Here is a 272,129-nt window from a genome sequence, read left to right as displayed (position 1 = left end):
CTTCATATTTGTAGAGTTTGAAACATCCAAAAACTACATCTTATTCAGTAAGGTTTGTGTAGAATTTTAACATAGTGTAACTGAACATGCCTAAGGATTCCTTTAAAAATCAGAATCCTGCTTTAAAGTTCTTTTCTTTTTATAACTAGTTGTGTGTTTGACCTCTGGGTTTATTTGAAGGAATTCGTTCGCTCTGATAAAACGTGCTATCTGTGTGCTTTTATTTTGACGGGACTTCCTGTAGTACCGGTGTGGCTCTCTGCGTGGAGCTTTACACAGCTGTGACCGCTCCCGTCTGTGTAGCGCCCTGTGACCTGTTGATCACATTTGAACCTGATAGCACAACATAACGGCCTATTGAGCAAGCTAAGGCTAAATGTGTCAGCGCTACAGCTAATAAAGGAAGTACGATTTATTTAGAAACGAGGCGAGCTGGACCGTAGCTGCTTTAATCATTTTTGAAGTTGACATATATGCCTTTGAATCTCAACACATGCTGTGTTTTTGTTTAAAATGTTAGATCCTAAAGAGGATGATCAGAGTAACCCACCCTTCATGTGTGAAATCACAGCTGATGTGTTGTCTTCAGGAGCAGCTCGGAAAAGTGAGCACTTTCACCCAAATAGATGTTAGTTCAAGCCAGCGATCTCCCCCTTTGTGGACTAATGTTTACATTGACGATTTCAGGTCTAAATTATTCTAAATGAGAAATAAAGGATAACTTTAAAAGGAAAGACTTTTTCTTTCAAACAAAACATAATCTGCTATTACTAATGCAATAAGAGGTTTAGCTTATCTGATATTATTAGGGCTGGTATAACAAGTAGATTACTGTTAATGTTATGTTGCCTGCTATTTTTGCTGACTTGGTGCTTCTTTTGTTCTACTACAGCTCTTTCATTCTCACATTTAGTTCTACAGGCAGTTATTCAGTAAATGGTAGAAGAAGAAAACTTAATTTATTCCTCCCCTTGGGGAAATTATTTTTCCACTCACAGCCTATTTTCACACACACACACACACACACACACACACACACACACACACACACACACACACACACACACACACACACACACACACACACACACACACACACACACACACAGGGGGGGGGCTCTAAGCATGCAGATAAATTGTGAGAGGTTGGTCGACAGCTATTTTGTGTTGCGCCTAATGAGCAACTTGTTGAGGGATGATGCCTTGCTCAAGGGCACCTCGGCATGGTGAACTTGCACCTCTCCACTGCCAGTTCACACTCCAAACTTTTTTGGTCCACCTGGTTCTTGTGCTAGCCAAATCTTTCATTTGAAAGATATTGCAATGGGCAAAGTACCTGGAGAGTATAGATGTTAGGAAAATGATGTGGAGTATAAATTGAAGAAACATTAAACAGTGATATAAAATGGAAATAAGCACCTGGATTTAGTACTGATGCACACAGTTGTTTTCCTTTTGTCTGGCTGATCAGACATCCAGTAGTCAGGTTGAAGCTGGGTTGGTGATAACTTGAAGTCAACAAACTCTACGCACGTTCAATAGACCGTAAACAAGGTAAACAAGGTCAGTGTTTTTCCATCCTTATGGATCCACCGAATGAAAGGTTCAGGGACATGTCAGTCATTTGAAATGTGTGTACACCCACATTATCCTGGTAAGAAGTGTATTTAGGCAACATACTTCAAGTCAACACAACTACATGGATGAACTGTGGCTGTGTGGAGTCATTCCCCAATAGCTTCAGTACTTGGAATGACTGTTTGGTATTAATACAGAGCAGATGTATTGAAGAACTGGAAGAATTAAACCCTGACCTCAATTGTGTAATTACAGAATCCAGAGTTTGTTGGTCGGCCATCTAATATTCTCTCAATAAATTAGTATGAATCTTCTTCTTAATATTGACAGCACTCTTGATAACAGGGTCTCTGTCCTCTTTGTGGAGAACTTTACAACTACAGTAATATTTCTTACTCACGACTACTGCATTAAAAAATAAACAAATGGGCAAAAACAAGGAAAAACGTTTCCAGACAAGTTTATTTCATTGTCAGGGCAATGATTTCAATTCACATTTCATACAGAAACTGATTTTGCCACTGGCACAAGAAGGCAAAAGTTTAAAAATGATATTCATTTGCAAACAACACTATTAATAAAGTAAACACTTAAATTGTTAATTGTATTGAATTAAAATTACTTGACGACTTACATGACAATATTAACGTAAAGGACACTAAGGACTGGAGATAATAATTAAAACAGTTGAGAACACAAGCATAATAACAAAACACATGCAAAAATACTGTACTGTATATTAATATGTTTTTATGAAGGTGACAGAACAATATATAATAAACTGGCTAGTACCAAATCTTTGATATGATCATATATAGCAGCATAGGATTGGTGAACTTAAATTCATGAACATGCATGATGTAGCTTTAGTAAAGTAGAAATTCTTAAATGATTTATAAAACTATTCTCTGTACGTAATGCTTTCAAATGTCACAAATATTAATTTGAGATTTGTGCAGGTCCTCAGTTTACTAAAAATTGTGCATTTTACTAAAGGTATCAGTGCATTACAGATTACAGAAAAACTAATGTCTTATCTAATGATTCATTGCGAATCAGCATCCCTGATGATGCACATTGAAAATCTTGCATGTCCTTCATGTCACCAACAGGTGGCGGTGTTGTTTTCTTTATTAATAATCCAATGACCTCACCTTCTGGAGCAGACACAAAGGAAAAGACAGGTGCTACTCTGGTACACACCAGACACTGAAAGGAACTGTAAACCTGCTGTGTGTTGTTTTTAAATATAAATTACACAAACCACACAGCAGTGACATAGACAGGAAGATTGATATGAAATCCGCGGAGCACTGGCGTTGTGCCTGGAGTGTCCCCCGCCTCACGCCCTATGCCGCCGAGATAGGCTCCAGCTCCCCATGACCCGCTGCGGCGGATAAAACGGTGGTAATCTGAAGACGACTGACTGACTGACTGATATGATATGAACACAGGCTTCACAATGTCTTACTTTGCTAGAGTTGGTTCTTTGTCTCATCTTCCATCATCTTGACATTCTCCTTTCTCCCCCTTCATGACATCATCCCCTGAACACTGGCAGACCCAGGAAATGAGGTTTAAACTTTGGAATGTTGGAGGGAAGAAAACAACCATACCCCCCCCCCCCAATCTCCATCAGTACCCCCACCGGACCAGCACCCTCTGAGCCTCCCCTGGCTGTCTCTTGGGCAGAACAACGAGGGCCTTCTTCCATCTCACGCCCCCGGCCCCCTCCTCTTGCTCTCTGTCTGACAACTCTATTAGATCCATGAAAACCTGGTTGTCAAGTGAAGTCACAGCAACACATGACTCAACACCAGTGGATGTGGGTGGGCTGGGGGGGGGGGGCATCAGACACACACAGACACACAGGCTTTTCCACATTACACTATTACACAAGAGCTTGTTTCAAATATATATTTAACACAGTGACGACTTTTAGCTGACAAATATTTAAATTTATTCACAGTACTGACACTTACCTGCACCAATATTTGGTCCACACAATAAATAGAAGAGATGAAAATTGAGTGCAATACGTCATAGCTCAATCTCTCACTTGAGAGGGTGTCCAACATTTGGACTCAGTGTCTGGGTGAAATGTATAAAAGAGACTTACTATTCAGTGGAGCAACACAACAGCAGCTTTTCTAAAGAATAAGAAAGGGAAACATGCTCTAATGTGATGTTAGGGTGGGATATGCGTGTCCACTGGGTCACAGGATTCTCAGACACAGTGGCTCTATAGTGCAAAAAAAAACAACTTATGCTGTAATTGATTTACAGCCAAGTTTACAGGGTCATATGATCCCACTTGTGATCCCATTATTATTTTTATCAAGTGTTCCCTTTATAATTAAAAAAATTCTCATTCCAGCTTCAGATGTATTTAAGTTTTGGAATTTTTTTTATAATAATAGTTTTTAAATGAACATGCTTGTCTACTTTGACATGTCTAGTTTGACATTTTGGTACAAACTTGATTTCCTCTTCAGATTAGAATTAGATGCAGCTCTAACGTCCTAAACTAGAATTAGAAACTGGTTAGTTTTTAGTTTAGCATACTGGAAACGGAACAAAGGAACTAGCCTGGTTCTGTCTAAAGGTGAAGGAGTTCAGCTATGAGCAGCCCCGCAGCTCTCTAATCTAAGTTTTAAGTGTCATAAATAAAAGTTTTATGGAGTACGTATGGGGTTTTATGTTTTGTAAGTATAGAAAAAATTATGCAATGTTAATTGGCCCCATTTCCAGTCTGCAAGGCTGTCTTTTCATACTGGACAGACACGAGAGTGGCACCATTCTTTTCCACTCACTCTCGTTCTCATTTTTTATTTTCTAAAATTATCAACTACTCCTTAATTGATTTACTTCCTCCTTGATCAGCTTGTGCTTAGTGCTGGGTCTCCACCTCCACCACGGTCCAGTCCCCGGGTGGGCAGCTGCCCTGGCTGTCTGGGGAGTAGCTGCTGACGGAGGTGACGGTCGCTGCGGGGGGGCTGAACTGGGGCAGCAGATTGGGCCACATGCTGCTCTCCAGGGGGCTCAGGGTGCCTCCTGTCCCAACAGGGAGGAGCAGGAGAGGAGGGCAGCCCCCGTCTCCGGACAGCATCAGTGTCTGGTTGATGAGCTGCTGGACCATGTCCACCTTCCTGTTCCATTCCAGTTCCTGTGGCGGAACTGGACGAAGCTGCCTTTGGAAATCCTGGTTGACGCTGTGGGCTGATGGCCCCCTCTTCCCCATCACCCTCGTGTTCCTGTTGTGTTCTCTCGCCTCGTCCTCCTCGTCGCTGGTTTCCATGGCTTCATAGATGGTGCAGAGACCGGAAGAAGGGGAGACCATGACCCCGGTTGGGCTCCGTCTGAGCTGCTGCTGCTGCTGGAGGTGTTTCTGCTGTGTGCGGTACTGCTGCTCCAGTTCCAGCTGCCACTGCATCACCTGTCTGCGCTGGCGATGCTCCTGCTGCTGCTGCTGCAGCTGCAGCTGGAGAAGCTCCCTCCTCTGCTTCTCCAGCTGCTTCTGCTGCTCCAGCCTCAGCCGCTCCTCCTCGAGCCACTGCTTCTTCTGCCTCTCCTGGTCTTGACGGTGCTGCATCTCTCTCAACTTCTCTTGGTGCTGTGCAAGCCTCCTGAGCTGTTCTCCACCAGTGCATCGATCAACGCCGGGCTCAATCAGAGGAGAATGGGAGGTGATTTGGGTGAAATGTGCCACAAGAGCGGGATCAATGGGCCTTCTGTTTCCCGGGACCAAAGCCAAGTAGTGGCCATTGGCCACTGGAATAGTGGCGGTGTGGTTCAGGTTCCAGTAGTTATCCTGGAAGTTTGTTTTCACCTTGTAATCTTCAGCCATTTCATCTGTCTTCTCGTATCCTGTGAGGTAGTCAAGATCACTTGGTTCATCCAGTAGAGATGCAATTATTGAACAAAACAGGTGGTACAATAACAGAGACCAGGAAGAAGAGGGGTCAGGTGCAATTAGACACACGAGTAACAAAAAAAGACACAGGAACACTGTAATACTTCTGTGAAATAGGAAACAGGAAAAATCATGACGACGTTTTATGTATGGTTTCTCTCTAACGTTGGACTTTTATACATTTTTCCCTTGCTGGCTTAAATGTTCATAACTACCATACTCGCATCTGTCACACTATTCTCTCTTTGAATGCTTTAATTATCATGCAAGACACCAACAATACAATACAGACAAGTGATCGAAGAGACAGATGAAAACAAACGGGATAAAATCAACAACAAATAAAGGCTGTGTAAAATAGGTAAACTACGATAAATGAGTTGACCGATGCCATTACTAAGTTATGAAAATTAGTCTTGGGAAAAGGAAACAGATTCACCGTGTTTCATGAGTTTCTATGTAAATAAACATTCATTAAAATTAAGCGGGGTACCAAGATAAAAACACAATCTTATGTCATCTGTATAATTGGGGTATGTCAGACAGGTGCGGGGACTTTTATTCCAGGCTAAACGTTTACTAAGAAGGAGCAGGCAGGTCAGAGGAAACAGGCATGAAAAGGGAGAGAAGTGTTTGTTCATTTTCAGCATCCAGGTGCAATTCTTCAACAAAGAAAGTACAAGAGGTCAAATTGAAGAGCTTTCTGTGTTTGAAAGAAGGAGGAAGTATGTGTTGTTTTTGAATTTGTATTACAGGTTTTACCCTATTTGAAAGGAAAAAATCTCCAAACTATTTTCTGCTTACTTCAAGTTGGACACCCTGTGAAGCGTTTGGCCTCTCGTGGCGGTACAGAGATTTTTATACTCAGATTTGTGAGGATGCGATCATCAGTTGATGGTTACCACCAAATGTCACGATACACAAAGGCAAAGAAGAAGATGATAAGCTAAAGAATATATTATTTGAGGTTTGGAAAATGTTTTATGGACTGAGAAGTCCAGTTTTTTAAAACTCAAGGATACACACAGCATTTTGATCAAAACACCAAGTGTCAATTTCTGCATGGCACCTCGAAGCGACGGGCGTCTGCCATGAGGTCTGATTGTGACTGACCGCAGGGCAGCTACTGTTGAAGCTGAAAATGTCATTTCGGCACATGCATGCTGGAGAAAAGGGCACTGAGACAGCATTTACATTAAAACTCTGATTTGGGCAAAATTCCATTTCAGATACAACACCATTGTACAGTGTTGCATCACTTCCTGTTTACCGGTTCTTCCCATGGTGACAAGTAGGTGAAGCCATGGGAAGTAGTAAGTAGATGCAGTGACTGGCGACTCAAACACAAGGACAATCGTTTCAGGCATGCTGGATCCACAGGGAAAATAAGAAACAGGAACAAAATGCCTTGCAATGATGTTTTAATGGAATTTTGAAAGATAACCTAATGTTAACCATTCAATCCTTTATGAACATTAGTAGCGTAGAACTTTTTCAAATTCAAGGTAGTACACAGTTTTTTTTAGTTAAACATGCAATATACTGTTGAGAGAGAAAACCAAACGTTCATTATGAAAACGTTTCATTAAGTGTGAAGCTCATCTGTGGTAGATGTACGAGAACGCGGCGTGTGATCACAAAAATTAGGCTAGTTGTTTGTCTCTTCTGGAACAGCTAACTAAGGCTTGAAGCTTTGCCACTTAAAACCAAATACCTGAAACACATACTGTACGTAACTGCACTTCATATACTTCAACAACCAATGCAAAGAATGTAGAAACTCTCCAAGCACACATTATTAACTTCACCAGCTGCTACCTAATACTCCCATTCCTATCTCAACAAATCTGTAAGGGCAAACGGCCGTGTTAATACAGTATCTAGCCTTTATTTTGATAGCAAAAAAGTCTTGCAACAAGAACACAAATTTTAATAGAAGAGCATTTGACTATTGATTTGGTGCTGTTGAACATGAAGCATGTGTACGCAGGGTAGGGAGGACCAGGTTTCAACAGAAAACAAGAAACAAGAAATACATAACCAAAAAAAAAAAAAAAAAGACATTTGTTCGGTAAAAACAGTAGGATAAATACACAATGAGTCCATATCATTTCATCTGTTTTTTTTTTCTTCTTTTTTTCAGTTTAGTCACATCGGACCAATCAGTCATTACCCCAACGGGGGCTACAGAATATTCAGTGTTACTTAAAAAGAACATTCTACTAGAAAATGGTAGTAGCTATTGGATATAAAGGAGTTTAAGCCATATACTCAAAACCATGACCAAAGCAGGAAGAAGGAGGGAGGCTTCATTTAAAAATTGCTACAGTTATTTTTTTTTCCCATCTCCTTCATCCGTTTTTTAAAATCATTTTCTACAAGCTTGCTCTCCTTCTTTTTTCTTCAAAGCCGACTAACTCAACTTGACAGAAAACAAACAACAGGTAGAGGGGAAGGCCGTGGGGAAAAGGTGCATTCCAGGGGTAATAGGAGGGACTTATACGTTACCTGCCAGAAAACTATCAGTCTTATCACATATGGTGGAGTAGTAGGGGGGCTGGCTGTCGTTGGCGTCCCCAGATTCCTGGAACTCGAGGTGGGGACTGGGCTCCATTGGGTCGGCCTCCTCCAGGTTGTATTCAGCACCCTTTCCCCCCAGCATGTAGTGGTGCTGCTCTAGACTGGACTGGTTCTCTCCTGGGTGGCCTAAAGGCATCAGGTCTACGTGTCTACCCAGCAGGTCCTCTGACTGGGCGGCGGCAGCAGCTGAAGGTAAGGTCAGCTCCTTGATGAGGGAGGGGTCTTTGGCCTCCTCCGGCAGCTGTTCCTCGTTCTCCAGGGAGAAGATCCCTGGGCTTTTCCCACAGCTCTCAGCCATGGAATGAGCGTTGGAGTTGGATGTGGTACAGTCAAAGCCATAAGATGCCACAGAGTTGGCAGACTGAGGGGTGGTGCCGCCTCCGTCCTCCTCGCCCTCCCCGGGTCCCGCAGCCTCCTCGTCCTCCTCCAGAGCAGGCAGGCTACAGGTGGCGGTAGGACTCTCAAACCCGGCGCTCTCACCGACCATCACCGCAGCACCTGGCTCATTTATCTGCATCTCGCCCTCGGTGTCACTGGCCTCATCTCCAGATGTGGAGGGGGACGACTGGGCGGATACTGGAGCGGTTGGGGGCCCTGTTCCTAGGATCTCATCGGCTGGGAGTGTCTCAGCCTCCTCCTCTTCTTCATCACCTTTCTCCAAGTGAATACCAAGGTCCTGATCCATGTCGGGCTGGACTGAAGCAGGTACTGGAGTCTGCTGTTTGTCGGAACGGGACTCCACTCCGGAGCTGCTGTCGTAGTCACGGAGGTCCTCTGGTGTGCTCGTCTCGCTGCTGCTGTGGGCGGCCATGTCTACCGCCGCTGCATCAAGTAGGACATGAGCCTCTTCATGGGAGGATTTCTTTAGCTCCCCATGGGCTGACTGGTGCTGCTCCGGCTCGGCCTCTGACTGAGGAGCAAAGGAAGGGGCGCCGCTGTCCAGGTGTGCCTGGGCAGGAGACAAAGTGGGAGTCTCAGATTCGACGGCACCGTGGTCAGAAATGGGGCTCGGTGACGACATGGAGGCCGGCTGAGCCCAAGGACTAGAGAAGGGGTTCGTCTGGCCCCAGGCGGAGGTAGGGGGTTCACAAACCAGAGGAGCAGAAAGGTTGAGGTTGTCTAAACGTTCCTCCTCATTAAAGTCATCTTCATCAGCATTTTCACAGCTCTCTGTCACTCCTTCACTATGCATCTCTACATCCTCATCATCCTCTTCCTGCTCTTGTTCCTGCTGCTGGAACGTTTTGTGATGCTCTTCTATTCTTTCCGAACTAAGGTCCATATCATCCACCCGCTCATCCTCTTCATCCTCATCTTCCTCTTCCTCATTGGCCAGGGTTTCAACATTGGGAGAACCCATCAGATTACCATCACCTTCAGAGCCACGGAGACTTGAGTCGATCAGGGCGTCTGAGCTCTGGGTGCCCTCCAGGATTGCAGTGTGCTGGGTGCTGCTCAGGTCAGAGACTCCGTGCTGCCGGCTGCTGGTGCAGCTACTCACATCCTCAGAGTCCATCCCAGACAGGAGGTCGTCGCCGTGCCAACCTGCAGAACCACCGAAGGTGGAGGACCTGACTTGGAGCTCCTCAGAGGGCAGAGACACGCTCATATCAGTGACAACAGATGAAGGCTGATGACCTAGTCTTCTCTGTTCCTCATATTCATCCTCCTCCTCCTCAAAATCATCATCCTCATTTATCTCCTCATCAGCCTTTTCCACTTCCTCCTCCTTTTCATGAGGGGAAACCAGGTACCTGGGGGTGAAGTCATCTTTTGGCGCAGAACCCAACAAGTGAGGTTGTGCTGTCAGATTGAAGGTGTCTTCAGCTAGAGCTGAGGATGGAGGCATGAACAGGTTCTCCTTTTCTTCCTCCTCCTCCTCATACTCTCCCTCCGCCATTGCATGTGGTTCCCAACTCTGCTGTTTATTTTCCTCCTCTGTCTGAAGGTCCATCATACTGATTGGGTCATGGGAAGCAAAATGTGATGGAGCCTGGGTCTGGTTCATATCCCATGGATCAGATTGGACATTCATCTCCAGCAGAGAGGAGGCATTCTGAGGCTCTCTGGCAGGAGAAACCGGGCCTGGTGGGGAACAAGGAGGGGACATGACTGTCGTCCCCAAAGAAGGAACTGAGTGGTCTGCAGATTCCTCACATTTAAAAAGGTCTATCGGGGCTGACAGCTGAACGTTGGAGACTGGCTCGATGAACGGTTCAGCTCCTACAACTGGTACTGCTGATGGTTGAGACAGTAGTTCTAAGTGAGGTGCGGTAAATGGTTCATGTACTGGTTCAGGTGTTGGTTCTCTAACTGGTTCAGGTGTTGGTTGTCTAACGGGTTCAGGTGTTGGTTGTCTAACTGGTTCAGGTGTTGGTTCTCTAAGAGACTCGCGTACAGGCTCTGGTGTCAATTCTCTTACAGGTTCAGGTGTTGGTTCTCTTGCAGGTTCTCGCACAGGCTCTGGTGTTGGTTGCCGAATTGGCTCTGGTGTTGGTTCTCTTACAGGTTCTGGTGTCAGTTGTCGTATAGGTTCAGTGGTTGGTTCTCTTACAGGTTCTGGTACAGGCTCTGGTGTTGATTCTCGAACATCTTCTAACACTGGTGCAGAGACTGGTTCTGCAGCGGGTTCTACATTTTTGTCTTGTGTAACTTCTTTTAGACTGGGCATCAGTTCTGGTGCAGCAGATGGCACCACACCTTTTTCTGCAGGGGGTTCTGGCTTCTCTGGCCCAGCAATGACAGCTGCTGCAGTAGCGGCGGCTGCAGCACCAGCTACAGCTACACCAGCGATTCCCTTTGCAGGTTCTACAAGATTCGCAGCTTTGGGGCCGCGTTTCACAGGAGTTGGAGTGCTGCTGCCCACAGGTTTCTTGGGAGTGGAGGTTTTACTTGTCTTGGAGGTCTTGGAAACATCCTTGGATGCTGTCTTGCTATCCTGTGTTTTGGAGCGGATCGGAGTCTTCGTGTCTGCAGCCTTACTAGCAGCAGGCTTTTTGGCAGTGACTTCTGATTTTGAGGCTGATTTGGGAGTCTCAGGTTTTGCTGACTTTGCTGTAGAGGACGGGCGAGTTAGAGGGGACTCTGTCTGCTTTTTGGATGCTGAAGTGGCTGGTTTGGTAATATCTGGACAGAAGACAAAGTACAGGGAATAATGAAACAATTACATGATCAAATTAAAATACTGCACATTACAGAATACACAAAAAAACCAAACACAAGTAGTAGCTGTTTCTGTTTGTATGGTACCATATTGAAATTAAGGATCTCTAAGTAAGTATTGTCACCTTTTTTCACAGGGGTGGTGGTTCTGGATGTTTGTGCTGCAGCAGGTTTGCCACCAGAGGGGGTGGTGGAGGTTGGTTTGGAGGCGGCAGACTTGGTCGTGGTGGTGGAGGTTTTAGGGGTGGCAGGTTTGGCTGTAGCTGCAGAACTCTTGGTTGTGCTGGTATTGGGTGTCCGGCTCGTGCCTGTGGTTGGATGAGATGATGCTGCTGTGCCAGATGTAGGCCTGAAGAAGAAAATAAAAAATGCAGGTTAAAAAGTACAGAGTTTAGTTGAGCAAATCCAGTGGGCAGAACCACACCGGCTAAAGAAATTATGACATGAACACATAAATATATAAATAAATATTGATTAATAGAGGTGTTATCGGGAGCTCAATACAAAAGTCATTTCCAAAATTCAATACAAAAAAGTAATGAAGTTTAAAAGATGATACAAGTCTTTGAATTCTCAAGCCATTCATAACTAAATCGAACACCATGTAATCCAAACTTTTGAGTCCTCAAGAATTTTCATGAGCAGGACTGTAGCATCTCACTCATTAGTCACATATACTGCCAGAGGCTACGCGACAAAACGCAAACATGAGCAAGACTGCTTGCATGTATTTCTAAACAACAGAACAGTGGTATGTCAGCATAAGGACAGGATAGACGGTTCTTAATGGGTGGACAAGCAGCCAAGGCACTGACCTAAATAGCCTTTGAAATGTGGCATCAGCCCAAATCCAAGGAGAACTTGTAAACAGGAAGGAATGCATAACACCTACTTTGAAAGTCTTTACATCAGTGTGTACTGATTTAATTTTTTAGATTTGCTTTAAAGCACTTTATACATTCTATTCTTGCACCTGCAGTTTCTTGGACGTGCTGACTGTTATGACTGAAGCAGGATTGCCCCAGGACAGGACACAAACTTTCATGTCTTGTGCTTTCTGTTGGAACTCTCTGCCAACTAATGTTGGACTGCCTTTTGGTCCGAAAAAGTTACGGACTTTATTTATTTGATTTAATAATACATTATTCTGCTTTTCAAATAAAAAGATTCTTCCTTCCCACTTGCTACATTAATATTAATGTGTGCTGTCTCAAATTGATTATTGTGCATTTTTACTGTTTTCGAATTATCAATCTTTTCAATCACCGAATGGAATTACCTGTATGAAATGTCTCACAAAAATGTAGTCTGATTGGTTGATTATATCTCACTTTGAGCAGACAGTGTCAGGAAGAATTTACATTTGCTCTATTATAACTTCCTGTTAATCTCTCTTTGACGTGTCTAGGCCACATTCCCTTTTTAATAACCGACACCCCCCCCCAGGGGATAGGGAAGAGGGAGGTGAGTCATGACAGGACCCCAGAGAATCATCCCAACCTCAACCCTGCACTCATCTGTGGTCCATTCCCACCCCTTTAGAGGAGCGATGCTGGGGGCAGTGTGCATCAGCCTGACTGCTCTGTTGGCCTGCCTGGCCCTGAATCTGGCTTCTGTGTCACATCTGAGTAAAATAACCTACATCTACTAGTCCTGACAACGCTGTAGCGCGCAGTCTCCCGAGTCCACGCTACACTAACTATTCAGTTTATAAATAAAGATCTGTGCTAGTACTGTCAGAAAAGAACAGCGAGGTACTGTGAGAGTGAAGATGGTTGGGACTTTGTTAATCTTGAATAATGAAAGGAGAACAAAAATAGCTTCTCCAAATCCTTCAGCTGGAACCACAGACTGTGTTAAAAGCATAACCATTGTGTGACGGCACTGACTTGGTGCATGTTATCCACAACCTGGCAAATATAATTGATATGGTTCATGAATATGAAATAAGATTGAAGTTAGTAGCCATACAATGGGTGTGCGTTCACATCTGAGGTTCAAACCAGCTCTTACTGTTGCTCTGTCCGCTTTGGGCAAGTGAAAGGTGTGTTGTATCGTGTCAGAGCAGTTTATAAAACAAGCTATGTAAAATATGAAAGAGTTCAAACAGAAAAAGAATGAAAACAGATTAGTCAAAGCAAAATATATAACGTGGAACATACCTTTGTTGCATATAAGCAGAAATTGACAAAAAAGTGGGTGGGGCATAAACATTTTAACCAAAAAATTGTATGAATACAAGATGCTATAGGAAGAATGAGAATAAGTTCATGAATACACACACACACGCACACACACAAACAAGCAGATAAATTGTGAGAGGTAGAGTGGCGAGCAGCTACTTCGTGTTGTGCCCAATGAACACATAAATATATGTATGTATATATATATATATACACATACATATATATTTGTATGTACTGTATATATATACACATATATACATACACACACACACACACACACACACACACACACACACACATATATATATATATATATATATATATATATATGGTGCCTGAATTAGATGGTAAAAAGTAAATTAATTAAATGGACAGGGAATTCAAAGATACAGAGTCTGACATTACAGATCAAGTATACAGTAAGTGTCGGTCAGATAATGGAAAGGCCTGTAACTGTTATCCTTAAAGGATGCTATTGTGAAACTTGGTGGGCAGCCGTTAGGAAAATAGCTGTCTTCATGGCTCATATTTCACCACCAGCCATGTTGAGAGAAACAACACCATAAATTGAGGTTAAAGCAAAAGCAGTGGAGCTGAGGCAAACTGAGACGCGGAAAAAGATTCTCAAAGTTCAGCTCTGTCGCCTGAGGATCATTAGTCACATTTCACTTTTATTGTAACCACACATTCCCTCAGTCAAGAGGGCTGAGAAAGAAGCGTGCTTAAAAACATGGTTGCCTGCTGGTGCTTCTTTGTTACGATGCAAGAGTCAGTCGTCTAGGATTTGAATAATGAGGTCTGCCATGTGAGTCTAATGAGTAAGCAGGAGATGAGCAGGCATGGAGGCAATCTTCCCTGCAGCAACGGCGTCAAACTACGGAGGGAGGAGCGCCTTCTGCTAATGACAAGCAGTAAATTAAAGACGATTTAGGCGAGCGCCAGGAATGCAGAGGCAAGATCCTCTTCCTGGTTACAGTTGTGTCAGTCAGCTCTGGAGGGATGACCACAGCTCATCCTCCCCACATGTGGCCATGACTGTTGTTCCACCTTTACTAATGGTGCTTAATGATGACAGGAGACAGCCGCCCCCACTGGAACCTGAATTATATGAACCAATAATGGGCTGTCTAGCTCACTAAGGCTCATTGTTTCTGCTTGATAATATAAAACAGATACAAGGAAAATGTCACAGAATCACCAGAGGCGTCTCTATAGGTCGAGAGTGTCATGGCTTTAGATTTATCCCTGTTTATTTTGTGGATTTATTGTTTTAGGGTTCTGTAAAGTTCTGTGTTTAATATTTCCTGTCATCACTGTCCTCGCCCTTTCGATGTTCTGTTTCATGTCTGTTTCTCTGTCTGTCTGTCATGTTTCTTTCATTTCTGGGGATTCCCTTCTTCACATGTCTTGTTTTATCTTCCTCTCCTCTCCCTTTATATTCCCTTTGCCTTTCTATTCCACTTTGATTCATCTGATTTTCTACAACTGTTGCTGTATCCAGTTATCATCGTGTCACACGCTCAACTGCTTTTCCCTGTTTTCCTCGAGTCCTTTGTCTGCTCGATTGAGTACCTTTTCCCTTTTTATGGGAAAACGTACTCAATTCTGCTCATCTTTAGATGTTGCCTGTGTTCACTGATATCAGATTCCTTGTTGGATAATATTGTGCACCAAACCTACTCTGCCAGTTTAAGTCATTATATCCACATGGTTGCTTGTTGTTTTTGTATTTATTTACATTAAATCACTAAACTGCATCTGACTTGTAAAACACGTTTTTGTGTGTATTTTGCAATGAACTCTTGGTGTTTAAGTCTACATCAAGCTAATAAGTAGACACGTACAGACGATTTCATATTTCTATTTCCCTATTTCATAAGGATAAATAAAAATCATCCACTCAATACTAGAAGAAAATGTTGTACTATATATGATATAAATCTATAATATTCATTATATATTTATGAAATTATGTTACGATAATATTTATCTTCATCACATGTTTCTAATAGAATAGACCAACCCACTATGTGGGTTTAGTATGGAGAAAAAGGACATTGCAATATCCATTTTATCTGAACACACCCACAAACACTCCTTCCACACTTCAGCCATTGTCTCACAGTCAGACTCTTCTGTCTCTCTTTCCTCCCCTCCCTCCTCCTCATTCCCATTGAATCCATTTGGTAATTGGCTCTACGGCTGAACCTCAATAAAATCATGTCAGTGGGTGCGGTTTCTGAGTCACAGGCCACACCCCAAAAAAAGATTTACAGCCTGTGCATCGTGTCGCCTGCATCGCTGCAGAACACCGTCTGGAGCGAGGATGCTAATGTCCACAACAGTGCTGGTCCATTACATCAGCAGTAATTTGTTAGATCACGAGGAGGGATGCAATCAATCCGCTGCAATAAAAATCTATTATCCCTGAGGGCCCGTCAATGAGAGAAGAGCATGACTAATGTGGGAACATAGTGTGGCTGAGTGGAGGGCAGGAAAGGGATGGCAGACATGGAAAACCACCTGATCAGCCAGGAGCAAAGCAGTCACACTTCCGCTTATGAATATGAGAGAAAAAAATACAGAACAACCTTGTTCTGTCCTCTAATCTACTGTAGGGCGATGTCCCACATCTTCTGGCATTCTGCTGCTGCTTTCCTCGTCTGCAACCCTTCTCTTTCATGTACATTCACCTTACACACTACCTGCACACTTGCATGCATGCTCATTCCACATCATAGGCAGCAGTGATGGGAGCTCGGCAGGGACACATGACTTATTCAGTCATGCAGCTTCTATACCTCACTGTCACCGTTTTTGTACCACTTCTCGCTGTAGGATCCACCGACAGCGGGGCAGTCAGGAGGAAGCAGGTCTGCGGCACGTGTACACGGTCCACGTGTTCGGTGAGGCCCCTCCCCACTCACCTCTATATCATACAGGGTAACATACAGCCAGATGAAAACATGCTCTGAATCATAATTGCATGCTGCTCCCTCTATGCAGGCATCCATGAACAGTACATATGTATACACACTGATGTACCTATATAGTATATACTGTCCTGCACATCATAACTGTATTAACCATTAGCATACCTCCTCAAACACATCAAACAATCCGATGAGGGATGAACATTTCATGCCAGGGGGTGCACGCTTTGGGCAATCAGCGTAACACAGCAGGTGACCAACACTTACTTACCAACACAGCCTTACTTTCTGCACATTTACATGTGAACATTTTCATATCTGTTACATACACTTCACCGCATCATCATGTCAGAACCTGTGGTGCATAAAGCACATCACTCACCGACACCCTGGAAAGCATCAAGAGGTAGCTTCTAGTTTCTCTTTTGGTATATGAGCTTTTAAACCAATAAGTTTGCTTAAAAAAAACCGTAATGAAAATGAACTTTAATTTTAAGTCACTGGAAGCAAAGGCTAGAAAAACTAATTTAATTTGGCTAAAACCATGACCTCAACAGATCGCACAAAACACTTGTGAGTGGCTTTACATTAGATTTATGTCACTTAGTCAACCAGTATTTGCTCTGCAATTCATTTGTTTGATTCTCTGGAACCTGCAGTAGATGGAATTAAATCAATTGAAGAAGTAAACGGTGAGGCCCGCGGTCCACGTGCACGTGTTTGACAGCAACAGGGGAAGAAAGGCATGTCTGACAGGGCCGCTAATGAATCCTTCAAGCGCTCTACCACTCTGCTAATAGCAGGCCTGGAATGAGGATTGAGGGAGGCAGTGAAAGGGTAAAATCTAATTAAACCAGAAATTTATGGCTCTGTCAAAGAACATCACATATACAAATGCCACACACACACACACACACACACACACACACACACACACACACACACACACACACACACACACACACACACACACACACAAACACACACATACACACACAATAGACCAAATAAAACAATACATGTAATGTGGTATCTTTAGTGTGATGTAACAGACATGCATCATGCATTAGACAGACATACATTAGTTGTATCTGTATCCATACTTTGAAGAAAAATCATAACTTAGGTTTTGGATTTTTTTTAACAGCAATCCCATTTTTGCAACAACATTTAAGCCACATGTGGAGGAGGATTACAAAATAAATGTGTGCCAAATGATGTCACATCAAAAAGGTCCACTGACATGAGTGAAACAAACTGACCTACACTGAACAGGAAGTTGGACCAAGAAGAGCACATCTAGGAATAATACATGCACATGAAGCCTGCGTTGGAGAAGCTATACTGATAAGATGTAAAACAAGAAGTAAACCTAATTTACCTACTTGTACAGTAGGTGTGTCTTAAAAGAGACTGTCATTTAAAAAAAAAAAGTTTGTCATCCAACGTGCAAAGAGTATATGAGGAGACTGAACCACTCCTGGTATCAGTCTTTTGATCTGTTTATAAGGAGAGTTAAACTATCTAAAACATCCTCCTGGGGTGGATTGCGTTTAAGGTTCCTCTATGTGTTCCAACAAGTTTGTCACAATCATTCTTGTTTTGTCTGATGCAAGGTTGTATGCCTGCACAATGCACAAAGACCAGCATAATTACATACAGATCATACCAAACGGTGGAATGACAGCAAGGAACAGAATAACAAACACAGAAGGCAAAACAGAGCGGCTCCATCTGATTGTGATGAGTGCTATGTTACACAAAGGCCTCCTTCAGACTCCTGCGGCTCTGTCTCTAAATCACCTCAGGATCAAATGCCATGCCAACAGTGTGACTCAGGTGAGGAACACATTGACCCGATTGCACACAAATAACACACGCTGGTGTGCAGAAATTAACAGCGCTCACTTCTACCGAAACAAACCCTAAAGAGGATTTTCTTTCATTCTACCAGCAGCCCCTCCTCCCCTGTCTAAACCACTCGTTCCCAAACCTTGCTTCATTAATAATGCTGCAGTATAATGCTTCCTATGGTGAAAATGCTGCAAGGCATTCCTTCAAGGCCTGTTCTGACATTGGCTGATGGCTGGCCTACTTGCACCCAGCCTAACCAAACCTCTATGTAGGCTTCATTGTCCTTTATTCCTAAAGGGTGTTCTTTCTGAAACAAGTTCTGCATCCAAGTGATGCCTGTTGAATTAAACTGCTTCTCACTTGGTTTTGAGCTCTTTTCCCATATCAATACACTATTTTCCCATCACATTAGTTGCCTTCCCACAGAAAATTTTCTGATTTTCTCCATTAAAAAAGATTTCAATAAGTGGAACCAACTTGGAAAATTCTTGCCTGAAGGAGGTCTGGGAAGGGGACCAATTTCAGACAGCTGTCTGAGCTTGACATAACTGCACAGTAAGGCGATGACGGATTTTTTGAAAACGCAACTTTTCTGTTGCGTTTACGCCTTCCGTCCATACGACAACGCAGATATCCGGAACGAAAACGCAACTTTTTTAAAAACGCTGGCCGAGGTGTATTTTTAAAAAAATGCTGGGTCTGCGTTGTCGTGTGGACAGCCTATCCGCAACTTTTTAAAAACCCTGATGTCTTGCCTGCGACGAAAACCGCTGTGACGTCATATTTATGGGCCCGTGTGTTGTGACAACAAAACACGGAGGATTCCTATTGGATAAAATTTGACTCAATACTGCCACCACAGGGGCGGCAGGGGCTCAGTGGTAAAGCGGGCGGTAGAGCGGGTCGTCCTATAATTTAAGATCGGCGGTTCGATTCCCGCCCCCCCAAAAAAATACCCGGACGTGAGCTGACAGTGGGAGGTGTCAGCTCACCTCCGGAGCACTGCCGAGGCACCCTTGAGCAAGGTGCCGTCCCCTTTACAAATTGCTCATTTGAAGCGCACCAAGAAGCAGCTGCCTGCCACTCTACCTCCCCTGCATGCCTACAGGCCCCCTTGTGTGTGTGTGTGTGATACAGGGGCCTGTACTCACAAATATATATGTATGCATGCGTTTGAATCAGTAGCTAGAGTGTGCGTTCTTAATTTCCCTTCGGGGATCAAACTAGTATATAAAATTAAAAATTAAATTAAAAACCACATGGTTTGGCATGCTTATAGCCGTCTTCAAAAACGCACTGGTGCGTTTACGTGTGGACGGAGATTTTTTTAAAAACGCTGTCGTGTGGACGCAAATCGTTTTCGATGCGTTTTTAAAAAGTTCCATTTTTTAAAAAATCCATCATCAAGGGCCTAAATCTTTCTTGGGCACTTTGGCTTTCAAGCATGGATGTACACATACTCCTACAGGGATCAATTTTAAACAAATGTCACACCTACCTGGTTGTCTTGGAAACAGGGGGCTTGGGTGAAGCAGCAGAACTAGGCTTGGTGGCAGGTGCAGAGGTAGGCTTAGGAGCTGGAGGACAGGAGACAGTTAAGAAATATGTGAAGAAAATTAGCAGCATTATATATTATAGCACAATAATACAAGGAAACACTCAGATGCACAGCTTATAAATAGTGTATATGTACAGATATAGGTCATGAGGATATAGCTTTCGCACAAGATCAGGGGCAAATACATTTTCAGGTGAGCAGCATCCGTTCTGCCGTGTCTAATATGTGTGTGCTGAATCCTGGGAGCATCTGTGTGTATGTAATCACATTACAATGAACTCTCTTTATTAGAGCTGGAACTGTGCAGTCATGAATTCATACAGGATCTTGATGTGTCCCTTCAACAGCCCACATTCTGAACTATCTTTATGTTTTTTCACTGGTCTGAGCTTTGTGTTTTATTGATGACCTTTTCACTAACCTGAGGGCTTTTTAACAGCAGTTCCTGCGGTGCTGGTTTTGACACCATTTGCGGCTGACGTTGGTGTCTTTTTGGCAGCTGTTGTTGATCCGCTCATCGGCTTTGCACTATTGGTGGCAGCCCCCGTGGCTTTCTTCTCACCCACTTTGCTCTTGGACGCAGCGACAGTGGTGAGGCCTGCTGGGAGTTTAGGTGCAGCTGTGGCCGTGGGGGCACTCTTTTTGACTGTAGCAGGAGGGGTCTTCTTCGCTACCCCATTGGTCTGCGGCTTAGACGTGCCGTTTAAGAGGCGGGTCTGGGATGTGTTGGGCCGTGTGGTTTTAGTTGGGCTGGTGGCCCCAGGTTTTGTCTTGGACGTGGCCTTGTTGGTAACCTTGGTTTTGGAATCTGACGGTGTCTTGTTGCTGGTCTTAGCGGGTGGGGCTTCCTTGGACTGTTCTGACTGGGGTTCCACCTGGACTGTCTCTCCTGCAGGTTGCTGTGGCATCTCCTCCTCCAACGGGCTGGCTGCCTGGTCGGACACCTGTCCCACGGCAGGAGCTGCTTCATTTACAGGATTGGATTCCAATGTTTCCACTGGCTCCAGTGATACCGTGACAACCCCATCTGGCTTCATCTCCCCTTGAGTGGTAGTGGTCCCTCTCTGCCTGGCAGGGCTGATGGACTGCAATCTCACGGGATGGATGCAAGTTTACAGGGTTTATGGACACACAAAAATGTATCTAGAAAGAAACAGAATAACAGACATTAGCATGACGTCAATCGACATCAATATGAGAAAATATCTGTTACAAAACAATGAGTCTGTGACCCGAAAATAATTACTCCAAATCAATAAAAAAAACAAAAACATGACAAATAAAGCATCAGACATCCTTATAGTTTCTTTGATTTGACATAGCAGCCCAAACAGACATATGGACAGACGTGATGTCATGGCATATGGCATTGGTGCTAATTAAAGTATTTTCTGTTGTCACTGTCCTACAATGGTGTCACCGTTTTCATTGCTGCTGTGTAATACCGCACACCGCAAATGACTTCACTACCAAGTTCCACTAACGTGTCCATTTTAAAGTTTAAATATTAGATCAGATGGTGTCTTGTCTCCTTGTGACTTCATGCAAATGTAGTATGATACTAACAAATTGTGCTCAGTGGACATTGACTGAAGAACACCTTTTTCCAAAGAAGGTTATAAATTATTACAGACCTCTAGGTGTTACATTGTTTACCATCTAAACTTACTGTCTCACCTTTCAGCAAATATTTTATGATGAGCTGAATGTGTGTGCCGTCTGGAATGGGGCACATGTTTACGACACACACCACATTGTACAGTGCTTTTATTATTTAAGTAATAATTGCGTGGCAAAGGTTGCCCCCCGTGACACTAAAAAGCTCAGTGACATATTTGGCCAGCATTTTTTTTTTTCATTGGCACTAAATGGCATCAGAGTCACTAGTGTGGAAGACTAGTTTTCTAGGATGGCACTTACGGGAGCGCAAAAAGCTTTAACAAACAAATCTCTCACAAGAGTTTTATGTATGGAATGTGACACTTATGTTTATGAAATCTGCACATCAGGGAGCAAAAACAAAAAAAGCCTACTTCACGATGTCAGACTAAAAATGACCACATGAAGAAAAGTTGTGTCGATATATGTATAGTTTAAGTGGGTCAAGGAGTTCATTATCAACCCAAAGACAGGCAGGAAGTTTGACTCATGTGTCACATAAAGATCATGCAGAGACATGAGCAACTGAGTGAAAAGAAGTAGGATGTGAAGCATATGAAACCTGATGGGGCAACCAACTGTAATACAAGCTGTCATGAACCGTCTGCATCAATATCAGACAACTGTTCCTGATTTAAATTCTCCATCTTTTTCCAGTGTCAGGGATGAGAGGTAAGGTTTGTATTACAAGTAGGGTTGGTAAACCAGTAATAAATTACTCAAGTTCTAAATGTTGCATCACCAGAGTATTGATAATTTCATGGACAAATGGTGCTGCTGTCAGTATTTATATAGGAGTGATTCATTCTAAAATAGCTGGCATTTTCTAATGTTGGTGCTTAATTGAATCAGTGGGGGACAGGAAGTGTGGTCCACTCTGTGTGCTCTCCATTCCAGTGATCAGGACAAGGAACTGAATTCAAATGAAACACATACAAAAAAGCAAAGTACGGTAACTGTTGTACCACGCATTACGTGATGTGTCTCTTATTTTGGATGAGATTCATCTGCATCTTCAAGAGCGAGGGAAGCAGACAGAGGGAAGGGGGGAGCAGCAGGAAACTTGTCAAGTTTACAAACAGAGTGAGGAGCCAGCTGTGCAGGAGGTGAAGTGTTGAGACAAACTCTGAGGCGAGCCCACAGGAAGAGGCTCGGCCTGAGGAGCATGGGAACAGAAAGGGACTGTCGGACGGAGGGAGGAAATAGTCCGGGAGCCCAAATGAGCTCACTACTGGCTAATGTTCTCTGGTCACACTCTAAAATCCAGACACTGCTGCTCATCCAGGTTTCCACTGACCTAAACTTTACGCTGACTATTTCTAGAATGGGACAGACATCATCTTTATGCAGCTAACATTTTGGAAACAACTCTCCACCTCATCTATCTTTCCCTCTTCCGTCACCCTTTACTCATCCCATAAACTTAATCTCACATGTCAAAAGGCCCTCTGTCATTTTCCACTGACACTCCCTTTCTTCTTACCATTTTGCCCTCCTTGATTTCTCTCCCCCCCCCCACCACTATCGCTCTGTACATCCCTCTGTTCTCTGTTTTCCTTTGCACAGATGGCCAGAGCAGCTGAGCATGACCAGAGGGCAAGACAGTACAGAACTAAAGATAAAAAAGAAAAAGAAAATCCCAGATTCATGCAGATGCAGACACAAACAGCTTGTGCAACACGGGTGGCTGTGAGATGTTTTTGCCACTCCCTTCAGTCGTAAGACATTTTTAATATCTGCAAAAAGCAGACATTAGGTAAACAGACACATTTAAGTGAACGGATGTCACATGGAATGCATTTCACAATTATTACTATTATTATTATTATTATTTAAAATGACACATAAAGGAATGACAACATAATTTTGGCAGTTGAACAAATGTTTTCAAAAAATGCAAAAGATTCTTATTCAAACAATCGATGAATTAAATAAGAAATAGTAAATCTCCATGTTTAAGGGTATCATGTTCTTGACCAAGAAACTCATGATTCAATTCATTAGTTTGTTCAGATGTGGGATCTTATTTAATTGTCTTTGCAAATAATTGTGTGACGGTTGGTTGAACTGGATCAGGATGTGGCTTTTCATAGCTAGCTATGAGTGTTATGATCACATCAAACAGAATAACAACCATGACAAAACTATCTTGTCACTCTAACTTTGAAGTGTCCAAAGAAGGAAGACATAACAAAGTCCTGCTCCTCTAGGGCCCATAGTTACTGTTGCTACATCTGCGAAGCTTTCCATTCTCTCATAGCACATAGAGCAGGATTACCATTTAAATTATTTATTACTTCTTCACACAGTGGGTTCCTCATTTCAGACAAAGGTCGAGACAACTAACACTTATACCTTGTTAAGAAGTGTGATTGGACGATGGTCTTTTGGGGTCCCTTTACATGACCAGCCATGACTATTTATGATGAAAATAATGGGAAATAAAAAAAACTTCTGTGAGACATTGAAGTCAGAAAGTTTGACCTGGACCCAGGTCAAAGTTGTTCATTAACTTTAAAAACCGAAAATATGGCGCGGTATCAGGACAGAATTCTTAAATATGGATACAGGTTTATGAAGTTTCAAAAGATCAAACTCAACCTACAATACAACCTTTCAACACTGTGATCTAATTCGACCAAGCAATGAACCAGGAAATAAGATTTTATCCAACCAACTTTCCCTCATCTGACTTTCAGACTCTGCTTTTTCTCCCAGATTAAAGCATCTGGCTGTTCATTCTATTACCCCTCTCCAAAGAACACTATAATGTTGCGTACGTGTGTGTGTGTGTGTGTGTGTGTGTGTGTTTGTGTGTGTGTGTGAGCGCATTTGGCAGAGAGAGCGAGAGAGAGAGAAAGAGAGAAATAAAAGTGATAAATCCTGATTGCATGCCAAAGCCAGAGGACCATTTCTCTTCCTCCTGCTCGTCTGCAGACGCCTGTGAGATTGTGCTTCTCTCTCTGTTCTGTTGTTCCGTTGGCCAGCTGTATGTCATTTGGATCATCAGTCAGTGGTAACCATAAACAGTTTTGAGACCAGGGAAAGAACACACTTCAGAAACACGCTTCTTATCTCCACTTCACAGAAACGTACATTGAAGATTTAAAGGACATCCAGTCTATTTCATTTCAACCAACTTAAGTGAAATGAAGGTTAAGAATTCATGACTGATTTTCCAGGAGAAACTAATCCCCCTCTGGCACTCATGAACACCCCAGACAGCGATTTCAGACATGTATCATATCTTTGCCTTTGGACTTGTGATTGGATATATATCAGCAATAGATGTTTTTCTCACATGAAGGAATTCATACTGTATAATACTGTATTATACTACAAAATGTATTTTCGACTTGCTGCAACAGCATTAAATCTATCTCCAGGTTTTCATCAAACTTATTAGACTGAGAGTTACTCTCTAAAGGCTAGTGAGAGTTGTACATTGTTTTCTAACATGCCAGTTAAATTCTTTATTGGTATTTTTTCTACTTATCAAAGCCAAATCCTCTTTTCATTTGCCTGCTTTTATTCAGTCATACCCAGTGGGACTGCAGGGCTGTGTGGCATAAATCTCCATTATCACCTAAGCAGCTTCACTAAAGCAACTGGAGATTAAAATTTGTGCTGGTTCATTTGGCACCTCAACCACAGCTACTGATAGTGGATTTACGTTACTCAAGAGGGATTACAATACCATGTGTTACACTTCATGAAACTACATTAAGTTTATGTTCCTTAAACCCTGTCTCATATCATTTAAGATGGAGCAAGGAGGGAGCTTTTCACCTGTAGTCTGTTAGTACCACCATATCAAACTGTCTTTTCCCCCAAGACTCTTAAGAAAACCTGCACTGTAAGAGGGATTTGCTTTCTGTCACCATCTTTGCTCCTGCAGACACTAAAACCAAGGCTATAAAACCGAAACTGGAATTTTCAGCCCCTGAGGGACAGACTGTAGTCAATGACCTGATGCATTATGGCTTTTGAGTTACACAATTCCAGTAGCAGACTTGAGACAGATAGTCCTGTCAACGACATTAGGTCAATGTCAAAACATTTAGGAATATTATCCTGTGCAAAATATTAAGAGCTCAAATATGACCAAATCCAAAAAGAATTTCTGGTCAAGGTAACCCTAGTCTAGCAGTTTGGCAGCTTTATGACCTCTTGTACATAAACGTTCTGCAGGACAATCAAAAGGCTGCAGGTGTTATCCTAAATACTCAACTATAAACACCGCTGGAATAGATAAGGAGATGGGGGAGTCTCATTCTGGCTTGGTTAATTGTTTTTTTTTCTTTCCCTATTTAAGTCGTAACATGGTGGACTTTGTAAAAATGTGTTTTCTTGGTCTTCATAAAGAGTCCAAGTCATGTGGTAGCAGTTTCCATTCCACATCCCACTCAAAATTCTCTGCAAGCCGCAAAGATGAGGTCCACAGCCACTGATTCAAAGCAAACCCACACAAAGAGCAAAGACACAGGATTAGGAGAAACAAGAGAAGTACTCACACTCACTTTCAGGCTAGCTGCACAGGCTGTTGTTGTTGTTGTTATTATTATACTTAACTGACCTCCAGCACTAAGCTAATAATGGGCCAGGTGAGATCATCCTCAAGGCCATCATCCCCTCCTAATTCCCACACTGGGACATATACAAAATCTGTGTGTGTGTGTGTGTGTGTGTGTGTGTGTGTGTGTGTGTGTGTGTGTGTGTGTGTGTGTGTGTGTGTGTGTGTGTGTGTGTGTGTGTGTGTGTGTTTGTGTGTTTGTGTGTGTGCTTACACTTGTATGGACCCCTGACACTGGAGAGCAGTGTTTGGCCCAATACTGCCAATAACTGGAAGGCATCCAACTCCATTGAGGGATCTAAGCTTTTCTGACTGTCTAGACACAAACATGCCTTTCTTGAATAATGAGGCTGACAGCATATGAACAGAAAACTGGTACTTCAACACCCGTTTTTTAATTGTATGTTATCTTATCTACATGTACCACATACTGCACTACAATCCAGCAGGGTGATAAATTTTGAAGAACTGCTCGCATGAAAATAGTTTCTGAATATTAAAAGAGCAAATGTAGCTGTAAAATATTATGTAGTTTAAAATTAACAAGCTCAAATGTGGGTAATGGAACTGAATGTTAAGTTAATGTCAGGTCTGTTCTACTCACAACTCCCGTTGGGTAGAAACCAGAGACTCCTCTGCATAAAGTCGGAATCAGCGCGCCCATGCTCTCTCTCTTGCTTCATCTGAACAACAATTCAAGGCCATCTACGAACCACTGCGGCAGAAACTCAGCTCTTCTTTCACAGTACACAACTGTGTACACACAAACAGGCACATACATTCTGCAAGCCTTGGTCTATCCCCGGGGCCTACTCTAAATAGTAGTCAAAGAGAGGGATTGTGGGGGAAGGAGGCAACGGTGGTGGGGGTTGGGTCGTAGTCATGGTAGAAAAGATGCAAAAAGATAGTGAGCTTTTTGTGACTGATGTCGCCCTTTGCTAATACTGACATGAACTCCTGCAGGCTTGCCAGAGATACAAAAGACGTAACTATCGCCTCAGCGAGCTTTGAGTCGAACTCAGCAGAGAGGGAGAGGATGTTAGTGGTTCTGGTCCAGTTTTGAAGGCAGCTTTAACAAGCACTGGGCGGCCTCTGACCCTATAATTGACACGCTTTTATCTCTTTGAGCAGCAAACAAAAAATACTGAGCTGCTGTGTTTGTGTGTCAACACAGCCAATAAAACGTCCTATTGCCTCTGACTCAGCCAAAGTTTGGTTGACAAAGCACATCTCGTGATGTAAAAATCCCGAATGTCAAAACAGGTAAATATCAGGTGTGGTTTTATTGTAATCGATGGATCGATGCCTGTATTTGGTCTACAATTCCCTTAACTTTATATGAGCTATAACTTATAATACATTTTAAGAACAACACGTAACATTTCAAATCCATCAAAGTCAATAATATCCTACATTTGTTATACAACACAGGGGCCCCTCTTGTGTTCTTCCTTCCGTGTTGTGATGTAAACTGGCACGCTGGCTCTGCACTTGTCCCTTCAAGCAGCTCAGTTCTAGAACTTTAAGTCACACTACCTCAATAATGTATTGCTGTCCTTGCTTAAGGCGTCACTGCACAAGTCAGCTAATGCAACTATAATTTGGTGAAGCTTTCCTTGTGACGCTGCAAAAAATTAATAACCATAAAAACGAGGACTGACTGTGTGTGTGTGTGTGTGTGTGTGTGTGTGTGTGTGTGTGTGTGTGTGTGTGTGTGTGTGTGTGTGTGTGTGTGTGTGCATCACTCCTCCTCTTCTTGATGAGTGGGAAATGTCAGATTCAAGACACCACATGCTGGCGTGTAGCCTGACATTGTCTATTCAACCTCCTCTAAATTACAGTGATCTCAGTAAACTCTCCACCCTATTTAAAGCTGCATAAACTCGAGTTACACTGAAGACACAACCCACAGAGAATGCATTTCCACCTTGTAAATTAAAAAATGAAGTCATGACATTGTTCCAGTAATGAGGTCATACTGTGAGTTAATTCATCAATAAGCTGATGCTGACCTAACCCGCATACAAACCAAACCTGTAACAGGTAATGGGGTTATCATTAGAGGCAGTTTTATTAAACTGTTATGTGAATACAGTATATTGATTTAGACTATAAGGTAAGTAAAACCAAGCTCAGTCTTCACTTCTTACTAGAACTGAATCAAAAGTAGAGATGTACAGAAAAAACGCCCCCACCGATGAATGCTTTATTAACTAACTCTATGACACATCTTGGCAGAACATCAGCGACAGTCATCACTTTAGCTGCTTGAACAGGGTCAATGTGAACATTTTTATTTGAAATTTTTTCGTCAAATAAAGCCGTCTTTAAATGAAGCTTCCACATTGGCATTTTTCAGCAGACCAGATCACAGCAAACTGTTTCAGAGCTATCAAAGATTGAAGCCTGTTAACAAACACTTCCCTGATGAAGATACGCAAAGGTCTGGGGTAAAGAAATGATAGGTTTCATGTGGGAGGTGAAGGAGGGGTGCTGTAGCTGCAGGACAGCCTGTTAAATCCAGCTGCTGCTGCTTTCATTAACTCGATGCTCACACATCCTGTAAATCCCCATCCTGAGGTCAGGAAACACCTCTGATCCACACACAAATGATTTCTCAAAAAAAAAAAAAAAAGAAGCTCTCCATGGCATCCTCCAAAGGCAGGACTGTCAAACCAAGAGAGGGAGGAAACAAAGAACAGAAGAAGAGACAGAACGGAGGCTTTCATGTTAATATCATGCTGTCAGCAAATATGAAAAAAATGGCAAATTATGCAGCCTGTATAAACTTGTTTACCATTCTTCAATGGGCAGAAAATTAAACACGGCATAAACTTTGATTACAGTATACTGTTCACACACTAAACCTGATTCAAATTCATGTTTTTAACAGACAGATTTTATTGATCCCAATTGGGAAATTAACAAAAAAATGGTGTATGATTCATGCTGTTTCATTCTCACTATAAAAAGCTTAGTGCATTGTCTACCTTAGCTTTGATTTGTGTTTTACACCCAAATTCACTTTGTTTGTTTTGTTTTTAGTGGTTTCAACCTCAGCTAAGTATTAAAATGGAGATGCTGGAAAGCCTTTACAGATATGTAAGTATAATTCGAAATAAAAACTCAGAACACGCATGAAATACATTGATGGAAACATGTAAAAAGAACCTCATGACACGGCTCCTGGTGCCACCATTTACTCAAATGTAGACTAACACAATAAATCACAACAAATACAACAATCATCCTCTATGGTGAGTCTAAATTGACCTCCTTAATGATGTGCAATGTTGTCATTCCTACCAGATGATTTCCAGTGCATCAATGAGCTGCCAGCAGGCTTAATGAAACAAACCCAGCTGGAACAAAGGCCCTGCTGAGATGAAGGAACAAGTGACTTTTGTTTCCTTGTTTACATGGCTGCTGGTATCTGTGAAAAAGACTACCAGATTGTGTGACAGACACCTGGATCACAGACTCATGTGATCAGAAAAAGTGATCCCATGAACTATTAGGAGCTTCACACTAAGATTTTACATTGTTCTCAAGTAATAACTCAGCTAAAACAGAGACATCACGAGTTTATTAACGAACTTTTTCAGTGTAATAATAAAATAAGTTGGAAAAAGGCGAGTCTACCACAAATGGCAGACAGTGCCAATGCCTGTCACAGTGTACGACTATGTGCATAGTGAATGCTCACACCGCCCCCCTCCCGCCTATAAACACCAAACAAGCTGACGCACTGATACATACATACGCTCAAAACCCATCCTTCCCATGGTGTGCCCAGGCTCGGAGAAATTCGGCCCCCTGGGGACAGGCAGATTAACACATGACAGAGCTTGTTAACCCTGGACAAAGAGAGATGCTAATCTTGTACAGTCGGCCTCAACAGTCCTCACACAGTACCCAGACACAGCTATAGGGACGGAGAGGGAGACAGAAAGAAGGCCAAGAAAGACAAGAAAGAACGAGGGAGGGATGTACAGCAGTAACAGAGGCGTCAGCATGTCCCAGAAACTAGACAATACTGCAGGGAGGCAGGGTTAGACCTAAACAATAAGGGCAGAGACAGAGCTTGACAACAAACGTGGGCCGTACTACAGGCTGGCTGAGCTCCACCACCAGCAGGGATGACCAGCCGGGCAGCGCAGAGCTCAACTGGGTGGATATTGATCACTCAGGAGTCGGAGTTACTCAACAGATGGGAGAAAGAGACAGACGGAGGAAACGCATTAGTAAGGCAGGTTCCTCTGATGCTGTTAACAATCTCTCCAGGGAGATGGGAGAGATAGCAGCAGCAATGTCTTGGTGGAGGACAATGAGGTGGGGTGGGGGCAAGCTCAAAACAGCAGGAAAGAGGACCTGAGAGAGTGGCACAGAGGAACTAAGGCTAATTTGTAACTTGAAGAGCTGCTAGAGATTCTCCATAATGGGTTGTCTGCCCACAAACAAGCTCCTCTCTGGGGGTAAATGAGATCAGGCCAGGCCAGGACCAGCTGGTGGCTTGGATCAATGATCCCAGATAGAGAAATCGAGGATGAGGTCAGAAGTGGGGCATCTGGACGAGATGGCAGCAACATACCAAGGAGGTTTCAGCGTTGAAGACACACACTAAGCACTACAGGAAGAAGTGTGTGCATAAGAGGATTATGTCCTCCTGTTTGAAGTGGAACAAGGCATGTTCCAGATGGAATCCGATCCTTACCAGGATGGCACACAGGTTGGACGGTTGACCAGACCGGCACCCACTAAATACAGCTTTCAAAGAACAAACCACACAACTGGCCTCAACACATGTGCCTGTCAACTCCCAGAAACTTGGCCTTCCACACCAGAGTTGATGAATCATCTTTATGCCAGCTACTAATACATTGAGATTGTCATCAAGAAATTGATATGACACAGAAATAAACTCCCCCCCAAACACAGATACACACACACAGCTGCTAATGGTAAAACGAGTTGATCATTCTGTCAGCTCCAGCGTGTGGCACAAACGCCGATCATTCCATACGTGGCTATGGTGAGGGCAGCCAAAGTTGTCTCTGACATAACCTGGAACGCGTCAGTCACTGGGTCAAACCAGCAAAAAGCTGCAGTGTTAATGTGAAAAAGCACAACTGTCTGTGAGCCACAGGTTGGACAGTAAGCCTTGAGTATTTCAGGTCCCACTTCTCACATCTCCAAGGCTGCATTACAACAAACAACCAGGTACAGTTAGCACATCGAGCAAGGAAAAATTTGGCCTTGAAGCCTAGCAACAGGGCTGTAAGAACCACGTCCATTATCCAGAGGAATTCACAGCACCCAAACACAGCAAATTACTGCAGCTGCTGGCAAATACAGCCTCCAAACCACACCGCCAGTTGCCAACTGCATGCTCTGACAACTGTGACAACCAAAGCTGCTATCATGACTGGAAGAACAGGCAAGAGCAGAGTTTATCTCTGCTTTATCTTCACTGCTTTGCCAGTGGCAGTTTCCTCTGGCATCTATCAGGCAGAAAACAGAAGAAAATTAAACTACACATAAAGTTTCTGTTGGCGTTTTGATAATCTCTCAACAAGAAACTATTGTGTTGTCGTTGTTATGGATTTAACAGGCCTAGAGACAATAGTGTTAATTTTTAAGGACTCTAAGAAGTGGAAGCTGTCACGCTGTTCAAGCTGAAAAAAATCCTAATGACCACAGAGACACAAGATTGCCCTTGTCACAATTGAGAAGTTCAGAGCTAGGGGATTTCATTCTGACTCACAACACCAGTCCTTAGGCTACGGGAAAGCTGACACATTGGTCTATTAAAGGGACAATCATTTTCCCTCTCTGGACAGCAGCATGGGTCAAGAGGGCAGCCTGAGGCCCAGTAGGCTATTAGAATTTATCTTGCCCTAAAGTTAAAAAGCATAAAAGTTGTCTTGTGTGAACATGTTCTGAGAAAACCTTCAAGAATGATTTTCACAGAATTTTCACATTTTCACAATCATAAATTTCATCATTTGTTTGTAAACTGCAAAATGTTAGATTGGCATCTTCAAATTTCAGTGAATTGTAATCAGTGAATGTGAAACAAATGAACCGATTATCAAAGCAGTTCCTGATTCAGATTAGAAAAATAATCTACAAATTATTTCAGGTGTAGTTGTAGAAAAAAAACAGTGACAATAAAAACCTGGAAGAATGATGTTGAATTATTTCAGATAATACTGATAATTATCTGCTTCTCATGCCTGTCAAATAATAGATAATTCCAAATGTTTTTTGAAAAACAAGTCTTAATCTGAGGTAGAAAGGTAAATATGTACTGATCAAACCTCAAATCTCCAGTGAAAATTTCTCTTGAAACTTGTAGCCTTTTTCCTTGAGGCTTTGCACTTTGTGCTCTATTTGTCTTATGTACAAGTCAATAACTGCTTAGTCAGAAAACACAATGAGCATACATATTAACATTAAAATTATTAGGCAATGTAAACCTCCATGGCAAGTGATGTCTTAACACAACCAAGGTGTTACCTCCAAGACAAATAAATCAAAGATAAACAAGTCTGACAATAAAAAACAAATAAACTAGTTGTTCAGCACCGCATTGTGGTGGCTGTGTTGCCTCACATCAAAAATATTTGAATCCCATACATTTTAGCCATGTGGTGAGTTGGAAACTTGTAAAGTGAACCCCACCTCTCTGCCACTGTCAGCAGGGATGGATGGATGGATGGATGGACGGACGGACGGACGGACGGACGGACGGACGGAGGGATGGATGGATTCTTATTGCGACTTAAAGCTAACCCTGTAGACACCCAAACCCTTGATTCTAGTTTGGCCAACTGAGGCCCACTACTGACAGGCGACAAAATGATGCATCATCTCATAAAACATTTTTAAAAATAAATTATCCAGTCTTTATATAAAGACTTTTCTGTTTTATTCAGCTTTTTTCTATTGAAGTTGTTTCTAACAAATCCTTTCCACACACACAATGCCTAAGGCAGTAATCCATCTCCTCCAACTAATAAGCTTTTAAAACCATCTTAAATAACTTCTGTGGTTTTTAATGACAGCTAAATTTAATTTCGTATGATTGCATTAGGCCGCCTGACTGTCCGCCATTTCCCCATCTCATCCACCAACACTGTGAGTCAGCCATTCTCTCATCCACGGCGTCGCTGATGGCTCAGCCCACCTCTGACTTGAGAGTCCTGGAGCGTCTCCAGGCTCTGCGTGGCCGAGCGTTAAAAGTGTTCATATTAGTCGCCCTGGGATGCCATTTACTCAGGGTGACATCAATACCTCACGGTCGATCGCCGTACACTACTGACCCACCCATGCCCACTGTAGCCACAAAAATTGAGCCAATATATGTCGCTGTCTGGAGCACCTCAGGGGAGGAGAGGAGTGTTGTGGGTTCAGAATAGATTTCCAATGCGTGCATGTTTGCAGATTATTAAATGCTCTTGGTCAGGCTTTGGGAACTGGCAATGTTTTCTCCTCCCCATTGTTCTACAGGGGGGGGGAGTGTAATCTGTCTTGTTGCTCTCAGAAAAGAGTCGGTGAATGAGCAGCCAAGCGGCCTCCAGTCTTAACTCTCACACCACAATAGATGATCACTTTCGGGGTGACATTAATCACCTCTGATTACATGCCATCTTGAGTCTGTGCACAAAATCTATCTCAGGGAGAGTTCAGCTTTGCCTTCTCCCTGCAAGGAATGAGGATGTAAATGCGTAAGTAAGCTATAAATGCCCCATAAGCCTATCTATGGCGTTGAAATGCAAAAGAAATGGGCATTTGCACAATTATTAGCGCTAAATTTGCCGGCTTTCCCCCTGCGGCGCCGGGAGTGTTTGTCAGCGCTCTCACCACTTTGCCCTCCGCAGAACAATGGGCAACAGCGGCGGAGGATGGAGAGGGAGGGGAGAGAAGGGGAAAAGTTTAGGGAGGGAAAAGGACAGACAAAATGGTTACACAAAGAGACAACACGTTCTGTGAGCGAGAAAGAGTATACATTAAAACATTTCCACTGTTTTTTTTTTTTAGGTTAGCATATGTCTGTGGAGCCACCACGCAGGCTGCCACCGCCCCGTCAACCATTTCAACAGGAGTTCAAACTGAGTGACTTAGCTACTGAAAGATGTCGTGACACTAAAAAAAAAAACACCTTTTAAACATTTTTTCTGCATATTTAACGTAAATATTAAGTCACACAAATAGTAAAAAAAAAAAAAAAAAGTAACACATTGTTTCGTGTAAAGATTGAAGGTTTTCATGTAATAACACGTTAAGTAAATGAAGCTAGCAATGGACGACAGACGATGACCGTTAATTAGCTTGACATTAGTTAGAATGTGACGTTAGCATGCTAGCTCCAGCTAAATCAATCTCACGCTTACCAGTCAATGCTAGCAAGATCCTCTCAGCTACGCCCTGCCTTAGCAAGCAGTTCAAAAGCGACTGAATCCACGGTGCAGAAAAAAACAAAAGTGAGAAAAAGGATAGAAATGAAACCAGGAAGAGGTGAGGAATATCACAAGAGAACCGAGCCGGCAGACAAAAAAAAAACTTCTAGTTCTCAGGAGTGGTATCTCACAAGTGATGCACGTTCCCTGAATGGAAGAAAGGAGGAGAAGGACGCTTCACTGCACACTCTCTCTCACTCTCACCCAACTAGACCGGCGAGCGGATGGATGGACGAGCGGAGGAGAGGACGGGACTGCCGCCGCCTTCAGGTGCTGCTGGAAATGTCGGAACAAACACGACCGTATCTTATGAGCGACTCGTGACAATTTTTTAAATGTTTTAGCAGTAAAAACGCAACACCAGTGAGTAAATATTATGAAAACAGCACCCTTTTTATAATAGAAATGTATGTTTTTACTGAATAATAAATTTTCACACTAATTCCACCCCTTCATGACAAAAGACAATTTGTAAAGTTAATTCACATGCTATGAATTTTTCTGAAACAGAGCCCTGGTGGAGTTTGAGGTCTGTTTGACCCATTGTCCTTCTGAAATGTTTTTTCACATATGTCAATATCTTTTCTTCTAGGATTTCCCAATCATTGATGGAATCAATCCTACCTCATTGTACCCTCTACACTCTGCAACGTCCCAGTAACAGCAGAAGTAAAGAAGCCTCCGAGCATCACAGAACCACTTCCATGCTTCACCATAGGTAGGATGTTCTCTTCAGCATCAGGATTCTTCTTCCTCCTCCAGACATACTGCTGATTGATAGACCACAGATCTTGTAGTTTAGTTTTAACACTCCAAACAACAATATTTAAAAAATTCTATGTCTTCCCAAGATGGTTTGGATGGTGAGACATGGAGTCCCCATATAAGCTTTTACAGAAACAACTGCTGAAGTAAATCCATGAAGGATGGCATTGTTTGTTCTCTGGGAGGGGTTTGATTTTCAGGGTTGGACTCATCTTTTAGATGGCAGTAGTCTTGAGGTTTATGGATGTAGTGAAAGAGGACATGAAGGTAGTTGGTGTGAGAGAAAAGGATGCAGATGACAGGGTTAGATGGAGGCAACTGATTCGCTGTGGCGACCCCTGAAGGGAAAAGCCGAAAGGAAAGAAGAAGTAGTCTTTAAAAGTAGCATGTTGGTGTTAAATTGTAGAATATTTTAGCCTAATCACTCTAAAATATTTGTTTTAGTATGATTAGTCTATTGCAAATCACACTTATATACCAAGTTTACAAGAAGTAAATTAACTAAAATTGAGCAACTGCGACCTGGAACACTTACCTAGTTAACAAGAAGGCCATTAAAATTAAATGTAACCCCAAATATTCATCAAATACTTTTGTTTAATCCCCTTTGAAGACAAAAAACAAAAAACAAAACAAAACAGATGTCGATGCAGCATAACCACTCTGGTAGGGGTAATAGTCATTATAGTCTGTTTTGTGATGCTATTTTAAAATAGTTGGCCGAGCCTGCTGTTTAATAATAACCTTGTTTGACCTTGTAATGACTCAAATGTGTGAGAGGTGTGTGATCATCAATGGAATCATCTGGATCAATTTCACAAAGCTCCCATAGAACCACAGATGACCACAATAGACTTATTTCTAGGTCTAAACCTTCGAAGTAAACTGACTGTAATATGCAAAAACAGTGGCGTGCCTCTTAAATTCCGCTTGTTATGTACAGGTAGTCTTCAACCAGCAAACACAAATGTTCATAAATCAAATGTTTGTATCTTGAGGACCACCTGTAATATGTATTGGGTAAATACATCTAAATATCCTAGCTGTTATCTGATTAGTTGAAAACAAGTGCAATGAATAGATCTATTGTAAAATAATGGACATATTGGAGGAATAGGTCATTATAACCCTGAACTCATTCATTCATTGCAGCTTATTTAAACCACTTCAACAGACATCAGCAGACAGAAAAGCAGTGTAGCACTGATTAAATAATGCCAGCTGCCACACTTGTTTGACAAGTCTTAGTTTCCGTCACTCGATGCGTTTGTATGTAGACGGGATCCACCCTGTGAAATTAGTCATGCACGGATGTGGCAAGAAAAATAAATTCAACAGATGAAGGAAAGAACCAAAAAAATTATTTTAGGCAGGGTAGTTGTTTATCTTATCATGTGTAGTACGGACATTCTTGAGCCTGCTCCTAATTATTATAAAATAATTGCAAGAATAAGAGCTAATTTCATTTTAACTAATTTTTCAGATGTAGCCCAACTTGGTCATCAGAAATACAACAATCAGATAGTTTTTGCTTTTGTGTCACAGTTATTAAAAGCATTTTACAACTTCCAACCTCAGTAGGAAGATTACTTGAGTCCTTGAAGGCAGCATGCACGATGCCAGCGCGCCATGCTGGAATGAAAGGCGTCAATAGCAAATAGCAGCAGAACTCTGCTTTCTCTAAACACAGCCAATCACCTCCCAGGCTGGGGGATTATTCAAACTAAGGATGATGTCACCTCTTGCAAGTCACTCTACTCTCTGAAAGTTCCTCCCAGTTGTCTGTTGTCCTCCCTCTTCTCCCCCCTTTTCTTTCTGCTCTCCAAACCCCCTTTCTTCCTTTCTCTATGCTTGACTGAACACACACACACACACACACACACACACACACACACACACACACACACACACACACACACACACACACACACACACACACACACACACACACACACACACACCTCGGCTTCCACATATGCATCAAGTTGCCTATATTGTTGCCCATGCGTGCAACTGTTGCATAGAGAATGTGAATGCTTTTCACACATTTCAAACCTGTTGATTTTGAAAGGATAATTAATATAATATATAATTTTCTTAATCTATCTATCTATCTATCTATCTATCTATCTATCTATCTATCTATCTATCTATCTATCTATCTATCTATCTATCTATCTATCTATCTATCTATCTATCTATCTATCCATCTATCCATCCATCCATCCATCCATCCATCCATCCATCCATCCATCCATCCATCCATCCATCCATTCATCCATCTATCATTTAATATAATTATATATTTCTTTATGATGATTCAAACATATTAAATTTACAAATCAGAATGTGCAGAAGATTGTGGGTCTAGGGCACCTTTTGTTATTTGAACAATACTTTTCCCAGTACAGATCTTAAAGATAACAGAATTGTCAGCTCAACAGAAAACAAGACTGAAATTAGATGAAGCAAGCCAGACATTAAGACAACATGAAACAGCAGACATGTCTGTTCTGGTAAGGACGTTTCATGGGTTTCAAGCTTTTGTTTCTAAGTTCTGTACTCCTCACCAAACATGGCTTTTCTGGTTGCACATGCCGCTGTTGTCTGTCTGTCTGTCTGTCTGTCGTGATGTTGCTCAGCTCCAGCAGACGCCCGGCCAGTCTACATGAGCTCTGCCTTTGTGCTCTTCTCTGTTGTGGATGGGTTTCTTTTCATGTCGAGTCTGCGGTGCAGTGTTCTCCTTCCAATTGCTGGAGAAGGGAGATTTGGCCTTTTGTTCAAGCTCAAGGTGGAAATGTATGGCTGGGAACGGTAAAACATAAACAACTGTCAACCTATTTTACAAAAATGTTATCTTTCAGACTCTGTGTCAGATTGCTGAGGAACCTTTATTATGTAGTGGATCACCCATCGACTTGGAGGGCTGCACCTGCTGGCATTCAGCCTCTGATTATCCTCCCTGAACGAAGTGGGGAGGGGGATGAAGGAATGGTTTAAGTCCACTGGGTTTAATTTTATAGAGAATAGCACGAAAACTGTTTAGTATTTATTATGTATTTTATTATATTGTGACAAATTAGTTATAACATGAAGTGATACCTTTTGTTTTTTATTATTTCTTTTTCAGTGTTTTTTATTCAAAATATATCCTTATATACTTATACCCTAATTTGGATTTAAACTCATTCATATCAGACTGGATATACATGGTATTTACTCTCAATATTTTTCTCAGTGTTCTGCAAACAACAATCACAAACTGAATTTGGCAGTTTTTCTATTTTCCACGTTTACAAGCTAAACATACTGTTATTCTTTGAGTGGAGTTTGTCTCAGATGGGGGTTTACAGGGAAATATTACTATTCGCACAATTTTATGGGCACATCACCCAAATACTGCAGAGATCCATTGATTACACAAACCAAGTTTCACAATTTTAATTTTTCTACAATATGAAAAACAACCTGTAGGCCAGGATCTTAGTTTTAGGAGGAAACATGTCTGAGGATAGCATCACTGAATGTTACTAAACCTTATTTTCTGCCCTCAGTCATAGATTAATGTCTCTCTATATTGAAATGCACTATTTACAGGAATCCTGAGTACAGAATTCCATGCCAAGCATTATTCTTGCTTGGATCACGAAATCATACTATTGGAAATGTGCACCGATATTAAAATAGTCGCTAAACACATACAACCTTTGTTTTGTGTTAATACCATTGTGTGATTATACAGTATGCATGAAGGTGTGTGTGGAAGCCCCTAAAAGTCACGGAAGGAGAACAGGAAGAGGGAGGGTTTGATGCCTGCTGGCTTGACACTGATTGACTTATTGGCACGGTCAAACAGCCACAACAAAGAGAGGAACATGTTTTTTTTTGTTTTTTCACACAGGCTGTGGTGTGTGTGCAGCAGCAGAGACGGGAAGGGGCTGGGTTGTGTACCCTGCTGCACAGTTCCTGTCTTATTTATCTCATTGTTTTTTTTCTTCCGTCATGAAGTCCAGCTGGGCCAGCAACTGCATAAAAGGGCTGGTATTTGGTCAAACCTCACAACCTGGCCCCCCAACAAGGGGTCCTCAATCGTTATTTAAACAGACGTGTGTCTTTTGGTGGATTCTGGCATGCTCAGCTGTACAAAATTTGCAGAGATCTGAATCTCCTGCTTGAAAGCAGCTCCCACAGAGAGACACGCCCATCACGTCAGAGACAGCCAGCAGCATTTCATAAAGAGATTCACAAGTCAAAGGCCTCTTAATGCTACTGACCATTAAATGCATGCAGACTGTTACCATATGACACCTTAACACCATAAATAATGCTGACATCATTATCCTACAAATGTAGTGTCTGAGTGTGTGTGTGTGTGTGTGTGCGTGCGTGCGTGCGTGCGTGTGTGTGTGTGTGTGTGTGCTCTCCTTGGAGTGTCTGAGGAGGACAACATGCCAGGCCAGCATATCATTAACATTCAGGATGGCACCAAACTCATTGACACGCAACACGTGAAGAAGAGGGATGCACAGACAACGTAAGAGCCTGAGTGAACCTCATTAACCGAGCATTACAATGACGTATCATGCACGTGCTGCAGTGTGTGAGACATGAGCAGAGAGCATCATGCTAATGGAGATAAATAGCAATAGGTCTCACATTCCCTGGTTTTTATTCATGTCCTATCAGTGCAGGTACCTAGGATGGGAAACTGGCAGCAGGCCTCTGTCACACTGACTGTTTTCTCTGTGGGACCGTTTAATAAGCTTTAACTCGAAACCTGATAATGTTCAGAACAGACCGGCCAGTTCCTGTCAGTCTGATTGTAAGTGCTTTGGTAGCATCCTTGAGTAAATAATGCATGTAGGTATTAAGGATATTGGCCGGGTCACTCGTACCACTTTACCACAGCAAGAAGAGTGAGCGTGCACATTTCTGCTGCTTCATTTGTGTGTTTAAGATGCTCTCACTTGTCTATTTGCATCTTAAGTGTTTTGTTTTGCTTGCATAGCCTGAAACCTGAATCAACATCCATTCATCAGCTGTTGAGATTTCGTCTGTAGAAATAGTTGACCTGAAAATTTGGTACTTATTCTTTTTTAATCTTTACAAAAGCAACAATCTCCTTCTTAACATTTCACCCTTACTGTCCGAGAGTGTTTCAGTCTCCTCTTCTTTATTGCTCCTTTTATAGGCTAGTTGGTTGCTGTGGACAAAGCTGCTCCCTCCCTCTAGTGGTGTTAATCAGAGTACCATGACACACACACACACACACACACACACACACACACACACACACACACACACACACACACACACACACACACACACACACACACACGAACCCCCCCCCACACACACACACAAAATCTTAAATAATCTTTAACAATAAGCCTTGTCTATTATTCTCTAACAAAGGCATATTCTCATCTTTAAAACCATGCATCTTAGGTGAATTGATCACCCTACATTGTCCATAGGTGTGAGTATGAGCAGATGTTTGTATTTCATGAAGAGATGGCGTCTTGTCCTGGGGTATACCCCGCCTATTGCCCTTAGCCAGTGGGGAAAGGCTTCAGCAGACCAGTGACTTGCAAGGCAGATAAGCTGCTGTAGAAAATGGAAAGCTGGAGGGTAGGGTGGAGCCAGAGGATCTCAAGGTATAAGAAGGAGTTAGACCATTCAAGGCTTTAGAGACGAGCAGTAAAATCAATTGAAATAAAATCTAAATCAATATTAAAACTCAGAGGCAGCCAGTTAAGAGCAGCAAGAGCTGGTGTGATATGGCTGCTTCTCTTAATGCAAGTTAAAAGCCTGCAAGCAGCTTTCCGAATTGGCTTGAGTCTTAAGATGCTTTACCAGCTAATATCAGCATAAAGTGCATTGCAGTGATCAATTGTAGACTTGGAAGCACAGATGACTTGCTCTAAATCCTCATATGAGACGAATGACTTAATGTTACGTTGTTGTCTCAGTTGAGTAAAGGAGAACGGCACTACTTCAGTTACGAGAGCCTCAAGGATGATTTTGAGTCACAGGTAGCTTCTCAGCTAAAGACCTCATTCTAAAAATGATTTGATATGTTACAAGGGCAAGTGGAAATAATAATGCTACTAGTCAGAGCTAGACAGAGGTAGCATAAACAAACTGAATGAAAGAGGACCCAAAATAGACCCCTGGAGAACCCGGAGCATGGTGCTTTTATCAACAACACAGTAACACATAATTTCATTCATATTATAGAATTGCAAACTAGAGGAAAATTTTAGCAGTTGACCATATAATTTGTCTGATGTGGAACAGGAAGTCTCTAGTACCATAAAACGGTCCTGAATTACTAATAAAATAATGTTGACACAATTTCAGATTCTTTCAATTTTATTTGCAGACACACTTTCATTCTGAAAGTAACACCTTCACAGAAAATATTGACTAGAAATGATGGTTGAAACCTGTAAGTTCCTCCAATACAAGCAAAGAAAATCTCCCTTTTAGCAATTGTTAGCTTCTTAAAAAATAAAATAGTAAAATAAGCAAAACAGCACCCAAAACATAACGAAAGATATGTAGTGAGCAAAAATACTGTGAGCATTAAATCACAACAGCATTAGATAACCCTCTCACATACGTCAGGGGAACACTAACGGATGCATTACAATACAGCGCTTTGCTCCATTGTGCTGAATGGCTCCCATGTGATCCATATAAATCAAATTAACCTGTGCATATGGTAAATCTTCCTTATGTGCAACTGAGTGTAAATAAACATTTGTTAAAAGAAAAGCCTGACTGTGTGAGGCAACAATTAATAAATTAAAAAGTCAGTAAACAATAAAGTACGTTCCCTGCAGTCCTGATGTAAATTTCATAAAGTTTAATTAAGGTCTGTCTCACTTTAAACAGTGACCTCCATACGCCTCCACACCACAGGCTGGAGGCACTGTACCATATTTTTGGAATAAAAGTGGTATTCCCTTTCTTTACAGAGTAAATGAGCAGCTGCTTTTTACTGATGTTTCAGCTCATTCTCAGATAAAACAAATGGGTGTTAAAAATCTTGTGACCCATGACTTCATGGGTCAGTGTAGCAACACTGTCCAGGTCTGAAACATTATATAAAATACAGATAACTCTGCACAACATACCGTGCTATAGTACAAAGCCAAAACATAATGCCAAAATTGTCTTTAAAAAGCATTTGCTTGTCATAAAAACTCAATCTTAAAAATATGTGTTTCAAGTACAGAAAGGAGGAGGTAAAAACAAACAAGTAGTTGTTAATTTACAGCTAATTCAGCCACACCTTTCTTTTTCCTGGAATTGAAAAAGCTCCAATGTGTCTGGGGACACTAACCTGTTGTTAATCCTAACATATTTCACAGCCAGGACTTTTGTTGTTTGATCATCTGCCATCTTTTCACATTTAAGAATGAACCCAAAGAGTTTTTTCACCTACATAACACAGTTAGAGGTTCTCTTTGTCCATGATAATGAAGAAACACTATTTTTCCCCAACTATTCTGCCTAGGCTTAATTTTTATTCTATTTTGCCATCCAAAAATATTTACTATATTTTTCAGGCTTGCATGAAGGTCTGGAAACCAAACTGTTAAAAGGCTCTTCCCTCATGTACATTAGCCTAAACAGTCACCTGTCTCTGTGGAACAGGAACAGCTCATACATATTGATGACTAATTGGTTAGCTTCAGGGCTCATCTTTCCTCATGCAAACATCTCCTCCTTCAGAGGAGGACATACAAAAAGTGTTCCAAAGAAGCAAGAAGAAAAACAGGGGTAGAGGAACAGTTTTGAATGAACAGAGTATTCGATATTATTTTTTTCATCCTCACACTCTCCTGGGTCCATTCCACCTCTGCTATGAAGCTTCACAGAACATACATATATTTACATAATGAAGTTGCAGGAAACTGCTGCCACCTGGGTAGCTCTCGGGACAATAAATGACAATAAAAACTGCCTACATAGAGGGGCATTCACATGAAAATTTCAATAAACTCTCCTTAGTGCTTCTTCGTGCAATCTGCAGTCATGAATGTGTTTACTGGCACAATGCTTGAGTCATCAAACCTCAAACAATCAGACATCACGGAAAGAGACAATAAATTATTCATAGAGTACAAAAGCTAAAGCAGGTAATTGGCCTTGAGCGTTCAACCATTCCAGTACGGTTTTAAGTGGAAAATTCAAACGGGGACAGCAGAGGACAGTCTGATCCAAGGTCAGCCTGTTCTCTCTCAAGACATTTACAGTCCCTGCTGGGGATCTGAAAGATGGAGTGCAATTGCATCCAGTTGTCACTGGACTGGAAATATCGTGCTTTAAAGAGAAAGAGAAAAAAAAATATCAAGACACCCTTACAGTCCCTGAAACATATATACTGCAGACTGTTCACTCCCTCTGCACATCCTCTTCCTCCTCTTCCTCATCCATCACAGCAGCAGAGGAAGGAGCACGACGACCCCTCAGGCCCACGGAACTTGCCGGAGCTGGGCGTGTCTGTGCATTCTGCAATGAATGCGTGCAGATTGGTGATGCGTACCTGGTCCTGTGTTTGCGCCTGTGGGGGAGCGGGGGGGACAATATCACGCACCAATCATGTTTTAATATGAACAGAAAACTGGGCGAGGTCTCGTCGTGCTATACATAAAATCTATCAAATCTGACATGTTAGTTGAAGCTATTTGCAGCCCCAAGTACCGGAGGAAACAAACCAATGGTGAGAAAATCACGAGTATGTAAAACATTAAAATGCAACCATACCATAATGGTATCGTAGGCTCCAGTGATGAGGGCGATGAAGAGGGACAGCACCATGTAGATGAAGAGAGAGATGAAGGTGTAAAGGTAGACCTGGCTGAAGACCCAGACCAGCGTCCCGCTTTTCTCCATCTCAGCAAACGTAACGAACATGTCGTCTCCGTTGATCAGAGAGAACAGGCACTCTGACACCTTGGACAGGGAGCGGAACTGTACACACAAGACGTCACAACACAACACAGGCAATTTAAGGGACGCCACGTGGAGCACACAACAAAGGAAATGACACTGAGATTAGAGGCTTTTACAATTTGATTAAACTTTTTCAGGAAATGTACTCAGTAGCCAAAAATGAGATAAAGAAGAGACTCCTTCTACACGTATAAAAATACATTCATAATATACATCATTATGAATACGGTGGTGAGTTTGATGAATGAATCAAGTTCTGGGTAAAATGTATTTTCAGGGTCAGACCTGTACCTCTGGGATTCCTTTTTTTATATCTCTCTCTGTTTTTAGTTATTTAAACTGTGAACTGTAACCAACAGTCCCATAATGCTGGCAGACCTAACAGCTAATGTGTATAAATATTATGACCTGGCTGCTCATAAAATCTATACACTAGCAGAAGGTCTAAAAAAATGTAATTGATGATAAAAAAGCCTTTTTTAAGGTTATTAAACAAACACAGAAATTGTTATTTATAATTCAAGTAGATGACGTAAACTTGATTTTTACTTTTCTGTGTATTGTTTTTGAAAACCGACATACTGTATATTTTGAGAATGATGTAACGTGAAATGAAGTAAGCTAAGGTCTACCTGTAATGAATAATAATGATCTTATTTCTACCGGTAGACACTACAGAGTTAGCGTATGCTACCTTCGTATGATAAGGCCCCAGCACAATCCATCCACAGAAGCAATATCCCATATAAATAGCAGCTGCACAGCAGCAGAAGCGGATGACGTTTGGAAAAGCAGCTCTTAGAGTCACAATCAAGATCTGGGATAGAGAGACACACAGAAAATAAATTTATACAGAAATAATGTCCCATAAAATAATCTTTGTCTGTTTTTCACTTACATTGTATTTCTGAAAGAAGCTGAGGTAGCGGATGACTCCCACCCACACCAGCAGAGTGGATGTTCCCAACAGGATTCCACACATGTCATAGGTTGACAAAGTCTGCATCAAAGCAGTGATGTCATAAATGAGCAGCCATTGAGCATATTACTAGAAAGGTGGAAAAGCTGCTTAAGCTTCAGCTTTTACCTTAGACTCAATCCCAACTTTGATGAAGCTGCCCATGATGGTGAACATGTCGCTGATGATGAGCAGAATGTACCAGCCGTTGATGAACTCCATTCGGTCTTCCCAGTTCACACTGCGGCAAAGTTTGTGTTTGAAAAACCACACATACTCCTAGATAAGGACGGAGAGGATGCTGTGTTATGATCTGTTTTAATGTACATTATAATTTAACGGATAACTCGCTCTGTGTTGTGTTTTTGGCCATGTAAGAGTAGCAGTGTTTAGTAGCTGCAGATTCATGAGGGGTATTATGTTGTAAAATTTTCCTTTAATTTTAACACTTCCTTTTCTCTCACAGAAAGCAAACTGAATTCAGTCCCATCTTTTCTTCTTCACACGGAACCCTGGAATAAAATCTGTCTGTTGTGACTCCATCAGGAGGGAAATGCTAATTATTCATCAATAATTCTACTCATTAATACAGATTAAAAGAACCAAGATTAATTTTGAGTGAAGAACCTGAAACCTCTTGTTAAAATGCTTGAATTTATATCACCACATGAATAATGTTCAAGAATGGTGAACATTCACACCCCATTCGCTTTAGCGCATTTGCTTCTCAGCCACAGCTCAATCACTTCCTATAAGTTAAGTCTTCAAGTGGTTCTACAATGTATTGCCTTTACACTTTTATTTTTATCTGTGACTGTTTCCTGTTATTTTTTAACAAAGATCTTTTACCATCCTATTATTATCATTATTTTAAATGTGGGGAAAAGAAACTTTTTTCTCTCTGATGTTTACATAATGGGTTAGGGTTAAGAACATTGAATCTCATTCGGAGCAGATACAATCATAGCCTTCTTTCATGGGCAGTTGGAATTGAATCAGACAGGCTTAAAAGATAGATTCCACATTACTCCAATGATCCAATGTGGCAACATTGAAACCAGGGAATGTGCAAACAAAGAAAGGGACGTGTAAAAAAGTTCCATCATATAGAAATGGTTGTTAAAAATGTGGTTTCAGAAAATGAAAAAATATATAGCTTTGCAAATCTTGTATAAAAATGTGAATTCATTCAGACTTTCTTAACAAATAAAACCCCTGAAGCCCCTTAAACATCTGTGTATTTTAAATCGTGTCTTACCCGCTGCAGGAGGATGCCTCTGAGGATGGAGCGCCCACACAGCACCAGGGACAGCATACAAACAATGGCCACCAGCACATCAAACAACACTCGAGCATAGCTCTCAGCTGACACAGGAGCAGCCAAATGACGGGGATCAAAGCCAAATGAGAACATTATGGATGCAATTCTACATTAAAAAGCCAGAGTGAATCTCTACTTGAAGCTCATCCATCACCAGTTACTCACCATGTCCGGACACGTTAGTGTCTTTACACTCCTTTATGGTGGCATGGTTCTGCAGACTGATCTTAACTTTGCCGCTGTGTGCCCTGTTATCCATGGTTATCTGAAAGCAAAGAGCCATGATGAATATAAAGATGATGAATGTAAAGAAATCTTTACACAACTACGTCATTTTAGCTAAACCTTATCTCAATCACAATTTCACATACAATTAAGAAAAACTGCAACTTTGCATTTGTGATCTGCAGCCTGCTTTAGATTTATCTCCGTACTGCAATGTGATGCAGGGGTTCAATTTAATAAACATAATAGAAGAGATAACTCACTGTGATTGCAAAGGTGTAGCAGTCTGGAATCTCATTGTTTATTATCGTCTGAATGTTGATGGCCTTCAGCTGGAAGTCAACTGTAACATTGATCAGTCTGGAAACATGTATGATAGAGAGACCAAGAACATTCAATGTGAACAGTTGATTCTGTAAAGAGGGATTTGAGTTTCATTTAAAAAAAAAAACATCACAAGAACTGACTTGTAAAATTTGAGAGTGAAATTCTTGTAGTCAGTGTTTCCTGGAGCAGAGCCGTGAGTCGGAGGATTCAGTCCAACACAATCTGGGGATAATTGAAAAAATAAATCAGGGGAAGTAGGAAAATAGGTCACGAGGAAACTTGAAAAGCAGACCAAAGCATCTTTTTCTACTTTATGGGAAGTTTGGACTTCCTCAAAGTATCTAAATTTATATGTCTTCCTTAAGATGCACTGCCACAAAACATCTCTACCAAATCAGCACTACCAAAGTAAAAGTGCAGTTTCTGCAATTTTTGTGTTTAACTAAATGAAAGTTGCTACATAATATCTTCAATCTTTTCGTGTTTTTGTTCATTGCAGCATGTTCCAGTTGATTTGAAGCTTTTCATGTATTTATGATCCTCATAATTACTGAAAAAACACAAACCTTTTGTCTCAGTTTTATTTTTTTGCAAATACTCCACTTTAGCTTTGTATTGCAGAGCAGGTGTATGTAAATAACATGTTCCCCAAAGCGCAAATACGGTCTGTTTGATTTTAAGTATCTGGTAAAAAGGCTTTTCTGTTGTGTTTTTAGAGAAGGGAACTATTTCCGGCATTTGAAAGTAGGGCACGGTTGCAGGGCACCTCTTTGGTTTATGTGGAGCAGAAACACAATGACTCACCGACAGTCTTCACCTTAAGGGCCAAAAAATGCTGGCACTGAGTAAATAACAAGGTTACCCATTTTAATGTCATCTACCCGGAAGAAACGCACTGACTGTCATAAAGAAAAAAACATGCGATGTGTAAAAAGTCCTCCTACCGGTAACGACATGGGGATCGATGTCAAAAGTGTCATTGACGGGGTCGATGGTGCCCCGCCTGAAATACCTCTGGCAGAGGGAGAGCGCACTTCCGTTCACGCCAACACCCAAAACGTATGCATACCGTCCCAGAGATATGTCAGGGATGGCCATGTACTAAAATGGAAAGTGGAGAAGAGAAACAGAATTACAACTGAGCCTCAGGCAAATTTCCAGAAATTCATAACAGCAGCTCATAATGGGGCCCGTCTTCGGTGTCATATCTTTTTGTTTGATGAAACTGAAGCTGCCTGTGTGACTCTTTAAGGAACCAGAGCTTCCAGAGCACAAAAAGAAAATACAACTGCTCACTCAAGAGTAAAATATAGCCCTGTGAAACTTCCATCGTGCTATAGAGATGGATTTCTCCTGTGCTCTCCACGCAGAAAATTACTTTTTAAAATCTATTTAATTAACCAAGTCATACACATTTAAGATGAATCCTTGTTAAATATCTAGCTAGCTATAAATATTCCCCTTAGCCTCAGCTGTGCTTTGTATTTTGTACTAAAATACAAATGTTTCTATGCTGAAACACTAAAGTGGAAAGTGCTGCTGAACATTAACATTTCCGCATGTTAACATTTCAATTCAGCTCAAAGTCCTTCCACACCCAGATCCCATGAGGCCACACGGTTTATTTCATGGTTGCACTCCTGCTGGAAGGGAAAGTGTGTTTGGTATAATGAGGGTGAATCAGCACTGACTCAATCAGCACTGATGTGACTCATGCAGTCACTACGAGTCTTACCTGCTCTATGGCGAAGTGGATGTGGCTGTACATTTCCTCCTGCGTGTGGACAGCCTGAGGAACGTCGTCCTGATAACCTTCGAGGAAAAGGTGTTTGAAAGCAGCTGTGTTTTCCTCTCTGAACGTCACCACCATCTGGTTGCTCAGCCCAAACAGCACCAACTGAGGCAGACAGACACAAAGAGAATGAGCTTCAGTGGTCAGGCAGCTGCAGGGAAGTAATAATGACTCAAGAGGTCTGGAATAAAACACACTGGCTGTGCTTGGCCAGAACAGATCCTCCAACATGTTCCAATCTAATCTTTAGGATGCTTTATGATCATTGATCCAGACGCACCTGCACAGTCACAATGACAATTTTGAGCAGCTGTAGCCCCAGTTTGAAGGGCTTCCGCCCCTTTGCATGATACTTGTCACAAGGGCTCATGAAGAAGTACTTGAGTTTCCTCCTCAGGGCTGCCTCCTCCTCCTCGTGTTCATGCTTGTGACAGGAATCAGAGGACACCAGACAAGAGGGATGGGGGCTTCCACCTCCAACGTGATCTTGGGACCCATATTTGGCCACAGAGGAGAGGAGTCTGTCTTTTTCTGGTTAATGTAAACAAATCCACGGATTAATTTGGTAATGAAGTGTTAAATAGTCTCACGTTGTCAGGACAATCAGTTGGTGGCTAAAAAAAAGTGAACAAGATGGTTATGTATTGAGGAAAGCTCGACAACTTCATGTACCTACTGCTACTGGACGCATCTTCTTTTTCCAGCTGAAACAATAAATTTTAAGGATTTTTAACATGAAATAAAAATGAGTTTCGACTACTATCACAAATGATTGAATGTTAAATGTTTCTCTTCAAGCAGTATTGCTGCACAATTTTAATGTCTCATCATATATTATGGTAAATCTATCACCTTTGTGTTTGGATCACTATTGAACGCTTCTTCATTTTTAAAAAAAACTAAATAATTAATAAAAAATTAATCTGATTGCAAATGCAAACAATGTCAATGCTATTGACACTGAAGCCTGAATCAGTTGTATTGATCATCATTTATTACATCATATAACAGGCATCATGGTGATGTTACCATGGTGATGTCAGTTAGCTGTGAACTGCCTCATGTCAGATCAAGTAATACCGCCACATGAACTGACCCAACCCTGGAGGCCTTCTTCTAGCATTTGGAGTCCAGTCTTTATCATCAGTGGTTTATTAATCATCAGCAAAAGTAATATTTTCCATGATGATGGATCCGGATTTATTTTCAGATGTAACTTCTCATTTTTCACAGATCCAGATGATTGACTTAGAATCTGCATTACTTCAGTATTATGTTGGTGTGGTCAGCCACGCCATTACTGTTATACTGTATGTTACTATACATGATACTCATCCCGTCCAAATATATATCATTATGGTATGTCTAAGTTGTCAACACTGATGACATCATCGGGTTTAAATTGCTAGGAGTCTCGAGATCCAGATGACGTCATACCGCTGTATTTGTCACGACATAATAATAAACACACTAACCGACTCAATGCGTGAAATAATTGTTTTTAAAACTTTGACTTGTTGGTGGCTGTAGATCACTAAACACATAATCATATAAATGAGATTACTTTATTTTATTGCTTTAACCACATGCTCGTCATCTTAGAAGGGGAGCAGCTGATGAATCAATTGAACGTCTTTGTCAGACCAGCAATAAATTCCGGTTTAGCCATCATCGATTTGAAATTGATCGATAGATCCGTGTCATATCTGTCCAGGTTTAGACAAAGAACAGCAGAGCCTCGCTGGCGCCATGGATCCTCTGACAGACACTAACGGTGTGTTGACGAACCTGTGGAGCTGTCCTGGTTCTGGACGCAGGTGTAACCGGAGGACGCCATCGTGATGCGTTCACGATCTCAAGGGGATGACGGAGAAGAACATCATCGGTACGGACATCCAGCGGTCAGTGAACTCATCTTTCACTTGACCAACATATAAGATGCTCGGTGTCGCAGTGTGAGACATATAGGTAAACAGCTCGCCACTTCCCGGTAGGCACATGACTCTACCACGTGACTAATATCTGAGCTGCTATTGGTGGAGCTTGAGCTATCAAAGGCAAAAAGACGATCTACTCGATACATTAAAGATGGAGACGGAGATTTGAATCAACATTTTATAATAACACAAAAATATAATAACACATGATACACAGAGCCATAGCTGGGCTTGTAGACATGAATACCACGTTATTCTGACATTCAACTCTCACTTTAGACATTATTTACACACTTTCGATTTTTAGTAATAAAAAATTACTGTACTTTGAAGATGCATTATTTTCAACTGTTTCCTCATTAGCTATGCTAAATGGCTCCTCTAAATTCAAATACTTCACAGACAGGACAGTGGTACTTAATTGTGGTATACAAAATTTTCATTTAATTATGTAGTTAACTGACTACATTTATTCATACTGATGACATTTCAAAGCCTCTTTCACGCTGCAGGAACATCCTGGGAGTTTCACATTCTTTGGCATAACTGAATTTGTTTAAATGCAAAAAGTCATTTTGTTAGACAAGTTTTAATTGTCATGCTAAGTTAACTCCCCTCTATTGCTATAATAACATGCATGACTAAAGTAAAAAGTCAAACTGAAAAATTGTGTAAAAAAACCCAATCACATTCTCAAAAAGCCCGATATATTTTAACTAAGCTTAATTAAACAAAAGACATTTGCCTGCTGGTCTTAATAAAAGAATGTGGTGCAAGTGTTATCTTTTATGAGATATCCATGATGTTAAAAGGTGGCATGGAAGTGGCTTTGTGATGCATCATAGGGTATAAAAGGAGATGATCTAACAAAATTTTAAAGACAGAACCAAATAGCTGCCCCCCCACCTCCTAACAACAAACAAAAACAAAACATAGCTCAGTGTCATCCAATCATCCATTCATAAGTCATCCAGTGACCATGAGAAAATTCAGTCAGGAACAAACACTCGCCTGTACCTGGATGATATTTCTTAAACATGTATTAATTAACACAATCTTCACTTCCTCCAGTCCTCTTTATCTGCCATCCAGAGCCTTGTCCCTGGATATGACAGACTCATTGAACTTTATCATTAGCGTGGTGCCTTTGTGCCAATGGGCTGTGACCTTGGCAGGGAAGCCACTGTGTGTGAGGATCGCCTCCACGATGCCTGCAGTGAAGGCAGCGCAGTTCAAGCTGCTGTTTTCTTTGGGCACAGAGATGTACGCATTGATAAGTGGCTCCTTTTCTATGATGTAATAAGTCTTATCATCATCGTTGGCCTGCTCAAGCTTGTCAGCCTCCTTCCCAAACAAAGACTTCCACACATTAACCTAAAGGAAAGAAAACTCATTAAGTTTCTGAAAGCTACATCCACCAGCAATGCTTGAAATTTCACCTGCCTTGATGAAGAGCAGCATATTGAGCACTTTGGTCTCCCTTTTCCCATTCTTCTCTCTCAATACTAGCACATCCAGCATGCTGGCTCCCACGCTCTGGCCCATGTCTGCTAGACGTGTCTGCAGCTCAGACACCGAGTATACACGGCTCTGACAGTATTGGACCATCTCAGAGAACAGGAGAGCAAAAGCACTCACGTTGACTTCAGTCTTGGGTCGGGTTAGGGGTCGTTCCAAGATGTTGGATTTCCCTCGAGTGAACCGTGTATCCATTTTCTGTCGGAGGGAGATAGATAGATAGTCCACACCAGATGTAAGTATCTCTATCTGGATCTACAGATTAGTCAGATGTCTTCAAATCAGTAGTGGCAAGATTTACCCCAGTTTTTGAATATCTAACATCTGATTTATAATCACTTGAATTGACATACCTGTAAAAACACACATACAATTTTTACACCGTTGTATTAAGTGGCCTAATCCACAAAAAATATTGACGAAATAACTATAAGTGTACAGTATAAATGGTAAATACATAAAGAAAGTTAATCTTTGATGCTGTTAGTTATGTTTATATTATACACAGAAGTAACAAATGTTTATGTTGTTCCTTGTAATCTGGAATGTAACAGAAGTTTCCCACAGGGCATAATAAAATACCTGAACCCCATATCATCCAAAAAATGAAATGCCTTTTAAGGTACAGGTACACTGTATATCATGATGGCATTGGGCCTCCCATCATAAGTTCAAAGACCTGCCAATTATCTTTTTGGACACGGTAATCCCTGCGCTGTAATATCAGTGTATGATATTCAAATTAACCCACTGTACAGCAAGTAAAGAATATAAATAGCACCAGTTAGTTGTGATTGACGTATCTGAGGCTCAGGCGTCGCATTTAACCCCACAACCATGTGATGGTGTCGGCAAACTGTTGCATACAAAAATTATCCCTGCAGATTTTAGTTATTTAGCATTAATGATATCAGGCGGCCCACGTCTCGTATGCCATTACAAATAATATGGTCAGATCTTGTTGGCAAGCTGATCTTTTTCCCCACTTCAAATTAACGGGAATGTTGCTTAATAATAAAGTAATTAGATCTTATTTTGGCCTTTAAAATTTCACCAACGCTCTATATTTCTACTAAAGCCTTGAAACGCATCAGCTGTTAACCACTAGCTGCTAGCTTGCTGGCTACTGATGTGAGAAGCTACTTCCTGGGTAAATTAACTATTAACGAGCCTTCCCAGAAGCGTAAACACGCAACTTTTGAAAATAGATATACTCTACAAATATCATGTAATCGACTGTTTTTAGTTTAAAAGAGTAAGGTCTTCTTGAGTAAACAAACCTTCGTAGAGATTGATTAGATCCTGTCTAGCTTCTTTCTTCTTCCTTCTATGCGTTGTGATCGCTCGACGCGTGACCATTATAGCAGTACAGCGCCCCCTTCTGTACTGGAGGTGCCGGCAAAAGGCTGATGTACTGTATTTACCAATAATGACAATTATGCAGACTATTTTAAGCCTTTTTGAAATTAAAATGATGCAACAATTTTCATAAATAAAACTCAGCTTCAAATTGAAACTTGCCACTTTTCATATACAGTTTATATTTATGAGACCAATCTAACAAACAAGTTAATGAGTTAAATTTATGACAAGAACTAAGCAATGTCTACCTATTTTCAGTCTCTATGGCAATCTATTGGCATTCACAGCTATTAATCACACTAAGAAAGAAAATAATGTCAGTGTAATGCTGCAGTCTTCAGTTTACTTTTCAACTGCTGTTTTCACAAGTGGAGTATTATTAGACAGGACAGCACCAGGTGAATTGAAAGAAGGTTGCCTCACTGTGGAACCGTTTGGAAAAGTAAATAGGACGTCACAGTGATAACAAATCACCAAACACCTTTTGCTTAATATGTTTTCCAGCAGATGTTAGTTTCTTATGGAGATTCACGTGCACAAACAAGCTCATGATATGTTATGACCATCACAACAGGAATGACCAGCGTGGTTTCTTTGTGCAAGATTACACAAAACCTACTTGTCCAATTATAAGTAAAGACCAGTTACTGCTGACAGTACTAATTAATGACTTTTGGTCTCAACATGTAGTTCCCTTTTTTTTTTTTTTTGCTCAATGCGGCATTTCAATATGATTGTGCAAACTGATTTAACAATAATAAAATAAAATCAACGTGCACATATGTTAGTCTCATAGCTCCCGTTTGGTTCCTGGTGATTCTGGGACTTCCTCAGTTTTGTAGCTAGAACATTAACACAAACTTCCTTATTGCCTCAGAGAGGAATACCAACAGTTTCTACACTGATGGCGAGCCTGTTATTGACAGAATTGATTCCCAAGCTGAACTTAGACTGCTGATTTATTACAGGGCTCAAGAATTTCTCAAAAATGCCCAAGATGTAAGCACCAATTCATGTTTGTCATGTTTGCGCAGTGAGGACAAAATGCTCATATCAGGTGCCAGTTTCCCACATTACTCATTTGGCCACACAGAGAAACTGACCAAAGGCGTATCGACAGTGTGTCCGCAAATATTACATAACTTCCACTTGTTCTGCATGTAAAGTTCTTTAAAGGAGAGGCAGGCAGCAAGGTGGGAGACATTTGGACTAAGGAGCTGAAGGTGTTTAAGGCTCATGATGGATACAGGCTGCTGGAGATGGACCCTAGTCCTAGTGGTCGTCTTATTAAGCATTTATGCAGAAGGTAGTGACATTTATGTAACATATTTATGTAATGTGTTTATGTTTGGTCCCTTTTTTACTCCAACAAATATCTTTAAGTACTTGGCAAATTAAGTTTTTCAGTGCAAAATTTTAATTGAATTTTTATTTGTACAGACTATTGCTTTCTGAGCTTGATCTTTAGCTAAAATAGTTGCTCTTTTGTATTTTATAGACTCGCATATTATCTTCAGCTGAATTATGATCTAAGCCTTTTCTCTGATCTGCACAGCAACAAGCAGTCATGGGCCTCCTGATTCTTTTCAGACATTAATTTTCCTACTTGTATCAATAACTGAATTAAGGATAGCAAGCATGGGAAGAGGACATATGGTAAACAGTATTGGAGTTCTTACAAACTATTTACTTACAAACTAAACTAAGGAATTCTGCCCAGTCTGAAAAATCAGCATATTTCGGCAGCGATTATGTTTTTTACTAGAATGAGTTCCACTTAATTTTATTCTGAGCAAACACTAAATCTGTGAAAAATATCTGCATTAATTTACTGAAGCTCTTTCACACAAATATGAGCTATTAATACCTTTTTATATTTTACTTGATTATTGTCTTTTCATGCCACAATTCTATAAACTATACAGTATTTCAGAGGCAAATATTGTACCTTTAACTCCTCTACATTTTTTGGCTTCAGTACTGAAAGCCCTCTTTTCTGTACAAACTTTATTCAAGAATTTTGCACACAATCTTCAGGAAATGTGAAAGGATGAAACAAGATTTGAATCATCTATGGTTGCAGTTCCATAGAAACTTTTTTTTGCTCAGTCAGTGAACTGTATTCATAATATTGCATGAGTAACAATAATCAAACATTCTCTCTCGCTTCGTGTGTCTGTGTGTGTGTGTGTGTGTGTGTGTGTGTGTGCAGTGGAGTATTAGTGAGGGTGTGTAGAGCCTTTTCCAGTAGCTTCCACATCCTTTTTCACTTCCTTTTTTCACCAATCTCTTGTACAGCAGACAAACTAAAATTTGATTGTATGATTGCTTGCTTGATTGATAATTATTGTTATTTATTGATATTGATTGCTTGATTTCATTCCTGTTTCAGCTTCATTTTCCCGCCACATGGATGACTTCATAAAGGTGGTGACGCGGCTTGAAGACGAGGACCCCCGGTCGAATCCAGCTGCTATACTGAAGAAGCTGCGTCGGGCCGCTGGCCTCAATGACGCCTTCATTCAGCATTTCCTTGGTGATGCTGGCGCTGGGGGTCCTGAAATAGGCGCCAACCTCTCAGTTTACATTAGAAAGGCTGTACATCACCGGGTGACAGAAGACGGTGAGGAGCACGGGGTGGTCCTGACTCCTGATGGCACCACCGTGGCCCTCATGCCACTCCTCCTGGGGATCGAGGCCGGTTACCTCCCCAGGGCTAAGGGGGCTGTTCAGACCCTTTACCAGCTCACCCTGACTAAAGACCTGCGCTTTTCTTCAAAACACAAATCCCCCCACACTAAACTCCTGGGACCAGATGGCTGCTGGGACAGTGTGACCTCTCCTCGAGTCTTCACTCTCCTGGACAGCCCATCCATGCTCACCACTGCTCAGCTAAACGGAGGCATGGACGGCGTGATTCTGGGGATGGAGGCCAGATCCAGGCGTCCTCTCAGGCTCAGCAGACTGCTGATGGAGTACTACTGCACTCAGCTGGAGAGCAAAGGCCTGGATGCCGCCCCACGCCTCATCAGCCGATGCCGCAGGGACAACTTCAGAGGGCTGACCAGTCCTCCGATGCTAACCAGACAGGTGGTGAAATCGTTGGAGCTGCAGCGGAAACTGGCGGGAAAATCAAAGATGGTTGGGAAGGAGAAGAAGCAGCTGATGGCTCTGGTGAGAGCAGGAGTGAGAGAGTTTGTCCATGAATATATGGGTGAGGATGGCATTAAACCAAAGAGGAAATGAATTAATTTTATATAATTACCTACTTCAGCAGCTCTGATTCTTTAGTTATTGATCTGTTTCAGATTGTCCTCCCATAATCCCTCGCTGCATGTGGGGTGCACAGCCATACAGAGGAACCCCCACCAACCTTTCTCTTCCTCTCTCCTTCTTGTACATCCACCACACCTCCACACCAGGAAAGCCCTGCCTGACCTTCCAGCAGTGCTCTGCAGACATGCGCTCCATGCAGCGCTTCCACCAGGAAGACAGGGGCTGGAATGACATAGGATACAGGTGAGATCAGTCACATGTAACAATACGACTGTTTCATTTTGAACCAACCCACAATATTTAAGCCTGTCTGTCCTCACAAAGTTTCGTAGCCGGCTCTGACGGCTACATCTACGAGGGCCGGAGCTGGCTCTGGCAAGGGGCCCACACCCTCGGACACAACTCCATTGGCTACGGCGTTTCCTTCATCGGAGACTACATGATCCATTTACCCTCCCAGCATTCCATGGGGTTGGTGAGAGATCGGTTGACATCCTGTGCCGTTGGCGGTGGTCGACTGACAGCCAACTTCACCATTCAAGGGCACAGACAGGTGGTGACCACTTCCTGTCCTGGAGATGCTCTCTATAATGAGATCAAAGGCTGGGAGCACTTTGGAGTAGGTATCCATGAGAATTGAGCTGCATCAGCAGTTGTTATGTGGGTATAACATGTCAGCTAACAAGAAACTGAGGTTTAATATTTTAAACAGATTTAGTTTAGCCTGCTCTGGATTTCCCTTAATACCCTGACCGCACTGACACTACAGAATGATCATCATCTTCATTCTGTTGGGAAGTCGGGTGGAGATGCAATGTTCTCCTTCAACTAGGAATAAGATGAGGGATTGTTTTAAAATACAAATGATGCCCTGACAGCACAGATTAATCTCAGAAGATTTGTGTTTAAAAAAACACTAATTTCTAACATTTGAACACAAGATTATATCTCCTTCAGTTGTCGTCTTGTTTCTCTTTACGTCTGAAATATGGACACCATTTTGAACTGACTCCCATTAACAGGAATAATCTGGCTGTGTTTGCCTCCTTCCTCTATTTTGTGATTAATTCCAGTTTTATTATTTACTTATTTAACCCCTCCATGGATCGGTTCTGTCACCCCTTATTACATGTCTTTGAACTGTAAGGAGGAAGCCAGGGAAATTGTTAATGCAATGCTGTTGCACTGATTTTGATCTTTTTAAGATACCTACCTGTCTTTTTAGTGTTTAGTATTACTCCTATGCAAATTATGTAAATCCTTACTGCAGCTTAGCTGTTTATTGGATTAAAGTCACCTTTCCTTCATTTCAGGAGGTCGATCAGCACATCCAGAGGAAGAAGAGCCATGAACAAACCAAAATGTAGAACAATAAATAGAAGTCTTTCAGGAATCAAGTCATCGTTGTTTTTATTTTGAATATCTCTGTGATGTCTTTGAAAAGCACCACTCACTTACATGCTAGAAATAAGGTCCCATATTAAACCAAATATACTTTTTTGTGTTTTTCAAACAAAGGCCTGTCTGACATTAAATAATCACTGCATATAACTGTATGTATATATTATAGGTTCAGTATATTGAGGTGTATAGTCATTAAAATGATCTCCACCTCCACCAGCTGAACATTAATGTTTGCATTAATTCATCTATAATTATAATACAATAATCAATAGTTAATATTATTCTGAAATTGAATCTGGGGTATACTACTTTCAACTTTACTACCTTTATTTTGAAGCTCATATTTCTGTAAAATAATTTTTTCATCATCATGGTGAATGGATTGAGGTGTTTGAATGAATTCCACTAATCTGTGCGTTTTTGTGAACATTTTGTGGCAGTAGTACTATCACAGTCTAAAACACTGTAGTACTGCAGTACTACGACCACAGATGTTGAAGATGTTAATATCATCACCCCACTCGATTAAATATTTCGTCTTTTTCCTTCAGCTCCATAATTTTCTTTTAATTCTACTTACTACTTCGATCAGCACACCTCTTGATGGTGCAGTTCCATCTAGCGCCAGTAGAGGACGCTATATCATAACCAGAAAGTAAGGCGTTTATTGATCTCCAGCATTTAAGAAATTTTAATACCCAAATTAATTAACGAACAGAGTGCAGCAGTTACTATCTCTCAAACGAGAACCGGATTATGCGTCAGAAACATGTATTTGCTGCAAAGGGTGACGGTGTGAACCAAACAAATGCTGCAAAACGAAACTTAATGGACATAATTGTAATATATATATATATATATATTTACCTGGTTCGATTAAATTATCCATGACATTAATGAGAGTCATCAATGTGATGCTTTACACACAACTCGAGCTTGTATTTTAACAGGAGACAGTAACATCGTGATTAAAACGCGTTCCATACAAATACTTCTCTGGATCAGCGTAACCGCAAAGTCATGCGTAAAAACGCGAGACGCCCGTAAAAGTTTTTCAACTTGACTGGCATTTTACTGGAAACTCTCTCGTCACCCACCCCGTCGACGTGACGTACGCAGCCTTGGTGTTGCCTGCAAGCCAAATAACATGGAGTCCTCTGCCTGACATCTTCCAAGGGATCCAATGCAAAAACCCCGAGCGGCGATTAACAGCGCAAGTTTGTCCATGGGAGCAGCCAAAGCCGGCGGCGAGCATCGTCTCCGGCCGTAAAAGCTTCAGTTCCGCGCTGAAAGTATGACGAACGGCGCGTAAACAGACAGTCTCCTCTGCGATCCGCAAACCAGGCCGATTTCTGTGAGTATTTGCACTAAAAATGCAGCTTATGGGCGTTTTGGGTGCAAAAAGGCGTTTTGCATGTATGTATTGTAGTTCTAGTCACCTGACAGAGACAGGATCGATGGCAGCCACGTCCTCTGGGGCAACAGAGGTAAAAACCCGTGGGACACCTTGATGGACTCGGGCATTTTTCTGCTTTTTTACAGGGGCAACAGGAAAAGGACATGGGCCTGAATATAAAGGCCACTTATTTATGTAACCATTTGAGCGCCCTGTTCCATTCTTTAACACCAGACATATTGTGGAAAAAAATAGGTCAGCCAGTCCGAAAACTGCAGCTGGGAGGAGAAAAAAAAATCCTAAAAAAAAAAAAAAAAAAATGAAGACAGCCAAAACAGATTCTGCAGATTTGACTCTTTTATGTTGTCTCACAAGCTTTCTGGTTCTTCTACAATCAGCTGCCTGTTATGAAAAAAAAAACATTTTGTATGCAAATTACTGCAGTAAGTAGTAGCTGAGGAAACTTTTAAGCCACATGAAACTTGTTTATCTTTCTAGAAGGAGAGGAATCTGCACAATGTAGAAGGGCTGGTCGCCAGTGGGATGCCATACTGTTCTCTGGGGGAACATGGAGCCACAAGGGCGTCCCCTCACCCCAGGGACCAGCTATGGGCCCCCATCCTTAAACAACTCCGCACCAAACCCCGAAACAGCCACCTTCCTTATTAACCACACCTTAAAGGTAAGTCTCGTCTTTAGTGCCAACATTCTCATCAATCAAGATTTGTCCAACCCCGATTTCAAAAAGTTGAAATGAAACCAATAATAGGATAGAATGGGATCAAATCCAATTTTTTTTTTAAACATTTAATTCAACTTTAAACAATACAAAGACAAAATATGTGATGTTGTAACTCATTTGCTGATGCTTATTCTGAACTTAATTCCAGCAGCACATCTTTAGAAACTTGTGACAAGAGCAACACAAGACTGGGGAAATAGTGTAATGTCCAAAAACACCCGAATGCATCGTTCTGTGAGTCGAGTAGTTTGTGATTAGATAAAAATTATCATGACTGATTATGAAAGAGGGATCCTGGAAAGGTTCAGTCGTTCACAAGCCAAGGTAGGCAGCCAAGTTTGCCTCTGGTGAAAACCTGCAAACATAACATTTCTCAACACACGGCGAGGAATTTAAAGATTTCACCTTCTGCAGTGGAAGGTCTCTGAAAAGATTCATAGACAAGGAGCTCAGATGAAAACCAGCCTGAATGTGATCTTTGATCCCTCAGGGGTCACTGCCTTAAATACTGATCTGATTCCATGAAGGAACAGTTCATAACCACATCTGACTAACATGAGAAGAGCAAATTCTATACAGCAGGTAAAATAAGAACTGAAAAATGTCTTCATTTTTCTCAGTAAATATATTTTTGAAGGTGATCTTGATGTCAAACATTCTCCAGATGTCAGTAACAACCCATAAAATCAAACCATAGATGTCCATAAATTAAGTTGTGTGTTAAAAACCAGGCCTCTATCAACTCTCATTCCTATCATAGATTTTCTGTTAGATTCCAGTGATCTGATTGGCCGGGCTGTGCTAACAGCTGGAGTTTCTCTCTCTGAAACAAAGTAAGAGTTTCCTTGGCTGTGTTTGCTGAAATCTCCACAGTCGCTTCATCTTCATCATCCTGTTAGACGCAGCATTATAGTCAAGAATGTCTTGGTACATTTTTCCATCTGTCCTTGAATTAAATGAAGTTTTCCATTGCCGTATGCTGAAAAAATGCCCCACACCTTGATGTTCCCATCTCCAAACGTCAGTGTTGGGATGGTGTTTTTGGGCTGATGTGGGGAGACATTTGTCCTCCAAACATGGTGTGTGTTCTGGCTGCATTATTTGTTTTCTTGGAAATAGTTGACTGCAGGTCATCCTTGGCTGTTGGACAACTCTCCTGATAAGTCTTTGAAAGTTGTCTGTTAGAATTCTTGCGAGGAGCACCTGGTCGTAGCCGCTTTGTGGTGAAATGATGTCGTTTCCACTTCCTGATTGTGTCCCCAACACTTCTCACTGGAGCACTCAGAGGTGTAGAAATCCTTCTGTAACCAATGCCATCAGTATGTTTTGCAACAAAAAGGTTGCTACGATCTTGAGAGAGCTCTTTGCTTTTACCCACCATGGGATGTTTCTTGTGTGACCTTTTCATAGTCAAAAGTCAGCTTTATTGTCAAATGTACCATACATGCACGACATACAGCACAGATGAAATTTCAGTCCTCTCTGACCCACGGTAAACAGGCAGTACAACACAGACAGTACAATAGGCAGTACAACATAGACAGTACAACAGGTAGTACAACACAGGCAGGACAACACAAGCAGTACAACACAGACAGTACATCAGACAGTACAGCACAAAGTATTAGATGTCCTATTAGTATAGAACGTCGTTTGGAACCAAACCAGCTGATATTAATTCGTACCGACAAAGACAAGGACTGCTTTCTGATATCATAGATTTCAGCTGGTGTGTTGGCGTTCAGTAACTTTTTGCACCTCCATTTATTCATGTGTTCCAAACTTTTTTTCTGTGTTATTTCATTTTTTTCAACACATAAATTAATTTATGGACATCTAAGGTTAGATTTCTTTGCACGTGTGGGTTGCTTGGGTTGTTACCAAACTCTGATGAATATTCTGTGTAAGTAGCACCTTTAGGAATATATTTACTGAGGAAAATGGAGATGCATTCAATGCTTATTTTACCTGCTGTATAGATGACATCCAGAAACACCACCAGCACATCCTGAGTTCTGCACATCTGTGGAGGCTCCATTGATTTCTAAAAGTGCATACAAGTTTAGTAACATCATGTGGGACATTTGAGGCGATGTCCTATTGACTCCAGGGAGACAATGAAGACATTAGAAAATCTCATCTTGTTGTCTTTTCATTTGTATTTTGATTCAAAATTGAACAAATGACTTGGGTTTGATATTTTATGTGATATCTCATCTTTTTTTTGTTTATTAAATTGAAATTGTTAGTAATCTGTATCATCGCCTCCAGTCCTCATGTTCGCCAGATGTGAGCGACGGCCTGATGTCTGCCAAAGACTCCTGGGACCACGGTGGAGAGGAGGACTCCGAGCAGCAGGAGGGCGCTGTGCCCGGAGCAGACGCGGGGGGCACACAGAGGAAGTTCAGGTCCTCAGCCTTTCCCTCCTCCCTCAGCTGGGACTCTGACTCTGAGAAAGAAATACTAGACGGTAACACATAACTTAATATTGATTTGAAACAGCAAAGGTGGACGTAGTGAACATCAGCTGTTGTCACCTTACTGCTTTAAATGTGATTCAGTCTGCATGTAGTCAGAAGTCTCTCTCTATGTAACCTGAGTATGCACTGCAGCTTTTACTGTGCATTATGACTGTTACGCTGTCGAGTGATGTTCCGTTTGTGTGTTTTGTGTGCTGTTGTGTGTCAGAGGAGGAGCTACAGCACTTTTCTAACCCTCATGGTCTGGCTGCTCACAGCCCAGGATCTCCTTCTTCTGGACTCAGGTGAGCAGCCGGAAGATGGTTGGTTGCAGACGGAGAGAAAACGACCTTTGGGAATTTCAAAATATAATTAGGTCTTTGGTCATGAGTCTTTCATTTGGATTTTTATAATATTGTTTGTTTTGATAGCAGTTGCGTCACATTTCTTGCAAATTTAATTCAAAAGGAGAACCGATTTGTTGAAAATGTGAAATTACAAAACTGCACAGAGAGGACCAGTTTGACACTGAATTATATTAGAAAACTGAAAATTCTCATGAACAAAAGCTTACTTTTGCATAAAAGCAATTGAATAAATACCATCGACTATTCAAAATTTAGAGTCTACAAATACATGATGCATCATGGAAAATACCACGATGTGTTTTTAATTGTTCTCCTCAAACCCAAAAAGATCTCCAAAAAACTATCCAGGCCATGAACTCATTATCCTCGATGGTAATCAGTTGGATTTTGACTTGTTTCAGGAAAACATGCTGCTTTCAGTTGATAGAAGTGTCATGTAGGAATTTCCTTTATGTTGCTGCCCAGACTCAACAGCGAGGATGAACAAGAACCTGAAAATCTGCATCACTTGCATAGCAAGACAGACTTCCCCTCCCCTGTGCATGAGCACGATGAGAGCACAAAAACAGATGAGCCAAATACATCTCAGCTTGGCCCAAATGAACGTAAGTGAAAGAAACAAAATCTGCCTGCAGCCTCGATATGTTTCTCTTTATCTTTATGCTCAGTTCATTCACAATTCTGTTTTCTCTTCACACTGGCAGACAGAACAGTCTGGAATGTATCTGAGCAAGCCGAGCTGTTTCTGGCCAAAGTGAAACCAAAGGATGGTTGCCAAAAGGATGAGGAGGCCGAGAATAGGGAGGGAGAGAAACGCCTCAAGGGAAAAGAAATGATGGAGTCTGAGAGAGATGTGTACAGTTTCCCTGGAGACTCCGACCCTGAGAGTCCTCCCCCTGCTCCCTGGGCTCATTGCACATTCATTCAGCGGTGCAGAAAGAAGAGGGTGCTGCTAAGGCCCTTCTCTGGACTTGGCACATTGAAGCGCACATTACTGGAGCCTGGCACGCAAGAAAGAGTGAGTCCTCAAAAATCAAAACCTGCTGAGTCTGCACAGCTAAACCAAGGTGGAGGCGTTTACGATTTTGAGGAGCCGAACTTTGGAGAGGCAGCAGCGGATGAACCAATGAAGTTCTCTGATGGAGGGGCGGGAAAGAAAGGAGAAGAAGAAGAAACTGAGGCAGCGTCAGGGAAAGAAATCTTCACCTGTGTGGAATGTAGCATTTATTTCAAAAAGCAGGTCCATCTGCAGGAGCACATAGTTGAGCACTGTCAGAGCGGCGCAGGGGGAGGCAGGCGTTTGGGGAAGGGCGGACGTTTTCGGTGTGACGAGTGTGGATGGAACCTGCCGAATCGTCTCACGCTGTCAGAGCACCACCGACGACACCAGGAATCCCGTAGAAAGATCCTGGAGGAGATTGAGAAACTGAATGAAAACGGGAAAGGTAGAGAGATCCAGAAATTCGACAGCAAGATGGTGAAATGCGTGACCTCTGACCCAGCTTTTATGCAAGATGCAAGTAAAGCTGCATTTCCAGACAAAGAATCAGACCCAGAAAAAATCTCATTTCCACCTCCTTCTCCAGGACCGGACCTAGCGGTTCTGGATTCGGGCGCAGCCACTCCAAAGTTGGTTCAAGCTCAGGCCAGAGCTGTTTCTTCCTACCGCCGCCGCTTCATCTGCACCAAGTGTAACTTCAGCACAAGAACTTCCCAGGCACTGGCGAATCACACCAAGACCCACAACAGGAAAAAACCTGCTCACCATGGCGACACCCCGTCCTCTGGTTCACCATCATGTCTGTCATCCACTTCCCTAGCTTGTGGTCTTTGTGCCTTCTTGACTCCGAGTCAAACTGTAATGAGGGAGCACCAGAGACTCGTTCATCCCGGTGGAGTCTCCCTCAGCAGGACACAGGCTGACGAGACCGGCCAGCACTCGAGGGTGAATGTGGGTGCTCAGGTTTCTGACCATCTGTCCCCACCCCGACCCAACGCAACTCATTTCAAAAGCAAGCAAGGGATCACCGCCTCCGATGAGAGCACGGTATCAGACAGCGCTGCAGCTCAGCCCACCGGCCAGGTGGTCCTCAAGTGCGTTGGGAGCAGGAAGTTTAGAATAAAAGGGAAGGCTTGGACTGATTTGGTCAAATTCCATCCCAGACTGGATGATCACAAGCTGTCTGGGAGTGAAGACGAAGAGCGGGAGGAAGATCAAAGCACAGAGCTTGACACTGACTGTTCCATACAAGAAGCCAGCTCACCTGTTGGCGTTGGACCGCACACCCGAGCTCGATCAAACACAGGTGGGACATCTGCTGAGGTTTTTCCTGCACATTTAAAATAGTTTTGCTTTCACACTAAGACATTTTGCTAACAATCAGCGCACATGCAGAACTCTGTAGTTTTCATGCCAGGGCAGTAGATGGCAGTGTAACATATCAACGTCAACACCACGTAATAAAATCGCAGTAAAAGTGAAGTGGAGCTTTGACATGCAGCACAAACAGAACCCCACAATCCAACCTTGTTTTTTTATGCTGCTGTATGCGAATAAGACTGGAGCCATCCCTCGCCATCTGTTATGCTTTAAAAGAATGTGCAAGCGTAATCTATTTGCTAACCCTTTATCCACCGACAGCCTGTCAAGGTGACAGAAGGCCGGTGGAATGTAGTCACTGATTACATCACTAAAGTCTGACTTCTGCAGTGTTTTCATTTGAAACTTGCCTTCAAGAAAGTAGTGAAGACCATATAAGCATGCAAATGCGGCAGAAAAACAGCTTAAATACTTCTTATTTTGATCCTTTTGCGAACTATATTTGAAATATTTATAAAATAAGTGAATAAGAAGAAGATGAGATGATTCTTAAAGGATTTCTGTCCATTTTTTCATTGTTGACTTTATTTTTTTTTCTAGGTGACTGCTCTGAACAGCAGAGAGCAACATTATCGCTTCCTCCAAAGAAAAGTGTGAACAACAAAGAAAAACCTGAAGCGGAGAAAGAGGGAAAGGTTTTCTTTTTGCGGACGAGGAACAAGGCGACTGCTGCTCCTGCAGATATAGACAGCGATGACGACGACGACGATGATGATGACGACGAAGACATTGATGAGAAAAGCATGCGACGTTTCCTGTCGGAGGGCATCTTGGATGAAGACGACGACGAGATTGAGGATGGCACAGATCCACTGAAAAGTGTGGAGAGGAAGTGCCCCTACTGCCCCGATCGATTTCATAATGGCATTGGGCTGGCCAATCACGTGAGAGGCCACTTGAACCGGGTGGGTGTCAGCTACAATGTGCGTCACTTCATTTCCCCTGAAGAAGTCAATGCCATTGAGAAGAAGTTCTCCTATCAGAAGAAGAAGAAAAAAGGTCAGTGCAGCGTTCCTTTCCTCCTTCTTTACAATCTGTAGAAGAGTAGAACCTGTCCAAACAACGACGTTTCTGTTGTTACAGAATTTTCCGCACTATAAGGCGCACTGGACTATAAGGTGCGCCTTCAATGAACGGCCTATTCTAAAACTTTTTTTTTTCATATATTAGGTGCACTAGATTATAGGGCGTACTGGTGGTTTTTGAGAATATTAAAGGCTTTTAGGCGTGCCTTATAGTGCGGAAAATACTGTATTTTTATTATAATGACACCAAAATAAGTCCAAGTGTAAATTAAATAAAAGCTTACTTGGATCTTAAAATTTTTTTTGGTGTTAGTTTTACAAACTGTCAAGTGATTCCCAACCTGGACAGTCCACAAACTAACAATGTAAAGTTGATGAACTGATTTCAGCCCTGGCTGTATATTGAGTGACAAAATACACTGTTTATCAGTTGTTTACAATAAATTAATGCAAGAGGAGTCTAGATCAGTAAAGCAGATCATTCCAACACATTTTAACTTCTTTCCATAGTGAACACAAAATCCCACTTTTACTGACAACTGCAGCCGAAAGTTTTTCTCAGTCAAAGTCTGAATTTCCTTAAAGACTCCACCTCTGAACTCCAACATGTTCATCACTGCTGACCCAAAGGCAGAAGTAAAGGTGGCTCCAGTAGCTCAGAAGTATCTCGATGAGAGACAGAAGTTTTGGATGCAGTTCTGAGGACAGTTGACCCAGACTGTAACTTCTTAGGCCTTTGGTGTGTCTGGAGGAGGAAGAATGAACCTGAAAAGAACAGCGTGACCACAGTGAAGCAAACCTACAGCCTGTAGAGGCTGAGTGAAAATGTCTTCAGCTGTGAGGATGATGAAGTTTGGACATCGCTTGACATTCCTAAAGGACAATGATTCTAAGCAGACCTCATTAAGCCCAACAGGGCTTGCTTCCAGACGAAGCCCTGGATCATACTAGTTTCCTGATTGAATCCCGTTGAAAATTTATGGTGGAATTTAAAAAGGGTGGTTTGGAAGCCTTTGTCCATGAGGAATGAGCTGGGATTCATCAGGAATGTAGGCAGTAACCAGTGTTTGGGTATGCACCATGTTTGTTGCAGGTCATAGCAGATAAACGGTTTCTACAAAGTATGAGAGACTCTTGAGGCAACTGTAGTCAGTAAAAGTAGGACTTGGTGTTATATATGGGAAAACACAACAGTAATATCTGTTGTATTAAACTCATGTTGAACCATTTTCATTTTGTCCAACTTTGTATTATCAATGTTTTTCACCATCTTGGCATGTTAACCTGGTTATTGGTAACTGTTGTTGTTTCCTCTCCACAGTGGCCAACTTTGACCCGGACACGTTCAGTGTGATGCACTGTGAGTTCTGTAGCGCTGGTTTTGACACCCGGGCCGGCCTGTCAAGCCACGCCCGGGCCCACCTCCGGGACTTCGGCATCACGAACTGGGACGTCACCATCTCACCGATCCACATCCTGAGGGAGCTGTTCTCCAGCAGGCCCGACCTCGTAATCCCCACAGCTCCCCCGCGGAGCCCCAGCTCCTCACTGGAGGAGGGTGACGAGGGTGAGGAAGAAGAGATGAAGATAGAGGAGGAAGGGGAGGGAATCGTTGGGGTGAAGCTAAAAGGGGAGACGAGTGAAGGGACACTGAACGTCGCTGCTTCTGATGCACAGCCGTCCGAATCTCCTCAGTGCTTCAAGAAGGAGGACAAGGGAGAGGATTGTGAAGGTAGGTTATTATTATTCAAACATTATATATCTGACATAATGAAATATATACTATATGACTCCCCAGGGTTGTCTCCTTCAATACATTTTAAGAAGAAACCGTAAAAAAAAATTCATAAAATGAAATATGTGAAATGTAGATAACACATCAAATATTTGATAGTGTTCACCTTTCGTTTATTAAGAAATTAAGAAATACATTCATAAATATTCAGCATTTTTAATCCGAAATTCAAACATTGGGACAAAAATTCCCGTTTTCATCACTCGTCGAAGATTCACTATTCATACTTCCAGCTGGTAACTGAATTTGAATTTAAAGTGTTGATAAAACTTTGAACACATGTGATGTCATTCAGAATGTTTCACAATCTCAGGTTAAATGCCTTGAAATTTTCACGAATTTTTTAGAGACGGTGACGCCATTGTTAAAATGAAAAAGGACTTGAACATTTTTAGAACATTCATCTCTTAAATTGTAGTCAACTGTATTACCATAATCATTACATAGATATATATGAACACGTGTATGGGTGTCATATCATACCTCCTAACTGAAATATATGCTACAGTATTTCATGGTGGTTCTTGCTATTTTTGAAGGTGCACTTCGGAGGCAAATACAAATGCAAAACGCATAAGGACATACAGGTGCATCTCAAAAATTATAATGTCTTGAAAAATTCAATATTTTTACTTCAGAAAGTGAAAACTATCTATTCTAGACTCTTAACATGTAAGCTAACATGTTTTACACATTTTTATTTTTATCATATGGCCTACACCTATCTCAGAATATTAGAATATTCCATGTCAAGTTAATTGAGTCGATCCGATTAATGCAGGACAAAGACCATGAATCTCTCAGTTGGCTTCAATACACACTACTGCACTTACAGGAAAGACTGCTGACTTGACAGATGTCCAGAAGACACTCATTGACACCCCCCCCCCCACACACACACACACACACATGCACACACGTAGGGGAAGCCACAGAGCATCGTTGCTGAAAGGGCCGCTTGTTCACTGAATATGCATCAAAGCTTATTCATAGAAAGTTGACTGGATCAGTAATGTGTGGAAGGAAACACAGCAAGCCTCCAGAAGATTGAGCTTCATAAGAAGTGGACCGAGGCTGGAGTCAGAACATCAAGAGTCGCCACACGCACACGCACACACACACGCACACACACACACACACACACGTACACGTCCAGGAAGTAGATGACAAGTGTTCACTTTCTTAGTGTCAAGCCACTCCAGCCGTCTAGCAGGAGATCTAGGAGCACTGTCTGCTGACGAGCTTTAAGGAGATGCTGATTTCCTCCTCCAGCAGGACTTGGCTTTGGACCGTAGTGATAAAACTACTCACAACTGGTTTGCTGAATGTGGTGTTACTGTGCTTGATTGGCCGGCCAACTCTCCTGACCTGAACCCTGTGGAGACTGGAGCTCTGATCTCCTCCGTGCCACTGATGCAGCAGTTCCTGCAAAAAGGCCTGACCACATATTAAGTACATAAATAAACATATTTTTCACAACTTTAACTTATCTATATAATAAATCCTTTATTGAGTGATCACATGAAATATTCAAATATTTTGAGACTGGATATTTTGGTTTTCATGTGACGTAAACCAAATTATCAACATCAAAACAAAAAAAGGCTTGACTTTTTTTCTCCTTAATATATGTATCAAGAATCTAAAATATATGGAAAGTTCACCGTTTTAATCAATTCATGGGGTAAAATGATCGTTAACCATGATATTGTAATATTTTGAGATGCACGTCTGAGTTCAGATGCTACTTTGAGAACCGACTCACATTCAGTGTGAACAGATCAGGAGAAACTGATTTTAAAAAATGACTTTTGGAATTTCTCTTTTTTAAAAAAAAAAAAAAAAATCATTTGCACATCTGCATATTATTTCAAAAATAATTTTTCATCTTTATATATTATTCTTGAACAACTATCTTGTTCCTTTGGCTTTGTTGATTAATATTTTATTACACAAATGTGTGTGTTTAATTTACAGGATGATATCCATTCGGGGCGCAACCGAATCAAATTCCGCTTCGGGCCCCATAAATTCTTAGACCGGCTCTGCTGCTCCAGTTATGTGAAGTGTATGTGTGTGTTTGTGTGTGTGTGTGTGTGTGTGTGTGTGTGTGTGTTGGAGTTCTTTAGCGCTGTGTGTGTGAAGTGTGTGAGCCGGGCTATTAAAGCCTGAGCAAAGTGAGAGAGCGCGTCCCCGGTGTCCACGGTTCATGAGCCACTCGGTGCGTTTATCTCAACCTCCGCCTCCACTCGATTGGTCACGCCTTAGCTTAGCGGTGCATATGGGGGCAAAATGGCTGCTTCCACCTCCCCGTAGACCCAAACAATAGCGGAAAGACCGTCTGGCCTCAGCTGCCGGGAGTCCGATGCACTGCGGTTGCGGACCGGTGAGTACGGCGCGCCGCGGCTCCGGTGCTCCGGGCTGATCCTCGAATCGCACGGCGGCGTTTGCGCTGCGCGTTTGGCGCCGCATCTTCTGTCACGTTATAGAACAGACAACAGCCATTAAAAAAAAAAAAGAAAAAAGGAAAAAGTCTTCCTGTGAGAGCATGTCAAGAAAATCAGTGTCTCGCAGAGCCACGCAGGTAGACAGACGTGCGTGTGTCCCCCCCCTCCCAAAAAAAAAAAAACAAAATTAGAAAGAAAAAGCTCTCCAGGCGGGTGTTTGTTTCGGGTGTTTACGCGCGGATAAAAACGTGATGATTGTTGTGGTTTTGTTCCAGTTTGGGATTTCTGGATGTCTGCGAGGGTTTTCATTTTGACGAGCAGTTTTCATTTCACTGCTGCAGGAGCTCTGAAATGACACTTGCCCAATCCTCGCCATTTTTACTCCGCTTTGATTTTGTGATACAGCTCCCGCGGTGCCTCCAAATGCGCGTTTTTGTGCCACGTTCGGAACTTTACGGACTGGGAAACCACCGTATAGTCCTAATCTTATTCCAACTTATCCGGATCAAGGTATAGAAGTCACTTTCACTTTCCAGTGCCGTGTTGCCCAGTTTTACTCCAGGCCTACCTGAATGGATCCAAAGTCAAGTTAGCGGTATGCCACTTTTGTTCCGTCGCGTTCATAAGCATCTGCTCGTTACAATGGAGGGTTTTTATAACGCTGCGCTCCGTGGAGTCTCACCGCCGCTCCTTTACAGTCAGGAGATGAACTGACAAGCGCAGAGCCGCCCACCAGACAAAAAGCATTGTCTGTCTCCGGGTCTCTTCTGATTTACCCGTTTGTCGCAGAAAATGGCACTTTTGTCCCGTCAGCGTCTGACTGCGGGCAACCGAGACTGTGGTGTTAGTTCCAGGCAGTTGAGCCTTTATTGTTTTTGTTTTGTTGTTGTTGTTGTTGTTGTTTTCTTTGGAGTTTTTGTTTTTTTTTTGTTTTTTGGACAGGGATTAATTACTCTGATTTATTTTCATGCATGCACTGTTATCACCAGGATTGATGAAAAATCTGCAATGTGGTCACAAGATTTGAGTTGATTCCTTGCGCTTCTAATTATAGATAATTAATTGCCACAGTAAAAATCATTGATTCGTTTCAAAAATGCAGATTTAAAACCATATTGAATGCCGTGAGGTTGATGATTCAGACTCTATTATATATATTGGCAAGTGAGTCATGTGTACTTGCTGTTGGAAGCGGAATAATTCAACCCCCACTGTATATAAGCTTTATTACGAAAATATTCAGCCAATCAGCTCAGTTGAATCTCACTAGAACAGTCTGGATACAATGGAACAAATATTATCGCGTTCCTACCAAACATACTTCTATCTTCAGCGATCCGGCAGCCTCCAACTGATTCGACCCTGAATGAGAAGCATCTCAAGTACTTTGTAGAGCATTCTTTAGCTGCTATGACCTGCTGCAAACGTGAAGCACCTCCAGACACCAGCTTCTGGCAGCGTTCCTGACGAATCTTAGCCCATTCCTCACAGACAAAGACCTGTAGTTGTGGAAGATTCCTCCGTGAGTCGGACTGTGACTGTTCTTAATGGACTTTAAAGATCTGCTTGAGATCATTGTCCTTTTAGATTAGTTTCCGACGACGTCCGAGCCTCCTCTTCCTCACAGATGGAGATGTGTTCTTCTAGGATTTCCTGATTCTTGATGGAATCCGTCTTATTTTCTACACGCTGTCGGTTTGCAGTGATTGACGGAGCAATCCTGCTCCAGAGCATCACTAAACAGCCGCCATGCTTTGCTGTAAGTTTCAGACGTACCGCTGATCCAAAGGCCCCAGAAGTTACAGAGAGGTTTCATCTGCTGTCCGAACTTCATCCCATTGGTTATTGCAAACAGCTGATCAATAATGTAACCAATAAACCTAAAACACGCCTGGGGTTGAACGACTGTCCGTCTGTTATTAGTTTGATTAACGTGATATTTCTGGTACCTGTTGTCTGCTAGGCGAGGGGGAAGCAGCAGAGGAAGAAGATGAGGAGGAGCGACAGCCTTCATCTCTGGATGGTCTGAGCGTCAGCCCTGGGAAAGCGGGGGTGTGCAGCGTGGACACAGAGAGCCTCTCTCCTGGGGAGGATGCAGACTCCAAGGGTGAGAAATATGGGGATGTTGACACCTGAGTGTTTGGATTCTTTTGCTAAACCTTATCAGAGCTGTCAGTGCAGGAAAAAATTATTTGAAGGCAGCGTTTAGCTGAGGTGATAAAGCTTCAGATTCGTCCCGGGGGAGGGGGACAGAGAAATTGATTCACGTTTTCAGGAGCTAATTAGAGCAACTATAAAGACCCATTTATGCGCCCTCTATAGTTTCAATGAAAGTCTGTTCCTTACCTGTTCCACAGTCCACGACCTGAAGTGTGAGGTATGTGGAGCTCAGTGTGAGACCCGGCGGGGACTGTCCAGCCACACCCGCTCTCACCTGCGCCAGCTTGGCATCGGGCTTTCAGAAACCAACGGAGCCGCCGTCGACCTCCTCTACCAAATCGCCAAGGAGCACGACATAGACGGCCAAATCAACTCGCCTCGATTAGAGCCCCTTTCTTCTGAGAACTCCTCCCCGTCTGCTCCTCAAAAAGATGAGGATCTAGACGACATGAACTTAGACCAGAAACCCATCCCTCTCTCCGTCCTGGCCAAAGCAACCAAAGCAGTGCCACCCTCTTCCTCCTCCACACCTCCTGATTCTCCTGGAGCCTCTCCAGTTCCTCCTCATTCTGGTTCCCCTTCCTCTATTGTGAGGAAAGCCCCCATCTCCTCTCTACTGCCCGTGTCTTCACCATTGCGATCTTCAGAACACAAAGCAGGTGGAATCAAAGGCTTGACCTCCAACCTTTCTATCCCGGCCTCCATCACAACCAAACCCCTCTGGGCGCCACAGGAGAATGACGCTCCTCTCAACCTCAGTAAGTGTTTCCACCTGTTTCTCCTCGTAATTTTACGATAAGTTTGAGTCTCATTTTAGTTTTTCATTCTTCGCGTGTAGCACTGGACGTGGATCCGGACAAGGACATCGTTTGTCAGCTGTGTGGCGCCTGGTTCGAGACTCGCAAAGGCCTGTCCAGCCACGCCCGTGCCCACCTGCGGCACTTTGGTGTGGAATACTCCGAATCCAAGGGCTCCCCCATCGACCTCCTGAGCCAGCTCATCGGTACCAACGAGTTCAAGCACAAAGACGGCTCGCTGCAGCTCGACGCCCCGCCGGAACCGCTGGGCCTCAAGACCACACTGTCCACACCAAAGCAGTCCTCTTTGTTGAGTCTCTCCTCCTCGTCCTCCTCGTCCTCCTCCTCCTCTTCATCCCTCCTCTATAAAGTGACCACAGCCGGGGCTGGGTCCACATCCAAAGCTACCTCTGCCTCGTCGTTACTTGGCCCGCCTGCCAAGCGCGTCAAGTCTTCTTCCATGCGGGTCTTCCGTCTGAGTAATGGGGAGCTCATGGCCCTTCCACACAGTGAGTGTCTGTTTCACAGGATTGATGGTACCCTCCTGGCTTATTGTGTAAGATTATAAATCACTCACATAAAGTGGGATCAGTGTGTGATAACTAGATCTGTTACCATGAGATGCTTTGTCTGCTCAACACTCTAGGTGAACCTCCAAAGGAAATAGGCTGCGAGTTCTGCGGGGAATATTTTGAGAACCGTAAAGGGCTCTCCAGCCACGCCCGCTCCCACCTGCGTCAAATGGGCATTACCCAGTGGTCCGTTAACGGCTCGCCAATCGACACCTTGAGGGACATCATCACCAGACGAGGCCTGCCTTGCGCACTTCCTCTAAAACCTCTCAAAACTCCACCTCCGTCCTCTCCGGGACCCCCTCGGTCGCCTCTGTCGACCTCCTCCTCCTCGCCCTCGGCCAACCTCCTGAGTCGTCTCCCCTTCGCCTTCGCCCACCCCTCCAGCCCCCCTCAGCCGGCCGTTTCCAAGTCAAGCTCGGTTACGCCGACGTCTTCAAGCGGGCTTATGCTCAAGCTGAAGCCCGAGCCGGTGCAGCTGGAGGTGACCTCGCCTGGAGCCGTGGGGAGGGCCGACGCCTTCTCTGGAGAAAACTGGAGCAGCTCCGACAGCGTGTTCCCCCTCAACCTGGGTAAGATCTGTGATCTGGGAAAATAGACTTACGATATTTTCAGCACCATAAGGCGCACCTAAAAGCCTTTAATTTTCTCAAAAACCGACATTCCGCCTTATAATCCTGTGGGCCTTACATATGAAAAATGTTTAAAATAGGCCATTTAGTGAAGGTGCGCCTTATAGTGTGGAAATGCTTTCAATCCAATAATTAAATGAGAAGACTGATTTCTTTGTTGTGTCTATATGGAAAATAGCAGGCTGCCAGCAAATGAGTTTTTATCCAGGTACAGTTTTCAGGTAACCAGATGCTAAACAATGTGCTTATAAGTTAATTTTTAAGGTGCTTGATTTTGTTATTGTTGAGCAGAGTAAAGCTAATGGTTTTTGCCCTTTTGTATTGTGTACGCTAAGCTGAAGTAGATGTTGTCTGTCATCAAACCAGGACACAGGGTCGTCTTTTCTTCGCTTGGAGAAAAGACGGGAAACTTGGACGAGATAAAGAGTTTATTGTGCTGCTTTTCCATTTTGCAATTGCTTTGCTTCAGTAGATTTTGTTCGACAGACATCAGAGTGTGATCAAAGGGACGGGAAGAAAGATGGACCCATTATAATTTTGTCATCAAAAGGAATGCAGAAATTTCAATTAATCAAGGAACAGGGTCGTCTTTTCCTTCCATCAAAGAAGTGAAGGAAAACTAAAGAGAAGGAGAGGATCTCTTTTCTCCTTTTATCTTTTCTTTGTTTAATAAAAATGTTAATAATATATGTCGTATATTTGTGGGAAACCAGTAACATCTGTTGGAGCTCTGTCCTAACTTTCCTCCTCTGGTTTTTCCGTAGCGATGGCCCATGACGCGGAGCCGACCAGAGATATTCGTTGCGAGTTCTGCGGAGAATATTTTGAGAACCGTAAAGGCCTCTCCAGCCACGCCCGCTCCCACCTTCGCCAAATGGGCATTACCGAGTGGTCCGTTAACGGCTCGCCAATCGACACCTTAAGGGAGGTCATGCACAAGAGAGGGGCGGGTGCCTCCTCTCAATCAGTCCAAGCAGTGAAGAAGGAGTCGAGCCAAGGAGCCAACAGTCCTCCATGGGAGAACGCGGGGGGCACCGGAGGTTCAGACGCTTTGAGCGTTTCGGGCTACAAATCCTCCAAATTCCGTAAATCTTTCAGTTTGCTGCAGTCGGGTTTGAGGCTCCACAAGCAGGGCCTGGGGTCCGTGGGGACGTCTGCTGCTCCGCCCGGTGGGAAGTTCTTCAGGATCTCCCCTTTGGGTAAACGGCCTCTGTCTGGGGAGACCCAGTCGGTGGAGACGAGTCTCTCGCCGCCACATCAACATAAAACCTTCTCACCTCTGCCCCGCGATTTCTCCTTCAAAAGGAAACCCTCTCCAGACAAACACGGACACCAAGGTGAGTCAGCCTCTTTTCTGTTTTGCTGATTATTCCGTAAATAGGGACCCCCTAGCTCCCCTACACTTTCAACTTTGTCGTTTCCTCGTATTTTCCAGATCCCAGTTGCGAGCTGTGTGGGTTCTTCTTCGAGAACCGTAAGGCTCTGGCGAGCCACGCGCGAGCTCACCTGAGGCAGTTCGGAGTGACCGAGTGGAGCGTGAATGGATCCCCCATCGAGACGCTTAGTGCCTGGATCCGGAGCCGGCCGCAGAAGGTGCTGGAGATGCATCGCAGCTACATGCAGGGTAACCGCTCCACCCTCAAGAAGGTGAGGAGAGGCGGTCGATTCTTAACACCGGTAATTCATTGAAGTCGAAAACACAGATTAGAGCAGCGGTTACTGAGATCTTTTTTTTTTGTCTCCACGGAGAGAAAATCTAAAATATCACTTACGGAATCTTCACCTCGTAAAGCTAAGCTGCTCTACAACACGGGATAATAGGCCACTGTGCCACTGCTCTAATGGCGGCTTTGACTCATGCTTGGAGGGCTGACGTGCCTCAGCCTGTGACTCGACAGACATTTTGTGTCTTGGAAGGCTTCAGACTTGTTGTCTAACAGCTCTAAGCTTTACTGTAGATCCTGTGTCTTTACAAACAGCAAAAATCTCTGTGGGGACAAATGCCAGAACAACTCAGCTATTGACTTGATAGTTGCCATAGTAACCAGGGTGCCTGGCAGCTTATGTTTCATCCTCAGATAAATGATGGCGTGCCATTGATAGAAGAAAATATAGGCTTTTTTTTCTCTCTCCCTTTTCTTTCTCCCCCCTGAATTAGTTTCTGGTGCATTTGCGTCACTGTCGCACCTTTTTCCCTGAGCTGTGATGTGACACACATACAGAACGGATCCAGGATGTCCTTGTAGTCATATTGTAAATGTCTGTTCATACACAGCAGCCTGTATCTTAAGGACCACAACACAATCAAAGAATAGATCAAATATTGATCTAGAGAAAACCAATCAGCAACTATTTTAATTGCGAATTAATCATTTTCCAGTCAACTTGTTTTTGAGGTAATGCTACTGTTCCCGCTGGAAGGATGTGTTATTTTTATGTGAAATGTTGGCAGACGTCTTATCTTTATCTTCTGACTTTGCACACAAAACAATTAATTGTTTCAACTGCGATGGTGAAAAAAAAGGTTGGACGCTGTGTAAAAAAAAACAAAACACAGAAGGCAGGAAATTTGCAAACTGGTTGTGTTCCCCCAACAACAGGACAAAAGATTCATTTTCTTTGACGTGTCCTGATTGTGTTGATGGTGCTCATGTTGGGTGAGGTCTGGGTGTACAGTAATCCCTCGCGTGTTCACGCTTCAAGATGCCTGGCTTCACTACATTGCGGATTTTGTAGTAGGTAGTCACGTGATACTGTACGCGCATTCTATTGGCCGGCAGCATCTGGAATTATTATTATACTAAAGAAACACTTAAAAAGCGCTTTAAAACAGTCGATAAGAATATGGGAAAAGGTAATAGAGATAGAAGGTGGTTTAATATCAGTATGGGGAGGGTTCATAAACATTTAAATTACCGTAAATAATAAAATAGTTTGTCGCTATACTGTATTGTGTTATTTTGTTTTTCGCGAGTGGTTCCTGGAAAGTATTAACCACGAATAACGAGGGATCACTGTAAACGGGTGGATGTTGTGCATGTGATGATGTTTCTACACGGATCAGCCGTAACATTACGACCAGCTGCCTATTAAAAGCCCTGACCGTCCTCTGGGGTCCACCAGACCTCTGAAGGTGTGTGTGGTATCTGGCACCGAGACGTTAGCAGCAGATCCTTAAAGCCGTGGACGCTGATGGAGGCGGGGCCTCCATGGGTCCCACTTGTTTGTCTAGAACATCCCATGGATGCTGGATGGGACTGAGACGTGGGGAATGTGGAGGCGTGGTCAACACCTCAAACTCTGTGTGGTGTTCCCCGAAACATCCCTGAACTTCTTCAGCAGTTTGACCCACAGTAACCCGTTTGTTGGACGGTATCCATGACTGAGTCGCTGGTTCATCATTTTTTTGTTTGATTGATTTCTGACCACTTCAGACCAGGCATTTCCCACAAAAGCTGCAGCTTCGGAGATGTTCTGTCCCCTGATGATAATGTTAGCGCCGGCTGGTGTATTTAATACTGTATGTCTTTATTAAGGTCTGCATAATGTTGCGGGAAAAGCACCAGAACCTTATCGATATCATCCTGATCATGAAACTCCTCTCCTCTTGCAGAAGGGCAGCTCACCTCTCGCTGCATCAGTGGATTCCAATCATATCCTCTCCATATCATCACAGAAGGCCTCCTCCTCTTCTTCTTCTTCCTCCTCCTCCCTGTGGCCTTCATCTTTGGCGGTAAGCCAGATGCGATCTCTGAGCTGCGAGGTCAGCCAGGGCTCCTCCAAGAGCGCTGAGTGTGAATCTGGCACCAACCTGCTGACCGCTCCCATCAGGCCCAGCCGCAGCCCCAGCCTCTCCCGCCTTGCCGGCGGTCTCTCGCTCCAAGCGCCGGTGGCCCGCAGCGAGCTGAACGTCCGGCTGCCCAGAGGTACGCACGGACACGCGTCTGCACGGACACGCGTCTGCATCCATTATTCTTCTTTAAATGAATGATTTGACCTTTGAAGATACATTAACTTGGCTTGTAATGACATTATCAGGCAACCACCTGAAGATTTAAAGACATATTGAGTAACCTCAGCTTCAATTCTGGCGCTGATTAGCACACGGTAGCATGCTAAACTAAACTAAGAAAAAACAATGTGCTGCTGAGTCTATAAACTGATCTGATTTAGGGTGACAACGCTTTCATTCTGTGACCGTAGGTGAACATTTTGTTTATGTCTTTCTGTTAAGGTTTAGAGCGTCGGCCTTTGAAGCACCCGTCTTGCCCAGACGGGTCAGAGAGGGACACCGGCTCCCCTAAGCTGCCCCGCACAGGCACCGTCCCCGCCCTGGTGCCCAAACCGCCCTCCTACCCGCTGGTCAAACTGGTGGGGAAGTTCTACACCCTAAAGTGCCGGTGAGTGAAGTCTTTCTGTGTCGGAGCAAAAGTGTCCCAGGCCCTCCGTGTTGGATAATTTAATCATTATTAGAACTGTCTGGCTAAAATTTAAATAGTCCCATAATCCCCAAGCAGCAACCCCCCCCACACCAGCCCTGCTAAGCATCGCTTCGCTTTTGGCTGCTAATGCACTATTTTTGAGAAAAGTGAATCATTTGGGATCCTCCAGCAACAGGAATGAGTGTTTAATGTGTGGTAGAAGTGGATTAGGAGAGTTCCAACAGAGATGGCTGCTCTTTGAGGGAGAATCTGGATTTTTTTTTTGTTTTTTTTACACGTGTAAGAAGCTCTCTGTTAAAAGAACGGACGACAGGTCGTGTTATTTCAGCGTTTGTGTTTTTCTGCTCTCAGGTTCTGCGAGGTGGAGTTCCACGGTCCGCTGTCGGTGCAGGAGGACTGGATCCGACACCTCCAGCAGCACATCCTCAAGATGAACTACAACAAGCCCGCAGCTCCAAAAGCAACCTCTGCTGCCCCCCCTGCCCCAAGCGACGCCCCGGCCCCAGCCCAGGTCTCCACCTCTACCTCTAGCACCGCCTCTACCGCACCCGCCCTCACCTCCACCCCGACCACAGCCCCTAGCAGCTGCTCCCCTCCGCCTCCTGCTGAGGGCGCCCCACCCGTCACCGCCACAGACACGGTTAAGGTTCCCGAAGAGCAGCCCATCCCATCTCCACCTTCTGTCGCTCCCCCCTCCCAGACTGTTTGAGCTCAAACTCATCACTGCCTTTGGTTTTGGTTCCTTTCTTTACAGTTTCTTTTTTTTTTTCTCTGTGGATTTCTTTCCTTCGGCCTTCACAAAGTGTTGTTTATGAGGAGTGTTTCCCCTCTAAAGAGCCCTCTGAGCACCTTCGAAGCAGCTTTCCAGACTGTTATTAAGTCCCGGTACTATGGCAACAAAGCTCTCCTGGCTTATTTGTGCACTGGGATGGATGATAGTAAGAAGTGTCCAAGGTTGGGAGGAGAGATGAACCAATGTTGTGTGTTTGCCTTGTTCATATTGAATGTCTTGGTGATGGGCCGTTGCTGTACCCCTTTTTCCCCCCTCGCTGGGCAGTTCAAGGGTTGATGTTGCCCTTTAGCAAACTTCAACCCCCACCTATCTGCCCCAGCCCCCTCCCTCCTTATGGAAATTATGTCGGTAAGACATGTGAGACTTTGACCATTTCTGTTAGAATGCTGGCAGGTTTGGTCTCAGCCGCTCAGCTAAAGGTCCTGACTGAGTTTAAATAATATAATCATGATAGTCTTGTGTCCAAGACTCCAAATGTTAATTTAAAAAAAAAAAAAGGCACTTTTAATGTTTTAATATTGTCACTCAGCACTCACTAAAAACTAATTTAAATCGGTGAAAGCAAAGACTGATTCTGATTGATTAAAAGGAGCAAGAAGCGGAAGCACACCCAAAAAGGGAAATTTATATAATTAACTCTAATTTATTAATGACCCAAAAAACATGAGTTTGTTTGAATGTAGCTGAAAGCACCTATTCTACCCTAATATGCACACATTCGTACACAATCAAACACACAACCTGTGTTGCCATGGCGTTGATAGTTGCACCTTCACTGATGTCATCACTCCAAGGTTGGGCTGCTGTTGTGTTGAAGCCGCGGCTCCTCGTCACAGAAAACCTCCCATGTTCCACAAGTTCAACCGATGCACTCACCGTCGCCATTTTCTTTACACCTTTTCAGTCCGTTTTTTTTTTTAATTTATTCATTCTTATGCATCAGAATGTGGAACGCTAGGCTGTTTTATAGCTAAAGTAGAACTTTAGAATGTTTTGAAATAAAGGTCAGCGATGCACTTTTACACTGGTGCACAATCTGTATGTGCGTGTTAGCTTGTACGTTTGTGTACATACGACATGACAAATGTGCATCTGTTTCCCATTTTAAAAAGACAGACACAGGTCGACCTGCTTGATAAGGAGGCGCCTCCTCAGCTCTAAGCGAACTGAATGTGGGAGGCTGTCCATCAGAAGTCCGATCAGGACTGACATGCATCCATCTTTGTGTAAGGATGTGCCAAAGAGTCTGTGTACTTCCTTGTCTTGCCTCTATAAAAGCTGTTTACATTGGACGTGATGGAGGAAACTGCACAGCTATCGAGTCCCCCAAGGCTCCACACTGGACAATGGACTTAACCAGCGGTGTTCTACACCCCCTGCATGCACCGCCGAGCTCCCCACACGGAACGGCTCGGGCTGCTGTAGGGTAAGATTATTCCAATTGAACGTGAACACAAACCAAACTCGATTTCGCACAGGGAACACAGAAAACACGTCTGACCTCGGGTTCCAGAGACTGAATTGTTTCCTCCTTTGACTTTGCTTCAGCTGAAGCAGCAACTAAAAAGGGGCCATGCATTCTGACGGACTGACGGTTTGTTCCAGAGTCGCCCAAATATGACTGTTCAATCCAAACAACACCCAAACCCTTTTCTGGCTTATAGACACATACTATATAACTACATGTACTTAAAAAAACTGTTGACGCTAATAGGGCTATCGGCAGTTCTATTAGCAAGGTAGTTGAAAAAATAAGTGATCTTAATTCCTCTATTGTGATTTGATTTAAACCTTTAATGCTATGTATTTTTTATTGCTCTGTGCATTTCTGTATTTGCAGTCCTGCAAGGTGAATCTTAGATTATTTTTTATTTTTATCTGTTAGTCTCTCCAAGCTGAAACATTTGGTGCTGTTGAGAATGTTGCAGGTCGGGAGATGGTGAGCGACTGAACGTGATGATAACTTTTTAGTACGATTGCCACGTCCTGGTATCAATGGACTCTAAAAAGCAGGCCTTAAATGGGACCACGTTGCACAGTGAGATATGATCTCTGCTTTCGTGAACTGGTAGATGCTGCAGAATGCTGCAGATGTGTGGCTGCATCACTTTGTCAATGAAAGGCCAGTGCTTCTGAGTTCCCTTTTAAGATGACCTGTCTAAGCCTCAGCTGGCCTAAATGGCTGCTTTGTGAGTGTGTGTGTGTGTGCATGTATGTCTGTGTGAATGAGTGTGTAAAAAGAAAAATGACAGTTGATGAAAAAGAAATTTGAGGACAGAACTGTACTGTAAAGAAAGGGTTAAATTTTAAGTGAATCAACTCCAGAACAAAAAATAAATGTGATTTCAATTTCAGACATTGACTTTGCTTTATTTGTTCATAAAATGTGTTTTTCTTTTATTTTGACACAACAGTGCACCGCTGTTCAGTGCTGTTGTAACGGTTTCCGACCAGTAGGGGGGGATACAACATCAACTTAACGTCCGTTCCCAGACAGGCTTATTTAAACCGGGACAGTCATCCATACTTTTTTTCTTTGCAGAAAATCTTCTGCAAATGTTCGAACACTTAAAATGATTTCACATGTTTTTACAAACCTGGTGAAAAAAAGTTCATGCAATCTCACGGAACGTCTATGAACACAGCTGAGCCCAACTTCTACTCTAGAAATTAATTCAGGTTTATTGAGCTGTAATGTTTCTGTTTAAAACTCTTGCAACCAATCAGTTATCCATCCATACCTGTCAGGAAATACATGAATATCTGATCTCTGTGGAGGTCCTGGGTCAGCCGGGGTTCAGGTCTTTTACCTCCTTGCTGTAAGGTGAGAGAACAAGGTTTGATGTTGAATGTAAATAAGAACTTTATTCACAATATAAGGGTCCCTAGCAGAGTGCACAAAGGAAGAAGAGTTTGTTTTATAGTGTGGGGAAACCTCGACTTGCGTCGTTAGTTGGTTCCAGGAGAAGTGATGTACCAGTAAGTTGAAAAAAAATGTACAGAATGTTTACTGTAGTTGCCCCTCAGAAACTTTTAGTCCCTTTATGGCAACACTGCTCAGAAGTTCTTAAAGTGTTCATTTCACTTTATCACTTATCCTGTGTTGGGTCTCGGTAGTTTACTTTGTAAAAACATTACGACATTATATGAATTAATGATCATCATAATACAGATTATATGGATCAATTTATGAGCATTAAGTGCATTATAAATCAGGCGATCTACCGGGCAATAAAACCAATGCAGGCTCCCAGATGATCAAATGGAGAGAGAATTGTTTCTGTTGGTGCAAAGAACACTGAGAGGTGTTGTGTGTCTCCGGGACTATTTTTCTTTCTATATCCTTTATTCAGAAAACTTCTTGAGGATTTCAGGATGTATGAGTTTATCTACGATGTGAGCCCAGAATGAGTCACACATACTGAATTTGCTCAATCTCTATCAATTGTATTGTTATATTATTATGTTTTTTACCTCTAAAATAATTCAAAGCTGTTGTAATCAATATTTTCATGAACAATAATGATGTGTAACATGAAGCTGTCACTCGTAGTAATGAACCATCACAGCTCACCTCGACTCTTTTGGTTTTAGTTGTCTTAACTTTTATGACCAGATGTCGTAGTTCACACTTCACCTGCTCCAGGCAGCAAAAACCTCACGGAGCTCAGAACTTCGTTTATAAAACACCAAACGGCATGCAGACAATGTTGGTGACGAGCCGATGAACACGTGGAGGATTTAACTGCTGCATACTTATTCTCAGGGCTTTGTGGAGACCCAACCAGGAGAGTGGATATTTGATGTTCATTGATGAGGTGGTCATCAACGTGACTCTATAGGAATGATGGTGTTGATCTGTGGATACTGAATGTGCAAATCAAAAAACATTAACATATTTTCAACTGCCTAAGGAGACATAACTTCTGTGAAACTACTAATAATTTAGATATGATTCAATCATGCCATATGTGATATATAAAACACCGTTATATATCACATATGGTGTCTCGGACATAAGTGCATAAATGGTACATTAAGAGAGAACAGGTCACCATATAATCAATATTATTCACTGACCCTCTCATTAGTCTGAGGAGGAGCAGCACTGATCTTACTGTTTCAAAAGACACTTTTATCTCATAAAGCTGGAAGGAATGATGAAACACTTCTACCATTAAGTGAACGATTAACATCGCCAGTGAATCATGTTTTTATGGGCATTTTATTACAAACACAAAGGTTTAAAATGGGCAAAGTTGTAATTTAAACCTGGAGAAGATTTTTTTGGCGGGGGGCATTCGAGGCCAAACACATTTTGTGTTGATGTGACAAAGGTGTCTGCAAACCTGTTTACAGACAGAACTCGTGTTTGAAGTGTTTTGGCCTTGTGATGCTGCGTTAATATTCATTTCTTCATTGCTCGACTGTTGATCTCACTTCTCTGTCTGTTTTTTCTGATTACAGCCAAGACAGTGATCCAAAGTAGTCAAGGTCTGGGAACCTCAGAGTCGGGTAGTAAATCCCTGAAGGTAGCCCCGTCTTTATCGATTGATGTGGATAAACAGAGCTTAAATATAGTGATTTATATTTGATCTGGGTTTGCAGGTTGTTCCTGTGGCTGGAAATGGCCGGTGTTAATATACAGGATGTTTAACTTGGATGCTCTGGTACTCATCTGAGTAACGGTGTTGTCTTTTCATTCTGAAAACATCTGTGCAGCACATTGTTTTCATTATTTAGATCATTCAGTGATGGGAAACTCTCTCAGTAGCATGGAGGACAATGAAAAGACTCCACGAGGTCTGAAGTCATGACCTGAGCTAAAGGTACAGTCCCAGACACAACAGGTCCATTCCTGAAACCTCCAAGCCTAAACACAATCGAATTCCCAAAATGTTTCCCAGCATCCTTTGAGAGTTTTGTTGATTACAGTACATCCTCAGAATTACTCAGTTTATTCAAAACATCTCCATTTAAAGTCAAATGGAGGTTATTTTTGTGGTTTTCTTCTCCAGGGCTTGACCCATTGACACCCACACCAGCTTTTCCTGCCTGTATCTGGGGTGACTCCCATTAAACGCCACGATGAATCAAAGGATGGTGGGATGTCCCGAGGGAAAGCAGCTGGAAACATTTCATATCTAGAGGAGAAACAGTGCCTCATGCTGTAAATGATTGTTTGGTTTGGACTTGAACAAAAAGGGAAGAACTGCATGGTGCTGGTGAAGCTGCAGATAAATACACAAACACACTGAGCGCACAAATATCCAGGGTGTGCACTTTTGAAACAGAATAACAACAAATAAAACCTTCAAATTAAACAGTTACGAAAGCAAAAATTAATTTGTGACCGTAATGTAGAGTGGTATGTAAAGACACATTCTAGAGAAGCTTTAATCTGATGACTTCTGACACATCCAGTAAACATTCACCAATAAAACCAATATCATGTATAAACATCTCATTTCCAAAGAAAAGAGCAGGAGCTCCTGAGAGATGATTTATCACATCGCCAACAGTTCACAGCTTCAGGTATTTTGTGATGGAGAAAACATGAAATGACAATTCAGGATCTGCACTGTTTTTGATTCATATCTTAATCAGAGTTTGACTAAAATGTGAAATGTGAAATGTTCTCGTCTTGTATCACACATTATGTCACCAGTGTTAAATACCAGATGGATCATGACGCATCAGTTTCAAATGTGGATGTTTTGATTTAGATCTCTATTTTGTATTGAATTGTCAAACCAATGAGACTAGTGTGATTCAGATTCTAGTGTGTCTATTATCTGTCTATTATGTGTCATAATACAAGGGTAAAACTGTTCTTCTTGCTGTTATGTGCAAAATGTAGGAGCTGAGCAACTTAAGTACAAGAAATAATTTTTAAAATGGCTCAATGTTGGCGAAATGATCTGTTCCTGTAACAATATAATGTACATTCACTTGTCAAGAAATCATTTAAAAAGTCAGGTCAAGTCCAGAAATACAAAGGGTAGATAAATGAAAGTAAGATCTACGGTGATACACTTTGGATAGGACAGAACAATGTACAGTGAATAACCAAAGCATCATATGTAGGTTTTTGTGGTTTTCAGCATATTTGTTTATTTATTCTACAGCTTTAGTAGGAAAGTAGAAGCTTGCCTGTTTGTTAACGGATCCCTATGATGTTATGGGAATGTTTGCAGCAGGTCATTTGCTCGGGGATAGTCTTGTTCTAGTTTTGCTGCTTGTGGTCAGATTTTTAAAAAAAAATTCCAGAAGGTTGGTTCTCAGCAGAAAGAGAATAAAAAGTCTAATCAGTGTACACAAACACCAAAATACTAAGAACATGCTCATAGATGATCAAAATATACACTTTTTAGTAACACACTATTGATTTCCATCTTCACTGAGGAAAAGAAAACAATTTTTAAATCACAATGAAGAATTTTAAACAAACAGCTGAGCTAATCTAGGCTGAAAGCTAAATTCGCTGCATCACAAAATGTTTTTGGAAAAAGCTTTGTCGGTCAATCCCCTGTGGTTAATCATGCTCTCATTTCATTTCACCTCCATGTTTGGTGTGAGATTGAGAGATAATCCCATTTTAAACTGTTTAGCATTTGCACGCAACCAGTATTTCACTTCAAGGGGATTAAGTATCTGTACTGACGGAACCAAATATTTGAATACACGAATCAGTATCAGCAAACCTTCATCTTGATGTTTCCTCGTTTCCACATCTCCTGAACATTTGCTTTGAATCTTCAGTGACTCTGGTTCAGATGAGAACTGAGGGCAAGAACGGAAAGGTTCATATCTTTGTGTGGAGATTAAATCTCGAACCCCTGCGGTGCTACATGGATGTCCCAACTGGACCTATTGTTAGCCTACAGCCTCAGAGCGTAAACAAGCCAAGAACCCCCCCCACACACACACTCAAAGCTGAGCAGGAAACATCTTTCCTTTTGGACAGTTTCTGCCAACAATGTGAAAGTAAGCAGACTAAAATAGCAGAACAATTCTTCACTAATTTAGTCTTTTCCTCTTCATCTGAGAGCTGTAACACTGATGGGTTTAGCATTCGACCACCAGGGGCTTGTTGACAGATGGATGTGAGGGTGAATGTTGTTTCAGAGCTCTTACATCACCTCGCTCATTTCAACAATCCGAACCGACTCGCTGCATATCAAAAGCTTTTAAGGTGCATCTATCCTGCAGCACCAATCACTGATTAGGAGACAGAACTTAAAAGACAAGAGATCAATATTGATTTTTACCTGTGCTAATGGCATCTCTTAAGGGAGGAGTGTGTAGACTTGTCATCTGCAGTGATCAGCACTTCAACAAATGTCATTATTCCCACTAAACAACCATCACTCCGAATCCGAACACAGCTGCATTTCATGCAAGAAAGAAATTATTTTCCCCTTATTCTAGTCGATTGCATATCTGAGAAAAAAAATAATTTTCAAAATATTAAAAAAGCTTTTCTCCAGTAGAATTGGGATGTCTGCAAAGATTTGTGGAAAAATATTTAACATTTTCTTGTGTTCTGCAAAACATCCCCATGAATCAAGTCTTAGTGTTACCAACAGTAATTCAGTGATGTTAGGGACAATTCAAAAAAAACATTTTTTTGTGCTGTTTTTGGGTTTGCTCCATGCAGTCGGTCATTGATCGTTCATCACATAGACGCTAAACATGATTTGAAGGATGTTGAAGGACAGCCTTGAACTGCTGGATCCGTATTACATTCAGATAATTACAAAACTCCAAACTGTAGATCAATCAATCAATCAAGTTTTATTTATATAGCGCTTAATCATGGCAGCAGACATTTCAAAGCGCTTTAACAGACAGAGAAACCCAACTGAACCCTCCAGAGCAAGCATAAGCGACAGTGGCAGGGAAAAACTCCCTCGATGAGGAAGAAACTCCGGGCAGGACCCAGACTCTTTTGGGTGGCCATCCGCCTCGACCGGTTTGGTGGAAAAGAAATCAAAGGAAGATAAGAACAGCATCAGAGAGAGAGAGAGAGAGAATGACAGATAGGCCAGATAGAGACAGTATCAATATGGTTAAGGTTGCTAAAGTCAAGGCACAATTACAGCTGCTGTGGATGACTGTATGGCGGCACGGAGGAAGGAAGGAAGCATGATTGAATCTATTAGACAGAACGCTTCACCATCAACCGTCATGTCACACGTCTGTTTTTCTTCTCATCCACCCTGAACATGTTTGTATTACATGGTTCATTTCTGTTGTAAATGAACACAGTTTATGCTGGTGATGCAGTTTTGAGTGATGATGAAGATTTGGGCTGTGCTCATTTCTTGACTTATTTACCCTCAAACTGTTGGAGTTGACTTTTATGTCTGGAACCAGTGTTTGCCAGGAAAATGTATTTTATTAAAGCTTCAGCATTTGCTCACCACATGTACGGTACTTTGGTCTACATGGGAGATTTTGTGGGGAGAATAAATAGACATTTCAATTTTTTGGAAAATACTTGAAAAGACCTGAACCAGTGTTTATTGCCATTAAAAGAAGAATTTAATCCAGCAGGTTATTGAGAACTTGGTACACATGTGAGAATATGGAAAGTGATCTAAAGGGCAAACGAAATGTTAAAGTAACACTTAAAACATATTTATAACAGTATGTTATAACATAATAATATTATTATTATTATTTGTCATTATTTTAGTATTATATTATTATTATTTTAAATAATTCCCTTTGTAGCCAATGGCCATATTTAAATAAAATATCTGTGTTCCTGCAGAACTCACATTCAGCTGTTTGGTGTTCATTAACAGGTGTTAGCATGCTGAGGTGCAACATAAAGCCAAAATGGTAAACATGACTTTGTTAGAATGCTAGTACTGTATGCACGTTACTGAACTAAAGAGACAGAACAGCTATCTTTAGGTCCAGGCCTGTCGCTTCTTAGTTGTACAGACTCAGGAGATTGTGGGACACGAAGCAGAGAAGATTTCAAGTTCTGGCACCGTTCCTCCAAGACATCATTTATCATCATGGGCTATGTGAGTGGGTTCACACTCATCCAGAGGTGACCTGCAGCTTGTAAAAACACTAAGATCCCTGAGGACAGAAAAAAAAAGTCTAGCTTCCTCTGAGTGGAGATGCTCCTGATTTACAGCCTTTAAAGCACCACTTCTGGATATACCTGTTTAAGTGGACTCACACAAGTCTCCTTCAGAGGCTTTCTGAGTAGAGGAAGAATCAGTCTTCATCAGGCTGCTAACTGTTAATGTGTTTCTGTGAAATAATATCACAAACATGTCTCCTCGTTCTGTCTGGGTTTGGTGTTTGTGTGTGTGTGTGTGTGCGTGTGTGTGTGTGAGTGTGTGTGTTTGGGGAGGGGGGGTTGTTTATCCTGTCTCCCTGCAGCATCTGTGACGGCTGCTGAAAACACCAGTTTTGTTCACAGAGAAACACGCTACTGTGAAATGTTTGTCTTTTATGTCTCTTGGGAGAGGACATGTTTATAGGGGATATTTTGGAGTCTTAAACAGACTTGACCCAAAAAACATTCCTAAATTTATGTAGCTTCCTCACTTGGTCCAGCTTGTTATAAACAGAGCAGATTTGAGAGACGAGGCTCTCGGGGTCAGGTGCACTGATTTTCTTGTCACAGGAAATGGACTGCAGGAATTACATTTTTTTTTGAGGGGTAAAACTGGAATCATATATGAGAAATCGTCTAAAAACGTCAGAAACACATAAGTATGGACAATTTCGAAAAAATAAGCACCTACAAGTGCAAAACTTTAACTACAAGGCAACCGATTGAAATAGGGGACTGTAAAATGTAACAGGAAGATTTTACATTAGTTAAAAGTATTTCTTTAAAAAAAAACAAACTGTTAATGTTGCACAGCCCATAACCTCTTGATGTCTTTAGATTCTTATGAAAGAACACCTCATTCTGAGCTTATTGTCTGGATTGGTTTCTTTACTTGACAGAAATATCATTTTTGTATAAATATGAGCTCCGATATGATGAACCAGATGACAACTTTTAATCTATACTCAACAGACTGTTGTGAAGAAATGTGAATTTAGATTTTTAAGATGTTAGCCTCTCCTATGGTATTGCGGCATAACCACATCTTTCCTGCACAATAAATACAGAACAGATGATGATCTTTAGATAACCCAACAGGTCTCCTCCAGGTGGGAGAGATAATGGCCCCTGTCTGGGGAGAGGTGAATACTGATTGATCTCATCCCATAAAGACCTAGAGTCTTATGATCTCTGGGGCATCATGACAGAGAAACACATTAGCGGCTCGTTGCTAGTCGTTTAATGGCTCTGTTAATGTCACTTTTTCCATAGAGACCATCAGTAGTTGCATGTTTTTCCCGTAACTCTGAGTCACCATGTGACCTTCTCTTCTGAGTGGATCAAGTTTGTGATGTCTAATTAATGTCAGCTCAATTTTAAGCACTTAATTACTTTCTGGATTTAAAATTGGAATTTTTAAAAGTATTGATTCCAGGTCTGTCTTCTTGCCTACTTGTGGATATGTTATTAAATTGTTTTGTTTATTCTGTCAAAGTCTGTTTGCTGAGCTGATTAACTGAGGGTATTTGGTAAAATGACAAACTCAAGTGATGTTTTGTACAATTAGAGCTCTGGTTCAGATGTAAGAGAAGGAAAAGCCATACGTTCTGCTGCTTTAGAACAACGAATGTGCCTCCCTTCAATATACTTTTTCCAAAAAGGGGAACCTTAACCCAGTTAAATTTTGTCACTTAGAGTTTAGTTTAACTCCCTTCTCCTAAAAATAGAGAAATTCTCTGGAAGGATCTTCAGCACATTGTCTGTTATTCCTCAGTTTGGTGAACAGGGGCTGCTATTATTTACAAAACCCTGAAAGAATGGCTTTTCAGGACATTATTAAGCCAAGATGTAGAGCCATATTACCCTGACCCACTGGAGCCTATCCAGTTTCAACAGTGTGGGTGAAATGAGTCGGAGGGAAGCTATTTCCGTGTCACTTACAGAATGTGTCTGGCAACAAGCTCTCAGGTCTTCTTGCTGATATTGATTGATACAGATGCTCTCTGAAGTCTGGGGGAGCATTTAGAAGAGGAGTGGCCACCCAGCCTCTCTGTGGATACAAAGCAAACACTATGAAAGATCAATTAGTCACCCAAATGTTATAAGGAAGGAACCAGATCAGCTTCTGTTTCATAGATAATAATAATAATACTAATATAAGAGATACTCCCTTGTTGAACACTGGTGAATTATGTGGTGTGAATTTCCCTCGGAGTGCATTTCCTCGTGCTTTTGGAAGGGACTTTAACACAAATGCATTATTAATATTTAAATGCATGTTGCATAACCTAACATAAAAGCACCAACACAATGCTAACGTACTCTATTGAAACCTTTCTTCAGAAATGACCCACGCTGACAACATATTTTGATCATTTCTACGGGTCATGATAACATGATGGTACTCTGTTTGTATTTATTTGTACTGAGATCTGGGAAGACAACAACATCACATTAAAAAATGTTGGACAGTAAAACCACAAGCAACGAGGAGAGAGGTTGGAAACAGGTCAAGTTATCCAGATCATGAATCAATTTATTGGAAGCACAAAAATATTAATTGCCATTATTTATCATTTAACAGGAAAAAGCGGATTTCTGGACTTCGTCGTTACATGAGGTCAAAGTTGAACCAGGAAGTACTTGGTCGTAAACAACTGTGTACTGAATTGAACTCGCTGAAGGTCTCCCATGGCGGGCCTTCAGCTAATTCCAGTTTCCTAATTCTCTGTACATGAGTCACTATTTAGGTTTTTTACCTTATAAAAGTTTGAATAATAGTGTCTTTATTTATCCTTTGCAGGTCATAAATCAAAGTGGATTCATCTGTGTTTAACTGCTTTAATGGAAAATACAAATTAAAGTTGCTGTTGGCTTAAATTACATTGGGGGGTCACGGTCTAAGTTAAAAAGAAACTGAAATTATCACTATTATCCTTTGGATATTGGATATTCTGTAGTGGAAGCTGGTGATAGATGTCAGCAGGGACACATGAGAACATTAGTATAATTTTAAATATGAAGATGTGAATCTGCTGGGGTGATGATTAAGTTTTTTTCTTCTTTTTCTTCATCAATATTATAAAAAAACAACTTTAAGAAAATTAATAATGATTCTTACAGGCTTCATTTTTGCTGCTACATATTGACCTCCACACCTTAACTTGAATAAGTCATTGACAGGGTATTACAAGAAAAAAATGTAATGGATCTGCACTGTTGGCCCAAACACGTGGCGTCATGAGTACCATGCAGTATGGTTCAAACAGAATTGTATCGTGACAGTATTAACATACATTTTCTGTTATTGCCCACATTGTTTATTCCTTTAGTCCCTAAAACCTTTCAGTCCATGTGTTTACGCCCCAACAGTGCAGCTCTGAGCCCACAGGAGTACAGCTTCAAAATAACCAAATCCATGGGATCTATTAGAAGTAATAAACAATCAATCAGGACATCAAACAAAGGATACCCAGAGGACACAAAACGAACAACACAACTGTACAAATACCTGACTTAGAGGCAGATAAACCAGAAGTCTCCACCTTCCTGGAGCAGACGCGTTCAAGGCCTCCTCTGGCCGGGGGCGCCTGGTGAGTCATAGATATGGAGAACACCTGTACAGAGCTGGATATGGGGGGGGGTCGGAGGTTCAAACCATAACACGCTGTAGGACACGGCACTGTTAACATCAAACAGATATGATTGGAATCAATGCCCTGCTGCGTTCCTCCCCTCACACTCACTTCTCTCTCTCTGCATAAGGATTTGCACTAATAAACTTTATTGCATGGGGTTTTTTAGGTAATCAATGATCAGTTACAGGAAAAGGTTTAAAAAATGCCAAACATCTGCTGCACATTCAGTTACACATGACTACACATGAAGTCACGTGTAACACGCAGCGTGGTTCACAAATCATATAGTCATTTTAACTTCTTTCATCAGCCAATCTGTTTTTCACTCCTTATTCTGCATTTATCTGTTTATTAGGATGACTGAAGTGAGTAAGTCTGGAGTCCGGTGTTTTCATTCAATGCCAAATTCTACGGTCAAAATTATGAGAATACCATCTGTGATCTTTTTTATTAGTTAGCTGACATCATGTCTGATCTTATATTATTTATTTGTGTTCTTTCAGGTGTTTGTATGTTTGTTCAGTGGGAGTTCTGAGTCACAGCCTCAGAGTTTCCCCGCACTGTGACTCTCTTCAGAGATTGGGAGGCTTTTAAGGCTTTTTTTGGAAATAATTTTTTTATAGACTTCCAACACCTCCGCTAACCTTTAAACAGAGAGGGTTGATATAACCGGTTCCTCGCACAAAAGGATGTTTAATTCTGGTCCTGATCGGGGTTTCATGGTGACAAGACGTCCTCAGATGTGAAGGACATTAAACATCCGATCCTCATACGGTAAATACAGTATTAAATTTAGCTTTTTAAAAATATAAATAAACGCATTTGTGTTTTTCCTGCCTGCTATCCTTGATTGACCTGCACTTTCTCAATGAATACAGGCAAGACTGTGATGATTGCTGGGAATAACACATTACACAAACTAATGGCTTCTTAATGGATGCTTTCTGCAGAGCAATGAGTGACACGGTGGATTTCATACATTTTGAACACTACTCTTTAAATATAATAACCAAGGGTGGGAAAAAGTTAAAATAACAGAAGTGATGCTGCAAACATCAAGGTGTATTTTGGGTTGTTTTCTGAAGCTGTTCAGTGACACGCTGCGATGACGCACTGTTGTTGCAACATCAGGGTGACTTTTAAAATGTTAAATCAAGTGGCTCATTAAATTTTTATGACTAACACTATTTTAATGGGGCTGAGCTACTGGAGTAAAAATAAAAGTGGTTCACACAGTGATCTGTCATGGTGATTGTGCAGTAAGTTGTCGCAGATAAGCATCAGACTTCATGTTAGACACTGTTTGTAACAGAGCTGGAGTACAGACCATAATATCTCAGAGGGAGGCAGATAATGATATGGACAGGATTCATTACAGTTATTACGGTACTTAACTTATTAACACAGTCACAGAGCACTTATATGTCACGTCATGGTTAGTGTGATGTCATGTCTCTACGTAATGATCATAGATTGTAGTCCCTATCTGATAAAACAGTTTGTGGTCTATATATTTATTTAAATTGTCAGACACAAATCATAAAATTTCACTTGTGTCCACTGTCTCTAAATATGTCAACAGAAATATTTCCTAATCTAGCAATCACCTCTAAATTAAGGATGTGTTCATTTACAGCAGCGATGAATAATCTGGATAATTCAAATCATGTGTTTATGCATTATGTTGCATCAAGATAATGTGGCTATTGATAGCACACACCGGTGACTCTCCTGTGCACCAACTCTGAGCACATCTTTAGAATTTAAGCTCATATCACATGCTGAACTCCTGATACTGGAGTTCATTTGGTTTCTGCACAAAAAGATGCAAAGAGATGTACGAGACTGTCTATGCATTGTTGTGTGGTCTTAGCTGTGTTGTGGTGCAGGCACACACACAAGGTTTGATACACCATTGGGCTACTGTTGTAGTAGACTCTGATACATGGATATATTCAGAAGGTCTTAGGCCTGTAATTACATGTAATCATCCTGTCATTTCTGATCCAAATCTCACTGAAACTATTGCAACGTGATGACAAGATACCTTCTAAAAACAGGAAGTATGAGATGCCAGTACCCAATAATCAGCTTCCATCTTCATTCCGCCTGAGTACATGAGTCTGGTTTTATAAAAAGCAGCCCTTTGTCCCTCTCTCCCTGACAGGTTTTATGTACTGGCCTCCAGTGAAGCTTCACAGCTGTGTGGATTAACTCAGAAGCTGCAGTCTGACCACAAAAGGAAGAATTCGTCAGGGAGTCACAGTACATTCAAGAGAGTAGGAGTGAGGATATTAACAGCAGAATGAATTCAGACTTCTGTAATAAGCACGGTAGCTACATGTGATCTGCACAACAGTAATGTCTGAGCTGTTGCAGTCACGTCTTTAACATGTCAGTAATCTCAACGAAACAAGTTCTCATGTGATAATTAGAATATAACCATCAATTTCTGTGTGATCCTACAACACAAACCAGCAGCAGGAGAACACATCCTCTTCTGAAGTAAAAATGTACATCTACGTATATGTTTGCTTTCTTCGCTTCCACTCAAATCTTTAATGTTGTTGCTGACATTTCAGTTTTTATAGTTGCTGATAGCAAGAACACCTATCTATGTTCTATCAACAGACAACACAGCGTTGCTAATCATGGCAGCCCAAGGAGCTCAAGGTCCATAGAGACCAGAGTCTACCACTATAGACAAACCCAGGGCTCAGGATGTGCAATGATGCCCCTGAAACAGTCCAGCATGAGATGAACAAGAGAAGGCACAACCAAGAGGCTGGGATAGTGTAAGGAAACATCTGTGCCTTGTATCAGAAGTACTCCAGTCCTGATGGGACATACCACCAGAGGATACCAGGGCTAAGGTCCTTTGGGTCTTCAGATTCCAGACTGACAAACAGCTGCTGGCCAACCGACCGGATATACTGGTGGTTGACAAGCAACAGAAAAGGGCAGCGGTGATAGATGTGGTGATACCAGCTGACAGCAACACCAGGAAGAAGGAATATGAAAATATGGGGAAGTACCAAAGGTTGAAAGAACATTTGGAACAGATGTGGAAGGTCAATACCAATGTGGACCCAGTGGTGGTGTGAGAACGACAGGACTGTGCCCCCCCCCCCCGCAGATGCCAAAACAACATCTGGAGCCTTGATCCAGCATAACAGAGTCTTGGTGACAAGCTAAAATAGTACAGAGGAGTAAAACAAAGCTGGAGAGACCTGCTAACATTAGCCTGAACATAACGGATGTGATGGGCAGGAATGACTTGTTTTCTACTATAGTGTCATGTCCATTATAACCAAATAAATAGTAGGTGTTGCAGGTCTGGAGTCCCATTTGTTCACCAGTGTAGATGTTAAGACATTTAGCTGGACATGCTAATATTTGCAGCTAATATTGGAGCACATACATGTATTTATGAATCCCTTGCAGATTATACAATAATTTGTATGTACATCTGTGTAAAGCATTGCTGTGAGCCTCAGCCTGGATATGTGCACCATGCATCCCTCATCAACCTCCACGGTAGAAATGAAATGAGATGTTGAGTGAAAAGTCGGTCAGTATGAATAAACTTGATGTCTTGCCCTGCTGAGGTTCAGTATATTTGGCCTTTGTATTGTCAGTTCCTTAACCAGCAGGTTTTTGCTATAACAAACTGTAATACATGTAGTTCAGAGTGTTGAAATCCAACTATCTGGAAGCAGCCCGCTGTGGGATGCTTCACCGGTACAACTGAAATCATATTTCTGGCTTCTGACAGGCTTATCCTTGCAAGAAAAAGGGCTGTGTTTATATACCAGTGTTTGATTGATGGGAGTCTCCTTTCCACAGCCCACAGAGTTGAGGGATTCCTCTGGAGTGCCTTTTTCAAGTCAGGTCATGTTTATGCTTCCAGTAGGAATGTGATTCCTTGGTTTGATTTAACATGTTGTTTTTTCCTTCAGGTTTTTCACTCGTCTCTCAGACCAGTCTCTAGACAGAAGTTCACTGTTTGGAAAAACAATGTTGTGTAAGATATGTCGACTCCTGCATGATTCTGCAGCTTTTCTCCCCCCATCTTCATTTTGACAGCGTGGATGCAGCCCATCTCTGAAGAAAAGCATCTGTTTTATCCCAGTGAAAAGTTGTGGTGTGTGTTTATGCAGCAGGTTGAATCATTGAACTTTATGCCATCTATTGTAGGAAGGACCATCTGTCAGTTCTAAATGATGCTTATGTGCAAGTCAAGGTCCAAATAAATATCTGGAAGACACAACCAGGTTCACCAGGAAGCAACTATAGTCTTGACATGTTTTCAGATTGTCACATCTTTCCTTGAAGAATTAAGAGGATTATCATCTAATCCATCATTACCCTGGGAGTGGAGTTCACACGTGTGAAGCTTAAATATATAATGTTTCAGACTTAAATATCTCAGCAGAAATCAGATTTGTTGCCATGGAATATTAATAATCCCCAGAGGATCCACCAGGAATCACCAGCAGCTGACAGTCTTTCCTGTCTTGACAGCTATTGGAAGATTTGTTACAAACATTACAGATGAATGTGAGGTGATTTGTCCAACCTGGAAGCTTTTTAAAGTCTGTTGATCCTCTTCAGCTCTCCTGGCGAGACAAGAGTATAAAGTCAGATACACGAGAACTTTTGCTGTCCAATGGGCTGAAAAGGGAAAATTCAGTTCTTTTGAAGGAAGGTTATTTGAGGTATCAACAGCTATTGTATTACCTAGATTAAATTGCAGTTGGCACAATCCAGTCGGGAGAACAAAAAGCAATACCGGTAAGGAAGTTAAACAATGTGTGACCGTGGACAGGGTCAGCAGCAGAATGTATTTTTTCCACCTGAGTAAATTTGTTAGCAGGTTACTCTGCTGTCAGTCCTTTCCCATGGGAAGCTGATGAGATGGGTGACTATGAGGAGAGCATAGATTCTTCTCCTTTTTCTGCCCACGTCATCATACACCACATCTTTTACATGTGCATGTAGAGATTATTTGGCTGTGGGACGCCCGGGTAAAGAAATCTGACTCTGCCTTGTTTTTCTTCTTCTCTTGTCAGGAAGCTTCAGGAAGTCTTTAAACAAATGTTATTCTACTGTTTCATGTTTGATAGATGGGGAGCAACTTACAGAGGTGTTGGAGTATGCTGCGTAGTGCCTTATGGGGGTTATGAGTGGCTACTTGAGCCCCCTTCTGTACATTTTTGGGGGCCTTCATATAAACATTTGCCTGGGTCGCCTGTCGTGATGGCGCTGTGCCCCTTACAACCCATTCAGCTGGAATCCATTCATCCCTCTGTAGATACACAAGAATCCTTGTTATTATAAAATCACACTTGATTTTTGGCACAAACGTTTGGTTCCGGGACCAAACTCCTGGGCGAAGCGTGCATGTCTCGCCACTCAACCCCCACCTTCACCCTCTTGGGACATTCTTGTTTTGTAATCCATGTTGCATGTAATGAAATAGAGGTATTTGATGCCCTGGGAATGAGGTTATGTTGTTACTGAGCCAAAGAGGAACAAATAAGGGATCTTATCAGGAGATAGAATGTAATTATTCACCCTGTATGTCAATAAACAGATAGTTGTGCACTGCAGGATTTCTGCAGAGAAGACCTCACACATGTTATGCTGCTCCCTCTTGTCAGTCTCATCAGCACTACAGGGTCCAAAAACATATATGATCAAGATTTTGCATCACTTGAAAACCTTGTTTTCAGCAACATCATGAACTAGAATAACAAGAAGTCATTATTTGAGCTCTGGGCTTCTCTTAATACTGCCTTGTCAACAGGTACTAACACATAACACAGGCGAGCCTGTAAGTCTACCTCCTGGCCTTGTGTAATTAAAACTATGCAAATAGGACATCCGTGGAGTATCTGCAATGGCTGTTTGAGTCATGGTGCTTAAGTGCTGCAGCACTCCCCTCAGGAAGGCCCATTATATTGGGAGGCTGGGAGGAAACTGCAGCAGGCGATAGAATGTATGAAGCAGAAATGGGAATCATTACAAATCAAATCATTTGACATTTCATATAAAGTGAGTGGAACAAGGATAGATGGTATCTTACAACGGTGTTTTTGCTAATTTCCTATGCTAACAGGAGCTTGTTATGGACAAAAAATAACCTCACATTAAGGAGGACTGCAGCTATTTTATCACAAGGGTTCCTGGACTTAATTTATCCAAAGAATGTGATTGAAAGAATGAATAATGACAAGTCTCAGAAACACAAGAAATCTCAAAATGTCCAACAAAATTGAAGCGTGAGCAAGGGTAGAAAACAATGTGGCCCAGAAGCTGGATTGGAATCAGAAAGCAATCTTCTTAATGCACCCTGTGACCATACTTCAACCTCCCTGTGGCACAGCATTCATTCTTTTCTAAACAAATCTGTAATGGAGCTCACCTCCATCAGAGACTGGTGGCTTCGGAGAACTGCAGTTGCACTTCTACACTCATCCTCCTGATAAATACCTTGAGCATACAAAAATATAAAAAGCCTTATAAGATAATAAAGTTATGCCATTGAACTCATTCAAAATTTTAAATTTCACTGTATATAATGAGAGCTTTAGAGGCTTTAGAGTGTTTAGAGGCTTTAGAGACTTTAGCAGCATAGCAGTAGCACAACAATACAATCTTAGTGGACAGTCAGTTCCAAGCCAGCAACAAATTAAACACCAGATTTTTCATTATATTAGCATTTTGTATCTCATTAGGATTAAAAATCCAGTGCGTATCTGAATCAGTTCAATTCCACAGGGAAGTGCTATATCTGATATGCTACGCTGGAATGATGTGCTTCAGTATCTGATTTCAGTTAAGGAGGCCACGGCCACAGGAGGCTCAGTGCCTCCTGACTCTGACTGGCACTGAAGGAGCTTCTGAGAGGATCCAAAACCACTCTGGACCAAAAACAACCCATTCAGCTGCGCTCTGACATTTGAGTTCCTTTTGGTCAATTCTGATGAGCATTTAGGAAGGAGAGAGCGTCTGGCTCACGAAACAACATCTCAGTGTATTTAGTGAATTACTCACCAGCTGAACCTCATGTCATATTAAAGTTTATATGGTCTCAACAGGACTCGTGTAAATTCAGCAGAGAATGGTTCGGTTTGTGCTGAAAGGCTGCTTGAAGAAGAGCCCGGCACTAAAACCCTCCAGGTGGACTCTTTTTCAGGTTATTAAGTGACTGTTTACTTTAAAACATGAACATTTTTCTAGGAACAACCTGGGAACGAGAATGACCGGACTCGAGGGATATTTCACATATAATGCGGAGCAGCGGAGCATGAGCTAATAACATGGAATTTATAGATAAAACGTCAAGTCGAAAATCACACAAAATCATCTTCTTTAGCTTGATTTATGGTCCAGTGTGTGTAAAGGGGCTCATTTAAAAGTAATGATCTGTGTGATAGTTTAAAGGCTCATCGCTTTCACTTTTTCTCTCCCACTGTTGTTGAGTTGATGCAGATAGTCTGTGAATACAAAAGACTTGTGTCTCTCAAATCTGTGGTGAGTACAGGTACTGGATAATTCATCAGGCTAACAGGCACAAGTCGTCAAGGTGCTCATTAAACAGCATGATTATCACACAGGGGTTTGGACTCCTAACAATAAAGAAAAGCCATTCTACAATGTGATTTTCTCTCCCTCAACCCAAAACCACAAAGGTTCTTCCGGTGCAAAAATGTCTACTTAAGTTGTTGCATGTGAATTCATAGCTCATTTCACCACCATAAGCCATCTCCAGTGACATTTCCGAGAATTTTGTTCACTATTTTAGAGAAAAAGAGACATTCTTTATGTCCATTTATTTTTGTATATTAAAAATAAGTGTCTGTAGTAGTCCATCCAGATCAAACATCTGTGGTTTAGAAGGTGCTGGATGACATGTCATTTGAGATTTTGAGTTGGAAAGTAAATACTTTAATTACTTTCCAACAAACACTGTTTTGCCAAAGCTATTTGCTGAGCTATCCAAGCCATTCAAATGCCATAGGTGGTCAAATCTCTTCCATGGCAGCAGGCACAAAATCAAGCTCCTACGCATTCAGTCTACTTCTACAAACATTTCTGAAAGAATTTGTCACTCTCAGGAGCTCAGTGACTTCTAGTATATTACACTGATATGAAGCCACCAGAGCACTAAGCAAGGTCCATTAAGACATTTTAATGAGTGAGTTTGGTGTTGAAGAACTTCACTGGCCTCCACAAAGTCGTGACTTCAACCCGACACCTTTTGGGATTAATTTGAGCGGAGACTGTCAGTCAGTCCTTCACATTCAACATCAGTATCTGACCCCACAAAAATGTTTTACCAAAAACACTCCTAAATCTCGTGAAAAGAGTTAAGAAGAGTTGAAGCTGTTACAGCTTCAAAAGGTGAACTAACATCACATTAAATCTTTTGTATTGTGAATGGGATGCAACAGAAGTTCACACGCATGTGAAGGCAGGTGACTGAATACTTTTGTTAATATAATGTGTCTTTTGTTATTATTCCTGTCACTACTGTCCAGATCCCCAAACCCTGAAAATTTGGAAGTTTAGATAGATTTATATTTGTAGGAAGTTAAATAACTTGTAGAACACTTCATAATTCTAATGGGCAGAAATACTTCAGAGGCCTACAGCTTATTGTTGTTCAGAGGTATGAACACACATCACAATACAGAGATCATTCATGTGTTTGTTGAGAAACCGAGTCTATAAATGTTAAACCTTTCCATTTAGTTTAACGCAGTGGGGCACATAGGAGGCAGCTTCCCTGCAGTCCTGCTGTTTATTCAAATCATCCAAACTATTTAAAAGTTGAGGAGCAGAACAAGAACTGTGGTTCTATGGAAAAGCTCCACCGTTTAACAAGGGCTGTCTGTCAGCCCAAGTGTGTTCCCTGGCTGGGTGAGGTTTACTGTACTGGACAGACTAAGTGTATTTCCATGAAACATGAAAGCTCAGCTTGATTTCATGGCCAGATTTCAGGAAATGGTCAATTAAGTCCCTGCAGAGCACTGAGAACACTTTGTCCACTTTAGTAAGTACACGTATGGTTTAAAGCAGTATAAAACCAAGTAAACAGAAATACTAAATATGTTTACGGTAACACAAAACCAAGACAACAAAATATGAGTCAAGTGAAATGCAACTGAGATCATTATATACCAGATGCCTACATTCATTTTATGGTTTCTCTTTTCTGTCATTCGTTTTTTCTTTGTTAATTCATTAGGTGGACCTCAGATATGTTAACATCATAGGTGCTCTTGATCAATGTACTAAATAAAACATTTTCTGTTTGTCTTGTCAAGTAGAAGCTCTTATAACTTGCATTATAAACTGTAGAGTGTGGTCACCTATCCGGACTAAATTTGCTGATGAAAAAGGCTTTAAAAAAATCACATGAGTACATTTATATTCCATTAACTGTCCCCTTTTCCTTTTCTAAAGTTATACTATTCTGTTGTGTTACAGCATTATGTTCAGTTAAAGATTTGTTATTGATTTTGCATTTCTTTTGGACTACTGTATTTATTTTCAATTGAAATTGAAGTCATGTAATGTAATGGGAAAATACTCCTATTATATAACTGCTATCATGGTAACTGGATTAAAGTACTAAATCAGTTTTAAGAAGTTTTTCGTAATTGTATCAGGATCAGTTGCAAAGCATCGCTCCCAACTTTAATGTTTTTCTTGTGTTGACACACACTGGACCTCTCCACACTATGAGTCCTTCCAGTGACTCAGCTGCTCTGTGGAAAAATGGAGGACAGTGAAAAAACATGGTGCTTGCACACTTTGGACTTCACACTTAAGTGAAAGTCTTCCATGACTGCCTAAAGGTCAGCTTTTCAGCTGTTACGGTAAGTCGGATGAGACGTGGCAGCATAATTACAAGATCAGAATCATGAGTTAATAAACTTCAAGAACTTAATGTTTTGTGGCTTGTTGTTCATTTTTAGTCTTTTGAAATAAATTTATTCTACTGGGGGATCAGTTATCCTGTGCTAATACTATACTGTTTTAGCATCTTTCAGCTTTTTGTGTCAATTTTGCAGCCCATCATCTCTATAAATAGGATAGTCTCCTATAATTTCTTTTCTCTTACTCACAAAACTGTGATACATCAACTCTTACCTACCTAACATGAATCAGTAGGAAAACAGTTAGTGATGCATGTCTGTGCAATTATCATGACGTGAACTGTGTTGTTGTTGTTTGGTTGTATATGTACAGCACTTTGTATCAACTGCTGTTGTTCTCTTTTTAGAAGTTATATATGAATATAGCTGAGTTGAGTTGAATGATAAGCAGGATCTGCAGCTCTTTCACACTTGATTGTTTTAATAAAAAAGGTCATTCATCCTGTGCGCTTGGTGATAGACAGGAATGGGGATGAGAGTTCAGTTCACACCTGTGTGAATGACTCATTAAAGTGCAGGCATAGCACACATTTCTTAATTCATGCAACTCTTTGGCAACAAATCAGGCATTCTGATGTTTATATAATGAATGTGTCAGTATGCCACAGCAAAACCAACAATACTGCAAACACACACAGTACCTCACAGTGAAGGAAAAAGGGAACAGAAGTGCTGAACATGACTTGAACACATTTTGTTGCTGTGACGGTTTGCGACTCATAAAGCTACTGGAGGAAGATGGATGTGTGCAGCAGTTACTGCCTGCACATGTGCACAGCAGAACTGTAGCAGTTAGTCCACAACACAAACACAAGCATATAAACACAAGCAGATGATACACAAACCTGTCTTCAATACACAAATGGGTCCAAAACTGAAGCAAAAAGAAACATATTGTATTACTCTGTATTACTATGTATTACTCAGAGATCTTTTCTTAATATATATTTTGCAGCATTTTCTTAGATTTTGCTGCATGTGTGTTTACTATGTTTTACTGTGTTTACTATTCCTTATATAATGAATGTTTCTATGTTCTCACAGTGATGAAGTTGTCATTTAGCTCATTGTGTTTTGTCTATTTTTATGTGTCTATTTTAAGTGTCCCTTCTTTACCCGCTGGGCCCTTCATACACAACACAATTCCAGCTGCAGATGCTCAATCCAAATTGGATTGAGCATCTGGCAATGTGTCTCCAGGGGGATGCAGAAGACAGAGGAAAAGCTAAATGATGTAGCCCTGATAGAAGCTATGAAAAAAGCCAGCTAGAAGAAGCTAGTCAATAACTAAGGCTGTGCATCAGATACATGAATGCATCCTGTGCCGGTCGCTCCAGCCTTCTTATGCTCCTGGGACAAACTTTAGCGAGGAAGCAGTAGATTACTGATCATTTGTCAAGGGCGTGCGTCTCAGTATTTCATGTGTTTCCAGAAACTCCCAGGGTTTTCTCTCAAGCCGCTGTCCTCTTGATGGTCTTCTTTTCATCTTTCTGTTGTATTTGGCATTTCAAAGACACCCTTTTAGATTATGGGAAACCAGAAGCCAAACTGATTGTTGCAAAAATAAATATTTCAGATTACTCCATCATTAAGACTGGTTAGATAGTTGATAACAGATATTCACCACTGATAACCCAAAGAAGGGCAAAATAGCTTGAAAAAAAGCATGATAGCTTAAAAAGCAAGCAGAAATTCCAGAGAAATTACCCTTCAGACTGCAGAATCACATTTTTAAGCTTTCCTCAGAAAACTAGAATTCCCAAATGTCTTTGCTGTCCTCTCATGACCCTACAAGGTGCAGAATAACAGCCATGTAAATTTACATTCAAGACCAGCAGCTACTGCTTTACACCTGTGCAATTCACTGGATTTATAAATAAGAATGAGCATAAATACACCAACATGTCTGGACTGAAAGCGCAGTAATTATGAGGTTTTCAACAAATAAATCCCGGAATTGCTTGTGGTTTCTCTTTTACAGAAATGCAGAGACGGGTGTGACAAACCGGCTGCAGCGAGCAAACCTGATGCCACGTTGTTTGGATGGGATTTCAAGGCCTGTTGCATGAAAAGTGCTTTTGTTATGAAGGCAGCATGAAGCAGTTGAATGACAGATGACAGACACACTAAATATTGTTTTTGGGTCGAGTGCAGAGCTGCTCAGCTTGTAGATTCCTGTGTTATGAAGTGGGGCGGCACCACAGTCCAGCACAATCTGGTGCTGCTGACATGTGAGTCGTCTCAGCCGGGTGGGTGGGGCTTTTAGACGACTTAGATTTGCTGTTGGATTGATGCATGGTACAGCACAGCCACTAATAAGACTCTTTTACAACTGTTTGGCATGTGAGCTCCTGTTTAATAGCATGTCCCTTTGGTGCACATAAAAATATGTAATATGGCTACTCAGCATGACGGCACCAGTGAAAAGCACTCGTGTGGTGTTGAGATGCAGGAGAAAAAAGTGGAAATGTTTTCCTCTGACAAACTGAGACGCCATCCAACAACCCAGGGGTAGTCTTTCCATGACTTAAAAACGATCCTAAACATTCTACGTAACATTTTCTTATTTTATGTATACATGTTTGTTTTTTTCAATTCAATTGGAATTCTTTCTAAACTTCTTGCAAAATAACTTTTTAACTCAAAGATGGCTCATTTTAAAGTAAAATAAGCACAATGTGGAGAAAAATTCAAAAGGTGCATGCATCATTGCAGCATTTGGGGTCATGTCATTTATAATAATTGAAAATTAATAAAATTAACATAAGTAATGTTAATAGAAGATTATTTATCTCATGTCTTGTAAGGCCTTACACAAAATTATTTGAATTTTTGCTGTCAAATGACCAAAAAAACAGAAGAGTGTTAATTTGAACAGCACACATACAGTAGATATAAAATTAACAGCATTAGGCATTATGGGGCATTATTATAATAATGCAGAATACATTTTCCAGTCACAGGTCTGTAGATTATTTTATTGGTGCTATTTTGACAACATATGTTGTTGTATGTACAATCAGTTCTTCTAATTACAATATTTCAATTACAGCTTAGAGTCAATATGATCCTTTGCATGTGTGGAATATATAAAAACAGACATTTGTAGCATGCACCCCATTTCAGAGAGAGTTTGAGGTGAAATTGATAATAATGTTTACAAGTGGTTAAAAGATGGCATTGATCCTGTTCCGTCCTTCTGCCGCTGCACCCAACCTCAGTGGCATGACATCGGACTGTTTGGCAGCATTACAGGGCAACCAGCACACACAAACATGCACCAGCAATGCTCAGTCAAGTCACAGATATGTGGTTTAAAAGAATCTGCTATGGAGATCACACATGTTTGTTTGTTTTTGATGACGATTATCCAAAATGTATATGAAGTGATTGCTGCAAAAACTGTGCCCAGAACCCCATAAATGTTTGAGTCGAGTCCAGATAAGGTGAGAAATTTGCATTTTCTTTCCACACATTCTAGGAAAATTTTCATTGATTTCCCTAAGCCTCCAAAAATAACTACTGCCTTGATCTCTACAGAAATTAGTGCAGAAAGGAGACATGGGCTGGGAAAGCCAGAATGATGAGTAGGATGTGTCAGCCACCGCAGTGATGGAGGACAGGTACAATTATATTATTACACCAGAATTACATGCATGTACATGTTTTATTCTTCACCGCACTGCACAGCCAGTCCAAACCATTTACAGCGAAAGGCTGAGTGTTTAATTTTATTTACAGACTTTGACTGTTTGACATTGAAGGTGGTAGTGAAATAAGTAAACATCTTCAGTTTCAAATACCATACTGGTGATGGCAAACCTCAATCTGTCCATCATATGGCACTGCCAAACGCCTAAAGCAATCGGCATATTCCTCCTGCATCCTTGTCACAAATAAACCTTAAACTATTTGAAAAGTTCAACCTTTCCCTGAGGTGAATCATGCAGCATTGAACAGAAATAACCCTGACAATAGGTCTAGAAGTCTCCTGAAGAATTGTAAACCCACATACAGACACAGCTGCAGAAACAACTGTGACTGACATGTTTGTAGTGGTCGGAGCACAGCTGGTTCAGATGGGAGTTGACCAGGAGGCCGTTGTGGTCGTTCAGATGAGGCTCAGTAGAGCAGGAGAATATTTAAAGTCTGTAGAACGAGAAAGAGACAAGCAATAAAACCAAGAAAGTAACACAAGTCCTATTACTTCCAGTTGATTCTTTTACTTTGAAGAGTCTGAGTTGGAATTGATTCTGTTTGAGCTCATGTGATTTGAAGTCATACCTGTTCCAGTGAAATCTGTATCACTTTAATGAATGAAAGGTGTTTCCTGGAGCCTCGAGCATACCTGCCCTTCGATTTCAAAACCTACAGGTTGTTGTTGTTCCAGCTTTCTCCAAATATACTCGACGTGGTGACAGGGGCGAGGCAGGTGGAGTTTAAATATTCATATTCTCCTGTAGAATTTCTCTAAACAGTCCCTCACTGCTGCTTTCTGCTGAAGTAGACACCCAGAGGTGAAATGAGCACAATGCAGCTCCACTGCATAAAAGCAGCCAGCCCTAGACGGAGTATCAGATCATAGACTTATGCAGTGATACCTACCACTATTATTCTGCTCGGTCGGCGAACAGGTTTAGCACGGCTGCATAATGGGAAAATACTTTAGATGTAATTTCTGTACAACAACACAAAGCGAAATGAAGATCAACATGGATTAATTTGTTTTAAAAAGCTTCAGTTATGAGTGAATCTCAAATCCATAGTGGTCCTGATCCTCTCCATGGATTTCTTACTTCAACGGTAAGGTTTAATTTATTTAATGAATAGAGTACACTCACACCATTAAACATAATATTTTTGTAATTACTTTTATGTGTTACATTTGGTTTTAAAAGTTGGTAAAAACATTTTATAGCAAAGTCTACAATTTTGATAATGCTCTTTTAAACTGAGAGGCTTTAGAGGGAGCCTTATATGTCTCTATTCATTATGTGCCATTATAAGTTAGTATATAAGCTTATAATCTTACTTTTAGCTTCACTTCTAGCATCTAGAAAAATATAAATGACATTTTGAGAAAAACAAATGCAAAAAATAATGGCTGGATAAAAATAATGGTATCCCTACGTGTGCAAAGAGTGTTTCCCTCCGGTGACGTGCAAAAAAATCGTGTCTTATCTCAGACAAATGTTCGGTTTACTACCGCTGCTGAGGAGTTGCGGTGCTTTTGGAGGAATGTGTGTGCCAGGTTCAGAGGAACTGTCAGAACTTGTTCAGTGTTCTCTCGTGAGAACAGAAAATAGACTCTTTCTGCTGAAACCTCAGAGACGGCTGATGGCTAATAGTTGTGTTCTGAACTTGAGCCATTTGGTTCTGATCTGGAGAGATAACATCTCATGTCTGGGAGGATATTATGGTTTATTTTCTCACCTCAGATTTATATTTTATTTTTGCTTTCCCCTCGCTGACGGGACTGGAAAAGTATTACATTGTCTTAAGTTTTTCCAATAATATTTATATTTTTGTCTGGAAAACATTTGACACACTTGATATTCTAATTTCACCAAACTTTACACTTAAATTGAATGTGATATGTAGTTAGCCTTTTTTCACTTTAATACAAATCTTTTTTTAAATTTTCCCATGGTTTCCACTGTTTTAAGGTAACAACATGGTTCACAATTTTAAATCTTTCACCATTTTACATATTTACATGATGCAGTTTTACAATCTGCTTGAAAAGTAAAAACATTCCAGACGCCTCCCCATCTAAACACCAGCTGACCCAGTCTATGTTCCTTTCAGATTCTGCTAATCCAGAGAAACGTCACCAGGCCCAGAGCCCAGCGGTGATGCTGGCGATGCAACACAACAGCTCCACGGGCATCGCCCCCATTCCAGGCTCTAACCGCACCACCATGGTGCAGGAGCCTGAGGTGGAGGCTGTTGCACGTAATGAAACAAGTGCGTCAAACAGACCCATAGCTGCCGGCCTCACCATGACCCTTGGCATCGTGTTCAATGTGGTGGCCCTGATTATTCTTGCCAAGGCTTACAACCGCTTCCGTCGGCGGTCAAAAGCCACTTTCCTGCTGTTTGCCAGCTCTCTGGTGGCAACAGATCTGGTGGGACATGTCATCGCCGGAGCCCTGGTACTGAGGAGATACTCAGCAGGCAGTGTTTCCACTGCTGTCTCCAATATGAGAGGTGATCCAGATACCCCCTGTCAGTTTCTGGGTTGTTGCATGGTGTTCTTTGGCCTCTGCCCGCTCTTTTTGGGATGTGCAATGGCGGCTGAGCGCTGTCTGGGTGTCACCAAACCTCTACTACACTCTCAGCTGGTGACCACAGCACGGACAAAGGTGGCACTGATTCTGATCTGGCTGCTGGCTTTATGTGTAGCCCTTCTACCCTTCTTCAGCCTGGGAGCCTACACTTATCAGTATCCTGGGACGTGGTGCTTCATCAGGGTGATGGAGGGCACTAAGGAGACAGATCTGGTCTTTGTGGCGCTGTTCTCTGGACTGGCTTTGGGCTCTTTGGCATTGGCCTTTGTTTGCAACACCATCAGTGGGATCACTCTAATAAAAGCACGGCTAAGGAAGAAATCCTGGTCCCCACACCGTTCTGTCAGGTCTCACGACACGGAGATGGTGGTGCAGCTGGTTGGCATCATGGTCACCTCCTGCATCTGCTGGAGCCCTCTGCTGGTGAGTGTCGTGTCAAACACGTGACATAAAGTCACACCTAACAGCAACTGAATTGTGTGAGTTTGTCCAATCACCGGTGTTGCATGATTTTCAAAAATGGTTTTGAATGAAAGGTTGTTTTTTTTTCTTTAATAATAAGCATTTTCAAACCTATAGATGTCAGATAATGTCAGAAATATTTGGATAATAAATAAAATCGATTTCAAAAAATGTAGCATAAGGGAATTTTTTTACTTTTACGTTTTGAATCTTTCTTCAGTAAGATGAAGCAAGCTGTTGTTTTCCATTGAGACAACACCTTTATCATCATATACAGAACTATACACTACGTATGAATAATACACAATCCTCAGCTTTCTGATTCCTAAAAACAGGACTTTTACAAATTTCAAACCAAAGAACAACAAGACCCAACATTACATTTAAACAAGGATTACATGACACGGGCTAACCAAAAGCTAGATAAGAGAGGATGTCGTCACATAACAGCTCAAAACAGCAGGAAACAGATATTTGATATGCACGGGAAAAAAGATGTGATTTTGTGTGAAAAAGTGATTTTAAAATGCTCCTCAAACAGAAAAGTATGTGTCCTATTTTATCCATCTCTTAATTCAGCTCACACTATCTGTCTTTATAATATTTGCAAACCTCCACTATGTGATGTGCTTAGTGGAAGTTGCACAAGTTTATCAAATGGAAATATTCCTTCAGTTTTTCATATACAGTATTACTTAAAATCTCGACAGAAATATTTTACATTTTCGGTAAATTCAGGATCTCTACCACAATGTACAATTCTGTTTGTTTTCAGCAAAAACTGGCTGAAGAGCATGCAATTCTAAAAATTAACTCTTCACCAAAAAAGTGAGGTTAGAAATAGTTAATTTTGTTTAGTCATATAAATTATCATTTTGCATATAAGGAAAAATTGTCACTACAAGGTTTTTATTTGATTGGATATAGAATCATTTATTTTCTGTCACCTTTTTAGCTCTGATATCTACATACAACAAATATCTCATATTTTTTTATAGGTGCAATCTTCAAAAGGACTTAATTATAATAGTACAATCAAAAGACAAATGGGTGTTTTACACTGACTTTTATGACACAATATAAACTCAGTTCATATGTTTATTTTCCATTTTACATCAGTATGAAGCTAAGCTTGTGTCATTTTTTTCAGGTTTTTGGGCTGATGTCAGCCACACGGTCCTACAACGGCTCGCTGAGCAATGAGAGAGACACCTACAGGAACCTGATGGTGACAGGTGTAAGGATGGCGACCTGTAACCAGATCCTTGACCCGTGGGTCTACATCCTGCTGCGGCGCGCCATCCTCAGAAAGATCTACCGCGTCACTAAACGCCGGGCCAGTTTCAAGGGAAGCCTGTTTCGCTCAGTGCGCTGGGATGTCAGCTCATTTCAGAGCTCAGACAAAAGTGTTAATAAAATGTAAGAGACATAGAAAGAGAAAGAGGACTTTTGAAGGGATGCACTGTAGCCTGCCAGCTTTATCACCACCAAGTGTAGCTGACTATCATTGGATTATAACGCAGTATTTAAAGGAGTCCAGTGAAAGCTCTCTTGGATGAGGGAATGAGAGCTGTCCTGGTGTATATCTATGAAGATCCAAAGTGGTTAACTATGGGACCATGTTCCATATTTACAATACCAACAGTCAGATAACAAAGAGGACTATGGAAGGGGTATGTAACAGAGTGAGTTCATATCAAAATGCAACATGGCCCATCGACAGGACCGGTTCGTGTAAAAATCTGTCCTCTATGAGAGCAGACATAAATGAATAAAATTTGACTTTTGGAGTAGAATGTGTTAACAATTTGCTGATGGGAAGTCTGTAGCTGTTCTTAAAGAGAACATCTCAACACGGAAACACATTAAAGCAAATGTGCTGTTTTCTTCTCTGATATGATGTAAAAGTCAATGACTTGTATAAATGCTCAAATTAGAGAGCAAAAAAAATATAGGCTGTGCTTTTACCTCAGCTCCAAGATGTGAAAGACACCTCGGTGTGTCCAATGTAGCTGTAATGAATGTAATTGTCTTGATTGTGTGTTTGTGTATGTATCTACAGTATTTTCCCTGTGTCCAGGGTCTGAAGAGAATTCAAGTCTTAAGAGCCAATTGGATGTGATATTGTTCAGAAAAGGGAATGTGACAAATATAAAATAAATGATCATCTGTTCATGTTTCATGTCAGCCTGGTTTATGATTCATGTGATATTTTAACAAAGTTGTTGAAATAAGTTCTTCTTTCTGATATTCAGCTGATATTCAACTTTTATTTTGAAGCAGAAGTAAAGTCAGCTCCAGGAGGTTAAACTGTCTTGACAAGACACAGACGTTTTGAGATGCTTTTCTAAAGACAAATGAAACCAAACTAACGTGGAGCCCTCTGGGTTAGCATATGTCTGAGGAGGGAGACTGAAACTGTATTGCAGTGCTTCCTGTGTTCTGGACACCATGAACTCTTCAGTGAGACCACTGAACGGGGGCTGCAGGATGTCGCTGGTGCCATACAGAGCAGAGCTGCTCAGGCTGCGTGGTAGACCAAGCCATCTTCACAGGTAGCAGCTGATCTTTCTCTCCATGCCCTCAACTGTTGTTATCGGTACTGAGTACACTAGTAGAGGCCACAGGATCCGGGGCAAGATGGAATGCTGGTAAATCCAGGCCTTGAACCTCCCTGGAAGGCCAGTCTTGTCAGTCCGGCTAAGCCAGTCCTCAAGTTCTTTGCTGGTTCTCTAGATGGAGGCAGAGTCTTTGAGGCTATAGTCAAAGTACTTCCCGAGGCTCTTAACTGGATTTTCTGTGATGGATGGGATGGTGGCTCCAGCCACTGACAACACAGTCGACAGCAAATAGTCTCCAAAGATAAAAGAAAGAAAAGCAATTTTAAAAATTTGGTCAAACCTTATAAATAACATTTACTTAGCATATAATTTATATGAGTTCTGCTGCTATGATATGTTGTCAGTAATTTCTAAGCAAGTTTACACACCTCTATGGTTAAGATATGAAAAAAATAATACCGTAAATAAAGGCACCACGTACTATGCAGAATTATTTGTTATAACATCGTCTTTATCATGTATTAGTCGCTATAATACTCAATGAACGGGCCTAATGCTTGCCATCTGCTTATTTCAATCCATCAGTATTAGCTGCCACCCTAGTTTGGTACCCTGTTCTTCTGATTGGATAGTTTTGTAGACACGTGAATCTTCTATCCAATGAGCATAATCTTTTTTTTGATCCAGGCGTACCCACTCTGCAGTCAAGACTGGGGCTTCCATGCAGCACCGTCCGTCGGCTGTAACTGCATCACGGTCAGTTAATAAATGTCGTTATTGCAACAATTTCTAAACTTTAAAGTGGTTGGTGGTGTAGCTTTCCAGTTCCTAATGCTCAAAAAGTGTTTCTGTGTTCAGGTTGGTTAAATTATTGGCGTTTTCACGGCCGAACTATCTGTCTTTGTTTAGCTAAGCTAACATGCTAAGTGCTGACTGGGGCTGAGCATTCTAGTGGGGTCTCGCTCTTGTCTCCTCGACCATTTTGAAGTAGGATGAGCAACAGACCAATATCTAAATACTGTTACAGTTTTCTGTATAATGCCTCCAGTTTTTTCCACTAAATCAGATAGAAAACATGATTCTCAGACGATGGTTTTAATCTGTCAACATGGCTGCAGGACACATCTATCAGTTGTTGTGTGGATGGCTAGCTGTTAGCTGCTGCCGCTAGTCAAGCTCAGAACTAAGTTAAAATGGCGTCTTTTTTAATATTCAACTTTCAGGTGTTGGTTTTTTGACTTTGTTCAACATTCAGGTAACCTATTGAAGCCTAAATTTGGGGCAATACTTTCATCCTCGTATTTTTTTTACGTCCTTTTGTGTACGTGACAATTGAAAACTTTCGCCCTTGTAATGCTGTTTGCTAACGTGGGCGTGACGCACAAATAAAAAGCACACGGCGCTGCTGTATGTGCGTCACTCCAGAACTACATTTCTGCTTGACACCTCCCTCAAAATCTAACTTTTGATGCATCCACTGTCGATCGTTGAGGTTTCCAGTGGCTTCAGAGAACCACGTGGTGTTGTTGTCAGATTTTCCCATTAATTTCTGTTATAAACATGCTTGTTATCACTTTATAGAGACGGACTGAAACATTATATGCTGCCGAGGAATCCCTGTCGGAACAGTCATTCACTGGATATAGGAGTCACCACAATCTTCAGAGTAACAATGGTAATGTTTGCATTTGTAAGTTTATTGGGATTTCATTACATGTCAGACAGCAAAAAGGCGTCTAAGCATTTAGCATGCCATCCTTCTTGTTAAATGTCATGTAGCAAAACACATTTTTGAAAAAACCTAGGTTGTTGGAATTCATGCAGCTGCTGCCATATCCCCGCTTTCTTATAAACTGGTTATTATCTTGTGTATGTAGAAGGTTGGCAAGGACTTGAGATTCAATTTTTAATTTGTCAAAGAGCATTTGTAGTTAAATTGGGGTATAATCTTGATTGATTCTTGCTATAACGTCTCTTAAAGACTGTCCCACTAAACAGGATTAGACTACAACATTCCCAAATCTGTGATTTGAAGTTAAAAGAACTGCTCTGAGTTTCATTCTGATAATCCTTCAGCCCTGTGTTGTTTGAAGGGTCATGATTTGTTGTTGTTTTTTCCCAACCAACACTGAGGTGTTTATACATTATCAGTAGTCAGTTTTTGTTGTGGCCCATAAAGGATGTTTCATCAAAACTTTTTTGGGGTGTTGTCTGTACTCATCTACAGTACGTTAAATTTTTGTATGGTCATTTTGAGTCACTACATTTCTTTAATATTAATAATATCCTGTGTTTTCTCTGCTAGCCTCCAATGCGTCATCGTACCATGCGTGTTTTCATGAACGATGACCGCCATGTCATGGCCAAACACTCCATCATCTACCCAACACAAGAGGAACTGGAAAATGTACAGAACATGGTATCACACACAGAACGGGCCCTCAAGGCTGTCTCTGACTGGCTCGATAAACAGGAGAAAGGAACCTCGAAGTCTGATCCCGATGGCACAGACACTGAGAAGGAAAGGTGAGGCCATGGAATATCTTTACTGCTGTTTGGGTTATTATGAAACTATGCAAAAACAAGACTTTTTATATTAAAATTTGATTCTGTCACCATCTTTCACTTCTTGTTGACCTGGTTGTTCTTCTTCCCCTGTATTTGCTGTGTAATAGTGAACAAAAAGATCAAGCCACCCGCTCCCTGCGGGGTGTAATGAGGGTGGGCCTGGTTGCCAAGGGCCTATTATTGAAAGGGGACCTGGACCTGGAGCTTGTACTTCTCTGTAAGGAAAAGCCTACAGCCAGTCTGCTTAAAAGAGTGGCTGATAATCTTTCAACACAGCTCAAGGTACAAACATGGTTCTGATAAATCAGTCCACTGAATAATGTAGTTATATTTTCATGATGTTTTCATTTCTTTATACTTGTGTTTTGAAGTGATACAGATAAAATACAGTATAGTTTTGTCTTATTGGTTGGATGTTAACTGCTATTGCTAACTCATTCGCTGTTGGCGCTTTGTAGTTATTGATCTCCTTTGGTGGACCTTCCTGATGCTCCAGACAATTATCAGTGTTTTCATTTTATTCTTGACCGATCGCAAGATGCTTTGCTCAGGGCAACACCGTGTTTGCTTGTGAGTGAGCTCTGAAATACGTAAACTTTGTTAAATTGTAAACTGCTACAATTTGTCTGTCTCCCTCTGATTTGCCATCCTCTTCTTCGTAACTGGATTAGTTGTCATTGCGCCAAATTCCATGATTAGAAGGCTGATTTTCACTGAGGAGCTCCACCAGACTGTTTCGCCGTTGAAAAACGTAATTGATGCCTCCAGACGTCATTGGTAGCAATGAGTTCATATTTTTAGACTGTATGGCCTCTTACATGTATACTAAAAACTATGTAATGGAGAAAAAGAGGTAGGATTCAAGTTAGGATTCATTGATTGTGGATTGAATATCTTTCCAAATACTGAACTTAAAAAAACTGTCTTGTGCCTCAGGCAACAGAAGACAAATACGTTGTGACTCAGAACATCCAGGAGGCCTGCATCGTTATCAAGAACACGAAAGAGCCTCCTCTCACCCTCACAATAAACCTGACATCCCCTGTGGTTCGTGAGGAGATTGAGAAGACAGCTCCTGGGGGTACGTTCCTATATGTGGACATCAGATGTTCCCTTCTCCAGTCAGGTGTCCATGCAGGCAAGCAGACTAGACAGATATTGTTTATTGGGCCTTCAATGGAGCTAGGGGACAAGAATGTACTGTCACATAATGAAACTTTGCTATGCTTATAGCTCTCTAGACACTCTCATAGTTCCATGTAATGTAAAAGTACATTTTTGATGGCCCAATATACAGTATAGGGCAGGTATTTAGCTGACTACTGAAGACATGGTTTCTCTTCCCCTCATAATTATCAAGGTCACAATGAAATGAAGGCTCACTGAGAATTTAATCAAATACAAAAAAAGACCACTTTGTTTGCATGTGTTTTATCATTGATGATGAGCGGTTTGCATTGCAGCAAAAGTGAGTTGCAAAACATGGTGAAGCTGTCCTTGGTTGTTGGACCCAACAGCTGGCCCATTGGTCTCTAGAGATCCCGGGCGGGGAAGGCTCAAGGTCACAGATAAGGACAAAGGAGACTTGATTCTGCACATGGGTCCAGCTATACTCCTTAGTCAGGAGATCAGTTCCAGAGTTTGGGAAGTGACTGTCATGTTATGCTTATTTTACTTTTTCAAGAACAAAGAAGAATTTCTTAAGAGTTATGATTTTTAATAAAACCTGACAGTAGTGAGGACCTCACTTTAAGCAGGTGTTGAATCTTGACCTTATCTGTAGCTATGAGCTAAGAGTCATGCCCAGTTTGGATTTATATTTTTCAGCCATCAGTTTTGCTGCAGTGTGGACTTGTTTTGATACCTACTTTTCATGCATCTGATAATTTCTGCCTGTGGTTCCAATTCTGATTCTCTCTGTCAAGCCTTCTAGTTTGTCAATTTTAGGGACGCTGGACCTTTGACCAACTGGCCGCTCTCTGTCTCGGAAGGGGCAAAGTGCAGTGCACCCAGTATAGGGGCAAAGGGGAGGGGCTCTACCTCCTGTTAATGCCACAAAAAGAAAAGCAGACCCTCTTTTTTTAAGCATGGTAGCTCCATCCAAGTTGAAGCAATCATGTTGAAACAACCTCCCAACCTCCATCCAGTTACATCTCGATAATTGCATATTTTCAGTCAGGAATTTTTTTCCTTCATTTTAATCTTTGTGGGTCATCTTATAACCCATTTCACAATGCTGTCATGGTGGGTTTTCTGTCTGATCATGAGTGTTGGGTCGTACCAAACCATTTTTACTGGGAGGTTGAGAGTATTTGGTGGTGCTGCAGTGGAGGGGTCCTCCTCCCCTTTCCCCTCCTGCCTGTGGTTGGGAAAGCTGCCTGTGTTCCCCCTGGCCGGCTGACAGAACTCCCCTTGGTCAAACTGTACCTTGTCTTCTTATTCCACCTGCCAATAGAATCGCTTTCAGTCAACGATCCCCCGGAAGTTCTGGACAGGCAGAAATGCCTAACTGCCTTGGCGTCTCTTCGCCACGCTAAGTGGTTCCAGGTTTGGATCTTGTCTTTATTTGTCTCTAAAACTGAAGTAGTTTTGACTTTGGTTGTATGTTCTATTGTCTTTTCATTTGAGCGTCCTTGTGTGTCTTCATTTTTCTTCTTCTTAATTTACTCTTTGAAGTGTACTTCCTGTAGTAATTCTTGACGATCTGGACATTTATTAGGAAATCTTTGTCATTACACTGTAGAGTTGCGTTGCTTACTTAACAGGTTGTCCAGTAATGCTGTTGTTTAAAGAAATTCAGTGCTGCTTTTTTTAGTCTCTGTCCCAGCTGTTTAACTCAGTCTGCAAAAACAAAAATTGGACTAACACACGATGAGTCTAGGTGCAATATTTCTATGAAGTCACCATTGATGTGAGTGAGTTGTTGCTGTTTTCGCATTTCGCTTTTTGTCGAGCGCTCTCATTCTGTAGGGAAAATGTTTTTGTAGTGAACCACTGTAGCAATGATTCATTATAATTGTGTGTCCTGTGTTGTCTTCAATCACCTCACTTAAGCAATCAGTGCTTCATCTCTGCAGCTTTTACAGAGAATGTGGCCCTTAACTTTTCCTGCTCTTCGGCTGTTTGTTACTGTGTGCCCAAAAAAAAAAATTAAAAGGAATATTGCACCTTGAGTAGTTACTTTTTTTGGATGTCACTTATCATCATTGTATTCAGTGACAAAGCACATTTTTTGCAGTAGTGCATTTGGTTCTCACATTTGAGCTTCTTCATTTACTTTTCTTCCTGAATTTAATCCATGTGCATGTGTTTCTCCACAAACAACTGTTTTTGTCTGATAACTGCGCCATCAGTCATGTAGGCTATTGAATTACAGATATAAACATGAGTACCAGTAGTCTCTCTCAAAGAGTGATCGAATGTTATTCTGTCTAATATTTCCAGGCTTTTCCATAATGACAAAGCTAAGCTGCTATAATCCCTGTGGTTTTAATTTTATTTTCATTTTTTGCTGTATTTAATGCTTAACACCTCTTGACATCTTCCTCTTTGACTAAGGCTGCTTGTCCTCCTCATGCCACTTCCCTTGCCTCCCCTTCCTCCTTGTGTCCCCAGGCCAGAGCCAATGGACTGCGTTCCTGTGTCATTGTCATCCGAGTCCTACGTGACCTGTGTGCCCGTGTTCCCACATGGGCCCCGCTTCGTGGCTGGGTGAGTTAGTGCATGTGACCAGCCCTGATATGCCAAAGTCTTTGTAAAACTGTTGTTCTCATGGCATCCTGATGAAATATTGGATGTTGGAAATAGTTTTATGACTGTGTGGACTGCTCAAAACAACAAAAGTTCACTTAAGATGTAAAACAGATTTCTTTTGATGAACCTTTTATTGGCAGGATACATAGTTGTACAAACCCTCTCAAATACAGGACATAAAATCTGTTAGTGAGCCACTTAAAAATATATATTCCTGAATGAAGTCTCTTTCCCCTGCTTTTCAGCCACTGGAACTGATTTGTGAGAAAGCAATTGGGACAGGGAACCGACCCATGGGGGCAGGAGAAGCTCTGCGGAGAGTTTTAGAGTGTCTGGCTTCAGGAATCCTCATGGAAGGTGTGTAACTGGAGGTCTTTTCCATATCATATTTATTCATTTTTAATTCTTTAGATCGTTTTCCTACTTCCTCAAGTTGATCAGCTATACATCTGTGGGTCATAGGTGGTGCTGGAATCCTTGACCCATGTGAGAAAGAGACCACTGATGCTATTGGTCACTTAGACCACCAACAGAGAGAAGACATCACAGCGAGCGCTCAGGTCTGTAAGGTAAAACTGTATGTAATTGTAGAGGAATTTAATTACGGTGAATTTGACACGTCTTTTGTGTGTGTTCAGCATGCCTTGAGACTGTCAGCATTTGGACAGCTTCACAAAGTATTGGGAATGGATCCACTTCCTTCTAAGATGCCCAAGAAACCTCGTAGCGAGGCTCCAATCGACTACACAGGTAAGACATATGAGGGATAAAGCATTCAGTGACAGCTGTATATTATTGGTGGTGTAGTTGGTGGTGTAATTCTAAGGCGAACCTATATGTTGTGTGTCCTACGCAGTGCAAATCCCACCCAGTACGGCTTATGCTCCCCCAATGAAAAGGCCCATTGAGGAAGAAGAGGGAACGGATGACAAGAGTCCAAATAAGAAAAAGAAAAAGCTGCAAAAGAAATGTGAGTCTTCTTTTCGCTTTTGTTTGATTGAAACTCACAATAGCTATCCTGAATTAAACTTTATAATTGTGTTGCTAGTGAATACAAATGATGGGACTATCATGGAAAAATGAATTTGACAATTGATTAATCCCTGTCAGTGGTTTGGTCTTAGATTAAACAATCAATTTGAGAATGTCACCTTTGACAAGAGAAGAGAAACATCGATACTTACAGACGTGCTAATGGTAAAGTCTGTTTTTATGTCACTCTTATCAGCTCCAGAGGAGAAGGCCGAGCCTTTCCAGGCTATGAATGCTCTGATGAGACTCAATCAGCTGAAGCCAGGCCTCCAGTACAAACTAGTGTCTCAAACTGGCCCAGTTCATGTTCCAGTCTTCACTATGGCTGTAGAAGTGGATGGAACGACGTTCGAAGCTTCTGGTCCATCCAAACGTACTGCTAAGCTGCATGTAGCTGTAAAGGTGATCACGAGGCGTACACTGCCCTTATTATCACTTTGTTTCCTTCTGATGTTTAAACAACAACTCTGTGTGGATGACTGCAGGTCCTTCAAGACATGGGCCTGCCCACTGGAGTGGAAGTAAAGACCGAACCAGTGAAACCAGATGAGCCAGTCGTGACGGCTGCTGTGGAAGAAGTGAAGCAAGAAGCACCGCCCGTTGAAACTATCCCTGTTGCCACAGGGGCAGCCAACGCAGAGACTACTGATGCTGTTGAGGTACAAGTTTGCCAACATGTGAAAGAGTTGCACATTTAAATTTTGTTTAAAAAAAAAGAAAAGAAATCCCACCAACTTTCTCTCGTGTCAGACCGCTCGCCAACAGGGACCAATCCTCACCAAACATGGCAAGAACCCTGTTATGGAGCTGAATGAGAAGCGCCGTGGACTGAAGTATGAGCTCATCTCTGAGACGGGCGGCAGCCACGACAAGCGCTTCGTCATGGAGGTGGAGATCGATGGTCAGAAGTTTCAGGGGACAGGATCCAATAAGAAGGTTGCTAAGGCTTACGCTGCCCTTGCTGCTCTGGAGTGGCTCTTCCGCGAGGGCTCTGTGGCTGAAGCCACGAAAAAGAAAAAGGGACCGCCCATGGTGAGCCCTCAGCTACACTGGAATAGATATATTTTATTGCAGTTTGAAATATTGAGATCTGAAATGAGTGCAGTGAAAACAGATGATGTGATGGGAGACAGTTGAGATTACTCAAAGAGTGGAATTTGTCAAATAAAAGTTTACTTCCTTTGCAGCACTCTCCAGGATTCAGTATTATGGGATCATCTGCAGATCTAGGAATGCTAAGAGGCAGAGGAAGAGGAGGGCGAGGTCGTGGAAGAGGCAGAGGCTACAACAACGGAGGAGGCTACGGCCAAGGAGGTAAAGTCAATTGAACCCTGGCAGACATTCTAAAGCTGGCATCAGCAATAGAAGTGGCTGGTATGTGGTCCAGATAGCACATTAAATATGTGTCCTCCTCCCAGGTGGTTTTGGAACATACGGTTATGGGAACAATGCTAACTCTGGATACAGTGAGTATTCATTTCAGACCTAATAATCCCAGTATGACTGAATATTTCTTATTTGAGCTGTAGTTTAGTCTTTTTATATGAGGAGTTTAAATATGTGTCGTTGTAGATTTTGTGTCCTGGGTGAGGACTTTTTTAATGTCAAAATGATTTAAGGAGAAATGGATGTTCACTTCAGTGCAAACAAGACCATACAGTGATTAAAAACCTGTTGGGATGTTCTCAGATCAGTGATTTTAAATTTCTCTGCTTTAAGCCACAGGACTGAAACTGTTTTTCTTTTTTGAGAAGCCCCCTCCTCTTATGAGAACCTCCTTTCTTCCTTCTGGCAGCCTGTTCTGAGGACTGAGTGTGACAGGAGCAGAGAAATCTAAAAAAAAAAAGACCCCAACAATTCAATTTAAACACAATCCGACCAAATGACTCATTCGACTGCCACTTATATGGCATGAAGAGAAAAATTCAAATAAATCTAATTTTCATATTTTTTCCCTTCTCTGCCCTGTCTCACTCTTTAGGTGACTTTGTCTCAGACTGCTATGGCTACCATGAGTTTGCAACATAAAGCTTCCCTACTCTTTAAAAACTCAAAAACAGTCCTGTAGAGAGGATAAAAGTGGACTAAATACTCAGTAGTGTTCCAGCTGCATCATGTTCTCCCGTCGCCACCGAGTCCACAACCCTGGGAATAAAGCGATAACAACACCTCCTCTGTCCTGCCAGTCCATTTGTCATGCTCTGACACTTAGGGAGATGGTCTGCGACTGAATGCATGTAGCTCCCCCATAAGTCACAACAATCTGTTCCATCAACTTGCTGTGGATGTACCAGACCACATGCCACCCCCCCACCTCACAGGGATCAGTTATTCTAGATTACCGTCATGTTTTGGACTGGTGTTGGATCAGGATTAAGTGAAGGCCTGTACGAACCTGGACAACATATCTCCACTTTGGATTATCATTAAGACTGGGTTCATACTCTTCATACCATCTACGTATAGATGACAATAAAGAGAAAAAAAAAGTTTTATTCTAATGTGTAACACTTCCAGACACGATGAAGCTGTTATATTTGGCTTTTTATAATTTCCACATGGATCACGGCTGTTTCTGTATCATGTATCAGCAACACTGTTGAAGTCCTAGCTACACTAATTGCATGACGGTCTTGCTTTGGTTTGGTGTTTGCAGTGTCACATTTAACTGCATTAGCCATTAATGAATGGAAGCTGTCGGCCTTGCGTTTGCACACAGACTGAAACTTGTTGTATTTGTGGAACAAGACTTCTAGCTCTAGCTGTTTTTTTAAGTCTGTTTTTTTAATAAATGTCACATCACATTATTGGCTGTGTACTCCAGGATCTGAATTAATTACTTTACACAACAAGAATGTTTCCAAAGGTCAATGGAAGTTGTGAAAATATGTTATGTCAATTTTAAGACCATGCTGTTATTTCCCAGACTATTACAACAACGGTGGTACAAATGGAGGAGCGGGGGCCTCGGGCAACCCGTCTGGGGGCCCTTCAGTTAACTCTACACCAGGATCAGCACAGAGCTCCTACGTTCCCTTCTATCAGAGCGACAGAGCCTATTCCAACCCCTGTGCAGCCAAAGTCAACAAGAAGAAACCCCCCATGCATAAAGGCGGTAAACCAGCCTTTCCAGGTCTTCCAGGGGCCAATGCTGGGTCTATTGGAGGGTACCAGTCTGGTACCCCCCCTGCTCAGGGCTCCTATAACCAATATAGCCAGGGCTATGGGCAGGGAAAGAAGAATTTCAACCAGAACCAGGGGGGCGCGGGTGGATACTCGTACAGCACTGCCTACCCGAGCCAGGTGACAGGTGGAGCTGGAGGAAGCCAGGACTACAGTTATGAAGGTGAGACTTGCTTCTACATTGACCAAAAGGTTATGGCTGTCTTTTTTTTCTGATGACATTTTGACAAAACTGATATTTTAACACTATATTCCGTATCTTTGCATTCATCATGTTGAATGAAATACGCTGGAATGGGGAAATGTGAAGTATTTTATGCTTGGTTTGATAATTGTCACACTTTCATTGTAGGTTTCAACAATCAGTCCAACTACAACTCACAGGGAACAGGAGGAAGCCAGGTCTTCGGCGCCAACCATTCTCAGTACCACAACCAAGCAGGCTATGGCAGAGGAGAAGGCAACATGAATTACCAGTACAGATAGACTCTCATCCATCTGTCAATCATTGGCACCTAGCGCCCTGCATCAGTGTCTCAAGCCAAAGAAAGTGTTAGATGGCTTGCCTGTGCTCGCTGCCTTTTCCATGTCTGCTTCAAATGTGCTGTTGGGTTTCTAGGTGGCACCTGTGGGCACACAAAGATGTCTGGACTTCATGTCAGAGTTGAATCTTGGCTGATTTTAGTGATCTGTTTCAGTGGTCTGGTCAGTGCTGGTCTTGTGTTTCTGGTTTTTTCTTCTCGATCTCTGCTACCATCATTAAATACAAAGGCCAATGCTACAGATGACTCATGTTAATTTTCATTTTTTTCATTTCAAAGTTGTGGTTACAGTCTTTTTCCCCTCATGTGAAACTCCTGAAATCTTGTAGTTTAAACTGCAGAGGTTGTATTTTTTGGAAACAGAATAATTCATTCTTTTCAGCATTGCTTGTAATTTTGGCTTATTTTGTAATAGTGTAATAGTTATTTTAATAAATGGTTTTTGAGATTACTGGAAAATACATGTGTTCAGATGTTGTTTTTTTAATTGTTTTCGCTAATGATGAAACTACATTGATTTATTTTGAATGATTAAGTTTCAGTTTATTAAATGTAACTTAAGCTTTGGTATTAAAGTATTGACTCTTGGTGCTAATAATGCTAAAACTGTAAGCCAGGATATTTATGACCAAATAGAAATTGGTTTACTTTATTTACTGACTGGATCATTACCACCTGGTAAACCAAAACTTGTTCTCAGTAATGGCTCATAACTGACCTCTAGGGCATTAATAAATGAAGTACTTTACAAATACTGTACATTAGAATGAGTAAACTAGTTTCACTAAGGTGGATCCAGGAGTCAAGGAAGGAACACGGCCATCACATTAGAGTCTCATAGAGACCATTTCCCATTGCTGTTGAGCTCATTATTAACATTGCACATAAAGGAACCTTTCACTCTAAATAAAATGAAACTCTTAAAACAACTTCCAGTAATATACATTATACCTTATCATAATACAGTAAGGAAAATAAATATTGATCCTGATCCGCTCCAAACTTGAATTCCATGTTGCATTTATACCCATAGGGAAATTTACAAAGTGACAACGAAAAATAGTGAGATAAATACCTGGATTTTGCCCTTTTTGAGATATAATAGTTACACAAAGTTAATTTAGAGTCAGACTCTATTTCCTCTCTCTGATATCACTATTTATTTCTTAAGTTAAAGATTTGACAAGTTTAGTTGCTTTTCCTAACAGAAAACCACAAGCGCAGCACAAAAACTGAACACAGTAATTACGGTACTCATTTTTATCATTTGAACGTCACGCTAATTTAAGGAATTCGGCTTTCCGGATTTCTACGTCACATCCGCCTTTTTGGTTTTTTTTCGGGCTTATCAAAGCTCAAGCATGGCGGATGCCGGCGTGGTGGAGTCTCTTCTACAACGGATTGAGAAGGCAGACGATGGCGTGGACAGTCTGGAAGTGGCGGACAGCCTCGGCGTGGAGCACCAGGTCATCGTTGGGGCCGTGAAGAGTCTTCAATCCCTCGGAGAGGTGAGTTTCTGGGAACCACGGGCGAGCGGAAGTCGTGCTGTCACCGACAGTGTCCATTCATCTTGACTGATGCAATACGCTGGTTTACGGAGGGCTGTTTGGAATGACATGACAGTGATGATGAATACACGGTTTGGGCTATGTGGAGGTGCTGAGAGGTGACGTTTGTCCCCGCTTCTCCAGGTCATCTCCGCGGAGCTGCGCTCCTCCAGGCACTGGGAGCTGACGGGAGAAGGATCGGAGATCGCCGAGCAAGGAAGCCACGAAGCCCGGGTGTTCAGTTCCATCCCGCTGGAGGGTCTGGCGCAGAATGAGCTCATGGTGGGTTCGAATATGTTGGTCTGGATGTGATATCATCACAGACAATCATGAATTCCGTTAAAAAAAACACAAAAAAAAAACTGGTGGAAACTTTCAGCCTCACCTGTCTTCAGGTGTAAACGAATTCTAGGAAAAGGTGCTTTTTAAAAACAACAACAACAACTATTTGACAGGTATCATATGAAGACAAACACAGAATGACAGCCTTCACTCAGAGCACAAACCTCCTAGACTTCATTCTAAAATAAATCTCGAATTTGGAATCACATTTTTTCAGGATCAGACCATTAGGGGTCGCAGGTCATGGGGTCATTTTAGTGCAGCTGTTGTAGGCATAAAGTTAGAAGCAGAAATCTTCAGATTCCTCTATCCCAACATGGAAAAGAATATTTAAAAAAGTTCTCAATTGATGGACAATACCCTGTCTCTCCAAAATAATGTAATCATCCATAATGTGATCCATCCAGAACCTTTGAAATAATTTTTCTAACTAACAGACAAACCACAATAGGTGTAATCTAAGATAATGAACTTGTTATCCCTATCACCAATCTAAGTTTTATCTAAATGTCCAGTTTGTTGCATTAGATGGGAGTTTAACTGCATGCATGTAAGCATTACATTCATGCACGTTTGTACCTCTATATGTTTGATCCTTTCAGTGATGTTGTTGCCCTCCTCCATTTGCCCCTGTGTAGAAACTGTCCTTTGGGAAGATCGGCTTCAGCAAGGCCATGTCCAACAAGTGGATCAGAGTGGACAAGACCTGCGAGGGCGGCCCCAGGATATTCAGGACTGTATGTGTTACTTTTTGCATCAATCTGTTAACGTGGACCTTTATGATCCACAGCCGCAATTCTAAACGGGGTCGTGTGCGTGTGTGTGTGTGTGGATATGTTGACCTCAGGTGGACAGTATAGAAGACCAGGTCAGAGAGAGGCTGCTTCTGGTAAAGAAGGGCAGTGCAGCTCAGGTGGAAGAGAAAGAAAGGAATGAACTGAAGAAGAGAAAACTGCTCTCTGAAGTGTAAGTCGTCTTGGTGTTTACATATGTCTGCCAGAAGGGGCACTGGAAACGCAGTCGTAGTTCAGCGATGGAACGAATGTGGGATTTCTAAATGAACATTGAACAGTCTGTTGTCTTTATTCTCTGTTTAGGACGGTAAAGTCGTACTGGATCGTAAAAGGCAACTCCTTCAGCACCACCATCACCAAACAAGAGACGGAGCTCACTCCTGAGATGATTTCCTCGTGAGTAGACGTTCCACTCGTTCTGCCTAGCCGGACTTTGTAGTAATGTAATAATCCTGATTCAGACGTCTTGTCAATATTTTAATTAATCTGTAAGAAATGAAATGGATAAAATTTCATAGTTTGACATAGTTTTGAGATGCACCTGTAACGGATACCTTTGGTAAAATTTAGTAAAGTGGAATATACAGTAAGTATTAATGTAAAATTTTTATTTATTTTTCCTTCTGACTTATGTTGTTTTAAAAGCAAGTGTGCCTTCGTAGACATGTTAGTATTCTAAATTGCCATTGATTCATTCAGCAAAACTCAAATATTCACCAAATGATGTCATTGGAGAATCAGTTCTCCTCTGCTTATTTAGAACGTGCTTGAACTTTTCTTGTGAAGGCGACTCGTTCACGTGTCCCGTCAGCCCTCCCCTGTCCTCCAGTGACGGGGTGCAGGACCTCAGACAACGGACGCAGAACAACCTCTGCTCATCAAAGGGGACGCGTCCAAAGATGAGGACTTTGTCCTAAAGGCAGAGCAGGACAGAAATTGACGGAACAAAACTAACGTGTCTTAAATGATTCATTTAGACCTGAATGTTTTGCCCATCATGTGCTTGTTTAAATAGAATTGCAGATTAAATAGAATAACTTATTGTCCTGTTGTGTTGTGTTTTAGTGGCAGCTGGAAGGAGAAAAAATTCAAACCCTATAACTTTGAGGCCCTTGGTGTGGCCCCCGACTGTGGCCACCTGCACCCACTGATGAAGGTGCGAACACAGTTCAGGCAGATCTTCCTGGAGATGGGGTACGTGGCTGTAAAAATGACAGAATCCATTTCTTACCAGTGTCTGTGGTCAAAAAGTGGAAAAATGATCTGCTTTCTGTAGCTTCACAGAGATGCCAACCAACAACTTCATAGAGAGCTCTTTCTGGAACTTTGACGCCCTGTTCCAGCCCCAGCAGCACCCGGCCAGAGATCAGCACGACACCTTCTTCCTGTCCGGTGGGCGTCATACACACCACGGCTCTCTGCTTCCAGCTACGGCCGGTCTTATTTAAGTCATTTCTGACTTGTTCCAAACACCATCTTTCAGACCCAGCGCTAGCTCACGAGTTCCCACGGGACTACCTGGAGAGAGTGAAGAAGGTCCACTCAGAGGGGGGCTTCGGTTCACAGGGGTGGGCATAAAACAACACCCATAAAAGTAACATGATAAAGTATTGATCATCAGAGGCTTACATGAGGTTATCTGACATCCTGCTTCTCAGGTACAAGTACGACTGGAAAATAGAGGAGGCTCAGAAAAACATCCTCCGCACTCACACTACAGCAGTCAGTGCTCGCATGCTGTATAAGCTCGCACAGCAGGTGAGTTGGACACAGACACACACACACACACACACACACACACACACACATAGACTGAGACCATAGAAACACCACATGGGTGTGAGGTCCACAGACCTTTGGGTTGATGGGGTAATTCCTGTGGCGTTGTCACTGACAAACAGCTTTTCTTTCTGTGTGTTTCATCACCTGCACCTCAAACCGTCCACCGGGTCACCAGGAGAAGTTCACCCCTGCCAAGTTTTTCTCCATCGACCGGGTGTTCAGGAACGAGACCTTAGATGCCACCCATCTGGCCGAGTTCCACCAGATCGAGGGTCTGGTTGCAGACTACGGGCTGACGCTGGGAGACCTCATGGGCATCCTGCATCAGTTCTTTATCAAACTAGGTCGGGGGGGTACTTGCCTATGAATATCAGACACAGAGCGGTTATCAATGGGGCTGGAAGACAGATTGTGTCCCTCATCTGAATAAATCCTTGCTTCTTTTCCAGGAATCACTAAACTCCGCTTCAAACCTGCCTACAACCCCTACACCGAGCCCAGCATGGAGGTGTTCAGCTACCATGAAGGTAGTTAACTGCTCCGTGAGGCTCTGATGAGATCAGCTCAGACACAACTTTCACAATCCAGAATTTCAAATGACATGTTTGTCTGCCTGTGGGATCGTTTACCTTTATTTTCAATTTATGTTTCCACTGTATTATTTTGGCAGTAGCAGAATCCAGTCACAGTAGTAGCCATTTCCATCTCTTCAAATGATTGAAGAGATAAATTCATGTTGTTAGGTTATACTAAATTAAAGACATTATTGTTTGTAATCATTTAAAAATAGATAATGGGCAGACCAATATAGAAAAGAGAGCTATACTGAATCCTTACATTGTGTGTAAATCATATCAAAGCAGTGAGAATGCAAAATATATTTAACCTCTTGGAGGGGTTTAAAAGACCTTAAGTGAGATCTGATTGTTGTCTCTGTGCACACAGGACTGAAGAAATGGGTGGAGGTGGGAAACTCGGGGGTGTTCCGACCAGAGATGCTGCTGCCCATGGGTCTGCCTGAGGACGTGTCGGTGATCGCTTGGGGACTGTCTCTGGAAAGGTGAGCAGGAATGAAGCAGAGCTTTGGATTTAGCTGTAATCATATCTGAGTTTAAACCAGTGGCTGACAACCTGTCCAGGACTACAGGGAACTGGGAAAAGCTATAATCCAGCATGAGATGATAATCACTCCCCTCCTCTGAACTGGACTGAGCCACAAACATGTCGACCTTTGATCTGCTGCTCTGACTCGTCCCTTTCTTCTCCCTGCAGGCCCACCATGATTAAATACGGCATCAACAACATCAGAGAGCTGGTGGGACACAAAGTGAACCTACAGATGGTCTATGACAGCCCCATCTGTCGGCTGGAGTCCTGAGGCTCCCCCAAACTCCGTTGCTGATATTATTATTCTGGATGGACCCACCTTATCATTACCGTCTCATTCCTGCTTGTCCGTCATGAGAAAGTCCTCCACCCTCTGGCTATTCCTTCCAGTACGAGCAGTCGGCCTGGGAGTAGCTGTAGTGTTGGGATGCAAAGCATCTTAGGGATTCTTCACTTTTTTTCCTACTAAGAATATCTTGTCTTTACATTTCCGTACCTCGGACACTACAGAAAATGACCTACTTGTACAGGAGAAATATCTACTTTTGGAATGTGATTACAGACACAATAAAAATCATTTTCCAAAAAAACAAGACCACCTGATGTGTGTTTGTTGTTGTAAACATGATGCATACTCATCTTAAAATTATGTCTGTTAGACAATAATTTATTTTTTAGATAACCTCAATATGAGATTGTACATTATTTTAATGGCTACAAGAAAACAAACACTGACACACTAATCAACCAATCAGCTTCTACCTCTAACCACATGACTCTGACATTTGATGAGAACTGACTGAGATTATTTTAATATTGTGTAAATTTGTTGGAAGCTAATTTTTTTCATAATCTGGTATACAGCTAGTGTTAGAATGATTAATGTTGACGAACCATTTTACAAGCACAGATGTATTCGTTAACATGAATAAGATTTCACTGTAGCAGACACTAAGTTTTAAACACGGTGCTTAATTGTTTTTTTTTTAACCATTTTTTAACAGTCATAATTCCCAAGAATGAATCCATGAAACAAATTCTGAATTTTTCCCATATGTATTCAAAGTACACTAAAAAGATTTTGACCAACAAATAATTGGACCGTCTTTATGTGTGCGCTAAAAAAAAGAAGGCTAGTGTGCTCAGATGACCTTCACAAAGAAAGTAAATGAAAATTACATTTTTGTTTTTCTTTTCTTTTTATGTTTTCATTTTTATTGACCAATTTATTTTCTAATACTTTTATCCTTTGGTTTCCAATTCCTACATACAAGTACGTACATTTTCCTTCTAGACCTGTGTCCTCATGTACTTCATGTGTGTCTGCACCTCACTGTTTCAATTCTGGTGCAAACCTTTAAACACGTTTTGGACACAGTTCAACTCCGATCCAATTAAAGCACCTCTGGTGTTTTCTTCACTCGCTGCTCCAGTTCTGATGACATTTAGTGCTGGAATAAATTTACTAAGAACTTCCTTTAAGATGTGACAAGGAGGCACCACTCAATAAAGAATTTCTTTGTCCAATCGGTGTCAAATCTTCTATCATATATACACATCTGTCTACGTACGGTTTGTTTATTCAAGCTGGGTATCAAATTTATTTCAGAATTGATGAAAAACTTCAAATGAACTGACTGAAAAAAACTGAAATTGAGTTGACATCTAGTTTAAAAATTGCTATGAACTGGGGTTAACTTAGAAATTAGCTCACTGCCCCATCATGTTACACACTCTGGAGTTGTGTGCTGTAATCTTTGCTAATAGGCTCTGCCTTCCAGACGGAATCCCTGACCTGCCATGGAGGCTGTGGGATTAAATGTAGTTGTGTACATGTTGCATTAGTGCTTCTCTGTTAAATCTTCCTCTTAAACTAATCCCTCAGTGTCTTGAAATACCATTTTACTGCAGCGTGAGAAGACCAGCTGGTTGTCAGGCTAGAAGCAGCTTTGGTGAATTGAGGATAGCAGATGATGTAGCAACTGCCAGCAGGCCTCAGAATGCCGGCACATATGAGCGACGATTTTAGTGCAGCATAAATACCATCAGCACACAAGAAACCTTGTTACACTAAGAACTCCACATTGTCACAGCAACTATTACTTAATTATTTAACTATTAATATGTAGGTTTGCAGCATCGAGGATCAATGTGACGTAAGGCAGACCAGTGTAAACTGATGACATCATGGTGACATCATAATAGTGTATCTGTGCAGATTGATGAATGATCAGCATTCTGTTTGATGGAGACGTTACTATTTTCAGTTTGCTCAGCTTCTCAGTTTCACATCTAAGAGAGGAGGTTACATGGAAGTGTTGTTGTTTTCCGTTGAGGATCACAGTCTTGGTCCAGACTCATACCTCCCTGCAGGCGTGGATCTCCTGACTTGACCCAGGGCTGGAGGAGAAGTTCAGAGAGTTGTGACTTGTTGGGCTGTGAGAGTGTGGAAAGAAGGAGGGGATGTAGGGAATGGCGGCCAGCAGCAGCGGGCTGGTCTGGGGGCTTTCTTCATGGGGCAGAGGGACGATCACTTCATCGGGGTCCCACACATGGAAGGCATTGTGGGCAAATGGATGCACTGGGGGGTGATGACTGGAGTGCTGCTGGAGGTTGTCCCTGTCCTTGTCTTCATCACCAGCAGGACCCAACACACAATCTAGAGTGAAAAGGGTTGCAGATTTAATACCAGCGGTGATAAAGTGACACAACATCCTCCTCCGTCCCATCGGGAGTTTTTAGTATTTCATCAAGTTTTATTTAAAAACTACTTGGAAAATGTTAACTGAACTTATTAGGTTATGATGGTAAGTGGAATTGGATACGGGCTTAGATATTTCATGGGACTTGGGATTAATATAGAACCCAGTCCTTGCTGTGGTTCTGGATTTCTCGGTTTTTCCATCACATTATTTTATTTGTCAGGGAATAATGGACAAATAATAATAATAATAATAATAAATAATAATAATAATAATAATAATAATAATAATAATAATAATAATAATAATAATAATAATAATAATAAAGCAGTACCTGCTATGTCAATGGCCAGGTCCTTGATGAGATGTCCTACAATAGCATAGGCAACTCCGACCACCACCGCCGCCGCCATGAGCATATACAGCACGGGCTTTGGCAGCGCGATCAGGTCCTTCACTGGGGGCTTGTACTGCTTATACAAAGGGTCGTCCATCAAGTTGGAGTAGGGAAAGGCCTGCCCTCCAACTGAAGAGTTCGATCCATTAAAACTATACCCATTCATGCTCCTCTTTGAAGGCTGAACCGTCTTCCAGAAGCGGAAAAAATCCTCCAATTCCACAAAGAGAACAGCAAAAACGGGCTTCCAGAAATTGACTAACAGTACTTTATAATTTGCATTGCATTTCCAACCTCGTCAGTCGTGCTGTGAAACTCCAAATCCATTCAAATGTTTGACTGAGTGGCTCCTAACCGAATCCAAAGTGGCGCATCTGTGGATGCGTGCGGGTCTTGGCGCGCAGCGCGGTGCGCAGGAGGCGCAGCTCCGTCTCTGTCCGCGGTGCTGGAATCCAGCGCGTCCTCTCGGCGGCGGTTCGAGGACTTGTGATCCGCCCACATGGATCACAACACGAACACACACCGTGACGCTTCGTTAAGTCCTTCAGGTTACCAAGAAGTCGTTTCGTGGGAAATCAATCATGAGTTATTTGCGCTGATCCGTGTCGTTCGGGGTTGATCTGAGGACTAATGTGTTCACCGAGGAGTTAAAAAACAGGATAATCATGCAATCCAGACACCACACAGAAAACAACGGTGTGTCCTCACTACCTCAGGCAAACTAGTATTAATGTGTAACCCAGGAGAGACCTCTGTGACATTTGTGACCCCTGTTGGGATCCAGAAGCATCACAGGTGAAGGATTACACGTCCACTCCAACAGCATCACAGGCGCAGGTCGGCTGCTCCTACCAGGAGCAGTAAATCCTTCTTCCATTGAGACTCTTAACGATCACAGCCCGTCTGTCATTATTTCCATCCCCGTTTAAAACAGGACTGTCCTCTTTGTGAAACACCGACAGATGGGGAATCTTGTATTTTAGGAATCCCGTCACTCTACTACGGACAAATTAAAGAAAAACAAAATTGCGTATTTCCAATCATTAAATTAATTGTGCTGCGAATGTACTCTAGTATAGAGTTGAACTCTTTTAAAACATGTATTAAGTAATGCAACACTTGAACCTTGTATACATCCTGTTTATGAAGACAAGTTTAGGGATGGCACAACCTTTCACTTGTTAAATTGCTCATATTAAATTCTGCATTACGCCTTCAGCTGCAATAAAAACGTCTTCTTGTGACGTACTTTCTCTCTGGGTTCTTAATCTTGTCCTCATGACACAATTGGTGCATTTGGTTTGTTATCCCAACACTTTTCCCTTAAATGCATTTGGAATTCTTCAACAATTTAAAAAAAAAATATTTATTGAAGCTCTCATCAACACAGATGCACTTCACAACCGTAATGGAAAATGTCATAATTTAGAGCAGTTATAGTGACACCTGTAAAACTGGATCACATTATAAACAGAAACACTTCTCAGGCCTTGTGACCCGATTACAGATAAGCGGTAGAAGATGGATGGATGGACACTTCTCGGGACATTCCAAACAGGCCACAAACCATTACTGTGTTGTTTGCATTAATTATTGTATTGTTGTTGCGTAACAGAAAATAGCAGCAAACGTCATTCAGAATCATTATTAGCCTATTCACTAAATTCAATGCTGTCTGCACTTTTTTAAATACCAAGCAAGAAATTAACCTGTTGAGACTGAGAATAGAAAAATAGTTGTTTTCTAAGCCGAAGGATCCACATGTGAAATCATTACATTTTCGACTCTTGACCTTTCCACACTCAAAGAGCCCACTTAATACGTGATCAGCGCTCTCTCAAATTTGATATATTCTACAAACCCAAGGCAAAACAAACAATTATTATAATTATTATTATAAAAGTGCAGTAGAGACGTCTTCTGTCACCCCAATCAGCAGCCTCTCGCCTGATGGAGGCAGCAGTGAGGAGGTCTATTTATTTACAGTGAAGGACTGCAGGCCTGTGATGGCTCTGCCCAGGATCAAGGCGTGGATGTCATGAGTACCTGGAGGAGGAAGAGGAGGAGATGACATCATCTACCCTTCAAAGACCCGTAACCTGAATGAATTAGATCCATTTGTACAGTCTATGATTTCATGCACACATCGACTCAGTCGCAGCAGAGCTGTGATTGAGCTTAACATTCAACCAACTGCTATCTACCCTAGGTATTTAACAATATGGTGGCAGAGGCTACACCATCATGGTAAGCCTGCCTCCTGCTCACCTTCATACGTGTTGACAGCCTCCAGGTTCATGACGTGGCGGATGACGTGGTATTCGTCTGCGATGCCGTTTCCTCCCAACATGTCTCGAGCCTGCCTGGCAATGTCCAGGGCTTTACCACAGCTGTTCCTCTTCAGCATGGATATCATCTCCGGGGCCGCCCTGTCCAGGAAACAGCAGGTTTGTTTGACATTAACCGAGGATTCACATCCACTTTACATTCCGTATCCCCTAACTAAGCGTGAATTGGTTTTTTACTTTTTCTCATCGATAAGTCTTCCCAGCTGCAGACAGGACTGCAGCCCAATGGTTATTTCCGTCAACATGTCGGCCATCTTCTTCTGCATCAGCTGATTCCTGGCTAAGGGTACGCCGAACTGGATTCTGGTGGAGGAAACAACAACAACGCTCAACATTTTTATCAATAATAATGAAATGCGCCAAAGACGACACGACTCAGATGGCTCATCTTACCTGTCCAGTGTGTACTGTCGAGCTGCGTGGAAGCAGAACTCGGCGGCGCCCAGAGCGCCCCACGCAATACCATAACGAGCGTTATTCAAGCAGCCGAAAGGACCCTGAAAGCAGAGGGAGGAGAGGGATGTTTCATGTTATCACAAGGTGTGTGTGGATGCAACAGTTCAATGCGTGAAGAATGTGTGAAGAACGCTCACGGTTGTGCTCCACTCACCCCAAGGCCAGAGATGTTAGGCAGCAGGTTCTCCTCAGGAACCTCCACCTCATCCATGAGGATCATACCAGTAGCAGAAGCTCTCAGGGAGAACTTCCCCTCGATCTTGGGCGTTGAGAAGCCCTTCATTCCGCGCTCCAAGATGAAGCCTCGGACCTTCCCATCGTCACATTTGGCCCAGACGACAGCGATGTCAGCCACTGGGGAGTTGGTGATCCTGAAGGAGGACACAAGCGTGTGTTGAGTGTTATTGAAACACACCCGGGAATGTAGTCATCTGTTCTGCATGATTTCATCTGTATTCACGCAACTAATCTGAACCTGAATACACACGTTTTGCTCTTGTCGTAAGGTGTAATATATACAGTATATGTGACCACATTTAAAATCTTACTTAATTTTAAAGGTTTTATTTTTTTACGTTACACCAATCACACTTCACTCACCAAGTCTTTGAGCCAGTGAGAGTGTAGGTGCGACCAGATGGGTTGTACTTTGCTCTGGTTTCCATGCCGCCGGGATCACTACCGTGGTTAGGCTCAGTCAAACCGAAGCAACCCAGAATATCTCCACGAGCTGCGAGAGCCAGATGGGAATAAATGAGAGCTCCAGAACTCAACCTAAGGTTTTTGTGGCTAATGCATTCAGATATGGAATTCCTGTGATAACTTCTTACCCAGCTTGGGAAGGTACTTCTGCTTTTGCTCCTCTGTGCCATAAGCATTGATGGGATGCATGACCAGCGACGACTGCACACTCATGACTGAACGATAGCCGCTGTCAACTCTCTCTACCTCTCTAGCAATCAAACCATAAGCCACATAGCTCGTCCCAGCACAGCCGTAACCTTCACATTAAAGACAGGAGGAGAGGTTGTTGGCACAATTATTAAACAGAATCAAAAGTACACAATTAATTTAAGGACTGTATGAGTGGTTGTAACCCCTGGACAAGACATGATCAAACAGACATATTCACACACCTTTAATGGTTGGGCCCAGGACTCCCATTTCTCCCATTTCAGAAACAATTTCTCTGTGGAACACTGGACCAAAAAACAAAAAAGGATCCGTCACATGAGGCTGCATTAGAGGATTTGGATTACTTTCTTCAGTAAGAGAAATCAAAAAGACTGAAGCTTCAGAGATTGTCCTGTTCTTTGTCGTATAGAGGATTATAGATGTGTTCTCTTGTGTTCCAGATCGTGGGTTTAAGATGTAGAGAAAAAAAATCAGTTAAAGAAAGAAGTACTTGCCTTCATTTCTGTTTGCCATAATGATGCGAGGCATGAGTTTCTCCTGGCAGTAGGTCCGAAATGAGTCTCTGATCATGATCTCGTCCTCTGTCAGCTGACTCTCCAGGTCCAGAGCATCAAGCCAGTTAAACTGAACTTTTGCTGTCAGAAGGGGGGAAATTCAAAAACTTTAAATCCATTCAGGGTTTAAATATGTTCTAGTGAGAGCAGTAAAGTTAAAAAGTAAACACTAAGATAGATTTCAGAAATAATTAGCTCTTAACGCCTACGTGCTTTAATCTTCTGCTCTGTCTTCTCTGCATCTGAAAAAAATTCAAACCAGAAACATGATTACGAATGTTTAAGTTGTGAGTAACATTTAATATACATAGTTCAACTTAGATTCCAAAGAAGTTGGGATGCTCTATTAAACATAACAGAATTCAATTTGATAAATCATATTCCTTTGATGTTCGTTTCAAGTGAAAACAGAGCAAATCTGAGTTTTACGCAGCAACAGATTTCAAAAGAGTTGGGACACAAGCAAAAAGACAGGGCGGTAGTTGAATGATCAGAAACACCTGATTGCATCATTCCACGAGCAAAGAGGTCCAATGGTCACATGCGATCATGTCTGAGTACGCAAAAACTGAAACATTCACAAACACAGATGGCAAGAGGTTCACCAATTTGTAAATATCTGTGTAACCAAAATGATGACATGACACCTGTCATAACTATTCAGAAATGAGTAGTGAGGTGGAAATCTAAAGTAATGATAGACTAGCGTCATCTTTGAGAGTTGTTTCAAAAAGATGAAATTAATGTATTTGCAAAGGGACTAGCAGACAGAGCAACTGATTCAGTCTCTGTATGATCTGGTGAAGCATGTCTACAGACAATGTGTCTTCACAGTGAGAAGTTTGGAATGATATCAAAGACATGTACTCCCATTTCCAGTACTGTATTGGCATAGATATTAAAAAGGGAAGAAAACATCTCTGTTTAAAAAGACCTTCAGAATTTGATAAGACTATCTTGTGTATGTGGGACTCCCTGGAATAATTAAACGTGAATTTGTGGTCTCTCATTATTTGGCCTGTCTCTTCGGCCTGGCCTTCACTTAGAAGTTCAAGGACGGTTCAGTAAGTTAGTTTAGTAAAGCATGTGTATAATTCAGCCATCAAATCAGAATGACTGCACCAAATAAAACCAATGACATTCATTAATTAGAACATCAGACGTGTCATTGCAGTTTGACATTCAGTTGATTTAAGTGATAAAATGATTTTCAAATCTCATTCTCTTTTTATTCTAATATTAAAAACGATCCCAGCATTTATGACATTAGACTTGTAGGAGACGCAGTGTTTTCATATAAAATATAAAGTCTGACTGGTGGTTGGGTATGCAGCTGGACACTTGTGGGGGTGAACTGCCCCTGTAAACAATGCGACCACAGACATGGGGTAACACTTGCCCAATGTGACGGGAGCTGCAGTGCCATGTCCTCTGGAAGCTGACATGACGGCACATCTCCGGGGGTTGGCCAACAGACGACAAACAGCGCCCCTCCACGCCATGATGATCAGTCTGTGACATTAATATGACTTCAGATGTTACATCCATTATCGTGACAGCTGTTAAGTACAATCACTTGTCGTAACCAGTCAACCCTGTAGTTTGCAGTGGAAATAATGTTAACAACTTTCACAATCGGTTTTCTAAACTGAGAATTTAAAATAAGTATAAACTATTGACAACTTCAGAAAATCTTAGTCTTATAAACGTTTTATAAATTAAATCAAACTTTCATTCCGCTCAGTCGGTGTAACCTCAGAGCTAATGTAAGCTAACAGTGCTAGCTCGACGGAGCAAACTGAATTCTAAGGTGTAAACGGCATAATTTCGGTGTGAACATGAAACTGGAGGGACGTTTTAGCGCTCTGTGTTTAGAACAGCAACAGAAATCAAAGTTGTGTGTGTAAAAAGATTATTTACCAGCGTTAGAACAGAGACAACACTTGTGTTCACTGCTTCCAGTCAGTTACGTGGCTAAAATTTTAGCACAAGGGACGCGATACCATGACGTCATCACGTAAAAACGCCCCAACGGAGGCTGCATTCAATCAGCAAAATGTTAGGAGAACGTTACGAAAACTTTAGAAATGCTGGGTAGTGCAACAAAATACTGTATAGTTCAAACTGTTTCTTACGCAAAATCAAATATTTCTATTATTATAAAGCAAGGTGTATAAAATATAAGACCAAAACATTAAAACATGCATGAGCGCTTTGTTGGCAGCGAGGTGGAAGATGCTTTAACTCAGTGAACAATTCTGATTGGCGCATCGACAGAGGCGTGTGTGTCTGTGTGTGTGTGTATTTGTGTGCGTGTACGTGTACATGTGTAGCTGTCTGACCACGTGTTTCAAAGCAATTTATGACGCCCCAGTGGCCTAATGGATAAGGCACTGGCCTCCTAAGCCAGGGATTGTGGGTTCGAATCCCATCTGGGGTGTAGTGTTCATTTACATGTGTGTAAAAAATAGACTGGAGTGGAAAAGTAGTTTCCTCGAGGGGATAATCGAAAGTATCATTCTTCTATTTTTGTAATTTTATCATTTAAAGTTTGACAAACTCTTCAGGTCCAGTCCACACTGTGTAATTTGCAGCAACTCACCTCATCCCCTCTCTGCCGCCCAGACTTTATTGATGCTGATTCATGACCACACTCTATTATACCTGTTTATTATATTTTACCTTCAAGATTAACTTATTTGAGGCTACAAACAAGTGTGTGTGCAGGCATGCGCATGTGTGTGTGTGTGTGTGTGTGTGTGTGTGTGTGTGTGTGTGTGTGTGTGTGCACACGTGTGAATGTCAAGTGACCTGTGTTGACTTTCTGCACTGATGAAGAAAAAAATGAAGCAGCTTCATAGCTAAGCTATGAAAAGAAGTTATTCAGGACAAGAGGAGATAAAAGACGTTAAAGCAAAAAATTTGGTGGGGAGTATAAAAGAAAGAGAAGTCACTGGCTGCTATGACACGGACAAGATCAATCTTTCTTCCCTGTACAGTTTATCACCAATAAAACTGATTTGATCACATTCAATCAATGTAGGCCTCATTACCTTTGCATGTTCTTTGATAATTACATTGACATGATGTATTTAAAACTAGAAAAAACACAAAACTTTTAATACACTTCTATTAAGGAAAAAAACCTCAGGATAAAACTTTAGTAATAAAGTTTTCCATTACCACTTATCAATTATCAAATCATGATGACATTTTCCTTCATTGCTCAAAAAGTCCATGTCATTAAAGTCCTTAATATTTAAAATTTCGTCCAGCCAAAATGCATCTTCACGATTTTAAGAGCTGTGTTTTTGCAGTAATTGAGTTTTTTGTGCGAAAAGAGGATTTAAGCCCATGATCTTGTGTGAGGTTTTCCATGTCCCTGGCAGAGACTGAGAACTGGTTTATCATGAGGAAATAATGTCATTGGTTTGCGTAATAAAGGCTTTCATCTGTAAAAGATATAGACTTTGAAGTGGGATCAGCTGTGATATAAGATTTGAAACATGTCGTCATGTTTTATTACATTTTAAAAGATTTAAAATACATCGCATTGCAGTTTCTTATTAAAAAAAAGTTTTAACAGCTCGCTGGACAGCAGCAGACACTTTTATCGGCATTAGAAGTTAACCCCGCCCCCACATCTATTTACACCCAATTTGGCTCAGTCATTGGTTTCGATTTACTGTCAATCACACAAATATCTGTGGTCATTGGTCAGAAGTCTCCCCTCTGGCACGTCCCTTTAAAACAGCAACAGAACCCTCCAGATTTTGGAGCGGATTTCTTCAGTTTTTCAGTTGACAGAACCGCAACGCGAAAACCTGAGAGGACTGGAAATATGCTGTAGTGCTCGAGTTTGGACAACAGAAAACACTCCGTCACCATGGAACTGGAGGAGAACCCAAAATATGGTAAACTTATTTCATGTCAGTGAGGTCTTGTTCCACTGTATTATGTTCTGTGATAGTTGTCTTGTCACTCAGGTTAGAAACATGCACTAAACGGGGGTACATTCTTATTTTTTGACACATAATGTCTTAGTTAGCAAATCCACGTTATTTCATTTTTAGTTTTATAGTTTGTTTGCCTTGAAGTTAGCAGGTTCTAGTTGACCATCTTCTCTCTCGTCCCGTCAACGTCACGTTTTACAAGTTCAAACCAAAAGTATTGACGTGTTCTGTGGGTTTTCCCTTCACTTTGTCTCGCAGGTTAAGTGTGTGACTGACGTTAAGTTCAGGTTGTGTGTAAACAGTTGTGTGTTGTTTTCTGGGTGTACATTGTCCCTCTTTTCCTTGTGCTTGACCAGTTGCTGCCACATTCCTCAGACTGGTATGCCGATGATCCCAGCAGGGTCCCCGCTATGTTTAGAGCTAATTAGGAAAAAAGTTAAACACGTGATCGAAAATCAAACGTCACTCTGTGGCCTCATATTGAAATTTTATGTCAGGTTTTATCCAAAGACTGCATGCTTGTTTACAATCTGATCACAGAATGTCTGTTTTATAGTTAAGATAATATAACTTTAGTTACCAGACTATGCTGTGACGCTGCTCTTTTGTCTTTCCTCCCCCCCAAGGAATAATAAAAACAGAATGTGGTGCTTCATTTGCTTCACTGAATATTTCTAGTGTTGCTCCTGCTGAAAAGTTAAAGAGCAACACAATCTCTTAAAGCTATGCATTACTAAAACAAAAAAAAAGTTTGGACAGTTTCACAGGTAAAGACTAGTTTTGAGTATAATTGTGTATGAAAGAGGCATACCTAACATGCAGATCTTAGACACCATTATTGCTAAAAGATAGATGCAGGTTGGGAAACAACAGTCTATATTTGTTTATTCTACAAGACAATAAAGAAAAATAGTTTCTGCCTTATAAGAGTGGCTTACACCAATTCTTTTTGAAATGTGTTGCATTACATTCAGAATGAGCACATATTTTCAAAGAAACAAAACAAAGCTGACCAGTTTGAACATTAAATGCTTGTCTGTGAACCATATTCCATATGGGTTTGTTTATTTGTATTTTAAACTACACCTGAACTACTTTGGGGTTGTGGTTGTATAGTTCTGGTTTGTCTTTCAAAGGAGATGCATTCCATGAAGAGAATTTAAGCCAAAAACAGAAAAAAAATTCATGAAGCATCGTTATGTTTTAAAAGCCAATAACCTTGTCTTTCAAACACAATGTTGTCAAATAGAATGAGTTCCACTTAAAGTGATCCGTAATATTCTGTAGCAACATGTTGAGAATGTTAAGCTTTTTCAAGAACTAGATAAGTAGGACTGAATAATGAAGAACCCAGTGTCTGCTCTTCTTTTCTGCAAACACCATTTCCCCACATGATACAAATTAACTAATTTCTTAATGCTTCAGGCAGTAAGATGCTTTTGTGCTCGAAAAATTGAGTGCACCACACATTAATATCTTTCAGTGCAACAAGAGACTTTATCAGAGCTACTTTAGAGATGAGAGCCTTTCAGAATTCCCTGCAGGATCCAACACAGTTTCACATGTTGGAGTAATTTCAGGCTGAGATATATCAAGAAACGTTAATGACAGGACTTGAAGCAGCCAAATCCTCTTAAACATTACTTGTAATTGTAAGCCATATTTAGGAGAAGACATTTGAAACCTGATGCTCAACTTCTCTGCCCTCTCCTGTAGTTGAAGATTGTTTGAGAGCAAGCTATGTTTGCAGATTTTCTCCTGTTTCGTTTGTTTTTTGTTTGCCTCCTACTCTCTCCGGTTTTTCTTCCCTCCTTCCTGGATAAAAACATCCGTGGTATTGCAAGCACCAGCTTCCAATTAAATGAGCCTCATGATACCCTAACTGCTCAAACTCAAAAGAACCTGGGTCTAATGACTTTGTCTGCATGCTTCCAGTCTGTGAAATGAAGGCATTGGTTATGAAAATGATTTTTGGGAAAGATCAGTATATGAATGCAAAGAGATTTCTGTATGGAAGCAGGATTGTCAGCCTGGAGCTGTTTTCTGTATTTAATGACACCCAAATGTCAAATCTAGTAAACTATCTGTTTTTCCTCTAAAAAGGATGTAATTACTGCAATCATTTTAAAAACATACACCATCTGACAACCCTTTACATAGCTCTGGTGTGCTGTTGTTGGTCATGGGTTTTTGTCACCATCCTGTTAATGTTCCACATGTTCTTGTGACATTTTGTACAACATCAGCTGATGCAGAACCAGGTTTTCAGTTCTTGGAGCCTTTCACCTGTGTCAAAAAGCAGAGTAAAACCCATGATCATCTCAAGGAGAGGATGATTACATTTGTCTGTAGCCAGAAAAACTGATATAGATGGTATTGGAAATGAGATCGGTACCATTGAAGGGTGCATGAGAACCAATTATAAACCTTGCATAAGGGTGCCAGATTGCACCCTTATGCAAAATGTTTCTACAGAATTGTGAATTCTGATTCTGATCACCAATGTTTTTTTTAATGTAAATAGGAAAGCAGCATATTTTTAAAATCTGGCATGTTTAGTTGTAAAAACATAAAAATATGTCATATTTAATATTTTATGTTGGATATTGGCTCTCTCATATCAGATACAGATTTACTAGGTTGTGATTGTACGTCCCTTTCTTTCCAAATCTATAAATAGACCTGAAGTTGGACTTGAGCACTCCACACCCTGTAATGAGAGATGTGAGAGACTGTCGGGGAGGGCAGCAGACATAGCCTCCATATGTTGAATAGTTTGCCAACTTTATAGTTCCTCTGCTATAACACTGGCCTTCTAGATGTAGCCGTTGAACCACTCTTACATTTTTATGTATGTAGAGTGTTGGTTCTAAATCGGTCTTCTGTTAGTCGACGCAAACATTTGTTGGGGAAAGCAGCTGTACAAGTCACCTTGTGGTGGTTTAGTACAATCCACCACAAGATATGTTACCTATTAGACATTTTTTTTCCTCATTCATTTCAGTTTTTTGTGTGTGTTTTTTTTGCTTTTTTTGTTTGTTTAAATAGATCTTTACACGTGACACATATCAAGCTCTGTGGGAATGTTCTTCAAATCAGTGGTGACTCATGTATCCGTGCATGAGTCAAATGCATGAACAACAAAAAATTCAAATTTCTGGGACAATTCATGTACGTAAAATTCAAATGTATGCACTGGTTATAATCAATGTTTGACATTTTGCAGTGGTGGAATGGAAAACACTTTCTTTGTCAACAGTTGTTGAGCAGATCCTGGACAACTGATGCTCTGTATTGTTGTTGACGTCTCTTCTCTCAAATTGTTTTGCTCGGTGTTGACTGATGACAACACTCATTGAAATGCTACATGAATGAACATGAATCTGACCACTCTTATTCGTGTCACATAGCTTCTTGGACCACATATGTCAGTAACACAAATCAGATCAGAAAAGATGTGGGTGGGTTTTTGTGTTCACACAGCCCTGAAACATGGATGAAATTGAAATAATTTATTGGGTCTGTTCGGTTTGATGATGTGAGCAGAACCTTTCAGATAGAGCTGTGATGACTCAAATTAATTGTTGCAAGCATCATCGTTAACATTATAAGTTCTTCCTGCTGTTTTCCTACTTTGATAAGTCGAATTATTTGCTGAGAAGTGAAGCGTTTGTAGTTATTAGCATAGCCAGAAGCTACCCTGCTGACTGGGTGAGAGGTGGGGTACACCTTAGACAAGCTGACAGTATTTCATATAAGCGTCTTTAAACTCTGGTTCGTCACCATTTTTCACTTGATTCAGTTCTATAACAATTTCAACATAGATTGAGCTCAGAGACTGTGGAAATGCTGGTAAACAAGGGGCAGGCACACCGTCCATCAATCAACATGTGTTTGATTTTAGCAAGCTTGATCTTTGTTTTTTGTTAGCATCCATTATGAAACAGGTTAAAGGACCACATAGACAGACAATAGAAGGAAGGAACCCAAGTAGACACAGGGAGAACATGAAACTCCACATACAAAAGGTCTTCAGTCAGGTTTGAATCCAAGACAAGGACACTGGTGTTTTCTACTGTAAATTTCTCTTGAAATGTATTTTTTTCCCCCCATTTCTGTCTCTGAGAGAATTTGCAAAAAACTGTGACCTTTAGTGTTTCTGTGGACTCTTTGTTAAATCTCTGGTAGCTTTCAGCTTCCTTTAATACTTAACAAAGAGGGATCCAAAATTCCCCAAGCTTCGCCCGTATGCAGTATCTCTGTTTCCTCACAAGATGGGAGTAATCACAACAAGAGATTTGAGCGGCTCCTAATTCAGCTGCTCAAAAAAATTCAGTGTGAAGATGAGATTCGCACGAAAATATATGATTTTTTTTTCATGTTGCTATTTTGTGTTTTTAGTTTCATACAAGGGATGGAAGTTGCAGCCATTCTGATGAAATTTCTCCTCCTCCAGAACAGCAACACCAAACACCACAAGAGGGTGGAGGCAGCGTTTCTCCTTGTTTACTTCAGATAATGTACATGTTTTTGATAACATTTAAGGCTGTCGACTCCAGTTTACGTACTAACTGCTGACCCCACCCTCCTGTATTTCACGAGTCCGTGAATTCCCGTCTCCTGTGCTGCTGTGCTGTTGTTTCAGTTGCCTGTTTGACCGTTTTTTTGAGACAGAAACTATGTGGTCTTTTGGAGGTAGGAGGAGACGGAGGCAGATGCACAGGTGGGGCCCAGATTGGAGAGAGTCACTTGTTTCAGGATAAACAGAAAGGAAGGGAAGTGTAGCGTTGCTGGCTGTGCTGGCTCACACAGCTATTCAAGGACAGGTTTAACTGGTTTGTGCCTCCACAGTACCTGTGGTTCTCCCACCCTGCTCACTTACACCAGCAGAGCCACACAAAGAAGTCCACTGCATGAACGGGGAAGAGTAGAAAGGATTCTCTGTGCATTTCAATTCTTTGCCTAGAGAGGAGTTTCGACATGCCTGAGGATGGACAGTATTATGGAAAGCATGGTAATTGATCTTTTTACTTTAATTTTGTAATTTGGAATACAACCAGGAATCTTCAACTACCTTTCAGACTTTTTTTGCTCTTAAAAGTTCAGCCGCGCCTTGAGGTGTGTAGATTGTGTGAGAGAAACTAGACTGGCGTTATCGGCATGTCAACAGCATACGTGGGAAAACTGGGTGTGTTTGTATGGAAACGGAGCCCTACTGCTGGCAGCTTTGCACACTTTTATCAGCATTTTTCTGTCTCCTGGATGATTATCAGATCTGTTTCTGGGTTGACAATCATTGAAACTGCATGCTTTTATTAACTTCAGTGTGTGAATGAAGGAAGCCGCTGTCTCTTTTCTTTGAATGTCAGTTTCATTGTGAGTTCCATATTTTATTAGTGAAAATGTCAGTCAAACAAGTTACACCTCAGAATGACCAGAGTTTATGTATCACCCATGAGCTTTCACACAGGAAGTTAGCTCAGAGCTTGCCTGGTAAAAGCATCCTACCGTAATTATGCTATAGACCACATACATAATTAATATGCAAGAGGACGCAGAGAATATCTTACTGGTCCGTCTAGACCCTTAACATTTTGGGATCCAGTGCTACATATGTAGACTTGAGATATTGGTGTTGGATTGGAGTTTGTGCTTTTAAAGATTTAAAGCCTCGATGAGACAGCCATGATTGCAAAAAAGTCTCAGATATGACGCTGTTATTTTATGTTGCTAGTACGTGTGTAGCTTCCTAAACTATAACCATGATCGATGCTTTTATTTGCTCTGAAGTAATTATGTCGAGCATTATTCTCTTCTGTCTGTCTTGGAGAGCACTGACCTGCTAAGTGGAAGAAATGCTCCCTGATGAATTCAAGCCAGAGATCATAGAAGAGTTTTATTTGATAGTAGATGCTTGCCTTCATGCTCCTGATATGCTGGCCTCACATAACCTGTAGTAAAATTCCTTATATGTAAATCGTAACCTGCAATATTTATCCAAACACCATTCTGTTATTCAAAATATTGGAAGACTTTAAAGGTTGCGATTCAAAGATGGCACCAAAGTTCACAAATGAGAAAAATTATCACAAGTGTAGAGAATATTAGAGGTCTGTGTCTCATGTTGAACTTAAGATAAAATAACGTTCACAGAGGAAGGTCAGCAGGAGCTGACGGTCAGTCTGTGCCATCTTCTACAGCTACTTTTAAAGTCTGCACAAGTTTTTGTTTTAAGACAGGACGTTTTATTTAACATGATTACATGGTAATCCCACAGCTGCGTGAGGGAGTGTTTTATCTCACCACAAATGCAGAGGAGAGGATAAACGGATGGCATCCATCCAGCCATCTGTCCAGCTGTCAGATTCCATTTCCAGAGCTCTATTCAAAATAAACTTCTCTAAACTTGCCACACGCAACAACCACATACTAAAATTATGCGTTGTGTTATTTAGGGATATTCATCTTCCTGTTTCCGTGGTTACAAGTTAAACCAGATCAGTCGTGAATTTTTTTTATTTTTTTTTCCTCAGATGAGAATTTCTGGGTTTTAAGTCAAACTGGAACTTTTTTGGAAGTTTATTTCTCAGAAATGTAATTCATTGAGAGAATTTCATGTTAGGTTAAATGAGTTACAACAAAAAAAACATTATTATTATCATCATTACCAAAACAACAAAAATATTTTGATTCTGTCAAATTTTGATTTTGTTTTTTCAAGCAAAATTTAACTTGACATTATGACCTTATTAAACTAACGTAAGTGCAATAACTGATTCAGACTTCTGTAGCGTTGTGTGTGTTTGTTTGGCTTCTTTTTTTTTTTTTTTTGCTTGCACTTAGTCACCAGGGTGGAATTTCTTGACTTGCCAGGCTTGTCGTGTTTGCCTGGAGGGAAAAGTCATCTGGTAGAAGAATGGGAGGAAGTTCATTATGTTTTCTTTCTCGTAACCTTAAATCAGCTCTTTTCAGACTTGTGTCCAGAGTTAGTCTGGGTGCACAGTACATCTCTGATTTTAATGTGGCTCAGCAGACAATTGTGGAATTCTCTCCAAGCCATGCTTTAGTCACAAAGTGCATACAATCACAAGTGCACTTGTCTTTGTTTTTTTTAGGCGAGCCCAGAAAGTATGATCCGAACTTCAAGGGCCCGATCCAGAACAGGTGAGACTGAGACATGATCTGGTCCTGCTCTGAGTGACTAATGTGTATTTGTTTCAACCCATCGAACTGTGCTCTGTCTTCCTCAGGGGCTGCACAGACATTGTGTGCTGCATCCTCTTTGCTATTTGCATAGTGGGGTACATTGCAGTGGGAATACTTGGTAAGCAAACCGCACTATAGTATGGTATATAAATAGAAATATATACTTAGAAATACCCTTCGTGACCTTTACCTTCTATTTCTATGCTACCAGCTTGGTCCCAGGGCGATCCCAGGAAGGTGATCTACCCCACAGACAGCATGGGGCAGTTCTGTGGTCAGGCTGGAACCCCCCTCGAGTGAGTATTACTGAGGATTAGAATTGTCCATGTTTCTTTACCTGGTGTTTTCCTCTAACTTTGAGAACAGTCTCACACACATACACATGCGAGCACGCACACACACACACACACACACACACACACACACACACACACACACACACACACATGCACGCACGCATGCACACAGACACACAAAACATTTTTTTAAATAAATAAGGCAAGTTAAATGTAGACAGGTATTTGATGACAGGAGTCAACAAGCTGTACTTTTTGTTCTCTCTTCTTTGATGTCTTCTCACATATTTATTGATTATGACCCAAATTATTAAATCAAGTTATACCTGGGACTGTCCTTAACATGTCTATCCCTTAACTTAATGTCCAAATATTATTTAAAATAGAAGTGTTTGGAAATAAATATAATCTACTGTGTATTATCTATTTAATATGTAAACAATTTGATAAACTGGATAATGATAACCTAAATCTGTACATTTCCAATGGATGAGTCTGACTGATATCTCTATCTGTGTTGTGACAGAAACAAGCGCTTGTTGTTCTACTTCAACATAATGAAGTGTGCCAGCCCCATGGTGCTGCTGGAGTTCCAGTGCCCAACCACTCAGGTGTGAACGCCACTGTTCTTTCATCATATGCTTCTCATCTGTGAAGCAAGTCCATCTCCAAACTATTTCTTAAACTACGAGCAGCTGCTCCATTTCCTGTTTCATGGCCGTGTGGGAGAAAAGTCCCCATCAACACAATAAACTGTTTTCAGTCAAGTAAACTTTCCCAGCTTGAACATACTGCCTCTCAGAATGAGCATTAGAGTCGTACATAGTTGAATTTGGGACACAGCCATTTCCATATCTCCTTCCCTCACCATTGTTTCATAAATACTATGTTATTCAGTTGTCCTGCTGTGTATTGTGTATCTACATTATGAACAAGGAATTCTGCTCTTGATGTGCTCTTTTAAATACTTCTCAGCTGTGTGTGGAACAATGTCCCGAGAAGTTCATGACGTTGCTTAAAGCCTACACTAACAGAAACGACTTTGACTACTACAAAAAGTTCTGTAAAGAAGGAGTGACAAACTCAATGGTGAGTTTACAACCTCCTTGGAATCTTTGTGGTTGTTTACACACACGCACACGCACACGCACACGCATGCTCATCTGCATGTACTGTGTTTCAGGGAGTGCCTAAAATCCTCGAGTTAGGTCTCTGCCCTGCCATCCTGATCCCCAGTAAACCCTGTGAGTTTTGTCACTATCATCTCCGCTCTCTGGATTATATCGTGGCTATTTTTCTCATTTTCTTATGTTTCTTCTGCTTCCCATCAGTCACTCGTAGATGTTTCCCTGCTTTGGGCCAGAAGGGAGGGGTAATAACAGTCGGCAACAACTCTCATTTTGAAGATGAAAACGGAAAAATAAGAGATGCCAAGGATCTTGTGGATGGAGTCAAGTGAGTAAATTCTCTTCAGTCACGATATGCCTGTCCCAACCTGTGGCATGAGATTCTATGAAAACACTGTAACAATAAGGCGATAAACATTCGGGATTCTTCCCACAGGAATGCCTCTGTGGTCATTGAGGCTCGTCAGGTGGCCATGAAGATCTTTGAGGATTACACACAGTCCTGGTACTGGATCCTGATGTAAGTCGCTCCCTCACTGTTTTTGTCTTAGTCCTAATTCATCTGAAGTGTCTGTTCTTCACCTCTCACTCTCTCTCTGTGCTTACTTCCCTTATGACATCATCACTCATCTCTAGCGGGTTGGTCATCGCTACTGTGCTCAGCCTACTCTTCCTCATCCTTCTACGCTTCCTGGCAGGGATCATGGTTTGGGTCATGATTGCCTTGTTAATTCTGGTAATAGCATACGGTAAGGGCCAAAGCACGCATGACATCATCGTCTCTTGATCCTTGTCTCTGTCAAGTAACCTCCAAGTACATCAGCTCCCCACACGCCTGTTTGTGCTATGCTATCCTGATGCGGCAGTGGATGGTAAATATTTATTTTGTTCCCTGAGATGTTTCCTGGAGCTGACTGCTAGACAAGAACATTTCTCTTCTACATTTCAGTGATTAATAACTGAAATTAAAAACAGCCTTTATTTGCGTCACTGCTGGCTTCATGTTAAACAGCGTCAGTCGTATGTCGTCACTGGTCCTATCTTGAATTACATTGCGTGAATGGAACAAGGCTGTCATTGATGGACACTAACACATCTTTCACACTGGACTGAACCATTAACATCCAGCTGGCTTTGGATCTCAGTTGAAGATTCAAAATATTAAGCACTTCCATCTACTGTTATGGTGACATGTCTGAATCTGTTTTGGAGATTCCTTTTCCGACATAAATTCCTGCAAACAGAAGAGAGGAAAGTCAGCCTGTTGGAGAAGAACCTGAACTGTGTTTTTAAGTGACAATATGTAAACCAGAACTGATAATTAATGTATCTGGATCAGAAACTTCTACTCCCTTCCTCTCACAGTTAATGACTTCAGTTTCTTAAAAAATCAAACAAACTGTGGTCAGGATTGAATATTCCCTGCTCAGTGTAGATTTGTTTGTTAATGCATTCATTTTTTTTCTGAGTTGTTTCACACTTCTTTTATTTATCAGAGTAATTCATGGAAAGACTGCCATCTAAAATGCCACATGTCTATTTAGGTATCTTCCACTGCTATATGGAATACGCTGCCTTGGAAGGAGAGCCAGGCGCTGACGTGACACTGCAGGAACTCGGCTTCCAGACAGATTTCTTAGTCTACCTGCAGATCAGACAAACATGGCTGGCCTTCAGTCAGTACATTGAATATAATATACATTTCTTCATGTTGTAGTAGAATTAGGACATCTGTTTTACATCACTCTGTCTCCCTCCTCCTTTAGTGATCATCTTGGCCATCTTGGAGGTCATCATCCTCCTACTGCTCATCTTCCTTAGGAAGAGGATCCTTATCGCTATTGCTCTCATCAAAGAAGCCAGCAGGTCAGATTTCACATCCGAGTATCTAGAGTGGATTATAAAATGAGTCAAAAGAGATAAATTAAAGTTAAAATCTTAAAATTATTCTGCTGTTTTGTTTTCAGAGCCATTGCACATGTGATGTGTTCCCTATTCTACCCACTTTTCACCTTCCTCCTCCTGGTGGTGGTCATTGCCTACTGGGCAGTTACTGCTGTGTATCCTTTTGTGTGACTTCCAGCTCTGATCTTAAACCATCTCCTGCTAGTGACTGAGTCATTAAAAATGTTAAAACAAACCATTGGGTCAGAGATCAGAGGGTTGAGCTTAATCTAGATGTCCACCAGACATCACACTTTGAAATTTTTGGTCCCCAGCCCAAGACCTATTAGACTGAGCTACTGCAGCCCCTGGACAAAATGTCTACCTCAAACAGTTCCATAAACCTAGACCACACGGATCACACAAGCCCTGCAGCTGTTACACCAGAGGTTGTCATGTAAAGTTCTCATCATTGTCCTTGACACATTCATCAGCTTCTTGTCAACCTCAAATGAACCCATCTACAAAGTTTTTAATGAGTCTGTTTGTATCTATTCAAGAGCAACGTGCGACCCAGCTGTAAGTGTTCTGGTCATTTAATTCTCTGTGATCCAGCGGTTCCTTATGTTGTTCATCTTGAATGATTATTTATGAATGTGCCTATATGACCTGTATCTGTGATCAGAATTACAGCACCAGTCCCATGAAGCAGCAGTGTCGAGACTCCGAGTGCCTTTTTGCCTTCTACGGCGGCGAGACCATTTACCACAAATATCTGATCGGCCTTCAGTTCTACAACGTCTTCCTCTTCTTCTGGTGCGCCAACTTCGTCACAGCTCTGGGACAGATGACCCTGGCCGGAGCGTTTGCCTCGTATTACTGGGCCGCTGTCAAACCAGATGACATGCCGACCTTCCCGGTCTTCTCTGCCCTGGGCAGATCGCTCAGGTAAATATTGATTTTTTTTTCAAAGTAGCCTTTACATCCCTATTCTGATCATTTTTTACTTTTCGTGTCGACAATTGTTCATTTTTGTATTTTTTTTTTAAACTTATTTTCAGGTATCACACAGGAACTCTGGCATTCGGCTCATTCATCCTTTCAGTTATTCAGATCATCAGGGTTTTGCTGGAGTATTTGGACCACAAACTGAAAGGTCTGGTACCAATTCGTTGATGTAAAGAATAGTTTTGTACTGATGGAGTTTTACTGGAGAAATTCACATATATATATATATATATATATATATATATATATATATATTCAAAAAAGTGGTGTAAAAGAAGTTTGTTACTCTAAAATTCTTTCTTGGGTTCTAATTGAAGTTGCCCGAGATAAATCTGGTCTTAAGTAACTAATTAATGCAACTGTGAGAAACCCTTGAAGGCATGACCCCAGTGCTGGTTAAATGTTCACACATCTGCCAATAATTATTCACAGGTGCCCATAACAAGTTTACCAAGTTCCTGTTGTGCTGTCTGAAGTGCTGCTTCTGGTGTCTGGAGAAATGCATCAAGTTCTTGAACAGAAATGCTTACATTATGGTGAGACGTTATTTGTTTTGGGATTTATTTACTCTTCCAGTCCATTTATAAAACTGATGTGTATTCTTTGTAGTGTTGGTCTAAATGCAATGAGTGTATTTGGCCTCTAGGTGGCGATCTATGGCAAAAACTTTTGCACCTCTGCCAAAAACGCCTTCTTCCTCCTCATGAGGAACTTTATCAGGTGATTCTTCACTGTGTTGATGAAGCAAATATATAATTCCTCTATTTTTCCAGGTTAATTTCAAATTATTGAAATTTTGTTTTTTTTTCAGGGTGGCTGTCTTGGATAAAGTGACAGATTTCCTCTTGTTTTTGGGCAAACTCCTTGTTGTTGGTCTTGTGGGTGAGTTTTTTTTGTTCAACAGCACACGTCATACTTTGGTTTTTAATCAGGTTGGAGAATAATTACTTGGAATGAATGTGTTGATGTACAAGATGCATGGAGTGGCTGCATTTTATGCACTGAATATAGTGGTTGTCTGCTGAGATTTCACTCAAAGTATCACAGCTGGAAAAAAAGAATAAAACTTTCTTTAACGATTAAATAATAATATGATAATATTAAATTCTACAGGGGTTTTTGCCTTCTTTTTCTTTTCTGGGAGAGTGAGGGCCTTTGAGAATACAGCTCCCAACCTCCATTACTACTGGGTGCCCATCCTGGTGAGTCTCGTTGTTATCTCCACTTTCTCATTGAAAACTCTGGCAGCCTCCCATTTTTTCTTGTAACTCATTAAGTTGTTATATATGTGTGTTCTGAATGAAACGTAAGTGTGTGGTTCATATCATCCTCATCAGACGGTGGTGATTGGCTCCTACCTCATTGCCCATGGATTCTTCAGTGTGTACGCCATGTGTGTGGACACTCTCTTCCTCTGTTTCTGTAAGTCCACAGCCACTGTCAACAATCATATGTTATTATTAGTCTATTGTCCTCTGAATCACAGACAACCTGTACATGAAAACAGCCTGCTTTGTGGCCGTGCTGCATCGAAGAATGAACTAAATATAAAATTTACACGCTTCAAGACTCCTTTTGCTCTTGGTGTTGACTCACTCTGAATTGCATGAATCTATTGACTTGGGGATTTTTCTGCATTTTTTTCTGCATTTCCACAGTCATACCTTGTGGTATGTTATTCTGCGTGGTGCTGAACTGTTAATCCTCTGCATCTGAAATAACTGTGGGTGCATTTGCTTGTTTGCCGTTTGACTTTCTTTTTCTTTTTCTCTGTCCCCCCCACCCCACCCCCTCATTTCCCACAATTCACCACCTCTCCTCCCTCTATAAACCTTTTAACACCCATGTTCCCCCTAATTTCAATACTAACCATTCATTAACACTTACCAATACATACCTAAACTAAGGTGAAGACCTGGAGCGGAATGACGGTTCAGCTGCGAGGCCTTATTACATGTTCTCCAGTCTGCGAGAGATTCTGTTGAAGAACGCTGCTCAGCTGGAAGATGATGGAACACATTTCAATGGACAGAAGATTCAGGAAGAGGCCTCAGCTTAGAGAGGAGATCTGTGGGAGAAGACACTGTTTATTCACCTGATGATGTTTGTTAGCTCGTTTAGTTTTCTGTAACAGCTCTAAAATAACAAACTTTAAACTTGAACATGTCAGAGACGTTCCTATTTTTCATCTACAGTTATATATACCAAAGTTAGCATGCTAGCCAGCTGTATGCTGAGTGCATTAATAGTAGCCACAGCCAAAGATAACCATAAAAAAGTTTTCTATATAGAATAAGCTTTTCACATCCCTGATTTACAGCTAGTATAATTTCACATTTGTGGCCCAACACTTTTTTACAGTTTATGCCTCATCTTTTCCACTGTGCTGCACCATCAGTGCACACAAAGTTCACACTAAGTCATAACAGATTTTTAACTAAATTAATGTCAGTAAATAACTGACATTCTTCTTCTTAAGAAGAAGAAATAACTTGCTGCAGAGATAAACAGTTTTGCATCCTCTTTATAAAGAAATGTGTGCTTGGCAGCATGGGTTAGTTTACGGAACTAAGTAAACAACATCGGGTAAAGGAATCAAGTGTTTTGAAATGGATGCATGTCGTTGGTGAACAGTTCAAACTAAACACATTTTTTGAATGCAATTTGCCGTTTTTAATGCTGAAGTAGAAATGAGCTAAATTAATCTGCTGCGTAGATTAACTAGAAATGAATTTTAAATGAATTTTGTCTGTTTCTTAAATCTTGGTTGTTTTATTGAATCTCTGTTCAGTGGAGGATCTGGAGAGGAACGATGGCAGTCCAGAGAGGCCCTACCTGATGCCTGAAAGCCTGCGCAAAGTCCTGAAGAAGAAGAACAAGAACCAGCCGGCTGAGTGACGCTCCCCCTCTAGCAGTTGAGGCCTAGTTATCCGCTGATGTTCACTGGTTATCGTTCAGTGGAAACCGGCTTGGACAATAACCTGATACTGGCAGTCATCAGGAGCCTGATCAGTAGTGACGGCCGTTGGGTTTGAACCCAGGTATCCGATTCACACATTTCTTTGCGTCTGATGAATCAGACACTGGTGTTGAATTTAAAGTTTTGATGTTTGAAAGAAAACTGGACTTTATTTTATTTGTATTTAAATACAGGGAACATGTCCATGTTTTTAATATGTTGTAAATGTTCATCCAACATGCAGTTTTATTTGTACATGATTTATTATTATTGTGTTACATGAAGGTAAGTTCAAATTTAATCCATTCAAACTGTTTAACGTTCTGTGTGTTTCACAATGTGTAATCTTGTGTTCCGTTCAGACAAATATTTTACTGTTTTGTTTCCAAGGCCATAAAGCTTCTACTTTTGTATTGAGGAGGTTTATATCTACGTCTTCAGATAGACAATCAGCGTTCGCTGCTGTGGTACGCTAATAAGAGATAGATGAAAACTAAAGACTTTGTCGTAACTGATGCAGATTTGTACATTGGTGCTTATTTTATGTTGGAAAAACTGAGTTGAGACTGTTTTTGAAATAAAGCATAGTTTTGTATATAATCAATTGAGTTGTTCTTTGTTTAATCCCCCAAAATTATAATTGCTCTTGCAATTGTTATATTAACAAAATGCTTTTAATCACACAATCGAAAATGATTGAAAAAATCATTACCAAGTAGTAAATATTTCTCATGACAAAAATATTAAAGTGTTGAAATCTTATTTTCTTGAATACATTTTTCATGGATAAATATATGATCAGAAATCACAAGGTTGATGTTTTATCTCAAAATTGTTTTCTGTTGAATCCATCTCAGCATACCCCTGGTGTAAAGGCAAAACTTTGAATTTACATCATTTAAATGTTATAAAAGAAAAATAACTTATATGGGGTTAATAATATAATGTTCATAAAGTTTTAATGCCTAATAAATTGATCTATTGCTTTCTTTTGTCAGGTCTCATGATAACTTTAATGAAGAATCACCTTGAACCGTTGCGTTTGCATACTTTTTGCAGTGGAAGAAATGAACACAAGAATTACTTCCTGCTTGGATGACATTAGATTTCTTGGTCTGTGTCAATGGCTGCAACCTTTACTGTTCCTGTCCTTTGTACCTTTGACCATATACTGTCTGTTCCAGAATCATATTCCACAATCAGAAGGGATGAGACGATGATCTGCTCATCTTTATACTTTCATGACTGAGGGATTTTTCCACTGCTGTGATTTTAATGTAATTTTGTCAACCTGTGATTGTTTTTTATTGATATGAATCCAAACGCATTTTGAAGGTCCCTTACTGCTTTTGATTTGGATCAGTGGCAACACATCTGACCATAATGAGGAGTTTACGGTTGTGGTTTTTGTAGGACAACATAAATTTACTGTCCAGCTGTAGATACAGTATATGTATTTTCTATACAGTGAAGTGCTCATTTGGGAAGCATTCTTTCTGCTTAGATGAAAGCAGCGCCCAATTTTAATAATAATTAAGCAGGTTATTGTATTCCTTTAAGAAAAACTCGCTCACACGCCCTGCAAACCAAATACGGTCGGCTCGTGTCCGTCGTTGTTTACGCCCAACCACCGCGGGAACAGCTGGGATTTTCGAGGAACACCTTAACGCACCATTGCTCTTCTACTTTCGGGACTTGGTGCGACCTCGTTCTCCAGGTGAGGCCGACCAGCAGTTACCGGCCGCCCGGAGGGGGAAACAAGCTCGACATCTGGACCTTTTCATGTAATAAAGGTTTTGTGGTTGGCAGGCTGGCGAAACAACATGTTGTTCCTCATATTGAGCTGCTTGATAGCGAACACAGGTAACTGCTTTATGTCCTGGTTGTTTCTTTTAATTTGAGCTGAATTAACGTTTATTATTATTTATTTATTTATTATTGAGTCTGGCTTGGAGCTAACCGTGTAAACAGGCCGACCGACGCCCATTGTGCGGGTCACATCAACCGGATAGTTTGCTTTCTGTTTGGCTCCGTGGAACAAATTCCAACTTCCGTAAAGTCCTCCTCAACAATGAATTAACACGTGGATGAAACAATAATTCACTTTAGAGGAGAGGTCCGTCATTTTTTTATTCCAGTGTATTTATCCGCCTATAATAATGTCCTATAATATACAGTATGTATTTAAATATAGATTTCCACTCATTGTTGTTTAAAATGTGGTTCTACAGTGAAAACGTCGTGTATGGTTTTGAAGGGTGGTTCTGTGGTTCTTTAACTAGTGACTCAATTCTGTTTTTTGAACCACCACCTATCGGGTGAGGTCTGTTTGTTTGTCCACAACAAAATTCCCATTCTTTTTTTTTTTTTTTCTATCAGTGAAATTACAGTTAAACTTTGAGTTCAGATGTAGATTTTGGATCATTTTTATACCCTCTTAAACATCCTTAGATTCTGAATGTTCAGCGTATTTCATAAGAAAATCAAAATGCTCAGGCATTTATAACTGTAACTGTGCCTCCACTATGCACACTGTGTCTAGATCAGGATCATAATCTTGATCTGGGAACTAAAAATAAAGATCTGGAGGGAGGGGATGTGTATTAAATCACTGTATGTAAAACTGGGAAGGTTGGTGACATGGTCCTTCAAGCAGATGCAGATGTACTTCAAATGTATTCAACATTTTTGTGAAACGTAAAAAGTTACATCTTAATGGGGTATTAATCTGTGTCTGCTGGCGTGGAAAATCACTTTTTTGTTGATACTCTAAAACTAACTTGATTCACAAAACTAAACGGGGAGGAATATGATGGTGATGTTTAGTGAAAGCAGAATTTAAGACAGATACAAGCAAAGACTTCCTTCCTTAATCTGCGTTTCACCTTATATATATTTGTAGTCACCCCCAAAAGATCTGTTTTTCATAATAGGACCCCTTGAGGCATATTCATTGAATACTGTACAGCATTACCACCAGAAGCCATTAGGGTACGCTGTACCATAATTCTGACTAAAGATACTGTATGATGAAGACATTTCTTCTCAGACTGCCACAACTTTTTGCCTATTATCAGTTGTTTGTTTATCTATTTATTTTGCTTTTTAACTGTTCAACTTGCACCATTAGCCTCCAGTGGGTCAGAATCCAGACAGACAGTGCTGTCCATGTCTTGCTGTGATGCATCCTGTGTCCTTCTAGGAATGGCTGTGAGTCCCATCTGTCAAGTTGAGATAAACCCTCCCAAAGCCGTGGTGCAGATCGGAGACAGTTTCTCAGCCAACTGCAGCACCTCATCCGACCAGGCAGCAGGAATGGGCTGGGAGTCCTCAAACGGAGGCACGGCGCTCACACCGGGGGTCTCTGTTCTCCAATTGAACATCAAGTCTGTGACAGACTGGCGTTTAGAACCAATGTGCTTCCTCAATCTCAAGAACGCTGACCAGTGTTTTGAAACCCTGGCTGTCACAGTCTACAGTAAGTCGTTTTTAACTTGATCTGAATTTTGACAGCTGGTCTCTTTAGTTTCATTTTAAATCTGATGTTTGTAACTTTTTTTTTTTTTTTTTAACAGAGACACCAGACAGTGTGTTTATGTCTCACCCAAGTCCAACAGGCCCCATGAAAGAGGCTGAAAACTACAGCATAGAGTGTGAAGTTTTTAACGTTGCGCCGATCAGAAACCTCTCCATTCAGTGGCACAAAGGAAACGAGGTGTTCTTCACAGACACGTTTGATGTGCGCAGCGTTTATCCATTTAACGTAACGTCCATCAGCAATCTGACGGCGCACAGAGACGACCACGGCGCTCTGATCTGGTGCGAAGCAAAGATGAACTTTGACGCATTTGGGCCAAATCTTCCCTCCATCATGTCAGAGCCGCATGAACTGAATGTACTGTGTAAGGGTTCAGTGTGATTTTTTACTCACTTATATATATATATATACGACGTGTTTGCCTTTTTAAAACATGTTTTTTATTGCTCTTTATTTTTCTGTATTTCCTATATATTTTCAGACCCTCCAACATTTGCCAGCCCTGCAAATGAGACGTTGGAAATTCCAGCTGGTCGTAAATTCACGTTAAATTGCAGCGCTACGGGAAATCCAATTCCTGCATACAGCTGGCATTTCCCAAATCCCATACAACTCATGAAGGAGAATCGACACCCCAATGAATCCACTCTCAACCCATCTTATGAGCTTCCAGGGACGTATAGCTGCACAGCAGCTAATACCCAGGGCAGCAGGACCAAATATTTCACCGTTGTGGAACCTCCAAGTAAGATTTTGTCACCCGGTTATTAGATTTCTATTCTTGTTCCTCCTTTAATGTCTTGCATCATTAACTTTTCTATAATCCCTTCATGCTGTTGTTTTCCATCAGGTAGTCGCGCCGGGACCACTGCTGGAATTTTACTGGCTGCGTTTTTTGTTATAATCTTTTTTTTGGCATTCGTCGTTTATCGCAAAAACAGAAAAGCTTCCGTTGCATGACCAGAAGGTCTGAGCCTATGAGCTGACGAAGAGAATATAACAAAAACTCCCGTCTCCCACAGGGAATTACACAACCCTCGCAGCCTTGGTTGGAGGATTCCTGGCTCTAGGGGTCCTGCTTGCCATCGTCGGAGTTTTGTTTGTGACGAAGCAAGGTGTGTTTTCCTTCAACAAGGACGGCCATCACAAAGGAAGGCCTACCTCATCAGAACCTATTTGAAGATGATTTTTTTTTTTCAATTCATTTTTGCATGGCTTTGCAATGACACTCTTTTTATAAAGTTTTTGGTGCTTGGAGAAGCAAGTATCACGAAGCATGGTGTGCTCTGCATGCTCACTGGAGCTAAAGCATGTGCTGTAAAGCTTACATAGTTTATATTTTTATATTAACAACAAACATTTACTTAGTACATGGTTCCTGTCAACTTGTTTGTACATCAATCAGTTGATTTGATGTTTTATTGGGAGCGTGACTCACCGGGACTTTACATTTTGATGTAATCCTGCTTCCTGATTTTTAAAGGTACCACCCTGCTTTGGCAGCAATCAGTTCTCTAACAAAAGTTCTTCCTCCCTCCTCTGTGTGTGAATGTAGAACCGATCTGTAAACATGGTGCACGTAAACTCACCGACTGAATGATATTTGACGCCAGGGGCATTAACACTCATCTCTGCTGCTCTCCTGAGCCTTTTAGCTTTCTTTTACCTCATTATTCAGGTGTTCTCGACCGCTCATTCAGTCTGAGTCATTCTCGTCAAACGATCTTAGAACAGCAGGAAATGTTTCTGGGGTGTGTGGGGGGGGGGCACTGATGAACTAATACTCCACACCAACGCAAGGAGATTGTGATGAAAGATCGATAAGGAAGTGCATGCTGGTGAAACCAGTCAGTAGCTGCACTCCTAAAACTATTTTTGTACTATTTAAAAAGCCAGTTGTTGTGATTGGGTACGGTACTGTTAGTCTATTGTAAAAACTTTTTGGCAACATGTTCACTCAAACTTTTTTTACAAATGTGTTCTTTTGTTTGCACTGGTACGACTCTGGATCTGAATCATTTTGCACTGATGAGCTTTTTCTTTACAAGTGAAGAGTTTAATATGATGAGGCCATCGGTTGCTTCACTGATCGCCTGAATATGAGCCCTTAAGTCCAACGTTGAGGCTTTTCTAAGTGAAGTAGAATGTAACAGAATGTTAATGTGTTGTGTGCATACGCATATTCTTAAATAAAGCCAGCTTCTCTGTCACCGGCACGCTGTGGCAGAATACAGATTGAGGCAAACCGGCGTCTTTCATTACTATGTTTCACTCCCACCACTTGTCAACCCTTTGGACCTCTCTTTCATGCTTCCTCATTCAATCGGGGTTACATTTATACAGTGCTGAGACCGCCATACTAATTAGTACCAAACAAAGTGAATGTAAAGGAGAGTGAGTGCTCTCCTTCCTACAGTCCCCAATATAAACCTGTTTTCTCTGAAACCATGTTCTTTATGTTCAATCCCTGTCATGCCCACAAAAGGTTTCTGTTCTGTACACTCTGTGTTACTATAACAACCTGGCAGAGTAGATGTTGCTCAATTTGTCGTGCAGTTTTGGAAAAAAAAAAAGTTTTATTATAGATGTTGGAGCTTAACATATTTCTCTAGAGTGCATGAAGGAGCAGCAGATTCAGTGTGGAGAGAGAACGTGTGTTCTGTAATCTGTACGTCGAGATTCCCAGCTGTGCTTCTCCATAAATACACCCCCCCCCCCCCTCAAGAGCATCCATTTACTTGCTCGCTCGCACTGCAGTTGTGGTCAGAGCAGATATGCTGTGTCGCATTCTGGTCACAGTGTGGGGCTTACAAGCTACACGCTGCTTCGACACCACCGCTCCTGCCTGCTGAGATTTCACAAAGCGTGGAGTTCTGAAGCAACAGGAGACGAGCCTGGAGTCCAAGTGAAAAACAAGCCAGAGAGGACAATGAAAGATGAAACCATTTTTATGGAAATTGAATGTGGACGCACCTACAGTTGGAATGTGGTGTGCAAAAAAAAATAAAAATCCCCAATTCTAATTCAATGTTCATGTATTTAAGATTTATGTCAGTTTGTAGAAGGAAAGACACTTTTAGCCACAGAAGTAGTTTTACAGATCTCAACTGTATTAAAACCCAAGGAAATAATGTATGAGATACTGAAAATGAAACTACATTCATTAAGCACAATAATTTTCTGACTGTACTGTTATTTGATGTCTATTATTGTCAGGTGGGTCATCATCGGGATTTGTAAGACTGAGTTTCTGTTAAAAGGTTTTCAGGACCAGCGCGGTACTGAGAAGTCAGACTGTTTTTCAGAGGCCTGCCACCTGTTAAATTTCCCTCTTTCCCTTTTACCCCCACCGCCCTCAAAGTCAGCTGGGATGAAGGGGGCCCTTTTGTTCCAACATAGTTCCCTGCGGAGAAGCCAAGCTTGGCCAAATTGGATTTTTCTCTCTCTGGTCTGAATCGACAGTGCAGTGCAGAAAGTAACATGGGAAACAACTTTCTCCAATGGATTGTGACACTTTGCATGATTCGCTCAGGTAAGATGTTTCTGGAAGCAAATGTGTTCCTCCCTTTTTGGATAACAGATAATGTTTGATGCAGTTTATGAGACTCCTGATAATTTATGTAGCCAGCTAATTCTTCAAATCAAATCAGCGTATGACTTTATTATGGATGTGGGGTCTTAGAAACCTTGTGTTTTTTGTTATAGCAACACATCACATTTAAAATCCAATTTTGTAATGATTAAATTTAGCAGCAAGTTTTGTGACGACATGATTAAAAACAGGCTAATAATCCATAATTCACTGTTATATTCACAGGTCCATCATAGATATCAGGCTTTTTCTGATTTACTATGGATATTTCTGTGTTGTAATAGAGTAATTAAGTTCTACTCTATTGCCTAGCTGTGTAATAAATTACATATCCATGAACTATGACAGTACTGTGTTATAAAAATGTATTTGGTTATAATGCAGTGATCATCACACAAGAAGAATTTAAAGAGTAGAGCAGATAAATGTTTTTTCCCCACATGTAGCTTTTAATGACCGATGCAGCCTGTAAATGATTTTGTTGTTGGTGTTTCGAGGAGACTCTTTTGATGCTGTGATCCACTACATGATGAACATTTAGACACCTGCATCTGCGTTCCTCAGGAATCTTAGCCCATTCCTCTTAGACAAAGTTTTCCAGTTCTTGAATATTCCAGGGTTTATCTGTTGCAATTCTCTTCTTAGAATCTCACCAGATGGGATTCATTTTTTTGGCAAATGTGACAGCCAGTCTGGAATGTTCTCGGAATGCTATTGGAACAAAGTCATGGTAGAATTTGAGATCATCTTGGGATTATTATCCTTGATGCACAAGTTTCAAGTTCATCACAGATGTTGAGACATTTTCTTTTAGGATTTCCTGATACTTGGTGGAGTCCATCTTACCCTCCACACACTGCAGGTTTCTAGTGCCTGAGAAGGATAGCTGCCTCCAAGAATCATCCAAAACCATAGGCAAATAAAGCTATCTGACTTTTCTTCTGCTGTTGGTCAGCAGTGGTGAACATAGTTTGGATATGAAGCCCTTATGTAAATATAGGCCTTAAACATGTGGGACTCATTGTAGGTGTGGCTTGATTTGCATATGCGTGCTCTTTAGAATGATGATGATGATGATGAGGATGTTGATGATGTCTCTGTGTCTCAGTGTCAGGTGAAGGCTGCTCTCTAATCCTGAAGCCCTCCAGGGTTGTGGTGGGCTTTGGGGAGTCCGTGTCGGTTAGCTGTGAGGCTGTTCGTCCCGTTCGTGTCTTGGGCTGGGAATCAGCCATCAGCGCCACACACACCCTCCAGGACCTCTCTGTCCAGTGGAAGGTGGACAGTCTCATTGACTGGATAGAGGAGCCCATCTGCTACGGTGTGTTTTTCACAGCTCCACGGCAGTGTGAAGAGAAACTCAACCTGGTCCTCTACAGTAAGTCAGCTCCTGCTCAGACACGTGGCGTATCCTGCCACCACAAACCTTTCTGAATGACGTGAACTGTGTGTGTTATTCATTTAGAAACCCCAGACAGCGTCTCCATCAGGACTGTGAACCACACTGGAGCCATGGTGGAAGGAAAAGAGTACCAGCTGCTCTGTGAGGTCCAGAACATTGCTCCTGTTCAGTACCTCACCCTGAGGTGGTACAAAGGGCAATCCGAGGTTTATAACCACTCCTTCTCTGAACTCACATCTTCCTCACCCGTCCAAGTATCCTCTATCCTCATGGTCACACCAACCAAAGCTGAGAACGGAGTGCAGTACAGGTGCGTAGCAGTGCTGGAACTCGGACCGGAGGGTCCGCAACCACCTCCCACTGTGACTTCTGAGCCTCTCGACGCCTCTGTGCACTGTAAGTGAGGAAGCTACTCCCAGTTTAAAAATTGGTTCTTATGTTTTCATAGAAGATGGTGCTTCTAATCCCTGTACTCTGTCTCTGCAGTTCCCCCAACATTTCTCACTCCTGAAACGGAAGTTGTGGACCATGTGCCGAATAGTGAAATTACCCTGAACTGCACTGCCACCGGGAACCCAGCACCTGTGTACAGCTGGCAATCCTCCCAACCCATACAAGAGAGAATGGCCAACGAAGCAGTTCTTACCTCCTCCTCACTTCTCCCAGGGACCTACACCTGCACGGCCGCCAATACACTGGAGAAGAAGAGCAAACAGTTCATCGTCAAGGCCAAGACCACAGGTAGAAGGGAACTCTGTGTTTAAGATGCCATTGTAAACTGTACCCTAACGGACTTATACTTTTGCTTTTGCTCAGGTGTTTGAAAGAAGAGATGGTGAGATGGGATCAGATGACCATATTGGACAAACAAGGAGATTTAAACTGAGGGAATTTTACAGTTGCAGCTTATTATGAAGATCTTGCAATCTGGCAGAATCAGATCTAACTTTAATTTTAAAAAAAAGAAAAGAAAAAGGATCCCTAATGTATTGTGTTTGATAACTGTCATTTATTTACATTATTCCACTATCCTGTGCAATAGATTGGTTGCTTAGAAAATAGTCCACTTTTTGTGCTTCACATGTGACATCTTGTATCTAATTTATATTTTTTCTAGATATATTTTTTGTTTTAATTAAATTACTGTGTAACATTACAAATATGCATTAGATAGCAATGACAAGTACATTTTACTTGATGTATCAACTTGAGTACTGAATGCTTAAAATCATCAGGCCGTTACTGTAAATATGAACCATTTCTTGATTTGAAGAATAAAAGTGACATTTTAAAAAAAACATGCTTTTAAAGCATACCAATTGAAAGAAGATTATTTATAGATATCTATAATGTGCTTCTGCAGGCTATGACTTTATTTTATGCAGAACTTTTTCTCATAAGTCCACTGACATACAAATGGGCCTGATTTGTACCATATACAGTAATTTAAATGGGATAAGTGCTGTAATTTAATTGTCCGTGACGCTCTTACGTTAGACCACAAGGGGGCACTGTCTCACCATCCACATGCGTCACGTGACCAAAACATTTACGCAGCAGTCAGGAAGTAGCGTTAGTGGCTAACTCTAGGAAAACGACCTTCGTTTACCTCGATGCCCTCAGCGAATACACATTAGTTTGAACATTAAAGGTGGGAGTCAGTGTTTGTTCCTTTGACGCAGTATTTAATTAGATGTTTACTCACTGTTAGGGGACAACTAACGTGTCCGTATGCTCCTTTTTAGGTAACGCTATGCCACAGAAAGATCCGTGCCAAAAGCAAGCATGTGCAATTCAAACGTGTTTACAAGGTACATTAGACCGGCATCTGAATGCATTGGACATTACATCGTACACAAGGAAATTAAATACGCATCACTTGATTTATTCAACCATTTGTGTCATATGAAAACATTTTCTACGTCACATTAGTGGCATATTTTACACAGTGAATTGCGTCACATCACACTATTCTAGATGTAGGTGTAGTGGTGCGGCTGATCCAGCAGAGGACGCTGTCACAGCTGGATGGATCTCATCACTGGCCAGTGCGGGAATAAAGTCTCTAAATATTATTTTAACACTCAAACTTCTCGCATACATTTGTGTTAAAACTGTCAAAAGCTAATGTATGTTGAGAATTATTGTAAATTGTGTCATGCATAAATGTACAACCAATAAAAAAAGAGAACCTCTTCGCAAATTGAGAAGTAAAACAAATGGTGCATTTGTGAATCCCTTGGATGTATATTTTTGAAGCACATTCCCCATTATTGTTTGGCTAATTTCGTGCCCTTCCTCCAGCCAACAAGTATGTGGAGAGCATGTGCGAGGATCTGATCAGGGAGATGAGGCGGTGTTGTGAAACACAGACTGGGAAGTCCATCTGCTGCTCTGGGTTCAAGGATTCAAAAACCACAGAGAAAAACAGTAAAACATAGATCCGCATGGAGTGATTTAAAAGTAGAAACACCGTGCCATTGTTTAACTGAACTATGTGTATTGTAATAGCGCATTGTACTGAATTGTTATTTAACATGCATACTGTACTGTGACACCTGGTTTTTCTAATGGTGGGCAAAGATGACGCACACTGTATTTCTTGAGGGAGATTTATAATTTGGGAGTGAATTAAAATATGATCACCTGAATTTACTTTGTCCTTTCTTGTTTTAAAAGTTGACATGTCATTGAAAACACACAATTCAAGGGAAAATCCATAGCCTATTCTAGTATCAGAATTTGTTTATAGTTTTAAATTAATTTTGTCATTTTATTCTCCTCAATGTAGTATGACAGAGATGATAGTAAATAGAGAAAATGTTTTTATACCACAGTTTGCGCGATAAAAACATGAAAATAGCTTATTTACGATTCTCAAATGCTAGATAATAACTCGTGTTTTACATACGCCAGAGCGATTTTGGAAAATTTGGAAATAATGTTACGAAACAACCCTAGAAATATTCAAATCAATAAACTTAAAATATGCTGATAAATACTAATATAAGTCATTATTGTTAAAATTTAAAATTATAAAGTAATTTTCATGTATGACTTAAATTTAAAAAATTGTCTAATCGATGCATAAATCTGACGATCATTTGTGACGTTTTCAACGTTGCTCTTTTCCGCCAGTCGACGTCGTACGTTTCCCACGGCGGAATGACGTCATTACGTCAAGCGGAAATGGGCAACAGCAAATCTTTCTAGAATATTTTGCTATTTCCTGTTCATCTACGCAAGGTTAGTATCTGCGAGTTTATTTTAGCTAAACTTAGCCAGCTAGTCCACTAAATACAAAAACGCATTTTCTAAACTATCAGTGTTTTGGTTCTCGTATTCAGGTTCGTTTCTTTTCGTCCACTTTCAGTCAATTAGCTTTTATTTGTAAAGAGCTTACTCACGTCAACAGACACTTGAACACGTTTAAAGCTAGCGTTGTTTACTTCGGGTACTTGCTGCAGTAATGTCTGGGATAGACTACAGCGTGTGGGATCACATCGAGGTGTCAGACGATGAAGATGACACCCATCCGAACATCGACACGCCGAGTCTCTTCAGATGGCGACACCAGGTACAAATTTAAAGTTCATGATTAAATAACTGCACAAATTACGTGGTAACCTTTGGCAGGTAGGTGTTACTTGTGTTTACTTTGATCACTTTATTGTAAGTAATAATTACACATTTAAATAACAAGCCCCGGATACCAGAAAACGATTGGTAATGAATGTAGTTAAAGATTATAAACCTAAAAAAGCCAATCGATTGCAGAGAGATTTGATGCATAGTTTTTCCGTGCTTATGTCTGGGGTGTGACGTGGTAATATTCTTTCTACTCAACTTTTTGCATTATTTGCATATCAGGCACGTGTTGACCGAATGGAAGAATATAAGAAAAAGGGTGAAGAAGTAAAGAAGACACTTGATGATTGCCGGCGAAAGGTGGCGGAAGCACAGAAGAAAGTACAGGAGCTGAGTATTTCCACAACGGATGATTCCAAAGCAGAGCTGAGCAAAGCCCAGGCGGAGGAGAAGAAACTGAAAAAAGAGGAGCGTGAGTGGGAGAAGAAGATGGAGGAACATGTCCGTGAAGAGAAGAAAATGCCATGGAATGTTGACACGCTCAGTAAGGAGGGTTTCAGCAAGGTGAGACAGATGTAAAGGGCTGCTGAAAAATTGCATTCTTAGTTTTTAGTTCATAAGAGCAAGGAACCTCACATCCCACAGCTGTGGACAATGTTCCAAAAACATGAGAGCTAGAACAATAAACCCGTCAGACCAGTGTGTCGGACAGGCTTTTCTCAGATAGACTGTCGAATAATCTGTTTAGTTAAAATGAACAAACTGAATTGAAGTGGGCCTGAGTGGACAATAACATGCTGCTCATCTGCAGCTGAATTCAAATACTACCCAGTACTGTATTGGTATACATATATTCATTGTCTGTTTTAATAAAAGCCATTATATACATTTTACAACAAAGTGATGCAATGAAAGTTTAATGTCAATAAGATGTAGGTTTTTTTTTAACATATACTGTATTTAGATGCATAACTCTCGCTTTAACTATTCATATATTTTTTGTGCTACAGATATTTCATCATATGACTCAAATTTCTAGCGTTGTATGATGTGACATTCTCTAAGAAGAACTAGCATCTCACTCTGTAACAATGGCTGCCACTTCCTGTTCTTCATAGAGCATCGTTAATGTCGTTCCTGATCCTGCTGAGGAGACCGAAGAGCAGAAGGAGAAAAAGCATAAAACATTTGTGGAGAAATATGAGAAGCAGATCAAACATTTTGGTGAGGATTAGTGACTTCCATTCAGAGTTGATGTTCATTGCATGTATGTACATGGAAGTGGTCCTTGGAAGTAGCAACTGCAAGTCATTGCTGTCTGTACTGTAGGCATGCTGCGACGTTGGGATGACAGCCAGAAGTACCTCTCTGACAACCCTCACCTTGTATGTGAAGAAACTACCAACTACTTGGTCATCATGTGTATTGACCTTGAAGTTGAGGAGGTAAGCACGACTAGAATGGGCTAGAACAGAATGGGCCTCCCACATTTTTTCTACATCTTAGAATTCTGTGCATTTAACTATACCCAGTGTGATACCAGTCCAAAGCCCAGATCTTTTACAAATCTTAACTCACTCCATAATTTCAAAAATGCAACTCCCTCCCCCTCATTTTTTTAGAAACACGCATTGATGGAGCAAGTGGCGCATCAGACGATCGTCATGCAGTTCATTTTAGAGTTGGCAAAAAGTCTCAAGGTGGACCCCCGAGGATGCTTTCGTCAGTTCTTCTCCAAGATCAAGGTGACTGCCTGTGTTTTCAGTGCAGCAAAAATAAAAACTAAACAGTTGTGTTTCCATTTAAAATGCAGTGTTCACTCTGTGTCCGTGTGGAATGGAATCACATTTTTGTTCATTGTAGTAATTGTGTTTGGTTGTCTTTATTTCCTCTGGCAAACATAACTACCATTATTTCTCTAAGTCACTTTATTACCACCTTCTCTCTGTCGCTCCCTCTCTCTCTCCGCCTCTCTCCTCATCTCACTCTCTTTCTCTCCCTCTCAAGAGCTGCCTCTGGAGCAAGGACATTTTTGCTATTAGATCAGTTGGACAGAACTGTTCCTGCAGTTTAATCAGTTTCAAGATCAGAATTTTTAACAGCAGAAGTGAAAAAGAGGTGTTTTGTTGCCTTGTTTGAAAATATGAATCCTGTTTCACTTCCTTTTTTGTTGTACCTGTTATAATAACCAACAGTTGCAGTGCTTTAAGATGTGACTGTCACAAACAAGATTTCAGAGGCTGTCCAATTACTCTTGAGTCCTTTACAGGATTCATGTTTCGGAAACACTGCAAAAATTTCAATTCTTGTACTGGAATGTTCAGTGAAATGCTCATTTGGATGGCAATCATCTTTGTTGTCTCTCACAGACAGCAGATCAGCAGTACCAGGATGCTTTCAATGATGAACTGGAGTCATTTAAGGAGAGGGTTCGGGGCAGGGCGAAGATCCGCATTGAAAAAGCCATGAAAGAATATGAGGAGGAGGAGAGACAAAAACGTCTGGGACCTGGAGGGCTAGATCCTGTTGAAGTGTACGAGTCCCTGCCACTTGTAAGTTGCTCTGCTTTCAGGAAACCTCAGCACTCTGTATTTTCTCTTAGTTGTTTAAGATCCCACATAAAATATGCTTTTTAGGAGATGCAGAAATGCTTTGATGATAAGGACATCCAAATGTTACAAGACGTGATCAGCAAAATGGACCCAACGGTAAGTTTCACTTTTAGTTAAAGTCTTACTGTTTTCTTTTTTTTTTTATCCAGTAAAGAGCAGTAAAGTTACAGTGGAATCCTGTTTCAGATATTTCTCTGCTTGATTGAATTTTTGTCTATCCATTAGTAAATGTCATTATTTGTCACTCTTTAGGAGGCAAAGGCTCACATGAAAAGGTGCATAGACTCAGGTCTCTGGGTCCCAAACTCCAAGACAGATGATGGAGAGGAAAAAGTGGAAGATGCAACCTATGAGGAAGTGAAAGTGGAGCCAGAAGAAGCCAAAAAAGAATGATTGACACTGATCCTGTGAATTGTTGTTTTTACAGTCATGCTTACCCCCTGAATTGATAAGCCATCACATGTATGACTAGAATTTGAATCAAAGAACAGTGAAATAACGTCATTGAAATATTTAGCTTATATCTAAGGGATGAGCTTGCACCTAATAGCACAAATGTGTGGCATCAATAACTCCTGCTTGGAAAAGAAACTACTTCTTGAGTGTAGATCTTTAGTTTGGACATCACTGTATTCTGACATTTGTTTGTGCACACTTGTCAGTATGGATGCCTGCCTAATACATCTGTTGTATAATGGGATAACTACAACATTGACCTATTCTGTTTGTCCATACAATTCTTTGTTCTCCCCCTCCCCCAGTTTTAAGATTTCTTTTTTTACTTTTTAGGACTTCAGCAACCAACGTGTGCAGATGGTCACAGCTTGTCCTGATTTTTTTTTTTAAAAATCACTACAGGTTGAATTATATCCAACTACTGAAAACTCAGTGTGTCGGAGACATTTTTTTCAGTTCAGTAATTTGGAGATTAATAAAGTTTGTCATAAGCCATAAAATGATTCACCTGAGGCTCTGAGTGTTATTAACCCCTGGTTTTTCATATGCAACTTGTACACCTGTCGAAGAGTTTGGAATAAAAGTTTTCCAGTAACATTTGTTTTATATACAGTACATGTTCAGTGGAACTGTGGAAGTAATTGTTCTGTGTTCCTCAACCTATCATCACATACATCAAACATCAAAGTCAGGGTGTCAAATTGGAAATTTGATTGTTATCTAATCTGACTGTTAAACCAATGTGAGGTGAAACTGCTTGTTCAAGGACGTTTAACATAGGACTGCTAAAGATATATTGCCATAGGTTATTGCAGACAATAATAACCTATACAGTATCGTGAATTTTGAAGTTTAATGCTTGAAGGAAATCAATGGAATAGAAACAAAAATCCTCACATGTTGCATGATGTTCATAGTGCACGTTGCAAATATGTGTAAAGAAAAAATAAATGACAAATTACAGTAGTTTGTTTTTGTATGCATCGTTTTTATTAGAGGTATGACGTCGTTTATTTTGAAACCCCTTTGTATAGAGGGAGTGGCGACGTTTCGTTCAGTGAAGTCACAGACCTTACTATGGCGACGCCAAACCCCGCCCTTCTCTTACACTGATTGGCGTAAAAGCAAGTTACGTTCCAACGTAATTGCGGTAGTAATCCAATCAGATTCAGAGAAGTGCGGGACGTGACGACGCTATAGTATGATTGTAAATTTCCTTCCCTTTCCTGTGAACTGTCGGGTCGTAATTCACCTCAATCTGAATGCGCAGTCGGAAGGGGAAGTCCGTACAGAATGAAGTCCGACTTGTACTTCTCTGCGTGTTAAATTTTTATGTAGCATCGTAAGAAGTTCATCATTATATGGTAAGACATGGAGTTCTCACACGCCTTTCTGACTTTATAGATATTGTGACTTTTCCCTGTCACATTCTGAAACAATGTTAGATGTAGTCGATGTTCATGTACCACTAGGTGACACATCCTGTGTGGTCAGAATGTGATATTATCGTCCTGTTGTTGTGCTGTACCGCGATATAAAATAATGTCAATTACAAGTAAGATAAGGTCCAACCTCCGGAAGGCGATATGGGAGATCCGCCCCTTTATATAAGTATTTAAAAATGCTAGTGTTATCTATTTTCCTAAAGTAATCGTCGTTCATAAAAATAGATTCAGAACAACATGATATTCAGGAAAATCCACGGTGTGGCTTTAAAATTGCTGTTTACCAGAAGCCTCTCTCAATCTTACTCATCCATGTGACTAAATAACAAAACCATATGGTGTGATTTAAAATGTTTTTGTGTGTGTGTGTATGTGTGTATGTGTGTGTGTGTGTGTGTGTGTGTGTGTGTGTGTGTGTGTGTGTGTGTGTGTGTGTCTCAGAGCTTGGGGTGTCCCCATCATGTCTAGAAGTGGGTGGTTCACCCGTTCATGCCCTGGGGCATTTCCGGGCCTGTCTGATCCCCCTCAGGGTCAGGGCATCCATGTCTACCTGTTCTGGACAAAGGAAGGGGAGAGATATCTGTCCCACACTAGTGGAGCCATCACAGCTGAGGAGCTGTGCATCTCAGCAGCGAAGGCTGTAGGTACGTGATGGCCTGATGGTTCACCAGGAAGCACTAAGAACGTACTGTACACCTCTGTCAACACCACCATCAGTGAGACAAAACACTAGATTCCAGGTTGTCAAAATAAAATATTGGAACCTTATTATCATATCAAGAAGGAGCCAAAAGATTATTTTATACCTCTGATCTTCCTCATGCTAATTCAAGAAAAAATAACACCACCTAATTCCTTGACTATGTCATCCTCCTTCCAGCATTACCAACAGTAGTTTATGGTTTATTTTTAATCTATACATTGCTTTTCTGCCAATGCGACATCAGTAAGCATCTCCATCTACCATATCTGGATAATGATCTGTATTTATATTTTTTGTAGCGTCCTGGATTTTCTTATGATGTTGACGAAATGTTCCAAAGAAGCAATATCTCATATTTTTGTTGAAAGAGGAAAACATGACCCAGAATTTGCTTCCATACCTGTGATGATCTTCCCTAAACTCAGTCCAACATCCACACCTGCAAAAAATATTACCAAATTTTGTAAATCTTTCAAAATATATTGCAGTCAAACAAATAAACAGACAAACAGACAGACAAAAAATTAACATGGACGATCACATAACCTCCTCTAACTCTTTTTAGCTATTTTGTAATTGAATTATTTTATTTTGGCAGATTATCTTGCTTTTGGTGGTAATTTCAGTTTTTATTCCACAGGGATAATCCCCTTGTGCCATATGTTGTTTGCTCTATACAACCCGTCGTCATGCTACTGGTACAGTCCAAACCATGTTTTTACTCCAGAGGAGAACTCAAGCCTTGTGCTTCACTACTGTATGAGGTTAGATCCTATTTTATATACAGTAAAAGAAATTTGAAAGAAAGACTTGCATGTTCACATCAGTTGATTTGATGCTTTTGTACCCAGGTATTACTTTCGGAATTGGCACGGACTGAATGACAATGAGCCGACAGTTACGCGTTATGCTCTCAGATCGAAAACCGATCAGGAGGGTTCTCCTCTGCTCGAAGTCATATCCTTGGAGTATTTGTTCTCGCAGGTCAGTGTATAATGAAATTATGGCTTACAGTGCATTACTTGTATCCACATTTTATTTGCCATGCTCACAATAGTTCCTCATGGTTTTTAAAAAAAAAAATTCCTTGTGTGTCTAATAGGCCAAATATGAATTTGTGAATGAAGTAATGCAAATGGAAGACATTGAGACAGAGGAGGAGCTGAGTTGCTTCAAAAATGAGAGCTTGGGGATGGCTATACTTCACCTCTCACACCAGGCAATGCAAACAGGCCGTTCCTTACAAGAAGTTACCAAAAAAATCAGGTGATTACTCTGGAAGGAGTACAGTCCAAGCATATGCAGTTGAAGATTCAACTTTTTTGTTGTGTGTAGAGCTAAAACCATGAAATCTGTTCCAACAATGGAAAATGTGTTTTTCTAATTAAAATTTGGCAGTTACCTGTTTTACCCTATTTCCTGCTGTTGTGATAATACAGTTTCTCCTCATCAAAGCTGCTTGTTATCTAACCACTGGGTCCAGGTAACATTAAATCTTCTTCTTCTTCTTTTTTATTAATTTTTTTTAGCTTTTTACAATGCATTCCAAAGTCTTTTGCCAAACACATCTCCAAAGGGAACTTCTTGACAAAAATAAGGATCCGACGGGTGTTTGCAGACTTTGTGAAGACATTCCAGCAGCACACTATGGATACAGGGCGGCTGGGCACACATGAAATCATGTATAAATACATCTCTACTCTCGAACACTTGGCACCAGGGTTTGGTGTAGAGATCTTTCCTGTATCCCACCTGGAAATAAGAGAAGATGGGGATGGAAGCAGTTCTTTTTTCAACACCTACGGTGCACAGGGTGCCTTGAAAGATGGCTTCAGAGCTCCAACAACACATGAAATAAGAGTAACCGGCATCAAGGGGATTCAGTGGATGAAGCTGCCAACTCAGAAAGTTTGTCAGAACTCATCTGTGGTTATCTAATTCCGTGCATGTTGTGAAGTCTACTGCAGAGCTTCAGGTGATGTGTTCTTTTCACCTAGGCGCAAGCAAACTCTTACTTCAGGAATGACTCTCTGAACTACATGAAGAAAGCAAAGCAACAGTCCAGTCAGATGAATGCAAATGCTGGCAATAATAAATGGACGCCCTTCTGCGATTTCCCTGAAATAACTCACATAGCCATCTCTGGAGCTAATGTGTGCATTAGCACTCAGGACAATCACTGCATGGTGAGAGTGCTTATTTACCCTTTTAAGTTTGCAAAGGCAGTACATTAATTGAATCAGTAAATGTACTTGTGATGCATTACAGTGATTGGTGTTCGCTACATTAGTCATCAGATCATTTGGTCTTTGAAGTCCTTGAAAATATTGAACAACATGCATGTATGGTTGGATTTTAATATATTCTCCTGTGATGTATGTTTTTGACTATAAGAGCTCTGGGTTTTGGTTGTGCTGCAGGCATGTTATTATGTTTTGAATCTGTGGGAGTTCTTGATTGTAAGCTGGTGGTGTTTGTGTATGTGCATGTAGGAGGTTCAGATGAACTCCAGCCAAGAGGCCCATTCCTTCATCTCCCTTCTTGATGGATACTACCGGTTGACTGCAGACGCCCACCACTATCTTTGTCATGAAGTGGCTCCCCCACGGGTAGTGCTGAGTGAAGCAAATGGACTGCATGGACCTATGAGGTGAGTTATCTCTGCTTTGGACATGAACATACAGAGCTATAGAAGAAGCCAGTATGTTATATCACAGATCTGGTCTGCTTGCAGTGAAGAGTTTGTGCAGCTGAAGCTGAAAAAGGATGCAGCAGAGGAGGGGGGTTTCTTTTTACGTTGGAGTGCTCTGGAATATCACCACATCATCCTTGCCGTCCTCAACAAAAATGGGGTAAGCAACACCAGGATGCCTCTTCAGAACCTGTTACGTTGCAGTTATCATGAACGTTTTCAGATGCTATTCCTCTACATTTGGCTCATAGAATGGATCAACATCGAACCACAAGCAATTTCGAATTCAGCACAAGGGCTCCATGTTCCTTCTGGAGGGCTGGGACCAAGAATTTGCCAGTGTGAAGGAGCTCATAGACAGCTTGAAAAACTTTTCACTCAAGTCCGGTTCGGACAGCTTCACTCTGAAAAAATGCTGTTTGCCAAGACAAGCAGGTTTGTTTTGCTGTATCTTGTTGCTTCATGTCAAAACCATCCATTTAATTTGAAAAGAACAGTTTCGTATAGAATATTTCAGTCTCTACTTGAAATTTTTGTGTTGTAGAACTATCCAACCTTCTGGTAATGAGGCAAGGCATCGACCATCATGTTCGCACTTGCTCCTTATCAATGAACATGACCCAGTTACGCTTCCACCAGATCAAAGACAAAGAGATCATACAGGTGATGAAGCCTGTAAGCTCTGACAGGTTTTGTTCTGGCCCTGAGACTGACTAGTATTAATGTTTATGAGCAGGAAAAACACCTGGGACGTGGAACCAGAACCAACATCTATTCAGGCCGTTTGCTGGTGCGAGGTGGGACGTACTGTGATGAGAACGAAGAGTTCAACAATAACTTTGCCAACCGCAAGGGAATCAAAGTGGTTCTCAAGATTCTAGACCAAAGCCACAAAGATATTGCACTTGTAAGTGATGTGATCATTGCATTAAGGGCAAATAAATGAGGTAACTTATTCATTGCTCCATTCCTTTGTTTTTCTTAGGCCTTTTTTGAAACTGCAAGCCTCATGAGCCAGGTATCCCATAGCCACCTGGTGTTTGTACATGGTGTGTCAGTCAAAGGGTCTGAAAGTAAGTGCAGTAAAAATCATCTTCATATATTCACTTCTTCTGTTAATTGTATGAATTCCTCATTTTCCACTTCCCAACCATAAGAGTAATGGCTATAATCACACTCATGATTTGAGTGCCAAGGGAACCATGAAGTCAAAACCACAACATTTTACCGACATATCCTTACATTATTATTTTTTGCTATTACCAGAGACTTTTTTTCTGTTTTCACAGACATCATGGTTGAAGAGTTTGTGGAATTTGGACCTTTGGATGTTTTCCTTCGTAAAGAAAAGGCCTCAGTGACTCCTCAGTGGAAATTCATTGTTGCAAAACAACTCGCTAGTGCCCTCAGTTATCTTGTGAGCTCAAGCCTCATTTTTTTAATCTGTGCCTTATATTGTAATTTAAAAAGGAACACTTAAATTGCCATTAAAATGAAATGATAGTGAAGCCATCTCCAGCTAGTCTCTTGCGTTACAATGAAATTAACCGCTGTAAGTAATTGTGTTTAAAATATATAGTAGTGACTAGTGTTGCTTTCCAAACTGACAGCAAGGTTTAATCTGAGCTGCAGGCAGCAAATGAAATAATAATGTAATCAATGTAATGTAATTTTAAGAGAAAGCCCTGATGAATAGGATAATTACTGCTGGTGACTTATTGCTTATCAAATGTTTTTTTTAATAATATGAAAAGATAATATAAGTATTGCTTGATTTATTTGTTTAATTTTTGCAGGAGACCAAAAGTTTGGTTCATGGAAATGTTTGTGCTAAGAACATTCTGGTGGTGAGGCGTGGTCTGGAGCACGATACCACCCCCTTTGTCAAGCTGAGTGACCCAGGATTTGCCCTGAGTGTCCTTTCACGGGAAGGTCAGTATTGGACCTACCCTGGTACTGAACCTATCTTCACATAAAAGCCACACAACTGAGTCGTGAGTCAGGTGTTGTGTGTTTTATTTACATCGGCCTCTCTTACCAGATTTAAGAAACCGGACATATCAACCACGACACTTCTGTTTCCTGTTGTCTGTCTGTTTCATGTCATCTCTTGTCAGTTAATAAGGCTGCCCCAAATTGTGAAGTCTTTGAGCAATACATAGATTTCAATGCTAAATTCTTAGCGGTAAAAAACAAAGAAAAATCATGTTTTATGTTAGAGAGCACATTTTTTAACTCTGCTCTTATATAGAAGTATTCATAAAGCTTAACTTCAGCACCCATTGAGAACACCTGCTTCAGTCTCCTTATTCTGCACTGCAGAGCGTCTTGAGCGTATCCCGTGGATTGCCCCTGAGTGTGTTGACAGCGGTACATCCATCAGTAACTCTTCTGACCAGTGGAGCTTTGGCACCACACTACTCGAGATCTGTAACAACGGCAATCTCCCCATGAGTGCCAGCGCATTGCCTGAGGTAAGCTTATTTATTCATGAGAGCAAGGACTGCACCTCCCTGCTTTATTCTTCTGACTTGTAATTGTAATGACACCCTTTTGCTCCCTAACAGAAAGAGCGCTTTTATCAACAAAAGGGCCGTCTCGCTGAGCCATCCTCTCAGGAACTGGCTGGCTTCATCAGCATGTGCTTGACCTATGAGCCCGAGAAGAGGCCCTCATTCCGCACCATCCTCAGAAATCTCACAGAAATCATGAAAAAAAGTAGATTTTCACACATTCATCTTTATTGTTTTCTATTTAATAGCTGGATTAATATTGGGGTTTTTTCCTTACAGATCCTGATATATCTCCAAGTGAAACCCTTCCTCACGCAGACCCTAGCTTGTTCCACAAACGCTACCTGAAAAAGATACGGGACTTAGGAGAGGTGAGTTCTAATACTTCATAACGGGTAGTATTTTTCTTTTGAGTTATATGGTGGTGTAATGCTTATTTTTGTGTCTCCAGGGTCATTTTGGAAAAGTGACACTCTTCTTATATGACCCCTTCAATGATGGGACAGGAGAGTATGTGGCGGTGAAGGCTTTGAAACAAGAGAATGGTAATGTGGAGAGCTGGATGAAGGAGATTGAGATCCTGAAGTCTCTTTATCACAGGAACATTGTCAAGTACAAAGGCTGTTGTCCCGAACTGGGTGAGTCCCTCTGCTGTCATTTGTCTGCTTCAAATAAATATGTCAAAAATATGCCAAAATATAATGACGGTGTGTTCAAAGGATGAGATGTGCTCAGTTTGCCTATTTTTAGCTTTCAATCCCCAGTAGATGATTCAGAGAACTGATGTTTGAGCTCTGTTGTTCCTCTGTAAATAAGTGCAACAATTATTCCTTTAAATGTCAAAAATTTAGGCTTTTAACGCAACCCCTCAGCAATGGAATACGAACAGGTCATTCTTGTCTTTTGACATATAATGTCGATAGGAAGATTAAAAGTACTGTTGCATTGCCAAACTTGCAGGTGGACAAGTGGTGCAGCTAATAATGGAGTACTTTCCACTTGGGAGTCTGCAAAAATACCTTCCCAATCGTAAGCTGGGTATGCCCCAGTACCTTCTGTTTGCTCAACAGATCTGTCAGGTGGGTTTAGTGATTTTTCAGTTTGTGCCAATCATCTGTATTTCCATTTTCAGTGTTCTTAGGATTGTTTGCAAAATAGTTTATATTCTCCATCCTTCAGAACAAGTTATGTGAAAACGCCCATACACTTAAACTTGCCTCAAGTAGGTAATATATCACTTAATGGCATATTTTCTTTTTCTATTTGTTGCCGCGAATTAATTATGTTTAAATATTTCATCGCACTAGTGTTATACTGTTGTCACTCATCGATATGCCTCGGGAAAACATCCATCAGGAAATAATCCCTAGGCATGTTGTTGTTTTTACACCAGCAACGTTTATCATTTTTGTTTGCCACTGATATTTACAACTGTTTAAAATTGAATTTTAATATTGTCTGTGACTTTTTATTTCTTTTTTGACCCATTATGCAGTTTAATACACTTTACATTATAAAGCCGGATAGAAGGTGACAGACGAGTCTATTCTGTTAGGCTGTATTGAAAATGCTAACATCAGTGTGCTAACAGTCTGATGCTTGTCATTGCAGGTTAATACAAGAAATATCAGTTTTTAGATCAAAGTACTGGACAAATTAGATTTTTGATGCGCTACATTAATTCTTAATTCACCATGTCATTGCAGTTTGTCCTGAGGGGAAACGTATAATATCTGTACCAATATTCACTAAGTACTTCATGATCGACTCTCCTGCTGTGAAACAGACATTAACTATTTTAAAGTGAACCTTGAATGTACAGTGCATATATAGTACACCCTCATGTTCAAGTCATCGATGCATATGTTTTCTTTTTCTTTTAAAGGGTATGGAGTACTTGCACTCAAAGCGATACATCCATCGAGACCTTGCTGCCCGTAATGTCCTGGTAGAAAATGAAGGTTTGGTTAAGATTGGAGACTTTGGTCTGACAAAATACATCCCTGAAGGTGAGATCTACTATCGTGTCCGGGAGCATGGGGACAGTCCAGTGTACTGGTAAGTTCATACAGGACCTAACAGTTTTTCAAGGCTTTGTTCTATGTTTTTGGTCACTAAACTTTATTATGGTACTTCCTAGGTATGCCATTGAGTGCTTGAAGGAAAGTAAATTTTCATTTGCCTCTGACATTTGGTCCTTCGGAGTTACTCTGTATGAGATTCTGACTCGCTGTGACCATCGCCAAGACCCTCCAACAGTATGTCATTATTATAACAAGCTCAATCCTGCATGTATTTTACTGTGAGACCATTCTAACTAAAGATTGATTCTCACACCTTCTACTCTTTGTTTTGGTTTGTAGAAGTTCCGTGATATGATGAAGCCAAGCGATAAACAGATGGATGTGATGGACCTCATAAATCTGTTGGAGAGACATCTGCGACTGCCTTGTCCCAAAGATTGCCCTCACGAGGTTAATTGCATGAAGAAAATGAGATTTTGTTGGTACTGTTGGTGACCTGATATTTTAATAAACACTTTTCTCCAACAGGTAAAGATGTTAATGGAGCAGTGTTGGGCTTCAGAGCCTAAACAACGACCAACATTCAACTCCCTGATTGAAAGGTTTGAAGCTCTGCGCCAAATGTACGACTGGCAGTTCAATACAAACTTCTCCTTGGCGTGAAGATTTATTTGTGTACATGTTCAAATTTCGCAACTGAAGGAAACATGTATCACAGGGTAGTTGATATTTTTGGCTGTTCAGTGCCTGCTGCCCCATTTGGACAGGTGTCTTTGTACAATAAGTTTCTTTTCGATAAAAGCACACTGCTATCCTCCCAGATGACACATTAATATGTGGTTTACTTAGTTTTGTTGTTTTTTTTTTTTACCTGATGAGTTGGATGTCTGCATAAAAAATGAGTCTGAGTCACATTCTGTCTTTCGAAAAAATCTGGACTTGCATATATCTCAGTGAGTTAAGAGTTGCTGCAAAATTGTGTGACTGCCGTGTTTCATTTTATCTTTACTTTTTGCCACTTTTTAGTGTGTGTTAACTTAGACCTTCATTTCATATAGAACAAAGGCAACGCAGTTGGGGAAAATCATTGTCTTTGCTAAAATTGAGCAAAATACAATGGAATCAAAACTTCATCATGTTTTCCATATTAATACTTCTTTACATTGTGAGCCCTTCATCTGTTCTTCCTTAGAACTCACTGACCACTGAAACGTAAGGATGTATTTGAACAGTTCAATCTCCCAGGATTTGTTTTTCTTTTGTACTTCATCAGTATGGTGCCTGTTTGCATGCCACAAGTTAGCAACAGTGTACAATTATATAAATGTTTACAAAATCAACATGTGTAAAACCGACAAACCACACATGTGTAGTTGTTTGCAAGAAAACTGCTGCTAAGACATTAGATGAATTTTAACGACCAACAATGTGGCCAACATAATAACTGACGCGCTAGTGTAAATAAAAACTACTTTTAAGAATGCTGGTGACTCTCCTAACTGACACTGCAGTCAACAAGAGGCATTCATAGCCACGGTGTAACTGATACGTGTGCATGAAGAACCCAGTCTGGTTTCTTCACTCAGAAACTGAGTTGACATCCTGACCTTCAGACTTTCTCTACGACAGCGCAGTTAAATTTTATATACTATATTCACATTTTTGCACTAATACAATGACCTCAAATACATTTGTCAAGCATTTTGTGGCTGTTTGGAATAGAACAGTCTGATGGGCTAGCTTTTCTTGAAACCAAGGGCATTTTGGAGAGAAAAACTGTTGAGGTTTAACATGGCAGTAGCACATCTAAATATATACACCTATGTGTTTTAAGGTTTTATTTTAAAACGAAGTTAGGGAAAGCATGGTTAATGAAGTAATATACGTATTGTTCATTACTGGATATTATCTAAATGTATTGGTCCTGTGTCTGTTGATCTGTTCTTGTCTGTCATTTCTGTATTTCAAAGAATGTTACCCTGTACTGACGATTACTATAATACAAATATGCAATTTTAAACATTTTTATTCATTACTGAAGTAACAATAAAAAAAAAAACTTCAGGAAATCCATAAATTGTTGTCTTGTTTGTCTTGTCTAAACCCCACTGGTATGTGCAGCGTTTCAAGTTTCAGAAGACTATGGCGCCATGGCCACGCCCCTATCATCCGTTACGTCATAGTCACGGAGGACGCATCCCCACCGCTCGACCAATGAGAAGCGGCGCTGGGACCATGTGTGTATTGTTTAAACTGCTCAAATCTGACCGAGTTTCCAGACCGAGTGAACTTCCACCGAGCAGGGTGATGGCGGCCACTGTGCCTGTTAGCCCAGCGGTCCGAGACGAAGGCAAAGAAAAAGGTCTCACTTTCCCTTCTCAGCAGTTTCATGACAAGTCCGACCTCGGGGCGGATCAAGAAAAGTGTGCACATGGAGACCGCCAAGGCCCGAAACACGAAACCGGGGAAGAGGCGTCGACATCGGGACGCGAGTCCCAACGGAGGGTCGACGAGGACTTGACATCACTCAGCCCAGAAGAGATGGAGAGTCGCCTAGAAAAAACTCGACGAGAGTTTTACAACCGTCGAAAAATTATAATAAAAAACCTGCCTTCCGATGTTAACAACCAGGTAAGTAAATTTTCCAAAAATCCAACCCACTGGACGCCCAACAATTGGGTGATTGATTGATTGATGTGATTTGCTAACCTTAGCCTAACTCCAATATGTCTGCCATGTTACATGTGTTCCTCCGTTAGCCATTTAAACTCACTTGCTTTTCCAAACTTTTTATTTCTTCGCTTTTATTCATATTTAACCCAAAACCAACACTTAAAATTCACAGATAATGCCCATAACGTCAGGCATATTGAATTTAAATCATCTGGGTTCGCTAACGGTTCTTGTTTTCAGGTGGCTAGGTGACTCAGTGATGGTCATCTCTATGACCTGCAGGTCCGGCCTTGAACGTTAAAATCAAGTAATTTTAGCAACTCCAAACCAAAATGTCGGTGATTATACTCCGTACGCGGGGGTTAAAGGTGCCCTGGACCCTTTCATGACCCTCTGTTGTTGAAGCGCTTATTTCGTTGAGTCAACCAGCCAGTGTCGTGATGCCATTTTTTTTTGGAACGTGCCTGACTCGTGGAGCTGCGGGCCTGCGGGCGGTACCATTGTTTACACAGGGGGGGGTGGGAATTCGAGATTTTAGCTGCAATACGACAAAAGATGGAAGGTGTGAAGACAAAAACGTTTCAGAAAATGCTAGACCGGAGGGCCGTTCGTTTGTGAATGTTCAAAAGCAGCACAGAACCACTTCTCCAATAACCATGAGTCAGTTTTTCACCTTTGACCCCTCTCAGCAAGTTACTGATTTATACAGTTTTATATTTTGCAAGTACCCATGGAGTTGACATCAACAATTAAGTAATCCACAAAATGTATCATTCAAATAAAGATTTTTTGTAATGCGCTGTGAAGTGTTGAATTTAAATGTCTTCTAATTGTGTTATTTACAGGAGATCCATCAGCTGTTGGGAAGCTACGACCTGAAATACTGCTTCGTTGACAAATACAAGGGCACAGGTTGGTATTGCTGCCTATGTCGGTCAATTAATGTTCAGGTTAAAGGAATTAAATGTATAATAAAATACAACAAATGTATTTCTGTGTATATGTTTATCTCTTCTGCATTTAGAACAGTTTGCTGTTACTTGCTGTCTTGATGATGGCAAAGGTTCTTGGCTCAAGAGAATTAAGTTAGCATATTCTTAAATTTGGATTGGCGATTTGATCCATTGATGAAATAATGGCGTGATTGTCCTTAATTAAAATTCATGAATTATCTGTTTTACTGATTTAAATTTGAGCAGACATGTGACTGAAATCTAATTTCTCTTATTTTTTGTATCAACATATCAGAATGCAAAAGATGTGTCATTTCTATGCGTCAGTGAGAACAAGATGATCAGATTTGAAGTGGCTTTTTGCATGTACTTACTATATTCTAAACACTTGCATCGCCAGCTAGCATCTGAAGTATGATTAAGCACAACTGCCAAAGATGAAACACAAAAATTGGCTTTTGTATAGCCTACTGTTTGTTTCACAATTATTTTGTCGTTGGTGCTGTTTTAGAAGACTGATGTATTCACAGTAGAGCCACATACAACACTTTTATACATTTAAGTTTCAATTAAGATAATAAAAACATTTCAGAACCAAAAAATATGAAGTAAAGAATGTGGATTGAAATGTGGGTGTAAGCAAAGTTGAAATCAGCGTGTGGCTGAGAAGTGAACCTCCTCCCCACCTAACAAAATGTTTGCTTGGCACAGATCAGCTCTAGCAAAAGTGTCTCCTTTCAGATCTCGAAAGAAAAGTTAGATCTGTTATACTTGAAAAATAGTTTTTTCAGTTTAACTAACTTGTAGAATTTAGGATTGCAGTTGAATTGTGTTCCATGTTTTTAAATGCAGACTGTTCTCCACTTGTTATTTAAATTAACAACAGTTGGTATGTTTGTAGCTTCATCACAGCCAAATATCATTCTAATCTAGAATGTAGTATACCACCTAATGTTGGTTACTAGTCAAACAACACTCCTTGAGAGGTTTGTCATACAATTGCTCCTTTTCCCCCTTTTTTCAAATCTGTCATCTTTCCTCTGTCCACTTTTCAACCACAGCATTTGTAACGCTACTCAATGGAGAGCAGGCGCAGTGTGCCATCAAGGAGTTTCACCAGTATGTACTACGGGAAAAGGAGATCTCCGTGCAGCTGCAGCCGACGGACGCACTGCTCTGCATTGCAAACTTGCCGTGTACTTTCACCCAGCAGCAGTTTGAGGAGTTGGTGCGACCCTTTGGTAACCTGGAGCGCTGCTTCCTGGTGTACAGCGCCTCCACGGGGCATTCCAAAGGCTACGGGTTTGTGGAGTACATGAAGAAGGACTCTGCAGCCAGGGCCAAGTCAGAGCTGCTGGGAAAGCAACTGGGATCCCGCATGCTGTACGTCCACTGGACCGAGGTGGGCTCCCTCACGTACCCCATGCTGCACTCCAAATGCCTGTGCGTTGACCAGCTTCACCAGACCCCCCTGACGGCCCAAGACCTCCGCAACGCCTTGGCTGACACCCACGCTCCGATCTTCTGCCAGGTTAAAATCTTCACACATGATGTACTGTCAGTTCATTTTTCATAAGGATACATTATACTTATTCTATTATATAATATATAGGGTATGATAGAGTATAATCACAGTGAATGGGATTCCTCTTCAGAGCTGCATCTTGCAGACAATAGTCAAAGAAAATAATTGGAAGCTCTTCTGACACTATTTAAAACGCATTCTCCTTTTATTGGTCCCATTTGGATTTTTGCATAACAAACAATTCATGAGAGAGTAACTCGAGTGAGTCAGACCACAGTGAAAGTAGTCATTAGCTGGAGACCTGTACTGTTTTAATTTTGAGCTTTGGCTTTTAGGTTAATGCTTCCTCCCAGCTGTAGTCAGATTTTTCCAAACCGCTCTAGTTTACTATTGATTTATTTTATGAATGGTCATCAATCAATCAGCTAAAGGCCTTTTGATGATCCAGGTTTTGTGCTGCCTTCTGAAGACTTGGTAATGAAGTGATTTTATATACTCTATTAATATTCCAGATTTGATCTTTCAGTACATGTTATTTTTGCCCCGGTTTCTCTTTGGCCATAAACCTTTTGTAGCTGAGAGCAATGGTGGTTTCTATGGTGATGACCACCTGACATCCCCAGGTGGTGTCATTCAGTAGGCTTTTCTGGAATGAGAGAGACGGGTGTCCTTTTAGCAGGGGGCACATAGTAGCAGGTTTCTGCTGGTTCCAAGGTTTTTAGGGTTGTGACAGTGATTTTTGGATTAGGATGTAATTCAAGTTTATTTTTGCACTTATTCACCTGGCCTGGCCAAGACCCTTTGTTTGAAAGGGCCATGAAAAGAAATGCAAGATGAGCACTTTTCCATTACATTGTGTTTTCAAATTTGATCTGGAACTTTTCTGATTGGAAATTCCTGTGAGTGCTGTAAAATTTCCATAACTATTCAGTTATGACTGAAAATTTAGGACCCCCTCCCCCCAACACACGCACACATATATACACATAGTCAAAGCTGCAAGCTTTATCGACATCAATTTGAGTTGCTGCATTATTGAACACTTTTTAGGGGAAAGAATTCTTGGCAGAAAAGTGCTGGAATGATTTTTCTCTGAAAAAAGACCCTTCAGGTCACACTGATATTAGTTGGCCAACTCATCACTTAAAAGAACTGACTATTGTAAATGGCTACAGTGACACTAGGTCCGCTTCTGCCATCCTCAAATTTATGAATATCTTAAAAGAAAATACAACAAAACAAAGGCTGCCTCAGTTAACACAAATTGCGCATTCTGATTGGGTAGTTTTAGTAAGGCATAAAGCTATTCTGATATCCGAATCACCAGTGAGGAAAAAGTATTGGACCCACAAATTTAACTGCCAGTTGTGCTACATCGAGCAGCAATGACGGCAACCAAACTCCTCCAATAAATGGACGTCAGTATCTGACATCACTGTTGGAAATCCTCTTCGCAGAACTGCTTTCATGCTGTCAGAGGGTTTGAGAGAACAAACTTGGTTTTTTTTAAGATCTTACAACTTCTCAATGGGGTTCCAATAAAGGCTCAGTAAGTTGTAATCTGGCAAGTTTGTGGGATAGAAGTTGTTTTGGCTTTTCTTTTTCATAAGAGCTGTTTTTCTTTCTTGTTTTTTGTGAATAGTGGAGCCATAAATACTGACTTTTTATCAGGGTGAAGGAGACCTGGAGTTTTTTTTTTCTTTTTTTTTTTTCTGGAACCTAAATGAGTCTTTGCTCTGTTCTTGAACAAATCTTGGAAGGTTGGACACTCCTGGAAAAGTTCACTATCGATCATTCTTCTCCAGTAGTCCATAATGTGTCTCAAGTTGCCCATGTTCTCTGCGTACATTTATTTTGCAATTTGACAGTTTAGTATGGAATGCACAGAAAAATGGAAAGAATCACAAACGGATCCTGTGTCTTCTCGCAGCATGGCAGCAACATTCACTGAAGCTGATCTGATTTTTGTAAATGTGCTTTTCTCTATTCTCTTTGCATCAGAAATGATCTGAGGATTTGAAGAGCTTCTCCGTTTTTGTGTTTTTCCCCCACAGTTGGCCCAGGGACAAGATGGAAGCTTTCGGCGGTTTGCTGTGCTGGAGTTTTCCACAGCTGAAATGGCCGAGGAGGCACAAAGACTCACTAATGGCCTTCCCCTGGGGGGGACACACATCAGGGTGTCCTTCTGTGCACCTGGACCTCCTGGACGAAGCATGCTGGCTGCTCTGATTGCCGCCCAAACCATGGTAATTTAATCAAACTAACTTTTCACACGGGAGCCATCGAGTCGGTCCTTGTTGTTGTGCTGATGGCCCGTCTTGTGGCCCCTCCCTTTCTAGGCCGTGAACAGGGGTAAAGGTCTCCTTCCTGACCCCACAGCCATACAGATACTCACAGGCCTCAGTAACCCCGCCGCGCTCAAGATGCTGCTTAACCCACTGTCACAGGGACACAAACAAGGTAAGGAGTTCTTTTAGTCTTAAAGGCTTCAATTTCAGATTTTTTTGTTTTAAAGTGCTGTGCATCTCGATGTTCTTTTGTATGCAGGCCTCCTCGGTGCAGCCCCCACAATCCCTCTGCTGGGCAACCCAGCACTCTCAGCAGCCCTACTCCAGATGCTCCTTCAGAACCAGGCGAAGGCCCAGCAGGTAACCGCCACCTTTCTGTCTGATACAGGCCTCCTTGCTTCTCAATCCGTTTGATCCGTCCTACCCAACTCATTCACTTTTTGTCCCCCTGCTGTCTGCTCTTTACCTCTTAACCATTAGCAAGCGTTTCTGGGAAGCCATCTTCTTTGGGCTCAAGTGCTGCACAATAAAGAAAACCCTCTAGTGCCTTGTGTGAGTGATCCTGGTGTTTGTGTTTTGCTGTCTGTGTGAGGTGGTAGTGAAGCTAGATGGATTGTTGTTTTTTCGATTTTTATGAGATCGGTGATGGTAAATTCAGTGCTTGAATAGGTAAGCTCCCTCTAGCAAAGTGCAAGGTTTGTTTTTGTGTGTGTGTGTGGGGTGTACGAGTGGTGCTGAGTGATGAGGTAGGTGTACTACAGTGAGCGAAAGTGGCATAAATACCAATTTCTAAAAGGACACAATTTCATAGGGTGAGTATGCCTCCTGTTAATGAAGTGTGCCTGCGTCTTCTTTTTAACTTTTTATTTATGTTGCTACTCGTAGTGTTGTAGCCAAGCTACACAACCCCGCCGTGACCTTGACCTCTGCTCTCTCCATTTGCCAACAGGCAGGACTCATTGGAGAGAATCCTCTGGCTGCTCTGCCTGTCCAGCAGGGAGCCCATCTGCTCGGAGACCTGCCCCAAGGTTTGGCATCCGCCCACGCCATCCGTTGTTCCCTGACCCATGAATCAAATGTTTTTGCTTTGCTGATGATGCTATACATCAGTTTTCCCCTTTTGATCAATGAATTCTGTCCACATTGGCGACGATATTTTGGTGTAATAATCACGTCTTTATCTCTTGATCCAAGGCGGTGTTGTCCCAGGTCTTGGTCTTCAGATGGATCCTCTGAAGCCGGTGCCGCTGGGCAGAGGCTTGGCCAGGGAGCAGGATTCCCCCCCAGCAGCATGTACCTTCCCCCAGACTTCCCCTCCCACTCTGCAGGGAGTTTCCATGCCCCTGATGGGTAGCATGATGAGGGCAGATGGCCTCACAGCACAAGGGGTGAGGTCCCGTGTAATGATGATGTCCCTGCATCTTTTCACTAACCATCACCCTGCAAAAGTCTAAAAAAAAAATCTTTCCCCCCAAAATGCATCGCTGTTTCAACTTACATCAGGTTTCCATACTTGGAGACCCGCCTAATGACCTTCCGCAGAATGCCTTCCATGATGTGTTTCAGATGGGTGAGTTTCCAACCTTGATCAATCTGCTCTTGTTTCCTGCATCACTTCAGATATTCAGGTAAATGTATTCAAGCATACAATGTGCCCCTCACCCCCGCCCCACACACTCCTCAGGAGGAAGCTGTAGACCTCACCCCTACAGGAGGAGACCAAACCAGACAATACAGCAGAATTTCAACGTGCACTACCAGGATTCCTGCAGCCCAGATTATCCTCCACTCCATCAGGTAGCCACCAGTCTGTTCTCTACCGTTCTATGTCTGACTTGATGACGTGATGTCATGGCATCTCAAATTGACAGTGCAGTAAATGTCTTGGATGTACAGTAATCTGATTTTATGCCCATCTGGTCTTTCTCTCCCCAGGATCCTCTGGCACACTTGTATGAACAGCAAGACAGCCTGGATGCTTCGGCCATGGCTGGATTTGGCCAGCAGGTATTTTTATTTTTATTCTTATTTGGTTTAGTCAACCGTTTCAGGGCCACGTGGTCACATTTGAAATGTTCTGTCAGATGGTAACACGACTGAACTTGTTTATCTCTGCAGCCCTCCCGTCACTCGGACTACAGTGAGCAGTTTTCCCACTTTGGCTTCCCCCCCAGCCCACCCCTGTCCTACTTCAGCTCTGGGCCTGAGGCGTCCAGTAGCGGCAGCCTCCCAGCCACCCAGCTCAACAGGGTAAGCCTCAAGCTTCTTGGATGTTCTCTCTGAAATGAACCTCTGTAGTTCAGTGTTGGATTCCAAGAACAAGATTGCGTTCAGTGATGTTCTGCTGGGGGTGCTTGAGCCTGAGTCAAGCTCAGAGTCTTTATTGGTTTGTCCCCAGGCTGTGGGAATGCCTCCTGTGAGCCACACTACAGACTACCTTCCAGGCCTAGGGAATGTCATGAAGGCAAGTTTAACACTTCATTTATACTCAAGAAGCATCTTTTTTTTTGCTAGTTTTTAGAGAAGCCTTGACTTAACTTTTTAAATCCATTGTAGACCCCCGTTGGAGGCAACAAGCGTGTGTTCTCTCGCCTTATCCCATCTCCGGAGCCGAGCCCCGAAGGCAGCTACGTGGGCCAGCATTCCCAGGGTCTCGGTGGCCATTACGCAGACTCCTACCTGAAGCGAAAACGTATTTTCTAAACGCTGCTGCTGCTTGGATGCCGCTTGGATGTTTGAGTGTCTGTTCATCAGCCAGCACAGAAAGGCATCTCTTCCAGTCTCATCCAATAAACTAGAACCTGGTGGTCCATGGATTTGTGTGTGTGTACTCTTATGAGTGACCCCTGGAGGGCGCCAGGGAGTGCAGCTTGTTGCTACGTGAACAGTTGTGTCACTCCATGGGAATTTTTGGTGGTTGTTTTTTTTTTTTCCCTGCATGTGTAAATATATATATGATTTTAGTGTGTTGTAAATTAAGTTTTTACTTTTTTTTTTATCTGACTTAATTTCCTGTTAAACTTGTACAGTGAGAAAAAATGGTTGATTAGCAAATGAAGTCTTTTCTCTTCAGCATTTTTATTCCCGTGTTGCGTGTGGTGTATCAGCAAAGCAACAAATCGTTTGGCCAGTTTTCAATGCAGCTGCTTTGTATTTGACATCTCCCTGAAGTAATGCTGGGCTTCAATTTCGGGCAAAGGGACTTTTTTTTTTTTCAATGGCCTACTTAATTCAATATAAAAAGTTTTAGTATTTTGTTAAATTAGATGGTGTTTCTTTTTCTTTTATGTTCTTTTTCCTTTCCTTCCACAGGGTTACCTATTGTTCAGTATAGCTGTTTCCGGATCAGGCGTCCCCTCCCATTGGTAAACATTCAGCTTTCCATCCACCAATGACAGCTGTCTGTACTTGTCTGTACCGGTCTCTGTGTGTTAGTTTGGTGACGCTGTTAACCATTCAAGCATTAACTGTTAATTGTCTTCTCATCCACACCCTCCAGCTTGTTAGTCTGTTCTCTACACTGGTTGTTGGGTGATGCACTTTGAGGTTACAGGTCACAAGTCTTATCTGTTCTCACCTCTACAAGATGCCATTTTCAGATCGCCTTCCCTCACTTATGTCCATGAGTTGAATATTTTCTGGTCTTTTTTTTATTTTATTTTTTTAGTTCCTTGTAAAATTTGAATGTCTTGAAGTCCGAACACTCACCCAAGTGGCAAAGTTTCGTGGGCGGGGCTAGAGACTTGTCCGCATGTTATCCTTCAAGCTGCGTACGGCCACTTGAAGACTGTAACACTTAAAAATCTCACTATGAGTCCTGACTTAAAATTAGTTTTTCTAGTTGAATAGATGGCAGCTGGAATGATGGTCATGACTTGTGTCCACGGATTTCCATTAATGGTAGGAATTAGGTCTGTCTGGGGAGGGGGGGTACTAATGGAAGCTGGTGGCAATTGACTGGTTGTTCGTGTGTGTGTGTGTGTGTGTGTGTGTTTAGTAATTATCTGGTTGACAGTTTGATTGTGAAAACCCATTACCTCTGACTTCTGCTAGCAGCTACACTTGAGCCTTAACAGTGTTCTGTTCTGTGATACCAACCTGCCCTGTGTTGGCTTCCATCTACCACTTCTTGTTCATTTGCTGTGTAAATAGTTGAGTTTGCTCATTTTCTTGAGTCTAAAACTTTTGTTTTCTTTAATCATACCTGCCTCTGTTCTGGCGTTTTGAATGAAGTTGCTGCTTTTTTGTGTTTTTTCTTTTTTTGTCGTTTGAATGTATACTCGAGAGCGTGGCGCCATAGCCGACTGCTCATGTTGTGTATGGATCCAGAGACGTAGCTGTGCTGTACGGCCATCATCCATTTTGATTTGATTCTAACTGCTAGCTCATCTGTACCACCATGGTTGTCTCTGTATGTGTGATGCGAGCAAGTAAATGTTATTTAAACTCAAGCTGTTCAAGTCATTTGGTTTTGTTTCTTGGGTCACACTAAACTTAATCCGATAAAGCCACGTAGTTCTTTGGTAAACTTTCAAGTACCGTGGTTTATGGCATTTAAATATCTCAAGTTCCCGAATCGGCCCTCATCTGATTTATTTTAGTCTGGACCTGCTCAAAAAATTAATGGTCAATTGGTTTGCAGTTTAGCCTTTACCATAAATCAGTGCTCCCCAACCCCTGGGCTGTGGACCGATCTGTGGGTCAACTGGTACCGGGGCAGAAACGTTACAGAATGTTTCTATCATAATAAATTAAACAGTTTGATTTATCTAACTCTGAACTATGTTTTGAAATATGACCGGATTGTCTGCTCAACATCTTCCACTGTTGATGCTTGTCATGATGTTCGCCTCAATCACATGACTACCATCTATAAGCGGCCACTGCTAATAAAGTTGCATACACATCGTATTCACCTTGCGCTCAGCACATTACACATTTTTTTCTAATGTATTTTGAGCACAAGGTAGTGTGTTGACATCATTTAATCTTTTATCTGGATCTAGTTGTGCTTAGAGGTGGAACATAAGTTATCCAGATCTCTGATCCATACTCTAATCCCCCTGGACATCTAATCGTCACAAGTTCCACATCTCAAAACATCCAAAATCCATCTTTAACTTTGCACAGACAAATAACAGGCAGTCATGAAGCAAACTCGTGTCTCCCTCGATTAATCACGACTGCGTGCACAGCCAGCTGATGTTTTGGTTTACTGGGGTAACCACCCGTATAAATATTGCTTTTGCACACTTGCAGACAAGTCTCCACAAATGGCAGACAGAATGCAGTAAATAAAAGGGAGAAAACCTCACAACATCTGCTAAGAAGAGCCTTGGTTGTAAACATCTCATTTGTTGCCCATAATGGGGGAAAAATGGGTGCTAATAACTTCAAACAATTGCTGTATTAGTGTTTCATGACATACATGCATAATGCATCCTAATTATGAGCCAAATCTTCCTTAGCAGTTATTGCCGCCAACCTTTCAGTGGTTCTATTGGTGCATTATTGCTGTGAATGTGACCTGTATGAATGTTAAGCAGGTTATGGCTGGGAGGAGGATTTGTCCTCCCTGAATGAAGAATTGCTAAATGATAAACTGAGTTATCGGCTGTGAAAATTGAAAATGAGTTGCTCTAGAATCTCGACGACACCTGGAGAAAAGTGTTAAAATGAGAAGTGAGCGAAAATACGTTTCATTCTGATAAGACTAAACAGAGCCTGAGGACATTCTTAATTAATAAGCAAATTAAACAATAACTTCAAGCTATGTACTTAAAGCCAAACAGTCAGAGTAATAGCGGGTATATCAAATTCTCATCTGAGAGAAATATTACTTAAACTCATCTCTCCAGGTGATACAATGAGTGGCACTACTTCCTTTGTCCCTTCACTCATAGACAAGGAGGTAAGAGGTGTTGAAAATGGCTCTTCGTTCTCCTCTAAGCTGCCATCAGCAGGTAATCAAAAGGTTCGGATGAACTATTATTCTTGTGGTCCCACAGAGGCTCAAGGAGCGAAGGTGCTGAAAGAGCTTTCCCAAGATGGAAAGGTACTGGTCTTTTTTTTTTTCTTTTTTTTTTTGCACCCACAATAATCATAATAATGTGTTTTCCCCTGCCACTGGTTTTATTTTTGTAATGCTTCATTCACCTCTGAATTATGTTCTCATGCCTGCAGCCAGTCTACCCAGAGTTCTCAGAGGGATCCACTGAGGCTCGGTGGACACTGTGTCAGACACATTTAGATTTGTGCCTTTCATATTTCCACCCACACAATCACCCTCTGCACAGTTGCTGGTGCTGCTGAAACCTGCGATTTTCCCAAACACAGAAAAGAAGGATGAGGAGCTCTGGAGGCAAATCGCTATTTGCCCTCATTCATCCAACAATTGCAAAAGCAAAAATGGAAGGAAAAGTTCTATTCTGTGTTTGTGTTTGCTCTAAAAACATAAATGTAACCGATGTCCCTTGTTTTGCTGCAACTAATAAGAAAGGAATGGTTACATTTACATATGCAGGTTCACTGCAATCTACATGTAAAACACACCAATGTCACACTGGTGGTGATCTATTATAGCTTTATTTCAGTAAAGGAGCAAAAATGTGTAACCAAATAGGGGTATGCCATAAGAGCCATTTATAGGAGGATTAGTCATAGAGAACAACCCACTCCTCGCTGAGACAAACAGTCTGTAACACAGGATCTCCACAGCCCAGGAGAAGGCTACCAGTCTCCTGTTCACATAATTCAGAGGAGCCGCTCATCTCGAACGGTGTTCCAGCTCAGGCACCCAAACAAGATTATATTACAGTAAAGATTTAAATTCCAAACCAGAACACGTACCCTTATTCCCCCGACACAAGCTGGGGGTATTGTTACGCTCATTTTCATCTCTTCCACCTGATCCTCTGCGTAACTGTATACCAATGTGGCACAACAAAATAAGATAACTGTGTTATTGCTCTGTTGCAGCAAACAACATACCTGACAATAATAGGTAAGCTTCATATATACAGTCAGTCTTATTTTTAAAAGACGACATCTGCAACATGGGTGTGTGTGTGTGTACAGACACATCTGGGGTGAACCTGGTTTGTTCGTCATTCCAAGGAGTGTTAACACCTCGTTCTCTGCTCCGTAGGAGGCATCGCTCCTCCTCTGAGTCATATCCTATGTCCCAAATTCTCCTCAACATTAATACCCTGGTCCTTTATCTAGTTCAGCTGTCTGCGCCCATCTCACGATTGATCACTACTGAATTACGAGATATTTGTAGACGCTGTGTCTGGCCAGTGAATTTTTCTGTTTTATAGTGAACTCTTTCTGCTTTCTAACTCTGAAGCAAATGTGAAAAATAAACTGACCTTGTTCTACAACAAAACAACCGTTGTATAATTTCTTATATTAAAAGTAGATTGTCTCAAAGGGCACAAACTGTGCATCTAAATATCAACCAATGTAGCTCATGATCACATGATTTAACCTCGCTAATGTGAAGGACATGTTCTTCAATGCAATGACACCATTATATCTATGATCAAGATGCTGCATGCAAACTATGCTTTATTATTTGTCATTTAAATTGTTCATGAAGAAATTTGCTCATACATAATTAATGTTCTTATTAAGATGACTGATTGATCTCTCAAGGCTTTTCAATTTGCAAAGTTTTTCCTGGCAGTCTGTAAAGTTTTACTGAGTCCACTGATTCCTAGTCAATACGCCATCAAAGTGCTCTGCAGGAATGCGTTTGGAACAAATGAACAACCTCGTGGTCATTCTGAAACTTGATTCTCGTCTCCAGCTGCCATTATCCCTCCACAATGTCATTAGTAGGAGTTTTCAAGAGCTGTGAAATCTATTTATTGCATCATTTGAGGTCTCAATGGTTCTCAACTTGTCCCTAAAGTAGAACCGAGCCTCCCTGATGCAACATTACATCCGCTCTGATATGCTTCCTCCTCTGCTTTCAACTGGATTTCAGTGAGATCTCATCGGTTTGGAAAAACAACAACACACTTTGGCATAGATGAGGTGAAAAGTGTCGATTTGCTTTGCTGCTTGTGGGCACATCCCATTATCACTTCTTAATGATGGGCCTTTTTTATGTTGTTCAGCGTGGGGTGGATTACTGCAGCTCTACTCCATCATTAACTTTGATTCGGCATGAGTGTGTTTGAGGCTTTACACACATAGACGCAGCGAGGATAGAAGGACCAGTCCGCCCCCGCCGCCGAATCTCCACACAACCGGAAAAAAGACCATGTGAAGTTATTTCAGGAGTCTTTTTAACACTTCTTATAAATGACCCGATGGCTCAGTGAAATACTGTTGCTGCAGTTCAAACATGTTGGAACATGCATGGATTTCTCATACACACACACACATTGCCTAAGTGCAAACACACACATTATTCAGACATACATATGTCTGTTTACTGCCAGACTATTGCTCACTGTCAAGAAAGAGGTGTGGATTACTGTGTCATTGCTCTCCTCTGGCAGAAAGTAAACCCATTTCCCAGCATCCCCTGATGATTTATGTGCAGATTGCAGGCCAGAGGCCAGACAGGCTGCTGATGGTCTCTCCACTGGACATGCAGAGTTCACTGCCTTCTGTGATTGGCCATTAGCTGGACTAGAGAAACTGCACACAAGTCCAGTTAAAGCTGAAGTTTTACACAACCTCCAACACACACACACACACACACAAACACGCACACACACACACACACACACACACACGATTCACATCTAAATGACAGGAATGAATTAAAATAGGGATCTTCCCCACGGCCCTTGCAGTCATCTTATTCACAAAAGACTTAGTAATACTGCCTGGCATTTCTATTATTCCTCACTATATGAATGTATAACGCGTCGAGTCATTTTGGTGAATTTGCTCATAATAAATCAGACGCACATGAAATGAAGTGTGCAGCTGACTCAAGCAACATGACTATTTTCTCCACACCGCAATGGAGCACTCCAGTCGTCACTGTGGTCTGAGGTCGTTGCACCATCCATTATAAGGCATAGATTTTCTTATTCATTTCCCCTTCAACCTTATTTCACATTCAGATATTTGTTCAATATATTTTCATCATGTTCCAGTTTTATATTTTATGCTTATGTTTTATTTATTCGGTCAAGGTTTTGTGAGCAAGCCCAAAAGTCTGGCTCCGTGCCTTTTTCCTTCACATTTCATCAAAGTTTTTGAGTTGAATTTAAAGCAAGAAATTTAAAAAGAAATCAGAAGTCTTTGCGTGCTCATTTGTGCTCTGATGAATAAAATGAATCATGTGCTTAATTGTGTTGAAAACTTTCTTCAGAGAGGAATTCCTCAAAGGGCCATTCAAGTCAACTGAACATTCATATTTTCTTTTTAAATACCTGGGTGTTTCCCAGAGAAATAATTTTCTTATCTGTGATTCTGATAAACAGCCCGGAGCTGCTCTTTTAGGGTCTGTCTGATTTTTCCCTGGATGGCTTTTAAGTGCAACAGTATTGTTAAGATGTTTGATCAGACTCAAATAGAAAAGAAATACAGCTATTTCCACACATTTTTCCCTGCATGTAGTTACAGACAACTTTTTATTCCCTCTTTTTTAATTTTCAAGGCCGTGAAATACTACTGACACTTTTTTTCCCCATGGAGATAGCATTGAATGCACTATAGCCGTCCTGAGAGAAAATAATAATTTAAAGCTGCGATTAAAATGGAGAATTATTTTGTGTTACAGCAGGGAAGAGATGTTAGAAAAAAATAACAGACTTCTCAAGAACAGTAAAGTATGCTTCAGATGTAATAAGAAAAAAAGAGTGCAGTAAAATTGCTGCATGTCATTAAATGTAGTTTATTTTATGCAAACATGATCAAGTTCAAACTTTTTAACTCAGCTGAAAAGAAAAATCTAAAATTAGGCCTGGCCTGGCTTTTAAAGACAGACAACATGATTAATGTTTTTCTGCTAGACCAGAACTAGTGCAGTACTTCTGCATCTGCCTCTCCCCCAAGCTTCTGCAACTCAGCAGCATTAATAATCTTCCTGCTGCCCTTAAAAGTTTCTTCAAATTAATTTCTGTTTTTGGAGAGCATTTCATGATCAAGCACCAAAGTCTGCGTGTGAATATTTTTAGGGGCCCTGGGGACAAGATTTCTCGGTCATGGCGATGATCAGACTCAAGCAGATGGCTGAAGTGAAATATCGAGTGATGCCCAGCCCATCTCAGTCGGTTTATCAGCAGTCAGGTATAAAAAAACATCTTTACATTGTGTTTTATCACTTCATATCATATCTGTTAATATCTGTTAATTCTACTTTTCAGTAAATATAACGTCACATGTACACACTGAAACAGTTTATTATGTTATCTTCAAATCACAGCGCTATTGTGCAAACGGTTTGCTTGTAATTTTTCTGAAATTATTTCAAACTAAAATATAGCTCAGAGCAGTTTTCCTTCACATCGAACAAATCAAGCAGAAAATGTTTTTCTTTGTCCTGTCGTGTTCTGAAATGCTGACAGCTGGACCCTGAACAAATTTACTTCATTCAAGCTGAGGCAGAAAACCTGAAAGTGAATTACATGTGGACAAAAAGACCCTATTGAGTGTCTATGTTTAAAACCAGTAATTACAGAACAGACAGAAACCAGACTAAAAGTCTATAATCACACTCAGTGCCCCGTGAGGCTTGTTACACACCAGAAAATGAAGTTGCTGGTTTAGATCGAGTCTCTTGGTTTGTGGTTATAAGCTCAATTTACAATAAAACCTCAATAAAATATAGGTGTGTGTGTGTGTGTGTGTGTGTGCGTGTGTGTGTGTCTGTGTCAGGTCGCTGTAACCCTCCTGGTATTTCTTTGGTCATTTCTTTCCCTTCAGTTTCAATCTATTTGAGTGAAAGCTCCACCGCTGCGGAAAAATGAGGGAATGCTTTCAGGGGACCCGGGGAAACTGGACTTTTACTTAATTGTTAGTGGCACCATTGCTCCCCCCAATAAAGCCTTTCCTCCGCCATGGTGTTCTGCGCAGACGGGACAGCGGTCGTTTGTCTCTGGTGGCCTGTGGCTAATAAGCTCGACTCGCCTGAGGTGTTAGGCCTGAGTTCGGAGCTACCTGCGCTGTAGATCAGCCGGTCGGTCACGGATGGAGCCGATGAGGTCCTAACAGGAGTCCAGCAAGAATCAGCAGTGCCTAACAGTCTTAAGTGGCCTGTTTTTGAAAATGTCATTATATAGTTTTTGACATATTTCTAGTGCAATGAGTATCCAGATAATGCACATGTTCATAAATTGTTTGTGCAACAGATTGCACACTGACAAGATGTCCCACTTAAAAATTTATAGTCATTAGCATCATCGTTCAAATGATTCTGGAAATCACTCCTGGGAGAACTCATAACATGCTGGCAAGGGAAGGAGAGCAGCTTCTTGAAGTTTACAGAACATCCAAACATGCGGCTTTTTTTAGCTCCTCATATGTGTCAGGGTCAACAGTGGCAATAAGGAAAGCTGTCCAGCTGTCCTGTTCCTCAGCAGCATCTTCACAGATCTTCTCAGGGAGCCTTAAAGCGCTAGCAGGTCAGAAGCTGATGACCCCAGTCAGCGTGATCTGCCGGGCTGCAGCCTTTTGGACTATTCCTGAACCGTCTGAAATAAGCTGAACTCTTCTGGTCCTTTAAAAACAGCCGACTGTTTCATCCTTTTGATTTGCTCAGATACAAAAATGGTCTTATCAAATAAAAAAATTTAAGGAAATATGGACTTGTGGAATTAAACATGGCTTTCCTCATAGTGTAGCTGCACCATGATTACAGTAAGACTCGGGAATTTGACATGTGCAATCAAGTTGAAGGTTGATTTCAAGGCAAGAACACACAAACAACTCTGACTCTATTGGATTAAAGCTCAACTGTAACCAAATACTTATTGGAATAAAAGTAGAAAACAAATAAAGCAATCAGAACAATTTGTTGGCACGTGTTTCTCATCCATTTTTTTTCAGATGTCACTAAATATCCAGACTTCTCATGATGGTTCCAACACTACGTTCAATTGGATCGTAGTCCAGGTCTAGGACATTAAGATAATACAGGGTTAAGGTGATGACACATTTCAGTAGATGACACAAGGAAAGTAGCCATGAGATCTTTTGACCAAATAAGACCTTTTACATAACAATTGACCAAACTTTTGTTCCTTATTGAGACAACAGGAGGACCTGGAAGGTTTTCTGGGTTCTGACTCCAGGGCGCTGACATCCTCCTCAAGCATGGATCCAGTAAATCAAATTGATAGCTGCAAATACTGCAGGTAAAATTTTTTTTTTAAAAACAATGTGTGGTTCTGGATCTTATGAGCCTCTTTCCCAGCTGACATCATTTGAGCAATTTGTTTGTTTATGTCAAGGAAATGCGCAGTAGACGGACGAACAGAGCAACAACAAAAAAAAAAAAACCATAATGGACGAGCGCATATAAGGTTCAAAGCCCTCCAGTGCTGACAAATCACTGAGGAGAAGAACCAACCAACCGATGGAGGGGAGGGGGGGCAGAGATGGAGGGAGAGGGGGGGGGGGGAGAGAGAGAAAGAGAGAGAGAGAGTGCGCGTTGAGATGAGGCCAACTCGGTTGGTCGTCGAACTCCAGCAAATTTGAATTGGAGGATGGGAAGATAATGGCCCACACTGAGGAGGATGACTGACCACCAGTTTATGTCCCTCTATAATGAATTCTGACTAACCAAAACCTGGAGAAAACACCCTGGACAGCAAAGAACCGGATCGCAAGAGGGTCTTTTTTTCTTTTTTTGTTTTGTTCTTCTTCTTTTTTTTTTACATTTACAAGCATTCTTCAAATCATCCTGATTTAATGGGAAGGGGTGATTTTTAAGTCCAATTAACTACCGGATCAAACATCTCCATGGAGGAGCCACTGAGGACTTCTGCGGGGTGTGCGCGCACAGAGACGCTGTAGCGCCGCACGAACATAAAGTACTTTTATGGAAATTTCGGCTCAGCTGAAAACCATACGGACAGCAATAATAGCACACCGCTCAGACACATTGACGACAGTGCTGGTGAGCTGTGTGTCTCTGCAATAAGTGGCCGATATAGAGCAATAAATTCTCTAAAATAAATACAGTCATCCGGTTGTGCGCCATGGGCGACGAGGGATCAAACTTCAGGGAAAGCGGCTGTGCCGGTGTCTTATCACCGAGACCCAGGACCGGCGAGGACCACGGCCAAGCAGAGATTCTGGGCTAAATGAAAACTGATCGCCATTGAAAACAATGAGATTAATCTTTTTTGGATGACTTGTCAGATTACCACTGTGACAGTTTTTTTTTTTTTTTAAATGATATTCAGAAAAACAGATTCAGATCTGGGCCGTGCTGGACTTGGTTACTTTGATTTGTGCGCCCAGAGACGGCAGAAAGGGACATGATACGTTGTTTTGTGCTTGAAATAAAACAATACAGCCATATCATTTAATCAATACATTCAAAAGGGATCTTTTTTATTTTTATTTTTTATTTTTTGCACTATGATGGAACCACCACCGTGCTCAAAGAAGAGCCTGTCCCTGTCTCTCCCGGTTCCTCGGGAGGGACAGGCGACTCTGAAGCCTCCGCAGCATCTCTGGAGGCAGCCCCGGACACCGATCAGAATCAAACACCGGGGGTACTCCGACACCGACCGGCACCACCACCGGCACATGGAGCGCTCCGACGCCGTGGATACGAGCGACCGACCGGGACTGAAAAAGTCTCGGATGTCTTGGCCGTCCTCCTTCCACGGGACCACAAACACATCCATCGGAAATTGTGTCGGGAATAAACGGTAGGCGAGAGAGGGGCGCGCATTCCAAACATCCCAATAATAGCCTCTTACAGCCCACTAGGCATATGCGTAAACGGGATAGGAGGAGGATTTGGAGAGGGGGGGGGGGTGGTGCATTTAATGAGTGCGTAATAACGCTGCATGCCTGAAGGGTTAACTGATGTGAAGCGTTTTCTGTCCCGCCTTTCTATCGGAGGCGGGACGCGTGGGTTTTTCGGTGCTGATGCGTTATGCGTCTTTGGATAGACTGTCAGATGGGTATGAAGCGCAAACCTGCCCGCCCACCAGAAACGCAGGAGCAGCATCCTTAAATCCCAGTAACATATTTCAGCGCGTCCACATGTTACACGCACTTGATGAGGCTCAGCCGCTTTAATGGCACCAAAGGTCTAGTGGGTGCGTTGGAGCGTGCAGCACCGAGATATTGCCCAAACTGTTATCAGTGGGTTTGCAGAGTGGAGGTTTTGGGGGCCCAGTGGGTGGAGGACCAGTTGCTCCTTATCAGCGCTTTGAGTCTGACCTCTGACCTCCTCATAGGTGCAGCGGATGAGGCTGAAAATGCAGCCTCTGTAGATGTGACGAAGTTATTAAGTGTGAATGAATGTCACTCAGATGGCTTCAGACAGCTTCTAATTGGCACATCACAGCTGCGCTCTCTTCAGATATGACAGCTTGAAATTCGCTGCATTGGGAGGAGACAATGACTGACACTGGAGACAATCCTCTGGAGAAGATATCCTGGTTGTCATGGAGCGAGAGAACAGGTCACGAGTTCATCATTGAACCACACACACACACACATACAGACAAAATGACAAATAAGCACAGGTAGTTTAGAGTCACCGTTTTGTGTTGGATCTTCTTGGATGGGAAGATTCCATGCAGATAGAGCACACATGAAATTCAAACCCAGAACCTCCTCGCTGCGAGGTGACAGCACTAAACCGCCACAATGCCGAGCCACCCCCGCAGAATTATATCATACTTTAAATGAACCTGCTAACAACTCCTCCAGCAGCTAAATTAAATTACAAGCTGTATGTTAATCAAGCAGATTAGATTAAAGGCATTTCATTAAGCGAGTAATGCAACACCACACTTTTGATAAACATTTGATTACATTGTTCTCGCAGAACACTCCATTTATCCTCTTAAGAATGGGCCAGTGAATGCTGCACCTTGCTGGGTTTTTAAAAAATTTTTTTAACATCACTCTATCTGAGACCTGTTTGGTATGGATGGGATTGGCTGACTCATTTTCACACGTTCACAAAAAGAGGGTATCCCTGTTTCAGGGGGAGACCGTCAGAGAGAGGAAGTCTAAAAATCAAGGTTTTCTAGGCTGCTGCTTCGTCTGATCTGCCCTTTGAGTGACCTGAAACCTCCAGATATTATTCAAAGTGAGAGGTCATTGACCTGTTGTCCTTCCTCACCTCCTCTTAGTCAACCATGTGATCCTTCTGGGAGCGCAACGCATTAAACAAAGTGAATATTGAAACGAATGACAGATTCCCGGGTCTGTGGCAGGTCACCATGTCAGTGGGGGGGCACGCTTTCTTTGCTTCTGCTATTTGTTTTCGTCCTTTCAATTTTTTTAAACGCCATACATGGACTTCCTGTCAGGCCCGTGGGAGAAGGGCCAACTCCAGCGGACTAAATGAAGGACTGATTTGTATTTTAGTCCTCAGGACACACTCTGAGGCAGTCCAATCTTTAGTGAATTGGGACTGACTCTTCTTGCCCTTCTTCTTCTGTGGGCGGCAAATCATGAGAGGAAAGAGAGAGAGAAAGATAATTTGATTTCAACAAGCTCAGTCCTGAGCACTGGGCTTGCTTCAAATCTCTCTCTCTCTCTCTCTCTCTCTCTCTCTCTCTCTCTCTCTCTCTCTCTCTCTCTCTCTCTTTCTGTGTGTGTGTGTGTTTTAAAAAAACAACCCATGCTGTGATGTGTGCGATCCGTGGGTGTTTGTACTACACACTGGTCAGGATGGAGGGTAAATGTTGTGTTTCATGAGTAGTGGTGAAATACATTGTGTGTGTGTGTGAGGGGTGTGTGTGTGTGTGTGTGTGTGCGTGTGTGTGTGTGTGTGTGTGTGTGTGTGTGTGTGTGTGTAGGTATTTATGAGTGGGCCGTGCACAGGTTACTGTCTGATCTGTAGCCCATATGGATTGCAATATCTGTTTTCATATCAGCTGGAGGCCAGGGGGATTGCCATTGTGCTGATATTATTTTCATTCTTTTCACATATTAGAGGGAGTCCATATTCTACCTCCTTATTTATATGCGAACGACACTCTGAATGCCTCATCTTCTCGCTGGTTCAGTGAGCATCTAACATATTCTGCAGCTCTGTGTTTTCAGCTGAAGGCTATCTTGCATCCAGTCCAGCCTATGGAAGGCCATTCCATGTGGATGTGCTCTCACAATGCACTATCAATCCCGAGAGGTGGTGAGGAGTCACACTTGTGATCCCGCTTATAATAGAAATGTCCCCAGGTCCACTTTATTAATTTGAAACATGTTATTTGCCATCCTAATGACATCACAGGGAAAATGATGTGACTTTATAGAAAGTCTTCTGTTTGTCAGGCTCCAATGGAACCAGTGTAACAACTTAAAGTGTCTCAAGGAGGCAGACGACGCGGTCACAGAGGAGCTGGTCAAGACCTCATCTAGTATTTCAAAAAGATCAATCCGACTCGGAGCTGCTGGCAAAATTGTTTCAGCCAAGGTTCAGAGAAACTTCTATTGTGTTACTGTAATTGATACCCTTTCTTCTGGAAATGACGCACGCCCAACAGTCACCAGTTGAGGAATGGATAGCACACAAAAGGGAATCTGGGGACATGATTATTTGGAGAATTATTGTTATTGTGACTGTTTCGCTCATCTATTTCCGTCTCTATGTTTTATTGCACAAAATGGCAGTCTTAGGAGCAATCAGCTCTCCCCAAAGGGTGTCAGTCGGCCTCCTCTTCCCACCCCCGGTGTCTTTTGTCAGTCCTTTTGTCTGAGGATGTTAATATGAGCGAATCAGTCATCAGGTCCCATACCCGATACTTGGTGGGATGTTCCTACACAAAAATGAATGACTGACACGAAATGAGTAACGACTCATCCCACAATTCTGTTGCTATGGTTACTTGTTTTGTGAATTTGTGGAATATATTTCATTTACCCCCCCCCCCCCCCCCCAAAAAAAAGGCAGAGCCTACAGGCTACTTCTGGCCTGACTGCTTGTTTTGTCATAGCGTATTCCAGCGGATGTGCAGCTTGACTTCATGTGTAAAGATGGAATAGTGAATACGAACACACCTCTGCTGAAGAGCTACAGTCTGCTGATAGACTGATCACAGAGGCAAGTTTTCTGTTCAGTATTTTGAAATTATTTCAAACCTAACCCCCCCCATCTCCATTCCCACCCACCACCTCATATATTCTTTACACCTTTTTTCCTCGAGCTGAGAACCAGAGTTGATTTGTAAGCAAGAGCTGCTTTTTTGCCTGCCTGACTGGCTGACTGCCATAATAATTTAGCTCATAATGAGGTACAGCTCCACTTACAGATACATTTTGTTGCCCATCATAAATTTTTCCACTATAGAAACTAAAAAGTCTCACAAAGATCGTATTCAGAAATTTCCCAACCCGAGCTTTAATAGTGTTAAGTAACAAACCTCTTATCTTGTTTATGTGGTGGAACCATCTGTTTAAGCTACAGATTGCACTCCTCTGTGAATACATCGCGCTTTTCCACCAGTCTCGGTGCTAATTAGTGTCTGGAGGCAGTTCATGCGCTGGAACGATGCTCGCCATTGGTTGGCTCAGGCAGATTCTAGAGACCTCAGGTAAAATACCTCTGAGATCTGTTGGTAGTGACACCAAACAGGTTGTATGCTTGCAGGGAAGCTCGAGCTTTAATGCATGGCGCTTCATTTGGGTTTTGTTAGGCTGAAATGCTCAGGCCACTGGTAGCCACATTTAGCACATTTGCGTTGTTTCATAAATTGACTGCAAACCTTGGCTTCCTTTCAGTTTAATTAATTTTGCAGCGGATCTCTATAAAGTGTCAATGCACTCATTTGTTTTTAGCAAATGTGGATGGGTTATCCTGATTGTATCACACATCCACTTGTTACCCACAAACATATCTGGTGCCACTTCTCCTCTTACGCCCTGTCCTCATTTCCTTTTCGTGTAATGGTCGTGTCCATTTTGACTGTCATATTCATTTCTGACACTGTTTATCGTAATGGTTTTTCCTGCATCTCCCAAGATGTCCCATGTAGTTGTGATAAGACCTATTCCATCCGTTTTTATTCTCTTTCCTACTGTAATATTATTTGAATCAGGTTGTTGTGCACAAATAAATCAGCATCTGATTGCTGCAATTCTTTCTTCGTGATAGTCTCAGTGCTTCCATTCACACCAATGTAAACAGGGTGCATTGATTACATCTGTATTTCTGTTCTCCTTGTGTCTCTATTGTGCAGCCCATTTCATTCATTCCCCGCATTTTCTGATATTGTCTCTGATAGGCGCGTTCTTTCTTACAGCTACAACAAGCACACAGTTTCTCTATCTCATATCTGTCATTTCAACCCACTCTCGCTTTGCCCTCCGCTGAGATCATCAGCTGCTTGCAGGATCTCTCCCCCCTTAAAGCCAATTCTGAATCTCAAACATTCATATCCCCAATCGGTGGAATGGACTGCCCATCATTGACAGTGTGCAGAGCCTCATCTTCTTTTTTATTCTCCTCCTTGAGGTATTTTTGTACTGTAAAATGTTATTTTTCATTCTTCACACTCTCTACTGCTGTCGCTTGAAAATCACACACTTGAAGTCTTGAGTAGACACAAATGCAAAAAGGGAGCTCAAACAGATCTGTGCTGTCAAAGACAAGCTATTTGAAAGGGGGGGAAAATGCTAAAAGATTAATATATGAGATGAAAATTCACAATGAAAACAGTCTTGTGTGAATTTACAATTAACTTTTCATTTATTTGTCTTCTGACACATATTAATTTTTAAAAAAAATCAGTAGTAGTGATAATTTATTCTTCAAGGCTATAGACGGAAGAGGAATCAAAAGCAAAACCTTTTAAGCATAATTGAGTCACTCAATTCAAGTCACGAAGAAAGGTTTTTGTTGCTGAGACTCTGGAGAATTTAATGTCAAAATGTGTGCTGTGTTAAAGTTCAAAATAAAGGGCTGTCTTCTCTCAGCAAACAGCACTGCGTTGGGATTTTCTAATGTGGACAAGGATATCGAGTCTGTGTTGCCTCCCAGCAGGCGAGACATCTGACCATAATTCATAAACAGCTGGCCGCCTGTGAAGCTCTGGCGTGGAGTGACCCCGTCGAGAAGACGGCCCTTTAATCCACTGGTGGAGATCTGTCTGAGTGACAAGCTCAGCTATGCGTTAGCATGTCACACACATGGTGGAGCAGAAAGACCCAGTAGCATACAGCTGTCAAGCAGAGTCGTTTTATGTCAGTCTAATCCGAGGTACGTCAGGGGACTGCACAGAGAGGCTTGTTCTTATCGGGAACTCACAACAAATCGGGGGCAGAAACACCAAGATGTTTGTCTGGATGTTCTTTCAGCCCTCTGTCGAAAGCCACAAGGCATCTGAAGGGTCACTTCCCGATCAGTCTAAGGAGAATTTCCTGTCCAAAAATCACTATCAGAATGTAATCTCCACCGGATGATAGTGAAAGGATGCTGTAGCAGATAGCTGATCATGGGTTTCCACAGCTTGACTCATTTTTATTACACTCACAAAATGACCTTTAATAATAATGATCTCTCTCTTGGGGCGGCAGAGGCTCAAAGTCTCGGACTGGGGATTGGTGCCAGTTCACCTTCTGAGCCCTGCTGAGGTGCCCTTGAGCAAGGCACCGACCCCTTTAATAAGTTGCTTATTGGGAGTGCAACATGAAGGAGCTGCATCTCATCTGCATGCTTACAGGCCCCCCCAGTGTGTGTGTGTATGTATGTATGTGTGTGTGTGTGTGTGTGTCACGGCCCTGTACATATACACAAATAATTCCCCTTCAGGGATTGATAAAGTTGATTTAATCTTTATCTGTAAATTCAACAATTTACAGATGTGAGTTTGTTGATAAGACAGAGCTAATACATACAGGTAGTCCTCAACTTATGACGGTTTGACTTGCGGACATTCGGAGATACGAACACTCGCAGCCATCAGACTATTGTCTTGCAGTTCCGCTGTCTGCCACAACCTCCACGGGGGGCAGCACCGCTGTGTTCACACAACTCCAACACTCTTTTTTTTTTTATTTTTTAAATTTCATATATTGATTATAATTCCCGCAGGGAAATTAGTAGCACATTAGTTAGTTCAAATCAAATCATGCATATATACAGTATGTGTGTACAGGCCCTGAACACAAACACACACACATGGGGCTTGTACGCATGCAGAGGAGGTAGAGTGGCGGGCAGCTCCTTTATTGGTGCGCCCCAAATGAGCAACTTGTAAGGGGGATGGCACCTTGCTTAAGGGCACCTCGCTTAAGGGCACCTCGGCAGTGCTCTGGTGAGCTGACAGTGGGAGGTGTCAGCTTATTTCCGGGTGTTCTTTTTGGGTGGGAGCGGGAATCGCCGATCTTTGAAACATTGGACGACCCGCTCTACCACGGGCTCTACCACTGAGCCACTGCCGCCCTTCATTTCACCTCTTGTTGTTTGTTGTGGTCTGTGTGCATCTCAGCACGGCAGGCTTTGTACTTTACTATTTATCATGGATGATGAAGCAAAGGCTAGTGAAGATAGTGGTCATGGTGACCATCTCTATGATGACAACTATGACTCTGACCGACAATAACTCCTCCCTCCTCCTCCTCCTCTTTCACTTTACAGGTAAACTACATGCTGAAGTACCGTAGAGTGGCTGGAAAGAGGTAAACAGTGGGGATCCATGTATCTGTATCACAGAAAAACATGATAAAAATAAGTTCCCTGACCAGTAGCCCTGCTGTCAGTCACAACCCAACTTCACTGCACAACTGGTGTGAATCTGCGCTTTATAAATAACGTTGACTTGACAAATTGACTGTTGCTGTTGGATGGGCTTGAAAACTGTTAAAGAGTTTTTTGAAGTGTTTTATTCTTCTCATCCTCAAGGATTAAATTATAAAGAGCAACAGTTTACTGTAAACTAATCTACATTCAAATCAATCGCGTGAGTCATGAGTGAAGCTTAGGAATAAATATTTGAACTATATGTACACATTTAGTATGATTACATGTTTTTATTAGTACTGTTAGGCGATTAAAAAAATAAATAATTACAGGATTTGTAATGAATTAATCTAATTAATCGCATTTTAATCTCATACCTGCTAAAGACCCCCAAATAAAGAATTTGAATTTTAGGACATTACAAAATTGTGGTGCATGACTAATCAATAGAATGCACCAAAAAGAGAAGATTTGAAATCCACATTTTTATTGGTTGAGTGTGCTTTATAAATGAAATTCAAAAGAAAAAAGGCCAAGCACATCAGCAAACCAATTAGCCCAGGTGCATTTCTCAAAAATGCAATAAAAATACAGTTAAATAAAATAAATAAAATTCAGAAATAAAATAAGGCTGAGTCTCAAATAGGCACATAAGCAGATTCTCAATCAAAATGAATACTAAAGCTGACTCAATACAGCAATTCCAAATGAATAGTATAACATGCCTCTAAATAAGGCAACTAAAGATGCCAACAGGCTTTTTAAAAGGGTAAGCTAACGTTCAACTATGTGTCCTTGACATGTTTTGCATTTAAATGATACGTTAGGCTGGAGGTGCTTCGGTGATATGAAAATTCTCTTTTACAAAACGTACAAATAATAATAATAATAATAACAATAATGATAATAATAATGGATTCGATTTATATAGTGCTTTTCTGGACACTCAAAAACGCTTTACATCGGATCCATTATTCATTCACTCCTCAATCATACTTGGTGATGGTAAACTACGTGTCTAGCCACAGGGCAGTTAATGTTAAGTTAACGTTAAGTCGATTGAATTGATGTGAACTTGATTATTTTTCTAGTTTCTCCTCAAATTCTCTGTTTATTTCTTGTCTTTCAGCTCTATCTTTTTGTTACCGTGTACATCTGAGAAGTAATATAATAGAAATGGTTTTACTTTACCTTTCCTGGTCAGATTCCGCTCCATTGTTATTGTGTGATTCAAATGTGAAATAATATACGGACTTGCTAAATGTGTCGCTAAATATTTCATACATCATAATTTTGTAAGCAGAAAACCGTTTCACCCAATCAGTCATTTTAGCTGCTGAAGGATGAAAATGGAGCATCTCTTTCGCAGCAGAGAAAAATATTTTATTATAGACATCCTGCAAAGTACATACGTATTGTTGATAAAAGCTACTCAGGTCTACTGTACAGATGTTTTTTGTCTTTTTAAAACTAATACATTATAGAGCAAAAATTTAGACACAATGGACAAATAGAATGCATAGGAATGTTTTTAAAATTTAAAATATCTTTCATTTTTTATATTTTTTGGAAGTTTTTGATAAATCACCTGGAACGATTTTAAATCGAGAGGCCTCGTCAAAAGCTAAATAGTGGACTTTCTTGCCCTTGTAACAATTATTGGTGTTATTTAAAGTAGTAGTTTAGTGTCATACAGTCAATAGCCCCATTCATCAGCTGTATCAATCAACATGATATCAAGAATATTATATTAAGAACTCCTAAAGACAAGCGACAGATAATCATCACTTCAATAACCAATAGAAAGGTCGGTCAGTGAGTGAAACTTCAAGAACTTTGCATTTATACCAAAACACAGATGTAAAAACCATCAAATGCTGTGATGAAATGGCTCACATGAAGACCTCCCCAGGAAAGGAAGACCAGGATTTAACCGTCACTCCAGAGGATGAGTTCATTAGAGTTACCAGCCCCAGAAACAGCACCTCACATTAAAGTCTCCATTAATATTTCAGTTCAAGTAGGAGACAGATCTCAACATCAGCTGTTCTGAGGAGACTTTGTGAATCCAGCCTTCAAGGACAAATTGCTACAAAGACACCACAGCTGTGGGAGCGGTAATAAGAAGGGAACTGTGAAAAAAAAACAAAAAAACACACGAGGAATGGAAGGTAAACCACAGAAAATCAGAAAACTGATCTGATGAGCTGAATTTTTTCAAACTGTCTCATCTTATGAGAGCCAGAGACGGGAACTGATGGTGTCTGCATATGTGGCTCCCAATGAGAAGCACGGAGGAGGTGTGATGGTGGGGAGTAGCTTTGCATGTGACACTATTGGCAGTTAATTCAAGGCACACTTAAGCAGCATTGCGACCACAGCATTTTGCATGCTATCCCATCTGGTTTGTGCTTAGCGGGGATGATCATTAATTTTTTGGCAGGATAATGACCCAAAACACACTTCCAGACTATGTAAGAGATATTTAAGCAAGGAGACTGAAGGAGTGCTGCCTCAGCTGACCTGACCCGAAATATAGACCTCCAACAGAGTGACAAGAGTGGGTAGAGCTGTCACCAAAGTAAAAGGTGGTACTTTAGGGAGTTTAAACTATAAAACATTTTGCTTTGTTTGCACTTTTCTGCTTATTACATAATTCCGTATGAGTTAATGGATTTTATTTCAAATTTAATGTCTCATGCTGTCAAATAAATACAGTGGAATGAAAAGTCAAATTATTTCCTCTGATAGCTCGTAAAGCAGAATAAAGTTTTGAGCTAAACTAAATGGAAAGATATAGTAAACTTGGGAAGCCTGTAATTCCTTAACTACTTCAAATTGCTCTCGTCTTTTCTATCCCTATGACTATAAATTTTCCATTTCCAGAACATATGAATAGACTGAGTTTTAAATATTATCAACTATTGAATTGCAAAAACCGTGCATATAGTGCTCAGTGCATATGTGCTTATCTAGTGGAGTTTATTATGTGTTTCTCTCTCAGGACAAAATCTTCTTTTTTTTTTATTTCCTCTGAGGGAGGATGATTCAGAGAACCCTGGAAATAAAACAGATGTATTAGATTTATGTGAGAAATATATATAAATATAAAAAATAGTGCTGGCAGTCTGTGCAGCTACAACAAGGTTACTGGGAATGCTTAAGAATTTATCATAATGCATAAAGCAGCTTATGATTTACAGCCAACCAGTGTGGTTGCGTACAGTCTGAGGCACACAAGCACCTCCATTCAGGCTCCTGACCTCTGCCGGATCAATGCGTGAACATAACGTGTCTTGTCAGAGCAGCGAGCCCGCAACTCGTAGGTCATATTCATGTTTACAAAATGTCAACGTTGAGGCCGCTGGAAGGCAGAGAGGGGAAAAAAAGCACAGCCCAAGGGTTCGGAATAGTTTCGCTTGACAATATACGTTTGAGTTAATGCTCGTGTTTTTTAAACTCGCATGTGTTATTTGTCCTCAGGCAAAGACCACAGCAGGAGGTTATAAGAAACATCCTCAGTTATAAACTCTTCCTGGACAGGATTTGAAATGATGCTGATTCAGCCTGGGAGTTTATTTTACACCCAACAAAGACAAAGTAATTAACTCTATTACTATTATGGCTGTAGCTCAAGATCTTTCTTGCTGTCTTTCATACAGACTCTGTCCTTTTTGTTGAGTCCGTATCAGGGGGCTTATTGGGTTATTGCTTGTGTGGATTAGGGATTTGGGTGGGAGATGCTTCCTGAATGGAAATCTGGAATTCATTTTCCTCTCACCCCTTTAACCTTTTCTCTGGAGGTCCTGTTTTTGTCGTGTGCCTATTTGAAGAATTTGAACAGTGCCATTCACAGCACTGACAGTGCCAAGCAGATAACTCAAAGTCTCCCAGAGCAAGAGCACCAAATCTACATGCGTGTTTACATCAGACACACGCAGGAATATGAACAACGACAGCTGAATCCATCCAAGAATTGTCATCCTGAGCCCGAGATTGCATGTCAGAGAATTGCAGTGGTGTATCTCGGTTTGATCGCACCAGAAGAGGAAGAAGCTGGATGCTTCTCCTCACATAGTGACTGGATAGAAATCTGTGTGTGTGTGTGTGTGTGTGTGCGTGCGTGCGTGCACGTGTGTGTGTTTGCATCAACCGGTCGATATGGGAGTTACTGACACTGAGGATGGAGTGCAAAAATAAAGAGAGCTGAAAAGACTCATAGGTAATACATATGGCGAGCACTCATGTGTCCGGAGAATAAAAAATGTGTCAAGTTGTCTTCACAGATCACTGACAATTGTGTATTTTGTCATATTAAATTTGATGCGAGACCCGCCTGCGATTGGTTGTGTCTGTTGCCACTTACGGCCCCCTGTTGGAAGAACCAGGGAGGTTTTGTGCATGAAGGCTGGCCCCACTCCTTGAAGGGTGCTATAAATAGGGGGAGAGGAGCCTCAGGCTGTCAGTGTAATGAGATTAAACCAAACTAGCCTCAGCTCCCAGTATTTTATTGAGACACATTTCAGTTTACATCCCGTATCTCAGTATGTACACAGAATATATTGAGCGAGACTCCCCCTACGTGCTTCACCATCACAGGACATTATGACAACTTAATGTGAAGGACTTGTGTATATGTGTAATATCCTCATTTTGCCCCCCCCCCCCTCAGGGCAAGACACATCTCCTAAAGTTGTGATCATTAACATGGTAATGCCACCACAGCGTTGTGCCACTGGCTCTAAACGAATTCCCTGCTTTGCTTCCTAACTTCTCCCAGCAGTTCTCACATTATGCATTTGAGGTCCTTGTGCTGCTGCCAGCTGATCAGCGAGACAGTGACCGCAATGCACAAGGCTCGTGAAACACTAGTGTTCAATCCGGATCCGTGAAAGGCAGACGGGAGAGCCTCGCTGGCACGATGATCACGGTGAATGTCTGCGTGTGAGCATGTGCTCGTGTGAAGGAGGAAAAAGCGTCTGGGTGCATGCGGAGTGAGAGACTTCCATTCTGTTAGGGCATACTGCTGATTCTCAGAGCTCATATTCTCAGGCTCTGATGGTTCAGAATGGTCTGTTAGGCTCAGACTGCCTTTTCTACTACACCACTCAGGCATCATTACCCAATCACAGCTTCTTCCTCCATCATTTTGCCATCAGTTAGGGAGCTCTTGCCTCCCCCAGGTTCAATCAGTTTCTCTGCTGATAAACATATTTGTTATTCGTCTCCTGCCTCTCTTCCTTTTAGGAGGGAGCATAACATTATCAGCATCTGTACGTCTAAAACTCATCACGAGAGCACATTCATTACGGGTCATTGTGAGGGAAAGACAAATGGAGTGGGGGATGAAAAAAGACAGCAGGAGCATTTATAACAGCTTTTATGTGGCAGCATCTCCGGGCGCCTTCGGCCAAGTATACATAGCAGACTGAACGGGTGAGAACAGGTGACAAAATAAAGTCAGGCAGTTCGAGATGCTGCCGTGACATGATGGAGGGGAAGTGAAGCGAAGACAAAGAGAAACGTCTTTGAAACGGGGAATATTTTTGGAATCTAAATTTTGTGTCCTTAAAATAAAGAGAGAATACGAAGGCGGAGTGGGGGGTGGGGGGGGGGCAGTGAATGACACAGACTGACTCATCTGACAAACATGTCACAAGAGGTAGTTTCAGGACAAATGAATCTGCACACATGATCCTGTTTTTTCTTCACTAATAATGTCTAACTGCTATCTGGGGCGATCTCACCAACGTCTTTATTGTCCTCTTGCTAATATGATCCCTGCCTGACACTTACTGTAACTTTGCCATAATTGGAATACAGTTTTGCTTACTGTTCTAAGCGCCATTTGAATGTAGTAGTTTTTTTTTTCTCCAGAAATATGATTTTACTGCATCTTTCCTGTCATCAGTTTTGTTTTTTTTTGTGGTCTTCCTGTGTTTATTTATTCTGAGCACAATAATAATAGAACAAGCTTTTCATAGACATGTCGAGCAGCATCCTTTTTGCGTTCCTTTCAAATCTCTGTAGATCCCTTCCTCTGCTCCGAAGGTTAAGGAGCTCCAGGACCTCATGCTGTCGCCCCAATTTGAAGATATTTTCACTCCATTTTCTCCGTCTTTGGGTGAAATCGGCTGCTTTTCAATTTTCCTGTCATCAAAAAATGGCACGCTCCCATTCCATCCTAACACCTTGACGTCTCATGCATTTATGCAGAATTGCAACAACAGCGATACCTCATTATGCCTTTGTATGGTTCATACAGAACGTTGAGGTGCAACAAAGGCTCAACTGTAAAATGTGCTATTGACTGCGTCGCAGCAGGCAACAGTTTTCAGGAGACTATTCTTCCAAGAAAAACAAGTGCAACGCCAAATACCCAAAAAGACAATATGTTTCTGTTGAAGTGACAAAGCCCCTAGCTGCTGTAGCAATTATGGAAGTAATCTGTTTGGAGCAGCTTAAACATAACATATTCTGGGAAACACTGCTCATGTTATAACAAAGGGGGAACAAAAACATTGTCTCTCAGGTGTTTGTCGCGACTGAAAAAGAAAAAAAACAACAACAACCAAAAATAGAGCAAATACGGGCCCCCCATTTGACATGCTAACAGCTAATATGTTCTCACATTAACATTAGAGAGGATAATTATGTTAATGTTGTGTTCACAGCTTCCTCCCGCTGATCCCAAGTGGTTAAAAAAAAACCCCCCAAAAAACAAGCTATTTTTAAGAGGTTAATGGAAAATAAATAAATAAATAAATAAATATGTGCTCTGCTTTTTTTTCTGCTTCTTATCTGGTGATGGGTTCACAGCGGCAGCAGCTAAAGAATGAATTCCAGATGTCCCAGTAATGTTTCCAGGCGCTCCCGAGAGAGGCTGAGGTGTTACCAATCAAGATGAAATACACAATCTCCTCAGCAGGTTCTGGGTTTACCGTAGTGTCTGCTCTTATTTGGATCGGCCAGGACAACAACAATAAAACAACCTGAAAAAACTCAGCCCAATCTCTTTGATACAATTAGCAATGGTTCTACTCCTAGCTCCCATTTTTGGGGATCTCCTCCCTTCATCGAGGAGATCTCATTACCCGAAGCTCATGATCAAATGAGGGCATTTCTTCCAGGGAAATCAGTTTTGCTTCACACTGCAGCTTTTTCCCTCTGTTTCATCAACAGGAGCTTACTCACTACTGCACTATATTTTTAAAACCAGCTGCACTTTGATGGGATTGAATTTGAAGGACAATACATCAAACTGAACAAGAGGGAAATAATCACTGTTGCACTCTCTCTTGTTCATCCACATCGTGAATGCATTACAGGACAAATCAGAGCATGGAGCCAAATGGACTATTTCAGTGTGCTCAAATCAACCTTGTACTCTTCCTCACTCAGCTGCATCCTACCCAGCATTTGTTTTTGCACCACATTATATCGGTAATTATCTATCATTTTAGGGGTAATGAGCAGGCAGCCATCTTTGTACCGGACAAATGTAGGACAATTTGGACGCCAAGACTGCTTATTAGTCTGAAACTCACTGCTGGATTGGATTAAATGTGACAGAATGTTTAAATTACAGGAGGAATGGAGAGATTTTCAAATCATTACGTGTAAAAAGATAGATAGATAGATAGATAGATAGATAGATAGATAGATAGATAGATAGATAGATAGATAGATAGTTAGATAGATAGATAGATAGATAGATAGATAGATAGATAGATAGATAGATAGATAGATAGATAGATAGATAGACAGACAGACAGACAGACAGACAGACAGACAGACAGACAGACAGACAGACAGACAGACAGACAGACAGACAGACAGACAGACAGACAGACAGACAGACAGACAGACAGACAGATAGATAGATAGATAGATAGATAGATAGATAGATAGATAGATAGATAGATAGATAGATAGATACTGTGTAAAAAGTAAGAAAGATGGAAAGGATAGTGAGATAGTGAGGAGGTACAGAGCCACAGTGACACAAAGGTATCTCTGGATGACTCACACTCTCTCTCTCCATCTTTCTCTCCCTCTCTCTCTCTCTCTCCCTCTCTCTCTCTCTCTCTCTCTCTCTCTCTCTCTCTCTCCATCTCTCTCTAGTCTGGATTAAAATAAAAGAACCCCAGCCTGCAGAGAGAGAGAGTTACGTACTCCATCTGATAGATAGGGTGATGCGCTAAAAATACCACTTCTTGTGTGGGTTTGGGCTCAGGTTGAGGGGGGGGGGGGTGCAGGTTGGGGAGGGAGGTTTATGGATTTTGTTGTATAGTAGAGACGCCAACATCACTGCTTTCCAACGTCCAGCTCGATCATATTCCCATCTTCTCTCTGCCTGTGTCTCCTCTCATCATCTCTGCTGCACAATGAGCACTAATTGGGTTTTTATACGAGGACTCCAGTCATATCTTTGCATCAATTCCTTTCGAGGAATTCTGGTCTGTTCAATTAAAATCTACTTCATTAACCAGAATTCAGTTGGATGCTTCTTTTACTGGGTTGACTCATGTGGCTTCAGTTTGTCGCATAACCCTCTGCCAGTTTTATCAACTCTTTGAGAAACGCCATTAGACATCAAAGCTAATCAATATCATTGTATTGCATTCACTATTGTTGGACAGCTACTCACTGTGTCAAGAAGTTTGTCTCTCAACTCGTAAATTTTTCCGGATGCGGGTGGCAGGAAACCAAACAGAGCACCAATTGAACATGTTTCTCCATCTGTCATCTCACAGGATGGTTCTCTGTGTCGGCCGATCCATCTGTTTAGCACAGCTTCACCCTCCATAGCAGCAGAGAGGAGGAGAAACAGAGGAGAACTTCCCAAAACACAAACCGACAACCTGCTTTTAAAGAGGAACAATTCTAGTTAAGCAGGCGACTCTAAGGTGATGTTTGGGAATCGAAATTCTGCTTGTAAAGTGAGCAGGAGTGTTGGGAGTCGTGATCTTAAATACTTAACTTTTGCATAGAAAGCCCTCTGGGGAGCACGGGGGGGGGTTACATTAAAATAAGGAAAGGAGCTTCACAGAGCGGGGACGATGAAGACTGAGCAGAGGAAGAAGAGGCAGGATTAACTTGCTGTAGCTGCTGTGGACCCCCAATCTCAGCTGTAACTGATTATTTCTTTCATCGGGCCAGACCTAGAAAAGGAGGGAGACGGTCAGAAAGACTGATGGATAAAGACACAAAAAGAATGAGATAGAAAATAACGACCTTCGCGGGCCTTGTTGCCCCAGTTTCTAACAACAGCAAAATATTATTTATTGTACAAAGAGAGCTTTTTAATTTATTTAGCTGCGCTCCAAGACCGTGGTCTTAACATTGAAGCGGTGACTCCATGGATGTTTGTGGGAGTGTTTCGCAATTTTGGGATTGTGAAACACTCATACGAGGCAACCAAAGAATTTGTATCTCTAAATAAAGGAAAAGTCTTGATTGTCCATGTCAGTCCTGTGAGTTCATCTCAGAGTGTGTTCAACTTCCTGATAACCAGACTGTAGGATGTAAAGGCTGCAGTTTAGCCCAAGAAAGACCGCAAGAAGTTTGCATTTACATGTGAAATATAAATCCTGTTCATCTGCATTATTTCCTATCCTGTAAAATTTAGGGAGTATGATTAATTAATACTGACGTAAGCACCCAAATATTAAAGCTTGAGGGATTTGGGGATTCTGGATGCACAAGCTGCTCAATGTACAATACTACAGAATATGTGAATGTCCTCCATCATACCTCCAGTTTTTGTTGCATTTAAACGTGAGGTACAGCAGCTGTGTGCTGTGCAGCCGGTCATGTCACAGAATTACATCCGAACTGAGTTAAAAGTTGAGCAACCAGTGAAGCAGACGCTGACAGAATTGTCAATGTCGCTTTCCACCTGAGGAGAGACTCCTGTGACTTCTCAGGAGTTCAGAGATGTGTTGATGGTGATGGAAAGTGATGGATGCCTCTGGTGGGTCTTGAAGAGTGCAAGGCAATCCACAGCGCAGCAGAGCCCGGATTCGTCAGGTGAAAGGAAACATTATACTAAAGGCCATGTGTATCCAATATGAACTACTTGATCCATGTGGAATTTATTTTGTACAGTGCATTAATAGATTATGAGGGCTGGCAGCTGCTGTCCTCTAACAATGTGGAGGCTGATTATCCCATCTGGAGGAGACCATAAAATAATCCCTTTCCTGTTACATTTTTACAGGTGTGAAATCGCGGACAATCCCTTCAGGTTCTTCCTGAAAGCCATGCGTTCCGCCCTTTGAAAGGCTGAGGCCAGTTCTCTGTGTCCGTCTAGAGTTGGATCGGTGATCCTGTGGGCAGTATAATCTTCTGTAATCCTCAACTGTGTGATCTGACCACCACGCAGCAGAGAGCTGGAAAGGGTGGAGGGACTACATCTGGAGCAGACAGCTGGGGGCGGGGGGAGGGTAAAAAAAAAAAAATCCTGAATAATTTCAACTAAAAATATGAATAAACACATAGAATGACTGTATATAGTATGCGTTAAATGGAAACATTTGTTCCACTCTGTAAGCCTTTATCTAAAACCCAAACTATAAAAAGCAGCAACTGGTGAGTCATTTCGACTGTCGAGCTACACTTGCTTTCCAGTTGCATCAGTCCGTTCAGTATTGATGGTCTTAAGATGGTAATACTCTGAAATATAAAGAGCACTTTTCTTGCAGGGACAGTCAATCCTGTATTAATAGAGTAATGTGGATTTTACTGCAGCTTTAGTGACTTATGATCTGAAAGGATGTGGGGTTGGGGCTGGAGGGGAGTTGAATTTTCATCTGGGTTAGCAGTGTTTTCGTTTTTATCTGAGAAAATAGTTGTGACTCATGTGAGATGCATGCATGAAGAGACGTGACGAGTTACGGCCGCTTTCAAACGGGAAAAAGGGAGGGCTTGTGGAGCGCTTCGACGCGGACGCGATGCATGTATGGAAATATGCTAATGAGACAGCCTGAGATCATTGGTGGTTAACATAATGTGATGAGTTTAATGAGTGTTCAGCAGTCAGGTTCCAAGAAGTCTCCAAGCCAGAATTTCTGATTCTAAGTCCTTCAATTCTCATTGTGATCATTTGAAATTTCATCTATTGGAACTGATTTAAAATAAAAGGCTTGTACCACGGAGGGCCGACATAAACAGTCATTTCCAACCCTTTATTCTGGCTCAGGTGTCCTGTTCTGCATTTTTTCCTCGTCCATATATGTATTTGCATTATCCTCTTTCCGGCTTTGCGAACCTCCAGTAGCCGGATGCTGTCTTTCCCCATTTGGCAACTCTTTTCCTTCCCCCCTCAGATTGACTGCTCCTTGTGCATCATGCTGTAAATGGGAAAAGGAAGCAGGCTTGAGCGAGCTTCTGTCTTTCTTTCTCTTTAATGATTGCCTGAGAGGCACTGAGGGCAAGCTGAGGCAAGCAGAAATGGCAATCCCAGCTCCGGACATGTCATTTGAGATGTGTCAGTTACGGGCATGTTGCCCTGAAAGCATGCCCCAGACTAAAAGTAGTCCTTAATGAACAGTCCTAACGTGCTTGATAGACCTGCGGTCGATTGGACCCCAGCGGTGGTGTACAGCTGTGATTACACCGTCACCAAGTCGCACCTTTTCCCAATTTGCAAGTCCCCTTCTCTTTTCTTCAGCTTCTCTCACTGCCACCCCCACGTTGGTAGCAATCAGCCAGGTGCTAAATGCCTGGGTGAGGCACAGCTCATGGGTAAGTGAGTTAGGGGGAGGGGGAGGGGGGGGGTTGAAATGGCACGTGGAAATAAGCATCTGTGCTAGCTTGGCAGAAGAGGAAATGGGGCAGGAAATAACTGTCATTCTCTGAGACGGAGAATACGGGCTCTGTGTCGTGGAGAGAGAGACAGTGATGGACTCAGACAGGTTAATCATTAACTTAGTGAACTGATGAGAAGGAATAGGGGGTTGAAGGGGGGGAGATTGATTTTGAGTGTTTTTTGAAGTTAAATAAACGAGGGTTGGATCATCCCCTCAGAGGCGACATTATTAATGGCGGCGTACAGCAGGATGGAGGAGAAAGAGAGCCAAGCCAACCAGACTGTGGGGAAAACGCTGATATGGCAGCAGCTATAGGAATTACTCATGATCATTGTTAATGAATAATCAATGGCAAAAGAGAGTCAATGGATGGGATGTATGCAAATCTCTTCTACACTCTCATATAGACTTATAGGTTTAATTAAACTAATCATTCCATTGACTCAGGGCTCCAAATGTCTTTGAAGCCTGCAGGGCTAATGACATAAAATCATGCTCCCCCTATTGTTGCAGAAATATTTGCAGAGAGGGGAGAAAATGAAGTCCTCTGGCTGAATAGACCAATTTTCCTGGTGTATTCTGCACACAAGGATGCATATTCCTAATTTAATGACCACACTAGTACTACAGTAATACCAGTGTACAGGATGTCTCTACCAAAATGCATTTCAGCTTGACGTTACACAGCTACTGCACATGAGATAAATGAGCTTTACATTTTACACATCAGTGACCAGATCTTTCATGCAAAATGAGTCACAGTGTTGTAAATGAGCATTAATATTGTCCGGCATTCTTGCACGATCTACTGTTCAGCATGTTTATTCATCTTCAAACTTTTTGCTGGCGGCTCTATTGTGATTTGTCCCCTTTATTTTATTCCCAAGACATTTATTCTGTTTGTTAAGCATGTTGTTTTTTAAGAAGTAGTGTTTGTTTCAATGACTACTATCCTCACCCTGTTCATCTGAAAAGTGTTGCTAGTCTAGAAACACTGTATTATTTTGCTAGGTTGGGATTAACAGGATAGATTAAAACTGGCTTTCATATGCGATGTAGGTTAATTCTGGATGTAGGACTGAAAATTACATTGAGCTTAAAGGGTTAAAATGAAGTGATTTGTTAATTGTGCATGAACATTAACATTATTTCTGCAAGGTTGTTGAAGGACAGTAATATCCTGTTTTTATTTAGCTCCTACAGTGTGATTACTGTCTGTCCTTGGAACTATAGAAGCACAAGTCATCAGCATAGCTTTGATGAAGAGTTATCAGCATCGCCATAACAGCGTCTTTCGCGTGCGTCACTGAGTCCCAGTTAGTTGGCTGGGTGAAACAGTCCAGGTAGCATGAAAAGACATGAAAGACAGCAGCCTTAATGTGCTCCTCTCCATTCTGACAGCCACGCTTTGTTATCTTCCATAAGAAGGAGTCACTCAACCAGCACAAATCTCCATCCCTCTGGAACCTCTGATCAGCAGTGTCCACGGTGATACACTCCGGGGACACTGCTCTCACATAATGAAACCAATAGAGCTGCCCACAGCCGCCTTATAATCACCCTGTGTACAGTGTGTATGTGTGTGTGTGTGTGTGTAGCTTTTTTTCTTTTTATAGTATTTGAGAGAAAATGAAAGAGCTTCAGCTGCGATGTTCATCTGGGTGTGTGCTTAAGTGCAACATGGGGGTGTGTTTTTACCAACGTGTGTCCACATGTGTGCATGAGTCACTTTGAGAGGTTTCACCAGCTATTATTGAGCTGGGACTCTCTACTTAAAAAGAAGATAAAGTAATTGTCTCTTCTTCAGTTCTCCAGAGATGAGCAGATGCCTTGGGAATTACCATTCTTGACACTTTTCCAGTGCCTGTCTTTGAACGGTACGGTTCAAAGAGGCTGTTTGTGAGGCTTTTTCTCAGGTGACTTTCCAAAACGAGCGCCACCATCCATCCCCTGTGTGTCATAAACAGACGACAGTCACTATCCACAAGGAGAAAGAGGAGCCTGAGAAACAAGGGTAAACCTCCAAGTGTGGAAGGGAAAAGCAGTGGAGGCAACAGCTTGACAAGGCGCCGTGTGGTACCTGTGTTCTTCCCTGTACTCAGGCTTTAAGCTGCTTGCTCAAAGGTGCTACGCTGAATCCGTGCAGCAGGTATATTTATTCATTCCTTTATTTTTCCTGCTGCTCTTGGAGTAAAAGGCTGAGAGTAAAGCAGATTCACGAGACATCACATTTGAGCTCTCATTTCACATGTGCAGAGTCAAGTTGTGACACGTAGGAAATACACACGCACGTACACTTCCCCTGCTGGCGTGTCAGCACACACAGTCTCTCACATGCATACACAACCAGTTTAATATGCTTCATCTATATTCCAAACAGTGACAAAAGGTTAGCCCAGCTTCCAAAAACAAAAGGTGATTAGAGAGAGTTTTCCCCTCCGGTAAGCATGAATTAAGAAGTAGATTCAGACCAAAATAATGATGCTGTAAAATGACAACAAATACTACTTAATAGTACCAACAATAAGGAGAAAATTCTCATTACTCCTGCAAAGTAAAAACACTGCTGAATCTGTAATCATAGTATTTAAATTATTTAAAATATCAATGACTCCAACAATTCATTAATATACAAAAGAACTCTTGATTAAAGTTTTAAGTTAGGGAACAATAGAATTATGAAATTATGATGTATTATAACTCCAACATTATTAATAATATCCTGGCGGAAGTGTTTTAGTTATGTAATAAATTGGAACAATGTTTTGTGAAATGCCTACAAATTACTCAACTAACGTGTTTTCTATTTCAGACATTACAAAACCAGTGTTGTTTCCAAATGTCACTTTGGTAATTTGCAGTCAATGAGGTAGTTGCACTGATATTAATCAATACTTCCTCTTGAGCAGAATAAATTAAACCTCAGTAACTGTATGCCAGCAAATGCCCCTGGAATGAGCTCAAGCATACATTTCTTATACTTAAATTTCAAACCTGCAGTCAGATAATTTTGAATTTTAGGAAGCATATAAGTGTAAATTAAGCTTCTAAGTGTGAATTAAAATGAGTGTAAAGGTGCTAATCTCTGATGTCATCACCGTATTATTTGTGGTTAACCTGATGCTCCTGGTTTGGAGGCTGTTTCATATTCTAATTGTTGCTTATGGAGAATATGAAGATACTACAGTGTCTGCTTGTGTCAAACAGCCAACACAACTGTTGGAAAGTGAGGCTGTTGATGTCAAAATACAAAATGTTTGTGCCTCAAACATTGTGTACTCTTCAGCAGAACATGTAAATATTTACATAGGGGTAGGAGTCGACCCATTCCACCCCTAACTTCCCTCTTTCCTCCGCCTCGTTTTTCTATCTTGTCTTCACATCCTCTTTACAGACTGTATTTGCTGCTCAACCTTAGGGTTCCTCTCACCTATCAACCTTCCTGTTCCTGCAGAGCGTCTGTGTGCAGAGAGATAAGGATGGTGACAACATACACTCGTGCTGTTGAGGCAGGAGGAGGAGAAAAAAAGTAGTAAACGCAAGGGGAAGGGTGAAAGCTTTTGCTAATTATAAAGTTCACGGAGATCTTTGCAAGACTTGTGATTCTAAGAGGGCACAGAGGTGGGAACAGAGGTGTGGGCTGACCGGTCCCAGCAGCAGCAATGGGACGCACACAAAGCTGAGGAGGTGAAATATCAGGAGCACTCTGCTCGGGGAAGCCGGATGTGCTGAGGAGCAGACAAACCTCAAACAAACCTAAATCAGCAAGGATTAAGGAGACCTGCATAAATCCAGGGTACAAACTGAGGACGTGAAAGGAGGTGAAGTGGAGTTGAAGCGTCCCAGGATTGAGGATCACAGCGTAGGATATGCATGTTGATGAACTTTGACTCCCCCCGGCATGTGAGACGCGGAGGGGCCCGACTAAAAGGGAGGATCAAGCCTTGGTATTAAGTTTCTAGCTCTGGATTGAGGACTGTTTGTGCTTCGTGCGACAGGTTCTGTCTGCAGCAGACGAGAGTCGATACGCTGAAAAGTCACCGGGTGGGGTGAGCGTGTCAGAACCTGGCAGACAAACGAAGCTGGACAGCCAGCTTTGAGAGGAGACTGGGGGGACATCTTTAAACTAGTCTGCTTCACTGGGCCCCGGAAGCTGACAGCGATGAGTCAGAGGACTCTGACTCGACAACTGGAGTTGTGGGAGAGTTCTGAGGGTCCACCTCCTGTACCTTCTCTCACCTCGCCCGTGTCACCGGTCGATCAGTCCCGTGGACACGGGGGATGCGCTCTGTTTCGGCGGATGAAACTGAACCGCAGCATTCAGGAGCGCAGACGCTCTTCCCACTGTAGCTGCAGGTACGGCTCTACATCCCATCCACCGGTCGTTGTCTCTGCTGTTAAAAATGAACTTTCAGTGATTTGTGATTGCCTTACAAATATTTATGAGCAACCCCCCCCCCAAAAAAAAGATTTCAAAGTCAATTATTCCATGAGCTAATCACTCTGAGTCAGACGGATTAGATTTGGGGAAGTACTGAATTCAGAATAAAGAAGTGTCATAATTTACTCTCAAAATTGGCAGAAGAAAATAGAAACAGGGATTAGCGAGTGTAGATTTCAGAGCCCCCACCCCCCACCCCCAGCACACATTTTTTGATGTGGTTTTCATCACTGGGGAAACTTGTTTAATGATATTTTGATTGATAGTTATGTTAACAAAGCCTTCCAGGCAGAGGGGTGGCTCCTAATTGGCCAATTTAAAAGCAAAAATCTAAATATATTACGCTTCGTGCTTGAGTTAAGTTTATTTCGAAGTTAAGTTAAAACTGTGTTGACAGCGAAAGTTTGACAGGTTTAGGGGATGGGGATGGGGGGAGGTTTTATGAAGATAAAAGTCATCCCACATTAAAAATAGATGCTGTAGCTACACGGCAACCTGCTTCCCCATCTGCCCTTGTCATCCCTACGATTGACTGCAGCCTCAAAGAGACAATTAGAGTTGATTCTTCTTCTTATTATTATTATATATGGATGTCTTGACTGGTAGTTGTTTTAGCAAATAATCCAAGCTTTCACACGTAACGCCTGACAAATTGAGATTTGTCTTGAGTGTGTGTGCACAACTTTCTTGTTATATGATGAACAGACCCTACAAGCTTGTTAAATCAACAGACTTCACTTCTGTGCTGTGAGATCGCCTCTTTTTTTCATCTCAGAGGTTTATCTATAAACTGAGAAGCGCGTTTTCCACGTCCCCTGTGATTGGAGTTGGATCTGAGTTGAATGTTTATCGTCAGCATTCTCCCCTGATGTTTAGACAGATGTATTTCCTTTCAATGTTAAAATGAGAAGACCTATATGGATATAAATGAGTGTAAAGGTCATTATGAATGTGGCTTCATGAATGTTTTATCTGTTTTGTTCACTTTTCTTTTTGTCTCTTTTGTAGGTGTTATTTCCTGATGAGTTGCACTACTCTAAATATGTGTAGGAGGGCTTAATGCTATTAAGGCTTTAATCCTAAAAGGGGTTCCAAATCCAAATAAAGAGAATCTCAATCACCGACGTCTTCAGACAGACAGCATTTGGCCCAGAGAGAAGCTGCGGTTGACAAAGCTCATTTTGCTCCCTTAAACTCGACTTGCTCTAAAATATGACTTGTCAGTACGGAGCAGCCCAGTGGCGGTCTGCCAATCCAATGGCACCACATCATCTGTCACATCCGTCTTTCTTTAAGTACTCGCTAAGACGCAAGAAACAGGAGAGTAGGATAGACTCTGTCACATAGTGTAACGGTGATTTCTAACTGCTGCTTGTTGTTGCGGTGAGATACATGAAGCAAACCAAAACCTCTTCTCTGACCCTTTACAGCTTTGATTCGGAGAATGGCCCCTCGCCAGGCCGCAGTCCCATGGATTCGCAGGCGAGTCCTGGGTTGGTGCTCCATCCCTCCTTCCCCCAGAGTCAGCGCAGGGAGTCCTTCCTGTACCGCTCTGACTCGGACTACGACACGTCCCCCAAAACCATGTCACGCAACTCCTCCATCAACAGTGAGGGGTAGGCACGTTGTCCGGGATGTCTCACACAGCAGATGAAGTAGAAACCTGTTTTGTTTCTTTAAATTTACGCCTAACTGCACATTATCCCAATCAACACAGCAATGGTTATGATTGTAATTATGCAAACGGTATGCTAATGAAATCATAAACCTCCTAGGTCTAACTGTTGTGCTCTGATTCCTGGCTTTCTTTTTGACCGAGTCTAAAACTTCCAAGTCTTTCCATGTCTCTGTTTAGACCCTGATAGTCTCTGTAAACATCCAACTCGCAAACACAACATCTCATGTAAACATTAATACCTCAGACACACAAACTCGTCATAGTCATGTCATTCTCTGCTTTTTGTTCTGCAGGCATGCCGAAGACATGATTGTCACCCCTTTCGCTCAGGTATGTTTTCCACTTTTGCTTTGTCTCACATGTTTAATTGCTATAAATGACTGTAAAGGTGGATAATTAGCACAGTGAACTTGCCCACCTCCCTCCCTCTCTCCCTCTCTCCCTCCTCTTCTTTACCTCCCACGTTGTCCATCCACCCCCCAGGTGTTGGCCAGCCTACGAACCGTAAGAAGCAACTTCACCATCCTCGCCAATGTCACAACACCCACTAACAAGTCAGTATCATGCTGTCAAACACCCCTTCCCCCCATTTACACTTGGCACGACTACTCTCTTAATTTACAGCGTGTGTTTTGCTCGCTCCGCTCGACTCACTCCACAGGGGAACACTTCTGCCATCATGAAGAAGAAAGAATCGAACTGCATTGATCCCCCCGTAGGGGAAATTATTATTTTCCAGTTATTGTCAAGTGTGTGTGTGTGTGTGTGTGTGTGTGTGTGTGTGTGTGTGCTTCTTCTTGATGTGCACAATGAGCAACTTTTAGGGGGATGTTGCCTTGCTCAAGGGCACCTTGACAGTGTTCAGGAGGTGAACTGGCACGTCTGCACTGCCAGTTCACACTCCAAACGTTTTTGTTACACTTAGGCCCATGATTAAACAGTTTAAACTGTTTAAACGCTTTCCTCACTGCCTGAGCACTGAGAATGCATCGAATATGTGTCCCTGAGTCTGTACTCAGATGATGCAGCCGGTTAATAGAACTAAATTTAATCTCTTTTGTAATGCACCAGACAGCAGGAGCTTGACTTGGCAGGCTTTCAGTTCAGTTCAGTTCAGTTCCATACCATATGATACATAAAGCAATGCAACACCTTTTGTAGTGTTATATCTTCAAAATGTCAATGTCCCATGATACAGTTATGAAATTACAAAATCTGTTTGGAAGGAAAGCAGAGTTCATATTACGCCTCTAACTATTTTTATATACTTGAATATTAAAAGTGAAACAATGTGTTAAAAACTCGCATGTTGATGTGTAATTCAATATTTAAAGATATTTAAATCCAGACATGCCTTTTGTATTTCAATGGGCTTATAAATGAATACCACAAATTGAAATTATTTCTAACCCATGTGTGAACCAAGCAGTTTGATGCTGAATGCGTTGATCCCCAGCAGGGGGAAGCAGCGTGTTGTTCGCTATCTGATGTAATGATGTGTTTGTCCACAGGAGGTCGCCAGTGACAAGCCAACCCACTGTTCCCCAAGCTACACTGTCTGGTATGCTATTAACTAATTATAAGTCTTTATTACTGGAGCAACGCTGTCTCCTCAGAAGGCTGGAGGACACACTGACACACTGACGCACTCCCCCCTCTTACACATTATTGCAATGATAATCACTGCAGAATTCCACAGAATACCATGTATCAAACTTTGTTTTATTCTGCTTATTATTTATTATTAACTGTGCAGGAAAAATTCCTTCAAAAAGAAAGGAAATTACAAAAAGTGTTTTTGTTTTTTGTTTTTTTGTTTCACACGAAAATTGAATTGGAATCTGAACTGAACTGAATCTAATTGGAGAGAATTATTATGACCTCGCGTATTGTTTTTGCTATAAATAACAGTTAACTTTGCAAAGTGATGCAACTGTAGAGTTCCCCATGGAAAAATACATTTTTAGTTTTAGGTGAATATTACAGGTACAATTAGTAATGTATGTAATTTTTACATGCAGATACAGGCATAAATGAATAGTTCTATGAATACACACTTTACATATACACTTTATATATGATATGCGTATTTGTAACTTGGTTTTTTCTTGTTTTAGAGTACAAATCAAAAATACAAATACATTTTACCAAATTATATTGCATTCAAAGGTATTTCAAAGCTGTGGTAAACAGAGCCGAGTGTGGTTATAGAGACGTTTTAATTTGAAGATGTATCCCTTTTATCTACATGATGCATATTTGATACTAATGGCTATCAAATGTTAGAATCTAGTGATCAGATGTGCAGAACTGATAGGATTATATTGTAAGAAATGGACTATAGTATTCAATAACAAAACTATTTTAGCAAGAACATTTCTTAGCATAACTCCCATGAAAACATTTTTTAGAGAAACAGAAAACTCGAATAAACTGTGTAATATAAATATTTATGTTAATACAAGTAAATCTAATCTATGAGCAGAATGCAGTTTTAGAAAGTGACTTGTCCCAAGTGACATAAAACACAGATGATTGTCACTCAGTTGTTGTTTAGTGTGATTTTGTGTTATTATTGTCAACCAGATACATGTTTTGAATTTTGTTGTGTGTGTGTTTCTTCGTCCCTCCCCAGAGGAGACATACCAGCAGATGGCTCGGGAGACTCTGGAGGAACTGGACTGGTGTCTGGACCAGCTGGAGACCATTCAAACCCACCGCTCAGTCAGTGAGATGGCCTCCAACAAGGTACACACCTGTCCACGCATAAAACATGTCCGCTTGAGCGTTTGGATTCCTTCCAGCTCAAAGCTGAGTCAATGCTAAGTCGCTCAGTGGACATGATATAAACTGTATATTCCATGATCTTTATAGTGTTGCAGCTGTTCTTCCTGTTTAAGCTTCCATTTGACAAACATATACAAACAAAATAACTCTGACCATACAGTATAAACTTAAAACATTTGTGAAATATTGAATGAAAAGAAACCTTCATCTGTCTATATTCATCTAATACAAAAAACATATTATCAGCTATTTATGTACTTATTTTCTAGTGTCAGTGTGTACATTTTCAAAGATCGACAAATAAGGAATTGTGTTTTGTTTTATTTGAAATGGTATAGTAGTTGTACTGAAAAACATAATAATAACACAGGCCATTAATGTCATCCACTTCTGGTTTTTATGGGCTTTATTGAGCTAGCCTGACATGATTGTGTCTGGTTAAGCTTTTGTGCTGAGTAGTTCTTGGTGAGCAGGAGTACATTTACATTCAAGCGTGAGTACGTGAGCAAACCTCTGGAGTTCACCTCCTTTGGTGGGGCAGGGAGGGAATGGGTGACCGTCTGTGGGCATGGAGGACACAGCAGGGAGGGGGGCCCGATGCTGATGTCTCCGCTGTAACCTTGGTTGCTATCGTACAGCAGCAGGGTCTGCCCTTCCCTTTCACTCATTGGTTTGTCACTTTGACCACAAGCCATGTGGTTTGGGAACCAACCAATGACATTGAAGTGATGCTCCTTTAATAGTGTTCTATCTTAAAGGGACAGCGTCATCTGCCTTGTGTTCTGTTGTCGAAAATCATTCCCATGGTACACTTCAGAATTAATGAGAGGATTCTTCCTGTTTATAATGAATAGCATTTAGGATGAATGCGATGAAAGTACTGAGGGAAGGATGTGTACATGATGGACATTGTGTGTGCATGTGTGTGTGTAATCTCCTGAGGTAAACAAACTCTCTGTAATTCGGTTGCTGCCTCTTTGCAGCTGGAATGAAGCTGCAGAAATCCTCTGTTCTGTGCCAACATTTAGGTACACATGAATATTCCCAGTCAGTCTCTCACTTTGACTCACACCCTCGCTCACACACATATTTTCGACAGACGTACATGCTGTCTTATTGCACATGCGCACTCAGGCTTGGAGCAGAACTGAGCGCAGACACACACAAACACACACACACACACACACACACACACACACACACATGCATGCGCCTGCAGCCACACTGCCTGATTAGCTTGCGAGAGCTGTCTACAGCATCCAGGGAAATGGCGCAAGAGGCAGAGCACTGGAGGAGGAACAGCAGCCTAAAGCAGTAGGATTAGTCCTCTGGCATTTCAGCCAGCTGAGGCATGGATTGACTCGGAGCAGGGAACTGGACTACGGAGCTACTAGGAGGCAGCGGCACTGACTGTGGACTGTCTGAGTGTTGCTGAGATCGGTGTGAGACATTGGTAGGACTGGGCCGGGCCTCTGGATCCGTACTGTGGGGGAGGGGCAGCCAACGCAGGGAGAAGGAGTCTGTTTTTCCAAACCACAGCTTTGGTGTGATTCTTCAGCCGGGACTGTCTGCTACAGGCCTGGATGCCCGTCTCTTTTTCTCTCTTTCTCTCTCATCCTCTCCATCCCTGTTTCTCTCCGGCCATCATCGTCTGTTTCTCCCTCACCCAATGTTCCAGCTGCCATCCCAGCTCCCTTTACCTCCATCATTAGTTACTACGGGAACCCCTCCGTCCTGCCGTCACCATCACTCCATCCCCCTCACCTCCATCACCTGAAAATTTTTATTCCTGTTTCTCAAGCAGCTCATCTCGCTCATCATCATCATCATCATCATATTTCTGTTGAGGTCTGTCACACATTCCCACTCATCTCCTCCGTCGACTCCTCTCTGTGTCCTTCAGACAGTCCCTCACTGCCTCTCTGTCTCGGTTTCCCTCCATCTTCCCTGTTTTCGACTCCCGTCCACCTCTGACCAGCAGAGACCGAACATTTGGGTCAGTTTGCTCAGCCAATGGGATGAGATGTAGTCTCCACAGCAGCCAGATCCAGGGGGCTCCTGGTCTGCCTATCAGGGGGACCCTCCCATCCGGACCACACTGAGGCTGGAGCCCGACTCTGGACTGACTGAGTGGCCTACTTTGGGGTGCTGCATGTAGGCAAGGACAGTCTTCACCTGAAGCCCCCGCCCTTCCCCCCTTCCCCTATTCCTTCGGTCCCTCTCGGGGCAGCAGTCACTCTGGAGTGTCCCGGCCTCTCCCAGCACACCCTGACGACGCCCTCATGCCACTGGGGCACCCACAGTGCCCCCACCCCACTCCACTACCGCACCTCCTGCCTGTGCCATCGGCCCAAACCCCCCGTCACCCTCAGCATGGGTGTAGTGGAGGCCATTGACCCGGCACCCTCCCCCTGCCCTTCACCTGTACCAGGAGGCTACAGGCTGCCCCGCTCCTCCAGCTACAGCCCCCTGCAGGGGAGGGCAGGGGCAGAGCTGGACCTGGATGCAGCTACTGGAGGGGTTCTGGAGGGGGGTGGGACGGCAGCAGAGCGTAGGACGCCCTTCGTGGACCTATTCTGTGAGACCTGCTCCAGGCCCTGGCTCATCGGCTGGTGGGACCAGGTAGGGTGAGAGGGCCTCGCAGAGGGCAAGAAGGCCCGGCAGCGAGCATCATGAACAGATTCTGTGGACTCTTTTAAGTTGTACTGTCACATCTACGCATTCATTAACAACTCCTCTTCATTCCTAGTCCGTGTTATTGCTTGACTTTTTATCAGTCCATTTCATTTCGAAATTTTACAAATTTCTGGTAAGAATGTTGGGTTGATGGAGACAAAGTGACTTCATGGGATGAAGGAAAGTTTCCTGTCTGGCAGTGGCTTTCTGAGGAATGTTGTGAGAATGTTAGCTAGTGTGTTCTTGTATCATACAGCAATGCAATGAATGGGAACAGTGATATTTTAGTAGGTCTGCAGTTTTTCTACATGGCAGCGGCACCATGAACAAAAAAAGATAACATCCCTCCCTTTCCCAGTCTGTCATCTGAGAAAACACCAAGCTGCTTATAGAAATAGATTTGTGATGTTGTTATAAGCAGTTTGGTCAATTGCTGTTACCGCATTTATGTTTCAGTGTCACATGATGGCATTGTCCATCTTCCGATACAGAAGATGGACAATACAGCCTCAATACAGAATCAAGGAAGCTGCAACTGAAGGGCAATTGTTATTGTGTCTGGACTGAGAAGATGTTTGTTTTGTTCTTTTTGTCCTCAGATGTGCAAACAGGCTTCTGTAAAGAAGTGTGACTTAGTGTGACTTTTCTGTGATACATCAGATTTGTGTGGCATTCTGTCAGCAAGATCCTCCTAGATGTTTTCATTGAGAGAGGATGAACAAATGAAATATTTGCTGCCATAATTCATTCATTAGTTGGCCAAGTTTTTGATCATCAATTAATTGTTCATTTTAAAAGCAAAAGTTCAATGATTCATTGGACTTTGAAAATGTAACTTTGGGTGCTGGAAAATGGTGCAGTTTCTTATTTTTTCAATGTAATATAATATCACAATTAGCAGATCAATTATTTATGAAAAACAATTGCTGGTTGCAGCCCAGTCTGAATCAATAAAACAAACGTACAGGTTGTAATTTGGAAGAGAGTCACATTTTCATTTACTGATGTAAACCATTTATGATTACACTCGTAAATGCATGAATGAATTTTTTTATAATTGTAATCAAAAATAACAAAGCCCCACTGGGTCCCTGCAGTCTCTAGTGCTTAAGTGTATGTGTGGGTCGTGTCTATGTAAGGTTTGCATGTTTGCTTCATTAGTTAGTGTCAGAGGAAAAATGTTGTTTGTCCTGGCACTGGCAGCGGCACCGTGGAAGGGTTGGTTGGCAGCTATGACTCAGCTCTACAGCATTAGGGAAGGAAAGAACGAGAGATCGAGAGCGAGAGGAGGAGGTTTGGGTTCAGCCTGCTGCCTAAGTGTGCCGCTGGGCTTGACTCGCTTTCTTGGCTGGCTCCTGATGACTGATTCTGCCTGACTGCTTCTATAATTTGCTGTCAGAGTACCTATTTGCTCGGCCTATCATGTAATGAGCACCGGGTTGGATGGGATGGGTGGAAAAAAGAGATAACTGAGCGGAAAAGAATGAAAATGGTGAGAAAGCATGAGGTGTGTGAAACACCAGGCAGGGTGGAGGGTGTGACAAAAGAGGATTTTTGGTGCTGAAGGGAGGGAGAGGAGAGTGTTATTTACTTTGAGGGAGAGGGAGGAGCAGATATAAGTAACAGAGAAACAAAGAGGAAGCCAGCAGAGGAGGGGAGGGTTGACCTTGGTAAAGGTCAGAGACACCTGCCTACTCCCTCAGATTGTCACCCAAGCAGCCACTGCTTTCACATGAAACTGAAGGACTGACTGTGTGGAGGCAGTTACCAAGGCAACCACTCCGGTTGCCATGGAGATTGTTATGTGTGAAAGATCAGTCAGTAGGACACAGATTGAGGGGTCTTGTCCGAATCGCATCGCTCCTTCACATTATTTAAGCGAAGTGCGGTTGTCGAGCCTCAAAACTCTTCCCTTATGCATGGAAATACAAAAATACATAAACACTGAGGTGAGATGTTTTCTGTCTGTCATTATGTCACTCAATCACATTTCTGCCTAACCTGCAAAGACCTGCCAGTCAGTGGGTCGTTAATTGTGCCTCACATTTATAGAGAAAAATGCACCTCACATTGCCTCAGCTCATATTGTTGAAAACATTGCAGTCAAAATGCAAGCACACTGAATCGCAGTTTCAAACAGTACAGTGTGTTCTCAAAAGGAGATGTGATTCATAATTGATTTGCTGGCCCTAGTGAATGAAGGCAGATTGAGTTTGATCATGTATTTTCTCATATTTAAGGGCAAGTTCTTGTTAAGTGTTAGTAAAACAGAATATATAGTATAATTTCATTATTCCGTATTCTGGAGTTTTAGCAGCCTGTTCTGTATCTCTGCATCAAAATCACTAACTTGCTGTTTGTTTTCTATGACCCCCCCCTATCAGTTCAAGAGGATGTTGAACAGGGAGCTGTCCCATTTATCAGAGATGAGTCGCTCAGGGAACCAGGTGTCAGAATACATCTCCACTACCTTTCTAGGTAAAGCAAATCTTCCGTTACAGCTTTTGACCTTCAGGTCAAGCACAACCAATCCAGACTGACCTCTGACTCTTCCCTCCACAGATAAGCAGAACGAGGTGGAGATCCCATCCCCGACTTTAAGAGAGAGAGAGAAGCCCATGTGTCACATCAGTGGTGTGAAGAAGCTCACGCACAGCTCTAGCCTTTCCAACTCTGCCATGCCGCGCTTTGGTGTGAAGACCGAACATGAGGATGCATTAGCGAGGGTAATGTTGTGTTTTATACGTCTTGCTATCTTGCTTGAAGAAAATCCTTTTGTACATCAATAACTAAATTGAATTGAACCAAACACGTAGCAAAGCAGCCAATGACACACATTTTATTTCAGGGATAAGCACAAGTAAATCGAGACGATAGAGTGGGTACAAAAACAAAACCCCAGTGCAACAGGTTACATGTATTTACTGTCAACCTCTTTCACACATTCCAACCACTTATGTTTGTTTGAATGTTACACACACACGTCTCTACGTGTTCTGCATGCCAGATAAAGTAAACAATTAAAGGGAGCATGCACCCCGTCCTGCTGTTATGACGCATGATGATATCGTACAACATATGATATCAGAAGTGTAAAGGAAGGAAAATAACAGTACATGTGAACATTGATCCATTGTGATCCATCACAATGAAAAAAACAACAATTAGTTTAGCATTAGTTGAAGACAATTTCTCCATTGGCAAGAACTGCAATAAAACACAATATCATGTAGACATTAAAAATGTTTTTTGGCACTGAGTCTATTTGGAATTAATCAAAGACCTTTCATACTAATGTGTCATTCATATGAAACGTGCATTTTTGTTGGTGGAGTTGAGGAACTGCTGGTTCTAGTACGGCTGTATTAATGCTGCCTATTGTGCCTCCAGGAGCTGAATGACTTGAACAAGTGGGGCCTTAATATCTTTCATGTGGCAGAGTTCTCTAATAACAGACCCCTCAGCTGCATAATGTTTGCCATCTTCCAGGTGAGTCATAGAGAGACTTAAATTAGCAGTAGATGAAATTCTATACAGTATGTGGTATTGTTTATCTGTGACTATCTCTGCTGTAGGAAAGGGATCTACTGAAGACCTTTCGTATCCCTATGGATACTTTTGTCACCTATGTGATGACCCTGGAGGACCACTACCATGCCAATGTGGCCTATCACAACAGCCTCCACGCTGCAGATGTCACTCAGTCTACTCATGTACTGCTATCCACACCGGCTCTAGATGTAAATACATCCACTGCTTCACCAGAGTTAAATGAAATACCGCAAATATACATTTACCTTATACATTTATCATTTTATTTTTTTAAATTTTTCTCTGACAGGCTGTCTTCACTGATCTAGAGATTCTAGCTGCTTTATTTGCTGCTGCCATCCACGATGTGGACCATCCAGGGGTGTCCAACCAATTCCTTATAAACACAAGTGAGTCAAACTGAGATTGAGAGATGCACGACCCTGAGAATTACGAAAAACAGAGTGGAGGAAAAACAAAAGACACAATGACGACAAGCACAAACTAAAAGGAGCTTTGGATGAAAAATCAGAAAGGTTTTGAAAAAGTCTCTGATTTTAAAAATAACATTAGGCTGGTAGCTAAGATACAGTATTTACAAAAGAGATCAGGCCACATTTTCTCAGATGGCTATTGAGTAAAACCTGCCATTTCATTTTACTTTACCCAGCATTGATTATATTTTCACTTTAATAAACAGAGTAGTTGTGCATTTTGAAAAGGCGCTAATAAAACACTGGCAGAGCATTGTGATGCTAATGGGATGATGCAACTCCTGCATGTGTTTTTGACTCTCTTGTGGTGCGCTGTGTGTTGTTGTGCTTCGCTCAGACTCAGAACTAGCCCTGATGTACAATGATGAGTCTGTGCTGGAGAACCATCACCTAGCCGTGGGCTTCAAGCTGCTTCATGAGGACAACTGTGACATCTTCCAGAACCTCAGCAAGAGGCAGAGACAGAGCCTGAGAAAACTTGTTATCGATATGGTAAATTCTGTTGACATGAACATAACTATTTTTCTTAAATCTCTACATCTTCACCTTTAATTATTCCTCATATTTCACTACCTTTGTCTTTTACTAATGGGTTTGTGTCACTGTTCATTCTAGGTTTTGGCAACAGATATGTCTAAACACATGAGCTTGCTAGCAGACCTTAAGACAATGGTAGAGACCAAGAAAGTGACGAGTTCTGGAGTACTGCTGCTCGACCATTACACTGATCGGATACAGGTGAGGAGAAAACTTGCTTTTAATTTCCACGCAACTTTGTTTAAGTCATTGCTTTCATGTAGCTGTGCCACACGTCTTCCCTTTCGCTTTTTACTGTATTTTCTCACTCTATATCAGCTGTCACACAAAAAAATGTCCTGAAAACAATGTCTAAAAATTGGATAAAGTGTTTTAACAAGCAAAAAGGGGTTTGGCGTTTAGAGGAACAGAAAAGGCAGTTAGTGGACATTGCTTTGGCTTGGCTGAAAGCAGAGGTTACAAGGCCAGGAGGCTGCAGAGAAACACTGACGATAAAGACTGATTTATACCATGGGAGGTCTGACCTTGTAATAAATCACATGTTCCTCTCATAAGTGTCATGCTGTAGCTGTTACACCGTGTACATGGACACTAGAATGACGGTGTTGTTGTCTGTTTCTTTTTTGTGTGTTTTCTCCATGGACCAGCTTTCAGACTGAGTACAGTATTTGCATCAAGTGTTTGATGCAAGAAGCATGCTTTGCTTTGTTGTTACACTCTAACTAAAGAGATGGGATGTCGGGGAAGATATTTTTAACGAATGGTTAATAATCAAAATTTAGTTTGATAGACCATAAATCTCAATCAGATAATCTTTTTTTTTATTTTTTGCGTTGACCCAAATGTCATAGTTTTGAATTACAGGTAAAATTCAGTATCACAGAAAAAAATGACAATATGAGCTTTTATGGAAAACCATGTAAGTGGACCAAGGACCAAGAAGTTGGTTTCTGTTGTTGTTTGTGAACAATGTTGGTCCTGTGTGTGTTTGACTCCTTATTGATTTGGGAGTAAAAGAGCCTTCTATGACAATTCTCTGATTCTGTATAGTTTCTGGCGTTAGTGGATGAAGATTCTGTAACCAATTTCAAGAAAAACCTGCACCTGATGTAAAAAAGCAGCAAAAGACTGCACACGTAGCACTAAAAGGGGTATAATTGTGATAATGTAGAGAGACAGACTGTCCCCCATTAAGTCCAGCAGGGACAACCATCTTGAAGTCAAGCTATATTTACGGTATGATCAGCTGCTGTCAGATTGTGTGTGTCGGTACAGGAGAGGAGTCGGAGCTCTCATCGTCATGTGAAGAATAAATGTGCTGCATGCATCTGTTTATCATTCGCATTCTTTTTTATTTTAAATTTCACAATGGATTATAAATGGCTAGAGAAGTCAATGATCACACCAACGTTAATGTGTTTAAATCAAGTATGACATCATTTCCAAGTTCAAATTTTATCGGAAATGAAAAGGGAGGTGTTGAGGGTGAAAAAGAGGAAGGAATGTTGTTGTTGTTGAAAGTTTTAGTAGCAAAGAACTGGATTTTGAAGCACCCATTCAATCACCTACTTGCTCACCATTTGAAACAGTAAGAAACAGGAGGAGCTTGAAGGCAGGTGATCTTCTCACAACACCATAATATACAGTATATATAGCATGGTGTGTGAAGTGTGACTGTGTCTCTGTACAGGTATTGAGGAACATGGTGCACTGTGCTGACCTGAGCAATCCTACCAAACCCCTGGCTGTGTATCGACAATGGACAGAGAGAATCATGGAGGAGTTCTTCAGGCAGGGAGACAAGGAGCGAGAGCGAGGGATGGAGATCAGTCCCATGTGTGATAAACACACAGCATCTGTGGAGAAGAGTCAGGTAAACAATCAGCACTTAAATGTACTGTATACATGTGTAGATAAGATTTCTATTTCTACAGTGCGTGGATTGATCGGTCATATCTTTTTGTCTGATACAGGTGGGTTTTATTGACTACATTGTTCACCCACTATGGGAGACCTGGGGGGACCTCGTTCATCCTGATGCCCAGGACATCCTGGATACTCTGGAGGACAACAGGGACTGGTATCAGAGCACTATCCCACAAAGCCCCTCCCCACCTCCTGTGGGCCAGGATAAGGATCTAAAGGTTTGCATTGACAAGTTTCAGTTCGAGCTCACCCTTGAAGACAGCTCTCAGACAGAACAAGAAGATGTGGGTGATATGCCTGCGCTTAATCACATGACACAGGACTTCAATCACGGGGTGGGGGAGGGTAAAAAAGAGGAAGACATAATGGCAGGGGAGCAACATAAGGATATAATAGAAGAAGAAGACGAGGTGGCGATGGAAGAGGAGATGGAGGAGGAGCTGAAAGTGCAGCTGGAGGTGAGATCGGTAAAGGAAAGACTTTCTGACACAAGTCCTGTAGAGGAAGAGGAAGATTCTTCTTCACAAGCTGAAGATACATGAGTTCTGCTCCTGTATCTCTCTCCACTCTTGCACACATTATGTTCTTCATTCTTTCAATGGCCAAACCAAGAACAAATAAGACTGCAATGACAATACAGACCTTTAAATATATTTTTCAAAAAAAGGGAATAAAGAGAAGGTAGTTACACAGCAACTGTAGATTTGAAGCGGTGATAAGTTCTCTGGCTGATTTCACAATGAACTTTAGTCTAAGAGGAATTTAGGAGTGTATTAAGGATGGGCAACAGGAAACAGCGTAGCACTCTGGGACAGATATGCACACACATAAGCACACGTATGCTGACACACATGTAGAACACACCAATGCAATATAATACATGTAAACACATTTAAATGGAGCTCAAATTTACCTGCTGTTTTCTAGCAAATGCACATACACACACATACACACACAGACACACAGACACACACATACACACACAGACACACACACACACACACACACACACACAAATGCACGCACACACTTACACTCACACACACACAGCTGTATGTTTGTTTGTATGTGTGCATTGAATTGAGGGTCACTGATCAGTAATGAATCTCTTTGGAAAAAGCCATCTCTTACTGGAGTATCAACTAGTGTTCAGTCAGTATTAGTAATCCATGTTTGTTAGAACCTCAACAGAAACTGTTCTCCTCAGAAAAGCTACACATCCCAGTGACTATTTTTCCATTTCTGTCGGAAAGAAAATAAGATATCCAGAGTTGGGAGAGGAGAGAGGCAGAAATTGAAGAAGAAAAAAAAAGATGCTGCGATGAAGGGGCCGTCGGTCCCGTTCCCCTTTTCCCTTTACGAGGAGAGTGCTACTGATTCAAGATGGCTCTGTGCCTTTCTGAAACACCAGCTTCTTCAATGGAGCTGTCGTGAAGCAATGCATTGTGGGAGAGGAGTGTGTGACTTAATTATCTTTTTTTTAATTGTCTCTTGTTAAAGATCTCTCTTTACTCTTCATGGTATTGTGGTGTGTATCTCACACGTACAGTTTCTGTGGTGACATGTTTTAAGCTGTAAGTCTTCCTTTGTTGCTCTTCTGGTAATATAAGAACTTTAGATGCACAGGAATCACTACCACCACCAAAACCACAAGTGGGCTCCAGCTTATGTTCTTTCTTATTAGAATTATTTTTTAAAACTTTCTGAGAATAAGCCATGTGATGCTTTGAAGCATAAGTTTTGCCTATTTTCTATTTAAAGTTGCTAAATATGTTGAAAGGGATACAGAATCATTTCGTCAGGACTTCAAATTTTCTCTGGTCATTTCAAACTCTCTTGCACTGTGTCTCATGTCTCCTCATTCACGACGATTCTCACCAAAGTAAAGGATGAGAAATTTAAGCGGGCAAAGTGATGTAAAGGCATATAGGTTGATTTAAAAAAATCAGGTAGGCAGAATGTCAGGGGAAAGAAGGTGGTCTGGCAATTCCTAATCATCCTTGTTATGTTTGATGCTTTTTTGCCTTAATGTCAGATGCACCAGTATGTAGATTTCTGAGATATAAAATAGATATCCTCGTACAGTATATTTATATCACGTCTGTATGCTTATTTCTGTGAGTATCAGTGTGTCTATACACAATGTATTCAGCATTGCATTTGGAGAGAAAAGGGAAATATTGCTGCCAATTTGTCGTTATGTTGTTGCCGCACTCGGCCCAACTCAAAGAATGTGTTGTCTTTTAATCTGGATGGTGAGATGACAATGTCATAGGTTTTTTTCAGGCATGCAAAAGGAAATAAGGACAATTTTGCAGCATATGAGAGTAAAGTCTTTGTTTAGTTTTGACCTGATATCGACTAGATGACATGTTAGAGTTGACCCATGCAAGTGTTTGCAGCTTATCATCATTCGTAGGCGAAGTACAGAAAGACATGGCATAATATTAAATATATTGTCATCCATGTCATTGTTTCCTCACTTACATTACCACATCCTGTTTGAATGGCGTTCAGGATTGGAGCAGCAAAGCTTAAATAGGTCAGTTTGTTTAGGTGTTTGTTTTTCACAGGGTAAATAAAAAAAGAACACAGTTGTGGTTCTTTCGCAGGTAAGAGTGTGTTTCTGCAGGCCAGTAACCCAACTTATCTGAAGACACCACAGCTCAGTGCAACAGATGCCTGTGTGTTAAACCTGCTCTGTCTCAGGATGGAGCAGAGCTGCGAGGCCACCGCACAGGCTAACATCTCGTGGAATGGGAATCCAATATTACTATCGCAGTTACTTAATAAACGATTCCCATATGCATCGGCCTTTTTCTTTTGAGATGTTGCTTTGTTTTTGTGGCTTCTCGTTTTGTCATAAGCTATAAAAACATTACTATTTAATTGCCATACAAACACAATACTGTAGCAATTGTTTCTTATCAAGAAAATTATTCAATTAATTGATTGCTGCCATTCTTTTTAAATGATGAAAAGAAAACCGTGGGAAGTGTTTTCTTTGAACAGTTTGTGTACAGTTTATTTTTATATCATTGTGGTGGAAGGTCTGGAAAATGAATTGTGTGTGGAGGATATAGCTATAAGCATTATCACTCTTGTATATAATGTAATATTGGATTGTAAATTAGAAATTTATCAGAGTCATAATGATCGGCAATTAAAACCACTTGAGGTTAAGTGAACCACTGAAGCACTGCAGACGACATATCCAGCTTTTATTTTCCTCTGATTGTGTTTGTTGCTCACTAAACATCTTGTCACATTTTTTTTAATTGTCCACTTTTATTGTTAAAACAAACATATTTCTACCAGCACTTTATTCCATCAGGGTATGAAGCAGACAGTGTGTTTCAGGTAGTGTTAAGTCTGTGCTGGTGGTTTGGTCATTTATTATATTCCATTGGGCCAAATCACAAACCATCATTGTGTAGTAATCAATGTTAACTCCTCTGGAGGCATAACAAACAAACCAGTCATTCTCTATTGATAGTCCATGTGAGATTGAATTTACTTGACTGATTAAGTCAAATGTAAAATGATATAGTCACATAGGATGTGACATGTTCAAGTGAAAAATGTCAAAAATATTTAACTTGGCCATCTCTAGTTCTGTCACCACCTCTGTTTCTTAGTAAATATTAATCATTACCCTGATAGCCTAAATGTCTGTCCAATGGTGGCCTAACTGGCTGGTTCCCATCGGGTTGCTGTCAGGTTACTATGTCACAAACTGATTCCCTCTTTGAATAATTCTCTGGGCTTTAATTGGTGTCTTTGTCACAAGTAAGAAAGATTATTCGAGGGAAAAACAACATGAAATGATTGTAATATTTGTAAATGACCTTGCTGTAATGTGTAAAATGTGTCCCAAGTTATTTTTTATTATATTATTTTTATGAAAGTTTTTCCTCTTGACAGAGCTGAGGTGTCATTTTGTGAATAAATGCATTTAATAAGCAAACATCTATATATAAACAATATTATAGTATATCAGTATATTTTTCTTTTATTTCACTGTTCGGTACTGTAAAGTGTGTTAAAAATACAAATAAATTAAGATTTTTGTATTAAATGCAATATCAGCTTCTTGGTTGCTATTATTATTATTATTATTATTATTATTATTATTATTATTATTGAATGTTTGCAAGTAATTTACTTGTTAATGTGTAATGTAATACTAAGGATTTGCTGGTCATAGGCAAAGTAGGATCACCATATTTATCGAGGCTGGTTATCTGGCGTCCAACACTCAACACGATACAGTATATTCCCTACGTATCTTGAAATCAGATTAATTTCGTAAGCAAACAGACTTGTGCTTATATCTCTAAAGACATCATTTGATGAGTGCAGGTAACTTGAAAGGTTCATCTGATATGCAACACTGTTTAGTATTTCAATTAATTTAAAGAACACTGAGGACTGTTCCATGAAAAAAACAAGGATAGGGTGAGGATCTTCTTTACACCAGTCCAAAGTTCAGACACCTTTACGATAGTACTACACAGTATTGAAAGTATTATAAAGGATTTTTTAAAAATAATTTTAATTTTAAAGTACCAGTAAAAAAGGAAAATGCATTCTTGACTTGGGAACAAGACTCCACACACACTAGAATTTGCTCTAGGGAACAGTTTCTGTATAACAGAGGTGCACCAGCAGATGAAGTACTTGTATTCCATCCCATCATCCAGCTTGAAATTACTCGGCAAGTGGCAAGGCCCTTTTGTGTGTGTGTGTGTGTGTGTGTGTGTGTGTGTGTGTGTGTGTGTGTGTGTGTGTGTGTGTGTGTGTGTGTGTGTGTGTGTGTGTGTGTGTGTGTGTGTGTGTGTGTGTGGAGAGTGAAGGGCATCAATTATGAGGTTACCTGCTCTGAAACAATATGTAACCTCAATCTCATAAAATCGAGAATACAGGCGGAATCTGTTTTTCTGGTGTCTGTGATAATGGAGAGATCAGTTGGTGCCTCCAATGCCAAATTACACCAATCAAACCCTGCAACTTTGTGATGACTGTCTCACAGCAGCTCAGAAAACAGATGTAGTGTCATGTTTGGTGCTAATCGCATACCACAGGTCGGAAATCTCCTGAACATATTGGTTTGTACTTGTTTATTTCATAATGCTGGATTCAACCAGTTGGACGGGCATCTGTCTCCAGAGTGTAAGGGAAAAATGTACTATATTTGTGTTGTTGAAGACATGCAGAACATGGGAAGCATCTGATTCATGAATACTGTACTTGCACCAACAGACCAGCATCTCAGTCTCAAGGGGAATCCCATGTCTACAGGTATGACAGAGATATGTGGTGCTGGTCTACAGTGGATTAAGACTTAAATCACCACTGTTGTTCAGCATTAATGTCTTTGTCTGGAAAACTTCAAAATTATTATGCTTCACATATTATAAAAATAATATGTGGAACATAAGTAATTTTCAGATGCTATAACATTACAGTATTGTTATTACTAACATAAAAAAATATTTTGGTATTAAAATCTGTAAACATTTGTTTTGGTTATAAAATATGTATATTTAAATAAAACATATCTGGCGTTTGTAACAAACCAAATACGATAAATTAAAATGTACAAGATTCTGGTGATCTTAATTGTGATAGACCTCCTTTTTGCACCAGGAGCGGCAATGCAGGTGGCTGCACCGACACTCGGGTCAACTGGACATCAGCAGTTATTATACATTTAATGTATGTGTACATGTGAAACTGCACTTGCTTTCTAAAAAATCACAGCTAGAAGTAAGTATTGAATGGGTGACATGTGGCTCTCAGCATTGCTCATTGCTTATGATTCGTTGCTTAAATAATTAGTTATACATGTGTTACAGTGATAGTTTGGTTAACTCAGTGAGAAGCGAGAATAGGGACGTGCACAGAAATGAGGCCAGGGAGAGAGATCTAGTTATTGCAGGTACTGTAATGATTGCTCTGTACCTTTAATGCATCATGCGTGTCCTGGATGGGGTCTGCCTTCAATCTGCTCTAGATTGGACACATCTGAGTCAAAGCTGAAAAGCTTACATAGTTAGCAGGTGAACTGCAAAATTTGGAAAACATGTAGTCAAATTTGAGTTAGTTGTTAATGTCTAAGTAAGGACTAATGACATAGGTCATCACCATGTTGTCACTGATCACCCTGCACACATTGCTGCAGAGTTTAACTGCTAAAGCATGCTACAAGTAAACAGTAAACAACAATGTAATGTCAACATTGCTTGCAGCACAAGTAAATGAGTAATACTGGGTCTATAATTTGTTTTTCTTACAGAATCCCGAGGGTCCATCAATACATTTGAGAAGTGTTTGTTCTCAGATCATATATTGTACGCTTTGAATAAGAATAAACATAAGGTTATGACTATTTTGATCCATTTAGATATTAGTTTGGTTTTTAAGTATATTGTTTTAACAAAACAAAAAAACAACAACAAATCTTCCAATAATAGCAGTAATTGTCATCCCGTTTAACCCTTTGTGTCTCTGGCATGAGATGGCTGCATTTTGAAGTTTACCCAGAATCCCACACTTCAGACAGGATGTCACGGTTCTCCGCCAATCACAAGAGCTCAATAAAACGTCATCCAATCAGAATAAAACAAGGCTGAGGAGGTCGGTGACGTACGCACGCTCTACTTCTGTACGGAAGTAGTCTGTCTATTGACCCAAGTGCACCACCGCCGGTAATTATTAGATATTAAGTTGTTCTAAGAAGAAATTAAAAAACACCTTGTTCCTTCATGATCTTAATTGAAATGTTTTATAATGAGCGACGCCCTTAAAACTGAACAATTGTTAATTTACATGATATTTTACGATTTTCTTGTAGCTACAGCTTTAGCTAATCACGCTAAGCGATAGCTCGATTTTTTAACTAAAGAGTGGTTGTATTAAACCCAAATATCGCACAAGGTTTATGTAACATTATGTTAACGGTTTTGTACTTTATACCGTCATCCACATCGTCGCAACAACATATATATGGATTTGTTCAAGTGTGCTCCGTTTATTAATTTTGTACGTGATTTATGTAGACTGGATGTGCACCATCAGGATGTCCTGTCAAAACCTCCTCCTGCTTTTGACTGTGTCAGTGTCTGCGGTCGAAGTACAACGACCTCGGGGTGTCCCTTTATCAAGTAAGTATAAACATTATAGCTAAAACTAATAAGATCCTGCTGTCACAGTAATAATTCGTTTCTTCTTTACATCCTTAAAAGAACGGCAGTTTTATGAAGAGGGCAAACCTTTTACTTGCTTGGATGGCTCACGCACTATCCACTTTGACAGAGTGAATGATGACTACTGTGACTGCAATGATGGCTCTGATGAGCCAGGTACGTTGTCTCCTGCATAACAGACACCTGTAATACTACACAGTGCACTGGTGTAGTTATATATCAATGTGTACATGTTAGAACTACATTAAGCAGCTATTCTGTATGTTAAATGTTATATTTATTTGCAGGTACTGCTGCTTGTCCCAATGGCAGTTTTCACTGCACTAATGCAGGTTTCCGACCATCCTTCATCCCTTCTTCCCGCATCAATGATGGAATATGTGGTATGAATTGTAAACTTTGCGGATTTTGTAGTAGAGTCGCACTGGATGGGCAAGACTTTTGAAATCAATGCATTTCCCATACAGACTGCTGTGACACAACGGATGAGTACAACAGTGGTGCTGCTTGTCAGAATACCTGCAGGTATACACTTTACGCCAGAAGACTAAAATTAGTTTTGCACAGTGAATGTAAAATTTTATGTTATTGTGCAGTACCTCTTCACTTTGTTATTCTCAGGGAGATGGGACGCAAAGAGAGGGAGAGCCTGCAGAAGATGGCAGAGATTGCTAAGGAGGGCTTTATGCTTAAGCAGCAACTTATCCACGAGGCCAAGAAGGGCTTGGAAGAGAAGAAGGTACGATGCGAATGAGAAATTAATCTTTGATGTTTGGTAAATAATCAAGATCCAGAGTACTGAATCAAGGATTGCTCTGTCAAATATTTTTTAGCTTTTATATACATTTACCACATTTCATACCAGTGTGCATGGATTATTAATAAAAATAAATCCAGGGTTCAGTCCTTAATGCCAAAATTGCTGTTTTTTCCTGTTGCTTTTGTGATATATGATCCTTAGGAGCTTATGTAAAAGAATTGCTTCGTAAATTGATAAGATTCCAACATTGTGGAACTATGTTATTGTAAAATCAATTATTTTGATTCATCACAACAGGCCAAACTTGCAGAAGTTCAATCGGGTAAGAAGGATCTTGAGGAGAAGGTGGAGGCCCTCAGAACTGTAAAGGAAACTGCAGAACAGCCAGAGAGAGAAGCCAAAGAGCGCCATCTGAAGGCCTGGGAGGGTAAATTATAGTGTATCCTCATCTGCTGTTGTAGAGTGGCACTATGTACATCCAACATTATAATGTAAATTTATTGATTGATACTTTAAGTTTTTGTGCTACAATAGAAAGTTGTGTCACTGCTGCATACAGCAGTAGTGCTCAAAAAGCATCTCTAAAGCAGGCAAAAAAATAAATTCAAAGGAAACAGTCACGGATAAATCAATATGAACGTGATGTTTAATATTTGTTTCAGAGGAAAAAGCTGTCATTCGCATGAAAAAGGACAAGGCTAGAATGGCTGAGGTGTTTCTTGAACTGGATGATGATGCAGATGGTTTGTGAGTATCAGAACATACCAGAATTGTTTGTGCCCTTAATGACAGGTTTTGCAATGTTTTGAACCGTTGTAGACGCAGGAAGTGCTAACAGTACATGCAGAATAGAGACTTAAGTCTTAATGGATGCTTTGCATATTGGTACTTCTTTTTTAGATTTAAATTGTTTACATCTTTTTCGTTTTTGAAGTCAACCCCATTGACTGATGCTAAGTACATCATCATTCAGTGTTTCAGTGGCTGAGCTTCTGTCCCATTCTGAGCTTGACCAAGATTCAGATAGTTCATTCACGGAAGAAGAGGCTCAGGTAAGTCCTTTCTTTCAGTTTTAGTCCTACTGTATAAAATATTTCTGTTAAAGTAATTACTTCATTACTTACTTCTGCTTCACAGAAAAACAGCAAAATCTGTTTTTAAATATAAAAACAGCCAAAAAAACCCAGCTTGTCCAGCGTATGCAAGGTCTCAGTAAACCAAAAGAGCTCAGTGGAAGTTCATCCACAGGCTCAAATATGTACTGTAAATGATCAACTTCAGTAGAACCTTCTTTGTTGTGTGATGCAAGTTTCTGGCTGGCAGATAAATATCTGAGATTTGCAGCACCTGCACCTACTTTTGTTACAATCTTTTGAAATAAATTTGAAATCTGTAGAAGATAAGATGACATGGAAAAGGATAACAAACGATGGCAACCTCTAACAGGTCAAGGAGAAAGAGAAAGAAGAAGGGTTTCTATAAATTTTGTTATGTTTAATGTGCGGTGGGGATCCTTTCAACGTAGGTGTGGTTAGCTAATTAGTGAATATTCTTTTTTTTTTGCTTCAGGGAGCTGAATAAACTAAAACATTAGTTGTCTTTTCTTATTGTAGGCACTTCTTGGAGGAGTGGATAAGGTTGACACAGATGTATTTGAATCTGTTTGGAATACAATCAAAGAAAAATACATATCGGAGGTGAGAGCCTGAATGTTCTTACTGAGACTTCACATGTTGAAGCCTCTGCTCCTCTAAATGTGCAACTCTTTTGGTTATAGACAAACAATGACGCTCAAGATCCAGTGGAGACCCCACAGGAAGAGACGCGGGAACCAGTCTCTGACAATGAGTCTGAGCAGTATCCAGAAGATGACCTCATGGAGGAAGAAGATGAGGAGGAGGATGAAGATGATGAAGGTGATGATCCAGATGATGAAGACTATAAGGTGAGTTCATTGAGTATCTCCACCCATCAAATGCTAGACATCTGTTTTTTACTTTATCGAGTCACTCTATTCTTTGCTTGACAAGCAGAGCCGTCCTACCACACGGACTCAGGAAAAGAAGGATGACGGCGATGAAGAGCCTATGCCGCCCTATGACCAACAAACGCAGAGCCTAATTGATGGTAAGTGTATGCAAACTAAATAACTCAAGCTTGACTTCAGCTAAGAGTGAGTCACATACCAAAAGTGATTAAAAGAAGCACTGATATGATTGCACATCCATTACTTCAAATGTAATTGCCTGACTCATTCTGGTTGCACAAACTAATAGTTTATCATTGGTACAAAGCTATTTAGTGAACAGCTGCTCCTTTTGTATGACGGAAGATGATTGATTCTCTTTGATAAGCATTAGCAGGAAGGCATAATCTTTATGTGGGCATGTAAGTACGTGTAATCACATGTGTGTTGGGCTGAATTTAATTTGGTTTTCATTCCCAGCTGCTCAGAAAGCCAGGAATGACTTTGACGAATCTGAGAGAGCTCTTCGTGAAGTGGATGATCAGATCAGGTAAGCACTTGAATATTAAAAGCTTTTTTTTTCGTCTTTAATGGCTACAACAGATAATTTCGTTCCACATTCTTTGTGTCATTTCTTTAAGACAAAAATTACATTTTGGATTTGAATTTTGTCTGCAGCAACCTTGAGAAAGAAATCTCCTTTGATTTTGGACCCAGTGCTGAGTTCTCCTACTTCTACAGCCAGTGTTACGAATTGTCTACCAACGAGTGAGCACACGTTCTGAAGTTGAAAAAAAATGTGTTGTGTATTTAAATATTATAATAAGTTCCTGTCTCTGTTTGAATATCATTCACATTTTTCATCCAGGTATATCTACAGGCTATGTCCATTTAACCGAGTATCCCAAAAACCCAAGTATGGTGGATCAGAAACTAACCTGGGGTAAGACTATCTATGGTGTGTTTTTTATTTATTTGTGTTAATTATTCTTTGACATATTGTTTCCATGTTTTTTCTACTATAGAACATGGGGTAAATGGGCGGGGCCTGACAATGACATTTACTCTTTGATGAAGTATGAACATGGGACTGGGTGCTGGCAGGGCCCTAACAGATCCACCACTGTGAGTCTCAGTTCTGTCTTGCTCTCAGTCAAGCTTCACTTCATTTTGTATTCCATTAATATGTTGTGTTGACAAACAGCATAAATGTGTACATTTGTCTTTCAGGTTAAGTTAACATGTGGAAAGGAGACCGTTGTGACGTCTACCTCAGAGCCCAGTCGTTGTGAGTACCTGATGGAGTTCACTACTCCAGCTGTCTGCCAGGAGCCCCCAAGCCCGGATTCAGGCTTGCACGGTCATGAAGAGCTCTAGGTGCGCTTGATTTGTGAGTATTACGTCCACCCGTTACTGTAGACTTCATAATGTATTCAGAAGCTTGTGACAGTTCAGCCTTTACACTTTCAACCACATTTCCAAAAAAAGTTTACACTGTGTGAAATATAAAAAAACCCGTATGAGTAGCAGTAATGATGATTTGCAAACCTTTGTGGAATGGGAAAAGACCAATAGATGAAATAGTTGAAATATATGGTTGTTTTGGTCAATTTATGTCAACGTGGCATACATATGACCCAAATGTGAGTACTTACCCTTAGTGATGTCAAGATTTCCCAGAAATGAAACCTACAGGGATTTATTGCAACTCAGTTAATGACTCAGAAGTCATGACTAACAGGCTGATGAAATCACTCTGTAATTGCCCATTCCTGCAGGTTTCTCTTAAGGGACCAGTCACCGCCCCGCCAGAAGCAGCACCACCTTTTGGTCGGCTAACAATCAAGATGAAAAGTGGAAATTTCAATGATGATCTTGACGATACCTAATTTTTATCAACCTCATTTATGTTATGTGATTAATCCTTTTGAAATGTAGTCATTCCATTGGTTTCAAATAAAGTAAGTTTTATCATATTCCAAACTTGTGTTGCTTGTAATTTCAATATAGCACCATATAGTCTACTACTTTACTACATGTGAGCTTTCACACGATACTGTTGGAAGGAGTCGTCCCTGTCATGTGTATGAATACTACTTATGGAAACATGTTGGTATCTGAAGAATTTCTGCCCTTAGTAAATTGTCAAAAAACAAGCCTTGGTGAGTGTGAATACATGATTGTGAAAAGAGTATTGTTGTAGAAGTAGTTGCTTTGACAGTCAATAAAAGAATGAATCATTCAATATTTGTAACTTTTATTTTTTTCTGGCATGTAAAGTACAAATAATTAAACAATTCCATGAAAAAAGTCTTCGAGCGTCTTCAGCTGAAATCCCAGTAGTAAATATCCTAGACTAAACTGAAAGGTTTATTTTTTTTTCTTTGTTAAATTTTGACATTGTTCATTTGGTCGTATTTGGAAGTATGAGATTTTATATTTTTCGCACTGACATCAGTGTCAGCAGAGCTGTTTTGATCATTTTCAACTTTTGTTCTACCATTCCAGGAAAATGTAAGAAAAACATCACTAAGTTACTGCGTCCCCTCTTCTAAATTAACAGACACAAAATACAGCTGGTTGAGAAACAGAAGGACCACTCACCCCTTTCCCATCCCCGAGACACCCAATAAAACCTTCCTGCAGATTCTTTGAGCTCTGCTAAATTTTGCTGAACCTCTTGTCTGCATTTCCAAAATGCATCTTTGCACCAGAGAACATTTCAATAGAACAAACAGATGATCTTAATATCGGGATGCTTTTACAAGAACATAACCCTTAATGTCTTTTTATTGGAAGGTAACCTGTCATCATTAACAGGAAAGCATCTTGTGAGCATGCAAGATCTAGGACTTCCTCCCAAAGCCAAAGCCTCCCACACTGGGCTGTCCCATTGTCTCAGGGGTCCACCGAGTGGTTGAAAAAACAAGACTGTGATTAGATTAAATAATTAAAAGATTTTCATTTAACAAGACAAACAGAACACAGGCAGTAAAGGCATAACATCTAGCACACAGCATGTATGTTTATACACTTCAATTAGTTAAATATAGCAGTGCATTCTTTGACTATGGAGAACTTTTCCAAATCGTACTAAAGCTGTTTTTCTATTTGTCCCCCTTTTATGTAACGAAAAAGGTGTAACCACAATTTTGGCAAACTTAAAATCTTTTAAACTTGCAAATATAATGAAATAAACCATAAATATACACAAAACATACTTTATACGAGGCAATAATAATAATTATAATAAATAGTTTTAAGTTAACAATAAGTTAAAACTACAAGCTTAAAGTCGCCCAAATAATACAAGTTTGTTGGCGCTATTTTGAATTTTTTCTGTTTAAATTATTTTATGTTGCAACAAAAGCTACCACAGACTTTTACAAACACAATTGAACACAGTTTGATTGAAATAAAAGAATCTAACTAAGTCTAAAATCTGCATACACTGTAAAACCTGCAACTAATTAAATAATGGAAGAAAAATAAACTGTACCCAATCAATGCAGCCAAACATAATCTTTGACCCATGTGTGTTCTCTATGGCAACATCAACAACACAAATACGCTCAATTAACAAGTGAGTCTTGATATGCAAATGAAATAAATAAATTACAGGAAAGAAAATGATATTTGAAATTGACATGGGCTAAAACTGATGATATATTAGACAGTATTCCTTTCAAGGTCATTGAGAATTGTTCTATGAAGCCTAATATGCAGTTTGAGTTTGCATGGTCAGAGCACAAATTAGGGGCTGAGTAAGTGATTATGGAAATTTAGCGATCAGAGCTCTCAAATATTTCCTTGATATTCTTAATGAGTCTGTTGTTGTTTTTTTTTAATGTTTTTGTCTGAACTTTTGCTCCTTTCACTATTCCGCATACCTTTTCAGTGTGACGTTTAATTTCTTTTTTAAAAAATATATATTATTTGTTCTCAGTCAATATAAAAACAAAGCACATTGCACTCACTGTTCCATAGGAAAGTTTTTTTGTCTTTTCAAATGATTATTGATGTTGCTCAAGCATTGTAGTACTGTTTCCTGTCATGGTCCTTGCCTCTCTATTGTAGGTGTAGGTCTTTGTGTATGAAAGGTCATTTTGGGCTGTTGGTTTGTGAGTTCTACATCGGGACATGGCCGGGTGATCAACTCCAGCTGCAGTTCTACAAGGCCTGTTATCTCCGCTGTTCCTAAAGTCTATCACTGGTCTCAGCCAGTGCTCAGTCCCGCGGCGCTATCTTTTGCAAATCACCCAACCTAACCTATCTGGACTGGTCTTTCATATGGTTGGTTTGGGATATAAAAGCAACAATCATTCAGTATCAGTATTTCAGGAGGTGAAAATATGAATCAGATTAAAAGATGCCAGAGTAAGTGATACAACGTTATTAGGTTTAAACTATTACATTGGTCACAAGACAAAGCATATGATATAAATGTTGGGGGGAAATGCATAAGGTGGAAGCTTACAGTTTTACCCTAGTCAAGAGTTGGATCAATCCTTCATATGTACTTTTGATATGCCTTTTGTTATTGTTTGGTGTCTGCATGAAATGTATAAATTGATCATTTTTAGCATTTGGTTAGTGGCTTTTATGTTCTACAAATGCAAACCGATATGCACAACTTAGATATAAGGTAACAATAACTGAAATTGTAGAGGGTCCCTCAATAAATAACATAGATTTGTACAGCAATTTCTCAGGGAATCATATAGTTAGTCTCATTTTGTCCTTCTTGGTACTGACTTATAAAGCAGTTCTTTGGCAAAAAAATCAAATCTATCTAATCATGAAGAATCATGCTTGGCGCTCATTCTTTATCTGTGTTGCTTTAGAATCTGCGTGCCTCTTCATTTTCAAGCAACTCTTCACTTTTTTTAACCGGACAATGAGGCGGTCTGACTGCAGCTATGTCTGGGATTCTCAAGTCCAAGAACTTCACTTCACTGCACCAATATTGAAGCAACACTATACACAACGTCAGGACAAGAGATGCAAGTGTATCTAAGCACTCAAACGTATAAATGTGTCTGTCAGGTTAACACCCAACTGTTTAATTTAGGGTTTTTTTTGTTTTTTTTACATCAATTATTTTTGTTTCAGTAGTTTTGACGCGGTTGAAAGGTTGAGTTTGTATGAGATACAATGTTCCTTCACCCCCTCCCTAAATCCCCACCCATACACCGCATGTTTATTCCCCCTTATCTGCAAAGATCAGAAGGCTTAAAATAAAGCCATGCGATGTCCCAATTTTTCCGAGCTTAAGAATCTGTAAAAATTCAGCACAAGGTCTTGTTCCTTTGTATGTATAAAAATAGATTTATCTCTAATGTAATCCTTTCAAAGAGATCGTCCTCTTTGGCTAACACAGCGTCATTTAGAAAAGCAAAAGCAAAAATGTCTTGAATATACTTAACCTTTAATCTATTATTATGTGCAAATGTCTTGATATTGAAAGACATAAGCCCTCCCGACAGTAAATCTCAAGTCTGTTCCGTAACAGACGTTTCAACTAGACAGATTGGCCTTAACATTTCATGAGGAGTTCCATAAATAATTTTCGTGCTGTTGGGTTTTGAGTATTTTTAGGAATGCTATTCTTGTGGTCATGCCAAAGAGATCTGAAACACAAAAATAAATATCTTTCTGTTGAAAACAGAAGTGCAATTATGACATATTAGCGGGCTTAATTTTGGGCAATTTTATTTTGAAAAGACACACTTTGAAAGTTTCTGGGAAGCTTTGAAAAGAATAAAAGGGCTTATAATTGTAACCAAGAGGCATTTGGTGTGAATCTACTAATCATCCTCCTAGTGATAATTTCAATAATGCCAGATATCCTCATTCACACTGACTATATTTTAAATGGTCGGACTTTTGGAACTGCATTCCTCCTAATCTGCCCAATGTATCTTGTTCCTTTAGAGCTGGTATTTTAAATGGTGATACTCAGACCCCATTTATTCTGGGATCTTCTATCAGCGCATGAGATTGAAGAATAATACTGGTGCTCTTAAGCTTTTGCCCATCTGTTTTTTTTTCTGTCATCCATTATTCAGTCCATGTTGTTTTGGGTTTTTTTTTTTTTTTTTGTTGACTCACTTTTGCCTTTGAACAATAATCATGTTAAAACTTCCTGTTTCCATTTATCTCAATGAATTTGAGGACATAACCTGTGTTTACCACCAAAGCATGTTAGCACTGACAGCATAATCTGGTTATCCTTGTAGATTGTTTCTCTTGACCTTTAGTTATGGAGATATTACACCAAATCATGGCTGACATGGCCTGAGACAAGTAAAACTGAAAAACACCGGTATTTTCTTCCAATCTGGCTGTGTTCTGGTGAACTGCTTTTACCCTTAGGCTCTTTGTGGTCTTATTTAAAAGGGAAATTTGAATAAACACTGTCACCAAAGGAGCACTGCTACTCTGCTCTAAATTCAGTTAACTACTGACAAATTAGAAGAATGACAGGAACCTTTTGTTCTTGTAGGCTAATTATGTATATGTTTGTGATCCGTGTTGTATGTAATTATATACTAAAGGATACTAGTGTGTTGTTTGGTGTGAGGCAAAGAGAGATGGCTTTCGTGTTACTCTGTTCTGTGACCAGTATTTGTTGCACTTACTAATTCTCATTGGGTCTGAGCTATCATGCTCACGTAGGGAAGAGAAACTGCCTTTATGCTAGACGCCACCTAATGCAGGTCAGGAAACAGTAGTCAAAGTTTCTAGAAAATGCTTACATATTTGGCTATTATAACCACCTTAAATATTGAATATATAGTTATATTTTAATAGACGTATATAAGAGAACACTGTTTTTCAATTTCATTTTCTTTGATCTAAAAAAAATCGCTGATTCAAAATGCCCAAGTGTAAAAAAAGTGACTTCATCCTCTCCGGCATGAAAACGGGAGAGATGGTGGGGAAAGAGTTTGGGTAAATTGCACATATTCGCTCATTTAAATTTTTGATCATTTTCTTCATTAATCGTCATTATTTGCCTGAATTCAATCAAAGCACTCAGTACACATTCTCTGTCACATTCGTTAGACTGTCTCCTAAATAGATAGCTCTTGCCCCTACCCAACAAACCGGCTACGTACCCCTTGTAATTCAATCCAGGCAAATATAGGGAAGGACTAGCATGTTGTGTAAAGAGAAAAGAAAAACTCCACTACTGTGTTTGTTTGAAACTCTGACTTGTATATGCTTGCTTATGGATATGTTTGGTTATGCGTGTACATGTTTGTGTGTATCTGCATGTCTGCCTTTGTGGTGATATATTATAACTTTGTGTTAGTGTGTCCAAGAGAGACTCAGTCCAGGCCCATATAGAGTGATGGCACAGGGAGCTCAGGTAGCCCTCCCTGCAAGTCGAAGGAGCTGGTGCCAGCATCCTAACTTTCAGGCCTTGTGCTGCTTGCTGGTCTTAAAGGATACCTGCAGCACGCGGTCGCCCAGACGGTAGCCATTAAGGCTAGCGATAGCCATGGCAGCTTCATCGTAGTTGGTCATGGTGACAAAGCCAAAGCCCTTACATTTGTTGGTGGTGAAGTCACGGATGACCTTGACGTTGGTGACGGCACCGAAGGGCCCGAAGAGCTGCCACAGGACGCTCTCGTCCGCCTCGGGGGACAGGTTGTATACAAAGATGCACCAGCCGGCTCCAGTGGGACCAGTAAGATTGACTCCGGCGAGGCTGGTCATGCTGTCAATGGTAATCGGAGAGAATCTGGGGAAGAGAGTGGGAGAACTACCATGGGTGTCATTCTGAAGTTCAACGCAGGATTCAATGCTCTATACTGACTCTTACGGGCATGTTTGATTAAGATTGTAGTTGGGTATGGAGTCAAGAGACCCCATCTCCTTCCCCTCTGCTGTACAGCAAGTAGATAAATATTTATGGGCAAAACAGCAGCTCCAAACTACCTGCTTTCATACAAAATCGCTGTGTACCCTGAGACACAAACACCAACAAAATGTGCACATTTGCTCATGTTTCTTGCTGACCAAAGCCTCTGAAAGAATTAAACACATGAATCACAATGTTCAAAGAAAATCACGGCATAGGACAAAACACAGAAACCTAGAGAGGGATGAAAAGCAAATCGGAATCAAATCATACACAAACTGGAGCAAACAGAGGAGACGCAAACGGAATCTGGTATGTCCATGCTGGTGAAAAAAAGGGACATTAAAGCAACTAAAACTGACAATGTTAGTTCATAAATAAATACATACAAATTATTTCTATTAATTCAAACAAAGGAACAAAAAGGTTAAACAAAGCCATGCCAGAATACCCTGCTGTTTGGAAGCTGCACCATTGCCTAATGCAATTTATATACAGGACTTTGTTTTCTGGGCTGCTTCTGTGAGGTAGTTTACGGGGCAGTGGGCGGTAAGAATTATGGCCACTATATCTGATTTTTAAGATGAAGTCAGCAATTGGTATTCCAGGCACTTTGTTTGAGGTCTTATTTTGGCATGGATGCTTTTGAAAGTACACCTTTGGCATTTACCTCTTGACTCCGTAGCTGGCGTTTAGTAAATTGTCGAGTCTGCAACGCAAGAGGGAGAATGAAGGGGATGCAAAAGTTAGTTATGAGATCTACAAGGACAGGGGGGCTTTCAGTTAACAAGTTGCTCCTTCACCAGCTGGCCTCCAGAGGGCATCCTTTACTGCAATGCAGTCCCAAACCATCCAGCCTCAAACTGATGGCATGTAAAATAGTCCTGTGAATGAGTCTCAGCTGATAATTTTTTTTTTTTTCATTCATCGTGGTCCAAATATATATTTCCCTTTCCATTTGACTGCTACAGGTTAAAATAAAATTATGCGCTCTGAGCGCATTCCAACTTGAGGTGTTATTTACAGTTGTTTGTGAGGGCACATGAAGTTCTTGATACTGGAAGCCTTTTACTTTTTCAAAACATTTAAATTTGTTTAGCTTTAGTTTGTCTGTTTTTTTTTAAATTATATTTCGAAAAATTGTTTTTCTTACATTGGTTTTGAGCTGTTATTTGGATCTGGTCCCTTTCCAAGTGAAGGGATCATGCTGCAGTTTAAAAGAAAGTCAGAGAGACAGAGTGAGAGGGAGGAAAGATGCAGTTCTGCCTATTCATTCTCTACTATAAAGCAATGAAGCACCTGAAAGAAACAATTTGCAGATAGGTTCTGGAATAGTAACAGTTTGTTTGTTTGTTTTTGAATGTTTTCAATTACACATTTCCTACACAATTCTATCACATTTGCTGTTTTTAAAAAAAAATTTATTCCACTTAATCTAATTTTTCATATTTTATGTCACACATATTTTGATGTAGTCTTCATTATTGTCTGAAAACCTTCCAACCTGTATCATGTTACAACAAATAAACACATAACACTTGTCACAGCAGATTACACAAGGCAACACGGCAGGATGACCTGTGATTCGTTCTCCGAACAACAGCTAGGTGCAAACTCCATAGCAGGACGTATGGGGCTGGTGAAGGTTCAGTACCTGAAACGCTGAGTCTGGTGGTGGAGGGGTCCCGTGTAGCGGCGAGCAGCGGTCTGGTACAGCTGAGTCAGTAAGGCCTGGCCTGTCTTCTGACTGGGGTTGTTGGCAAACTTGACAGTGATGGGCTCTGCAGCACCCAAAGGCTTCTGTCCATTCAGACCTTTGATAGCTTCCTCCGCTTCATTTCGCTTGTCAAACCGGATGAAGCCGACCCCTCGTGATATGCCTGCTCCGAATAAGAAAACAGACCAATGTTACTACCTTGGCGTCAAGGACCATAGTTGCCTACCAGTCTGGTATACAAACATGGTGCTTGATTGACATCAGAAGTGATGTAAGGCTTTACCTGTAACTTGATCTACTAGGATGCGGGATGTGATGATGCGACCGTATTGGGAAAACAACTGCTCCATGTCCTTCTGGCTCATGGTTTTGGGGAGTCCACTCACGTAAAGGTTGGCATCACGAATAGAAGCCGAACTTGGCCGGGCATATGATACCTACGATACCGGGCATCCAAAAGAAAATAAATAAATGCACATTTATATAGTGTACAGAAAAAGGTTTGTCTCTGAGAATAAGGACTCTATTCAATTTAAGGAACGTTCTAGTAAGGTATGATGAAGATATGATGGAACAGGATCTCCTTTGTTGTCTCCACATACCCAACTGCCTTGTCTGTTGACTCGGTGAGTGCCTCTAAGTTCAAACTCAGACACAATGAGAGAGTCAGAGACACACTATGGTGACTTTAACCATTAACTCATATAACACCAATAGAGTATTAAAATTAACAAGCCCAAGATTCCGTCTTGTTTCGCACTAAAAAACATCAACTAGTTGCTGCATTTTCCAGAATTCACTGGTGACTTAATTAGTGCACAGCCATTTTTGTTACATCTGTGTTTACATCCCTTATGGGTTTCCGTTGGTCTACTTTTTCTATTTTACCTCCAGAAATTCAGGGGCTATCAAGATCGATTGAAGAAAGGCATGAGCATTTTCTTCTGTTATCTTCCTGGGATCATGTGAACACATGTGTGGTAGATAATCCAGCACAGCGTATTGCTGGAAGTGCTGCGTTTGTGTGCAATGGAGAGACAGAGTGAGTGTTGTCTGAGATAGGCTGCGCTGCCCTGCATGCCCTGCCTCCTTTCTTTGTTCAAATCCTCTGGGGGAAAACAGCTCCACAGGCAAACGGCAAACAATCTGAGTGCATAGCAAGACCTGCATGATCCTTAACAACTTATAAACACTCACAAACACACACACACACACACACACACACACGCTGTTTGTGTATGTATGCGTTTGTGTCGTGAATATAAATAATAATAATGATAACACAAATATTGGTGCTACTAAAAACTGTTTAGCTTATTGCACAGGTGCAAATAAAGCTGTGATCTGAATTCAAATGAGTTGTGTTTTGTCTGTAAAATGAATGCAGGTGTTCTGATTTCATCCAGCACCAGTGTCTATTGTGTACACAGACAGACTGTATGAGCAGGAGGGATGTGTGTGGTGCAGTGATTAGGGTGTTCTGGACGAGTCAGGGGGGAGTTGCTGTGTTCGGGGAGCAGAGGCTGCCCTATAATTAACCCTCTCCCTGTCGCTCCCACAGTACAGATGGTGCCTGAAGTCCATATGGCCTCTAATCCTGTCATTGGCATTCTGCTCCCTCAGCTACCCCGTACCCTTCCACTGCTGCCCCCTCACTCAACGCTTCACCTCTCCCTATTGAAGCCTCCTGCAAAATCATACAGATGAATCTGCTGTATTCAGGACTTAGGGTTCCTATTTCAGAAAATAAATGGCAGATTTGAATCATAAATCAATATATAAATTGAAATAACAATATATATCTTCTTTTTATTGTTTATGCCGTACATATCTCATCCTTATGTATTATTTGCACTTTACTGTATTTTTGGTTAGATGCCAAACTGCATTATGTTGCCATAGCACTTGTATTATGTGGAAAGACAAAATCACAAATAATATCTGTTATAAAATCAAATCTAATCATACAAACATTATATCTGTCGACGGAGATTAGGAAATAATTTCAGTCATTTCATTTTTGGTCCTTTTTAAAATGAACCAATTTACACACAACTTTTCCTGATCCAAGATTATTTACTCCACCATTAGTCAAATGAATGTCTCTATTCATGGACAGCTGCTGGAAGATCACCTGCTCCGCTCCATCAGAGACTCACTTTCTCAACCGTGCAGTTTGTCTCAATCTCTGATCTTTTTTTATTTTTGGGGGTGGGAGGAGGCAGGAGGAAGTAGCATTTAATAATACGCCCCTGCTTTCCCCTCATCTGATTTTGAGACAAAGGCGCCCCCTAATTGGCCTAGATTGGAGGCAGATGGGATAACCTGGACTGACCCGTTGCGCACTGCAGTCAGGCTTCCTAATTGCATTTCCATTACAATAAGTCCTGCATGCTGTCCACCCTTTGCTTTCTGACCTCCACTCTCCTTCTCTTTTTCCCCTTTCTCTCGTTCTCTTTGTTCTTCACCACCGCCCTACTCCTGCCTCCTCCTCCCCGAGTCCCTCCCCTCCCTCTGTCACGTCTGCTGCCACCTCTGCTGTTACCCCTCTCAATAACCCCCCTTGACAAAATTTCCACTTCCTTTCTTTTTTGTCTAGCACGTCTTGAACAATAATAAATTTAAAAAAAGATGGACATTGACGCAATACGGAAGTTGCTCACCTTGATTGTTTTAGTTTGCAGTTTGAGACCATTCAGTGTGTTGATGGCCTTATCTGCATCATTTGGATCCACGTAGTTTACAAATCCATAACCCAAACTCTGACCTGAGACAGAAACAGAACCCTTGGAGTCAGTCTTTCTCATTACCAGCTAGAGACACAATATTTCTTCCAATGTGGACAAAGTGTTGCACCTGTTATCTTGTCTCTGACTAGTTTGCAGGACTCGATCTCTCCGATGCTACCAAACAAACTTTTGAACTCTTCCTGGGTCATGTTCTGAGGCAGATAGTTGACGATCAGGTTGGTTTTGCTGTCATCTGTGGAGCCGTTGGTGCTGATGACTGGACCGTTCGGCAGACTGGTTCCGCTTGGACCGTTGGACACCTGGGTTTCCATGGTGCTGATTATCTGCTGAGGAAGAGGGTGGGGTTAGATTTGTGATTCAAAAAGAGACACAATAGGATGCAGTGATGATATGGCTATATACATACATATATATATATATATATATATATATATATATATATATATATATATATATATATATATATATATATATGTGCATTAGCTAATATTTTAACATGATATGATGCATATGTATAAAGCACACACCCAACTATCCAGATTGTCTACTTTGTCACTGTCAGAGGCAGAGGTCTGGAATCAGCATTGCTAAAATGGAGATGGATACTAGGTCTGATTTATCATCTGCCCTCCCCCCATTCACCCCGTCTTCTCCTCCTCTCTCGCTCCCTGCCTCTGGTCCTGCAGATGTCACAGTCCTTTTTCGTTACTCTCCCCTCCCCCTACTCTGTTCCAGGGTCAAACGCCATTACATCATTACACAAGGATGGATAATAGTGATGGTGGTGTGTGACAATGGCAAGAGGCTGGGGGGAGTTGGTGTGGCAAGGGTCGAGATGATAGAGAAAGGGAGAGTGACAGCTTTAAAGAGATTTTGTACTTCAATAAATGAGGAACATCTTTGTTTGGTGGTAAAACAACTTAGTTGTTAATTGTTTTGTTCTTCTGACTTTGTGGTTTGTCAAAAATTGACATTATTTTCTGCAAGTAGAGTTAAGGTGCGGGTTGGTGTCTGCAATATAGTGTTTCCTGCATTAGAGGACACCATGATGTTACATGTGAACCACAGGGTATTCTTGTGGAAGATGTGGGATCAGAAACAAAACTTCCTGCACTCTTTGCCACTCCCTACATGGTTCTGACTTTTTATTTCTATAAATTGTTGTAAAAAACTCTTCAAACTTTTGATTTTTATCAAAAAAGGACCTAATTTTGCATTATTTGTAGTCTGCCTTAGTTATTATTCTTGATTATTGTGCTGGTCACAGCAATATCACTAGGATGCTTATTTATTTTCTTACATTCTAAAGTAAATAAGTTTTATTTTGATCCACTTTCATGTTTGAATTCCTTTTTTTGCAAATAAAATATTAGCTTTTGGGATGTGTAGACTTTGTAAATATAGCATGCTAGTAAAGACTTAATGCATTACAGTATACCATGCCAGATGTTCAAGCTGTCAAGCTACCTTGTTCTAACTTGTGTCAATTAAACAAAGAGTTGTATATTTGCACACAGCTTCTGCTTCATTGTCATAATTATATTAGAGAAATAATTGCGTTGTGTCTTCTCCGCATTCCATTTCATGTGTTCGCTTTATTTGCCTTTCTCCCTTGTCGCTGTGACCTGCCGTCTCGCTCAGAGCCTCACCTCCACTCAGGTTGCCCAGGTAACAGCCCCTCAAAGACTGCTTTGTTTCTAATGACTGAATGGCTTCCTTACTTCCAGCTCAGTGTGTGTTTGTGTCTGTTCTTATTAGGAGCACAAATACAGGTCAGACATTTTTTCATTCATGTTTGCAGAAGCAAGAAATATCAGCAAGTCAAACTGGTAATGACATGGGGAAAAATGAACGTTGACAGAGTTAATGCAGCCTAAAAGTAAAATACTTCAGTCACACATCCAAGCATAAAGGCAGCGCAACTCAGATAGCAGTCACATTGAGATTTTGATGTGTGCTTAAAATGTCCGCTGACTATCTTTTTCATGCCATTATGAATAATGATGGGATACATACCGACAAAAAAAGGTGTAATCAAGTTGTAATGTTGTATTTACTGCTTTGTTGTGTGAAGTCATGCATTTGACAAGGACAAATATTTAAAACACTGAATGTGTGTCAAATATGATAAAAACCCTTTTAGAATAAGAACATATTTGGAGAAATTTGACTCTCTGACCGAAATTACTCTCAGCATGGCAGAACACACATCCTCATGAACAGTGTGATGTTATATAAGTCTCAGAGCCTTTGTATTTGGGCTGGGCACTGACATTGGCTGACACAAGCAGCTACTTAAAATAAGATTTTCATATGAAAATAGAGAACAGCAGGCTTTGAAAATGAATCATATAAGATAGAATGTCATGTTTTATATTGTATACAATGACAAAATTCTGATAGTCCAGAATTTGATATGTACTAAACCAGTTACTATGACAAAACAAAAAACAAAGAACAACAATCGCATCAGTTTAAGGGTGTATCTTCCAAGCATGACAACCTGGGTGTAGTAAATATGGCCGAGGTTGTTTGTTGCTGCTGTCAAACATATTTCAGTTTAGCTGTTTAATAACAATGGCAACAGCCAATATCGGAATCTAAAAAAAGAGAATTCTCAAAGATTCCACTTGTTAGGATAGCACTATGTGTACAACACTGCTTTTTTTCTATTTCGGGGTTCTGTGAGATCTCCCTTAATATTTAATGTACTGCATCAGCATCGCCCACACATGGTCCCAGACTTGCACGCAAACAAGAGCCCTGCCTCCTCTGCCAAACACATGAACTCAGACTTGCACGCAAACGAGAGCCCTGCTTACACCGCCATACACACCTACCACCTACACTGTGCACAATCAAATTACAAAACAGAGAAGCATAACAGGACTAAACGTAAATGTGGTCTGTGTTTTCTGATGCCTATAAACAGCTTTCCCTAATTCATTTCTGCTCCAAATGCATCACACCACTGGAGGCTAGAATATACATAATTTATTTATTTAATTAAACACATATTTGCTACATGATATGTCATCATGCACTATGAAGCGCCAAAGATTCACTTTGAATTTGAAATATAACAAGTCTTTATCAGCATAGAGTCCCAGTAAAAAGATCAAATGTTTGAGGTGAATGTAGCTTTCAATCACTTGCTTAAGTATTTCTTTTTATGATCTTAGATGTCTTTGTCGAGTCAAAATAAACCATCCACCAAGAAGTAGACTTAATAAATCACCCTGAATATTTACAGCAGATAATCAGAAGAGCATTGACAGCCTTTTTTTTTTTTTTACATATGACCTTGTCTCTAGTTCAGAATATAAACCTTTCATAAAGATTTTTCTTTCTGGAAGGCATGAATCAAAACTGAACGCCAGGCTGAAGTGTAAATGAGCCTTCTAAATAACACAGATTACAGGATTATCTCAAACAAAGGGCATTAGCCACACTTTCTGCAGCTTAAGGGATCATGATGGCAGCTGTAAAACAACAGGGCGACAGGAGTCACAGCTCCCGCCAGCCACGCAGGGAAGCTCCTTCCTATCCCTCACTCCAGCATAATAAAATATTTCTAAAAAGCATCTAGGCTCTCAGATGCATGCGCTGCTTTGATAAGACTGGAGACGACACCGTTGAAGGCTCGGAGAGACAAATCTGTCCTCCAACTCGACGCGTCGAGCGCGGCGCGGCGCGGCGCTCTCCAGCGTGCTGAAAAAGGGAGTGGCTTTCCACGGCCTCATTTGAGGCCACGGAGGCCCCATGGATCCTACACAACACTAACGGGTCGTGTTATTTTAGATTTTACTGACTTAGAAAACGATTGCATCCTTGTAAGTAAGAAAATAAACAGCATGTGCGGTTGCGTAAAAGTAGCAGATGCGCCCTTCCGCGTCTCCGTGTTTGAAAAGGCAGCACTAGTGGGATATACAGGCATTCATGAAGCGGAGCGCCTTTTTGCTGAATAAACGTATTGAAACCACCAAACAAAAGAGCCACCCGTTCCTCCTCGTCGCCTTCGCACAGGCTATGGCAGCACTATGAATATTAATGTCAACAGTGGCGCTTTGTGTCGTGGCCAGGGGCTGCAGGACTCTCCGGGAACAATGACTGTTACAGTTGCCAGAGTCAAAAAGCCACGATTAGAGGCTACGATCGGCTCAGAAAATCAACCCGGAATATCATTTTAATGTGGATCGATTTCATAAGATTGTATTGACTGATAACTGTGTGCAAAAACTGCGTAAATGTGTCAAACAAATGAAATCTTTATAATAATAAACGGTAATAAATGTACATAAATAATAATAAACTGAAGTGAATAATATATAATAATAAACTGAAGTTTCATTTTACCAGTGCAATTACATCATATGATTGATATTCATTTCCTAGAAATGTGATTATAAGATAAAGTGGTCCCAAAGACTATTTTGCAGTCTTTCTTCCCCGCAGGTTTAATATTTCTAATAATTAGGTGAAGACTTTGGCAACAGGAGACAATTCACCGCTTACATAACATAACTGCCTTTAACGCTACCTATAAGATGCCATGTGTTAACTGTAAAACAGTAATATAAAGTCGTTGTTTTTTTGTGGTTTTTTTTACTGTCTTAGGAGTACAGAATGAGAAATATTTCCAAACTTCTAAATTAGAGGCCGAAATGATCTCTGTTTGATTGTTTGGCCCCTGTGTTTTAACTTTACATGGAGGTTCTGTTTTGACTGGATTCCAGTCAGGGCCTCGGCTGCTCTTGTCCTTGAATTGTGCCTTGGATAGGTTAACTGACTGGACGCTTTTATTTGCTTGGCACTGCGGTGCAGGGAAATACGACTGCGGACCACGTGAAGGAGAAACTACAGCCTCTGTCGACGAGACTGGCGAGGCCTGACGCAAACAATAGGTAATGTATAACAAAGAGAAACTAAAATTGGAATTAGATATGTGTCAAGTGGACACGTGGTGCCTCGCAAAAAGTGTCCACATAGTATTCTGAATATTTAAAATCCAGGGCTTAAAGTTCTTTTTTCCTCTCATATCCCGTTTCTTCTAATATATATTACTTGAGCATTAATTAATCCATTTCCAGGAAGTTAACTTACCGAATAAAATACATTTTCACGAGCAGGGGTTTTTAACAGCACCAGATGTTCTAAGGTCGCACAGTTATGCTGCAGTTTTTTGTGTCTCATCATGTATTTTTTCTAGCGTGTGTAATTTTATGTAAATGCTTCTAGTCTGCTTAGATAAACTGTCCTGCTCCTTATAGCGCGTCAAGAGGTAAAGCGGAGGGGGCCTATAAAGGCTTCAAAGGCCGTCCTTTCATGTTCCAGTCCAAAAGAGACACGCCCAATGTGGCCGTCTGAGAGAAAGGCTAATTTATCACCACTCGCTCCTCCGATGCGACCATGGCCATCTTGTACGTATGCAATGAAATACTTGGAGAATGCGCGTAAAATGGAGATGTCCGTGCGTGCAGTCGCTGTCGCGGCCTGTGAGATTTCCAGCCCATTTACTCGGTTGCATCGCAACGAGAACCCTGAGGAATTTGGACTTTGTCTGATTCAATGCAAACCTATGGATGCGTAATATAACCCCCCCCCCCCCCCCACACACACACACACCTCCTCCTCTCCTCCTCCTCCTCCCCTCCCGGGAGTGACTCGACCCTTTTTTCCTTTGCCTCGTTGGATGGGCCCACAGCCTCCGAGGCATCATGTTTTGTCTCAGAAATCCGTCTCCAGCATCCTTGTGCGGCACCGGGTAAAGAAAGACGGTCCTCCCCCCTCCACCCCCCCACCACTGAGGCGAGCGCATCGTCGCCTTTCTGCCTCCACATCACTTAAATTCTGCGGAATTGCTCAGCCTTGACTCCTGCACCATTTAAGAAATATAACCAAAGCTTAGATATTTAGGGAGCCAGGGAGGCTGTGATGCATAAAATAAGAGCTGTGCCGTCTAAAATGGCAGGATAAAGAGGTTATCCATCACTCATGATGACTGAGGCGCAGCCAGCATGGCGCATAGCTCAGTATGAGATTGCTATTTACCACTCCAGTCTTATCATAGTAAAATGAATATTGAACAAAAACACATGACATTAATATGGAAGCTCTTCTGTGTTCTCTCAAGTCGTAGTAGCCTCAGAGCTCCATTTAAGTATATAAAATTACAAATATATATCAGATATGAAATATATCTGTCTATGGCTACATCACGTGTGTACATCTATACAATTTAAGTCCATAAATGGCTGCAACACGATGTACGCATGCTGCTGCCACATCCCCTTCAAAATGATAAGTGATAAAGAGTCATACGTACAGTAACCATTCTTGATGTGCAATGAAAGAAATCTAGGTCCCGCTTTGCACTGGTCTTGAAGCTGAAGACAGAGTCTCTATGCTCTTCGGCCTTTGTATTAAATGGCCCTTATGTTCTGTCAGGAGTCCAAATTAAAAGAAAAAAAAAAGAAAAAAGGAAAAAAATACAGTCTTTGCCAGAGAATCTCAGCTCTCTGAGATTGTGTGTGTCCGCTATAGGATGAAAATGAGGAGAAAGGGGGTTTTCTACTGGATGATGTTGAGAGAGAGCCTTCTCTCCAAGTGGCGTGGGCGATGGTTCAGAAAAAAAGAGAAGCAGTGATCCTCAGCAGGGTGTGTCCAGGGGAGGGTGTTCTGGTACTGCTGTTTTTATGTGTAATTCCCTGCTCCTCTTGCAGTCTCCTTCTGTGCCTCTGCTGCAATGTTCTTCTTTTATGCATCCTCCTGGCTGGCAGAGCACGCTGCTGATTGGCTAATTGTGCAGGGAGGGCACTACATGGCAGCCATTGCAAAGCGCTCCTCTCCCATTATCCCCTTCAGGAGAGATCACCAAGAGTCGCCCCCCTCCTCTACCCCCAACTACCCACCCTCCCTCCATCTTCCATCCCTGCCCTTCCATCTCTCCACTCCCTTTTTCTCACTGCCCTTCCTTTCTTCCTGCCCCCCCCCCCTCTTCACACACATGCAGAGCAGAGTGAATAGGGCTCCACCTGCACTTTTAGAACAGATGGGTGAAGCAAAAGACAGCAGACATGTCTCTCTCATTCCCCACACTTCCCTCACTTCTTCCTCAGCACAGCCCTTTTCTTTCTCTCACGTCTTTTAGACTGTTTTAAAAACCCTAGTGGAGAACTTCACTCCTTTGACTTTTGTCTTTGCAGGGAAAAAAAAATATAATTTGGAGTGTCAACTGACAGACTTTCCACATTCTTGGCTGATAAAGATAGGATTAAAACACTGGGGGGGAAATGACCAAAACTATGCAATAATTAGCTGTGAATTGTACCTATTAACACAGCATCGCATCAACAATTGAACTAATAACTGGATGATCTCTGGTCCTCTTGTATGCAAGGCAGATGGCTCGCTATAGCGTCAGGTGCAGACATGAGAATAACAAATTAGATGCCCCCTGATTTCATTCATGTCTATTCAATGAAAAGTTGAGAATGGAGCAGTTGTAGCTTTGTTTTAGCTTGTTTTTTGCTTTAGGAACAGGAACATGCAGCAGTGATTTTTTTTTTTTTAACTTTATGACATCTCAGCATCCTCTTCCTGAGGTGTTCTCATCCTCCTCTGCTCACCTCCTGCTGCTCCCTCCTGTGTCTCGCTGTGTGGTGAGTGCTCACTGAGACATGCTGTTTGGGCTCATCTATAATGCATCCCCCTGCCCCGGGACATCATGTGTGACAAATGACCTATTTTTGTGCAGACCCCCATTGGGCCTTGACCTGGGGCCTGTATGTATATATATATATATATATATATATATATATATATATATATATATATATATATATATATATATATATATATATATATATATATATATATATATATATATATATATATATATATATATTTTTTTTTGTTTGTTTGTTTGTTTGTATGTTTATGTGTGTAAGAGTCTAGTGTTCTTGTTTATGTAAGGAAGTTGGATGTTGAAAGGAAGATGTGCTTTTTAAAACTGAACTGTCAATGTCCTCCGTTTGAATTTTCTGTTTCTTCTTCGATGAGTGGACAAGCGGTGCTGATGCGAGCCCTCCTGGAACAACTGTCAGTTCCTCTGCTTTTCTTTCACCAGTTGACCTTGAGGAGTCCTCAGAGATCTGTGGCCGGTGTTGAAAGAGGACATGGCTGCGTCTTTGACATTGACCACTCACCTTCAATGCATCCGTGGATGCGTGTGAACCTGAACTCAGATGAAGACACGAGCAACAGATTTCCTTGTCTGACCGCTACTGTTTCTCATCTTTCAGTCCATCCTTCCCCATCTCTCTCCTCTATCGCCCCACTGTCTTTCTGTCATTGTCCTCCGACTCTCTTTCAGTCAGATTTTGAGCATGGTCCCCGTCTAATATTTTACATAATTGTCTTACATAAGTAGCAAGCTCAACTCAGAGCTTGGATGATATTAACGGACATGAATATTGCATGAGGAAGGCATTCGTTAAGCGTTAATAAGCGGATAGAGATGGAGCCCCTCCGTCAGTCTGCCTTAACCCCACCCCCAACGTTCTGTCAAAGCAGTGACTCAACTCAGCCTGGATGCGTTGGAGCCTTTGAGTCAGTTTGTTAGAGGAAAGAGGATGAGTGTGTGTGTCTCTATGTGTGTGTGTGTGTGTGTGTGTGTGTTTATGAATATCTGAGAAGAGACAGGGAGATTTGGTCATTAGGTGCTTGAGGTTTTTTTCACCCCATCTTTGTTTATTGGATAAAAATGGCTCTTGTATCACAAAAGCAACCAGGTCCACAACTGACTGCAGCCGCACTTACAGTTCACACTTGATGTGAACAACAGAGCTTAATTGTGGGCCCCTAATTAGAGCCCTGGTTAGCAGCACAGCAGCTGAATCCTCTGTGTGGGTAAGAGGGCATTTACAGCATCTATTGTATATTACTGAATCAAAGAATCAAGCATTAGTTTTGCTTAAAAGGTTGTTTGTTATTCTACTGATTATTTTCTTATTGTTTAGGCTCCTTCACTGGCCTCCATTAGGAGTCTTGATGCAGTGGGCCTTTTTGCTTGGCATATCACACATCTCTTTGGCACAGAGAGATGTTAGCTAACCCTAAGCACGAGAAAAATCAGTTCACTGACTTTAATTGAGGAAGCATGATAAACATGCTAACTACACAATTATCAGTGTGTGTTAGTGCAGCAGAATGAGCAGAAACGTGCATCGAGTAACACATGTCTGCCAGAAGTATCTCAGAGTAAAGTCTATGTGATTACATGTAACTTAACATCCTACACAACCCTTTTGATCTGATATTCTTACTTTGCCATAACTTTATTATTATTTTTTATTCTATAGTGTTCTTGGAGTAATTTGTCCAAATGAATGCCTGTTGCAATTGCCTGCAGTCATTTAATGGCCTGGTGTGTGTGTGTGTGTATGTCTCTCTGTGTGTGTGTGTGTGTGTGTGTGTTTGAGAGAGATAGAGTGAGTGGGGTGGGGCGTTAGAGAGTGACACTATGACAGTGTGGGGGGGGTGGAGGGTGGGATGATTCAGCCTCAGGTCTGGTTAGTTCAGCGATCTCTCCACTGGGCCTGGCTCTTGGCGAATTCAGGGTTTGGTGGCAGCAGCTCTCGCTTTCAGGAAGGGTTCCAAAATTAAATTAGGCCTCTTAAAAGGACATTTGTTGATAATGGCAACCGGCCCAATTCAACCCATTATGTATTATTTCACATTTTCCTGTAGTCTCCCTCATGGGTTCATTCTTGCACTTTCTCCCTGTCTCTCTCCTCCTTCTCTCCATGTCTTTTGCTCCCTCTGTCTGTCTGGATGTGTTGTCTCTGGGCTATTATTAGAGTAGACAGGCTGGTGGGAGTAAGTCTCTGAAGTAGATGCTCTTGTCATCTTTTTATTTATGGATTATATTTTGCTTTCCATGTGCCAGTTTAATTCTCAGTGAACTGTTATCTGTCTTTTGTTTACTCGGCGCACTGTGAGATTTCTTTAACGTTTTCAGGTAATACTAATGTGCTACATTCTGGTTATTGGATTAAGGAATCACGCGTGTATATATAAATGTTCATGTGGCTTTGAGGTTGGGCGAAGCAGGACTAACCTCCTTTTGAGAGAGCGTGTTCCACTCAGATATAAGACCGCATTTATTAATGTTTCATTTTGTCCTGTCTGAGTCGGTATCTAGGGACAGACCTTAAATACACAAAGCTCTTAGACATTCTCTTTGTTTTTCTCTTGTTCCTTTTCTTACTGCTTTTTTTATTCTATCCGACAGAAAGAAAAAAAACACACAGATGTGACAGACACAAAACAAATAGAAGAGGTGCGAGTAGCGCTGCTTCTGACAAGCTGAACGTCATTAATCATGTATATGCACAGACTTTTAATGAACCATAAATAATATAAAACACATTTCCCGCCTTAACCTGAGATGAGCTCTTATTTAGCTTTTATGTAGAATTTGTTCCATCTTCACTGGACAGAGGAAAAATAGATTATTGGATGGATAACATGGGCTGGAATATGATAATGCCTCTTAGACATACTGACTGGTTTAACCACTGCTCTCGATTCCCTTCCCTTCCGTCTTCATCCTCCCTCCTCTCTTCTATTAATCTCTTGCTCTCACTCCCTGTAAGTCCAGCTTTCTCCCCCCTCATGGCCCTCCCCATTTCAGTAATATGAGACGTGAAATCAATAGCACATTAGTCTGGCCGGAAACTCTTCTGGAATTAAATATGAATGACTGAGATTGCAGCTGTACCTGCTGCTGAGAGAGATGCATGATGGCTCTTGGGAATATTGGTTTTTGTTTTTCGTTACCCCCTCCCCTCAAGCGATATCATTCTCTGCTGTTCTTACAGTCTTTCAGTTCACCGAACTGCCGTGTTCTGCTTAAGATTGACGTGAAGTAATGTGCACTTTAATAGGTTTTTGTTTGGGTTGTCATTTTGTCCTCAGTGCAGAGCAGTGACTGGTCAGACACATTCTCTGGTAGAGCAAATGGGATGGCGGACGTCACAAAGCCGCGACAGCTCTGGAGGCAAGACGAATCGACGGGCCACACCCAACCTCCGAGCAGAGCAGCAGCACTATTTGAATATGAAAGAGCTCTTTGGTTATTAGCAGACTGCATCTAACCTTTTTTTTTTTTTAATCATTTCCTTCATATAGAATACTAGCTTTCCCTTTCATTAAGTTTCAGGTTTTGCCGCTCTGCACATTCATCCTGGAACTTTTTACATGCAAATTTCATTCTTTGCTAGCGTTTGGTTTTCATTAACTGGTTCGGCATGCAAAGTGGGATAATTTCCTTTAAACGTGCTGTTCGGCTTAAAAGTGTCATTTTCTAGGTGGTAGAAGAGTGCTGGCTGATGGGAGGGAGGTAATATGAAACAAAAAAGCTACTGCATGCGCTTCAGGGAATTGATAGAGGCTCTGGCACCAGTAAGATAATACACATAAATGATATAGCGCTAGATGTATTTGTGAGCTGTATTTCATCTCGTCAGAGATGAAACGGTTTGTGACAGATGGAGTGATATTGTTCCCCTGTACAGCCCATGAGTGCAGCCCCTCCTGCTTTCCCTCCCTGACAGATGTAGGGGGAGGACCAAGGTGCACTCGTCTTTCTTTCAATTGATTTGGGTGCTTGAACCCTTAGGGACTGGAGGATGATGGTGGGATGGGGGTGGTGGTTATGGTGATGGGGAGGGGAGGGGGGGTTAGTCATTTCCTGCAGCATAGAACCTATAAAAAGTCAACAGCATGTACAGTAAAGAACTCATGAAGACATTATTCATATGCACAGTATGCGTGTATTCAAAGATGAAGCACACTATTAGCAGAGTTCTTTATGTACTGCAATGAGTAGAGCTGGAAGCTAATGTTTCCATAAATCACGGTTAGTGAGTGACAGCTTAATGGGCATCCATGCATGTAACATTGGCAGAGGAGAAAGTGTGGCCATGCATTTCTGTTGGTGAAGTCTTGTGCATTTTTATAGTTCCTTTGTGAATACATATAAGAATTGAGCTTGTTTCCTTATGCCTGCTTTTAAAAAAAATTTTTATTCTGGGCTTCAGAACACTGGAAAAGAGGTTAATACCGAGGTTTGTGTGTTTTGTGTCAATTAACCAATTTTAGAGCGATTGAGAAATGGTCATTCTCCAACAGCCCCTTTATCCATGACAGAAGAATCAACATTAGAAGACTGAACAGCTGTCTTGTAGCAGATGTTTTCTGTTGTTATACTTCTCTCTGTCTCCCTGGAAGGGAAAGGTCAAAGCAGGGGTGGAGGTTGGAGCAGAGATTCATTATCAGGACGCTACATGTTGAAGCTATGAAGGAA

At 41.3% G+C, this 272,129-nt stretch overlaps 18 protein-coding genes, 1 long non-coding RNA gene and 1 other non-coding gene across 34 annotated transcripts; 15 read left to right on the top strand and 5 right to left on the bottom strand.

The window, feature by feature from the left end:
• Positions 1-6,895: 6,895 nt before the first annotated feature.
• prr36b (proline rich 36b) lies at positions 6,896-35,208 on the bottom strand. 4 transcript variants are annotated; one of them, XM_068335804.1, is made up of 5 exons: positions 35,083-35,208; positions 20,186-20,907; positions 19,705-19,783; positions 11,359-11,582; positions 6,896-11,197 (listed from the first exon to the last, which is right to left on the bottom strand). In XM_068335804.1, the coding sequence occupies exons 2-5, from the start codon at positions 20,799-20,801 to the stop codon at positions 7,989-7,991; spliced, it is 4,128 nt and encodes a 1,375-aa protein (XP_068191905.1). In that variant the 5' UTR covers positions 20,802-20,907; positions 35,083-35,208; the 3' UTR covers positions 6,896-7,988. The 4 variants fall into 4 exon arrangements, with proteins under 4 accessions (XP_068191905.1, XP_068191907.1, XP_068191904.1 ...); XM_068335806.1 differs by lacking the exon at positions 35,083-35,208 and adding an exon at positions 34,590-34,694; XM_068335803.1 differs by lacking the exon at positions 35,083-35,208 and adding an exon at positions 34,393-34,629.
• Positions 34,616-46,627, top strand: LOC137609071 (uncharacterized). The gene is made up of 3 exons (XR_011038286.1): positions 34,616-34,728; positions 35,051-35,176; positions 46,416-46,627. It is a non-coding gene; the product is annotated as an uncharacterized lncRNA (long non-coding RNA).
• On the bottom strand, positions 41,612-50,789 carry LOC137609069 (mucolipin-1-like). The gene is made up of 13 exons (XM_068335807.1): positions 50,602-50,789; positions 49,094-49,344; positions 48,757-48,918; positions 47,966-48,122; positions 47,162-47,243; positions 46,958-47,054; positions 46,635-46,734; positions 46,407-46,513; positions 45,278-45,427; positions 45,089-45,190; positions 44,885-45,007; positions 44,002-44,208; positions 41,612-43,798 (listed from the first exon to the last, which is right to left on the bottom strand). Exons 1-13 carry the CDS (start codon positions 50,648-50,650, stop codon positions 43,664-43,666), a joined length of 1,722 nt encoding a protein of 573 aa, XP_068191908.1. The 5' UTR covers positions 50,651-50,789; the 3' UTR covers positions 41,612-43,663.
• Positions 50,790-50,914: 125 nt separating this feature from the next.
• Positions 50,915-53,684, bottom strand: trappc5 (trafficking protein particle complex subunit 5). The gene is made up of 3 exons (XM_068335808.1): positions 53,549-53,684; positions 52,194-52,466; positions 50,915-52,124 (listed from the first exon to the last, which is right to left on the bottom strand). Exons 2-3 carry the CDS (start codon positions 52,461-52,463, stop codon positions 51,828-51,830), a joined length of 567 nt encoding a protein of 188 aa, XP_068191909.1. The 5' UTR covers positions 52,464-52,466; positions 53,549-53,684; the 3' UTR covers positions 50,915-51,827.
• A 1,041-nt stretch (positions 53,685-54,725) lies between these two features.
• pglyrp6 (peptidoglycan recognition protein 6) lies at positions 54,726-58,376 on the top strand. Its single transcript, XM_068335954.1, has 5 exons — positions 54,726-54,936; positions 56,023-56,844; positions 56,939-57,149; positions 57,231-57,525; positions 58,220-58,376. Exons 1-5 carry the CDS (start codon positions 54,867-54,869, stop codon positions 58,271-58,273), a joined length of 1,452 nt encoding a protein of 483 aa, XP_068192055.1. The 5' UTR covers positions 54,726-54,866; the 3' UTR covers positions 58,274-58,376.
• An 830-nt stretch (positions 58,377-59,206) lies between these two features.
• Positions 59,207-82,672, top strand: wizb (WIZ zinc finger b). 3 transcript variants are annotated; one of them, XM_068335953.1, is made up of 17 exons: positions 59,207-59,664; positions 60,208-60,388; positions 62,720-62,918; positions 63,137-63,212; positions 63,741-63,880; positions 63,980-65,581; positions 66,196-66,654; positions 68,002-68,412; positions 72,886-73,029; positions 73,280-73,840; positions 73,921-74,388; positions 74,526-75,023; positions 75,848-76,420; positions 76,519-76,730; positions 78,697-79,009; positions 79,318-79,483; positions 79,877-82,672. In XM_068335953.1, exons 2-17 carry the CDS (start codon positions 60,275-60,277, stop codon positions 80,232-80,234), a joined length of 6,294 nt encoding a protein of 2,097 aa, XP_068192054.1. In that variant the 5' UTR covers positions 59,207-59,664; positions 60,208-60,274; the 3' UTR covers positions 80,235-82,672. The 3 variants fall into 3 exon arrangements, with proteins under 3 accessions (XP_068192054.1, XP_068192052.1, XP_068192053.1); XM_068335951.1 differs by having other exon boundaries at positions 60,205-60,388; XM_068335952.1 differs by lacking the exon at positions 59,207-59,664 and having other exon boundaries at positions 59,681-60,388.
• A 24,839-nt stretch (positions 82,673-107,511) lies between these two features.
• LOC137609699 (prostaglandin E2 receptor EP1 subtype-like) lies at positions 107,512-111,922 on the top strand. Its single transcript, XM_068336907.1, has 3 exons — positions 107,512-107,794; positions 108,800-109,704; positions 110,894-111,922. Exons 2-3 carry the CDS (start codon positions 108,847-108,849, stop codon positions 111,164-111,166), a joined length of 1,131 nt encoding a protein of 376 aa, XP_068193008.1. The 5' UTR covers positions 107,512-107,794; positions 108,800-108,846; the 3' UTR covers positions 111,167-111,922.
• A 1,076-nt stretch (positions 111,923-112,998) lies between these two features.
• ilf3b (interleukin enhancer binding factor 3b) lies at positions 112,999-123,841 on the top strand. Of its 3 annotated transcripts, XM_068336281.1 has the most exons (18): positions 112,999-113,060; positions 113,886-113,979; positions 114,610-114,830; positions 114,980-115,154; positions 115,809-115,953; positions 117,328-117,419; positions 118,488-118,583; positions 118,871-118,982; positions 119,088-119,185; positions 119,264-119,375; positions 119,482-119,595; positions 119,854-120,059; positions 120,143-120,316; positions 120,408-120,689; positions 120,845-120,971; positions 121,076-121,123; positions 122,584-123,003; positions 123,193-123,841. In XM_068336281.1, the coding sequence occupies exons 1-18, from the start codon at positions 113,026-113,028 to the stop codon at positions 123,324-123,326; spliced, it is 2,685 nt and encodes an 894-aa protein (XP_068192382.1). In that variant the 5' UTR covers positions 112,999-113,025; the 3' UTR covers positions 123,327-123,841. The 3 variants fall into 3 exon arrangements, with proteins under 3 accessions (XP_068192382.1, XP_068192383.1, XP_068192384.1); XM_068336282.1 differs by lacking the exon at positions 121,076-121,123; XM_068336283.1 differs by lacking the exons at positions 122,584-123,003; positions 123,193-123,841 and adding an exon at positions 121,639-122,464.
• Positions 123,842-124,722: 881 nt separating this feature from the next.
• Positions 124,723-129,539, top strand: farsa (phenylalanyl-tRNA synthetase subunit alpha). Its single transcript, XM_068336920.1, has 13 exons — positions 124,723-124,890; positions 125,074-125,211; positions 125,910-126,008; positions 126,119-126,237; positions 126,369-126,461; positions 127,131-127,259; positions 127,342-127,457; positions 127,549-127,633; positions 127,724-127,823; positions 128,023-128,191; positions 128,297-128,374; positions 128,793-128,907; positions 129,120-129,539. The coding sequence occupies exons 1-13, from the start codon at positions 124,744-124,746 to the stop codon at positions 129,223-129,225; spliced, it is 1,494 nt and encodes a 497-aa protein (XP_068193021.1). The 5' UTR covers positions 124,723-124,743; the 3' UTR covers positions 129,226-129,539.
• A 3,879-nt stretch (positions 129,540-133,418) lies between these two features.
• On the bottom strand, positions 133,419-138,312 carry LOC137609635 (glutaryl-CoA dehydrogenase, mitochondrial-like). The gene is made up of 12 exons (XM_068336789.1): positions 138,247-138,312; positions 137,726-137,838; positions 136,536-136,568; positions 136,267-136,407; positions 135,994-136,056; positions 135,688-135,858; positions 135,458-135,587; positions 135,012-135,228; positions 134,795-134,898; positions 134,579-134,704; positions 134,322-134,482; positions 133,419-134,099 (listed from the first exon to the last, which is right to left on the bottom strand). The coding sequence occupies exons 2-12, from the start codon at positions 137,826-137,828 to the stop codon at positions 134,026-134,028; spliced, it is 1,323 nt and encodes a 440-aa protein (XP_068192890.1). The 5' UTR covers positions 137,829-137,838; positions 138,247-138,312; the 3' UTR covers positions 133,419-134,025.
• Positions 138,313-138,693: 381 nt separating this feature from the next.
• trnar-ccu (transfer RNA arginine (anticodon CCU)) lies at positions 138,694-138,766 on the top strand. Its single transcript has one exon. It is a non-coding gene; the product is annotated as a tRNA-Arg (tRNA).
• Positions 138,767-140,097: 1,331 nt separating this feature from the next.
• LOC137610039 (choline transporter-like protein 2) lies at positions 140,098-155,359 on the top strand. 4 transcript variants are annotated; one of them, XM_068337461.1, is made up of 22 exons: positions 140,098-140,240; positions 147,395-147,443; positions 147,530-147,603; positions 147,697-147,781; positions 148,308-148,392; positions 148,757-148,870; positions 148,965-149,025; positions 149,113-149,236; positions 149,345-149,428; positions 149,545-149,657; positions 150,453-150,584; positions 150,675-150,774; positions 150,876-150,968; positions 151,287-151,371; positions 151,478-151,740; positions 151,854-151,948; positions 152,233-152,336; positions 152,447-152,520; positions 152,612-152,682; positions 152,914-153,002; positions 153,138-153,222; positions 154,592-155,359. In XM_068337461.1, the coding sequence occupies exons 1-22, from the start codon at positions 140,213-140,215 to the stop codon at positions 154,696-154,698; spliced, it is 2,115 nt and encodes a 704-aa protein (XP_068193562.1). In that variant the 5' UTR covers positions 140,098-140,212; the 3' UTR covers positions 154,699-155,359. The 4 variants fall into 4 exon arrangements, with proteins under 4 accessions (XP_068193562.1, XP_068193560.1, XP_068193559.1 ...); XM_068337459.1 differs by lacking the exon at positions 154,592-155,359 and adding an exon at positions 153,708-154,585; XM_068337458.1 differs by lacking the exons at positions 140,098-140,240; positions 154,592-155,359 and adding exons at positions 144,931-145,293; positions 153,708-154,585.
• A 1,009-nt stretch (positions 155,360-156,368) lies between these two features.
• Positions 156,369-164,486, top strand: LOC137609339 (vascular cell adhesion protein 1-like). Its single transcript, XM_068336319.1, has 10 exons — positions 156,369-156,622; positions 157,962-158,237; positions 158,335-158,661; positions 158,779-159,042; positions 159,320-159,476; positions 161,097-161,202; positions 161,697-161,829; positions 162,998-163,264; positions 163,352-163,684; positions 163,775-164,486. The coding sequence occupies exons 1-10, from the start codon at positions 156,583-156,585 to the stop codon at positions 164,050-164,052; spliced, it is 2,181 nt and encodes a 726-aa protein (XP_068192420.1). The 5' UTR covers positions 156,369-156,582; the 3' UTR covers positions 164,053-164,486.
• Positions 164,487-164,826: 340 nt separating this feature from the next.
• cmc4 (C-x(9)-C motif containing 4 homolog (S. cerevisiae)) lies at positions 164,827-165,929 on the top strand. Its single transcript, XM_068337507.1, has 3 exons — positions 164,827-164,939; positions 165,034-165,099; positions 165,593-165,929. The coding sequence occupies exons 2-3, from the start codon at positions 165,042-165,044 to the stop codon at positions 165,727-165,729; spliced, it is 195 nt and encodes a 64-aa protein (XP_068193608.1). The 5' UTR covers positions 164,827-164,939; positions 165,034-165,041; the 3' UTR covers positions 165,730-165,929.
• A 566-nt stretch (positions 165,930-166,495) lies between these two features.
• On the top strand, positions 166,496-170,448 carry LOC137610364 (hsp90 co-chaperone Cdc37). The gene is made up of 9 exons (XM_068337964.1): positions 166,496-166,534; positions 166,756-166,865; positions 167,159-167,440; positions 167,995-168,100; positions 168,206-168,321; positions 168,499-168,621; positions 169,246-169,428; positions 169,513-169,584; positions 169,741-170,448. The coding sequence occupies exons 2-9, from the start codon at positions 166,758-166,760 to the stop codon at positions 169,879-169,881; spliced, it is 1,131 nt and encodes a 376-aa protein (XP_068194065.1). The 5' UTR covers positions 166,496-166,534; positions 166,756-166,757; the 3' UTR covers positions 169,882-170,448.
• Positions 170,449-171,179: 731 nt separating this feature from the next.
• On the top strand, positions 171,180-181,389 carry tyk2 (tyrosine kinase 2). The gene is made up of 24 exons (XM_068337961.1): positions 171,180-171,308; positions 171,831-172,033; positions 172,733-172,856; positions 172,944-173,076; positions 173,195-173,358; positions 173,622-174,000; positions 174,090-174,278; positions 174,585-174,742; positions 174,827-174,944; positions 175,036-175,219; positions 175,329-175,447; positions 175,521-175,691; positions 175,770-175,857; positions 176,074-176,201; positions 176,581-176,716; positions 177,107-177,258; positions 177,352-177,502; positions 177,577-177,668; positions 177,749-177,935; positions 178,258-178,376; positions 179,183-179,355; positions 179,438-179,555; positions 179,661-179,771; positions 179,850-181,389. The coding sequence occupies exons 2-24, from the start codon at positions 171,850-171,852 to the stop codon at positions 179,982-179,984; spliced, it is 3,513 nt and encodes a 1,170-aa protein (XP_068194062.1). The 5' UTR covers positions 171,180-171,308; positions 171,831-171,849; the 3' UTR covers positions 179,985-181,389.
• Positions 181,390-181,611: 222 nt separating this feature from the next.
• Positions 181,612-191,211, top strand: raver1 (ribonucleoprotein, PTB-binding 1). 2 transcript variants are annotated; one of them, XM_068337962.1, is made up of 15 exons: positions 181,612-181,952; positions 182,840-182,906; positions 184,009-184,478; positions 186,527-186,718; positions 186,812-186,932; positions 187,020-187,120; positions 187,241-187,312; positions 187,710-187,788; positions 187,955-188,148; positions 188,264-188,330; positions 188,445-188,557; positions 188,696-188,767; positions 188,879-189,010; positions 189,159-189,224; positions 189,317-191,211. In XM_068337962.1, exons 1-15 carry the CDS (start codon positions 181,629-181,631, stop codon positions 189,461-189,463), a joined length of 2,217 nt encoding a protein of 738 aa, XP_068194063.1. In that variant the 5' UTR covers positions 181,612-181,628; the 3' UTR covers positions 189,464-191,211. The 2 variants fall into 2 exon arrangements, with proteins under 2 accessions (XP_068194063.1, XP_068194064.1); XM_068337963.1 differs by lacking the exon at positions 187,241-187,312.
• Positions 191,212-199,479: 8,268 nt separating this feature from the next.
• pde4a (phosphodiesterase 4A, cAMP-specific) lies at positions 199,480-241,571 on the top strand. 2 transcript variants are annotated; one of them, XM_068335904.1, is made up of 15 exons: positions 199,480-200,610; positions 225,290-225,475; positions 225,831-225,867; positions 226,021-226,091; positions 227,049-227,098; positions 228,173-228,285; positions 233,385-233,478; positions 233,563-233,726; positions 234,391-234,489; positions 234,576-234,740; positions 234,842-234,941; positions 235,363-235,517; positions 235,641-235,763; positions 237,253-237,435; positions 237,536-241,571. In XM_068335904.1, the coding sequence occupies exons 1-15, from the start codon at positions 200,315-200,317 to the stop codon at positions 238,028-238,030; spliced, it is 2,331 nt and encodes a 776-aa protein (XP_068192005.1). In that variant the 5' UTR covers positions 199,480-200,314; the 3' UTR covers positions 238,031-241,571. The 2 variants fall into 2 exon arrangements, with proteins under 2 accessions (XP_068192005.1, XP_068192006.1); XM_068335905.1 differs by lacking the exon at positions 199,480-200,610 and adding an exon at positions 222,827-223,774.
• Positions 241,572-244,106: 2,535 nt separating this feature from the next.
• prkcsh (PRKCSH beta subunit of glucosidase II) lies at positions 244,107-250,656 on the top strand. 2 transcript variants are annotated; one of them, XM_068335908.1, is made up of 18 exons: positions 244,107-244,198; positions 244,550-244,654; positions 244,736-244,852; positions 244,984-245,079; positions 245,164-245,221; positions 245,318-245,435; positions 245,754-245,883; positions 246,119-246,203; positions 246,430-246,508; positions 247,070-247,153; positions 247,234-247,401; positions 247,490-247,583; positions 247,903-247,972; positions 248,101-248,190; positions 248,291-248,365; positions 248,448-248,547; positions 248,653-248,799; positions 249,201-250,656. In XM_068335908.1, the coding sequence occupies exons 2-17, from the start codon at positions 244,555-244,557 to the stop codon at positions 248,797-248,799; spliced, it is 1,611 nt and encodes a 536-aa protein (XP_068192009.1). In that variant the 5' UTR covers positions 244,107-244,198; positions 244,550-244,554; the 3' UTR covers positions 249,201-250,656. The 2 variants fall into 2 exon arrangements, with proteins under 2 accessions (XP_068192009.1, XP_068192008.1); XM_068335907.1 differs by having other exon boundaries at positions 248,653-248,812; positions 249,201-250,651.
• A 4,137-nt stretch (positions 250,657-254,793) lies between these two features.
• elavl3 (ELAV like neuron-specific RNA binding protein 3) lies at positions 254,794-266,093 on the bottom strand. Of its 2 annotated transcripts, XM_068337052.1 has the most exons (7): positions 259,866-260,079; positions 259,673-259,776; positions 257,293-257,446; positions 256,947-257,172; positions 255,963-256,001; positions 255,370-255,372; positions 254,794-255,172 (listed from the first exon to the last, which is right to left on the bottom strand). In XM_068337052.1, exons 1-7 carry the CDS (start codon positions 260,068-260,070, stop codon positions 254,845-254,847), a joined length of 1,059 nt encoding a protein of 352 aa, XP_068193153.1. In that variant the 5' UTR covers positions 260,071-260,079; the 3' UTR covers positions 254,794-254,844. The 2 variants fall into 2 exon arrangements, with proteins under 2 accessions (XP_068193153.1, XP_068193152.1); XM_068337051.1 differs by lacking the exons at positions 255,370-255,372; positions 255,963-256,001 and adding an exon at positions 266,085-266,093 and having other exon boundaries at positions 259,866-260,082.
• Positions 266,094-272,129: the final 6,036 nt, after the last annotated feature.

Source organism: Antennarius striatus, chromosome 16, assembly GCF_040054535.1.
Source record: "Antennarius striatus isolate MH-2024 chromosome 16, ASM4005453v1, whole genome shotgun sequence".
NCBI classification, from domain to species: Eukaryota; Metazoa; Chordata; class Actinopteri; order Lophiiformes; family Antennariidae; genus Antennarius; species Antennarius striatus.
This window is presented reverse-complemented; position numbering and strand designations above follow the sequence as displayed.

What these genes read in the sequence shown, in the direction of transcription:
- tyk2 (XM_068337961.1), top strand. Translation starts at nt 171,850, where the DNA reads ATGTCTAGAAGTGGGTGGTTCACCCGTTCATGCCCTGGGGCATTTCCG. An exon ending in CTCAGGACAATCACTGCATG is followed by an intron (nt 174,279 to 174,584) that starts GTGAGAGTGCTT and finishes ATGTGCATGTAG; the next exon opens with GAGGTTCAGATGAACTCCAG. An exon ending in AGATACGGGACTTAGGAGAG is followed by an intron (nt 177,669 to 177,748) that starts GTGAGTTCTAAT and finishes TTGTGTCTCCAG; the next exon opens with GGTCATTTTGGAAAAGTGAC.
- LOC137609339 (XM_068336319.1), top strand. Translation starts at nt 156,583, where the DNA reads ATGTTGTTCCTCATATTGAGCTGCTTGATAGCGAACACAG. An exon ending in CTGCTTGATAGCGAACACAG is followed by an intron (nt 156,623 to 157,961) that starts GTAACTGCTTTA and finishes GTGTCCTTCTAG; the next exon opens with GAATGGCTGTGAGTCCCATC. An exon ending in GCATGAACTGAATGTACTGT is followed by an intron (nt 158,662 to 158,778) that starts GTAAGGGTTCAG and finishes ATATATTTTCAG; the next exon opens with ACCCTCCAACATTTGCCAGC.
- LOC137609069 (XM_068335807.1), bottom strand. Translation starts at nt 50,650, where the DNA reads ATGGCGTCCTCCGGTTACACCTGCGTCCAGAACCAGGACAGCTCCACA. An exon ending in CGATCCCCATGTCGTTACCG is followed by an intron (nt 47,244 to 47,965) that starts GTAGGAGGACTT and finishes AATTATCCCCAG; the next exon opens with ATTGTGTTGGACTGAATCCT. An exon ending in GAGGCATCCTCCTGCAGCGG is followed by an intron (nt 45,428 to 46,406) that starts GTAAGACACGAT and finishes GTCCTTATCTAG; the next exon opens with GAGTATGTGTGGTTTTTCAA.
- LOC137610039 (XM_068337458.1), top strand. Translation starts at nt 145,260, where the DNA reads ATGCCTGAGGATGGACAGTATTATGGAAAGCATG. An exon ending in CAGGCTGGAACCCCCCTCGA is followed by an intron (nt 147,782 to 148,307) that starts GTGAGTATTACT and finishes GTGTTGTGACAG; the next exon opens with AAACAAGCGCTTGTTGTTCT. An exon ending in GCCCTGGGCAGATCGCTCAG is followed by an intron (nt 151,741 to 151,853) that starts GTAAATATTGAT and finishes ACTTATTTTCAG; the next exon opens with GTATCACACAGGAACTCTGG.
- cmc4 (XM_068337507.1), top strand. Translation starts at nt 165,042, where the DNA reads ATGCCACAGAAAGATCCGTGCCAAAAGCAAGCATGTGCAATTCAAACG. An exon ending in AATTCAAACGTGTTTACAAG is followed by an intron (nt 165,100 to 165,592) that starts GTACATTAGACC and finishes CCCTTCCTCCAG; the next exon opens with CCAACAAGTATGTGGAGAGC.
- LOC137610364 (XM_068337964.1), top strand. Translation starts at nt 166,758, where the DNA reads ATGTCTGGGATAGACTACAGCGTGTGGGATCACATCGAGGTGTCAGAC. An exon ending in TCTTCAGATGGCGACACCAG is followed by an intron (nt 166,866 to 167,158) that starts GTACAAATTTAA and finishes TTTGCATATCAG; the next exon opens with GCACGTGTTGACCGAATGGA. An exon ending in GAAGCAGATCAAACATTTTG is followed by an intron (nt 168,101 to 168,205) that starts GTGAGGATTAGT and finishes TCTGTACTGTAG; the next exon opens with GCATGCTGCGACGTTGGGAT.
- prr36b (XM_068335804.1), bottom strand. Translation starts at nt 20,801, where the DNA reads ATGAAGCCAGATGGGGTTGTCACGGTATCACTGGAGCCAGTGGAAACA. An exon ending in CCTGTTTCCAAGACAACCAG is followed by an intron (nt 11,583 to 19,704) that starts GTAGGTGTGACA and finishes TTTCTTCTTCAG; the next exon opens with GCCTACATCTGGCACAGCAG. An exon ending in CACCACCCCTGTGAAAAAAG is followed by an intron (nt 11,198 to 11,358) that starts GTGACAATACTT and finishes TCTTCTGTCCAG; the next exon opens with ATATTACCAAACCAGCCACT.
- trappc5 (XM_068335808.1), bottom strand. Translation starts at nt 52,463, where the DNA reads ATGGATACACGGTTCACTCGAGGGAAATCCAACATCTTGGAACGACCC. An exon ending in ATATGCTGCTCTTCATCAAG is followed by an intron (nt 52,125 to 52,193) that starts GCAGGTGAAATT and finishes TCTTTCCTTTAG; the next exon opens with GTTAATGTGTGGAAGTCTTT.
- pde4a (XM_068335904.1), top strand. Translation starts at nt 200,315, where the DNA reads ATGATGGAACCACCACCGTGCTCAAAGAAGAGCCTGTCCCTGTCTCTC. An exon ending in ATGAGGATGCATTAGCGAGG is followed by an intron (nt 233,727 to 234,390) that starts GTAATGTTGTGT and finishes TTGTGCCTCCAG; the next exon opens with GAGCTGAATGACTTGAACAA. An exon ending in ATTACACTGATCGGATACAG is followed by an intron (nt 235,764 to 237,252) that starts GTGAGGAGAAAA and finishes GTCTCTGTACAG; the next exon opens with GTATTGAGGAACATGGTGCA.
- LOC137609699 (XM_068336907.1), top strand. Translation starts at nt 108,847, where the DNA reads ATGCTGGCGATGCAACACAACAGCTCCACGGGCATCGCCCCCATTCCA. An exon ending in TCTGCTGGAGCCCTCTGCTG is followed by an intron (nt 109,705 to 110,893) that starts GTGAGTGTCGTG and finishes CATTTTTTTCAG; the next exon opens with GTTTTTGGGCTGATGTCAGC.
- LOC137609635 (XM_068336789.1), bottom strand. Translation starts at nt 137,828, where the DNA reads ATGGCGTGGAGGGGCGCTGTTTGTCGTCTGTTGGCCAACCCCCGGAGA. An exon ending in TGCAGCTCCCGTCACATTGG is followed by an intron (nt 136,569 to 137,725) that starts GCAAGTGTTACC and finishes AATTTTTTTCAG; the next exon opens with ATGCAGAGAAGACAGAGCAG. An exon ending in AGAGCAGAAGATTAAAGCAC is followed by an intron (nt 136,408 to 136,535) that starts GTAGGCGTTAAG and finishes CCCTTCTGACAG; the next exon opens with CAAAAGTTCAGTTTAACTGG.
- ilf3b (XM_068336281.1), top strand. Translation starts at nt 113,026, where the DNA reads ATGCAGCACCGTCCGTCGGCTGTAACTGCATCACG. An exon ending in TTCAGGAATCCTCATGGAAG is followed by an intron (nt 118,983 to 119,087) that starts GTGTGTAACTGG and finishes TGTGGGTCATAG; the next exon opens with GTGGTGCTGGAATCCTTGAC. An exon ending in AGCTGCATGTAGCTGTAAAG is followed by an intron (nt 120,060 to 120,142) that starts GTGATCACGAGG and finishes GGATGACTGCAG; the next exon opens with GTCCTTCAAGACATGGGCCT.
- prkcsh (XM_068335908.1), top strand. Translation starts at nt 244,555, where the DNA reads ATGTGCACCATCAGGATGTCCTGTCAAAACCTCCTCCTGCTTTTGACT. An exon ending in TCGGGGTGTCCCTTTATCAA is followed by an intron (nt 244,655 to 244,735) that starts GTAAGTATAAAC and finishes CATCCTTAAAAG; the next exon opens with AACGGCAGTTTTATGAAGAG. An exon ending in GGATCAGAAACTAACCTGGG is followed by an intron (nt 248,366 to 248,447) that starts GTAAGACTATCT and finishes TTTCTACTATAG; the next exon opens with AACATGGGGTAAATGGGCGG.
- wizb (XM_068335953.1), top strand. Translation starts at nt 60,275, where the DNA reads ATGGAGCCACAAGGGCGTCCCCTCACCCCAGGGACCAGCTATGGGCCC. An exon ending in CCGAGCTCGATCAAACACAG is followed by an intron (nt 65,582 to 66,195) that starts GTGGGACATCTG and finishes TTTTTTTTCTAG; the next exon opens with GTGACTGCTCTGAACAGCAG. An exon ending in TGACGCTCCTCTCAACCTCA is followed by an intron (nt 73,841 to 73,920) that starts GTAAGTGTTTCC and finishes CTTCGCGTGTAG; the next exon opens with CACTGGACGTGGATCCGGAC.
- pglyrp6 (XM_068335954.1), top strand. Translation starts at nt 54,867, where the DNA reads ATGATGGATACAGGCTGCTGGAGATGGACCCTAGTCCTAGTGGTCGTC. An exon ending in ATTAAGCATTTATGCAGAAG is followed by an intron (nt 54,937 to 56,022) that starts GTAGTGACATTT and finishes TTCCTGTTTCAG; the next exon opens with CTTCATTTTCCCGCCACATG. An exon ending in GTTTGTCCATGAATATATGG is followed by an intron (nt 56,845 to 56,938) that starts GTGAGGATGGCA and finishes GATCTGTTTCAG; the next exon opens with ATTGTCCTCCCATAATCCCT.
- elavl3 (XM_068337052.1), bottom strand. Translation starts at nt 260,070, where the DNA reads ATGGAAACCCAGGTGTCCAACGGTCCAAGCGGAACCAGTCTGCCGAAC. An exon ending in AGTCAGAGACAAGATAACAG is followed by an intron (nt 259,777 to 259,865) that starts GTGCAACACTTT and finishes TTTCTGTCTCAG; the next exon opens with GTCAGAGTTTGGGTTATGGA. An exon ending in CCTAGTAGATCAAGTTACAG is followed by an intron (nt 257,173 to 257,292) that starts GTAAAGCCTTAC and finishes TATTCGGAGCAG; the next exon opens with GCATATCACGAGGGGTCGGC.
- farsa (XM_068336920.1), top strand. Translation starts at nt 124,744, where the DNA reads ATGGCGGATGCCGGCGTGGTGGAGTCTCTTCTACAACGGATTGAGAAG. An exon ending in ACTCCTGAGATGATTTCCTC is followed by an intron (nt 126,462 to 127,130) that starts GTGAGTAGACGT and finishes GTTGTGTTTTAG; the next exon opens with TGGCAGCTGGAAGGAGAAAA. An exon ending in TGTATAAGCTCGCACAGCAG is followed by an intron (nt 127,824 to 128,022) that starts GTGAGTTGGACA and finishes CCGGGTCACCAG; the next exon opens with GAGAAGTTCACCCCTGCCAA.
- raver1 (XM_068337962.1), top strand. Translation starts at nt 181,629, where the DNA reads ATGGCGGCCACTGTGCCTGTTAGCCCAGCGGTCCGAGACGAAGGCAAA. An exon ending in AAAACCCTCTAGTGCCTTGT is followed by an intron (nt 187,313 to 187,709) that starts GTGAGTGATCCT and finishes ATTTGCCAACAG; the next exon opens with GCAGGACTCATTGGAGAGAA. An exon ending in ATGGCCTCACAGCACAAGGG is followed by an intron (nt 188,149 to 188,263) that starts GTGAGGTCCCGT and finishes AACTTACATCAG; the next exon opens with GTTTCCATACTTGGAGACCC.